General features: G+C 39.1%; 2 protein-coding genes, 1 long non-coding RNA gene and 1 other non-coding gene across 32 annotated transcripts in view; 2 read left to right on the top strand and 2 right to left on the bottom strand.

Annotated features, from left to right (window-relative positions):
• The window catches only part of LOC106997488 (uncharacterized), a 14608-nt gene extending 1294 nt beyond the window's left edge, over positions 1 to 13314 (bottom strand). The window contains exons 1-2 of the long non-coding RNA XR_001443679.3: positions 12979 to 13314; positions 3248 to 4386 (exon numbers count right to left, since the gene is read on the bottom strand). This is a non-coding gene — a long non-coding RNA (uncharacterized LOC106997488). The remainder of the gene's footprint in view (positions 1 to 3247; positions 4387 to 12978) is intronic.
• A 59780-nt stretch (positions 13315 to 73094) lies between these two features.
• Positions 73095 to 73201, top strand: LOC114677320 (U6 spliceosomal RNA). The gene has a single exon (XR_003728586.1). It is a non-coding gene; the product is annotated as a U6 spliceosomal RNA (small nuclear RNA).
• Positions 73202 to 108479: 35278 nt separating this feature from the next.
• PALS2 (protein associated with LIN7 2, MAGUK p55 family member) lies at positions 108480 to 211982 on the top strand. Of its 21 annotated transcripts, XM_015133854.3 has the most exons (15): positions 108531 to 108598; positions 108773 to 108876; positions 109415 to 109562; positions 157292 to 157410; positions 170543 to 170695; positions 175731 to 175883; positions 176598 to 176825; positions 187935 to 187976; positions 189650 to 189781; positions 191650 to 191749; positions 192080 to 192148; positions 194594 to 194755; positions 203198 to 203400; positions 204459 to 204587; positions 211538 to 211982. In XM_015133854.3, the coding sequence occupies exons 4-15, from the start codon at positions 157294 to 157296 to the stop codon at positions 211712 to 211714; spliced, it is 1665 nt and encodes a 554-aa protein (XP_014989340.2). In that variant the 5' UTR covers positions 108531 to 108598; positions 108773 to 108876; positions 109415 to 109562; positions 157292 to 157293; the 3' UTR covers positions 211715 to 211982.
• A 10361-nt stretch (positions 211983 to 222343) lies between these two features.
• On the bottom strand, positions 222344 to 282453 carry GSDME (gasdermin E). Of its 9 annotated transcripts, none has more exons than XM_077998015.1 (11): positions 282003 to 282399; positions 273719 to 273948; positions 268113 to 268305; positions 266020 to 266178; positions 242683 to 242854; positions 240887 to 241007; positions 233941 to 234105; positions 231780 to 231907; positions 229820 to 230012; positions 226678 to 226751; positions 222344 to 223235 (listed from the first exon to the last, which is right to left on the bottom strand). In XM_077998015.1, the coding sequence occupies exons 2-11, from the start codon at positions 273927 to 273929 to the stop codon at positions 223005 to 223007; spliced, it is 1647 nt and encodes a 548-aa protein (XP_077854141.1). In that variant the 5' UTR covers positions 273930 to 273948; positions 282003 to 282399; the 3' UTR covers positions 222344 to 223004. The 9 variants fall into 9 exon arrangements, with proteins under 9 accessions (XP_077854141.1, XP_077854140.1, XP_077854142.1 ...); XM_077998014.1 differs by lacking the exon at positions 282003 to 282399 and adding an exon at positions 281634 to 281798; XM_077998016.1 differs by lacking the exon at positions 282003 to 282399 and adding an exon at positions 281447 to 281676.
• Positions 282454 to 288358: the final 5905 nt, after the last annotated feature.

Below are 288358 nucleotides of genomic sequence, written 5' to 3'. Positions count from 1 at the left end.
TCAATTTTGAGTTAATGTTTATATAATGGGTGAGGTTTATGGTGAGGCTTCATTTTTTTGTTTGTGAATGTCCAATTGCTTCAGCATCATTTCTTGGAAAACTTATCTTTCCTCTGATGAACTGTTTTTGCACCTTTGTCAAAAATCAGTTGGGCATATTTGTAAGAGTCTATTGCTGGGTTTTCTGTTCTGTTCTATTGATCTATATGTCGATCCCTTCACCAGTATCTCATAGTCTTGATTACATAATAGGTCAAAATTGGGTAGATTGTTTGCTCTTCTTTAATTTTTTTGAAATATTTTAGCTATACTACTTCCTTATTTTATATAAATTTTATAACAATCTTGACTATATCCACAAAAAAATCTTATTGGAATTTTAGTAGAAATTGTGTTAAACCTGTATATCAATTTGGGGAGCACTGACATCTTTAATATGTTGAGTCTTCCAATCCATGAACACAGTATATCTCTCCATTTTTTTAAATTTCTTTCATCAGTGTTTTGTAGTTTTCATCATACCAGTGCTATTCATGTTTTTATAGATTCACATCTAAGTATTTCATTTTTGTTTTTAAATAATGATAAATAATGTTAGTATTTTTATTTCAGTCTTCAGGGGTTCATTGATAATATATGAAATACAATCAATTTTTGGATGTTTATCTTATATTTTGCTGAACTTACTCATTAGCTCTAGGATTTTACATATATATTTTTTTTTTGGCGGATTCTTGGGTATTTTCTAAGTGGGTTATTATGTCATCTTCAAATAGGGACAGTTTTATTTGTTTCTTTCCAAATTGTATGTCTTTTATTTCTTTTTCTTGCCTTATTATACCAGCTAGGACATCCAGCACTATGTTGAATATGAGTAGTAAGAGTAAACAGTCTTGCTTAACTCCTGATAATAGGGAGAAAACATTCAGTCTTTCACTACTGAATTTAACATTGGCTATAAATTTTTTTGTAGGTGCTCTTTACAGTGTTGACAAAGTTCTCCCTATTCCAATTTTTCTAAGAGGTTTTTTTTAAATCAGGAATGTATTGAATTTTGTCAAATGTTTTTTCTATCATGATTGATATGATCATGAAATTTTACTTCTTTAGCCTGATAATATGTTGACTTATTATCAAATATTAAATCAGCTTTGTTTCCTGCAATAAGCCTCACATGGTCATGGTATATAATTTATTTTATATGTTGCTGAATTCTATTTGCTAATAGTTTGTTAAGGATTTTTGTGTCTATACTCATAAAGAATATTGGTCTGTAATTTTCCTTTTTTGTGCTGTTTTTGTCTAGTTTTGATATTGGGCAATACTAGCTTTTTAAATAGTGAATAGAGAAGTTTTTCTTTCTTTCTATTTTCTGAAAGAGATTGTGTAGAATTGGTTGTTAACTCTTCTTTAAACATATGGTAGAATTCTCTGATGCAACCATCTGGGCCTGAAGATGTTCTGGGGAATTTTTAAATTACAAATTTGATTTCCTTAGTAGTTATAAAGCTATTCAAACAATCCACTTCATGTTGGGTAAGTTGTGGTCATTTTTGGTTTTCCAGGAATTGGTTTATTTTGTCTACATTTTCAGGTATATGTGTGTAGAGTTATTCATAGTATTCCTTTATTATCCTTTTGATGTGTTCAGGGTCAATAAAGATAGCCTGTTTCCTTCCTAATGTTGGGAATTTGTGTGTTTTCTCTTTATGTCTTTGTCAGTTTTGCAAGATGTTTGTCCATTTTATTGATCTTTTCAAAGAGCCAGTTCTCTGTTTCACTGATTTTTTACTACTTTCTGTTTTCAATTTTATCGATTTGTATTCTAATCTCATTTTATTCCTTCTCTTTGTTTCGGTTTCTTTTGTAATTTTTTTAGGTTCTTGAAATAGGAGCTTAGATTATGGATTTAAGAGTTTTCCTTTTTTTTAATGTACACATTCAGTGTTACAAATTTCCCTCTCAGTACTGCATTAGCTGTGTCCCACAAATTTTGATACATTGTAATTTGACTTGCATTTAGTTAGTTTTCTTTATTTCCTTTGAGACTTCCTGTGTGACCCATAGATTATTTAGTTTCCATGTGTTTAGAGATTTTCCTCTTATCTTTTTTATTGATTTCTATTTTTATTTCAATGTAGTTGAAAAACACACTATATCCTTTTCATTCTTTTAAATTCATTAAGGTTTGTTTTATGGCCCAAGATAGAGTCTATCTCACATATATTCCATGGACACGGCTATTATTGGATGAAGGGTTCTATGGATGTTGATCCAATCCTGGTGCTCAGCAGTGTTGAGTTTTCTATGTCCTTGCTGATTTCTGTCTAGGTATTCTGCTAATTGTTGAGAAAGGAGTATCAAACTTTTCAACCATGATTGTGGATTTGTCTATTCCTCCTTTCAGTCCTATCAATTTTTGTTTCACATATTTTGCAGTTTTTGCTTCACATATTTTACAGCTCTGTTGTTGGGTGCGTACGTATTTAGGATTGCTACGTCTTCTTGGTGGATTGACCCTTTTATCATTATAAAATATCCCTCTCTGTCTCTGGTCATTTTCTTCACTCTGGAGTCTACTTTATCTCATGTTAATAGAGCCACTCCTGCTTTCCTTTGATTAATGTTTGCATGATATGTCTTTTTCCATCTTTTTACTTTTACTTGCTTAAATTGGTATATTTAGATTATTTGTATTTGGTGTAACATATTAATATGTTAGGGCTGATGTTGACCACTCACTCTCAAGGGAGGGTGCTCCTTGTTACTGCTGGGTAGCAATGGGGATCTGGTTCCCCAAGTAGTCTCCACCGACATTGCAGTGGGTATGGCTTCATTACCATCGGATAATCATGAAAGTCCTGGCTCTCTACCCTAGTAGAGAGAGAAAGGAATGACTTTTTACTGCTGAGGTGTTCCAGGTGGTTTCCACTGACATTGCGAGAAGGGCAAACCTCAAAACTGGCCAGCAGAAATGAAAGTCCTAACTCCCTACCTGGCCTTCTCTGACACTACCCCAGTATGTATGGAGAGATGCTGTGTTTTTACAGCTATGTGAGGGTAGATTATTTATTGTCTAATCGCTTTCGTCTTGCTAGACTTCCCTTTCCTGATCCTTTGACTAGAGAGAGCAGGATTTTGTTGGGACTTTTTTTGTCTGCTCTTGTTGTTGGCATTTCCATATTGCTATCTTCTTCAGCTACAAGTCTGGTATATGTGAAGCAACAGGAAAACCCAGAAAACTCACCACAAGTTCATTTCTAGGGTTCTGAAGTCCCTTGACAATCTGCTTTCTTCTCTCCACCTTTCAGATTCTTTTTGTGTTTGTTTTATATATAATGTCCAGGCATCTTAGTTGTTCTTAACAGGAGGAAAAGGGCAAAATATGTTTACTCCATCTTCCTGGAAGCAGAACACCAAAATGATTTTTAAGAAGGCAATTAGACTGATTTGTATAAACACTCCTTTGCATACACCTTGCCCTATTTTGTGTCATATAGTACTCACTTGGCAAAAGTACATCCCTGGTTTAATCCAACTCCCAACCTACTCTGCTTCTGCACGAATGCAGTTGAAATTGCCGAAGCAAAGCACACAACACACTGTCTCATTTTATATGATGACTGCAGACATACTTCCTTTGTGTCCTTAATATGGCCTACCATCCTACTACATTTGCCTTGTCCATTCTATCTGTCCCCCATCTGTACCCAATACAACTATTTTACTTTTCCTTTCTCCTCACTCCTCCAACACTTCTTTTTCCATCTTTACCCTCAACTCTCAGCTATTGATCTTGCTTCCTGTGTCACTGAGAAAGCTGAAGCAATTTGAGGGGAATCTCCACAAATTCTTCATTCCACTTTTACTCATCCACCACAGTGTCCTCATGTACTCTATCTTCCTATCTGTTGCTGTAAATAAACTATCTTGGGTTCCCAATTACCCCAACATTTAGTGGCTTAAAACAATAAGCATATATCATCCCACAATTTTTATGCGGCAGGAGTGAAGGAGCAACTTAACTGATGGTTCTGGCTCACAGTCTTTCATGAGGTTTCTGTGAAGATGTCAGCTTGGGCTTTAACCATTGGAGGCTTGACTGGTTCTGGAAGATCTGCTTCCAAGATGGTGCACTCACAGGGCTATTGGTAGGAGGCCCCAGTTCCTCACCAGAGGAACCTCTCCACAGGGCTGCTTGAGGGTCCTTACAGCATGGCAGCTGGTTTCCCTCAAACAAAGTGATCCGAGAGAGCAAGAGGGAAGCCACAATGCCTTTTATGACCAAGTCGCAGAAGTCACACACACCACTCTGTCACATTCCATTTGTTAAAAGCGGTTCACTAAAACCAGCCCGTATTCAGAGGAAACACAATTAAACTCCACCTATTGAAGGAAATAGTGTCAAAGTATTATGGGCAAGGTTTTTTTGTTTGCTTGTTATTTTTTTACTTTTATTTTAGGCTTGTGGGTGGACATGCGTTAAAACCACATGATATAAAGCAAATCTCTTCATTTAGAGGACATCACTCTAACAAGTGTCTCCCTTTCTCCTACATCATCCATGTTTACATCTTTACTTGATCATTCTCATCATTTAACAAACTTGTCAATTTTCCCAGCTTTTAAAAGAAACTCCCCCAGATACACTCAAATATTTTTCTTGCCTTTGCAGTAAAACTCTTCAAAGGAGCTGTCTTCCCACTCTCTCTTAAACCCATTCCAATCAAGCTTTCGTTACAATTCATGAAAACTCTTCTTGTCAGGTCACCAATGACCTCAATGCTGCTAAACTCAATGATCAGTTCTGAGTCCTCATATTATTTGATAATCAGTAGCAGTGATCACTCTCTCTTCCTTAAAACACTTTCTTCATTTGGCTTCTAGTTCACCTCGGTTTCTTGGTTTTCCTCGTATTTCAGTGGTTGCTTCTTTTCAGTCTCCTCCACTGGTTTCTCTCCTCTGCAACTTATTGATGTTATAATGCATCTGTTCTAGGACACTGCTTCTTTGTTTATCTCAAATTACCCTCACTATCTTAGGAATTTCATACAGTCTCATGGCTTTAAATATCATATAGGCCATGACCCACAACTTCATACCTGCAGTGCAGTCCTGTTAGCTGAACTCTTGACTCACACTTTCAACTGCTTATTCAACATCATCTCTTCTCAAATGTTTGGTAGATGTCTAAAAATCAACATGCCTCTGAGATGTCTATGTCATACCACAGATCTGCTATGCACTTAGCCTTCCTTGTCTCAGCAATGGCAACTCCATCTTTCCAATTGTGCAAACAAAAATCTAGAAGTTATGTTTGACTTGTCTCTATGTCTTATAGCACACAGCCAATCCATCAGTAAATCCCTTTGATTTTTCTTTTCAGAACGTATCTGGGATACAATCTCTTTTTACTATCTCCATGATCACCTAGGTCTTTCATGTCTTTTCTCATATGTCACCTTCTCATTGAAGCCTATCCTGGCCACATTGTTTAAAATTGCATCCCTCACTTCTGCCCAACTTTATACTGATTTATTTTTCTTTTTCCCCCACATATAGCACATATCATCTTCTAACATACTATGTAATTTGTTTATTTATCATATTGATTGTCTTCACAAAGGCAAGGGTCTTTGTTTTGCTCACTAGAGGGTCCAAATTTTGTTTGCTTCACTGGTGTTACTTTTAGGTACACCTATAGAGGCATTCATAGCACGTAGTATTTGCTCAGTAAATATTTGGTTCTGAACAAACCTAGCTTATGTTTTTTTAGAAAAAATACCCCTATGGCTGCTGTGTGAATATAGATTGATGGGAGTGGAGGGAAAATACATATCCCTTAGAAATGTTTTCAACTGCTAGTAACAGACAAAAATCATACCACTTTGGATGAAACAAGAGTTATTTTCCCTTAGAATATGATGTGAGAGATGTAACTTTTGGACTTAGTGTATCAGGGCTAATGTCTCTGTGACTGTAGTCCCTTTTTTCTCATTCTCACAACTGGTTACAGCAGCTCCGGCCATCAGATTTACATTCTAGGTGAGGAGATGGAGGAAGGTAAATAGGGAGTTTCTGAGAGTCAGGGACATTTTGCATCAGCTTACACAAAGGTGGAGATGAAGAAATGCAAAGAGATTTTGCAATATATGTTTGTTATAAATTGGGAGAATAGTAATGAAAAAAATGAGTCGTCGGTTATTTATATAAGCGATTGGGTAAATGGTGGAGTCATTTATCTAAGTGGTTCAAATGCAAGGAGAAAGAGATACGAAGAGAAAAACTCAAGATCTCCAAACTAGGCATACTAAATCAGAGATGCTCACTCGTTATCCAGGTGTAAATTTCAAGGAGGCAGTTGGATACACAAGTCTGATGGTAATGGGAGAGGTTTGGGCTGGAGAGACACACTGGAGAGTCATGAGCACATGGGTGGTATTTAAAGCCATTGTACCAGATGAGATCACCAGCGAATGTAGATAGTGTTCAAAATTGAGTCACAGATAAAGGGGAGGAGGAGAAAAAGCTAAAAGACTGAGAAGGAGAAGAAAGGGGGAAAATCAGGAAAATGTTGTGTCATTGAAATCAGAGAGCAGAACGTTTTAAGAACAGAATTACTTAGCCTTTTGGGATCCCAGTTTTCTCCTCTGTGAAATGAGGTGAGAATAGCTATCTCTTAGGGTGTTTATGAGGATGAAATGCTATCACGTGTGTAAATGTCGGAATAGTGGTTCACCATGATAGGCACACCATCAAGGTCTGCTCCCCACCCTTTGGGGTAGCCTCCTAGCCTATGTTCCCAGACCCATGGAGGAAAAAACACTTTCCAAATAACCTTTTTATATTCCAGCGGTCTATGTTGATTCAATATGGTAAATAGCCATTTGTCTGGAAAAATATTTATGCAGGATGACTGGAACAAATATTGATTTTGTTTTATCCTGGTATCCATATAACTCAAGGACAAGGGAAATTCAGCACATGAATTTTAGAAACAGTAAATGTGTTGCTCATATTTTCGAGTCTGTATTAGTAATGAATAAATTAACACTTGTTTGATGAATAAACGAATGAATGAATCAAGTGAAAGGGAATGACGTAATGTCTATTCCAGGACAGCGTTAAGCTGTTTGTAAGTGTATGTGTTAATTTTCTTAAGGTGGTTGGCATAGTTGGTTCCAAAATGGTGTTATCAAGTTAATATTGCAGGACTAGTCCTTGCTGCAATACAACATATTGAACTATTGACTACCCAGCAATGGACCAGTGACAAACCCATCACTACTGTAGGAAACAGTAAAAACTCAACTCAAAGAAGATAAACTCTACCTTAGATCGCGAATTTAGAAGATGTACTCTACTTTCTAGGGAGTGAATATAGAATTTACATCCTCTTATATATTAAGGCCAGATTTAGCTTCTGGGGACCACTTCATGCAGTTTCTGCAAGTATATTTGTGGATATATCTACATGTCTGTGCAGGCAAGGTAAATTCATGTCTTCGGACAAAGGAGTGCAAGCCTACACTGATCCTAGGAAAGATTTACTCACTTACAGTCAAGTGAATGAAAATCAGAGTGGAAAAATCAAGGGATGTAATTTGAAGTGAGAAAGCATTGGAAGCATTGGAGTTTGTTTTATTTATACTGGTACTGAGTTCTTGGAGCCAAGCATTTTTTCTCCTCGGTTGGTGGCTCTTTGTTGCTTTTGGCTCTTTTTTTAAATTTTTTTTTCTGCTTGCTTTGAAGCCACACTGAATAAACCCATAGCAATAATCAAATGGAGGATTTAAATATGACCCACGTGAAACTGTTCTGACAGTCGGGGTACCTGAGAACTGTCCAGCAACACTTAATTTACCAACTTCCTTTTCCCCTCACTAGTGAGGGACGTATGTACAGACTTCAGGGAACATGGTTGCATAATGGTTATAGGATCTAATTTAAACTTGTTTTTAAATAGCAATAAAATGTATACTGGGTTGAAGAATCTATCTCACAGCTGCCTACAGCCATTTTTTTAAATCACTTTTTTATGCAGCATCCCTGGAAAGTCATCCATTAACCCAAGAGAGGGAGCATGGACTCCCACAAAGGAAGCATTTTGTTGCCCACTGAACACATATTGAAAGCACTGTTCTGTAGTTTGAAAATCTTCAATCTGTTGCACCCTTTAAATCTTGGCTGGCGAAGACAGGACCTAACAGATCACATTCCCAGAGTTTTACTGGCAGTACTGATAAAATAAAATGAAGAAGTCAGTAAAATAAAGGCCACATTGCTAGTGTGTGAAGTTCAAGGAACCCTGGTCAAAAATTTAATGTTTGTTAAATGGAAAGGGAAACAGCCTATCCTCCAGCGCCTGCTAAAAATGTAATGATTTTCCTGGCATGCTTTAAGGGAAGGGCAAATCATAGTTTTGAGTTCAATTTCATGTGGCCCCTTGAGAAAGGAAACTGAAAGCAGCAAAGAAAAACTCTAATCAGGAGCAAGATATTTGCTGCTAGTTTTCCCTCACAACCCATGCCAACCAGTGGAACAACAGCTAATATTAATGGTTTTTTTTCTCAGTGCCTTTGGGAGGCACTGTGAGCCCAGGTGAGTCTAAGCTAAGCACTGGCCAGGTGCAGAGAAAAGAGACTGGCAGGAGGTAGGGTCTGTAATGTCCGGCAGCCCGTGTCGGAGCTTAGATTAGGAGAGAGTTAGGTGACGGGCTTGTGGACCAGGGATAGCTTTGGAAGGGGGTGGGGAGGGGACTGTGGTTATAATAAGAGCTAATTCTGATTAGGCACTAGCTGCATACCAGGCACTGTATCAAGTATATTCCACAGATTATCTTTTCATTTCATAGAGGTTAGTTACTATTATTACTCCTGGGTTCACAGATGAAGAAACTGAGGCTCTGGTAGGTTAAGGGTCTTGCCCAAAGTTCCCCCTGCAGTGCATGGGGGAGCCAGGGTTCACAACCAAAAGCTATGACTCCAGGATTTAGCCTCTTAACACACGGTGCTAGATCAGGCCTCAGGGACTCAGTGGCTGAGTCTCTGTGTTGGGCATAACCATGACATCCTCTTCTGTTTTCTTCCTTCTGCCACTCTCCGGCAGACCTGGCCATCACCCAGTCTCAAACACAGATAATGGGAGAACAGAGACAAGTGAGACAGCCAAGGAGAGGAGGTAGGCAGTGCAGGGTGCAGAGACAGGAAGAACTAGGCAGCTGGGAACTCGACAGCTGATGGGAAGGACCAACACAGCTCATGTTGGCGCTTCAGAAATCCGCTGGCGTTAACTTCCAGAGAACTTCTCTACAGTTGTCCCCAATTATTTCATCAAGGAGTCAAAGTAATAAAACTGGGATAGGATAATGGCCAAATAGTGGATTAAAATCCACACTATGAAGTAGTGTGTCCGAGAGTTTCATTTTTATTGGTATTTTTGGCCATAGTAAGGAAATAGGTTAGTATGTTGCAAATTGTTTACTACTGCCTTCAAATCTCCAAAGAGCTTCAGTGAGGGAGGGAGCTGATTGGTTCTATGTGGCTTCTAGAGAGGCATTAATTCCTATTAGTTCTATTGGGAAGGACTGTCTGTCAGTGTACAACCAACCCCACAAAACAGGACTTCACCACAGAGCACAGCCGAGCAGAAGCAAGGGCACTGGTCAGGACTCAGCTGCACATTATAATCTCCTGGGCAGTTTTAAGAAAGTCTGATGCCTTGGTCTTACCCCCAGAAATTCTTACTTAGATGATGTGAGGTGGAGCCCTGGCGTTAAGATCTTTAAAATCTCCCCCACGTGATTCCGATATTCAGCAAAGTTTGAGAACCGCTGACTTAGATATCTCATCAGGGATGCTGCAGCACAAATTGAGTAGGAGGTTGGTCCAGATTATTTCTAAATTCCCTTTCAGTTCTAAGATCCTAAGTTGCTAACCAAGGCCATTCACTGTGAGTTTGCTGTTTATGATGGCTATGGATAATTTTATGATTAATTATTAGTGACAGTGGACTACAATTTTTTACATGTAGAAAAGTGACATGCTGTAAGCAACAAAAGACCACATCCACTATTTTGGATTTCTGTCTCTTTGAAATTATGTTTAAGGAAAAGAAGCTAAGAAAATGTACGATAGATTTAGAATGCTATTAATCCGAAACCACCCTTCCTCCCTGGCTCTGTATCCTGGCACACTGGAACATGGAGAGTTTCTGGAGATTAATAATACCAGCGCACATGGATCTACTTGCATCTCGGATATCCAATCTCATTGTTTCAAGGGAAAAATGATATTGGACTTAGACGAATTTTCCAGAGGGAAAGGAGAGTGTGCGGTATGACTGCCAGTTGGAAAGCACAGGCACAGAGCAGACTTCGTCTCCACTTTATATCCCTGACATCTTGCATCGTTTTTCTCACTCCTAGATCTAAGTATTGTATTTGGCAGAAACTGTCAGAATCCCTTCAAACCAGTCTGAACTTCATACAAGGGCCTGAACTAATTCCACATAGGGACTTAGAATCACAGTTGCCAGTGGACTATTTAAAGACAGAAGTGCAGGGCTTGTATCAACATAACTGCTTCCAGTAGATGTGGCACGGTTCAAGGAGTCCTGCCTAGTGGAAACAAGTTCTTGGTCTGATTTTAACCTGCCATGATCCCTGCAGCGTGACTTTGGACCAACTATGTCCCCCTCAGTGCTTCAGTAACCTTAGAAGTTAAGCAAACACAGAAATGCTGACTCACTTCAGAGGGGGGCATTGTGAAACCCAGAAAGAGGCCCTGCATTAGTAACACAAAAGGAAGCTAAACTGTGTTTTCATGATCCCAGACTAGAGTCTCCAGAACTTTTAACTTGATATAGCTCTGTGGTTCCCACTGTGGGGCGGGCTGTGACTGATGGTGGAGCTAAAGTAGTTATTCAGCACTTGTCCACAGGAAAATCCTAAAGCTTGATGTTCTGAATATTACCACCTCTAAAACATATACTGTGGAAAACTGCACTGTTCCTCTGTGAGTTAAGAGTTTAATACATTATATTGATTACAAATCAATTTCAAGCTGTTCATGTTGAACTTGTCAAACAGCTTTGGCAAAAGAGAATGGGTTGGCAAACAAATAACTTCCTGGCGTGTGGGGGCAGAATGACTTAGAAACCTCGGGACTCAGGGAAGTTAAGGATGCTGAGAAAAGAGCAACAGGATCTGGGGTCTGAAATGTCCACTCATATGGAGAAGGAAATTTCTATGACTATTGAAATCAGCTACTTGGGCAGGTAAATGATTGGCAAGAACAGAAGGCAGTTAATGAACCATCCACCAGCTTTGGAAGGCAGCAAATGATGGAGAAACCAGAGGGAGGCTGAGACAGAGAGGAAAGCAAGCCATAGCCTGCCTTATCAAAGAGGAGTCTTCCCAAATCCTACTGCAAAAAAGAGAAAGAAAATAAATACCACAGTAGGAGATGATGGCACATGAAACCAATTGGCTGAACATTATGCCCAAAGAGAAACTGAACTTCACAAGTATATTTTTCTAAGGGACATTTTGGCACCTGATTCATAATCTCTGCCTACTCGAACTCTCCTGCTGTCCCAAGCAAGGAAGCATTTTTGTGGAATACCCATCTCTCACTCTTACTTGAAAGTTTCTTAATCTACTCTGCTCCATTCACCTTCATCTAGGCCCCACTGGAGCAGCCCACTCTTCCGGCCACACTGGGATCCTGTTTATGACCCCAAAACAACTCCATCACGGAGACCTTGAACTCTGATCAGCCACACCCCAAACGTATCCCCTTTTGTGGTTAACACCCTGTCTCTGCTCTCACTGCACTTGCCTGTGGAGCCCATGAGGAGCCCATGAGACCTCATAAGATCTCTGCCTTCTTTTTTTTTTTTTTTTTTTGAGACAGGATCTCACTCTGTTACCCAAGCTGGAGTACAGTGGTATGATCTCAGCTCACTGCAACTTCCACCTCCTGGGTTCAGGTGATCCTCCCGCCTCAGCCTCCCAAGTAGCTGGGACTACAGGCACACACCACACCTGGCTAATTTTTGTACTTTTTGTACAGACAGAGTTTCACCACATTGCTCAGGCTGGCTTCGAACTCCTGGACTCAAGGGATCCACCCATCTTGGCCTCCCAAAGTTCTGGGATTATAGGTGTGAACCATGGCGCCCAGCCAAGATCTCTGTCTCATGTATCCTGAACCCATCCATCATTCCCAGGCCAATCAGTTCTCTGGGGGGTTCCACTGCCTCTCCTACATACCCAGAATCATACTATGATGGCTTGTCTATTTAACCGTTCCCTCTCAGTAACCCTAACTCTCACTACACCTACCACATCAAGAGACCCTTCCCCAAATTCGCCCTTCTAATCTCCTGCATCCATGCTGCTGAACACTGCTTGGAGAAAAATAATACAAACATCTAAATTACAGTCCCCACAGTTGGTGGTTTCCAGCTTCTGCTGAGCTTGCAGTGCTGCTTGGCAAGTCTTGCCTTGCTCTGGTCACCTCTCGGCAGCCATTCCACATCCCCAGTGCTCCTGGGAAGCTGCCCTATTCCACCCTGACCCAATCCATCTACTCTCCACCTTGCCTCCCATCCCACAGAAAAGAGGAAGTCAAGACATGTTCAATCTTTCTCTTCTCAGCCTCACCATCAAACTTATCTACAGCTGCATCCAGGCCTGCCTATTTCCCCCTGCTCTGGAAAAAGGAACCTCGCTGGGCATTTGAAATCATTGCCTCCTTCCCTCTCCATGCCCTCTAGCCTGCTCCCTCCCTTTCCCCTGGCTTCTCTCCCTCCACTTCACACTTGCTCAAGACTCTCTACTCCTCCAAAACAAACAAAAAAGACAACCGTGGCTCCCTTCTATTCCACAACTCCCTCTAACCATCCCATCTCTCCTCTTTCCTTTCCAGCTAACCTTTAAAATTACTTCCATATTCATTGCTGGCAGCTCCTTACCTCCCATTTGTTCTTTGATCCACAGAAATCTAACTTCTGTCCATGCCACAGGAACTGCTCTTGCTCTCACCAATGAGCAAGTTCCAGATCCCAGGGATAGTGTTGAGTTTTTATCTTGCTGAACTTATTTCAGTTTCTTGAAGCCACTTTCTCCCTGGACTGTCTTCAGTTCTCCTTCTGCCTCCTAAACTGCTCTTGTCCCTTAAACGTCGCTGCTTGCCAGGATTCTCTCCCCTTCACTGCTCCCCAGCTCCTGCCCTTGCCTCTGCTGGCACCAGATTTGGTCCTTCCTCCATAAAACCACCACCACTATGGACTTTCTTTTCCAAAATGCAAATCTGATCATGTTGCCACTCTACCTAAAACTCTGTAGTGCCTCCCCAGCACCCACTGAATGGAGGCTCTTCTCCTTGTTGCTGAACACAGGGCTTTTCTCAACCTGGCTGCCAGCAATGTGTCCAGCCTCGTCTCTTTTTCCTGCTGAAAAGTATTCTGTGCTGCAGCTATTCAGAAAAACTTGCACAAGCTCTGTTAAGCAAGGACAACCTATGATAAATACTAACGAAGTAATATTAAATAAAAGGACATTCTAACAGGAGTTACAGAGGGTTCAATTAATGTCTCCTCATCTTAATATTATTTAATATTTACATGATTTTTTTCCTCCAGAGAGGTTTTTTCATACTTCTTCGTCTTTGCACAGGTGTTTCCTCTATTTAGAATGGTCCTTCCCACTTAGTAAATTACTCAACCTTCAAAATCCAGCATAAATGAATGTCCCAACCCCTCCAAAGCCACCCTTTGCTTGCCTCTTTCTAGCCTTGCTCTCCTGGCCCAGGAGAATAGCTGGCTTCCTTTTTTATCCACAGCGTCTTGTGGCACCTCCACTGTGGCCCTTGTCCAAATGCACTTCAGTGTTTTCCTCAAGTGCCTGTTTCCCTCACTGGTCTGAGAGCTCCCTGAAGGCAGGTACCATGTCTTTATCATCTTCAAATCCCCAAACCAGCCCATCCCTGTCACATAGCAGGCTCGAGGAATGATGAATTTTATTAGGTTAGATCATGTGAAATTGCCATTTTTATAGGTCACAAATAATCAAATACCAGCAATTTCATATGATTTGACCTATTCTTGTAAGTATTTTTGGTGTCTTTCTCTATGAAGCTCATTGTGTAATTAATCCTAGGGAAATTCCTGCAGGATACTATGAGAAATCATGATAATCATTTTATAGGTGATTCAGTAGGTCAGTGACAGAAGTGGAGCTGGAACTAGACGTTCTTATGGTCATATCCCTCATCTTAGGGTCCACAGTACTAGAGTCATGGAATTCTAGAGTGAGAAATAAATTCAAAGGGTCACCTGCCTGGCAGCTCCAGGCAGTGGGACACATAAATCATCCTTAAATGGTTCTCTGTCTTTCCTATCATTTGTGCAAAGTTGAAGATGATATGCTCTCTTGCAATAATAATTTAATATTTCCCTCTCACACCCTCGCCAGGCAGTCCATTTCTAACCCATCTTTCTCTTGCTGCAATATGTCCATTTCCGACTTTACAGAGATAAAAGCAGCTTCAATGTACCCAGCTTATAATAACCCTCCTACTACTTATTACAGCCACTTGTCCTCCCCTCAGTTTTATTTTACTTCTGAAAAAAGTCCCTTCTCTTCTAAACTCTATTCATCGGCTCTTCACATCATTTTAATCAAAAGATTTCAGGATCTTCTAAAACAATATTTCCTAGTTTCATTAGACCATGTTAAAAATGGAATATCCATTAACATCCTCCTGACCTAATGTTCAGTGGAGTGAAATTTGGGAAACAGGGCTCTGTGATGTTCACACATTCCTTTTTAAATGTTAAGATGAAAAATTAGATGTGACTTCCTAGTAAAGACGTCACTTGTATCACCTACAGTACAAAGATGATTTCCCAGCCTTTGCAAGGTCATAATTCTGTTTACATACTTATTATTGCAATAGTCTCTTAAACTGCAGGCTCATAATGTCACCTCATACTTAGAACATACTTGTGCTTTTATAGTCTTGAATAATAATTGAGCTTTCATTCCCTGTCTTGCATAATGACTAAGTTTGGATTTTATTTATTGCATATGCTATCTTGATTGGGTTCTATCATCTATTTTTTTCTCTAAATTGTTCTCATCATTTAAACATTCCATCCATCTGAAGTCTTAGCAACCACCTCTGTCTTGTCACCTGCACTCCCCCAACCCTCAGAATTGAAATGTTTGTACCTTTTTGTCTTTGCACAGCTGTTTCCTCTGTCTAAAGTAGTCCTTTTCACTGTGCAAATTGTATTACGCTGCTTTCAAATATACCACCTTTGAAGTTTTTTATTTTATTTAGAAATATTAGATAGCTTGGGAGGGAAGTTTCCTGATAAATTTCAGCAGGCATTTAATCATACTTGCTACCTGTTTAACCCTGTGCTAGGTAATGTGACAGCTTTCAAAACTCATGGTTATCTCATCTTGGTGAAGGGGTAGTTCATACTTATAAGTAGTTCACCATCATTGGAAGGTATTATACAATCAAACACCTAGAGGAATAATAAAAAAGTAAGTGTCATGCAGGTCATAAGAAGAAAGCTATCAAGTTTAGACTTGATCTATGATATGAAAGATTAGGAGGATTTAGGCGTTCAAAAAGAATGAAGAGGTGATGAGATGAAGTGCAGAAGTAACAGCAGGTGCAGATGTCGTCTATCTCTATTGTCCATATGGATGGGTAAACAATTGGCACATAGGTCAGTTACAGCCCCTATTACTCTATACTCATACTAGCTGTATGTAAGTCTGGCATCCTCACTGCTTTATGACTACAATGATGGCAGAGACCATGTCCTTATCTACCTAGTGATTTTAAGGGTGCCTGGCCTGTAGTACATGCTCAGTAAACATATGTTTAAATTTTTAAAGGAAAAATGGTTTGAATGAAAAAGCAAGTTAATATAGGGAATAGTGAGTGAATTCAGATTATTGAGGCCTCTGAAAGGCACCTGGGCAATTTCAGCTTCCTTGGGTGGGAGCCTCTGGAGTCCCGCATGGGAGGGACAAGATAATGGGATATTTGGGGAATTTATCTGGCAATAGTGTTCGGAATGAATTAAAAGAGGAGAAAGGGAAAAATGAAGGAATAAAGGCGTTGTCTAATCCTCCACCCATCACTCTATCTCTCACCCTCCCATCTCATGCTTCTAGAAAGATCTTTGGCATTTTGTTATCTTCATATCCCATTCACTCCTCAGCTCCTTCAAAATTCTCTTCTGTTCCCACTTCACAGCATTTAACTACTCAATCTCTGCAGTATTTAACATCATTAACATTTATCCTTTAAAAATAGCTCTTTTTTATTACATAATTATTGTAACAAATTTAAACAATACTTAAAATGCAAAGAAGCAAGTAAAACATACCCAAATCTCCTCTTCCAAAGATAATCACCATTAACACTTTGGTGAACATTCTTCCAAACATCTCTCTAGTCTATGCATACATGCACAAGCAGATGGCTCTGTGCATAGAGATTTACATAAATTGCATCATATAATACTCATTTCTTGCAGTAACTTCCATTGCTTTTCCTAAACAATAAATATAAATGTCAATAAGCATAAGCATAAGCCTGTGTAACTTTTGATAGGGGCATTGTGCTCTAATGAGTCCATAGCATTATTTATATTACAAGTTCTCCAGAGGATGAATGTTAAAAGTTTGTTTCCAGTTTTTACTATTCTAAACAATATTTCAGGAAACACTTCTATGCATTTATCCTTTTGCCATCTGTATTGTATTATTATTATTATTGAGACAGTCTTGCTCTGTGGTCCAGGCTAGAATGCAATGGCATGATCTTGGCTCACTGAGACCTCTGACTCCTGAGTTCAAGTGATTCTCCTGCCTCAGCCTCCTGAGTAGCTGGGATTACAAGCGTGTGCCACCATGCCTGGCTAATTTTTGTATTTTTAGTAAAGGCAGGGTTTCACCATGTTGGCCAGGCTGGTCTCGAACTCCCGACCTTGTGATCCGCCAGCCTTGACCTCCCAAAGTGCTGGGATTACAGGTGTGAGTCACTGCACTCGGCCGTATTGTATTATTTTTAATAAGCCCACTTCTTCTTTAAATTCTGTTATACATTACACATTCTTATAACCTGTCTCTGTTTTGTCCATTGGCTCTAATTTTTCCTGGTCCTCCCACCTCTCTGAGGTTTCTTCTCAGATTTCTTCATGGATTCTTTCCCTGGCCCTGGCTTACCCTTTAAACATTCATATGTAATTGATTATCCTTTGCACATTCTTGCCCTTGTTCTATGTCCTTTTCCCAACCAATCTCATTTACTCTCATAGTTTAACAACTGCATCTAGATGGATAACTACCATTTCCATTTCAGGTAAGATGTCAGGATCTTCACTGCTGACAGCTTTCCTGAAATTCAGATAGATATCTGCTAGCTGCTGCACCCAGATATCCCTGGCAAATCAGTGTATTTGGTGGATTTGCTCTTCTCTCAAACCTACTCCAATCCCTGTACACTCAGCCATTTAGATGTCTCATACAAAAGCTTGGGGTTCATTTCTTATTCCTTCTTCTCTCATTGCTCTATGTCCAATCAATCATCAAGTTTGTGAATTCTCTCTCCTAAAAATATTATGAAATGTCTTAAGATTTTCTCAGGAAGCTACTGGAAGATGTGCTGTACCAAAACAAGGGGATAAACCAAAGAAAGGAAGACATGGTAACCAGGATACAGGGACACCCAAGACAGGAAGCAGAAGAAAGAAACACCCAAGATGACAGGGAAGAAAGTTCCAAGGCAACAGGTGCTCAGCCAGCCCAGGCAGGAACCTGTCTAGGTGGAGCAGGATGATAGAGGACTCTTGGAGGGATGTTGTCAAAAAGAAGGTGTAAGATGTTTGAATGCACTGGGAGATGTTATTACAGTTTGGCAAAATTTTGGGGATTAAGTGACGCTTTATAGAAAAATATATATATATATACATGACTCAACTCTGACTAATAATTCCATAATCATAATTATGATACTGTCAACATGGAATATTGACTTAATTGAAAACATAGATATAACTATACTGGAATGATGGAATTTTTAAAAAGTGTTTTGTGTATGTGGGGGCGGGGGGAGGCAAGGTTTCTAAGGGGGGCTAATTCCCATCTTCTATTTTAGGATATGAGCTTTTTTATGTTTCATTTTCTAAAAATGAAAAATAAAGAAATGGGACTTAAAGAAAATAATCAAAAGAGTAGACTGGCGTTGCATCAAAGAAGAGGGGAACGGGTGAGAAGAAATGGAAGGGGCAACTCCTGTTTCTCATCATAAGCCCAGTAGTACTATTTTATTTGCCTTCTTAAAGTACGTACAGTTGGCCCTCCATATCAGCAGGTTCCACGTTCATGAATTCAACCAACTGCAGACCGCAAATATTTGGGAAAAAAATTATACCGAACATACACAGACTTTTTTCTTATCATTGTTTACTAAACAATATAATATAAAAATTATTTACATAGGATTTATATTATATTGCATATTATAAGTAATCTAGAGATGATTTAAAATATATGGGGGGATGTGCATAGGTGATATGCAAATACTATGCCATTTATATCAGGGACTTGAGCATCTGTAAATTTTTGTATTTAAGTGAGGTCCTGGAACCACTTCTCCACAGATACCTAGGGACAACTGTATATACATTACTTTGATTTTAAAAAACAAAAAGAAAGAAAAGTTGAGGCCGGGTATGGTGGTTCACACCTGTAATCCCAGCATTTTGGGAGGCCGAGGCGGGTGCATCACTTGGGGTCAGGAGTTCGAGACCAGCCTGGCCAACATGATAAAACCCTGTCTCTACTAAAAATACAAATATTAGCCAGGCGTGGTGGCAGGCGCCTGTAATCCCAGCTACTCAAGAGACTGAGGCAGGAGAATCCCTTGAATCCAGGAGGTGGAGGTTGCAGTGAGCCAAGATCATGCCATTGCAAGCCAGCCTGGGCCACAAGAGCGAAACTCCATCTCAAAAACAAAAAAAACAAAAAAAAAGAAAGAAAGAAAAAGAAAAGAAAAGTTGAGAAGAACCCAAATATCCAGCAATAGACAGACAAAAAATATGTCCTTCAAACAATGGAATATACGTCACTGCTTAAAAAACAAGGTAGATATGTGGAAAAAATAGAAAATTGTCCAAAATATATTGAAAAATTAAAAAAACAAAGTTCCAAAAGGTAATAACATTACTTTCAAAATAAATCAAATTAGAATAGTAACAAAACCATTATGATTTATGCAAAATTTCATGTTTCATGTTACATAGTTTAGTAATGTCAGAATTTTGTATAAAGAAAAGTTTTTTTTTCTGGTTACAAAATGATAATGAACAGATATTTCTCATATGTACCATGTCCCCTTCATTCCTAATACTTCTGCCTTTTTTAAAGCCCTTACTTAAGTGGCTTATTGACAGCCCCAGAATAAAGTCCAAGCTCATTAGGATGGTATTTAAGACTTTCCAGGAAGGGCTCCTTACTGTCATGTCTGGTCTGGGCCTTGGCCGCTTTCTACCTCACCCTCAGGAGCTTCTTGCACACTCACTGTGTGTCACTCTTGTGCTCTCCCTACCCTGCCCAGGTGACCCTTTTCTGCACCATCGTCCTTCCACAGACCCCTCCCTCCACCCTCTGCCTCCACCAGAGTCTAAATATCAGCTGGAGGCAGTCTAGGTATCCTCTGCTTCAGGAAGCCTCCCCTTCCCCCTGAGCTGGAGTCCCACCTCCAAACTCCCCAAAAGCAGTTTGTGAATGACCTATCATAAGACTTACTACATTGTTCAGATGTGATTACTGTTTGCACTAGCCTCCTGTCACTAAACTGTTAACTCCAAAAGCATGGAGGCTGTGATTTACTCATTGCTACATCATCAGAGCCTAGCATAGAGTCTAGCACTAATGAACGTTCAATATATGCTTAAGTTAATTGAATGATTCAGGCACAAGTTGATTAGAATTTGTTTTATACCCACTAGGGTTAAACATTACTATCAATCTCTACTTTAAGTAATGTGATATTTCGAAAAATGTCTGTGCAATGGCCATCTCTAATCCAGGATATGGAAGAATGGAAAAAGAGCAGGTACCACTGTCTTCCTGCCAACCTTCGTGTGAATGTAGCAGCAATCACGCACCAAATGGTGGAGAGTGTGTGAGCAGGCCACTCGTGACAGCAAGTGACAATGCTCCCTGCTCATTGCCTATCACTTTCCTGAGTCTGAGACCCTCTCCTCATGTCATCTTTGCCACACAGGCGTGCCTCAGAAGGCTGACTTTACCTGTCTGTCAAGCTGATCATTTAACCAGTTCTGAGTCAACTCCATGGCATTCAGATTCAGCACTGATAGACTTAACATGTGGTAGAGCCAACATCCTTGCTGAAGTCGAAGCAGATTTCATCTATAACCATAGTTCTTCAAACCTCACAAGTCTGGACTCATATGGGGTTTCATCAATAGTAATGATCCCAGTTTTACCAGGCAAAATCCGAGTTCCTCTTACGATCTGCCACCACCAACCTCATGTCATACAGGTCTCTCCCTTTCTCACTCTTCTGCATCCATATTAGCCTCTCTCCTTGTTTCACAGTGATTGCTAGAACCACATCCTAGAGCTTTGATATTTATAAATATCAAATATCCTACTTTTGAGAATATTTCTCATGTTGTATCTTCTTGATAGAAATAGAATGTACTCATTCAGTAAAATAAATAAGCACTAGGTTTAAAGTAAACCATTAATAAAAGTGAATACCTGTAAGTCACTCCAAAATAATGAGGATAGAAGTTAGACTTTAAAAAATCGACCCTGCTTTGTTGATTTGATTTTTGAACCATGTAAATATTTTAGGTAATTATAAACCAAATTTAAAAAACCCAATTCCCATAAATAAAAGTAAACCATACAGACAGGAAATTGTCCAAGTAGTTTTAAACACAGTAACTTTATCATATACATCCTTAGTGAAACATACCCTACTGACAAAAATAATTCCAGAAATAAAATATGAAACTGTTTCCAGTATTCTTATTATTGGCACTAGAGTTAGTATTCCTGTTCTGAAACTGTTATATGTGTATTGTGGGGTTTGGTTTTTTTTAAGAGTAATTATACTGGTATAATTGAGAACAAAATTTTTTTTTTTTCTGGTAAAGGAAATACAGATATAAGATTCATGAGGTTGGGCTGGGCGCGGTGGCTCACGCCTGTAATCCCAGCACTTTGGGAGGCCGAGGCGGGTGGATCACTTGAGGTCAGGAGTTCGAGACCAGCCTGGCTAACATAGTGAAACCCCTTCTCTACTAAAAATATAAAAATTAGCCATGTGGTGGTGGGCGCCTATAATCCCAGCTAATTGGGAGGCTGAGGCAGGAGAATCACTTGAACCTGGGAGGTGGAGGTTGCAGTGAGCCAGGATTGTACCACTGCACTCTAGCCTGGGTGACAGAGTGAGACTCCGTCTCAAAAAAAAAGATTCATGAGGTTAAGTGAAAACACTATGGTTCTAAATTGAATTGCAAGTACCAATACAAATTCATGATATATTTTATCTTTAAAATGAAAAACACATTTCCTAGCCCTGTCACACTAAAAAGACCTAGAAACTACAGTAATCCAGTGGCAATGAGCTCCCTGAGTAATCAGATTGTGGTCTTTAAATGCCATCTCCCAGTAAGGGAATCACGGTTCTTTGCAGAAATGACTGAAACCAAGCCTGGGATTGAAAAGTACAGGATGAGTCTAAAGTATTTTGTCAGAACAGATAGCTCAGAATCTGTCAATGGCTATCAGGGTCATGTCAAAGCAGCCAACCTCAATAAGAAAATAAGTGCGATGAATTCAAATACATCATGTACATTTTAAATCATTGAGTTCATGTTATACAGAAAGAAGAAAAATCTTATTATTCACTTTTGGAGGATGCTCAGGAGCCAACTCATTGCTTTGAAAACTGGTAGATAAATAAAAATAATTAAGCATTGATCCTACTTTTCTATAAGAACTATACCTCAGGAAAATTAAATAATTGAGAAAGTACTATTGTTATGGAACTATTTTAGCTTATAAAGAAGAAATGTTAATATTAGAATATTCCCATTTTGCAACATCACGTGAATTGATCTAGTTTATAATAATCATAAAAAAGAAGCAACCAGATATTATGTATCATCATATGGAAAAACACAACATTAGTTAGTCCTGCCAAAAGAAAAAATTGAATCTAAATATGATCAAGTATCTAAATCTAACTACCAATTGATAAGAATTTAGGGAGCAGAGGTCAATGTTATATAAACCACAGGGAAACAATAAGCAAAATCCAAAGTTTGGGAAACTCTACAAAAAATTGTTTTACATCTTCTTTAAGGAAATTTCCAGGAAAAGGAAAAGGAGTTAGAGGAGAAACCTATAGATTAAAGAAGACTCAAGAGACACATAAACTAATCTGTACACTTAAAATCACAATGTATGAATTTTATTTGGATTCCAATCCAAACAAAACTATTTAAAAATTGTTAAGAAAATTGGAATACTCTGAACACTATGTAGGTATTGATAACAAAGAACCATTGTTAAATTTTTAAATGTGGAAATATATTATCCTTTATCTTTTAAAATTATTATCCTTTATCTCTTTTAGAGATACATTGCAAAATATTAGCAGATGAAATTATATGATGTATGGAGCTTGCTTCAAAATAATCCAGAGTAGACATTACGATTAGGGATGTAGGTGCAATACGACTGTAAGCTCCAAGTTGATAACTGTTGAAGCTGAGTGACAGGTATTCTGAAGTTCATTATCCTATTCTCTCTACTTTTTCACACATTTGAAATTTTCCATGATGAAAGCTTTTTTAAAAATAGATAAGTATGTGTCATCAAAAAGGATGAGTCTGGTCTGGAAAAGACATTTTACACCCATGTTCAGAGCAGCATTTTCTTCACAACAGCCAAAGAATGGAAGCAACCCAAATGTCCATCAACAGATGAATAGGTCAACAAAATATGACATATCCTTACAGTTGAATATTGGTCTTAAAAGGAAGGAAATTCTGCCACATGCCTAAACATGGATGAACCCACAGGACATTATGCCAAGTGAAATAAGCCAGACACTGAAGGACAAATATTGTCTGATTCCACCCATATGAGGTATCTAAAAGAGTCAAACTTGTAGAAACAGAAAGTTGAATATTGGTTGTCAGAAACCAGGAGGAGTGGGCTGACAGTTGTTGTTTAATGGGTACAGGATTTTGGTTTTGCAAGATAAAAAGAGTTCTAGAGATTGGTTGCACAACAGTGTGAATGTACTTAATACTACTGAACTGTATACTTAAAAATTGTTAGAATGCTAAATATTACGTTATGTGTATTTTACAATTTAAAATCCCTAATTTTTTAAGTATGTCTGGATCAGCAAGATTCTGGGAGAACGGGTATGATCAAAGGAAGACATTATACAGATAAGGTAGTCTTGGTATCACAAAACAGAGAAATAAACTTAGATGGAGTTGGATATTAAGGGAGAGGATAAACATTGGAAACCCATGGAAATGCAGTTGAGTTAAGGGAGAAAAAAGGATGATAATGAACCACTGGTCTCCAGAAGAGCCTGGATCCTATAGACGCCTGTGCTGGTGTGTATGAATACCAGAGTACATGAGCCATCCATATCCCAGGCTCCATATTGCCTCCCTGTATCGATAGTGTAATGCCTGGACAGAGCTCATATTCCTAAGGACCTTTGTAGGTTGACATGAACTTGTGGTCACTGAGGCAGCATGATACCTTGATTCTTCTCCCAGTCTCTCACTTTCATTCCCAAGTGTCCAGACTCCCCAGAAATAGTAGACTAGGAAAGACAAGACGTTAAAAATTGCCTTTAAAGCTGATGGGTTAATTTTGACATCTTCACTCGGAGAGGTACATGAACTTTAAGACTTAAATTTACCCCAGAAACTGATAAATAAAGCTTTATACATAAATATTAAGTATCTTTTCAAAACATCAAGCATTCTGCTAAAATATAATAAAGTATTAAGGCCAAGAAAGGGGTACTTTATATAATTGGAAAAAGCAGACTATTATGAAACACCCATTAACATTTTTAAGATTGATGCATAGTAAATTTTCATACAACGTAATTAAACAGAAAAAATAATGCAGATTAAGCGTTAGTACTAAAAAGGATGTCAGCACTCTTTGCAAAAACATTATGGTGTACTCTCTGTTCAGAACAAGTGTTTAAAACTAATGAACAAATATGCATTCAAAAAGATTTAGTAGCAAAGAAAATTAAAAATGGATTCTGAATTATTTCTATTCTAGATCATCTGTTCCAGCACCCTAATGAAGTTAAATAGTGCAACTAAAATTGTAATTCTAGTTAGATCACTGAATTTTTTTTTAAGTGTACCTATGCTGCCATAGTAGTTAATTGGGCTGAAAAAGAAGGGGTTGACTAAGGAATGCTGAGAAATGAACAGAATTACAAAAAAAAAAAAAAAAATACTGTCTTACGTAGCCTTTTCCAGGCTATGTCTGCATATTCTTAATATGTTTTTAATGAAATATCTTTATTATCATTAGTTCATCTTTAGCCCAAATCTCTACATGTAAGGTATTTTATTGTCAGTTCCAGGACTATGAGAGGCTACAGAATGGTAAAGACCATTCAAGGGGCTGGCTAGAGGTGGGGCAGAGGGCGCAGGATGGGCCCAGGATAGGGACAAATTCTAATATCAAAGCAGAGTCAAGGGTCTGGATATATTCTATCAATGCAAGTGACAGCAGAGGATCAGGAACCACTTTCAGGGTCCCTTCTTTGTATTCCCCTGGCACCCTTAACAAACCTCAAACATTGCCCTAGTAGATGCTTTATCACAATGATTAATTTATTTCTCTATTGTCTTCTAAATGCTTCTTTAAAATTGCCCCTCTTGACTTATTTGACTTTGCTATGCAAGCCCCGGATGGTGTCTGATATGAAGTAGGTATTTAATAATTGCTCTTAGGTATCTAGTTAAAAGATGGAATGAATAGTATGTAGTTATCTTCCAAGTCTATTGTCTTAGTCTTGATTTTTATCGTGAACTCAAGATCCATATTTCCAGTTGGGTGTTGGACAGCCCTGCTTGCATACCCCAAAGAGATTTTAAACAGATCCAAAGTCATTCACCATCCTCTCTCCCCACCCCCAGGACCTGGCAAACCTGTTCTTTCTCCCATTCTTCCTATTCCTTTGCTGAAGCAAGTGTTAAGGATTAAACAAATCAGAGAAGTTTACAGCAGATAGCAGATGCTCATGAAAGAAATGTATTTTTCTGGCCTTCAATCTGAACACTTTTAATACTGAAGTGATGGAGACCTCAACAATAATCTCAAACATCACTAAGAAAATGAGATGGGTATGTGTGGATTTGCTCCCTTGGCATTCCTTTCCACAGGGACCTGCCCTATCCAAGCCCTCTGAGGTTCTATAGGGGCTGCCAGTTGCAGATCTTCACTCCTCTTGATCGCATTGCCCAATCAGAATCTCGCTTCCTGGAACCAGCATGTTGAGCAGAGACAGTAGGCGGTTGGAGTCAAGTCACTCAATAATGAAGTATTTCTCTCAAATTCCAAGAGCTGGCCTGAGTACTGCTCTTCCCAAGGTCGCGGGCATCCTTCCTCCTTAAATCTGTGAACCCTCAGGGATTCTTTCAATCAACACTTTTTTCTTGTGTCAGAGTCTGTTTCTATAACCTAAAATCAAAGAATTCTGATACAAAGGAAAACATACTCAAATATGTGCACTGATATTTTAAATTGTTTTCAAAATAGCTAAAGAAAAGAGAGATGTGGAAGTTTTATAATGAAACCCAGGATTTGAGACTCTAAAAGGAAATAGCAGGTCTTAGAAAGAGAGGAGGATTCAAGGGAGTAAAATCCTGCCTTCGTTCTCATTATCTCTCTCTCTCTCTCTCTCTCTCTCTCTCTCTCTCTCTCTCTCTCTCGCATGCACACATGCACGCACTCTAGATGAGAAGGAAAGGGAGAAATATCTATGGAACCATTGTGGATATCAAAGAGTTTGGGAGGAGTCCTTATTTTTAAAAGACGTGCAAAAACTAGAAGAAGGGACTCAGAATCAAGGCTAAACACAAAAGATCCTGTGTGAATAGAATTTCAAAGCTCAGATCAAGGTGAAGCTTGTGAAAAATGCTGATATTTGTAGTTGTACATGGAAGATGGGAACAGGAGAAAGTTAAAGAAGAAAAAATACTAACATTTTTGAGCACTTACTGTATGTAAGGCTCCATCCTAGGTCTTTTACATAGAATGACTCAATTGTGAAAAAAAAGAAAAAAAGAAGGGTAGGGCTACAGATGGTCAAGTCCTTTGTTTGAGGTTATTAGTATAACCTTAATAAAGGGAATCTTCTTCCTCTAAACTAGAGAAATTGCAATGTTTTGTCTGACACTTATAGGCTGAGTATAAATGGAGGCCACGTAACCATATGTCTAAATATTTAGAAGTTATAAGTCAAGCTTGGTGCATGCCTAGCTCGTGTTTCCAACCAAGGCCCCACAGCCATCCCAGGGGATTACCCTTGAAATGCAAAGGCTAAAAGAGCCATGCTCTTTCCTGGATGGGCGCATAGATATGCTGGGATAAGGGCAAGATGGAACCTTCCCCTGGGCCCAGGAGCCCAGGGCAGGCACTATGATAGGAACAAGCCTGGTCATCTGGTCATCACCATAGGGAGCCCAGCAGGCTAATTCCCTTGGCTGCCTCACTTTTCCAACTGAAGCAGTTCAAAATGTTTCCCAAAATTACTCCTCAAAAAAGTGCAGTCAACTGAGAAACCCAGTCTGCCCCAACACCTACTCTGGGGTATTTGGGATGGCCAACATTAAACACAGCAGCCCAGCTCTTTGCCAGGTTTCTAGACAGAGGCCATGATTTTCTTCTAACTGCTACCCCATCTTACTGAAATGGGGGAGTTTCCTTATCTCCCTTGCAGGGCATGCAATAGGGGTGTGCCTCGCTTCCTGCCTGGCTGCTCAAACCCTAGGGGTATCATGCAGATGGGCAGGTGCAGAGACCACAGAGAGTGCTTTGGTGCTCTGGCCCCACAGCAGCATCTAGGACTCCTGAAGCCCATGCATGTGTTACAGTATGCTCTTTTGGCTATGCCATCTGCAGACGGCTTGTGTTAGTCAGCTTAATAGACTCTCTGCCTTATCACAAGGACAGGCGGCCAGTGTGACAGCCTGAGTTCTTGCCCAGTATACCAGAAGAATCAGATCACATGTGGGCTGAAAGTTTGAGTGCAAGATATTATTGCGTAGTGGAGGTGGCAGGTAGATGGGAAGATAGATGGGGAGCTGGAAGGGGTATGGAGTGGGAAGTTGGTCTTCCCCTGGAGTTGGGCCACCCAGTGGCCAGACTTCTCCAACCACCCCTGGCCTAACTCCCTTGGGCATCTGTGTTGTTCCACTGTTGCTGGTCTGTCAGTGTCTGCTGGTGTCTGTCTGCTGGTGTGTTCCTCTGCTCTTCTCAATGTCCAGCTGCTGTGTCTGTGCCCACTTAAGGTCTCAGGTTTATATGAGCACAGGATGGAGGGCATGGCAGGCCAAAAAGCAACTTTTTTAGCACAAAAACAGGAATGCTTGTCCTCATTTAGGTCCGTGGGCACAGGCCCACGGGTGGAGCCCTTACCAGGGCTTTCTACCCAGCACTTCCCTGCCACCCCCCGTACCATTACCCACTAACTACCCCATCATGTGCTCAGCCCAGCATCCTCCATCCTCCTGTGAGGCTGGAGTAGGGTCCAGTTCCCACATGTGTCCCTTTACCAAGATTTCCATTTGATCAATCAGTTATCAAATTTTCAAAAAAATCTATAAAACATAAAGAAAAAAAGTATTTCTGTATCAATGTTTGTCATATGTAGAGCCCTCTAAAACCTGTGACCAGGGCAGATGCCCCTATTGCTAGATGTAATAGTGGTAGCATTTTTATCTATACACCTCTTAAAATGTAGCATGCAAAGTTGAAACCAGCATATAAATATAACTTGACCAAGCCAGAATATATTGGGGCTATTACTTTCCATGATCTCGGCACTGTTCTAGCTGTGCAGCCCAAGATTATTAGCTTTTTAAACAGTCACATCACATTGTTGGTTCATATTAAATTAAGAATTAATTTAAACTCTTAGTTTGCTTTCACAGGAGCTTCTACCAAGCCAATTCTCTCCTATTCTGTAATTGATGGTTTTGAATCTAAATGCAGGATTTTACATATATTACTATTACACCTTTGCTTACTAGTTTTGAAATTTTTTTATGTCATTTGTAGTGTTTGCCATCACTCCTATACTTCTATCATGGGAAAATCAGTAAGCCATTCTGTATCTTCATTCAGGTATTTGATTAAAGTGGTAAGCAGGGAAAACAGCAGGTATAGAATCAATGAGGGAAGCTTAGAGACAGCAGGTTTCAACCGAGCTGTTTTGAAATGTTATTTCTAACAATCAGTTTTCTATCAATGGAATGGACTTTTTGGGAAGATGTGAGAAGAATTCAAGCAAAAGTCAAATGAGGCTCAGCAGAGGTTATAGAAAGAATTTTTGGATATGTAGACTTCTAAGGACACTTCCAATTCTAAGATTCCACAATTTGATGATTCTAAGTTCCAGAGTTATGAGAGAATAGCTTGGCATTCCTCAAGCTCATGTTGGATTCCTATAGGAAACCTTTCAGTGCCCACAAACTAATGCAATGATTCCTTTTTAAGATCCCTGCTCCACTCTGTCCCTGTCAGTGTTCTTACCATAGCCTACCTTTTTCTATACAGTAGTTGTTGGCCTAAGGGCCTCATTTCATGGTAAGCTCATTGCATTCAAGAACTACATTTTATTTATCTTTATTTCTCTTGTACCTATAGAACCCAATTTGTACTTAGTGGGTATAATATTAAATTGCAGGTAGGAAACAAGGGAGTGGGTTGGAGTTTGAATCCAGGAGACAGATAGAGCTCCAGGTGCAAAGAGATCTTAGCACTCCCTGAGTAGGTGCTCCAGGAAGGCAGAGGCCATGCCCATCTTGTCCTACTCCTCAGCAACCAGCAGAGTGCTTCACATGGTACACACTCAGTGAAATGTTTGTAGAACGAAGGTTGGGTCGACAAGTTTTCTGAGAAGTAATTCACTTTAATTCATTTTCTGAGTAAGTGCTATAGGAGTTGAGAAGAAATTATTTAAGCAGATAGTGAGGATAAGGAAGTCCTCAGTAAGGTTTTCCTTTTATTGAAAAGCAGCCCCGAAATCATTTTGTTTTCTAACAAAGAGCAGCCTGTAAAATCGAGCTGCACTTGCAGGGGTGAATACAAGCAGTTGTGCTAATAGGAAAGGGCTACCTGGGGGCCAGGCATGTCCAGCATGGTGGCTCCATCTTCCCCTTTCCTTGTCAACCACATGCAAGGTAAGGAGCTGGCAACATAGCAAAGTAGAGACTCCATTTGCATAATAAAAGATTAGGGTGGGGTGGCCAGCTTCCTTGTGCACTATGTAAATGTCATACCTGGTCCAGCCAATCTTTGGGCCCTATGTAAATCAGACACTGCCCCTCAAGCCTGTCTATGCACTCGCCATGGGCCAGAAGCCTGTGCACTAGCCATGGGCCAGAAGTCCCACTCAGGCACCCCTCTCTCTCAAGGAGAGAGAGCTGTTCTCCTTCCTCTTTCTTTTGCCTATTAAACCTCTGCTCTTAACCTCACTCCACGTGTGTCCATGTCCTTGATTTCCTTGGCATGAGGCAACAAACCTTGGGTATTTGCCCCAGACAACGAGGCCACTTCAGTAGGGCAGGAAGAAGCAAGAGAACACAAGAAGAACTGAATCTGACATCCATTTAAAAGCACAGACTGGACAGTAAGGCCTCAGTTGTCCTAATTGTTCTAGGAACTCACCCCCAAACCTGCCTTAAGACTTTCCACCTGAGAATAATTCTCTGATCTGAGAGCCTCCTGGTGTCTAACATCTTCCACCTATCACGTTTTGAGTCAAACTTCTGTTTTAGAGTACACTTGCCAGATTTAGCCAACAAACAAACTTCGAGGATACCCAGTTAAATTTGGATTCTAGGTGAACAAAAATAATTTTTTCAAGGTAACTGTGTTTTACGCCATCTCTGAGGCATGCTTATCTTATACGAAAAATAAAAATCTGTTGTTATGTGAAATTCAAATTTAACTGGGTGACCTGTATTTTATCTGGCAATCCTATTTGGGAGGCACACTCTGCAGTTGCTTTTCATAGAAATTGCCTTTTCTTAAACTGTCACTGGGCCCACATCCTCAGTCTCATCCCCTTGCACAGCATTAAATGCAGGCTGCGGATTATCATGGAAGTAACATCAAATGTCGAAGTGCCATTCTTTAGCCATCACACTGTATGTCACAAAACTTGTGATCCAATTTAGCACTTGCCCCCATGTTAGAGGGCTGACAGAAAGAAATTGAGTTCCTTTCCTCAGTTTTCACAGCAAGTCATTGTCAGAGCCAGAATTATAATCTAAGATTCTGAATTTGGAGGTTCTGTAAATTATATTGTCTCTCTGTGGGAAACTATATTCTCTTTTGCAGTTCTTCCTCTCTTAAAAGTCTTAAAATTGGGCCAGGCGCGGTGGCTCATGCCTGTAATCCCAGCACTTTGGGAGGCCTCAGGTGGGTGGATCACCTGAGGACAGGAGTTCCAGACCAGCCTGACCAACATGGTGAAACCCCGTCTCTACTAAAAATACAAAAATTAGCCAGGCATGGTGGCACGCACCTGTAATCCCAGCTACTCAAGAAGCTGAGGCAGGAGAATTATTTGAACCTGGGAGGCAGAGGTTGCAGTGAGCCCAGATAGCGCCACTGTACTCCAGCCTGGGCAACAGAGAGAGACTCCATCTCAAAAAACAAAACAAAACAAAAAAGTCTTGAAATTTCTTGACAATCCCCTAGGTATATAGCTAAGGGGTCGGGGGAGGGAAGAGCAATGGCATTTGAAAAAGAAAAGCATCTGTTACACATGAGCTTTCCAGAAGGCCACTTCTGTGACCTAAGGCACCTAAATACAGTTGGAGTCCACTTTGGCGTCAGAAGGCTAACTCCAAAATGCTCCTTTAAACAGCACCTGAGGCAAAAGAACAAATACAAGTCACTTCCTCGTGGCCTGTTTGTGCATATTTCTGTGTTGTTCAAGGCCTGAAAAGATTACAAAGGGGGGAAAAAGAAAAGAAGGAACAACAAGCTGGCTGGATTATTTTTTTTAACCTTTAAGTCCCTTAGACATTTTAAGTGACATTCACAAATGGCTTAATTTTTGAAAGTTGTTTTTGTGCTGAAAGATTGAATGTTTGATGCCTCAACCCTGTGGCTCTCCCTCCAGCCCAGCCAGGATTCAAAACATCTTTCAGTAAAACCATCTGTTATTTAAAACATTCTTGTGTCTTAAAATATACAAAACTCAAGACCTAACTGCTCATCGAAACCCCAAACACATTCTTTTGGGGCTGGGTTCCTCACAGAGAGGGATTCATAAAACCTTGCTTATTATTTGGAAACAGGTCTGAAGTTGGTCCAATTTTATCCTTTTCGTGGTTCATCATCCTAAAATACTTTGGTGTGGTAACAGGTTATTAACTTCTTAAGCTTCTAGCTATAATATTGTGCAGAATCCATTTTATTTCATAGCAAAGCAGGAGAGACCTAACTTCCAGATGAAGGAAATAGCCGTGCACATTATAGAATTGAACCAGTTTTTCTTTGTCAAAAACTGTGCCACAATTATCTGAACTGTAATCCTGCTTGAAACCTGTTGGAGACCCAGGACATGAAAAATGTCTAGGAATTTTACCAAAAGATGAAGCCATGAGCACACATCTTCTATGTTATTAAGTATTTGACAACAGGTACCAACCATAGTGACAAGCCTCAAAAGTGCATTTTTTTTAGGGTGAAATATTTTAATGACTTTGGAATAGACTGGTCTGGAAATGCCTTCTTCCTATAACTGCCAAGGTACACTGACAAACTTAATATCATGGTATAATGATGACAGCAGCATTTTAAAGCCTTGGCTAACATCTTTGCTTTCCACCAGGCAGGCAGCCCGGGTGAGAGAAGCTTTACTTCCCAGTTGAGAGCCCCTCTGTGATCAGAGACGCTTTGGGTCAAGGTCCTGCCAGTGTTTGTGTCTTTAAGCTCAAGAACTAAATAACCATTTCTAAACAGCCTTAGATCTTATTCTATTTTGGAAATAAATTAGCAATGTTTAATATTAATGAGGAAAAATTAAGACACTCTTAATATAGTAGATGCATGTAGCCTTGGATGCAAACAATGTAGTTTCTAAAAGTTCTGATGAAAACAAGGTGGTAGGCAGAGAATAACATGATGTTTGCAAATGAGCCCAATTAGATGAAGAATTCCTGTTCAACAGGGTGCCGGGGCTGTGGTGCAGGAGAAACAGCATGATAAGCTCCATATTGCTTTTCTGCATTCTCAGGAGGTAGAAGAGTGCAAGATGGGGCTGCTGAGAGGCTGCCATGGTTTTCAAAGAATGAGCTCAAACTGGACTGGACTCTCTGGTGACAGCTCTGTCAAAGAAGAAGGATCAGATACACTGAAAAATGAGCATCGTCATTTATATTTTTGTGGCTGTGGCCAAATCTGTCCTGTTTCTTTTTTTCTTTTCTTTTCTTTTTTTTTTTTTTTTTTTTTTTTTTTTGAGATGGAGTCTGGCTCTGTCTCCCAAGTTGGAGTGTGCAGTGGCACGATCTCGGCTGACTGCAAGCTCCACCTTCCGGTTTTACGCCATTCTCCCGCCTCAGTCTCCCGAGTAGCTGGGACTACAGGCGTGCACCACCTACGCCCGGCTAATTTTTTTGTATTTTTAGTAGAGACAGGGTTTCACTGTGTTAGCCAGGATGGTCTCGATCTCCTGACCTTGTGATCCGCCTGCCTCGGCTTCCCAAAGTGCTGGGATTACAGGCGTGAGCCACCGCGACCGACTATCTGTCCTGTTTCTGCCTATGGATCAGCATACTGAGGCAGGGACCTTAGGATCACAAGCAATTTTGTTTTTGAAAAGCACCAGCCCAGTGGAGGTGGATTTGCATGTGCGTGCAGGTGCCATCTAATAAAAGCTACTCACCATTCGGGATCGTGAGAACTGAAAACAGAATAATACAGATGTGGAGCTGAGGAGCGGCTGGGTAGAGCCCGACTCTGGCATCACCTCTAGGAAGGACAATGTGGGCAGCATTCCTCAGGGCTTTATGCTCATACAACTCAGCTAGGGGATATTGATTTTTTGGTAGTTACACCAAGCACTTCAGGGAACTAAAAATCCACATAGCACAAAAATCCCTTTCTAGGTAGGATGTTTTAGTTTGCAAATCGCCACGAGACAAGCTCAAGTAGAACAGAATCTTACGTTATAGGGGTTTCCAAACCACTCTGCCTCTTTCTCCTTCTAAATACCAGCTCCAAAGAAAGCTGGAGAAGTGTCTGCCTGCCGAGGCACTGCAGGATCAACATCTGTGGACAGCACTTTCTGTATTTGTTTGTGTGAGATGCTCGCGTTCAGCTTGGGGTCTGTTCTGAACGGAAGGCGACTTCCCTCACACTGCCATCCTGTCTTAGCCAAGACAAATGCTGAATTGTTTGTTCTCTCAGAATGATCTCCTGAGTGCCAAAAACTCAAAGATGAAAATGAATCCCACCCCCCCCCCGTTACAGATTCAGTTCCAACATAGCAAGTTGCACAATCTCTTGGGACCACTACCCTTGCCAGCCAAAAATTAAAACCAATTTGGCTACATAATAAGAAGCTACAAACATAATTCTTTTTTCTTCATTTGCCAAGAATTTGATGTTCCTGCAAGGATGAAAGTGAGGCATTCAGAGCTGTTTTAAGAGAAAAGAAATTGAGGCTGAAAACATGTTATTCCATTTTCTTTTTTTGCTGAAGAATTGAAACACTTGATTCAGACCCACAGCAGAAAAGATTCATGGAGTGAGAAGGTATACAAGTTGTACTTTATGCTACCAAAAGCACACACCCATGGTGTTGAATTAGGAAAAGAAAACATTTCTGTGGAACTGAGTAGACACAGAGGCCCTACATCACAGAGTCTGTCCGAAATATTGAGTTTATAAACTAATTTTTATTGCTGCATGCTTTTAAAAAGGCCTCAGAGGGACAAAAGAGAAAAGAAAAAAGGAAGAAAAACAAGCATCTATAATAAAGATGACTAAAAATGAATGTCAAATGCTAGAGACTTAGGTAGTTATTTTTTATGTGTACTGAATGCCTGCTACATGCCACATCTGCTCTAGGTACTTTGCATGTATTGGTATATTCTTAATCCCATTTTACAGATACAGAAACTAAGAAACAGAGAGGCCGTGTAACTTGCCCAAGGTCACACAGCCAGCAAGAGGCAAAGCCAAAATTTAATTTAGTCTAGCACAAAACTTGTGTTTTCCTTTCTTTTCTTTTTTTCTTTTTTTCTTTTTTACTTTAAGTTCTGGGATACATGTGCAGAACGTGCAGGCTTGTTACGTAGGTGTACACGTGCCATGGTGGTTTGCTGCATCCATCAACCCGTCATCTACATTAGGTAATTCTCCTGATGCTATCCCTCTCCTAGCCCCCGACCCCTCAACAGGCCCTGGTATGTGATGTCCCCCTCCTGTGTCCATGTGTTGCTGTTCAACTCCCACTTATGTGTGAGAACATGCGGTGTTTGGTTTTCTGTTCCTGTCCTTGTGTTCTTAATTAGCTGACTTTGCTGCAGCTTGGGATCCTTTAATCTTTTTTTTCCCACTCTGATAGATATGATGTGATGAGCTAAGCATAATAAACACAGCTTTTGGGATATCCTCAATTTTTGACACAATTTAATGGTAAAGCAATTAGGGCCACACATTTTTTTTAATATGGCATCTATTAACATGCTTTTATATGAATAATAAAATCAGTCATCTAAAGGCATCCAATAATACAGACGGCTAATCTGTTTAACTGAACATTTTTAAAGACAATTTTTTTCTAGACCTCCACTCCAAAGTTAACATTGATAAAGTCAGTGAATATCAGTAAAGAACAAATATAAAGAAATTTTGTATTTCAGTTGTTAAACATAGAAAGTAAAATATAAATTTTAATCTTATTAATATGAATAATATTGCAATTTTTACTTGTACCATGCAAGTAAAATCTGCTTTTGATTCTATGACCATAACTGTTGTGTTATTAACAGATAAGTGCACAGCATTATTCTTACTCTCATGCAATGCAAATATAGATGTATTTTACATACGCCCTTTATCTACCCTTGCCTTAAAAATTTATTCATGGGTAAAATTAAAAAATAAACAGAAGTAGCTATGATCAGAAGTTGCACGTTTTTAATCACAACTATAAGAGACATCGGTAACTATCAAAAGAAATCATATCAGAATGGAAAAACATGAAGCAACATCACTATAGATATAACCTTGAATCGGTTCTGATTTCTTAAAAAAAAAAAGGAACTTCAGAACCCTGTTTTAGAATTATTAACCAACTAGTTGCTGTATATTTTATAACTCATCATAACACATCACTGTCTCTCGATATTATGATTAAGAGCAGGTGAACTGGATGGATTTTGCCACAGTCCGGTTCAGCTACTCATTCATTTATTCATTCATTCAGCAAATAGTGAATACTTCCCATGTGTCAGGGTCTGTTTGCCCCAGGGTGGCATATCCATCAGAAATTGAGTTCTCTATACCTCATGCCCAATAAGAATATTCAGTGTATCGAATAATATAGTATTTATTAAATACTCTGGGCTTTTCTGCCTTTTTTCAGTTCTCTTTCCTGGCAGCCTCTCATCCAAATGAGGGGCCCTGCTTTCTCTAGAAGAGCACAGTGGAAGTTAAAGACCTTTCGTCCTAGTCCAAAGCATCCTCCACAAATTTCATTTCACTTCCGAGTAAATTGGAGCTTAATAATTCCAAACTCAGTGACAAACTACCCCAAGGCTGCTGCTCATTGTCACCTGTCTCTGGCTGTTTGTCATCAGCGTGTCTGAAAGCCCCCTCTATCTCATCTGTCATTGTTGGGAGGCAGATGGAGCAAAAATGAGCTGGGATGGTCGCAGTTGGTGGAAGAAATCAACATTCCTCCTGAAAGGCAGACTACTTAAGGAATGATTCATGGGCTTTCACTAAAAAAAAAAATAAATAAATAGTAAATGGCTGTTGACTCCTGACTCTAAAGTTGATTTGGGCTATAGGGAAGTCAAAGTCAGTAGCAGAGAGAAAAGTTAAGGTGGTAAACCTTGAGGGAAAAAAAAATCATGACTGTATTCTAAGTGCCACAATTAGAAACCTCTGAAAACCTCTCTCTCTCAGCTCTGAATTTCAAAAATATGATGGATTTTTCTGCTTGAAAATAATAGTCTTAAGGATAAAGGACCCTTGGAAAATCCAAGAGGAGGCAATTACCCAACCTCTACAAGGCAATTAGCAGTCAATCAAAGTACTGTTTATTTGCTTTTTATTTAAAAAAAAAAAAAAACTTCATTGTTTACACGACTGCGTTGAATTTTTATGAAGCCCATAATAGAAACTTACTGACTCATCGACAGAACTTGAGTTGATTCAGAAAATGCTGTGCTAAAAATCTCAATTTGGTATTTTGGGCTTTCTTATAAAGGAGAGGGTTTTAGCAGCTCTTTAAACCAAATCCTGGCCTGGCACGGTGGCTCATGCTTGTAATCCCAGCACTTCGGGAGGCCGAGGCAGCCAGATCATGAAGCCAGGAGATCAAGACTATCCTGACCAACATGGTGAAACCCCACCTCTACTAAAAATACAAAAATTAGCTGGATGTGGTGGTGCGCACCTGTAGTCCCAGCTACTTGGGAGGCTGAGGCAGGATCATCACTTGAACCCAGGAGGCAGAGGTTGCAGTGAGCCAAGATCATGCCACTGCACTCCAGCCTGGTGATAGAGTGAGACTCTGTCTCAAAAAAAAAAAAAAAATCCTGAAAACACAGTTCATCACTCGAGACATTTTTCAGGTTGTCATGTGTGTGCGTGTGTGTGTGTGTGAGTGTGTGTGTGTGTGTGTGTGAATGTGTGTGTGTGTGTGTTTAGCAATCCTGTGTCTAGGTTTCTTTTCCTATATTTAGTCCTTCAGTGGCATTCTTTGTTCCACCTTGAAATTACAAACAAACAATACACATAACAACTGCAAAATTCATTTAACAACACAGTAGAGCAAATGAATCACAGGACTTTTGGGAGATGGATTTTTAACTTGTTATGGAAGCACAAAACAAGATGTGTCTAAGTCAGCAGGCTTTTTGCTTTCTGAGCAGATGTGAAATGTGTTCTCTTCCATTGGTGATGAGCCACAAGAGGTTGGAGGAACTGGTCTGATTTAATTCAAAGTCACCTGAAGCCTTGTTTGAAGTTGATTAAGGCAATTCAGTTCAATTCAATACACATTTGCAGAGCTACCTCATGCAAGGAGGTAAGTGTGCTAAGGGCTACAGAAGCCACAGAGATATTTGAGAAAAGCCAGCCCCTCCGAGCTCAGAAGACTGACATCCCAGCAGCATCATTACACAACCTTCTTCTTAATTGCTTTTAGTGATCCTATAAAATACACTAGGCATAGAGCTACCTTGAAAACGAAAGTAAGCATAAACAGCCTATTTCCTGCAACTTTTGGAGCCTACATGTTCTAGATCAAAAGCAAGAAAGGAGAAGTCAAATATTTAATGCACCATTCACTTTGGAAACCCTTTTTTTCACATAATTGGTTTTTATAGCTATGTGATTTTTATGCTAATGTATTTTCTCTGTGATAATAATTTACTAAGTTTTATTAAACTTATTTAGACTTAAAGTATAATTTCATTTTTTATTCTAAGAGTTCTAAATTTTAATTTAATTTTTAATTATTAAGCTTTGAGAGAAATGATAAGGGAGATAGATAATTAAATATTAAAACTTTCAAGTTTAATTCTCTATCTCCCCTATCATTTATTTTAAAGCCTGATAATAGTAGCTAACATTTATTATGCTTGCTCAAAACCAATAACCATATGAAGCACCTGAATATATTACCGCATCTAATCCTTACTCTATTTCTATGAAGTGGATATAATTACTATTCCACTATTACAGATGATGAAATTGAGATTTCATGAAATTAAGTAACTTGTCCAAGTCACATTGAGGTTTGAATGCTGGCTTATTTTCTTCCTTTCTGATCCACTCCTTCCATATTACTCAGCTATCACAATCTCCAGGCTTTCAGGCTTTGTATTTATTTGCTTCCTTTACACTATTGGCTTCACATGAACCAGACAGCAGAGCCATTCCCTAGACTTTGTGAGTCTCAAGCTTCTGCCCCAACTCTGAGGTCTCCATCCTCGCTCCAGGCCACAGATCATCAATGTCTACCTCAGCGGTTCTCAACTAGGGGTGACTGTGCTGCCCAGGGAACATTTGGCAGTGTCTGGAGATATTTTGGCATCTCAGCTGGAGGTGGCTGGGGGTAGGGATGCTCCTGGCACCTGGTGGGTAAAGGCCAGGGATGCTGCTGAACAGTTTAACAACGCACAAGAAATATCATTCCAAAATGTCAGTAGTGCTAAGGCTGGAAAATCCTGACCTACATTATCTACTTGATCTTTAACATACGCTCTGTGACATTGTGAATTGTATGTTTCTCTGACTCGGTTATCCATGGGACCTAATGTAACACTTCCGTATCCCCAGTGACCTAGCGCAACACCTTATCCAGAACAGGTGCGTAATAAATAGATCAGTAATGATGAGTCATTCTTCTCTTCTTCAACACTTCCTTCAGTATTCCACAGATAACTACCGAATATCTTTTTGGGGTGGTACCAAGTTGGACCCTAGGGATAACATGTAAGCGATAGAGACATGCCCCTGCCTTCAAGAAGCTTATAGTCTAGAGGAGACCAAGTGATGAGTGCCAGGGAGGAGATCTGTGGGATCTATGGGTCTAGGGGCAAGGAAAAGCATAGTAGGGATAAATAATGGGGGGCAGTGGGGGTGGGAGTGCATGATGGTGAAAGAGGCTTCCTGGAGGAAGAGACAATTAAGAGACAGACACCTGAAGGATGACAAAGAGTTAAACAAAGGAAGAAAAAGAAGTATTTGGCCTGGCATGGTGGTTCACGCCTATAATCTCAGCATTTTGGGAGGCCAAGGCAGGCAGATCACCTAAGGTCAAGAGTTCGAGATCAGCCTGGCCAACATGGCGAAACCCCATCTCTACTAAAAATACAAAATTAGCCAGGTGTGGTGGCGGGAGCCTGCCATCCCAGCTACTCAGGAGGCTGAGGCAGGGAAATTCCTTGAACCAGGGAGGCAGAGGTTGCAGTGAGCCGAGATCGTGCCACTACACTCCAGCCTACGTGACAGGGTGAGACTCTGCCTTAAAAGAAGGAGAAGGAGAAGGAGAAGGAGAAGGAGAAGGAGAAGGAGAAGGAGAAGGAGAAGAAGAAGAAGAAGAAGAAGAAGAAGAAGAAGAAGAAGAAGAAGAAGAAGAAGAAGAAGAAGAAGAAGAAGAAGCAGCAGCAGCAGAAGCAGCAGCAGCAGCAGCAGAAGGAGGAGGAGGAGGAGGAGGAGGAGGAGGAGGATTCTAGGCATGAAAATATTATGTACAAAGGCCAAGAGATAAGAAAATAACACAAATATGAGGCCTATGGTCAGGCTGTGAGGGGCAAGTTAAAGGAAATGAAGGGCCTGTAGGCCACATGCAAGTGTTTGAATTTTATACCAAGGATAACAAGAGGCCATTGAAAGGCTTTAAAGAAAAGAGTGACAGAATCTGATTTTGTTTTTAAAACATCGCTCTGGACAGGTAAATGTAAATCAAAACTGCAATATCATGTCATAGATGTTGGGATGACTATTACCAAAAAAACAAAAGATAAGTGTTGGCAAGGCTGTAGAGGAATTGGAACCTTTGTACACTGTTGGTGGAAATGTAAAATGCTGCAGCCACTGTGAAAAACAATATAGCGGTTTTACAAAAAATTAAAAATAGAGTTACCATATGACCCAGCAATCTCACCTTTGAGTATATACCCAGAAGAACTGAAATCACTAAGAACTAAGATCTTGAAGAGATTTATGCACTCCCATGTTTAATGGAGCATTATTCACAATAGCTGAAAGATGGAAGCATCCTAAATGTCCGTTGAAGGGTGGATGGATAAGAAAATGTGGTGTATACATACAATGGAAAATTATTTAGCCTTAAAAAAGAAGGAAATCCTGCCATATGAAACACCAAGGATGAACTTGGATGATAGTATGCCAAGTAAATATCAGCCACAGAAGGACAGATACTGCATGATTCTACTTATGTGAGGTATCTAAAATAATCAAACACATAGAAGCAGAACGTAGAATGATGGCTCCCAATCTCCCCACAACCCCCACCAGAAAGGGGTTGTGGGGAGATTGGGAGCTTTTCAATGGGGATAAAGTTTCAGTTATGTAAGATCAATGAGTTATAGAGATCTCCTGCATAACATAAGTGTCTACAGTTAACAGTACTGTATTATGCACTTAAAATTTTTGATAAAAGGGGTCCATCCCTTAAATTTTTGTTAAAGCGTTAAGTGTTTGGTTACCAAACTAAACTTGGGTCTGCCCACCTTGTACAGCAAAAGCAAACTTTGTAGAGAATAGTAGAATTTGCAGTGAGAGAGTGAGACATTTATTGCAGGACACCAAGCAAGGAGAATTGGGCAGAACTTTCCAGTGGCTTAGGGGTAAGGGTTTTTAAAAGTGGAGAGACAGAGGTTACAGGCAAAGTCATAAATCAATACACAGAGGCCATACATTCATTTGACCTGAAAAGGCAGGACATCTCAAAGCAGGGACCCACAGGTCAAAGGTGGATTCAAAGATTTTCTGATTTGCGATTGGTTAAGGAGACAAAGTTTTGTGTAAAAACATGGGTCAGCAGAAAGAAATGTTGAGCTCTGGCATGTGGACACGACTTCCTCCAGGCCCCTGGGGAAGAAATTTTGATCAAAGAGGCAGTCAGAGTTCAGTCCTCAGCTCCCTCTTATCTGAGGTCTATGTGCCAGCAGATGGCATCTTCCATTTGGTAACAGTTGGGGTTTCTGAAGAACAACTCAGGGACACATGTTAAGATGTTATCTTTCTCTAGGTGACCAAACATTTTATGGCTCTAACTTCTTTGACTATTGTTTTAAGGTATTATTACCTTCTTACCTATTGGGTTACTCATTTACTTCTCAAGGCTAGTTAAGTGCCTGCAATTTTCCTTAATGAAACTCAAGGTTTTCTCTATTTCCATGCTTGGGGAGCCCAGCAGGCCTCTACAAAAAGTTCCTATTCCATCACGGTTCTTACCACGAAGTGGGGTGAGGCACAAAGAAACTTTTGGAGGTGATGGATATGTTTATTACCTTGATTATGGGGATAATTTCATGGGTATATGCATATATTCAAACTCATCAAATTGTATGCAATAAATACTATATGTGCAGTCTTTGGTATATCAATTATACTTCAATAAAGCTGGTTTAAAAAAAAAACTTTTTAAAAGAGTTTTGGCTTAAAAGACAAGAAAGTCACCCTGGGCGCTGTGTGTAGTCTGGGCTGGGAAGTTGATGGTTGTAACAACCACAGGGAGGAATTTCTTCAGGGCAACAAAGTACCCCTACAATTTGATATTATGGTTTTGAAATGTGTAAGGGATGGCTGAGTCCTTTAAATCCTAATCAAGGAAGGTAATTGCAAAACACAAAAGTTTAAATATTTTCCATTTTATTACACTCAGTCAGAAGAAAGAGTGCATTGCTATAAGGGCATGTCAACCTAGGGCCAAAATGCTAGGAACAGAAAGTGAAGATTTTTAGCAGTGTGTCTTCAGCACTAGTGTCCAGACTTGTAGGTGCAGCCTAATGCTATAAATAAGCATATTAGTCTACTGTAACTTGATGGCACCAGCTGTTAATTTCATCCTGCGTAGTAGACATTCAATTAATATTTGTTTGCTGTGAATTGTATTAAATTGGATTCCATGCTCACCAAACAACTTTCTGATCACAATTTGGCTTCCTCTGAATCTTGTCTATGAGCATAAAATGCACTGATTAGCTGACACAAACTTTTGAGTCTGGTTGACATTTCTATTTTTGCCATGATTAAGTTGGCACTATCATTGACAGATCCATGTCCATTGTGTTTGGTCAGGATAGCCAACACTTGTGGTTGTTTATCTAACATCCATCTCCCCCGTCCCTCTCCCGTCAGTGAAACGTTTTCCAATCAGTTACCTGTCGCTCTCCATGCAGTCCTTGTGCTTTTAGGCTAACTGACCCCACCTCCAGCTCTAGGCAGCCCCTGATTGTTTTTAGCCAATAATCACATTACACCACAACCACAGGGATTGACTCAGATTTTGGCACATGGCCTATCCCAATCTAATCTGAGTGAAACTCAAGAGTCTTGCCTAGGAAACTGGAACAGAAACGATCTCTATTCCTGAGGATGAAGGAAGTAGCATGTCACTCCTGGATATCACGGGAAGCCAGTTAGCTCTTTTGATGCTTAACTTTATGTGTTAACTTCACTAGGCTATAATGCTCCGTTGTTTGGTCAAATACCGGTCTAGATGCTGCTAAAGGGTTTTTAAATATTTGATTTACTTTGAGTAAAGTAGATTACTCTCCATAATATGGGTGGGCCTCATCCAATCAGTTGAAGGCCAGAAAAGAAAAAGAGTGGGGTTCCCTGAGGAAGAGGGACGCCGGCTTGCAGGTGGCCTCCAGACAAGACTGCAGCATAAACTCTTCTCTGGATCTCAACCTACTGGCCTGCCATGCAGATTTTGCACTTGCTAGCCCCTATGATTTCATAAGCCAATTCCTTAAAATAAATATATATCTTTCTCTTACTCTCTTACTCTCTCTCATCCCCCCACCCTCTCTCTCCTCTTGGTTCTGTTTCTCTGGAGAAACTTGACTAACACAGCTACCACTAATACAGCTACTTCAGTCTGAGAATGAAGCAGACACACAGAGGAGAGCAGAGTGAGACAATGATAGGGGTCACAAGCCAGAACCTGGACCAAACCCAGGCCGAAGCCCACGTGTATCAACCAGGATGATCTCAGCAGCAGGGGACAGAAAACCTAACTACCTTCAATGTGTAGAAATGTATGCCTTGCAAAGTAGAAATTCCAATGGTAGAACAGGGTTCAGGTCAATTGATTCAGCAACTCAGTCATGTCATCAGAAGGCAGGTTCTTTGCTTTGCTCTACTATCCAGAGTGCCTTATCCCAACTCTGACACCCTTGTACTTATTAGCTAACATTGACAACAATCAGGGCTACTCACTTCCTCCATCATATTCAATGGAAGGAACTGGATTTCCATGGTTCTGTTTCTCAAAAATGAGTGAGATTCTTCATATTGCATTAGCCCAGATTGACACAGGTTCACTCATCCCTGAAACAGTCACTGTCAAAGGGGCAGGAAAAGCAGGGATATTATCATGATTGATTTAAATTAGTCAAGACCGACCCTCAGAGCCTTAACCCACACTGCAGCTACACAATGAGAATGGATGCACTGGACAGTAGGCAGGCAACAATAAAGTCCCCTGCAGACACCAACTGCTGCATTTTCAGATATATCAGCTAATAACATTGCCTGTTCAAATAGTTTTAAATTGGGTTTTTAGTGATTTACTATCAACTGCTATAGCAGCCAGTGAACCCATCCTCAAGGTCTGATGGCCACTGGGTACCTTGACAAAATCAAGTTCCTGGCCCTTCGGAATTGAAGACCATATCCAGACCCTATTTATTTTTCATTTTATTTCTTTGAGACAGGGTCATGCTCTTTTACCCAGGCTGGAGTGCAGCGGTGCGAACATGACTCACTGCAGCCTCGATCTCTCAGACCAGCCCCTAAATCATGATGAGCTCCTAGGCCGCATCACCCTGTGAGGTCTTGTTTCCCTAGTCCATGTGTATGCATTACCTCCACCCTCCTGTTACCCATACCACCTGTAAAACTCTCTGGATCGGTCACTCACCCAGCTCATTAGCACCCTCTGAGCCCTAGACTCCATAATTAACCACCACAGGGCATCCCCTTCTCCCTGACCCATGGCCCCTGACTTTTTGTCATGTCCTGTGCATGGGTCACCAACCCAGGATTACACCCATTGCATGCTTGCTTTGCTGCTACTACTGGGCTCCCAGAGGGAGGAAAAAGTATTTATCTGTTAGCTTACTCAGCACCAGGTGAGATGATTTCTAATTTAAGTCTCATAATAACTTTAAGGAAAGGGTATCAGAATCATTATTTCACAAATGAGAAAACTGTGGCCCAGGAAAGTTAAACAACTTGACTAGGGTCATGCTGCTAGGAAGGGACTCAAATGTTGGTTGATCTCCTCCCAAGCCTGCACTCTTTCTGTTGTACCGAGAAAAATCATGCTGGCCTGGCCCACTATAAAATCTTGTGGCCCAGTTTCCATTTGAAAGTTATGTGTACACTAGACTATAGTCTATTAAGTGTGCAAGAGCATTATGTCTTTTAAAAACAATGTACAAAAAGCAGTATCATAGTATGCATGTTATACAGCAAATTGTTCTCACTTGATAATAATGTCCTTCGATGACATACCTGATTCTTTTTTAACACTTGCATAACTGTCCTTTCTAATTCAATAGTGCCTTATAGATAATTGCTTATCCCTCCTGTTTTTCTCTATGCTTCAATGAGCATTCTTTCAGATATATCCAATGGTGTGATGGCAAATGTTTAACAGTTGACCGTTTACATTTTTAAAAAAAGGCAGCCCAGGCGCAGTTGCTCATGCCTCATGCCTGTAATCCTAGCACTTTGGGAGGCTGAGAAGCGAGGATTGCTTGAGCCCAGGAGGTAGAGGCCACAGTGAGCTGTAATCACACCACTGCACTCCAGCCTGGGCAACAGAGCAAGACCCTGTCTCAAAAGAAAAAAAAAAAAAAAAAGCAGCCCTGAAGTGATTACTGATTTCCATGGTGTAAATACTCCCATTGTTGGAGATTTCAAGCTACCCATTTGACACCACAGGAGGTAGAGATAGAGAAAGATGTACACAATCATTTCACCCTAGCCCGTCAAGTCAGCTCCAGCACGCTGAAGTTGTTATCACGTATATTCTTTTGAGTTTACAACACGGGAAGAAAAATATTAAAAGGCAATTATCACTTGTCAGACAGGGGACACATAACTAGCTTATTAGCTATAATAAAGCCGAGCTATTAATTAAATGCATTTCTTTTGGATTCTAAAGGACGTTCTCTATCTGCTCCCTTAAATAGATTCTGTTTAAAAGCCAAGGAAATTTCAAAGCCTTTCTTTTCATTTTTCCACCAGAGAAAATTATTTAAACTTGATGTAGGACTAAAATATGTTTTAAAGATTCTAGAGATTTGCTATGAAATTCACAAATTAGTATATTCAGACACAGACACACACATGATGAAAGAATGCCAACCTTTATTCTTTGGGATACCCAGGCTGAATGTAGGTGCACAAAAGAACCACCTCAAACTTGTGGATGTATCAGAATCACCTGGAGGGCTCATTAAACAACTTATCCACACAGTGTCTGATTCCAAAGGCCTAGGGTGAGGCCAAGAATGCGCATTTCTCTCAAGTTCCTAGGTAATGCTGATGCTGCTAGTCTGGGGAACCACCACTCTTCATAAACTCTGAACCCAAACCTCAGAGAATCTTCTTCCAGACTCTTCTATTATGTAAAATTCTATCACAGATCAGTTTCTCTCAGCTAGAGACTTTCCTTCCGTTGAACCTCAGAGAAATTTAGAGATACAGTAAATTCGTACTAATCAAAGTATTTGAGGACAGGTGTGATAGGGAAAGTGGCTCCAATATGTTGTTATAGAGGAAATCATACTGAGGTTTTGTTCTCTGAAAAGGAAGGGGATGGCTTATGATCACTATTAATGCTCACGGAACAGGTAAAGTTTTAAAGTAATATCAGTTAAGGAGCTCAAATTTCTCATTTACAGTGTTGGTGGACACACCAACAACATCTGGGTCTGCCAATTAACTGTGCAGCTTTAAGCAACTTACTTAACCCGTCAGTGCCTCAGTGTCCTCATCTGTAAAATGAAGATGATAATAGTAATAGTTACCTTACAGAGTTATTAAGAGGATGTGGTAGGTATAGAATCCGATTTGTGGAAAGGACTTCATGAACGCTTGTATTATCGATTAGAACTCCAGTTCTGTATTAAGAAGAAAGCATTTGGCTGGGAGCAGTAGCTCACACCTGTAAACTCAGCGTTTTGGGAAGCTAGGGTGGGTGGATCACTTAAGGTCAGGAGTTCAAGGCCAGCCTGGCCAACATTGGTGAAACCCAGTCTCTACTAAAAATACAAAAATTAGCAGGGTGTGGCTGGGCTTGGTGGTTCATGCCTGTAATCCCAGCACTTTGGGAGGCTGAAGTGGGTGGATCACCTGAGATCAGGAGTTCGAGGCCAGCCTGGCCAACATGGTGAACCCCCATCTCTACTAAAACTACAAAAATTAGCTGGGCATGGTGGTGGAAGCCTGTAATCCCAGCTACTCGGGAGGCTGAGACAGGAGAATCGCTTGAACCCTGGAGGCGGAGGTTGCAGTGAGCTGAGATTGCACCATTGCACTCCAGCCTAGGCAACAAGAGCAAAACTCTATCAAAAAAAAAAAAAAAGTTTTTTTTTTAAATTGTGGAACTAGTGTTTTATTTCTAAGCTTGCAGATATTTCTAGAATTCCACTTACTGTTACATCTAAATGTATGCTGATTTTTCGTTAAATAATAAGCAGATCTGTAACCATTTTCTTTTCTAACCTCTTTCCATATTTATATGAGTATAGGAAAACTATGGTTATGAATATTTTTTACTTTTTGATAGCTTTTAAAAACTATCAGATGTGGCTGGGCGCGGTGGCTCAAGCCTGTAATCCCAGCACTTTGGGAGGCCGAGAAAGGCGGATCACGAGGTCAGGAGATCGAGATCATCCTGGCTAACACGGTGAAACCCTGTCTCTACCAAAAAAAAAAAAATACAAAAAACTAGCCGGGCGAGGTGGCGGGCGCCTGTAGTCCCAGCTACTCGGGAGGCTGAGACAGGAGAATGGCGTAAACCCGGGAGGCGGAGCTTGCAGTGAGCTGAGATCCGGCCACTGCACTCCAGCCTGGGCGACAGAGTGAGACTCCGTCTCAAAACAAACAAACAAAAAAAAAAAAAACTATCAGATGTGTGATAATCAGAGATAGATTTCAAGTTTACTTACAATGTAAATTAGGAAAATTTTTATAAAGATTCTATCCAGTATTGATCCAAAGTATAAATTGTATGTCTTTTTAAGCAGCAGTTTGACAATGACAATCAAATTGATACTATGTAAAAGTTTTGAAATCTTATAGCTGGCTACTGGGGTTTTATCTATTCCAATTCTTGAAAATTTACCGAATACAGGTTGGTCACAAAATCACAACTATCCGAGGTATCTGTCAATAAATCAAAGATTGCAATGATTATAGCTTATTTCACATGAATGTAATTCTAACACTAAAAAATTTCTATATGGAATATGTTTTGTAGTCCTAAATTGATATTTTATATCATTTTTCAGTGAATAACTAGTTGTTTACAGAGGTCTGTGCATATATCTCTAGCTTTTCTAACTGAAATATTAACAGTTAATTATAAAAATATGAATTATACGTGGGGCTTGTCATTCTGACATTTAATACTTCAGTGTTGTGATAATGGTGATTACTTAAATATACTGTTTGAAATTGTAACACATGAGTTAAAATCAAAAGATTGTATATGTGCATATTTGTATACTGCTACATGACAAAAGTCCAGAAAGAACATGATTCACATGAAAATTGTTTGGAAGGACGTGACAAAGTTTTAACAGTCCTGTGTAGTGAAAGGAGAATAGAAGGACTACTTCTACTTCCTGTATCTGAAATTTTCAAAAGTTATTTCAAAATGAACATTTAAACAACAGGAAATTTTAGAGACAACCACTTTGTGACTGTCTTCATCTTTGACATTCAACATCCTAGGAAAAATGGGCTGTTGTATTCAACTTCTTATTCCCAACAGCCATTATGAATGGTTTTTGATTGATCTCACAAAAAGCATGTGATTTAGACATTAATGCAGTGACTACCATGAAACAGAGTATTGGATTACCTAAGGAAAGAAGCAGAAGATGGAATCTGAGGCAATCAGGATGAGTGAAAAACTTACTTGCAGCTAAACTGCAAATGGAATCATCAGGAACATCCCTTTCTTACGGAGTCCTTTGATTTACAAGTTAACTGCAAACATAGGAGATGATAGTTCCAAGAAGGAACATTTTATCATCTTTATTTTTAATCTCAAGAATGGTACGTACCATCAGTGAATGACCTGTTGCAGTGCTTTCATTGAAGCGTTCTTCATTCCCTCAGCAATGTGATTGTGATGACTGAAAAAGGGAAACTGTGCCACTATTTGTACCACCATCTTCACCAAAATCAAAAAATGCTTTTTATGATGTGTGGAGACACTCTTCACGTGTGTTTCAGTAGACACTCTTTGCAGATAGAAAAAACTGAGAAAGCTCACTTTTGGAAGGTCACCTAAAGAGTGTCATTGAAGTGAATTTTAAGTAGGCACCATGATCGTTTTCATGGTTGCTGTTGGATCATATCTCAGGAGCTGGAATGACAGACATTATTGAACAAAGAAATCAGGATAGTGGAACTTGAAGGGCTTCATCTCAGTGCTTTTGTAAGTATGAAGTGCATATATTTATAATTTTCACTAAACACAGGAATATTTCCTGTCTACACTTGCATTTTTTTCTATCAATTGACGCTTACAATTATTTTTGCAAGTTGGAAAAAATGCAGTATTAATTTCATTTGCAATAAATTTAATAGATTAATTAGGAGAGAATAGATATCTTTAAAATGGAGTGTTCTATCCAACTGTAAGTTATAGCTGAGGTGGTACCAGTTTAAGAAGTGAGAACTTCTTCACTGACTGAAATTTGCATATCAATCCAAATCATTGTGCTTGTTTACTATTTTTGTAGACGTCATTCTTCAAAAGTGCTGCATCTTTCATAGTCAAGGAGGACAAAGACATCTTTCCTGCAGGTGGTGACCACGTGGAGGATTATAGACAAATGGTGGTTCCATCTGCAGCATCACCAAAATGCTGTTGTTATTGCTTCCCTCTGGGATCTTCTTGCATCTTTGCTTCTCAAGGGGCACAACTTTTATAGAAGCTTGGCACCTAGTTCATTGAAACAGAGCCAACAAGAATGAATTCAGAATCGCAAGAATCACACAGAGCAACCTGATTTACGCTTCACCCAGATTGACTTTTTATTCTGCATCGCTGTGTTCTCTGCCTGCTTCCTCTTCTCGCTCTCTCTTCCCTTCATGTGTTTATACATAGCATTATCATTTTATGTACTATTTGTGAATGATTTGCCGACATTATCTTCCTGTAACCCAAAACACTTCAACATTTACTTTCTAAGAGCCTGAGCATCTTACATTGACTTTGGTAAAAATTTCAAAATCATGAAATGTGTCGATAGTATAAAAGTATAATGATATACAGTCCATATTCACATTTAAAAAATTAGCAGGGTGTGGTGGCATGCATCTGTAGTCTCAGTTACTCAAGATTGTGCCACTGGAAGGAAAAAAAAAGCATTCTTTAAGTAAGTGAACTTGAGAAACATTGAGTTAAACAATGTAAAGTGTCTTTTTTTTGCAGGACTTCTCAGTACTCTCAGTACTTTTTCTGTGCCATGTACACTGTGAATCCTCTAAAGGAGGATATAAAACTTACTGTTCCCAGGGATTATTTATGTAGACACAGAACTTTTGTTGCAAGTAGCATTTTGAGGATAACAATTTTTAGAATATTGTTACAATTATGGTAAAAGACTGGTATTTCTTGACTTAAATATACACTTGATAGAAATCAGCATATGGCTCCAAACTAAGACATGGGGACAGGATTGGGGTAAATTAAAAATGTTCTCCTTACCCATAAGAATTTCCTACAGTCCTTCCGAAGTGGTAACATTTCCCTCGTTCACTTCTTCATTCTTGCCGACATTCAGTATTACCAACAAATATATTTTGAGGTGTTTAAATAACAGGCACTGTAGATACTGGGGATTAAAATACTGAATAAAATACACAAAGTTCCTGTTCTCATGGAATTTGTCTTGTAGCAAACAGATGATATACAAATAAGCAAGTAAATGTATAGTATGTCAGATGGTGACAAGTACTAGGGAAGAAATGAGGTGAGACAAAGGGCTGAAGAAGAGAGGTGTAGGGCAGTGAGCCATTTAAGCAGAGACCTGGAAGAAATGACGGGGCAAGCTGCAGGGACACCCAAGAAGGAATTCACAGCAGGAAAAGGGAAGTAAGTACAAACAAATATCTTAAAGTGGGAGCAAGCCTGATGGCAGAAGCCAAGAAAGTAAATGAGGGAAAGAGAGAAAAAAGAGAAAGTTGGAGGCCAGAGAGGACCCTACTATGGGGAAGATGATGCTAGCTGTCCGACCGCAGAGCAAATCACCCCAAACTTTGTGGCTTAGAAGAACAATAACTATTTATTTCCTCCCCCAACAGTTTCCGTATGTGAGGAATTTGGGAGTGGTCTAGCTGGGTAATTCTGACTTGGAGTTCTTCATGAGATTCAGTTGGCTGTCAGGTGGGACTGCAAACACCTGAAGCCTGGATGAGGCTGGAAGAGGTTCATCATACAGCCAAAGAGTTGGTGTCAGCTGGTGCCCAGGATACTCCATTCCTCTCTATGTGGTCTCTCCACAGAGCTGCTTGAGGGTTCTGCTGTATAGGCCCAATGGGTTCTTCTTGCCTGCTACACAGACAAAACTGTTATTACTCAAATCAGTCTCCCCAAGAACTCAGAGGCTAGAGTTTTTTGGGGTAAGCAGGGGGCTAGGGAGTGGGTGCTGCTGTTCATTGGGATGAACTCATAAGGGTGTGCAAAAGCATCCTCATGAGCTGAGTCTGCCTCTGGGTTGGGGGGGCCACAGGACCAGCTGAGTCATGAATCCCAGGTCTGGGTGGAATAGGTTGGTTGCAAGAATGCAAAAGTCTGAAAAGCATCTCAAAAGAGCAATTTTAGGTTTTATAATAGTGATGCTATCTACAGGAGAAACTGGGAAAGTCACAAATGTTATGACCTCTGGCCACATGACTTCTGATCAGCAAGAGATTATAGAAAAGCAAGCTAGGAGACAATAGCTGGTTATTGTTTTGCTACACTTACATCTTAGCAGAATTCGAGCCCTTCCCACAATTCTAATCTCAATGCCCTACATTCATCTTACAAAGGCAGTTTGGGACCCCAGACAAGGAGGAGACTGGTTTTAGGGAGAAACTATTATTAACCTCACTTTAAAATTGAGCTGTAAACTAAATTCCTCCCATAGTTAGCTTGGCCTATACCCAGGAATGAGCAAGGACAGCCAGCCTGTGAGGCTAGAAGCAAGGTGGAATCAATCATGCTGGACTTCTCTTGTGGTCATAATCTTTGAAAGGTGGTTTCACTGCATAGTCTCTGGCTTCCCCCACAGAAAATAATCCAAGAAATTGACGCAGAAGCTGCAATGCCTTTTGTGACCTAACTGGAAGTCACACACTGATTCCTGATTCTGCATAGAAGGGATTCTCAGGGTAGGAACATCACGATGTGAGGATCACTGAAAGCATTTTAGAGATGGGTTACCACACCATTGCAAGGTCGTTAGCTTTTACTCTGAGTAAGAGGGAAGGTTTGGGATAGAAGAGTAATTCGATCTGCCTTATGTTTCAGAAGCACTCCTCTGAGTGCTGTGTTGAGAATAGACCATGAAGGGTGGGTTGCAAGGGTGGGAACAAGGAGAACAGCGATGAGGCAATCTCAAGAATCCAGGTGAGAGGTTCTGGTGGCTTGGACATTATGGTAGTGGTAAGGGTGGTAAGAAGTAAATGGATCCTTCTGGCTATTCTTTGAAGTTAGAGGCAACAGAATTCCTGATGGATTAAAATTATGGGCTGTGGAAAAAGAAGAGTAAAAAATGACTCCAAGGCTCTTGATCTTGGAGCAGCCTGATTGAATTGCCCTCTTCTATATCCTAGCACCAGGCCCATCCATTGCCATGGAAACTCTTGGAATTAGGAGGGGAGCTGCCAGGGTATTGATAGAATATTACCCACAGTCTGTCTAAGTGGCACTAATTTAACACCCTGGCATTTTGCACAAAAGAATCCCAGTGTCATTTCAAATAAAATATAGAAACCAAAATTGTTGTAAGTCATTAAGATATTTTAAGGCACCGATATTCCCAAAACTATGGCTAGTTAATTATAATCCCTCTGCCCCAATTCCCCTTACCTGGCAGTTTTTAGATGACAAAATATTGCTTTTCATTTTTTTGTTTTAATTCCACATTAACAGAAAGAATCCTGGAATCTGTCAGCTGTAGAACATGTTCAACCATTACACAATTTTAAATAATCTTTCTTTCCTTTACAGTAAAAGCAATATTTATTTAAAACTTTTAACTTTTCCAAGCATTAAAAAATTGCTCCTTTGATCGGATGTCAGAAACTTTATGCTGAATATTCCAAATCATTGTGGAGATCAGTATCCTACAGAAAAATGTCAGAGTATACTTACAGCTTAATTGCCTGGGAACTAATCTACTCTAAAATGAAAATGTCTTTTCTTAGGTCCTGAGTTTTGAGACCCTTGCAAATTGGCAAAACAATTTTATTCAAATCTTCTGAGACTCCACATTTAATTCTAAGACTGGGTCTTTGAAAGGATTGTCATTCATTCACTCATTTACTCAATATTGTTGACTCCATAATTACCTTTGAGTCTTGTTCTCCGTGCTGGTGATTCACAAGTGGACAAATCCTTGACCTCAAGGAGCTTACACTATATTGGGAAAGACAGATGAGAAAACTGACGAGGTGCTACTATAGAGTAAAAGGAGGGGACTACAGGAACACATAGGAAGGGCCACCAGCCCAGTCATGAAGAATCAAAGAAGTGAGGTTATCAAGCCCAGACCTGAAGCTCAGGGATGAGTGCAAGGGTGCTCTAAGAAAGAGGGAACCTGGCACAAGAGAGTGTGAGGGATACTCAATGAGCAGCAAGCCAATTCAATAAGGTTGAAGTTTAAAGTGGATGGTGGAAAGTGAAAAGACGTCTAGAGAGGTAAGCTGGTGCCAATCCAGGAAAAGCTCAACTTAAATTTCAAGGTGTTTAGCCAGATGGTAATGGGTAATCACTGAACAGTTTCCAGCAGGGCACCATTAGAATTAGTTGGTGTTTTGGAAAGATCACTTTGGCTATAGTTCAGAGCAAGGATTCGAGGGAATCCAACTTTTGCTCCACCTCTTCGTCCTACCATTATATGCAAGTAACTGTCATTTCTTTCTGGTACCATTGTATCAGTCTCTCAAAGAGTCCCTCAATCCATTCTCATAAGTCAACTAAAAATGCAAATCAGATCAGGTTACTCCATTGCTCAAACAATGATTTGGTATCCCATTGCCCTTACAAAGAGGCAAAACATCTTAATAGGATTCACAAATTATGGCTCAATCTAGTCCAAGGAACCCATCCAATCAACCCCATCTCTACTTCTTTGGCTCTTTCTTATGGGGAGGGGGATAGGGTCTCACTCTGTTGCCCAGGTTGGAATACAGTGGCACAATCACAGCTCACTGCAGCCTCAACCTCCTATACTCAAGCGAGCATCCCACCTCAGCCTCCTCAGTAGCTGGGACTATAGGTATACACAACCATGTCCAGCTAATTTTTTGTATTCTTTGTAGAGACAGGGTTTTGCTATGTTGCCCAGGCTGGTCTCGAACTCCTGGGCTCAAGTGATCCTCTCTCCTAAGCTTCTCGAGTATTTGGGACTATAGGTGCACACCACCACACCCAGCTAATTTTTTGTTGTTGTTTTTTAGTAGAGACAAGATCTCTCTATGTTGCCTAGGCTAGTCTTGGACTCCTGACTTCAAACAATCCTCCTGCCTTAACCTCCCAAAGTGCTGGGATTACAGGAAAGAGCCACTGCTCCCAGCCTTCCTTGGTTCTTTCTATTCCACTGATGATGAGTTTTCTTCCAGTACCTCCAAGGGACTAAGCTCTCATTTCCACTTCTCAGGAACCCCAAATGGGTTGTTTTCTCTGCCTAGAATATTGGACTCATCTGTCTGTGACTTTTAATGCCTTTCATCCAGATCTCAGCCTAACCTTCACTTTCTCAGAGGTGGGATCTCTTGATTAAATGATGCCCCTCACCCCTACCCACTACACTCTGGACCCTCTTATTACACCAGTGTCCCCATCACCTAGCACAATACTGGTCTGTGTATTACTCAATCATTACATATTGAATAAATGAATGAAGGTAAGGAGAGAGTTAGGAGGCGTTGCCTAAACTGAAGGATTAGAGAGAAAGGATTTGAGTTTTGAGTGGTAAGAGTGACTAGACTTGAAAATTAACTGGAAATGGGAAAAATAATTGGGAAAAAAGGTAGGCTCTTGTATTAGTCCATTCTCATGCTGCTATAAAGAACTGCCTAAGACTGGATAATTTATAAAGGAAAGAGGTTTAATTGACTCACAGTTCCACATGGCTGGGGAGGCCTCAGGACACTTACAATCATGGCAGAAGGAGAAGCAAACATGTCTTTCATCACTAGGCAACAGGAGAGGGAAATGCCAAGCAAGGAGGAAAGCCCCCTATAAAACCATCAGATCTCGTGAGAATTTACTATCATGAGAACAGCAGCAATGGGGTAACTACCCCCGTGGTTCAATTAATTCCCACCAGGCCCCTCCCACGACACATGGGGATTATGAGAACTGCAGTTCGATATGAGATTTGGGTGGGGACACAGCCAAACCATATCAGCTCTTATGTGTCAGCTTCCCTCACTGTATTGTATGAGCCTTGAGCAGTACCCGGGACATGGTAGAATACTCAACAAACATTTGTGTCAAATGCATGAGTCTGGATAAGTGGAGACCATCACCCGGGCTTCTCGTGTGGGTTAGTGAGCAGCTGCATTCCCCAAAAGAGGGAAAATGTGAGCAGAAGTGCTTGTAGAGAAAGTGCCTCAAACAGTACTACTCAGCTATTTGCTCTTGAAAAGATGATACAGTACTCAAAATGACATTCTATCAATAGAAAGGAAAACAAATCATGACTATGTATGAAGTATTATTGGGTTATATTCAATATTATGTGTTTACATTAGTATTATAATACTTGGAATTTTAACCAGATTTTTTTTTAGAATAATTTTATCTAGTTGACTTCAATTTCTGGCAAAGACAAACAAGTTGTAATTTCAGATGGGCTGCTCCTGAAACTTGTGACTGACAATTGCAAAAAATTACTTCCTTCCTCTTAGAGGGGAAAAATTACAGAGCCTCTCTAAAAACATCTCTACTGTGACCAGCTATACATCTTTGAATTTCAAAAAATGAAACACGCAGCGTTTCCATTTGGAATAATGAAAAATTTCTGGAACTTGACAGTGGTGATGGTTGCACAACATTTTGAATGTACTAAATACCACTGAAACATATACCTTAAAATGTTTACAATGGCAAATTTTATGTTATGCGTACTTTACTGTAAAAAAAATTTACAAAAACATATGTTCAGCAAAATTAAAAGTTTGACCACCTTAGGCAACTTAGTTAGATATTTTAGAAATGTGAGAAGCTTCACTCTGTTCATGAGATGCTTTTGAAAATCACAGCAGCACAATACTGTGTAGGTTTTTTTCTGGCAACAAGATTTGGAGCCCACCATCTGAGAAAGGAATGGAATTCAGGTTGTGTGTAACATGACTTTGAAAGTAAGAAAAAGACGGTCTAAGTAATAACGGAAAACAATCACTTCCCAAGCCTAAAGAAAAGGACTGTCCTTGGTTCTCTCTCCATCTAATTCTATTTGCTTCTAGAGTTGTATTCTTAGAGAATTTGGATTCCCAATGCAATTCTGTACTTAAGAAAATGATATGGTATATACAGTAGTTTTCAGCTTTGACCAACTAGAACACATTTATTTATTATTTTCCTTCAGGGATTGCATGTTTTTATAAGGTAATGTCTATTAAACAATATCAAAGTATACTCATTAAATAAAAATTAACTCATTTTCCATTTTTGACTTCTTAGTTATATTATACACATATGGCCACTTATCTGGGTCACTGATTAACATTCTGTAGCCAGTAATATAGCAACCACACTCAGTTGCTATAACTTCAGGTAAAAGCAAATAATTGACTTTCTGGTTATCTGTCAGTTTTTTCATCTAAAGGTATTCATCTAAATGCCTTTAGACATTTTAATGAAAATTTATTAGGTTTCTAAAATACTGAAAGTAGCCTTGGGCACCTCCATTGCTACCTTTCAGGATCCCTAAATAAAGATTCACCAGTCTAATAATTAGTGTTTATATCAATTTATCTCAATGGAGAAGAGGCTTCTGCCTTTAAAGGGCTTATCAAAATCAGGGACTTTTGCAAGCTACCGTGTGTATTTCCTTGAGCTCCTGCAGAGAAACTGATATGCCCTCCATAGAAACAGGGAAGATGGAATCTTTTTCTTTTCCTTTCTTGAGAATTACTGCCAAAACAAGCCTCTCTTACTGAAGAGAGTGTATTGTACCTTTCAAGGGTATTAGGACCAAGTAAAGGGTGAGAATCACACTGATTTATATAACTCTTTATGTGAGGCTTTCAGGGCAAAACAAATTTCTAATAGCAAGTCATTTTCTCGCGGCCTATACTGAATAACATGGGCCAAGAAACAACACATAAAGTGCTCCAATAAATTGATGAGAAAAGCATTTAATGTGTATGAAAAAAATGAGCAACAAAAATAGAGGGGAAACTAAAGTTACTGACACATATGGGGACAAATATTTCCACCTCACCAAAAACTGAAAAAGGTCAAATGTAAACTGCACCATGAGTTTGGTTTGCTCTGGCTAAGATGAATAACAATGTTAAGATTTACCCTCCCTGCCTGAAGCAACTGAAAAATGGACAAACTGTAGGAAACAATGATTTGCGAGACACTGGATATCAGTCAGTGAAGGACAATGATCCCTGAGAAATGGAGGCAAACAAGGCAATGTCACTGCATTGAGAGAATTTCCAGGTCACAACTCCTGGAGAGAGATTCGGGCAGAGTCTAGCAGACTCCTGAGTTGAAAGATGGAGCAGAAAGTCCAGGGAGACCAAGGCATCTAGAACCTACAGGATGGAATAATGAGAAGGAGAAAGTTGAACAGAGAGAGAACCCCAGAAATGTGCAGGAGGCTCTCTGTCAGTCTTTAGCTGAGTATTAATCAGCAAATGCACAGGAGGAGACCACCAGAGGCCAGGGGAAGACTCTCCTGAAAGGATTGAGGTAAACAGTGCCTGGTGTTCAAGTAGCACCTGACTCACTGGCCAGACTGGAGAAGCTTATGATTCATGGGACATTACATAATGTATTCAGAAGGGACTTAGCTCGGTGGTAGAAAATTAGTCCTTAACTGAAACAATGCGCCAGTCCCATCTAACAAACCTTAAAAGCAAGACCCCAAAGCATCAAACTGTTTCCAAGTAATCTAACTGAATCCTGGAATAAAGCTCAAGACCATCATGTGAATACAAAAATATTCAGTACCCAACAAGGTAAAATTCACAATGTCTAAAATGCAACCAAAAATTAAACAAGTGCACAAGGAAGAAAGAAAAATACTCACAATGAGGTGATAACTTCTTTCAGCTTTTTTATCTCTTGCCTGTCCAAAATAATCTTTAATTGGCTTTCAATTTTGAAAGATACTTCTCTGGGTATAGAATTCCAGTCTAATAGTGTTTTTCTTTCAGTATTTTAAAAATCTTGCTCTTTTCTCACTTGAATTTGTTCCTAGTGACATAGCTGCTGTCATCCTTACTTTTTTTCTTCTACGTGTAGCATATCTTTTTTTCCTCTGACTGATTTTAAGATTTTTTTTCTTTATCACTGGTTTTGAACAATTCCATTATAATATGCCTTGCTGTCATTTTTCTCGTGTTTCCTATACTCAGGGTTAATTGGGATTAATACAGGTGATTAATCTAACACAAATGTTAGAATTAGGAACTAAAAGCAATAAGACAAGTATTATAGCAATATTCCTTATATTTAAAAAGTTAAAGACATAGAGGACATAAAAAAGACACAATATCAAATTTGTAGAGATGATACTACAGTGTGTGAGATGAAAAACACACTGGATGGGATTAACAGCAGGGCACACATTATAGTAGAACCATATTAGTGAACTTGAAGACACAGCAAGAGAAACTTCAAATGTAATGAGAGAAAGAGAGTGAGAAAAACAAACAGACTATCAGGGGTCTGTGGGACAACATCAAGGAGCTGAATGCACCTGAAATTGGAGTCACCATGGGTGCAGGGTCAGAGGAAAAACAGTAGAAACATTATTTTTATGTGGAACAATGGTTCAAACTTTTTCAAATTTGATGACAACTATAAACCTACATATCTAAGAACCCTAACTATCCCTGAGCACAGGAAACATGAGAAAAATGACAGCAAGGCATATTATAATAGAATTGTTCAAAACCAGTGATAAGGAAAAAAAAATCTTAAAATCTGCTGGAGGAAAAAAAGATATGCTATGTGTAGAAAAAAAAAATAAGATGACAGCAGCTACGTCACTGGACAAAAATTCAAGTGAGAAGAGAAAAGAGCAAGATATTGAAAGAAAAGCACTATTAACCTGGAATTCTATATCCAGAGAAAATATCTTTCAAAATTGAAAGCCTATTAAAGACCTTTAGACAGGCAACAGATGAAAAAGCTGAAGGAATTGATTACCAGCAGGTCCACACTACAAGAAATGCTAAGAAAGTCTTCCTACACAAAAGAAATGACATAAGATTGAAATACAAAGAAATGATGAGATTAAAAATGGAACTCTGTGGGTAAATTAATTTTTTTCATCACTTAAATCTCTTTAAAAGATGTCGGCTGTTTAAGTAAAAATAATGACAATGGACTGTGGGCTTTCTGCCATTTGCACGGGTGAAATATATGACAATAATAACACAAAAGTCAAATGAAAAGAAATCGAATTTGTTTCTTATCCTATATCTGAAGTAGTAAAATATCACTTGAATGTTGACTGATACATTTTTAAAAATCAGTAAGAATATGGAAGATTTGAACGATACTATTAGCCAACTTGACCTTGTTGACATTTACAGAATACTCTATGCGACAAGAGCAGAATACACATTCTTCTCAAGTACACACAATGTTTAACACGGTAGGCTATTTTCTGGGTATAAAGCAAATCTCAGTAAATTCAAAAGGATTCAAGTCATAGTGAGTATGTTCTCTGACCACAGTGGAAATGAGTAAGAAGACATAAACATCTTTGGAAAAGTTTTAAAATATATGGAAACTAAATAGCCCACTTCTAAACAACCCACGGATGAAAAAAGAAATTTTAAAAAATTAGAATATATATTCAACTGAATGACAATGAAAATGCAAAATGCCAGAATTTGTGTGCTACTGTTAAAGTTGTATTTAAAGAGGAATTAATAACAATTATTGCAGTTTTTAGAGGATAGTTTAGGTCTATATTAGAAAAGAATAAATCTCTCAAATCAGTTATCTCAGCTTCAACCTTAAGTGACAGGAAAAAGAAGGGCAAGTGAAACCCAAAATAAAAGAAAATAAATAATAAAGATCAGAGCAAGAATTAATGAAATAGAAAATGAAAAAACAATAAAGTCAATACAATAAAAAAAGCCTAGTTGTTTGATATCAATCAAATTGATTAACCACTAGCCAGATTGATTAGTCAAAAAAGAAAGAAGTTACAAATTACCCATATCTGGAATGTGGGAGGTGGCATAACTGCAAATTCTACAAATACTAAAGGATAACAGTTGAAGATTAGGAACAATTTTAAGCCAATAAATTCAACAACTTACATTAAATAGACAAATTCCTCAATAGACACAAACTATCAAAGCTCACTCAGGAAGAAATAGATACCTGAATTGCCCTATAACTATTAAAGATATTGAAATTGTAGTTGAAAAATATTTTGACAAAGAAAACTCTAGGCCCACATGGCTTCTTCGGTGAAATTCACCAAAAAAGTAAGGAAGAAATAATATTAATTCTATACAAACTTTTCCAGAAGACATTGCATTAATACCAAAACCAAAGACATAAGAAACTTATGGATCTGTCAGGTACAGTGGCTTGCACCTGTAATCCTAGCACTTTGGGAGGCTGAGGTGGGCACGTGGCTTGAGCCCAGGAGTTCGAGACGAGCCTGAGCAACTTAGTGAAACCGTGTCTCTACAGAAAATACAAAAATTGGCCAGGCAGGGTGGCGCACACCTGTGGTCCTAATCGCTTGAACCCGGGAAGGGGAGGGTGCAGTGAGCTGAGATCATGCCACTGCATTTCAGTCTGGGTGACAGAGCAAGACCCTGCTTCAAAAACAAAAAAACTATAGACCAATATCCCTCATAAACATAAGGTTAGCAAATTGAACACAACAATATTTTTTAAAAGGATAATACATCATAGCCAACTGAGGTTTATCCCAGTATGCACGTTTGGCTTAATATTAAAAAATTTTTAATGTAATTGACTATATTAGCAAACTTTGAAAAAAAAAAAAACCTTTATCTCAAAAGATGCAGAGCAAACATACAGATAAAATTCAATACCCATTTCCAATAAAAATGCTCAGCAAATTGGCAGTAGAACAGGACTTCTTCAGCCTGATAAAAAGCATATAGAAAATCCTATAGATAAATACCATACTTAATGGTAAAGAATGAATCTTTCCCACTAAGATCAGGAAAAAGACAAGGATGTCCATTCTCACTTCTTCTACACAATATTTTACTAGAGGTCCCAGCCAGTACACTATGGCAAGAAAAAGAAATAAAGTACCCAGATTTGAAAGGAAGAAACAAAACTGTCTATATTTGCAGACAACATGATTATCTATGGAGAAAATCTGGTGGAATCCACAAAAAAAATTTAAAAACTAGTAGAACTAAAATGTGAGTTCAGTAAGGTTACAGGATTCCAGGTCAATATACAAAGTCTAGTATATTCCTATATACCAGCAACAAACAATCAGAAATTGAAATTTTAAAAAGTATTTACGGTAGCATCAAAAAATATTAAATACTTAAGAGTAAATATGGCAAAAGACGTGCAAGTCTTGTACATTGAAAACTACACAACATTTCTGTGGGAAATTAAAGAAGACCTAAGTAAATGTAAAAATATATCTAGTGCTTGCGTCAGAAGACTCAGTACTGGTAATATGTCAACTCTTCCCAAATTAAACCACAAATTCAACATGATCCAGGCAAAAATCTCAGTAGGCTTTTTTTTTTCTTAAATTGAAAAAAACTCACTCTAAAATCACTTGGAAATGGAAAGGGCTCACAATAGTCAAAACAACTTGGAAAAAAACAAAATTGGAGGGCCAACAGTACATTATTTCAAGATCTGTGTTAAAGCTGCACTAATCAAGACAATTTGGTATTACTGTAAAAACAAAGATAGATGACAGAGAGAGAAACATACAGAGTCCACAAATAGAACTACATATAGTGGCAACTAACTTTTAACAAAGTGCAAAAGCAATTCAGCAGAAAAATGATAGGTTTTTGACAAAAATTGACAATTTTAAACTAATAAAAATATAAAACTTCATGAAGAAATCATAGATGCTAACTTATCTGACTTTGGATTATGCAAAAATTTTTAAAACATGACTTGAAAAGCATAATCTATAAATGAACAAATTTAACAATTGGACTTCTTCAACCTATAAATGAACAAATAAAAAAATTACACTTGTTCCTCAAAAGATACTGTTAAGGAATAAATAGACAAGTCATGCACTGAGAAATGTCTTTGCAAAACAGACAGTCCTATACCTGATATAGGACTTCTATATTGAATATAAATAGAATTCTCAAAATATAATACTTAAAAAGAAATAATCTGATAAAAACTAGGTAAAAGACTTTGACAGACACTTCACCAAAGAAAATATACAAATGGCAAGTAAACACATGACAGGATGTTCAATATCATTTGTCTTCAGGAAAATAAAATTAGAACTACAATGAAATACCACTACACACCTATTAGACTGTCTAAAACTAAGTACTGGTAAGGATAACAAATTAAATATTGGTATGAATGTCGAGAAACTAAAGTCTCACATGCTAGAAAGAATATAAAATGACCCAACTACCTTAGAAAAACAATTTAATAGTTTCTTAAAAGCTTAAACTAACACCTATCCTATGATCCAGCCATTTTACTCCTAGGTATTTGACAAAGAAAATTGAAAACATATATATACATGATTTCATATATATGTGCATGTATATACACATATACATATGTACATGTATATATACAAATATGTATTAGTCCATTTTTATGCTGCTGATAAAGATAAACTTGAAACTGGGAAGAAAAAGAGGTTTAATTGAACTTAGAGTTCCACATCTCTGGAGAGGCTTCAGAATCATGGCAGGAGGTAAAAGGCACTTCTCACATGGTGGCAGCAAGAAAAAAAATGAGGAGGAAGCAAACGCTGAAACCCCTGATAAACCCACCAGATCTCGTGAGACTTATTCACTATCATAAGAATAGCACAGGAAAGACCGGCCCCTATGATTCAATTACCTCCCCCTGGGTCCCTCCCACAACACATGGGAATTCTGGGAGATACAATTCAAGCTGCGATTTGGGTAGCAACACAGTCAAACTATATCAACATATATATGCATATGAATATATATATATATACACACACACACAAAATCTTGTATACAAATAAAAGTTATAGCAGGCCGGGCGCGGTGGCTCAAGCCTGTAATCCCAGCACTTTGGGAGGCCGAGACGGGCGGATCACGAGGTCAGGAGATCGAGACCATCCTGGCTAACACGGTGAAACCCCGTCTCTACTAAAAAATACAAAAAACTAGCCGGGCGAGGTGGCGGGTGCCTGTAGTCCCAGCTACTCGGGAGGCTGAGGCAGGAGAATGGCGTAAACCCGGGAGGCGGAGCTTGCAGTGAGCTGAGATCCGGCCACTGCACTCCAGCCTGGACCACAAAGCGAGACTCCGTCTCAAAAAAAAAAAAAAAAAAAAAAGTTATAGTAGCTTTATTTGTAATAGTCAAAATCTAGAAAAAAAAACAAATGTCCACCAACAGGTGAATGAATATACAAATGATGGTATATCCACACAATGCATTACCCACTCATCAACAGAAAGGAAAGAATTATTGACACATGCTACGACACAGAAGTATCTCTGTGTATGTCAATATAATTATGCTTAATGAAATAAGCAAGATTAAAAAGTGCATACTTTATTATTTCATCCACATAGATTTCCAGGAAATGTGAAGTAAGGAATAATGACAGAAGCAGATCAGTGGTTGCCTGGGAATGGTATAGGGAGAGCAAAGCAAGGACCAGCAGGAGGGAGACATTACAAAGGAGTGTGAGGAAACTTGGGTGCGATGGATATACTTATTATCCTGATTATGGTAATGGTTTCACAGGTGATACAGATCTTTAATGCATAAAATTGTATGTGTTTAATTTTAAATTTAGACAGTTTATTGTATGTCAATTATATCTCAATAAAGGTATCAAAAGCTGCACGGTGATATTTTCGTTTAAGGAAAGAGCAATTATTATTAAAATAATTGTACTCAATGCAGGTAAGCATGCAATGCGAAGGACACGCCTATATATAACTGTTTTGAGCAACATTGGTATAACCTTTCTGTAGGGAATTTGGCAAATATAAAAGCAAGTGTAAATGAGTTCATATTCGATATCTCAGTAACATCATTTTCTAGGAGTTCATATCTGAAAACATGAACAAAAATAACTAAAAACATGTTATGATGTTATTTATAATTTTAAATTTTTAAAATAAGAAAGTCACAAATCATCACAAAGTCATTCAAGAGAATGTTACTCAAACATTAAAACTATACTAAGAGTTTAATAATATGGGAAACTAAAATAAATTTTGAAACTAGGATATAGAACTACATATAAAGTTTAATGTTACACATACATACACACACACACATATACACACATATGTATATTTTTTTAATGTAGGTAAGAAATGTTTCCTAGTATGAAAATAAATATACCAAAAGGTAAATAGTGATTGTTTCTGAAAGGTGATTTCAAATTCTTTTTTCATACATTTCCATATTTTCTATAGTAAGCAAGTATTACTTTTATAAATTAAAACAAACATTCTTCTTTAAAAGAGGTAAGAAGGTAGTTTTTTAAATAATGGCAGAATAGGCATCTGATATTCATCTTACCATTATCTTTGCTGCTAATGCTGCCATTTGTAAAACAACTATTCCCCAAAATGAAGGAAGTTTTAACTATTATAAATAAAATATATTAACTTATGATTGGATCATTAGTGACTCATTCCTGATTGATATAATGTCCTGTTTCAGAACGTTCAAACAACTATTTTCATTTTCAAGCTTTTTTTTCTTTTTTCTTTTTCTTTTTTTTTTTTTTTTTTGAGACAGAGTCTTGCTCTGTCACCCAGGCTGGAGTGCAGTGGCGCGATCTCGGCTCACTGCAACTTTCATCTCCCCGGTTCAAGCGATTCTCCTGCCTCAGCCTCCGGATTAGCTGGGACTACAGGCGTGTGCCAGCACACTCGGCTAATATTTGTATTTTTAGTAAAGACAGGGTCTCGCCAAGCTTTTTTTAAAATCCCATCTTTCAGTCCCAGTAAATCTTCTCCAAGATGGAGGATAGAGCATAGAAACATAAAGAATAAAGCTAGCAGAAATGTTTGTATTACAAATTAATATATACACAACTAGTTATCACTAAATAATAAGAAACATTGCCTCTATCAAAGAAAGTGAGCAAAGGAATAAAATAGGTTTGCAGAACTATAAACAGTCAACAAGTATATTAAAGGAGTCTATCTTAATTAATAATCAAACAAAAGCAAATTTAAACATCAGTGAGTGCCATTTTTCAATCCGTCAAGTTGGCAAAGTTTAAAAAATCCAATCCTCAAAATTGGCAAAGGTGCAGTGAGGTAAGCACATCAGTGCTGTCTTTGTCCATCCAGGCTGCTATAACAGAATACTGCAAACAACAAAAACTCATCTCTCACCGTTCTGGGGGGAGAGAAGTTCAAGATCAAGGAGCCTGCAGATTTGGTGTTTGGTGAGGGACAACTTTCTGGTTCATAGACGGTGCCTACTTTCTGCGTCCTCACATGATAAAAGGAGTGAAGGGGTCTCTCTGCAGGCCACTTTTATAAGGGCACTAATGTGTTTCATGAGGACTCCACCCCATGCCTAGTCACCTCCCAAAGGCCCACCTCCTAATATCATTACCTTGGGGGTTAGGATTTCAGCATGTGAATTTCAGGGGGACACAAACATTCAGACCATAGCAAATACCATTGGGAGTGTGTTAAAACAGTACACATTTTCTTGAAAACAATGATTCAAAGATTTGTGCAAGAAAATATGTTTATCAAAGTGTCATTTGTAACAAAAAGATCAGAAACAACCTAAATACCCAATAATAGGGATAATTAAGATAATTATGGTGCATTCATGCCGTAGAACATTTATAAGGCTGTTAAAAATCAAGTATTGAAAGAATAATTAGAAACAAGGAAAATTGCTTATGCAACAGTGCTGAATTTGAAAAGAACTAAATAAACACATGCCCCAACTGTGTTCAATACGGAGGGAGAGAGAGAAAGAGAGAGAAACTGGGGAGCGGAAGGGAATAAAACCAGAAGGAAATATTCACATGTATTATCAATGATTAACCTCTGCTGAGGGGAGGGAGAATATAATTAGCAATTTATTTCTATATATATATACTTATCTAGGTCTCCAAATTTTCTTTCTTTTATTATTAGAAAGGTTAATGTTACTGAATTTTAAGAAAAAAATAAAAAATAGGGGAGTGAAAAAAGTAGAGAAGCTTAATGACTGTCAATGTGTATCTTCAGACTTATCCCTCGAACCCAGCCATTATTCACAACTAAGCATACCCTCTCAAATGTCCACAGATATTTAAATTTAAGAAGCACATAATCAAGTGCCTCATCTTTTCCCACAAATTTGTACTTCTTGTTATTCTTCATCTTATTTAATAAGATCCTCCATTCATTCATTTATTTATTTGACAAACATATATTGAATGTGCACTATGTGGCAGGCACAGTAACAGGCAGTGCGGGGGGTGGGGTGCAACAATGAATAATGAATAAGATGTGGACCCTTCTTTCAAGAATCTTCTGGTATTGTGATTAAGATAGACAATCATGCTATGTCATACAATGTAACGTAAGTGTTATGTAATGGGAATTTGAACAAGGTGCCACAAAAGTACAGAGGAAAGACAACTAAACTAGCCTCAGATGCTTATAAAAGTCTTTCTACAGCAAATGAGATGTAAACTGAGTCCCAAAGAATGAGAAGAGTCATTTAAGAAGGGGCCTGATCATAAAAATCCTTGAAAACCTTAAGGAATTGGGATGTTATTCTGTATCAATGAGATACTGTTAAAGGGTTTTCACTAGCGCTAAGTACTCGTATATCCAGGCAGTTACAGATTCTGAGAAACAGAACTTTCTCTCCCCCACATACCCAAGTCCACTCAGTGGACTCAGAGTCATGGCTGAGCCACATGGCTGCTAAATGAGAGCAGATATCATTTGCTCTTGTGACCATGACTGGCCTCTGCCATATTGCAGCTTCACCATGGTGGCTGGTAACTGTGCCAAAGATCTGTGAATGTTGCCATCTGAGTTGGGGCACACATTCGTCTTTGCAATCACACTAGCCTTTGATGCATTCAATCCTTATAATGCCTCTCCTGCTGGTCAGTCTATTGTGAAATAAAAGAGAAAAGTTCTCCTTTCTGTGGTTATGCTTTGTGGGGATGGGGTCAGAAGGAGGGATGGTGTCCCACAACAGGGTGGCCTGGGCAGAGATATCACAGAGTTTAGTATCACTGTTCTATTGTTTGCACACCTAGCCATTTTGTCCTTGGGGAACATGCCCACTAGAGTGATTGGATCAGAAGTGTCAAGTAATAACTACCATGATGTCCCCCAGACTAGTCGCTGCCCTCCAACACTTAAAACCTATTGCATAATCTGGATATTTACACCAAATTCTTTCTTCCATCAGGTGGCTTGCTCTCAGGAGAACTTCAGTCACATATTTTGATTTGGCTTGTTTAAGACATCCCAGAGTCTGCCACATGCCATGTGTCTGAATGCCACTTGTAGAAACCCTTTGAGTTCTTTTCCTAGCAGTTTCTAAAGCCCCCTTGCATCAACAGAGCTAAATGGGTAGCAGAAATTTGTGGTGAAGCAGAATCTCCCGGTTCCATTTACCAGCTGTATCTCAGTTATGGACCAAACAAGACATAAATTCATCCTTACACAGTGAAAAGTTTGAAGGCTACAGACCAGATGGGAAGTGGAATTTAAGATGCTTTTTCCCTCTAGTTTCTTATTTTCATTTCCTAAGTTTTTTCTCAGAAACCATAGTAACTTGTACAAAATGTTCATAAAAATAAATAAGCACTACTATGATGAAAAAACAAAAAGAATAGGGTGGGTGTTGTAAGGGATTTGGGAAACAAGCATTCTCAAATAATTTGGAAGGGAGTGAATTGCCTTTGAAGGTCATTTGGCAATACCCATCAAAACTTTGCTACATTCTATGCCCATCAATCTATCCCACAGGTATATTCTCTTAAAGCTACACAAATAGATGCATAAGGATGTGCAAGGCAGCGTAAGTTGTAGTAGCAAAAAACCACAAATATCCTAAAAGTTCATCACCAGGGGAATGATTAAGTATATTCTGGTGTATTCATACCAAGGATGTGGCGCTAAATATGAGCAATAGATTTCTGTCTTAGTCCATTTTCTGTTGCTTATAGCATAATATCTGAAACTGGGTAACTTACAAGGAAGAGGAATTTAATTCTTATGGAGGCTGAGAAGACCATGATTAGAGGGACACATCTGGTGAGGAACTTCTTGCTGATGGGGACTCTGCAGAATCCAGAGGTAGCGCTACCTCAGGTCTCTCCTCATCTTCTCTTCACCAGACCCCTACCCGCTGTCTTATGGTGCTGATCTTCCTCTTCTTATAAAGCCACCAGTCCCACTCTCTTGATAACCCATTAACCCATTAATCCACGCATGGATTAATTCATTCATGAGGGCTCCACCCACTGCTAGACTTACTTTCTGCCTTTTACTTCAAAACAACCTTTTCTTCCCCTTTCCTAAAATTCATTAGAATTATCATTGACAATTCTCTCTCTGCTACTGCACTATAAGTTCAATGATAAAAGGGATCTTTTGCAAATATAGCCCTGCCCGACATAAAGACATTTTGGTCAATGACAGACTGCATATATGACAGTCTATAAGATTAAAATGGAACTTTTATATCATATTTTTACTGTACTATTTCTATGTTTAGATAGGTTTATTTTTTTCCAAATTTTATTTTAGGCTCAGGAGGTACACATACAAGTTTTCTTACACAGGTAAATTGTGTGTCATGGGATTTTGGTATACAAATGATTTCATCAACCAGGTAATAAGCATAGTCCCCAATAGGCAGATTTTTTATCCTCCCCCTCCTCCCACCCTTCACCCACAAGTAGGCCCTCATGTCTATTGTTTCCTTCTTTGTGTCCATGTGTACTCAATGTTTAGCTCCCACTTATAAGAGAGAACATGCAGTATTTGTTTATTTCATCCTGCATTAATTCACTTACGATCTAGGTGTAGAATCATATCATCTGCAAAGAAAGACAGTTTGACTTCCTCTCCTCATATTTGGATGCCTTTTCTTCCTTCCTTCCTTCCTGTCCTTCCTTCCGTCCTTCCTTCCTTCCTTCCTCCCTCCCTCCCTCCCTCCCTCCCTCCCTCCCTCCCTCCCTCTCTCTCTCTCTCTCTCTCTCTCTCTCTCTCTTTCTTTCTTTCTTTCTTTCTTTCTTTCTTTCTTTCTTTCTTTCTTTCTTTCTTTCTTTCTTTCTTTCTTTTGCTTGATTGCTCTGGCCAGGACTTCCAGTACTGTGTTGAACAGGAGCAGTCAGAGTGAGCACACTTGTCTTGTTCCAGTTCTTAAGGGGAATGCTTCCAGATTTTGCTTTGAGTATGATGTTGGCTGTGTGTTTGCCATAGGTGGCCCTATTTTCAGATATGTTCCTTCAATGCATAGTTTGTTGAGGGTTTTTAACAGGAAGGCATGTTGAATTTTGTCAAAAGCCTTTTCTGTGACTATGGAGATGATCATGAGGTTTTTTATTTTAGTTCTGTTTATGTGATGAATCACATTTATGGATTTGTGTATGTTGAACCAACCTTGCATCCTATTTAAGGGATAAAGCCTATTTAATTATGATGAATTAGCTTTTTGGTGTGCTGCTGGATCTGGTTTGCCAGTATTTTGTTGAGAATTTTTGGATCTATTTTCATCAAGGATATTGGCCTGAAGTTTTTTTGTTGTTGTTGTGTCTCTGCTAGGTTTGGTATCAGAATGATACTGGTCTCATTGAATGATTTGAGGAGGAGTCCTTCCTTGTCAATTTTTTGGAATCGTTTCAGTAGGATTGGTACTAGTTCTTCTTTACACATCCGGTACAATTCAGCTGTGAATCTGTCTGGTCCAGGGCTTTTTCTAGTTGGTAGGTATTTTATTGCTGATTTAATTTTGTAACTTGATATTGTTCTGCTCAGGGTTTCAATTTCTTCCTGGTTCAATCTTGGGAGGTTGTATGTTTTCAGGAATTTATCCATTTCTCCTAGATTTTCTAGTTTGTGTGCATGGAGGTGTTTGTAGTAGTCTCTGAGGGTTTTTTGTATTTCTGTGGGGTTTGTTGTAATGTCCCCTTTGTCATTTCTGATTGTGTTTATTTGCATCATCTATCTTTTTTTCTTTATTAGTATAGCCAGCAATCTATCAATCTTATTTATTCTTTTAAAAACCCAGCTTTTGGTTTTGTTGACCTTTTGGATGGTTTTTCTGTGTCTCAATTTCATTCAGTGTAGCTCTGATTTTATTCCTTTTCTTTCGCTAGCTTTGAGATTCATTTGCTCTTGTTTTTTCTAGTTCCTGTAGGTGTGATGTTAGGTTATTAATTTGAGATCTTTAAAACTTTTTGATGTGGGTGTTTAGCACCATAAACTTTCCTCTTAATGCTGCTTTAGCTGTGACTCAGATATTCTAGTATACTGTATCTTCTCTCCTATTAGTTTCAAAGAATTTCTTTACTTCTGACTTAATTTCATTGTTTACTCAAAATTCATTCAGGAGCAGATTGTTTAATTTTCATGTAACTGTATGGTTTTGAGAGATTTTCCTGGTATTGATTTCTATTTTTATTGTGCTGTGGTCCAAGAGTGTGATTGGTATGATTTTGGTTTTTTTTAATTGTTGAAAATTGCTTTAAAGTCACTGAGTATATGGTCAATTTTAGAGTATATGGCAGGTACAGATGAGAAGAATGTACAGTCTGTTGTTGTTGGGTGGAGTGTCCTGAAGATATCTGCTAAGTCTATTTGGTCAAGTGTTGGGTCTAAGTTCCAAATATCTTTGTTAGTTTTCTGCCTTGATGATTTGTCTAATACTGTGAGTGGGGTGTTGAAGTCTACCTCTATTATTTTGTGGTTATCTAAATCTCTCCACAAGTCTCTAAGAACTTGTTTTATGAACCTGGGTGCTCCAGTGTTGGATGCATATATATTTAGGATGGTTAAGACTTCTAATTGAATTGAACCTTTTATCATTATGTAATGCCCTTCTTTGTCCTTTTTGATTGCTGTTGGTTTAAAGTCTATTTTGTCTGATATAAGAATAGCAACCCCTGCTCTTTGTTGTTTTCCATTTGCTTGTCTATCTATGATTTGTATTGTATTCAAGATATATTAAGAAAAAGAAGTTTGCAAAATAGGTATATATAGTGTGATACCATTTGAGGAGAAAGATAGATGCATGGATATATAGATTGATAGATGATGATAGGAGAGAAAGAGATAGATATGAATATGCATAGAAAATACAGAAAATATCTGGAAAAATTTGATGGTCTACTGTGACATTTCACTTATCATTATGTAATATTATATTTTTCACTGTAAATTCATTTGCACTCATCCCATGTTTCCTGTGCTCAGGCCGATAGTCCCCAGAACACCAGGCCTCTTTAGGAACTCTGACATTTGCTATCTTTTTCTCCCTTCCTTTCCCTCCTTCATCTCACAAACTCCTTTTTTTCTAGTAAGGTTTCCAACTCAGGGATACTTCCTCAGTGATGTTGTCCTCAGGGCTCATGTTCTGTTTTCATTATCTGTTGGCACTTTCCACGTGTTATTGTCAGATCTATCGATAGGTAGGTAGATTTTTTTTAACATGCATACTTTCCTCACTAAAAGGTAAGCTTCCCAAACAGGAAAACCATGACTTGAAGTCTTAGTATTTCAGAATCTAAAGCCATGCCAGATACCTAATGAATACCTGCTAAATGTTTGCTATTGAAAAAATAAATGACCTTTATAATTATGAAAGTGTACCTCCTAGAATTAAGGAATTAGCATAACATCCTAATCTATTTATAAATCTGGAGTTTCTTTTTAAATAAATGCCCATTGAAAACAAAAACCTGCGGGGCAGGAAGATATTGAGACCCCGTATTATTAAAATAAGGTTGCAAGCTAAATGGATGCTTTGAAATGTGAATATCTTGAGTGGATGATCAGTCTTAGTCATGACTTTAAAGAATTATTCTGCATTAAACCTTAAAAATCATTTTCCATTTCAACTAATTTTCCAACTTTTCTTTATACGAGGAAAAGATACAAATGACTGGATTTTATTGGCATTTTTTAGTCCTAATTATATATCTTATTTTAAAAAGAAGCAAATGATCACAGCATTGGTTAAAGGTCATATATTCTGCGATCTTTTTTTTTTTAATATTAGGACTTCTATTCTTGTCTTGTTCTTTTACTGTAGTTCAGATATGAAAAAAGGGTAATAAGGAAAAAAGCACAATTTGACTGACAGCAAATGCTAATGGTAACCAACTCTCCCCCAAGGGGCTACAGTGGAGTGTGAATAATTATATAAATCATAATAGAAAGCAAAAATCAGTTCATTTCCACATATAGCATGTGTTGCATGATTTTATGAATGCAGGAGGCATATGGATGATTGATGGATATCGTGTTGTATGGATAAAAGTGGTATGTCTCAGAGTCACCTCTGCCTTTAGCGAATGACAACGGAGCTTTTGTAATACTAATAATGTTGAAACCTGGTGAATGCAATGATACAGATAAATGACAATATATCCTAAAATTTCCATGGACAGTTGTGAGTTCAAATATTTTATTCTATTGTCCCATGAATCTACTTTTTATGCCATATGCCCCAACATTTATTTCTATAAACATTGACTACTGGAATTGCAGTCTAACTGTTAGGAAGAATATTGTTTCATTTGGGAAGATAAGATTAGATCTGTCTATTAAGTCTTCAAAATAAACTGTAAATGAATTTTTCTGTAGTAAAGACTGACTTCCATCAAAAAAATGGGCCATCTACAAATGATTGTTGCTCCTCATCAAGATGGATAGATAAAAAGATATAGATAGATATGTGCTAGCTTCGGCAGCACATATACTAAAATTGGAACAATACGGAGAAGATTAGCATAGCCCCTGCACAAGGATGACACGTGAATTCGTGAAGCATTCCATGTTTTTCAAAACAACACGGTACTGGTACCAAAACAGAGATATAGACCAATGGAACAGAACAGAGCCCTCAGAAATAACACCACACATCTACAACCATCTGATCTTTGACAAACCTGACAAAAACAAGAAATGGGGAAAGGATTCCCTATTTAATAAATAGTGCTGGGAAAACTGGCTAGCCATATGTAGAAAACTGAAACTGGATCCCTTCCTTACACCTTATACAAAAATTAATTCAAGATGGATTAAAGACTTAAATGTTAGACCTAAAACCACAAAAACCCTAGAAGAAAACCTAGGCAATACCATTCAGGACACAGGCATGGGCAAGGACTTCATGACTAAAACACCAAAAGCAATGGCAACAAAAGCCAAAATTGACAAATGGGATCTAATTAAACTAAAGAGCTTCTGCACAGCAAAAGAAACTACTGTCAGAGTGAACAGGCAACCTACAGAATGGGAGAAAACTTTTACGATCTACCCATCTGACAAAGAGCTAATATCCAGAATCTACCAAGAACTTAAATTTACGAGAAAAAATCAAACAACTTCATCAAAAAGTGGGCAAAGGATATGAACAGACACTTCTCAAAAGAAGACATTTATGCAGCCAGCAGATACATGAAAAAATGCTCATCATCAATGACCATCAGAGAAATGCAAATCAAAACCACAATGAGATACCATCTCACACCAGTTAGAATGGCGATCATTAAAAAGTCAGGAAACAACAGGTGCTAGAGAGGATGTGGAGAAATAGGGACACTTCTGCACTGTTGGTGGGAGTGTAAACTAGTTCAACCATTGTGGAAAACAGTGTGGCGATTCCTCAAGGATCTAGTACTAGAAATACCATTTGACCCAGCCATCCCATTACTGGGTAGATATCCAAAGGATTATAAATCATGCTGCTATAAAGACACATGTACACGTATGTTTATTGTGGCACTATTCACAATAGCAAAGACTTGGAACCAACCCAAATGCCCATCAATGATAGACTGGATTAAGAAAATGTGGCACATATAAACCATGGAATACTATGCAGCCATAAAAAAGGATGAGTTCATGTCCTTTGTAGAGACATGGATGAAACTGGAAACCATCATTCTGAGCAAACTATCACAAGGACAAACACTGCATGTTCTCAGTTATAGGTGGGAACTGAACAATGAGAAAACTAGGACACAGGGTGGGGAACATCACACACTGGGGCCTGTCGTGGGGTGGGGTGAGCGGGGAGGGATAGCATTAGGAGATATACCTAATGTAAATAACGAGTTAATGGGTGCAGCAAACCAACATGGCACATGTATACATATGTAACACACCTGCACGTTGTGCACATGTATCCTAGAACTTAAAGTATAATTTAAAAAACTTTTAAAAACGATATAGATAGATAGATAGATAGATAGATAGATAGATAGATAGATAGATAGATAGAAACATATAAAGATCTCAGTGCTTAGTGCCAGTCCTTACACAAAATAGAATGCCAATAAACTCTTGTTGAGTTAAAGACTGGAATTAAGAAAAAATGTCTTTAGGCCACTCAGAGAAATCAATCATCTCTTTTTCTAATACTAACCTAATTTTACATTTGCCTAGGGTTGGTCGTTCTTGGGAATGTTGTCACACATTCTCTAGGACTTAGGATTGGGGTCCTGCTCTTTAGAAGTCAGCAGAGAAGCGCCTGAATTTTCAGCATACCAACACCCACAAACTCTGCCATCCACTGCCCACCCTACTCACTGAGCCTCAAAAAATTTCTTTGGTACTCCATTTGTTTGCTTTTGTGACATTTGTCCTAGAAATTTAAAAAGTATCTTTGTTCGTGTTTTTATTGAATTTCAAATTTCAAATGTTTGGAATGAGGAAAAATATCACTGAAAAACAAACTTTCTATGCTTTGTCCCTGAATGATCCAGTGATTAAATAGGATCAGTTGAATATGGCATTTTACTTGTCATTTCTAATAAAGAAGTTGTAAGCTTCATCTGAGTTTTCAAAATTAAGAAAATTTTGAAGTGAAAACATATAATTTAAATTCCTTTTAAAAAATATTTCTGTTATGACATGCATGTTTGAAAAGTTTTTCAAAAAACCGCCACAGAGATCTCTTTAAATATCTGATTACTATGCTCCACGCTTAAAACTTTCAATGGCTTCGCACTGACGCTACAACAAGGTCTGAACTTCTCACCCCAGGCTAAAGGCCTTGCCTGTCTCATCCACATCTAATTCACCAGTCTTATCTCACACCCTTTCTCCTCAGTCCTCACACTCAGCTGCATGAGCTTCTTTCTGCTAGACTTCCCTCTGCTGGGACCTTCTCCCGTGCTCTTCCCCAGCCTGCCATACTCTTCTCTATAGGCACCGCCATCTTGACCACACCTGTAACCACCTTCACACCTTTACCTGGGTTTCAGCATAAAATTTACCTCCTCACATTCATGCTTTGGTTTCCACAGATTAGCAGTTCCATAGCATCTAACATTTTTCCTTCACAATTATTTCCATAATGTCTGTCATCCACGCTGAGTTGGACATTCTCTGAGAATGGGGATTGTGGCTAACCTTGGCGCTAGTGTATCTTTAGCTCAAGCACCGTATGGTACCTAACAATGAGCGACATGATATTGTTGAATATGAAATATTAGAAATTACCAGGGCTCAAATGTAATACATTCATTTTTAATCTAGATCTAAATGGTGAACAAACACTACATAATGTTTTCTACTGCCCAAAATTCCATGCCTAGAGTGATACTGGACTGGAAAGGGCTGAAGGCCTTCAGCTGTGAAGAAAACAAGCCAGAATAAAATTTGTCTTTTTCAAATATTTTATCCATTGTCCTCCTGCTGAGAACCCATAGAGTTCACCATGGCTTTTTAGGTTGTTGTTGTTTTTTTTTTTTTTTTAGGCTTATTATGAGTTTAGGCACCTTAAATATTTCAACATTTTAGGGATGAAAGAGAGAAGCAGGGAAGTAAGAGACCTCAAAGAGAATGTTGAATCTGACTCACTTTTAACTGGAGACCTTTAGCTGAGGTCTTCTGGGGAACACTAGCCACTGGTCTCTCTGTTGGAGACAGCTTGACTCATAGCTCCTACAGAGAGGCAAGAAGCTACCCACCAACATACGAACTCCTAGGGGTAGGAAGAGTCAGGGACTTTGGTCTTTGTATCCAAGTGCCTGCACAGCAAGCACGCTGGAAATGTTTGGGGAACACTTTTACTATATTTCCTGTATATCAGTTTTTTCAATATAAAAGTATATATATACATACGTATATACTTTATGTAAGTAGTAAAGTATATATAGCATACATACATATTTATGTAAGTGTGCATACCTTATATAACTAGTAGCTTTGAAATATAATTCACATACTATACAATTCATTCATTTAATGTATTCAATTCAAAGATTCTGAGTATATTAACAGAGTTGTGCAACCTTCACCACAATCAATTTTTTTTTTTTTTTTTTTTTTTTTTTTTTTTGAGACAGAGTCTCACTCTTGCCCAGGCTGGAGTGCAGTGGCACGATCTCGGCTCACTGTAGCCTCAACCTCCTGGGCTCAAGTGATCCTCATAACTCAGCCCCCTAAGTGGCTGGGGCTACAGGGGCGCACCACCATACCTGGCTAATTTTTGTATTTTTTTGTAGAGACGGGGTTTTGCCATGTTGCCCAGGCTGGTCTCAAACTTCTGGGCTGAAGCCATCCACCTGTCTCAGCCTCCTGAAGTGCTGGGATTACAAACATGAGCCTTTGCACCCAGCCACAATCAATTTAATAACATTTTCATCACCCTATAAAGAAATTCTGTACAGATTACTGGTCACTTCCCATTAACCTCCAACCCCCCAGCACTAGCCAATTATTAATTGACTTTCTGTCTCTATAGATTTGTCTATTCTGGACTTTTGTATCAATAGAATAATATAATATGTGGGCTAGGGTTTTTTTGGTGACTGGCTTCTTTTTTTATCTAATATTTCAAGATTTATCCATGTGGTAGCATCTCTCAGTACTTTATTTTTTGTAGCAAAATAATGCTACATTATGTTTATCTATTCATCAGTTTACAGATGTTTGATTGTCCCATTCCTTAACTATTATGAATAATGTTGCTGTGAACATTCATGTGCAACTTCTTGTGTGGATATATTCTTTAATGTCTTGGATATACACCTAGGAGTGGAATTGCTGAGTGATACAGTGATTCAATGCTTAATCATTCCCTCCAGCAGTGAATCAGGGTTCAAATTTTCTGGATCCTCACCACCACTGGTTATTTCCTATGTAACCATCCTAGACAATGTGAAGTGGTATATCATTGTGATTTTGGTTACTTTTTTTTCCTGATGGCTAATGATATTGAGCATCCTTTGATGTGCCTACTGAACATTTGTATATCTTCTTTGGAGAAATGTCTATTAAGATTCATTGCTTTTTTTTAAAATAGGGTAATCTTTCTACTACTGACATGTATATATTCTGGATACAAGTTCCTTGTCAGCTTTATCATTTGCAAGTATTTTCACCAATTCTTTTCCCTTTCTTGATGGTATTTTTTGAAATGCAAACGTTTTTGGTTTTGGTTTTTGTTGAGACAGGGTCTCACTCTGTCATCCAGGCTGTAATACAGTGGTGCAAGCATGGCTCACTACAGCCCCAACCTCCCAGGCTTAAGTGATCCTCCCACCACAGCCTCCCAGGTAGTTGGAACTATGGACACACATCACCATGCCTGGCTAATTTTTTATTTTTATTTTTGTAGAGATGAATTTTTTCTTCTCACTATTTGCCCAAGTTGGTCTCGAACTCCTGGGGTCAAGTGATCCTCACACTGGGATTACAGGTGTGAGCCACCATGCCTGACCAAGTTTTTAAATTTGATGAAGTCCAGTTTATCTACTTTTTCTTTTGTCACTTGTGCTTTTAGTAATATCATATCTAAGACTACTTTGCCTGACCCAAGGTCACAAAGTTTTACCCCTAGATTTTATTCTAAGAGTTTTATAGTTCTACCCTTACATTTACTTATTTGACCCATTTGAGTTAATTTTTGTGTATGGTGTAAGGAAGGGGTACAATTTTATCATTTTATATGTAGATATTCAGTTTTTTCAGTGTCATTTCTTGAAAAGTTTGTTTTTATCATTGAGTTGTCTTGGCATTTTGTTGAAAATGAACTGTCCATAAATGTGAGATTTATTTTTGGTCTCTCAATTCTTGTCTGTTGGTCTATGTCTTTCCTTATGCCAGTACCAAAGTGTCTTGATTACTGTAGCTTTATAGCATGTTTTGAAATCAGGAATTATGAGTCCTTCTATTTTGTTCTCCTCTTTCAAGATTGTTTTGGCTATTTTGAGTCCCTTGCGTTTGTGTGTGAATTTTAGGATCAGCTTGTCAATTGCTGCAAGAAGTTTCTCCAGGATTTTAAGAGGAGTTATATTTAATCTGTAGATCAGTTAGGGAATATTTCTATCTTAACAACATTAAGTCTTCTGGTCTATGAACATGAAATGCCTTTCTATTTATTTAGACCTTCTTTAATTGTTTTCTACAATGTTTTGTAGTTTTCAGGATGTAAGTTGTATACTTCTTTTATTAAGTTTATTTCTAAGTATTTTATTATTTTTGATGCTGTTGTAAAGGGGATAAATGAATCTCCTAAGCAAATTAGCAAATATTTATATTATATAATATAATTTAGATGACAGTAGGAATATGGAGCTGTTTCCTTGGGTATTAGAAATTATATTGTATTATTTAGGCAGTAGTCTACCTTGCCTTCTCCAAAGCATGTTCTTTGTTTTTTTGTAAGCATGTTTCTATTATTATTGTTATACACATAAAATGTCTAACTCAGTGGTTGAATGATTATTGCTTTCCAATAAGTAATTGCTATTTTAATATTATTATCATCATTAATATTAATTCAAAATCCTCAGATCCAAACAGCTCCAAAATCTTTTTTTTTTTTTTTTTTTTTTTGATAATACACATGCAGTGATCTGACCTGAAGTCTTTTAACTTTTATTTTAAGTTCAAGGACACATGTGCAGGTTTGTTACATAGTTAACATCTGTCATGGGGGTTTGTTGTACGGATTGTTTCATCACCCAGGTATTAAACATAGTACACATTAGTTATTTTTCCTGATATTTTCCCTCCTCCTACCCTGCACTCTCCCCTAGACCCCAGTGTGTGTTGTTCCCCTCTATGTGTCCATGTGTTCTCATCATTTAGCTCCCACTTATAAGTGAGAACATGTGGTATTTGGTTTTCTGCTCCTGTGTTAGTTTGCTAAAAATGATGACCTCCAGTTCCATCCATGTCCGTGCAAAGGACATGAACTCATTCTTTTTATGGCTTTATGGTATCCCATTGTGTATATGTACCATGTTTTGTTTGTCCTTTCCATCATCGATGGGCATTTATGTTGATTCCATGTCTTTGCTATTGTGAATAGTGCTGCGATGAATATATGCGTGCATGTGACTTTACAACGGAACAATTTATATTCCTTTGGGTACATACCCTGTAATGAGATTGCTGCATCGAATGGTATTTGTGTACTTAGGTCTTTTGGTAGCAAAATCTTATCTGAACTGACTGAGAAGTTGTTCATGTCTTTATTTACTGTGTAAATAACCATATGTTTTGCTCTCTAAATATTAATGTATTTATAGTGAGAAAAGATACTTGGTTCAACTTCCTGAACTAGGTTTGCCTATTTCTTGGTCTGAACTCCAAAGGATATTCTGAATAGAAATACAGTCAGGTGTCAAGTTAGACACCACAAATTTTAAATGCTAAAATAGGCAATAAGGGAAGGAGATTATACATACAGACACACACAATTGTATATAAGGAATATATTACACACACATATACATATGTATATCACACAAAACACATAAGTATCTTCCATTATTCATGAAAATAATATTTATAGAGTGTCTACTATATGCCAGGCACTATTGCCAACCCCGAGGGTATAGCAGTAAGCAAAACAGAGATGTCTGGCCAAGCAAGATGGCTCATGCCTATAATCCCAAAACTTTGGGAGGCCAAGATAGCAGGATCTCTTGAAGCCAGGAGTTCAAGACAAAACAGAGATGTTCCATTTTCATGGGACTACTATGTTAGATTACTTTGTATTGGCCACAGTAACTGACACAATGAGAAGCACACAGGATATGCTTAAACCTGATTATCATGGGAACAATATCTGCATCAGTCAGGGCTTGGTCAGAGGGGCACAGTTCCCTGAGAGTTATGGAAGAAGGGGCTTCTGTGTGAAATTGACCTGTGAGAGTTGCAGGAGAACCTGGGGAAAGATCTAGGGAAGGAGTCGCTAACCTATCCATCTGAAAAACCAAGATATCCAGCCACAGCAGAGGGGCTTAGGGGAGGGTGATAGGAGCCACTGCTTTCATGTTGCTGTTGCCTCTGAAGGTCTTCAGTCAGTCTCTAGGGTAGGCTGGGGCAGCTGTTGGCCAACAGTTGAGAAGAGAAGCTGGATAGGAAACAGAGGAGAGCAGGACCCACTGACACCGGCTGGGCATTTCTGCGTCTGTCCATCACTGCTCTGACTGTGCCAACCATCAGAGATTAATGGCCATTCCACCTGCCATCCAATCTCATGCATGTTCTTCAGTGACAAGATTTTCCCAGCATAACCGGGTCAACACAGTACAAAACACCACACCTGCCATCAAGACAACAATATGTTGTGTGGACAGACCCTAGGGTGGTCCTCGTAATTCCTGTCTCCTGATGTCAGTGTCTTTGATTAATTCCTTCCACTTGAGAGCAGGTGGGACCTGTGGCTTTCTTCTAATCAATAGAATGCAGCAAAGGTAATGGAAGTCATTCCTGTGATTATGTTGCATTATATAAGATATTCTTAGCAGATTGGGCAAGCAAGACTCTCCTGCTGGCTTAAAGAAGCAAACAACCATGTTGTGAACTGCTAGAAAGAAGGTCATAGACAGCTCTGTGATCTGTGAAGGAGCAGCATACTGAGAAACACAAATCAATCACAGAAATCACACATTCTCACTTCCAGCTTCTAAATATACTATTTCTTTTTCCATCCTAGTACAGAGTTTCATTAACATTTTGGGCCAGATAATTTTTTGAAGGGGACTTTCTTGTGCATTGTAGGAGATGTAGCATCATCCCTGGTGTCTTTCCTCTAAATGCTCACCACCCTCCCTCCATTGTGACAACCAAAGATGTCTCCAGACATTGCCAAATGTACACTAAGAGGTAAAAATGCTCTGGTTGAAAACCACTATTCTCATACATAAGAGCTACTGCAGCACTATGTTCTTTGTAGCCAAAGGGAAATCTTAAAAAAGAGAAAGATAAGCCTTGGGCACAGTTAATTTGCACACTAGAAAATCTATTTTCGGGCCAGGCACGGTGGCTCACACCTGTAATCCCAGCACTTTGGAAGGCCAACGCGGGTTGATTACGAGCTCAGGAGTTCAAGACCAGCCTGGCCACGTTGGTGAAACCCTGTCTCTACTAAAAATACAAAAAAAAAAAAAAAAAATTAGCCGGGCACGGTGGCGGGTGCCTGTGGTCCCAGCTACTCGGGAGGCTGAGGCAGGAGAATTGCTCGAACCCAGGAGGCGGAGGTTGCAGTGAGCCGAGACCGCGCCACTGCACTCCAGCCTGGCAACAGAGCTAGACTCTGTCTCAAAAAAAAAAAAAAAAAAAAAAAAAAAATCTGTTTTCTAACTCTACATCCCCAATTTCAAAGCTGGTATTTGCAGCCCTAGGTCCAGTGGGTTTTTTCACTTTGCTCGCCAGTTGATAATCAACAAAGTGCTCAGGTGAACACAGTATAGGTGGTACAAATTGTTTGGAAAAAAACTATATTTTTAACAATACATGTGGAAGAATTTGACTTAACCATTGAATAACACTGTGTAGATGTGAGCCCTGTTCAAACAGCTCCCGTTCTGTAGGAGAATGCATGAAAAGACAGACCTTGGGAGCTTCTGTACAAACAACTAAGTATACAGAGGGTCTTTCTGAAATATTTGCCTGGGATTTCAGAATATTTTCTCATCATATTTCAGCATACGCTGCTGTGTTGTATAAAGTGTTGTGACCCAGGTGATATTTTGGGATACTAATGCTGATATGAAATCCTATAAGTAGCACCAATTAGGCACAGAATTATTTTGAAACAGATGCCCTACATATAGTTCTGCTAGCAAAACCAGTCCTTTGGTAACAGAGATATTTTAAAATGAAATCAGTCAGGGTAAGAATTAATGTGTGGATACATTCATTTTTGCAACCAGTCTTTATTAAGAAATGACTGCACATCAGGCTCTCTTGTTGTTGTCAGAGACACACTAGGTAAAGGCAAAGATTTAATGGCTAGGGCTATGAACATGACAGGCTCGTTGTCTAATGGGAGCGACAAAAGAGTAAATGGATAAATAGGTGAAGTAAGTACTATGATAGGCCACGCACAAGGCACTGTAGGAGCTGATAGAGAAAGCACCTAACTCGGCATGGAAACCAGTGGCGCTTCCCATAAAAAGTGAAGGATTTGTTTGTTATCAGTCAAGTGAAGAAGCTGGAGAAGTTGTGTGCCAAACAGAAAGACTGATAGAAACCTGATTCAGGTAAGACTGAAGAAGAGATCAGGTGTATCCAAGTAGGAAGGAAATGAGGCTGGGTGGGCTGGAGGGGCCAAGAGATAATGATGATGCCTTTTATGACATTCTCAAAATGTTTAAGTGCATCCTGAAGGTGACGGGAACCACTCTGGATTTCATGCAGGGCTGTGACATGACTGAATTTGCATTTCTGGAAGAGCTGACCTCTATATGGAGGATGGACTGGGCCCAGGCAAATCCTGAGGCAGGAAGGCTCTTAGGAGAGTGAGGCTCAAGTAGCGCAGAAGGTACTCATCAAAGCAGGAATGGAGAGGAGAGAACCAAAAGTTTCAGCAAGCTCTACCTCCTCAGTGCTGGTCTGTAGAAGCAACAGAGAGGAATGAGTTCCTTTTCAGAGACCTTTATTTTTTGGGAAAAGAACGGGATGGGTAAGTGCTTCACTGGCAGGACTCTGTGCCCCATAAAAAGAACCATTTAGATATGGACAAGCCACTGATACAGACCTTCAGAGCCTTCCTCTCTTGAAAAGAGAAGAAAGGCAGAAAGAATTAACCTACTTGAATTCTGGAGGAAGGAAATACAACTTCCTAAATGTCTTATATAATTACTTTTATTATAGAGAAAAATACATTTACTCCCCCTGTAAGAAAAGATGTTGTTTGGAACACATATTAATTAAAAAGGAATTATCATATTGTACTTTACAAAGTCAATCTGTCTACTATTGTCAAATAATGCCCTTAGTATCTCTGAGGAAAATCACCAATATAGCTATGCATGTAAACCACGTGTCTTTTTTCTCCCTTAGGCCTAGTCTGTAGACATCACTCAGTGTAGCAAATCATAAGTAATCTATTTTATACATTTGTGCTGAAGAAAAACTGCTGGATTCAATTATATTTCAAGTGGCAGAGCAATAACCCATAAACACGGAAAGTAGCAAGATGTTCAAACTAGGTACTTAAACAGTTTTGGGGCATGTATTTATTGTGGATGTCAAGGTGCTTTTCTGCTATAATAAGAAGTTTTAGGTGTATCATATTGCTGACTTGGCACCTGTTTGTAATTTTAAGCAAAGACTTATTCTTCACCCATTCCAGACCCAACAAATGGGCTAATTTTAAAATGATGGGAAGAACAGATAGAATGTGATAAACTTACTTATATAAATATAGCCCTGAAAGATTCAAGAATTTACAGTTGATTTGTCCAGAAACCACTAGACCTATACTTACCATTGCCTACATCATTTAAAATGGAATGCACTCTAGATCAAACCTGAACTGGCAGAACTGCTCCAATTGTTTCTATTTTCAAGTTATCTAGGCTGATCTAAAGTTTAAATACATTTTGAAGCTTAATTAAATGAAACGCTTAAATTATACAAGCATTTAATACTTAGTTGGAAATTGAAAAACAGATACCATGAAATCCCTAGGTAAAAAGAAAAATCCAGCAACATCTGCTAGTTCCATTTCTCTATCACATGGGATGGATGTGTTTATAAAGACTCAAATCTTTAAATAACCAAATGCCTCTGAAATGATTTTAAAAACAAAACAAAACAAAAAAAACCAAGAAAACCTTTTTGCTCAGTAGTGCTGGTCGTAGGAAAGGCCTGGAGATCCTTACAGAGCTGTTCCCTGGGGATGTTTTAGAAGGCATCAGGATGAGACAGCACCCACCACAGGTGTCTGATCATCACTTCTTGAAACTTAGAAACTCTGGAAACGGTAGGAGAGAACCTAACTCCTGGTCAAGGCTGTGCCAGAAATCAAAGAGTGCTTACAATTTTGGTATGGATTTTACAGTGATCCACTTATGGAGGTTTTTCTACCTGACATTTAGCAGTACTTTTTTATAGTGGTGAAAAGGGAAAGTGATTTAATAAGTTACGGGGCAATTCAGGACAGTGCCATACACATACTCAATACATATTGCTTTAATGAGTTAATAAACAATCAGCAAGAGCACCACTTCTTACAAAATAAAGCATGAGAAACAATTTGAAAACTGTAAGAAGCTTTGGCATCTATCTTGGCATCCTGTGGCACCACACACATCCAATTTTAGAGATGCATACACCAAGACCCAGGGAGGTTAAATAATTTGCCCAAGATCCTGCAGTTAGTAGTGAGAACTAGACATGCAACATAAAGGAGACGAAATTGTTCATTTATTTGCTCACTCCCTAGCAAATCAGCTGACTTCTTTATGTGTAATAGGACCTCCCTTTAAAAGCCTGTAATGTGAGTGAAATTAATTATCTGGCATGTCATTTATTTACTCATTTTTTCACTCATTCATTCAGATCATCCGTATCTAAATACCTTGCCTTTGCCAGGTATCAATTATATCATCATTTGGATCTTCTTCTCCTTCCAAATAAAATATACTAAACCAAATACATATGTTCATTTCTTGAGCAAGAATTAAAATTCCTATTTGAAATCATGTCATTAGCCTGTCTAGTACTATGCTCTGCCTCCAACACAATTCTCTAGCTGGGATCTTGTGGGAAAGTTGAATTTCCCCATCCCAAAGCCCACGTAGCCTATTACGCAATGCTTTGCATCACCACGGGGTCCTCAACTGAATGACTACCTCAGGCTGTCAGTTAATGCTCTGCTTCATGAGATTTGACTACCCTTCTCATGGTAGTTTACATAATGGCAAGTGTTCCCTGGTAACTGCAAAAGAATTCAGCTCTTTCAAAATAGCTCTGTCAACCCCATGAACAACTCGCTGAATTCCATGGTAAGCATATATAGAATGCTTCTATTTACCTTTATGTTATTTATGGCATATGTCCTTTAATTTTATTAATTTTTAAAAGTAATAATCTACCTTAACTTTTTAACCTGTAAGTTTTCAGCCCAGTCTAGTTTCGACCTTTCAAAAATCAGATGGGCCGAGCTTAGCACATTATCATAGATATTCTTGCTTAATTGAACAGTTTTTATTTCAAATATTACTAAATATTTTTTGTCATTGTAGCATTCCATACTACATCCTTGTGTGCTTACTATAAGCAAAAAGGTATTCTATTTCATCCTGGGTCATATGCATTATACAGATTAGCTTGCTGTGTCAAATATAATTTAACACATTCTGAAAAGAAATCTAGATCAGTCAAAATTACAATCACTACACTTTCATCTTCTATTAACCAGGAGTTCTCAAACTTAAATGTATATGAGGATCACCTGAAGGATTTGTTAAACCACAGATTGGCAGGTGGAAGCAATCCAGTATCCACTGATGGGTGAATGGATAAACAAAATGTGGTGAATATAGACAACAGAACATTCATCAGCCTTAAAAATGAAGGAAATTTGGCCAGGTGTGATGGCTCATGCCTGTAATCCCAGCACTTTGGGAGGCCAAGACGGGCGGATCACCTGAGGTCGGGAGTTCGAGACTAGCCTGACCAACATGGAGAAACCCCGTCTCTACTAAAAATACAAAATTATCTGGGCGTGGTGATGCATGCCTGTAATCCCAGCTACTCTGGAGGCTGAGGCAAGAGAAAGTGGCAGTGAGCTGAGATTGCGCCATTGCACTCCAGCCTGGGCAACAGGAGCGAAACTCCATCTGAAAAAAAAAAAAAAAAAGAAGGAAATTCAACACATGCTAAATGGATAAACCTTGAGTACATTATATTAAGTGAAATAAGCCAACCACAAAACGATAAATGTTGCATGATTCCACTTATATGAGCTACCTTGAGCAGTCAAATTCATAGAAACAAAAAATAGAATGGTGGCTGCCAGGCACTGGGGGAAGTACAGAATGGGAAATTGCTGTTTAATAAGTACAGTTTCAGTTTTGCAAGATGAGAAGAATTCTAGAGACTGGTTGTGCAGCAATGTGAATGTACCTAACACTACAGAACTGTACACCTAGAAACAGTTAAGATTTTCACCATAAAAAAAAAAATTAAAAGTGGCTGGGTGCCATGGCTCATGCCTGTAATCCCAACACTTTGGGAGGTTAAAGCAGGTGGGTCGCTTGGGTCCAGGAGTTTGAGAGCAACCTGGGCAACATGGTGAAACCCCATCTCTACAAAAATATACAAAAACTAGCCAGGTGTGGTGGTGCGTGCCTGTAGTCCCAGCTACTGGGGAGGCTGAGGTGTGAGAATCGCTTGAGCCTGGGAGACAGAGATTGCAGTGAGCCGAGATTGTGCCACTACACTCCAGCTTGGGTGACAGAGTGAGACCCCATCTCAAACTGAAAAAAAAAAAAAAGTATGTGAGGTGAATGTGAGGTGATAACTACGTTCATTAGCTTGATTTAGCCATTCCACAATGCATGTAGTATTTCAAAACAACATGTTGTACATGATAAATATTTATAATTTTTACTTGCCCATTAAAAATAAATTTTAAAGTGATTAAGATGGAAAATGTTATGTTCTGTGTATTTTACCACAATTATACGCACACACAGATTGCCAGGTCCCACACCCAAAGTTATTGATATAGTAGGTCTGCGGTAGGGCCTGAGAATTTGCATTCTGGGCCCATAGTCTGAGAACCACTGTGATACGGGTTGACTGATACAATCTTGAATTGCAGCTCCCATAATTCTCATGTGTTGTGAGAGGGAGCCAGTGGGAGATAATTGAATCATGGTGGCGGTTTCCCCCATGCTGTTCTCGTGGTAGTGAACACATCTCATGAGATCTGATGTTTTTATAAGGGGTTTCCCCTTTTGCTTGGCTCTCATTTTGTCTTGCCTGCTGCCATGTAAGACATGCTTTTTGCCCTCCACCATGATTGTGAGGCCTCCCCAGCCACGTGGAACTGTGAGTCCATTAAACCCCTTTTTATTTATAAATTTTTCAATCTCGGGTATATCTTTATTAGCAGTGTGAGAACAGACTAAAACACGCTGCAGTGAACAAAGTTAGTGATGACTACAGAATTTCTGTTCTAAAGGAGTTTATGAGTAACAACCTGGTTGGAAGAAAGACGAGGGGATTTGCCTTGCCAGTTAGCATAGCAAGCACAGTGTCTTCAGATTGTATGTTTATTTGCAGAAGCTTTCATGGGAGAACTGAAGAAATGATGACCAGCTGCACACACCCGCAAGTTGCTTCTTGGTGACACAGCTGTACCTTGCTAATTGCTCAAGGCACCTCATAAATCTTAAGTATAATGGAGAAAATATAAGAACTTGACATTTTTGCACTTAGCAGATATATTCTCCTTTCTTTTATTTCACAATTCTTCTTTTAAACTGGAAGAAGAGTAAGTAGGCATTGGAAAAAGAAGATAGGAAAATATGAAACATTAATCGAATGAAGAGCTAAGTATCGAATACCAACTATAAACAGAAGAGATATTTATTCTTTTGTGAAAATCAAGCATGAAGCAATGTGATAACCCCTATCAAATTAAAATTCCTAATGCTCCCTGGGGAGTGGTAGAACAGCAGTCTCATCTCATCAATGCTGCTGAGAGTGCATATTACTACAAGCGCCCTGGAAGGATTTGACCATATATGTGAAATATCCATATCCTCTCACTTAGTAATTCCTCTTATAGAGATCTATCTTAAAGAAATAAAATGTAGAATATAAGAATATTTAGATGATATAATGTATACTAGCAAAACATGGAAACACCCTAAATGTTAAGGTGGACACCAGAGAGAGGCTAGATGAATTTCAGTGTATCCGGACAACAGAATTTGCAGCTATAAAAGACATCTGTTGTTTTAGAGTAGCCCACAACCTTTTGGCAGGGAAGGTGGACCTCAGCTTCCTTTATTCTGCTTGTTTCAATCGAGAGAACTCCCTATCATCTTCTCTGACACAGAGGAGGTGTTCACAGTTCAGTGAAAGTCAGAGTCCTTTTGTAGGGACAGATGTGGATGCTTGACAAGAGAAGACCTCTTGCCTTGTGAGACTGCAAGCTGGAAAGGCAATGAAAACCTGGCTAACACTGAGGAAAGCAGAGGCCATAGATGGGGAGAAAGAAAGATTCCCATCAATATTGTTTGAGTCCCTGGATCTCATCATACCTGACTAGCGAGGCTGCCTTTGACTTCCCAGTTATATGAATCAATGAATGCCTCACTTTTTCCCTCTTAAACTCACAACTAAAACATTCTTAGCTAATACATTGTTATTAAAAACCACATTTTATATGAATGCATATGAATACACATTACGTTACTAACTCAATTTTTATATATACACATCTTAAAATGTGTATATGTAAAATTTAAGGACCATTAAAATGCTTTACGAGGTTGTAGTTTTATCGATAATCAAATATTTTTACTTTTAAAGATTATTCACTTAGGCCAGGTGCGGTGGCTCATGCCTGTAATCTCAGCACTCTGGGAGGCCGAGGTAGGTGGATCACGAGGTCAGGAGTTCGAGAACAGCCTGACCAACATGGTGAAACCCCGTCTCTACTAAAAATACAAAAATTAGCCAAGTATGGTGGTGCACACCTGTAATCCCAGCTACTCAGGAGGCTGAGGCAGAAGAATTGCTTGAACCTAGGAGGCGGAGGTTGCAGTGAGCCAAGATCACACTGCTGCACTCCAGTCTGGGCAAAAGAGCAAGACTTTGTCTCAAAAAAAAAAAAAAAAAAAGATTGTTTGCTTAAAAAATTTGCCAATGTCTTAATTCCCTGGCTATTGAGTATTCTAAGAGAAAATGTGTATTGCATAAAATATAACCACATATCTTACTGGTCACTTGTAGAAATAAAAAATGGTACAATACCTATGGAGGGAAATCTGGCAACACCTAACAAAATTACATATGCATTTGTCTTTGACCCAGCAATGCCAGTTCTAAGAATCTCCCCCAAAGATACAGCAGCAAAAATATGAAAAGACATGTGCACAAGCCTATTAATTGCAGCAAATTTGTAATAGAAAATGTTTGAAAACAACCTAAATTTTCATTGATAGGGAACTGATTGAATAAACTCAGGCACATCTATGCAATTGAATACTATGTAGCTGTAGGAAAAAATAAGATCTTACTACACTGTATTATACAGAGATCTCTTGGATATACTAAGTGAAAAAAAATCAATGTGCATAACCAAAACAGTATATGGAGAGAGTTACCTTTTGTCTAATAAAAGGGCAAAACTAAATAGTAGAAGAATAAATCAAAAACTAGTATACATGATTACTAGTATAAGGGAAAAACAAAACGGAAGCATGGTGAGATACCTACCAGAGTGGCTAAAATTAATAAGACATAAATTATCAAGTGGTGTCAAATATGAGGAACAAATGGAACTCTTATACACTGCTGGAAGAAGTGTGCATTGGAACATTCACTTTTGGAAACTCTTTGGCAGTATCTACTAAAGCCTGAACATACATATACCCCATGACCCAGCAATTCTACTTCTGGAGTATACCTACCAGAAATGTATATGTGTATCAGAAGACATGTACAAGAAGGTATTAAGAAGCACTATTGGTTAAGCCAAAAATGAGAAACTTATTTCTCCATCAACAGCAAAAGCCATAAACAAATTATGATACACTGTGTGTTCAATATGATAGATTATGGTAACAGGAATAAAAAAGACAGAACATTTCTACTACATACAACATGGATGGATGTCATAAATATACTGTCAAATGAAAGAAACCAAGCACAAAAGAACACATACTGTATTATTCCACTTACAGTTCAACATCTGGCAAAGCTAATTCATAGTGTTTTAGGAGAGCAGTTGTCTCTGGGAAGAATGGGGAGCAGCAAGCAGGAAGGGCACAAGAGCAGTTTCTAGGTTGCTGGTAATATTCTGTTTCTGCACCTTGCTGGTGGATACACAGGTATGCTCAGTCTATGAGAATTCATCAAACTCCTTATTTATGATGTGTTCCATCATTGTATGTATATTAAACTTTTAAGATGTTTAAAAACATGTAAGTAATTACATCTGAAGGGAAGGAGGGGAAAAGTGGAGGGGATGGGCTGGGAAACAAGACTTCTTTGATTCTATATTGTTATATAGTTTTGGTTTTAGAATCATGTGCATGTTTTACATATGCAAAGAAATAAATTATGTAAAAAGAAGAAAAATTTATAGATGCATATATTAAGTGGAGGTAATTAGAACTATGTTTGACCAGGTGTTAAATTCCAAAAGGGGTGTGTGTGTGTGTGTGTGTGTGTGTGTGTGTGTGTGTGTGTCTATTTTCGGGTTTAAGTAAGTTTGAAAATGGTTGAGGCCAAGTCATATGAAATTTAGAATGATAATTCTGGATTTGGCCTAACAGCTTGAAAATAAATCATGGATACTAAAAGCACAAGCCCTAGGGAAACAAAGAAGGAAGGTAGAAAAACAAACAGCTGGAAAAGCGCTCGTTATTATCCAAAACAAACAGATGTACTGTAGTTAGGCACGTACTAACCTAATGGCCTTTCTGGAACTGACAAAAATGTGTTTGAGAAGCCATAACATCAAGCCAGGCAGCTCTATGAGCTGAGCATTAAACTCAATGCCCAGACAGAGCCCGCCCCCACTTGTTTGGCTTTGGGCTGAGTCAGTTATTCAGTATGTTTAATAATACTGACTGCTGCAGAACTGTGCAAAATGGCGAGTGAAAAAGATAGTCAAATGGTTCACAATTTTTTTTAAATCAGGAACTCTAGCTTCTTCTGCCAACTACTTGATGCCCAAAGATTTCCCAAATCTTCCTAACTAATAGAGAGTGGAGGATAATGGGAAGAAGGCTAGAATTTTCATCTTTGGGAGAGTCAAGGCATGTAATTATACAGGTGTATCAGATGAGCAATTGGAATCTAATCTGTAGAGAATTCTGACCCCCAATGGATCCTATACCACTAATGGGGTCAGAGGTTTGAACAGCCTTCTAGTTTGGGGGTTCGGTTCAAATCTAGCTCTGTAAATTCAAGTTTTGTGACTTTGGTCATGCATCTTAATCTCCTTGGACCTCAGCTTTCATCATCTGTAAAATGATAAGGAACACTGTTGAGCTGTTCTAGGATTAGATCAGTCAAGGCACATGAAGAACTTAGTACTGTCTTAGTGTTTAAGACAGGCTAACACTATCCCTCTACCAAACTGTGTCTTATTTTTATGCATTACTAACTAGAAAAAGGTGAATGGAATGGATGAACATTTATTTACCACCATTATTCACCCATTATTATGTGCTGGGTGTTTTATTAAGAATTTAAATACTATAAATATTTATTTCCTTTAATCGTTACAGAATCCTTACGAGGTAACAAGTGAAGAAGTGATGCTTAATGTCACACAGCAAGTAAGTGGCAGAGCAAGGATCTGGGCCCAGAAAAGAATATTTTTCTTTGTCTGTAAGACAGCAATCATCAGGAGGAAAGAAGAACCATATCAGGATGGTAGCCCGTGATGCTAAAAAAGCATTCATTGGCCATTCATAAATTAGCCCCTACATGTATATCAAGAACTAAGCAAAAGGACTGTCTCTTTCTAAGAGTGGACAGAGACAGTTCTATTTGGAAGATGGAGGCGGCTGGAATGAACAAAGTGTGGGTAAGTTGGAATTCGGCCTGGAGAACAGAGTGCCTGACACAATAAGCATCTGTTGAATGAACGAAGATATTTAATGTAGAAAAAGAAGGGTCCCCAGTCACTATCAGTCCCTGGGTTAAGCTGAGGTCAGAATTTAGTGGACCAAGACAAAAAGAGGACTTAGGCCAAAAGAACATAAACTCTACACCAAAGCTAGGAATCATAGAATGTAAAATTAAAAGTGCCCTGAAAAATCCAGGAAAGATGAATGGCTGCTGTAGTTATAACCAACAGGTGGGCTCATGTTGATGTTCGGAGCTCAAGTTTAGCCAGGGGTCATAAGTAGAGAAGAATATATGTATAAGGCATGAACCAATGCAGTTCAGGCTGGTCAGTAAAATAAATAGAAAGGGAAGAAAATATAGACTAAGCAGGAAGGCATAACCATCTGTGGATCACAGGACAGTGATGTTTGTCCACTGTTCTCGTCTTAGATAATAGTAGTAAGAGTAAGTACTGTTTCATGAAACTTCCAAAGTGAGTTCTAGATCACACTATAGAATGTATTTTATTTATTTATTTATTTTACTATGGACTGTGGCCAAAATATTTGGAAACCTTCTGTTGTAGGGACTATGCTACCTACTAGAAAATTACATCCTTGTCGTTGGTAGTTAGGCAAATTAGCTACAGTAGTTGATTAGGAAAGAATTATGGTCCAGATATGCCTCAAGGGGCAGTGTTACTTTGATAAACTCACCATGTTCCAAGGTCTATTTTCACAGCTCCATGGGTAGGGAAATTTGACTACGCAGCCCATGAAGAGATGATCAGTATTCCAGGACTGACTCATTTATTAATTTCCAAAGAGAAATATGGATGCACAAAGCCATTTTGATAATTTGCTCCCTGTGGGAAAAATCTGCCTGAGATATCATATAAGAATGTGGCTTGCTGCACATTGAATCAGAGTAACAGGAATTAGTTTAATATTGTAAGTAGTGGTGACATTTGGGTAGGAAGCCTCTCTATGGTAATAGTAGTAACAGCTAACATTTGCTGAGCACTTACTGCAGGTCAGGCATTGTACTCATTTTATACCTCATTTCATACTCACCCTATGAGATTTTTCACTGCAGAGATATACCTGCCAAGCAGGTGACATATTGGTGTCAGTTAGTCAGCCTACCCCTCTTCTGAACTCATGCTAACAAATTCTCTTTGACTCTATTTTCCCTAACTCTGTTAATCCTACTTGCTAATGCTGTATTCCCACCCTCGCCTAAGCACACTCCTAAAGGTACCCAAGGAGTGCCAGCAGGCACACCAGCCACAGAATAGCATGGAAAATATTCAGAGAATCGATCTTACTTGATGGTAAACAATATAAAATATTTTTATATGAAATAAATTGGATTCATTAGAAAGTATAATGCAAAATTTTCCAGGTGCAGTGGCTCACGTCTGTAATCTCAGCACTTTGGGTGACTGAGACAGGTGGATCATCTGAGGTCAGGAGTTCAAGACCAGCCTAGCCAACATGGTGAAACCTCGTCTCTACTAAAAATAAAAAATTGGCCGAGCGTGGTGCCATACACCTGTAATCTCAACTACTCGGGAGGTTGAGGCAGGAGAATCGCTTGAACTCGGGAGGCAGAGGTTGCAGTGAGCCACGCCATTACACTCCAGCCTGGGTAACTGAGTGAGACTCTGTCTCAAAAAAACCAAAAAAGCACAATGCAAAATTTTAATGAATGTTTAAGGATAAGTCTAGAAGAAATTTTACACTTGAAATTAAAATCTTGAGCTCTCTCTCTTTTGGTATTTAGTGCAAATTTTTGAAAATCATGATACTACACACACGGGCAACACAAAACAGCTGAATAGGCTTAAGTTTCCTAAATTATAATCACATATTTGTCAGTCTCACTACAACACTGCCCAGTTCTCTTTGATTGAATGTGGTGTTTTAAATTTCATGAGTCCTATACTGACAATTAGCTCTTAGGTTCTATCTATAACTAGTTTTATCCATTAACATTTTTTCAAAATTAGAATTTATTATCTTTCTCTGACAAAAAAAAAAAAAGGAGTACAAACTTATTGTGGAAAGTTTAGAAAATCTAGAGAAACATAAATTTAAAAATTGGAAAAAATTGGAAATGCCTTAAATTCATCAATTAGAAATAAGATTATTAACCTGCTATGTGCCTGTGCTACACTATTAACTACATAGTCAAAATCCTTGCCTTAAAGATATTCTTCTTCTTTATTCTTGTACATATGAGTATTAACATAGACATAGATATACAAATACACACACATACATTTTTATAAGATTGGGATACTACTAAACGTATTCTTTTATTGGGTGAATTTATTTAATATTATGTTATAACCATTATTGTGTTTTATTTTATTATATTTTTACCTATGCTATAGTTGTTAAAAACTGCATGGTAATTTATTTTAGAGACATGATATATTGTCTAATAAACCTCCAACTTATTGTTCGTTGTTTTCAATTTTTTATTCTTATCAACATACAGTGAATTTTTATAGACAAATTTTTCTGCATATCTACAATGATTCCCTTTGGATGAACTCATTTCAGAGCAACATGATCCTCTTTTGGAGTCAAAGATTAAGGATATTTTCAAGGCTTTTGACCCATTGCTAAGTTGTATCCCAGAAAGATTTATACCAGCTTATATTTCCAAATGCAGCTTATGCTGTGTATTTTCCCTTACCCTCAACAACATTAGGTATTTATTAAAAATTTTAAACCAATTTGTAGGTGAAAATTGGTTTCTTGTTTTAATATGCTTTTTTTATCTCTTATGAAGTCAAACATTTATTGGCCTCTGTAGTTCATCTTTTGTGAATTACCTTTTCTTGTCTGTCCCCTGGCCATATTTCTGTTGGGGTGGTTAGCTTTTTCTTTTCTATTTGTACGGGTTTTTTTTCTTAAGTATATAATGACTTTTTGCCTGACACTTATGATAAAGCTATTTTTCCTAGCTTCTAACTTGCCTTCTCATTTATTTACTGAGGGTTTTTTCTTGGAATTTTTGAATTTTATGTAGACACATTTATCAATCATTTTATAACTTCGGTTTCATAGCTTAGAAATTCCTCTACCACCTCTGCATCTATTATCTTTTTATTTCTTTCTAACTGAAGAATAACATCACCAAATGTGTTGGACACATTTTGAGTATCTTCCAAGTTTGGGAGAAGCCACATGATCCTTTAGTTTTTAGAAGAAGGAATTAAATGGTCTTGGGTAGGTGATGTGCAGGACTAGAGACAGAGATAGAGAGATAAATGGTAGATAGTGCTTTGAGGCATGCATATTTACTGGCTTTTCTTCCTAGAAAGGCACAAGGCTCTAATCCAGTGGTTTTAGATAGGGCCCAAGAACTTGTATTTCTAACAAGTTCTAAATTGGGGCTTGAAGTTTCTCTAGGTGAAAACACTGGAATTAATGTAACAACCAATTTGAATTCATTTATTTCATCATTTTCTAATCTAATGACTTTCTCTAATTTGATATATTAAAATAAGCTTACATAGCCTGAGCAAATATTTTCTGATCTCTGACCCCACTCAATAGTGACCACTCAAGGCTCATCCAAGTAAGAAAAACCTTGTGCAGACACTCAGTTTCCAGCAGGGCTCCATGGTTCCCTCACCTGTGATGCTCCTGAGTTGTCAGTGGCCTTGTCTGTTTCTGACTGAGTACTGAAAGAGGGTAATCTTACTTTCCTGCCTTAGCAATCATTGTGTAGATAACCTCTGTGGTGAATGTTGATTCACAGTTTCCTCTGAGCTAGAAAGCGGTTCTTTTCTTTTGAAGTAGCAAACCAAATTTCCACTTCTGAGACCTGTATTTCCTTTTTAAAAAATAGAAGATGATGGCAAGTCCAACCTCAAAGCCAGTTAATACCACCCTGCCTCTCATCCCCATCCTCCTTGTCTAAAAGGCAAGCCCCTCGGCCTTAATCTTCAATTCATGCTATTCTGGGTGTCCTCCTCAAAGACTGCTTTGCTTGGTTTGCACTGTACCTTCTGAAATCCCTTGTTCTACTTCACATGAGTCCCTCTATATTTTCTCCTACTTTCCCCTCATCTGAGAGTCATTCCAGACCCCTTCCTCATTCCTCACACCCAGACACCAAATCTGGGAGACTATGTCATCTCAGTGTCTCTCAAACTGGTCCAGGCTTTGGTTCATCATCACTATTGCCTTAATTCCAGCCCTCGTAGTCTGTCCCCTGGAAAGCCAGTATGGTGCAGAAATAAACACACACATGATTTGGTATCACAGAGACCTGTGTTTGGATCTCACATCCATTGCTTATTAACGGTCTGATACTGGGAACAATAACTTGACTTTTTTGAGGTGGCTTCCTGTTTAAAATGGGAGTCATATCTATTTCATGAGCATGCTGTGAGGGTTAATAAGATACCACGAGTGAAAGCACTTCACATACTGCCTCCACAGGGTGCATTTTCAGCAAATATTGGTTTCCTTCCCCCACCCATTTGTTTGTTCTTTGGTTTCCATCAATGTTTCCTAACAGGTCCTCTCATCTCCAAACAAAAATCCACGCAACCACCAGAGCAGCCTTTCCAAATCAGATATCTAATTTTTTGTAAAAGTAATTTGATCTTACCATTGCTCATAGGACAAAGCCACGCCACAAGGTGCTCCCTCTACTCACTATCTTTCATCTGCATTTCATCTTCTATGCCTCCCTACTAGGTGCTTCCCGAACTGCACACATTGAGTTGTTTCATACCTTCCTGATTTCCCAGTTCTCACCACTATCTCAAATATCTTTCCCTTTTCCCAACCTTATCCAACAACTCCTTGCTACTCATTCCTTAAGTACCACCTTGGCTGGGCACAGTGGCTCACACCTGTAATCCCAGCACTTTGAGAGGCCAAGGCAGAAGGATTGCTTGAGGCCAGGAGTTCTAGACCAGCCTGAGCAACATGGCGACTCCCTGTCTCTACGAAAAATTTAAAAACTAGCTGGGTTTGGTGTGTGGTGGTGCGTGAACCTGGTTGGGAGCAGGTGAGTGTTGCGAGGAGATCACTTGAGTCCAGGAGTTTGAGGTTACAGTGAGCTATGATCATGCCACTGTACCTAGCCTGGGTGACACAGCGAGGCCCTGTCTGTTTGGAAAAAAAAAAAAAAAAAGTCCCACCTTAAGCATCTCCAACTCTAAGAAATTTTCTCTGATTTATTTACATAACTCATCTTACCTCCTTTTTGTTTCTATTATACTTTGTATAAAACATAAGTACATCCTTTAAAACACTGTAGTGTAACAATTATTCGTGTGTCCATTTATCTATCCTACTGCATTACTTGAGGATTAAGAGGACACGTTAAATAGCCTTAAATAGCCAACACCTAAAAAAGAAGAACATTTTAACTCTAACCCATCTAGACTGCATCACAGTTTATACAAAATTAAAATGAACTCACATTTCACAAGTAATATAACTCTTGCTATATTTTGAAAAAATTTTATAATTGTGCTTTGAAAATTATTTAGCTACAAGCAACTGGTTTAATTCTAAGGGCTATGATTTCAAGGCAGTTATTAAGCAGACCCAAAATTATTGTTAAATATAATGAAATAGTAACTTAACAATAACATTTTTATAGATATTTGACAAAATACTTCTTCTTTTAAAGTTGCCATTTTTCTAAAGTTTGTTTTAGAACCAATAAAAAGCTTTTCAAGTCTCAAATATTTTCATACCCTTGAAAAGCTCATGGACTATAGGACTGTTCTTATGGTATATAATTGGCCACAACAGTCATTCTACTGATACATACTAGGTACTAAATAAAGAAGTGTTTTCATGAATTAACAAATAGCTATGGCTCTTTTATATTTTTAATATTTTGTTACCATTTATTTTGCCTCTGCCAGCTGCCTTGTACTGTACTAATCAGTTTTTATATGTTTTAACTTAATTATCTCCATCTTTACAGATGGAAAAACTGGATGCTCAGGAATATCAGGAAACTTGTTCACTCAGTTAATTGATGGCAGGGCCAAAATTCACCAGGCTGCCTGACTCTCAGGCCAGGTCTTCACCACATATAATCTTTTGTAGGCCCATCAAACAATCTGACTTACAGCTTCCTCACTTATAAACTGGGAATAATTACATATTTCTCGAAATATGTATATTTTGAACAAGAAGTGAAAGGAGTCTAGCATAGTACATGGATCATAGTTGGTATTCAATAAATAATTTTAGTTTGTTAGGGATTGAAAATAATTCCCCTGTGCAGGGATAGTAAGTGAATTTGGCACTCCTATTTTCTGCTCCCACAGCAGCCTGAACTTTCCCTATTACAGCACCAGTATGGAATCTAATATACTTGTTTGTTTCATTGTATTCCCATCTAGACCATGAGCTCTGTGAGGACAAGAATTACGTCTGTCTCTGTCATCTTTGTAACTAGTTCCCAGCCCGTTATCTCCCATAGGTATTAGATGCTTGAAATCAGTATTAGTTGAATTGTTAATTTAGAAAGCACTTACCTAGTGGTATGATTCCTTTCCTTTCAAATAAAGGAATCGAAGTCAAGTCTTATGCTCATAAGTAGCCCACACTTTAGTTGGGATGAAAAAGTCATAGGATGGTATTTCTAAAGCAACACATAGTCAAATCAGTTATACAATAACATCTCACAAAACCTTACCAGTTTTTCTCTCTGTAGAATCTCATTAAGAATACAATATGAAAAAAATTGCCGTGATTTTACTAACGTTCTTTAAGCATACTCAGATATGCTTAAGATGTAAGAAGAAAATGAAAAACATCAAACCCATAATGATATGCAAATGATATTGATCTAATCAGTCATGTTTGCTGTCATAAAGAAGTCCACATGATTACAAAATATTTCACATATTGTGTGAGCATTATTATAGTGTACATCATCATCATTAAACATCCATCTGTGTAAGGCACCCTGGTAAGTACCATGAAAAAGACTTTAATTAAAACAAGTTAAATCCCTACACTTTAGGAATCAAATTTACTGAAATAATCCTCTCTGCTCAAAAAAAGAAGTTCCCTAATACTTTAAGTTTTAAGTTTAAAGAAGAATAATTTGAGCAGCTGGATCCTATCCTATTGATACTTTCATTAACCTTCATAAATCATCGAGTGTAAAAAGATGAATCCTAAAGAACACTGATTCAACCAAGCTTACATTTGTCATTTATTAATTTAAACTGGATTTAGTTACTTATGTTTATACTAACTTTTAGATATTCTTTGTATACGAAGACTCTGAACACTTTGCCATGACTCAACTTTATTTCTAAACTTATTATTTCATATTCAATTTTAATTATGGTATCTTTTTTCCAAAAAAAATCATCTAGTCACAGTTTTTAGTCTTTTAATTATAGTTTCTATCTTGGTATAATGGTGTATTTTCTCTTTTAGATTTAAATCTTTAGTTCATCTGGAATTTATTTTCTGAATGGTAACTTTAACATGTTTTGCTAATTATCTTCACACTATTTATTGAGTGATCCAAACTTTTTCTACCAATTAAAAATATTCACTTTTGCATTCCTAAATTTCCACATACACATGGATCTATTTCATGACTACTTTATTTCATTAATCTCTCTATTATTTTATGTTTAAATTGCTTTGGCCTTATATTCCAATTTCTGGCATGGCGCATTTTTGTTTCAATTGTGAATGGGATATTTTCTTTTTCAGTCTAGTTTTCTATCTAGCTATCATATATACAAAAAACCAATTGCATTTCATAGATTTTGATTAGATCTACCAAATCTTCCTTTTTATTATTTAGCTCTTTTACTTGATTATCTTGGATCATCTAGAGAGACAATTTCATCATCAGTAAATAATGATAACTTTATCTCTCCCTTCCAATATTAATGCCATATCTCTTATTTATCTCTTTTCTTTCTTATCTTATTGCACTGGCTAGAACTTCCAGATCTAGGCTTAGCAATAGCAGATAAAATGGAAACTTTGTCCTTTTTGGGATGAAAGATAATTTAATTAAGAGCATTCTTAGCTTATAATTATGCACCAAAGTAAATTAGCAAATGACTATTTGCTGTCCTACAACTACACTTTTGTGAAAATAATAATAGTAATTACACTTTTCTCTGAAAAAGCAACTATATCAGGCATTTGATAGGTTTAATGAATAATTCTTAAAACACTCTGCAAGGTAGGTCTATTATACTTATTTTGCATTTGAGAAAAGAAAGATTCTTATACACTGAAAAACATTCCTAAGGTTACTCAGCTCATAAGTGGTAAATCTAGAAGTAGAACCTAGAGTTCTCTGATTCTAAACTCTTCTTTTGTACCATATTACCTGCACTATATAAATGCTATTAGGATTTAATTCTGATATGTACAAATGGATCTGTCTCATTGGTCAATCGATATAGGGTTGTAATGCTATACTTAATATATCTTAGGTATTCAACTTGTGAGAATTATAATACTGACTTTGAATGACAGAAATTATAATCATTACTCTTAATTTAAAAAATAGAATTAATCAAATAAATGTTAAGTACCTACAATATGTCAGTGTCTTCATAATTATTTACCTAACTACATCATTTAATAACATACAGGTTAAGCATCTCTAATCTGAAAATCTGAAACTTCCTCAATGCCAACATGATGCTACAAGTGAAAAATTCCACATATAAGTACTCAACACAAACGTTATTTTATGCATAAAATTATTTTAAATATTATATAAAATTACCTCAGACTATGTGTATAAAGTATATGTTAAACATAAATAAATTTCATGTTTAGACTTCGGTCCCATCCCCAAGATATCTCATTACGTATTTGCAAATATTCTCAAATCCCAAAAAATCTGAAATCTGAAACACTTTTGGTCCCAAGCATTTCAGATAACTGATTGTCAACTTGTGTTGATCAGACTGTGACTTAGCATTTCATAAAGGTATAGCTTCTGCCCCAAATAAATCGTCTGTAAGTCAGAACTCTATTGGTGACAAGTGATGGAAACTCAACTCAAATTATCTTGAATTTAAAAAGGTCTTATGAATTTATGTAACCAGAAAAGTCCATAAGTAAGGCTGGCCTCAGGCATGACTAAATCTTCCCTTTTTTGAGATTTTCAAAGTGTTGATTTGAAAAGAGGAAAAAAAAAAAACAAATTATCTTTCTTCCTACGGCAGTACAGAAAAATCCAAAATTTTCTTTATTTAGGTAACATGTCTACTTCTTGCACTAATTCCTGTGGCTGAAGGGATGGGGCGCTCTGATTGGCCAGGCCTGGGTCACATGGCCACTCTTGTAATTTAAGAGTATGGGGAGGATATGGTGATTAGTAGTCCTACCAGAATCTAACGCAAAATAGATAGCCTTTCCACAAATTCTACATTGTTAAAATACATACAGTAAGTCTGCAGATTGTGGTGGTGAATCTGAGTTAAATAACATGCTACAGAGAACCTCTAATTGTGGTGACTTGTACTATAATTCATTCCAGTTGAATTGACCTGAGAGTTGCAAAGCACTCTGTGTATGAAGTGTGGGAATGAGCAGGAGCTTTGCAGGAGAGCTTCTTTAAACAATTCCTGATTCTGGAGCCTGAGCCGTTAACTCCTCTTCACTTGTTTTCTCATTTGTAAAATGGGAGTAATAGTAATGATCCCCATGGGATGCTCCACATGAAGGGTATACACCAGCGTCTGCCACACAGGCATGAGCTCAAAAGATAGTTGTTATTCACTATTATTACCAAAGCAGGATTTTTTTTTTAAAAGACCTGGTCTTTCATATTTATAAATAGCTGATATTTTAAGGAAAAACGAAATGCCTTGTATTTCCTAGCATGAAGATGGCATCACTTTAAAATGGGTCATTAACTTCCCAGAGTGTTAACAGCCAAAACAGCTTGCCATAGCTGCCCCAACTCATACACATACACTCCAACTTCCATCGTTTCCAGGTCCCTTATCCTATCCATCTTTCATTCATTTATTTATCAAAAATGTCTTAAGAGCCTAATATGCATCTTCATGACTTGATTTTACCCTCATGACTTCTCCTCAGTCCTTTGGAGGAGCATCAGCCCCACAGTTTGACTTTTTGCTTCTATGTTTAATCACCATTGACACCCTTTTGGTCTGTCATGCCAGAAGACTCTTCCAGAAGACCTCCACTGCCCTCCTGGACTTCGTGTCTCTCTGTGTTTTCAATGGGGAAAGGTATATACTATATATGTTTACAATTTTTTAAAAAAGTTTTTCCTGTTTTCCTATTTCTTTTAAATCTTTTTGATACTTGAGTAGGATTTTTTTTTCAGTTCATATATAATGGGAGAGGTAGAATTTAGAAGCCAATTTTAAATGAGGATCTAAAAGGGTTAATTACATATAGATGCTGGCTCCTGGTGAGATAAAGTCAAGCTGCTCAATTAAGGTCCCCGCTTGAAATCTGATTGTCTTTCTAAGAGCTTTTCATCTGTAACTTGCATATTCTGGAACAAGTGTTCAATTGTAATCAGCAACATTTTTCACTTAATTTTCTTTAATTTTAGAAGTCTACCAACTAACAGGTTTATCTGTTTCAATAAATGAGCAGGTACTATGCCAAGTGCTGCAGGCATTCCTGTACACAGCACCCTGGATTTTACCTGCAAGCAAGAAGGGGATGGGACTGAGTGGTGGTAAAAAGAATGCAAAGATAAATAATTGAAAACATAAATGATGCTTTTATGAAGCAGAATAGGAAAGGAGCTATAAGATGCAATTAAAGTGCTACAGGAGTTCAAAGGAGAGCAATTACAGTAGTCCCTTCTTATCCAAGGGTGCATCCATTCCAAGCCCCCCAGTGAATACCTGAAACCATGGCTAGTACTGCACTATACATATCATTTATATATATAGCATATATATATATATATATATATATAGTACTATGGTTTTTTTGTAGACATAAATACCTATGATAAAGTTTTTAACTTATACATTAGGCACATTAAGAGATTAACAATAATAACTAAAAATAAAATAGATAATTATAACAATATACCATCATTAAGTTATGTGAACATAGTGTCTCTCTTTCTCAAAATATCTTATTGTAGTGAACTGAGGAAAACTGAAACCTTGAAAAGTGCAACCATGAATAAGGGGGGACTGGGGGACTACTGTATCTCTGTTTGAGGTGAGGCAGAAAGGGTTTCATGGAAAAGGAGGGTGTGAGATGAGCACACATGCTTGGATTTTGGCTAGCAGAGATGGCAGAAGGCAAAAACAGGGGTGGAAACATAAAGATACAAGATATGACTAACTAGAATATCCAAACAGGGAAGCTTTGACTGTCATTGTGAATGACCTAGTGAATGGAGTCCCACAGGCAGTGAGGAGACAGGGATAAAATGACTGGCACCTGGCAGTCAGGTGCAGATGAGATTAGGGCAAGGAGGCCCTGAGGCAGGGAGATGAGTTAGGAGACTCTGTAGGACTAAAGGAAATAAATAAGAGAATCCATTCCTATAATTTTGAGAAGGTGGGCTGCAAGGGATTTGAATATGTGTTTGTTCAGGAGACAGTAAAAGGAGGTAAAGGAAAGGAAGTTGCCAGAAAAACCAGCAGGAGCAACCCACAAGTAGCTTATCTAGATGGAGATTTTCAACAGTGAGTTGAAAATATGCCTCAAGGGAGAATAGATACAGATGTGGAAGCATTGGTGCTAGAGTCCTAAGGATCCCTGGGATTCTCAAGATAAACAGTGCTATCTGCTCTTTTTACAGTTTCTCCTCAAACATTTATTTCATTCTTAGCAGAACATTTTTCTTTAGGAAGTAGGAGGAGATAATGCAACAAGGTAAGGGTCAGAGATGGAACAGTCCGAGAGGTCGAAAGAGCTCCCAGGTGGTATGGTATCAGGCAAGGGAAAGGAAAGGAGAGGTTTAGAGAGTGAGAGTATGACAGATTAACCTCCTCAAATACTGCAGAGAAGTTCAATGGCATGAACACTAAGCAAAGACTCTCCCCACTAATTCTGTCATATACTATTAAGACACCTGGCATAGCACTTATTATGTAATATTTTGCTTATTATTCTTCACCATTAGGTAGGGACTACTTGATATTGCTAATTTTTTTTATTTTCAGTATGCTTCACTAGTAAATGAGTGAATGAATGAATGAACACATGAATGAAAATGTTAATTGTGATGGAAACAGTAGTTTCAGTGGACAAGTGGGTGTGGTGTGGAAACCCAATTCCAATGCCTAAAATAAACAAACAATCGTAAGAAAAGTCAAGGTGATATGCTGAGATGTATAGTTTTCTTTTTTAAGGAAAAACCAAACAACCCCAAAACTCAAGTTTTTACAATGCTTGGCTATAATTGTGATGATTAAAAAAAAAAAAAAAAAAGAACTGCCATTGTATCAGGAAATGTTTTTTCAGACAGCTAGTTTAGAGAAAGTTCTGCTAAGACATTTCTGTTGACCCAGTGGGACTTTAGGAAAGATTTAGATGATTACAAGAAAAGCCTCTGACAGATATCTGTGAAAGTAAGATTAAAACAATAATGCACACAATCAACTGAGGTCCACGGGTTTGTAAACCAGTGCCAGTCAGGATGCTCAGAGCTGGGAATGGTGATCTTCAGGCAGCCAGGTGAGACTAATCTGGAGAAGCTTTAGGAAGGAGATAAATTTAAGCTGTTTTGAAAGGGGACTATTCTAGTCAATTGGCAAAGAGTCTTAAAGCACGGGATTAGGAATTTTAATTTGATTACTCGAGGTAATTTGGAGCTACCCCAGTGTTTTGAGAAGACTTGGTATAAATGTTGTTTGGAAGATGATTCATTTCCATAGTTCTTAACCCTGTCTGCATATTAGAGTTACCTGGAGAGCTCTGAAAACTCCTGGCGCCCAGGCTGTGCTCCAGAGTAATTAAGTCTGGGGTGGTACCAAAGCATCAGTGCTTTGTTTTGTTTCTTAAAGTTCTCTGGGTGATTTCAATAAAGAGCCAAAAATTAAGAAGCACTGCTCTGAGTATGGGATAAATTGCAAGAGAAAGGCTAGAATTAGAAAGGTTAGCCAGGAGGCTGGAAATTGGAATCTGACCTAGCTTTGTGAGCAGAGATAAAAGGGGTGAAGCTAAATAAAGTATTCCAAAGGAAAACTTGGTTGAACTTTGTGATGCATGCCAGTTGCATTTTTAAATAAAGCTATCCTCCAGGAGTGTCACTGCTTTTACTATAATGGATTAGTTGAAAAACAAGCACACAGGATTTGCTTTTGCTAAAATTTGGGGCTATTAGCAAAATTCTCAATTTCTGTGGGAGCAAAGCAGGTCAGAAGAGAAAAGAAAATGTAATCACATTAAAAGTACATGTTGTTTATATTTGAAGGGGGAAACAAAATTGAGTGATGGATGTTCCTGAATTAAGAATCCAAATTCAGATTTTAAATTGAATTACCATTGGGAGATACTGGGCTGTGGTAAAATTACGATCCCTTTAGAGTAACCTTGAAGGAAATGAAAAGTCAGACTATTAAGGAACTGAAGAGAAAGATCCACCATCATTCTCAATCATATTATTCCCCTTTCTTGGAATGAAGAATTTGTAATGGGTATGGGAAATGGATGGTGATGTCTCAGTTTGATGACCTCTCAGAAAGCTGAGTTAGGAAGCAATGATGGGAGTTCCAATGTTTAATTGAGAACACTTTAAATTTATCCTGGCATGACCCACCTTTAAAGTTTAGAGGAAGGGCAGAATGTTATAAAGTGGGACTATTATTTGTAAAAGGAAATAGTGTTTCCTTATTTAACTGTGTATGAGTATTTGATGAAATAGAGACATTGAGAGAGGAACTTCACTGGCAAGAGCTTCCTGAGGGAAGCAATCGAAGATAGTTATTGGAGCAAAATCATTTTTCTGACTCTAAGAATGAAGCTGAGTCTTACAGCGGTGATAAGCCTCCATCTGATAGCTGCTGTCATTACTTAGAGCACAGACTTGGAACTGTAAATGAAAGATAATTGTTCCTATATTCCTGCTCCCAAATGGTGGGTCTCTGGTAGATGCAGAGATAAAGCAGTTGGCCAGGAGTGGTACCAGCTTTAAGTCAGGTAGGTGTGCATGTAATTTGAGGGGCAGAGCCTCCCCTAACCCTCCCTCCCTAGAACTTCCTCAGTTAACATCATTCTACTTGCAGGGAGCAGGGGTACAGTAGGTTAGGACATTGTTTGCAGAAGACCCTTGAGGAAATAAAAGTGCAGTATTAAGGATCAGTAACACATCTGGAAATGACATTCATACCCCAACTCCCACCCCCAACTCAGAGGAGCTTAGGGCAAGTAACTAAGTAGCTGGGTCCAAGGGGATGTGTTAAGGTAAGGGTCAGAAGGGAAGAGTTCACAAGCCTGGGTAGGGTACAGCAGGGAGGACCCATGGGTGTCCTGTGGGAAGCAAGTGGGCCTGGGGCAGCAAGAAGGACCTGAAAGGTCTTGCTGACACCCGAGAGGACAAACCCCATCCTTCCACTTTGTCTCTGCCTTGGGCTCCGAGCCTACTCCACTTCATTTCATCCAGCCAGCCTGACTACAGGAGGCCCAAAGCTACTCTGTGCCCTGGGCACGTTTGAGTCTCCTTAAATGCTTCCAATTACCTTTGCCTGGGTTTGTGGTTCCAGGAAAGAAGGTTCTAAATTAACACTGTACAAGGCCCCCCTGCATGTTGGTTTGCAAAATTAATGATCCTAATGGAAAAGCAAATTAATCTTTGATGCTTGGTTGAGGATAAACACAAAAATCTCTGTTTTGGACACTGGACCTTCTTAATACATCTCATCAATAGTATTTTCTCTCTCCCTTCCATGCCTGCCACATTCACAAAGAGAGGAGACAATACAACTTATAACTCCATCTCTGAATCCAAAGGGCCGTGATGCACGCATTTATTCTGCAAACATTTATCAATGGTCTGGTTTGTGCAAGTTGCCCAAAAGAAGCCAGGAAAGGCTGCACAGAGGAGGCCACCTGATGACACCCCCTCACACGTAAGGTTTGACTTGCACTTTCTACATTTATGGTTTGAAAAGACTGCAGTAAGCATTTTGTAAAATGTAAATTACATTCTTCAATTTTAGGAAGAGCACAATAGTTTTTCCAAAAGCCGACTGTCACAGTTCTGAGGGTTCACAGAGCTCTTTTAAGGGGATCGGAAGTTCTCTGGCTGCCTTGCTGTGTTTTTCTAGCCAGAAGTCTCTGCTGCAGTGCATTGCTCAGTTCCTTTCAACTGAAAAATTAAATCTGCACTCCTGTCAAAATGTGTCATCTACACACCCGGACACTCATCACAGTTCACCAGGCTCTACGCAGAGTCCAGGCTGAAAGGATGGCATGCCCTCCCCAACCCCACCCTTTTGAGGCCTGGGAAGCCCAGGTGCTGGGGAGGAGTTGAACAACTGTGTCCAGGGAGTGTCTGGCAAAGCCGGCCCAGGGAGTTCCACGGGAGCCTCGGTGCTATGAAAAGAGCCAGTGTCCATCCATTTCCTCGGGTGTGAATCACACTGCCCGGTCGGGCCTTTGGGAGAAAATTAATGAAGGACACAGTCAGCGCCGTAGAACCTGCCAAACACACATCAGATCCAGGGGAGTCTGTGAAGGGGGAGGGGGAGATTTTTCCAGAGGCTTTTCTTCCCGTTCCATTTCTCTTTTGTGCCCCACGACCGGGTTCTTGAATGTAAAACTCTCAGAAAGGTCAGGGCGGAGCCTCTTTTATGCCCCGCGGAGTATCTTGCCCACCGGTAAACGCTGAGTGACAGCGGCGATTTCGGCCCAGAAGACCCGGCGGGGACTGGGTCCAACCAGCCCTCTCTCGCGGGCGCGGCAGCGGCCCCAGGGCGGGCGCAGGGCCGAGGCCCCTGAAGAGAGGCGGCCGGACGCAGAGAGCAGTCAGCCCTGGCGCTCAGAGGCTAGGAGGGGGCTCCACCTGGGCGCCGCACCGCGGCGGGAGGGGCGGGGCTGGGCTTCCCGGAGGCGGTGGCGCCTCCTCGCGCACGAGCGCGCGCTCCTCGGCGTCCGGCGCACGCGCGAGGCCGGCTGGGAGCGCGCCCCAGCGGCGGCGGCGGCGGCGGCGGCGGCGACTGGAGGAGGAGGAGTAGGTGGAGAAGGAGGGCGGCTGAGGGGAGGCTGGCCGCGCGCGCAGAGGCAGCGGCGGGGGCGACCGGAGCTGGGGCAGAGTGGGGAGCGAGGGAGGGGGAGGAGAGAGAGGGAGGCGGAGGGCAGTGAGAGACGCATTTCCAATTCCCAACTACAAGCCACGAGTTTGCAGATGGGGTTGCTCGGCGGCGCCTGTGGCTGAGGGAGAGCAGCCGCGGCGGGGAGCGACTGGGAGCGGCGGCAGCGGCGGCGCGGAGGCGGCTGAGGTGCGAGCCGGTGAGTTGTCGGGGCCCCCACGCCGCTCGGGTAACGGTCGCGCTGCGCGCCGGGCCGGCCGGGGGCGCCCTGTTGCTCGCCGTGGCGCGCCACGCGGGGACCCTGGCCAGCCCCGCCCCTCGGCACCTGGGCTTCGGCGGGCGCGGGGAAGAGGGGCCGGGGAGGCGGAGGCGGCGGCCCGGGCGGGGAAGCTGCTGGCCGCCCCCAGCTCGGCCCGCGCGGAAGGGGTGCTCTGCCGGGCTCCTGGCTCTCTGGTTGCTGGCGGGCGGGCCGGCCGGGCCCGAGCTCGGCAACGTGTCTGGCCCATGCTGCTGGCCGTCGTTCCCCACGCGCTCCCCGGCGCGGCCCTGGCTGGGGCTAGGGCCGCAGACGCGCGGGGCCCCATCAGGCGCGGGACTCGGGTGCCGACACCTCTGCGGCGGGAGTCGCGGTAGAGCCTGGATGGAGAGCTGGCCCGGGGGCGGCGTTGCTGTGACTGACACCTCCGGGGTCTGTCCCGAGAGGGGGTGATTTACCCGGCTCCCGGTTCTCTCCCGAGCTCGGAGTTCCTGGGGGAGGAGGCTTTCTGCAACTACCGCCGCTACTTCCGAGGTACGAGACTCCAGTTGTTTGGCCAAAGTGGCTTTGGGCCGAGCACACGCTGCCCCGGGGGCGTTCGCTGCTGAGATCGTGCTTGCGGATCCTGGGTACGTTTGTCTGAAACCGGATAGGTGTCGGGTTTTTTTTTTTACTTTGGCTTGGTGGAGGGTCAGCAGGGGAGTCGATTGAGGTATCCGATCGTGTGATGACAGGATGTGGATTGGTTGGTAGATGTTTTTTGCAGAAGGACTTTTTAACACTTTTTTGGGAGTTTATTCTCAATCCTACCAGTTTCTGGGATTGCAGCTCGAGATTACATTTGTTAAACTTCCATCAGTTGGGTGTGCATCTGTGTAGGGGGAGGGGGTGAAGCGAGGAAGAGAATTGAAGACTGACGGGGAAGCTCAGAAAATTCTCCGCATTACTTACAAGCAGCCGGTAAGGTCAGGCTAGCCACGTTTTTTTCTTTCCTACGCCTTTGGAGAGTGTTGGACTTTTACTTTGTGCTTCAAGTATATTACAAGTGGTCTTGTAATGTAGCTGAGAACGTTTGGGGTGCGTTAAAATGCTCTTCAAGTGGGGTATGATTTAGCAGCCATTTCTTCCCGTGAAATCTTGCAAATCATTTGTAAACTTATGTTGGTCGGATATGCCGGGCGAAGTAACATTGTTAGTAATGCGGTATATAGTTTCCGTATATAGGTATAGCAACGAACCTCAAGTAATATTGCTTATTGTAGTCTTCTACTGTGCAATGATGATAGGGTAGTAGGCCTGGTTATAGTTATGTCTTCTGAGGCCTTATTAACGGTAAACAAAGAACTTTTGTGGGTTGTGTCATTTTGAGGTCATCTGTACCTTAAATCTGTCATATATTTAAATAGGTGTTTAAATGTGTGTTCGCACGATGTGTTACTCTTTAAGGTCCTTGTTTCTTTTATTCTAGACTACGGTTACATAATGCACAAATGGTAACACTTTTAATTGCTCAATTTCGTCCTATGGAGACTGCACACCATCTTTATGAAAGAGGTGTGTATGTGTCCTTACTGATGCCACCGAATTCTTTTCCATCTGAAATGTCAAAATGAATTATTTTACATTCTAGGTTAAATCAACACTGGAAAAATTAAGGTGCTTAAGTAAGTCTAGTAGCTCTATATAAGACAGAATCTTTTTTTTCCTTTAGGCCAACTGCTGGATTTTTTTAAATGAATCATATTTTTAAACATTTGAGGGAGCAGTTTGCTTCTTTCTGAGTCTCATTTTAGCCTGAAATTGTTCCAGAACACTACATAGCCTGCTTCTCTCTTTCTCTCCCGACTCCCCCTCTTTTTAGCTTGAGATAACGGAGAAGACATAATTGTGACTCTGTGTTATCTTTTTTAAAAGTTGTTTTAAAATTGAAGTTGCTTGTTTGAATATTTACTATCCCTTTACATGCTTTACTACTTAATAATGGATTAGCAGAAGACAACAGATGTTTTAATTAAATGCCTTTCATATTTTTGACATCTGAACTTTGTTAAAATTGAGAGGCATCATATTATTGCTGAGAGAGTTAAAAATAATACAGGGTTAGTGCTAGTCAAAGGCTAATTGTAAAAAAACAGCAAGATATTAAAATTAGAAGAGGTAAGAGAACCCATTTATACTTTTGACATCACTTGCTCTAATATAAATTACCTATTGCTAGGTGGTTTTTGAAAAAGAGTATCTTGTAAAATTCACATTAGGTATATAATAGTTAATAATTTTTCTTTCCAGAGTGATTCATTTGATGAGTGACTAGATTTTTTTTTAAATCAGAAGTCTACTGCAGGTAAGTATAGTTAACCATGTAAGTGATGTGCTGTTTATTTCAAGAAGAATGAACACCCATTTGATAAATACTGAACTATTTGGGAATATGTGAATTATTCCTTAAAACTTGCGCAGAGAAAAATTATGCTACTTTTGTTTTAACTGTAGGTTCTTTCTTTAGAAAAATGGTCTTCACATTTATAAATATAAGAGCAGATAAGCACAAGAGATCTCTTCCCTGATATGGTGCTAGTATTGAATTAAAGATTTTGTTTTTTTGTTGTAGGAACCAGTTTTGCTTAGTCTTCCTATTCAGTCTCACAGAAGCTGCAATGATTTTCCTCCTTTTCTGTTACTTGTATCTGACCACTGGGGGGAGACTTTACAATTGGGCTTGACTATATTCCTCCTTTACATACATTGGCTGCTAATCATCCTGGGCACTTTGCCAAACTGCTCGTAAGTGTGCTGAGGAGGGTGCACTCAGAAGCAAGTTTCAATCAAGGTGTTTAATAACTTTTCTTTCTTTAACTCACACCATGCTTACAAAGTATCATTCTTTATATACTGTGTTATTAACAGTCTACCGTTAAGTGGTCTAAGTATGCCTCTAACATAATGAAAGATAAGATTCCTGAATACATTATAGCTTTCAAAGATCCGACTTTACTTGCATTAATCTTAGAGGCAGTGTAGGTTTAATTACTTGCTTAGTGTACACAGATATTAGTTGTCTGGAAGGATCTGGAAAGATCATCACTCTTCTGTGAAGTATATCTATATCCAAACCTCTTTAAACAAATTGGTCTCCTCTTATAAAAAGCTTTTGGAGGAGAAGTTATTGAAGCTAAATTTTAGTGTTCATTTCACCACAGAAGGGAAGTTCGTCCTTTATCATAGTCATAGAGATAAGATTAAAGCCCACAACTTTGTTGACCATTAAGCTGTGACCATTATTACCAGGTGTAGTAAGTCAAAAGCCTGGTTTCTGCTTTTTCTTTTCTGACAGTATTTAACCTTGTTAATGTCCAATTCAATAATAATGAATTCAGTAAACAGAGGCTGCTACATTTATGGTAGTTTAGAAAGAACTTAAGTTTTATGATCTTCCTTAATTATGATAGACTAATTCACAAACCTTTCTATAATCTTTATCATAGTAAATATATTCACAGAGTAACGAACAGAACAAAATTAGTTTCTATTGTTCCTTCATCCTAGGTTATTTTCCTTCTTTCTTTAAGATGACTTTGCTTTCGTCCAAAAATTCTTTTTTCCCTCTTTACTTTTTTTTTCTTTCTTTCTTTCTTTCTTCTTTTTTTTTTTTAATGTAGTGCACTAGAAGAGATACTTTCTGCTTAGGAATATATTCATTTCTGGCTAACTTTAGGATTGTGTTAAGTACTTGGGAATGTAAGTTTCTAAAAGCCTGTCAGAGTTATCACTGATTCAAGGCAAAATGAGAATTAAAGACAATATAATGAGTATTTCATAAAGCTCAAGTTATTTTCAAATCCTTTCTACTGCTTGCTAGTTTTGTACATGATTTAATCCCTCCTTCACCAGTTTACATCTTTTCCTCTTAAATCTATCATTTCTTTACCCTCTTCCTCCACTTTTTGCTATATTTAATCTACATTGCCCTTCATTTTGTTACTCATCAATGCTGTGACTTGCTCCTAACTTAGAGCTTTTACACTGTTCACTCTGTTGGGAACTCTTTTCCTAAATCATTACATGAGTGACTACTTTTCATCATTTCATGTTGTACTTCAAATATCACCTTTTCAGACAAGCGTTGCTACCTAACCATCCTTTCAGAATGACACTAGCTTCATCCCCCTCTATCCTTTTACCTTTTTTACTTAAAAATTTCTGCAAACCATTTATCACTATCTGAAATTATATTTTTGTATTATTCTATAATCTCCGTACTCATTAATATAAGCCCCATGATATCAATGATCTTGTCTCTTTTTGTTTTTCTTTTTGAGATAGAATCTCACTCTGTCACCCAGGCTGGAGTGCAGTGGTGTGATCATGGCTCACTGCAGCCTGGAACTCCTAGTCTCAAGTGATCCTCCCACCTCAGCCTCCTGGTAGCTAGGACTACAGGCAACAACCACCATGCCCAGCTAATTTAAGAGAAAAAAAAAATTGTAGAGATAGAGTCTTGCTGTGTGTGTTGCCCAGGCTGATCTCAAACTCCTGACCTCAAGGGATTCTCTCTCCTCAGTGCCTCAAATACTGGGATCATAAGCATGAACCACCATACCCTGCTGATCTTGTCTCTTTTGATTAACACTATGTTTCAAGGACTTAGACCTGTTCCTGGCACGTAGCTGTCATTAAATAAATCATCCTTTAAAAAAATCTGAGGTCATGTTCTGCCTGAGGTTTCGGTGTTAAAATGCTCCTTTATAAAATGATAGTACTATAGTAAACAGGCTTCTTTTGGCCATAAGTAATAGAAATCCATTCTAGTTGTTATAAAGGGGGTTTATCGTTAAGATGCAGCCAATGTCCAGTGGAATGCAAGGACTGGGACTCCAGTGCCTGCAGGGCACATTATATCTTTTCTCTGTTCTTCTCTGTGCATTTGCTTCATTCCTTCTCTTGCTGCAGAGGACCACTTCTAGTCCTCTTAGTGGAAAATATGGCCACCAGCAGCTTCTGAGTTTTCATAGTACCAGCCCAGGAAGCTGGAGAAAGGTTCATCTAGTTCTTCCCTGTTCAATAAACTGTATCTCATTATTAGAACTTGGTTGTACTTGCTGTAACCACATGTAATGGGATTAAACAGACAATCTAAGTAGGTGCCCCTGTGATAATTAATGTTCATACTTGTTCGTCTGCTGCAAAACATTCATCTCTCCTCTTCTTAAATTTGATCTTGAAATCTGAGGTATCTGAAAAGCACTCTCCTGGAGAGATGGAAAAGAAATGTGATATCTTTCATGGGGGTGATTTGCAGTTTGAGGAAGATAAAATATATATAAAAAGGAAATAAAAATAGCATGATGATAATGGAGGAACTGGTAGAAATATTTGCAATTTGTATGATAAACAAGAGTCTAACTTCCTTAACATATAAAGTACCTGCTAACCAATTAGGGAAAGACCAACCATCAAGTGGGCAAAGATCATGAGTTGAGTAATTCTCAGAAAAGGAAATGCAAGTGTTTTGTAAGCATCTGGAAAGGTATTCAACCTCACACATAATACAAATATTATAAATAAAAACTATGAGATACTGTTTCACCTACTGACAGATGGAAAATGTTTGATAATACTTTTGAAGAGGATAGAGGTTAACAGGGGCTTTCACATTGTTGGTGGAAGCACAAATCAATAAAATCTGATGTGGTTGAAATTTCTGAAGAGCATTAAGGTAAATAGAAAAGGCTGGAAATATGCATTAATTGATATAGATGTTTGTGAGAGGGTAAAAAGTTAATACACAACTTATTTGAACACTAACTTGCATTGCTTTGTTTTTGGCTAAAGTCATAAACAAACTGAAACAGCAGGCCTCCTCCCCCAAAAAGAGAGATCTTTGGGTGGTATTTAGTTACCCCTTTCCATCTTCTCCATTCCCCTTTCTTCTACCCCAGTACTGGTAAAGTTGTTTATAAATCTCTGAGATTTTCAAATACTTTGTATCCTTCACACAGCCCAGCACTTTGTTCGCTACTTAGTAGCACTAAGTAAAGATTTAATTGAAGGAGCTTAGCTTACTACATTTTTATAGACTCAGTTCATAATATTTATGCTTTTGGAAGAAATCTTTTATAAAAAGTGATTTTGAATTTTATTTGATAAATGTACTTAGAATATTTATTAGAATAGGCAATAGAGCAATTTTTTATAAATCTTGGTTTATTGTACAGCATATTAATAGAACTTTTTCATAGTTCCTTTGTTCTGTAGGATATTATTAGATATTAGTTGGGTAGGATTAATGTTTTTAAAAAGTAGAATAGGGCAGCTGGAGATATGTGGGACTTTTAAAGAAAAGTTTATGAGAAAGTGTGGGGAAAATGATTCTCTGAGCAGACTGGGGGTCACATGCTTAGGAAAAGTGAAGGGTGAGGGATTCGTTTACAGAAATTCTGTGGTGGAACTCAGAGGGGTACATCTTGGGAGAAGTTTTAACTTATGAAAATACTAAGCTGATTTACTTAAATGCATACTTCAAGGATAAATATATACTTTGTATTTTGTTCTGCAGGTCATTTGTACCATGAAGTGACTCTGGCAGGGATTCTTTACCTAAATGGGCATCAAAATCCTTTGGAGCTATCCTACACTAAAGGATTCTAATTTAGTAGGTCTGGTATGGGGCAGGAGCATGTTTATATTGTTAAAATCCCCAAGAGCCACTGTTTGAGTTTAAAATAGTACATCCTGTGGAATATTCCGTTTTAATAATGAAATCATTCAACAAAGCTTTTGAGGTTGTATATCATTTAGGTAACTCTAATGCTGGAACTTGGTCTCACCAGGTCAATATGTTTGCAAATATCTCGTTGATCCCCATTGCTTTACTGTCTTGTGTACTCTTCCCTCCTGTGCCTTCTTGTTTCTTTTCTAATGAATATTCAGGCATGGTTCTCCAAGGAGACCATCATTAGGTGGCCTCATCCATAATTTATCTTTTCAGTACAGAACAAATTATAACACAGCGCTTATACAACTGGCAAATACACTCATCACACGAGTAGATGATTTATGTGTTTTCATTCATATGAGCCTTGAACAAATATACCCAGTTTTACTATTTGAGCTTCCTTGTTTTTATCTTCTTGCTATCAAGAGGTTGGCGTTTAGTCATAGTTAATGCTGATGTAAGCATTTAATAATATTATTGATACCACCATGTTTCAAGGTCTGTGTTAAGTGCTCTCCACACATTATCTCATTTGCTTGTTGCAGATTTAAAAATTATATTTTTAAGTCACTAAAATATTTTTATGATTGTATTAGTTTTTTGTGACTGTTTTGACAAATTGCCACACACTTAGTGACTTATAAATAAATTTATTCTCTTACAATTCTGAAGGCCAGACATCTGAAATCAGTATAATTGGGCCAAAATGAAGGTGTCAACAGGGACAATTTTCCTCCAAAGAATCTAAGGGAGAACTTACTTGTCACCTTTTCCAGTTTCTGGTGGCTTCTGGCATTCCTTGGCTTGTGGCTACACACTGCAGTCTTCAAGGCCAGCATTTCAAATCTCTCTCAGCTCTGTGTTTTTCATTTTCCCACGTGTGTGTGTGTGTGTGTGTGTGTGTGTGTGTGTGTCAGAGAGAGAGAGAGAGAGAGAGAGAGAGAGAGAGAGAGAGAGAGAGAGAGAGAGAAATCTCCCTCTGTGAAGGACACTTGTGAGGGCATTTAGTGCTCTCTGGAATAACCTCCCATCACAAGATCTTTAATCACACCTGTGAAACTTTCCAAATATGGTGACATTCACAGGTGTCAGGAATTAAGACATAGCTAGCTTGTGGAGGAGGAGACTATTATTCAGCCTACCATAATGGTAATTTAAATGGTTCAGAAAAGGGAAGAGGAGCTGATAAGTCTTTTGTCCCATCTTCATCACTTTCTAAGTCAGTATTTCTCAATCAGGGATGATTTTGCTGAACCCTCTCCAGGAATATTTGGCTGTCACAACTGAGAAGGTGTTGCTACTACTATGTATAAGGTACAGGTCAGGGATGCTGCAAACAGTGCACAGGGCAGCCCGCCTCAACAAGGAATCATCCAGCCCAAAATGTCAGAAGTGATGAAGCTGAGAAACGTTATTCTAAAGGCAGGTATTGCCAATAGCTTTTTTGGGGTATCCAGAAAAAATTTTGATGCCTCTGTTATGAGTAAAAGCCTTTACTGGTTTGATCAGAACTGGTGGTAGTTTTGGCTGATTGAAAGTGATTTAAGTGAAGAGTCATAAAAAACTATTCACACATATCTTAAATAATATGTTACTTAAAAATCTACATTCATGTGTCAGTCTTGTCTTTGAGTATGTGTCTTTTGCCAGGAGCTCTGGGTCATCATTCTTATATAAGCCAATGCATTATCACTGGTTACCAGCTTTCAAGTGAGAACTTAAAAGTTTGGGAAGCAGTCTGCATATAAGATCTAGATTTCTAATGTTTTATGACTCCTCAATTGTTTATGCTTGTTTTACCCTTAATTTTACAGCAGTTTATCATTTTGTTTTGTTGTTTTGTCACTTGCTTTTTTGGCGGGGGGGGTCTTTCCAAAGCATCAGCTGATTTTCATATGAACATTACAACTCCCATCATCCTGTATCACATACGACATGTGATGCATATAAAGAAAATGAAATCCTATTTTGTAACAATTGCTTACTAAGGAATTGGAAGTACTAATTCTAGTCACAGTTCATTTGAACAGCATCCAATCTGGTGATATGGTGATGGCTAATGTCAGTTGTTTACAAATTCTTGAATGTTTCAGAATGTTCTCTTTTAGTTCTGTAATGGCAGAGTTTATAAATAATCTATAGAATATTACTATAAATACTTTATTGGTATTACCAGCTTAGTGCTTGAGTTACTTTTCTAAAAGAAACATTGATTTTTTTTCATTAACTATAATAAATATTATTTGAAGTTTGAATGTGGCTATCTTCAAGTGGATTTGTCTTTTTATTTACTAGAATATGTATGTCTATATGCACATAATAAATGGTTATATGGAAAATCTAACTTTAGTTACATAAATAAAAAATTATTTGCCTTTTTTTAATTCCTCTTTTAATATCCTTCTAGCTCCTTATATAAGGAGCTAGATAATTGGGTTTCTTATAAAGAGCTTTGATATAAGAAACTCAGATAATTGAGTAAAGAAGTTTATTAAAGTTGCTTATTTTTGAAATGATAATCATGCTTTTTTTTTTTTTTTTGAGACGGAGTCTTGCTCTGTTGCTCAGGCTGCTGGAGTGCAGTGGCGCCATCTCAGCTCCCTGCAACCTCCGCCTCCCGGGTTCAAATGATTTTCCTGCCTCAGCCTCCTGACTAGCTGGGATTACAGATGTGTGCCACCACGCCCAGCTAATTTTTGTATTTTTAGTAGAAACGGAGTTTCACCATGTTGGCCAGGATGGTCCTGAACTCCTGACCTCGTGATCTGCCTGCCTAGGCCTCCCAAAGTGCTGGGATTACAAGCGTGAGCCCCCATGCCTGGAAATCATGCGTATTTTTATACAAATCAATTTAAATGTTTTTTATTTTTTAACTAGTAATCTTTTGGAATGGAACTTCATAAAAAAAAGTAAGCCCCATTTTTAAAAGGTTGAAATATCTTGTGAGACAAAGTAGTCTCAGTTTGCCATCACCAGCCCTTAGCATTAAGCTCTTGAAAACCAGTAGGTGGAGAAATTTTCCATGAAGGAATTTAATAATCTTTATAAAGTTTTACTATTCACCCAATTAAAATGTTAGATTATCATTTTATGCTACTCAATTTGGAAATACCAGATACTATACAATTAGTTTCCATTCACCATTACTTTCTTGAAAGAAACTTTTCAGTACTTCCAATAAGGCCCCCCGCCCCCAAATAAAGTGCTTATAAATCCTAGGAGGCATTTTTGAGGGCATTTTATTCAGATCCTTTCTTATGTTCACTTAAAAGTTATTGATTCCAACTTCTGTTCTAGAGATAGCATAACTTGGATGTTTGAGATAAAAAAAAAATAAGCTTTTAGTAACCTTTATTTAACTCACTCAGCTTGCTATAGCCAAGTTGGTATTTATAGTTTGTTTCCACCCTTGATAATTTCATGCCAGTACTCATCAGAATGTAACCATGGAACACTGACTTGGCTCTGTTTGTCCTTATGAATATCTCCATCCCCTCCTTCCCAACACACTGCAATTCTAGGCTGCAAATTTATTTTATCTCTGCCTCTGTTGTCTCTTCTAAGAGTGTGCACTGCTAATATCTTCTACTCCTACTCTGCCATCAATCTAGTTCCCTTCTCTTTTATCATCCAAACCTGGAGTTCCCTCTTTCACAAATTATCTCCAAAAAGAGCAGCTTAGAATTTGTTACTCTCCAGTAGAAATTTTCACTAAAAGCAAATCTGTTTATATATGTATATACTAGTATTACACAAATAAAAAGGTTATATAGTTTATTTGAGGGAAGAAGCAGTTTCTTTGTATTCCCCCAGTCAGGCATCATCCATGAACATAGGCTTTGCTATTTTTGTTCTTTTTAATTGAAGATGTTAGGTGAAAACACAGTTTAGCCATATAAGTAGTGTTTTGTCATGTGTGGCAGACTGTAAGTTCTGAAAGAATTCAGAAGAAGAAATGTTCACCTTTGGGGAGAGACTTGCTACTTGATTGAGTTAATTTTGAGATGAGTTCAGGGACTCATTTTAGCTCTAAAATTTTATTCTACAAAAGCAAGAGATAGGTCATAAGCTGGGTAAGTGTGGAATAACCAAGGAAAAAAAGTAGTCCTTAGATGGGACGAGTAACAAGAGTGAAGGCATTTAGGTGAGAATTAGATATGTGGTTGTGCATATAGGAAGTAAAATGATCAATGTGGTTAGAACAGAGAGTTTATATTAAGGAATAAGAGTGCATTAGGTTGAATAGATGGAAAGCTAGATATTAAGAAGAGAAAGTTAAACATCCCCAGATGATAGAAAATCATGTTTTTCTATTGCAATCTGGTCATTAAAATGATTTTTTAACGTGATTGGTGTCATAGTCTTACATCGAGTGGATTACAGTGAAGAAGAGAATGGTAGGAAGAGGCTTGTGGTAGTAATTTAAAGGTGAATTAAGGAGAGCCTGAAAGATATTGGTGGCAGAGGGAAGGGAGAGTAAAAGATAAATATAAGGACGTTGCAAATTCACCATGACAAGCCAAATGACATAGGGTATCTTAAGGTTTTCAAGGAATTCCTAGGTGAAGGCAGTCTCTGGATTTTCAGGGTTTGGAAATTCCCCGCACACGCACCCCCCAAGATTCTAGTGTTTTCCCCAGAATAAACCCTGGTCTTGTTTTAAAGGTTTTTGTTTTTGTTTTTTGGGTTTTTTTTTTTTTTGGTTATTTCATTTTTAAATAAGTTGTTATGGCCCCTAGATTTGAGCAGGTTGTTCTCATATTTGACTAATTTGTTACTAAAGGATGGTAAAGTTCTTTAGAGACTACCTACCTGGGTATTAACTAGTTGGTCAAATATTTTTTATCCCCACATTATATACTGTTAAAAACAATGGAAGGACGTTAACTGGAATGACGATGGATGAGTGTGGGTACTGTCATATGGGGAGGGGAAAGAGCAGAGGAACTTTTAAATTATTAAATTATTATTAAATTAGAGGAACTGAGAAGGATACTGATAGGAATATATAATTATTTATTTATTTGATTTTATTTTTGAGATGGAGTCTCGCTCTGTCACCCAGGCTGGGGTGCAGTGGCGCATTCTCATCTCACTGCAAGCTCCGCCTCCCGGGTTCACCCCATTCTTCTGCCTCAGCCTCCCAAGTAGCTGGGACTACAGGCGCCTACCACCACGCCCAGCTAATTTTCTGTATTTTTAGTAGAGACAGGGTTTCACTGTGTTAGCCAGGATGGTCTCGATCTCCTCACCTCATGATCCACCCCCCAAAGTGCTGGGATTACAGGCGTGAGCCACCGCGCCCAGCTATTTTTCACTTTTTTAAGACAGTGTCTCCCTCTGTCACCCAGTTGAGTGCAGTGGCCTGATTGTAGCTCACTGCAACCTTGAATTTCTGGGCCCTAATGATCCCTCCCAAGTAACTGGGGCTACAGGTCTACACCACTATGTGCAGCTAATTTTTTTTTTTTTTTTAATTTTTGTAGAGTCCAGGTCTCACTGTGTTGTTGCCTATCCTGGTCTCAGAACTACTGGTCTCAATCCTCCCTTCTTGGCCTCGCATAGTACTGGGATTACAGGCATGAGCCCACCATGCTAAGTTTTGTGGGGAAGTGTGGGAAGTATGTGGCTTGATTCTTATCAGAAAGTTTCACTTTACTTTTGGTCTGAGACTTCCTCTTTGCCATCTTCTTTTCAGTTTCATAAAAGAACACTATAGCAAATACATCTTAGAACCATGACCATACTGTCTCTAGAAAGCCAGAATATTATGAAACATTTAGTAGGTGAGCAAGAAAAGTGGAGTGATCCTGATGCCAGAAACAGCACAGAGCTAATACAGTTAGATCTATTTGTTATTTAGAATATACCAGTGATTCTCTAAGGGGGTAGTTTTGCCCCCAAGGGACATTTGGTAATATTTGAAGCCATCTTCGGTTGTCACACCTAGGGGTGGGATGTTACTGACATCTAGCAGGTAGAGGCCAGAGTTGTTACTGAGCAATTCATTGGGACAGACCCCACAACAGAGAATTAATCTGCCCCCAAATGACAGCAGTGCGAAGATTGAAAAAACCTGGAATATGGAGTAGGCAGGTTCTTCCCTGGACACGTTTGGAGACATAGGTGAATTTTTTTACTTCCTTTTCTTCTAGGCTTGACCAGATATCATCCTACCAACAGCTTACAATACCATATAGATTCTTACTCTTTGTTTCATTGTGTTCTTATCTTAAGGGTGTCTCTTAGACACTTCAATTAAACAAATATTTCTCAATATTTCTACCCATCTTCATTTAGGGTTGCTTTTTTCTGCTAAGTTTATTTTTCTGTTTTATCAGTTTATCTCTTGAGGGGTCACTCTATTTTTAAATAATTGAAGGCCTCGTGATGATGTCTTTAAGTATTCTCTTTTACGTTTTCATGTACTTCAAGTCCCAGGTCTGGGTTGAGCTAGTTCTTGAGTCCAGATTTTTCTCATTACGGTATTTGAACCTGTTCTGATTTTTCAGTATATAAAAAGTTTAAACAACAAGGCCCTTAAGGGAAAAACTATCTTGGAGTTCTTTTAGAATAATTTTATTCTTGCTCACAGGTAAAGATTGCCATACATTTAACAGCTACATACAGAAAGGCTGTATAATGGTTTATAGCACTGAATGGAAAACACTGAAATTCTAGAATGAAACAAGGTTTGCAAGAACTTCTTTTTGGCTTTATTGTTTTTGCTAAGCAGAGCAAAATAATTCATAGTGTGAAGATAAAAGTTGAATGAATGTATCATAATTGAGAAAGGGGTATGTTTTTAGAAAAAAAGTTTATTTTGTCCTTATCCCACCTCCATTTAATGTTGATGTAAACATATTGGCCATTTAATATAAAATATAATTCCGGTCTGCCTATGTATAACAACTACACTGTACAATAAAAAGAGATGGAAAGCAAAAGTATTTCTATACTGTAGTGGTCAGGATGTGATTCGTAGATCCAAATTTTGTGTGTGTGTGTATTTGGAAAATTTGGGAGGCAAAGTTCTTGAGTAAGTGCAGATCTTCTTTTAGTAGACACTTCCTGTCTGCTTCATATACGCATCAATTATATCGTCATCTTCCATTTTCACCTGTACAGGTGTTTCATTAATTGGCCTCCCATCACATCTAAAACCAAGTTGCCTCATTGATAGATCAGTTAACAATAAGCTCTCATTAGTTTGCTAAGTGATACACTCTTGAGCTGTACCACTGAGCCATTCCACCCCACCACTACAACTCTGTATGGTTATTTTTTTGAGTCTTGACTCCTTTCTTGGGCTTTTTGTCAGCCATGGAAAGCATTACTGTTGGAGCTGCTGCCTCTCAAAAGAAGTTTCAGGTACCTCATGCATGTACACACAACCAGCATTAGTAAGTAAGCCTGTTTTAATTCTAGAGATATTTTAACTAAGAAATATTTAAGTGTATGAAGAGACTACTTTTCTGAGCATAGAAATTTCAGGGCAGTCACATGCTTTTCTGTATTCTTCATGCTCTGAACAAGCTAGTACACCTGGAGGGAGGAATTTATGTTGGTTAATGAGTGACATAGTTCTCCCATCCCATTACTTATTTATGATCAATTTATTTTTAATTAAGCTTTTAAAATTATTAATGCTACATGACATGCAAAGTTAAATCAGCATGGAAGAATGAATGTACCATGAAAGTTAAAGGTTTCTATCCCTACTCTTACTTCATAGAGTTAATCATGGTTAGTAGTTTCAGATTTAGTTATATTAGTAAAGTGGTCCTCAATTCATGACTGGCATTTTTGGCAGTGCTATACTTTGCAATGCAGGATTGTCCTGACCTGAACACTACTCAGTGTTTAGTGTCCCTTAATATTTAATTTTCTACCATAGTTACTGAGACAATCAAAAATGGCATAGTACATTTCCAAATGCTCACTAGGGAGAGGTGGTATGGTAATTTTAAAAAACATACATCTTAGCATATGTTTATGTTTTCAATTTTACACAGTAACTATTGACTCTAGTATGAGTCATTTTAAGTGTGCACAGACTTCTTGAGGGAGGTGCAGAGAAAGTCCACTTGGGAGGAACTGTGCTTACTTCTAAAGTCTTAGATAATGAGATTTTTCAATCTTACCTGCTTTCTTTCCTGATAGTATTACTTTCTTGTGTTTTCAGCTACCTGTCTTTTTGTGTTTTATGATTTTTGAATTGTGTGCTCTTGCTTTGCTTGGTTTTATTGAAGGAAATTCTGTGCAGCCCGGTTAGAGGACACATTCTTTCCAAGGCTTGCCAAGGCTTTTCTTTGGCATCTTTGGAAGCCACTGACCCAAGACCACTTTGTAGTTTCTCTCCTTGGGGTGTTCTGAACCAGGTGGGTATATTTGGAACCCTGAATCCTTGAGAGTAGTCTGTCATTACTAATTCTCAGGTGATATTTTTTTCTGCTAATATGGAGTCCAATCGGAGACAGGCCAACTTCCTTATTGTCTTCCTTGGCCAACAGGCATGTTTTTATTAGACTACTCTTACAAAGTAGGGGTTAGTCCTGTAAGGTCTTAGCTTCATGTGGGGAGGTCTAAGTTGCATTCTTCGTCTTGAACAGGCCAGGGTCTAAATGGCAGCTTCTGAACTCCTGGGTACTGAAATCCTAAACACCCTGGGGCAGTCATAACTTCAGTACCTACTTACTAGTTTGTTTTCTCCCCTTCGTGTTGGTCCACAGGGATATTCTTGGGGACTTTTTTTTTTTAGAGGATGTTTTCAGTGTTTTATTTAGCATTTTTAAATGTTTTGTGAGAGAATTATCTTCAATTTTTCAAGTGTACCTTCTTTGCCAAAACAGCAAACTTTTCTTATCTAGCTTCTAAACAGTTCCTAAAACTTCTGGTTTGCTAATCTCTTTCTCTTTTATTTCTGTCTCACCTCCCCTCCAGTATTATTGCTGTTTTATTCTTTTTTAAAATTATATACCTGTTTTGTCATTTTAGTGGGTCCTCAGGAGGGAGGGAACGTAGGCATATGTGTTCAGTCTTCCACTTTAACTGGAAGTGTGTCTAATAGTTTTGAGGTCTACTATGCCTATTAGGGCCAACTGACCTGAGGAAAAGTCAATGTAAATGCCTTTCGATTTAACTGTCATTTTAAGTTTGAACTTAAAAAGCATAGTCTTTGGCTGTAAAAGATGGACAAGGGTCGAGAATGGAGGATGATATTCAGACCATTATGCAATTGAGCAAGGCCTCACTGAGATGGGGGTCAGTGTGCAGCTTGACCTACGTGGGCTCTTACCATAAAGTATAACTATATAGAGCAAATCACATTACAATGATGAGAAACCAGAATTTTAAAATTTCATTCAATTAGTATTTATTACATGTGGTGTGTCTGGAGTAATACTAAGAATTAGAGTACAAAAATAAATAAAATGCCATATCCTCAGTGAGCCCACTAATTTTCTGTGGGAGATAGACATGTAAATTAAAATACAGTTAGTTATCATTATTCAAGATAGTTATGGTGTATAAAGTCTCTGCAACTGCAGAATTATCAAATACTGAGCTGTTACTTCTAGGGAAAATGCAGGATTAGGTTCCTGCAAGTCTTTAGTCACAATATTTCATCAACTGGTCAATATATAGCCTTCTTTATGTGTATTTCTCTATAAAGATACTTTATTATATATTATTCATTCATTAACATTGTACTCATAGCCAAGCTCACTATAACTCATGCCTCAACAAAGCTTGTCTAATACGTACATTTTTCTGTAAGGCACACCAGAGCCTTCTCGTGATAAACACTAGATAGCATTTCAGTGCTATGATTGGGGAACATTTTGTGAAATCACAAACAGAAAAATGCAAAAAAAAAAAAAAAAAGTGGCACAAAATAAACTAGGAAAAGGATACTTGCTTTTAGTATGAGAGCCAAAACAAGAAAGCAGAGTGTTACTTTGTTCCACTTCAGCTGGGACTGTGCAATGTTGGGTGATTCAGATTTTTTCACCACTCCGTGCATTTCCACTAATGACCACAAAAGCTCTATAAGTATCGATTATTGGATTATAAGTAAATTTTAGCAAGTAGGCAAATTCGCAAATACAGAATAATGAAGATCAGCTGTACTGTATAATGTGGTAAGTGCTCTATATTTTAAATCTGCTAGGATGGGTCAGGGAAGCCTTCATTTGAGACAATTAAGATGAAGTTACAGCAGTATGAAGCAATGAATCTGTGGAACGGCAAATGGTCCAGTGTGGTTGGAATAAAAGGGCCCCTGTAAGGAGAGGCAAGTGGGGATGTTTGGACTGGTCAGCTAACAGAGGAGGATGTGAAGGCCCTTATGCTATATTAAGGAATTTTGATTCTGTAGAGGATGGGAAACTATTGAATGATTTTAGCCAGGGGAGAAACATGGTCATATTTGTATTTCAGAAAGCACACACTGCTGGTGGTATTGGGTATAGATGAAGTAAGGAAAATAAATACAGGCATACCTCAGAGATATCATGGGTTCAGTTCTGGACCACTACAGTAAAACACATATCACAATGAAGCAAATCACACAAATTTTTTTGTTTCCCAGTGCATGTAAAAGTGTGATTACACTATACTGTAGATTATTAAGTGTACAATAGCATTATGACTAAAAAATGTACATACCTTGATTTAAAAATACTTTAAAGCTTAAAAATACTAACAATCATCAGAGCCTTCAGAGTTGAAATCTTTTGCTAGTGGAGGGTCTTGCCTTGATGCTGGTGGCTACTGACTGATCAGGGTGGTGGTTGTTGAAGGTTGGAGTGGCTGTGGTAATTTCTTAAAATAAGACAGAAATAAAGTTTGCCACATTGACAGACTTTTTTTTCATGAAAGATTTGTTGGTAATATGTGCTGCTGTTTGAGAACATTTTATCTATAGTAGAACTTCATTAAAAATTGGAGTCAATCCTCTCAAACCCTGCTGCTTTACCAGCTAAACTTATGTAATATTCTAAATTCTTTGTTGTCATTTCAACAATTTTACAGCATCTTCACCAGGAGTAGCTTCCATCTCAAGAAACCACTTTTTTTGCCCACCTGTGAAGACCAACTCCTCTTCTGTTAACGTTTTATCATGAGATTGTAGCAATTCAGCCTAAATCTTCAGGCTCCACTTCTAATTCTCATTCCCTTACTTTTTCCACCACATCTGCAGTGACTTATCCACTAAAGTCTTGAATCCCTCAAAGTCATTGATGAGAGTTGGACTCAACTTCTTCCAGACTCCTGTGAATCAACATTTTGAAGGATGTTTTGACCTTCTCCTATGAATCACAAGTGTTCTTAATGACATGAATGGTGAATCCTTTCCAAAAGGTTTTCAGTTTGCCCGCATCCATCAGAGGAATCGTTATCTATGGCAGCTATTGTCTTATGAGATGTATTTCTTAAATAAGATTTGAAAGTCAGAATTACTCCTTAATCCATGGGCTGCAAAACAGATGTTGTGTTAGCAAGCATGAAAATAACATTCATCTCCTGTACATGTCTGTCAGAGCTCTTGGGTGACAAGGTGAGTTGTCAGTGAGCAGTAATATTTTGAAAGGAATCTTTTTTTCTGAACAGTAGGTCTCAACAGTGGACTTAATAAATTCAGGAAACCTTGTTGTAAACCGATGTGCTGTCATCAAGGTTTTGTTCCATTTATAGTGCACAGTTAGAGTAGTTTAGCATAGTTTTTATGGGACTTAGGGTTTTTCAGAATGGTAAATGAGGATTGGCTTCAGCTTAAAGTCACTACCTGTATTTGCCTCTAACTAAAGAATCGAACTGTCCTTGGGAGGTTTGAGGCCAAGTGTTGACTTTTCACTAGCTGTGAAATCCTATATAGCTAATAAAAGGCTATTTTGTCTGCGCTGAAAATCTATCTGTTGTGTAGCATAGTCACCACATTCATCAATGATCTTAGCTAGATCTTTTGGGTAACTTGTTGCAGCTTCTACATCGGCACTTGCTGCTTCACCTTACATTTTTATGTTATGAGATGACGTCTTTCCATAAACCTCATGAACAACCTGTGCTAGCTTCAGACTTTTTTCCAGTAGCTCTTCGCCTCTCTCAGCCTTCATAGAATTGAAGGGAGTTAGGGCCTTACTCTGGATTAGACTTTGGTTTAAGAGAATGCTGTGACTGGTTTGATCTCTGCACCACTCAAACTTTCCCCATAGCATCAATAATGCTGTTTTGCTTTCTTATTCCTGTGTTCACTGGAGTAGCACTTTTAATTTCCTTCAAGAACTTTTCCTTTGCATTCACAACTTGGCTGTTTAGCTCAAGAGGCCTTTCAGCCTCTTTGCTTTCAACTTCCCTTCCTTATTAAATGTAATCATTTCTAGCTTTTGATTTAAAGTGAGAGACTTGCTACTCTTCCTTTCACTTGAACTCTTAGAGATAATTGTAGAATTATTAATTAGCCTCATTTCAATATCATTATGTCTCAGGGATTAAGGAGGTCTGAGGGAGAGGGAGACGAGGAATGGCCGGTTGGTAGACCAGTCAGAACACACACATTTATCAGCTGTCTTATATGGGGATGATTCATGGTGCCCAAAACAGTTAACAGTAGTAACATCAGAGAGCACTGATGTGATAGATATGGTAATTACCTTGACCCGATCACCATATGTTATATGTATCGAAATATTACCGCATGAATATATGCATTTATTGTCAATTTTAACAAGATTACTGATCATAGATCATCATAACTGGCATAATAATAATGAAAAAGTTTGAAATATTGTGAAAATTACAAAAATGTGATACAAAGACATGAAGTGAGCACATGCTGTTGGAAAAATGGCTTCAGTAGACTTGATCAGTGCGGGGTTGCCACATTCAGTTTTTTAAAAACCACAGTATCTGTGAAGCACAATAAAACGAAGTGCAGTAAAATGAAGTATGCCTGTAGAATGTTTTAGATATTCAGGTGAGAGATGATGAGAGAGTGAACTAAGGCAGTGACAGTGGAGATAGAGAAAACGGGATATTATTTGAGAAATATGCAAGATTTAAATTAAAAGTTCTTCGTGACAGGTTAGGTAGAATAAAGGAGATCTAACAGGTATTCATGGTTGCTATGAAGATAGGCAATATGGGAGGAAGACCAAATTTAGGAAGTAACATGATAATTTCTGGATATGCTCATTTTTGTGGTGCCCATGGGAGATTTTCTGTGGAGATGTAGGCAAGGAAATATGAATCTGAAGCTTGGGTGATACAGCTTTGAAAGACATCAGCTGTATGTCTACTGTGTGTCAAGCACTGTCCTAGTGCCAGAGGAGATGGAACAATGAGTGAATTTTTAGTGAGGGGAAACATAAGCAAAAAATAATTTCAGACGAGTACTGTGATGAAAATGAAACTAATAGGATGGAGAGTGACTGTATGTAAGGGTGGTAGCATAGTTTAGAATGTATGTTTGGGTTTACTTTCTGGGGAGGTAATAGTTACACTGTGACAAAATGAAGAGAATATTGATATGTGTGCCGATCTCTGGGAGGAGCATTTCAAGGAGAGAGAACAGAAGATGGTAAAGATGGGAAATGAGAGATGGGAGATGAACTGGTCTAGTTTGAAAACAGAAAGGAGCCCAGTGTGACTGGAGACAGCAGACAAAGGGAAAGAGTTGGAGAAGTTGAACACAGAGAGGTACAATGGGTACCAAATCATGAAGGCTCTAAGCGGCCATGGTCAAGAGTGTGGCTAGTTTTCTAAGTACAGTGGGGAAGCCTTTGAATAGTTTTAGCAGGAGAGTAACAAAATCTGTTTTATGTTTCGAAATGATGGCTCTAGCCACTCTGGGGAGAATATTGTTGAGAACTAGAGTGAAAGTAAGGGAGCTGGTCAAGTGACTACTACGGCAGACAGGCAAGAGGTGATGGTAGCTTAGAGTAGGGAGATAGCAGTGAATGGGCAAGGGAGTCAGATGACTTTTCTTCAGTCACCTCCATTGTGACTGAATTGAAGAACCAGTTTTTCATTGGATCTGTTATGAATTCTAGGTATTTTTGTAAGTACATGTATAAAGTATTATTTTGAAAACAGACCCTATCAATGAAATTTATTCTAAAATTACATAGTTTTGAGATTCAAACTAGAATACTCGATAAAATATCTCAGTGATTCTATAATCATATTTCACATTTATGAATGTTTATTAGGTGTGTACAACATTTTCAAACAATTTTGATTCATTATACTACATATTTTGTAAAATAATGAAGTTTTGACTTGCTTTATTAATTGGTTGGGTGAATAAAAATTCATTCAAAGCAGGACTACTGCATTATGAGAGTAAATTGGCAACAGTGCTATTTATTTGAGTTCTGTTTAAAAAGAAAAAAAAGGACTCTCCGTATATCTAGCTTTCTCCTGTGTGAGCACTACACTTTAACAAGGATATTTCTGGACATAGTAGGAAGCTTGGACTATGGTAGGGAGAGATTGGGGATTAGTAAACCAGTTAAGAGACTTTTAGAGTAGTCTAGGCAAGAGAAGATTAGAAACTCTAAACCAGACAGTGAAATTTTTAGAGTGAAATTGTGATGATTAGAAACTCTAAACCAGACAGTGAAATTTTTAGAGTGAAATCGTGATGAAGATTACTTTGAGACTTTTATGAAGTAGAATGAAAATATTTGAAGAAGAATTAGATGTCTGGGGGTTAGGGAGAAGAAAAAAATTGGATGATTTTGAGATTAGAAGCATCAGAGAATGGGTAGTTGGTGATGTCATAATATAAATGAGAGGTAGAATCTATAGTCGTGGTAGACTTGGTTAGAGTCAATGAGTAGTTTTGAAAATGGTAAATTAAAGGCACCATCTTTGGGACTCCCGGGGAAAAACGTGAAGAAGGCAGTTGAAGAAAGGTGAGTGCTATAACTAATACTTGGAAATTATCATCATATGGAAACTAGATGAAGCCTCAGAAATAAATGAGATCACTCAAGAAAAGAACGAAAACCTGAGAGATAGCATCAGCAGTGATAGTCTGTCATTAAGTAGAATGAAGACAGAGTGTGTCATTGGTTTGTCAGTTGTCCTGATCTTTTCCAAGAAGTTTAAGGAGAGCTGTGGCTGAGATGGCACGGGTGGAGAATGAGAGAGAGAATGCACAGCACAGACTACTCTTTGAAAAGTGTGGTGGGGAAAAGGAGAGAGATAAGGCTGTGACTTAAAAGAGAAGTGAGGTTCCATATAGGGATTTTTAAAAGTTATTATTTAAGGATGGAGAAGATGGCAGCATATTTGTAGATGCAGAAATATCAAATGAAAAAATATTGAAGTTTTAGAGGAATAACCCGTGGATCATGGTCCCACAATGGGTAGGAGGAGTTGATTGATTGATAGGTAGTAGCCTTGTAGAGGAGGAAGGGCATACCTTCTCCTGAGATATAAGGAATAAAGAATGGTGGTAATGTGTTTGATTCTGCAAGTGAAAGGGAATTTCAATAAATCATAGGTGATAGACTTTTTTTCCTTTTTCTTCTGACAAAATAATCTTTTGACAATTTAGTGTGGTAAATGTTTGAAATAGAGAATATGAGAGAACTTGAGAAGGGGCAAGTAATAGAATTGTGCAGCAGTATTTGGGAGATTCTTTTTGTAGGGGCAATTTGAGAATATTGCAATACTTGGGGATAAGAATAGGAAGGCAGGCCCTGGAATGGAGGAAAGAGCTGTGGAAAATAAGAGGTGAGGGGAGATGATTACTTCATGATTTGCCTAGGGCTACCTATATTAAAATGTGTGCTGGCAAGCTATTGCTAGGCCACTGGGCAGATCTTTTCACTGAGTCCAAATGTGAACTACATCATTAATGCTGTTTTATCAAACCAAAGTATATAAAGGAAGTTCAGTTAAAGCAGAAAATTATCATTATGGAAAAGGACTTGTGAAAAGTTCTACAACATTTGAGACAAGTATTTTCATGTAAATTAAATTTATGAAGGACAAGTTATTGTCTTTAGTTCATATTTTTAGTTCATTTTTTTAGTTCCAAAATGTACCCAGCTCAGTCTTTAGTTGTTAGAAGTGAAGGGCTAGCAAGGATATCCAGTTGTCTATAGTGTTGATGCTTGCCATAGAGAAATTTGCAGTGAGAAAAATATATTAAAATAGTACTATTGTTCAGTTGTAATTTCATCTATTTAAAGTGTTCTTTCACTGTATTGAACAAATTATCAGATTGCCTAAGTTTCTTATAACCAGAAGTCTTTCATATAAGAAATGTCAGGTTAAAACTTAAAATAACCTGTTCATTATAGATTGTATAATCTGCTGTTTCACTGAGTTAGGACCTCTTTGGACTTTGCAAATTTCTGAAACTGTGCTAAATAAATAAGGCTATTATGAGCAAGGTTTTATCTGGACACACAGAATCAAAGTTTTCTAGTATTTGAACTGTGTTTTTATATTCCATCCTAGGATTCTGTGTATGGTTTGTCTGTGTTTCACTGTCTTGTTAATGTGAGCATTCATGTCCAGAAGGGATGACTGGGAGGCATTATACCTTTGAAGAAGATAATTTGTTTCCAACTTATTTTTACTGTCAAAAATATTTTTTGTGCTTATTTTTAATACAGTGCTTTGTATATACTTTTGTGAAATATTTCACCCAGTACTTTAAAGGGTGATATAAGCAAAAGTAAAAAACACACTGAGTGTTGAACGAGGCAGGAATAAAATACAGTCGTGCATCACTTATCAAAGGGGATACATTCTGAGAAATGCATCATTGGGTGATTTCATGATCGTGCAAACATAGAGTGTACTAACACAAGCATAGATTGTACTAACACACACATAGATGGTATAGTCTGTTTTACATGTAGGCTGTTTGGCCTGTCGTTCATAGGCTACAAACCTGTATAACATTTTACACCTGTGGCTTACCGTGAATGGAGCTTGCAGAACTGGAAGTTGCTCTGGGTGAGTCTACTATATGTAGGCTATTATGGGCTAGTGTTCCTAGGCTATAAACTGTACTCTGTAACATTTTACATTTGTGGCTTACCATGAATGGAGCTTGCAGAACTGGCAGTTGCTCTGGGTGAGTGAGTGGTGAGTGAATGTGAAGGCCTAGGATATTATTGTATGCTACTGTAGACTATAAGTAATTTATTTTTTAAAATTTTTTCTTCAGTATTAAATTAACCTTATCTTACTATAACTTTTTTACTTTATAAACTCCATCTCTTGTGTAATAACACTTAAAATACAAATGCATTGTACAACGGTACAAAAATATATTTTTTAATGTCTTTATTCTATAAGCTTTTTTTTTTTTTTTTTAAAGGTGGTGTCTTGCTCTGTCACCCAGGCTGGAGTAGAGTGGTTCAAGTGATTCTCCTGTCTCAGTCTCCCAAGTAGCTGGGATTACAGGTGTGCACCACCACACCTGGCTATTTTTTGTATTTTTAGTAGTCGAGGTTTCACCATGTTGGCCAGGCTGGTCTTGAACTCCTGACCTCAAGTGGTCCACCTGCCTCAGCCTCCCAAAGTGCTGGGATTATAGTCATGAGCCACTGCACCCAGTCCTATAAGCTTTTTTCTATTAATTTTGTTTTAACCTTTTACTCTTTTTTGTTAACGAAGACACAAACACATTAGCCTTGGCCTACACAGGGTCAGGATCATCAATATCAGTGTCTTCTACTTTCACATCCTGTCCCACTGGAAGGTCTTCAGGGGCAGTAACACCCATGGAGCTATCATTTCCTATAATAACAGTGCCTTCTTTTGGAATCTCCTGAAGAACCTGCCTGAGGATCTTCTTGAGGGGGTATCACTCTTTTCAGAAATCTGTTCATGGTGGTTTCCTTGGGTTTGTTTCTTTTTTTCATCATAGATTTGCTTATAAGCAGATCTATGAACATTCCTGTCTAGTAATGAAAACCTTTCATTGTTGGGGTTCATGTTTTCAAACTTTTTAAGGAGCTTGTTGAAGTCTGCAAGAACTTCTGCTAAACCCTTCACTGTACATTTTCTTGAGATAATTTTTCAACTGCATTATAATTTTTTGGAACCGCTATTGTGTATGTGGTCTATGGTCGACTGAAATAATGTTACGTGGCACATGACTGTATCCGAATTGATGAGGTAATTCTAGTAGCTTATAAAATATCTTACATATCAAGATCCATGTCATTTCCCCCTGAATCAAGGACGAAGAAGAAAAAAGATCTGTTATTTTAAGTATAACATATTTAAATATAGATTATGTTTGATTATAGGTCAATAATTTTTGAGCCCCAGTTTCTTATGAGAATGGAATTGGTAGTGTGCCAGTTAAGGAAAATTTAGGGTGACACTAGATAAACATGGCGGTAAGTAGAAGCAGTTCATTTTGTATAAGTTAAATCATTAAATTTATAAATGTAAAGAATAGCCATTTAACTATTTTTATAGGTTTTTAATTATAGTTTTTATATCTTAGGTTGTAGTTGAATGTTTTATTGAAATATATTTCATGTCATAGTATATAGAAAAAAGAATTTAACAAACCATGTCATCTAAGGATAACTTTGTCTTCTCCAGGTTTCTGTCCTCAAGCAAAAAAATCTTGCCTGTTTTTAACTCTAGAAAAGTGGTTATAATTATTTGATTTTTCAGCATGCAAACTAGTAACTATTTACACATTTTATATATACATATATATTATTTAGGTTTTTATATTTTATTAAAACTATTAATGCACATATGGATGAAAGACCAGAGGTGCTCCCCAATTCTATTTCTGTTTCTTCCTCCCAGGAGGCTACTACATTGAACATTTTTAGCTGATTCTTTTGGTATGTCAGTAAATGGTGTGCTTATGTTGCTGATTCTTGATTTTTTTGGTTTTAACCATTGTGGAGGATGAGGATTTAGCTCTTTTCATTTTCCCTCACCACATATACATATCATATACTCTTCCAATCCCTCAGTTCTTTCACCTGATTATATTTGTAATTTTGATTAGATTAGTATTTGTTAGCAGATCCATTAGTAAATTGTAGTTGATATTCTCTATTCCTGTATTTTCATTTTCTCAGACTTAATTTATTTGCTTCGTTTTTTGTATATACTATACTATATGGCTATAATTCAACCCCCAAATCTGTGCTTGTTTTCAAAATCAACTTTCAGTGTGTTGATTCAGATTTGTCAACTTCATTTTCTTGAAGATGTCACTCCTGGAGCCTTCTAAGCTGAATACAGATTCATTTTCTGTAGCTGGTGTACACATGTCACCAATCTTCTCGGAAATCATCTTTGCCTTTTTCATGAGTTGGGCCTTCTAGATCCTGTATTCTCTATCTCCCTCTTTATGTTTTGCTTGTTTCATGCTTAGAGAGCAGCATGTCTTTTTGTTTTTGTTTTTAATCTTTCTGAGGAACAGTGTTTGTGGTAGGTTAATTTTGTGAAACCTTGTGAGCAAGACTGAAAATTATTTTTAACTATCCTCACACTTGATTGATAGTTTGGCAGGGTAAAGAATTCCTGGGGGGAAATGTTTTTAAAGGCATCATTGCATCATCTTCTGTCTTTAGATGTCATCATTGAGCAGTTCAAAATCATTCCTGATTCTTGACATGTTATTTTTTTCTTTTTTCTCAGTATTCTGATATTTCACAACAAAATATCTTAATATGAGTCTGTTTTCATCTGTTTTGCTGGGTGCTCAGTGTACCATTTATTCCAGCAACTTACATCTTTCATTTCTGGAAAATGTTAAATATTTCATTATTGTTTTTCTCCCCTCCATTTTCTCTCTCATTTCTTTCCAAAACCCATCTGGTTTAGATGCCCTCTATTCGGGTTCTCTAATTTTCTTTTATTTTTCTACTCCTGTGCTTTTCTACATTTTGTGGTATTTCCCCGTATTTACCTTCCATGATTTCCATTGAATTTTTTCTTTCTGCTTTTGTATTTTTATTTTCTAAGAGCGCTTTTGTTTCCTCTATAACTATCTTATTCTAGTTTCATGAGTACAATATTCTTCTTTTTCTTTGATAATTTTTATGACTGTTGCTTTTTCAACCTGAGTAATTTTTACCTATTTATTTTAATCTCTTTCATTTACTAGGCTTTTCTCAGCTGTCCAGTATCCCAAGATTCTTAGCTCATTAAGAGTCAGGGGCTAAAATCTTGATGCTCTGATTTCATGTTGAATGTCACTGTAGCTAGTTTGTAGCTGGGTTATTTGGGGGTAATACCTGATCTTCATGTCTGTGTCTTTCTTGTTGACTGGTCATATTCTGTAGAGTATGAAGAAGACTTCACATCTGCCTGGAAGGTAAAGACCAAGCTGAAGGCTTCAGATAGTCAAGAGGGAGAATCAGGCGGAGGGGTTTGCATCAGCATTTAATAATCCTGTCTTCCATATTATTTCATTGTCTTTGGTTGACAGGTACCTCTTATCTTACTCTCTCCAGAAAATAAGCCCCCTAGTTTTCAATCCTGTGTAGTGGAGGAAGGTGGGTGATATGGTTTGGCTTTATGTCCCACCCAAATCTCATCTTGAATTTTAATCCCATAATCCCTACATGACATAGAAGGGACCTGGTGGGAGGTAGTTGAATCATGAGGGTGGTTTCCTGTTCTCGTGATAGTAGGTGAGTTCTCACAAGATCTGATGGTTATATAAGCATCTGGTATTTTCCCTGCTGGCACTCATTCTCTCTCCTGCCGCCCTGTGAAGAGATGTCTTCCACCACGATTGTAAATTTCCTGAGGCTGGGGAGCCATGTGGAACTGTGAGTCAATTAAACCGCCTTTCTTCATGAATTACCCCGTCTTGGGTCATAGCAGCATGAGAACAGACTAATACTGTAAGAAGGCATCCCTCTGCAAACTAGGAAGTGAGCCAGCACCTTGATCTTGGACCCCGGCCTTCAGACCTGTGAGAAATAAATTTCTGTCATTTAAGCTACCCAGGCTATGATATTTTTGTCATAGCAGCCTGAATTAACTGAGACAGTGAGATTAGGACTAGCTGAGAAAACCAGCAGTTTTGCTGCCCAAGAGTTGTGGGGTGACTTGATTCAGGCTAGAAAGGAAAGAGAAGACACACAAACTAAACCTGTGACTTTGCTGGTGAAAAGTGGTGGATTTGGTTGGAAACAAATAGAGAAAACCTGCTGCTGTGCTAATTTGACATTGTGGCCCAGCAGGAATTTAGTAGGGAAATCCTAGAAATGAGAGAGCCATGGAAGGGTTAAGATGAGCTCTCCACATAGGGAGACCCAAGGGAACCTGGAAAAAAGTGAAAGCTGATGGGGACTTGAGAACTGGCTGCAATTTTGAATGCATTTCCCAGTCCATCACAGCTCAACTCACTGAGAGTGAAGTCTTATAAACTTGAGGTTTTTGAACATAGCCTTTGCTGATTTGGCCACAGCATTGACTCAAATTGCTGTTGGAGCACAATATTGGTCCATCATTAAGCTTTACAGACATAGGTACAACCCCAGGAGAGAGAGACTAAAATATAAAAATAAGAATTAAAATGTTAAACCGATGTCCTGACAGCATACCTTGGAGGGAAACCAATTCTGCAGTTTAAGTCCAGAACAATTATTTAAAAACTCAATAACTCTGAAAATAAATAAATAAATCTAGAATTACTGTTAAGGGTTCCATATTCAACCCCAAACTGCTAGACATGGCAAAGAAAAGAAGTACCAGGAAAATGTGCCTCATCATCAGGAAAAATAGTCAATAAAACTGACTCTGACTGGGCTCAGTGTTGGATTTAATAAAGACTTCAAATTGGCTATTTAAAATATGCTGAAAGAATTAAAGGAAAATATAGTCTGGGCATGGTGACATGTGCTTGTAGTCCTAGCTACACAGGAGGCTGAGGCGGGAGGATTACTTGAGCCCAGTAGTTCAAGGCTGTGATCACACCTGTGAATAGCCACATCAGTCTAGCCTGGGCAGTAAAGATCCTGTTTCTTTCAAGAAAAAAAAAAAGAAAAGAAAAAAGAAAAATACATGAACAAGATGCTAACAGGACACAATAAATAGAGAATCTCAGTAAAGAAGCAAACTCAAAAAGAACCAAGTAGAGATTTTAGATTTGAAAAGCACAGTATTTGAAATGAAAAATTTCATTGGATAGGCTCAACAGATTTAAGATGGCAGAGAAAATATGAAGATCAATAAAAAGTATTTGTTCCAACAAGAGAAAGAAAAGAGATTTATAAGAATAGGGAACAAAGCCTTGGACACCTGTGGGACAATGTCAAACATTCCAATGTACATGTAATGGGAGTTTCAGACAGAAAGGAAAGAGAGAGAGAGAAAAAATATTTGAAATAATAGTGGTCCCAAACCATCTCAAAGTTTTACTAAATTTTGGTAGAAAGTAAAACCTAAAAAGAATTTCAGTAAGATTAAGTAAGCACACTATACCCTAACATGGTGGAGAGAGTGAGCTTTGGTCCTTTCAGCTTCTGATAAGGGCATTCCTGCCAAGATGGGGGCTCCACCCTCATGACCTTTTCTAACCCTAATCACCTCCCCAAAGACTCCACCTCCAAATACCATCCCACTGGGAATCAGGGTTTTAGCATATAAATTTGGGAGGGACACAAATGCCTAGGCCATAGCATTGATAAAGCTTCAGTTACCACCAACTGAGCTGGGACCCTGGGGAGGTATATGGGGACAGCCCTAGGCAAGAAGGCCACAGAGTCACACTGCTCTTACCTCAAGCTGTAGCAGTTTTGCAAGAATAAATGTGCCTCATTTTTCTAACGGTCTTTGGGCAATTTTCAGCACCCTTAAAAGGCTGTCTTTGATGATGATGTCCAGTTTTATATTTGCTTTTTGCAGAGGGGAACTGTCGATCTCTTCATGCCAGTATTATCAGAATTTGAGTAATGTTTTTAATAAAAGATTTTCAATGTTTTAATATTACTAAACTTTCATAGTCACAACTTAATTATCAAGTGAAAGAAATCATTGTGATATGGGCAATATTGTTTCTAATGATGCAATTCATTAGGATGTTCACTGCAGCATTTCTTGAAGACATGGGAAAAATAGAAACAACTGCCATGTTTCTCAGAAGCTAAATGAACTACACTCATCCTATGAATCTGCAACAGCTAAAAGAATAACATGGTTTCATATGTACTAACCTGAAAAGTTCTCCAAAATACATTTTTCTGTGGGAAAATAAGCAAGTTTCATATATCACTAATATAGTAAGATATTACTTATATAAATATAGTAGCATATTATGTTTTAGATATATGTAAGTATTTATAGAAATGAAGCATACATAACAATATTGCATATTTTCTAAAAGTACAAATATGTAAATATATAGGAATAGGTCTGTAGAGACATAAAAACAAAGTGTAACAGGCATTATCCCTAGGGGAATAGCAGAGATGGAAAGCTGGCCGAGTTAAGAAGACTCTTGTCTCTATCCAGTAATACTGGAAATTTTTTACAAAATTAATTTATGTATACCTGTGTAATAAAAGAATAATTTAACAAATGGATTGCCCAAGATATCAGCTATGTATATGGAAAGTCGACATCATGAGGATTTCTAGAAGTTTCTATACAAATTCAAAGGGAATAAAGAAAACCATTTTACCAAATAAAATTAAGCACCCTTATATAAAAGATTTTATTAGGCAAAACATGCTTGACATCATTTCTGAAGTCATGGATTTGTCAACCCAAAGATAATCTCCTTATATAGAACATTTCATCTTTTAAAATCCCATACCTTATATATTAGTTTGTACTTTTTATCATGGATTTCTTTCCTAGTAAGCCATTTCAGTCTGTGTCACATTAAACAATATATTTTTATAACTTTAACACGTGCATTTCAAGTTACAAGATTTCTTTAATGCATACAGTTAAGAATTACTATGAATGAAACTTATTAGCAATTACTCTTAATTCTTTAAATCATCTTATGAATCAAATATTTTCTGCTGGAAATATTTTACCCTAATTACAACCTTCATAGATTTTAAAAGGAAACAGACTCCAAGACACTGTGGCAATAAATGGAAATAATTTATCTTCCACAGTTCTTTTAAGAATAGAATGATTTTATAGGTGATAGAAGAGGCCTTGAGATACTATGTCAAAGTGAATTTAAGTACTATCTTCATATTTTGAGCTCTGGCTTTTCATATTCTAGCATTTGTTGTTGAGGTTAGTTTTTCGTTGACACTTTGAAAAATTAGTATAGTCACAAAGACATGGTTGATGAGTTGCAGAATATAGATAAAACAGAATAGCATTTATGTTTTTTGTAAAGTAGCCATTTAATTAGGTTTTTTTGTTTTGTTTTGTTTTTTGAGATGGGGTCTTGCTCTGTTGCCCAGACTGGTCTTGAATTTGGGCTTAAGCAATCCTCCTGCCTCAGCCTCCCAAAGTTCTGGGATTATAGGAATGAGCCACTGCTCTTGGCCTGTTTACTTTTATTATACAGGTTGAGTATCCCTAATCTGAAATGCTTGGGACCAGAAGTGTTTCAGATTTGGGATTTTTCTGGATTTTGGAATATTTGCAAATACATAATAAGTTGTCTGGGGAGAAGACCCAAGTCTAAACAAAATTCATTTATGCTTCATATACACCTTATGTACATAGCATGAAAGTACTTTTATATAGTATTTTTAATTTTGTGCATGAAACAAAGTTTTGACTATGACCTGTCACATGAGGTCAGGTGTGGAATTTTCCACTTGTGGTGTCATGTTGGTGTTCAAGAAATTTTGGAGTTTGGAGCATTTCAGATTTTTGGATTAGAGATGTTCAACCTGTATAACCTTATGAGTTGTATCAATGTCATTTATATTTTTCAAGTAAGGAGATAAATGTGTGGTTGGATTTTTTAAAAATACTACATTGGGGAAAATGAGATTAGAATTCAGAATTTAGTTTTTACTCTATTTTAATCACTCCTTTTGCCACACATGTCCTCAGCATTTATACTGGAGTGTTTTATGAGGCAATTCATTATTATTATTTTAACATATAATGAAATGAAGCCCTCTTAATGAAAATGTCATTGCTACAACCTGTTTAAAGGACAGTATGACAATATCTGACGGTTGAAAAATCATGTATCCTTTGATCTAGCAATTCTACTTTTAGCTCTTAGTATTTACTTGCTTGTGTGTGTGTGTGTATATATATATATATTTCTCTCTGAACATATATATACACACATATATATATATATCGTGTGTGTATATGTATTTGTTTTTGGATGCTGATTGCCACACTAATTACAACTGCAAAAATGGAAGCAGCCTGTATGTCTTTCAGTAGAGGACAGACTAGATAAATTTTTATGCATGCATACAATGAAGTACTAGGTGTCTCTAAAAGAATGAGCTTCAATATGGAAAAATCACTAAGATTTTATTAAATAAAACAATTGCATTCATGTAAATAAAGATTGATGTATTCAATTTTGTCTGAAAATTTTGTGTAAATTTGTCTAAAACGCTAGAAAGAGACTTCTTTAGGGGAGAAGATCGTTTTTGTTTTTTGATTTTTAAATATTTCGGTATAATTAGACTACGTCTTTTATCACATACATGTGTGTTTATATACACATACATACACATGTTTATATACATATGTGTGAACCTATAATGGATTTTTTAAAATGTTATATGTAAAGGTTTTTTTACTTGCTTTTCATCAGAACTTTTGCATCTACTCCATTATCTCCTGGTATTCAGTACTATCAGTAATAAATGTCATGCAGGTTTGATTATTGTTCCTTTAACATTAACACCTTTTTTTCTGGAAATCTCTACTTTTTGTGTTTTAAATATTCTGCAGTTTCACTTAGTGTTTCTAGATTTGGGCCATTTTCATTCCATCTGCTCTGCACATGGTAGACCCCTTCATTCTAAAGTTTTCTATGTCATTTAAACTCAAATACATTTTCTTCTGTTACTTCTTCAACGATTTCCTCACACTTATTCTATTCTTGTCTTATGAAACTCTTAATAGGTAGTGTTGGATTTGCTTCTGGGTTCTAACTTCACTCTCATATTTTTCATCTTTGTTCATCAAGATTAACTTGACTTGATTTTCTGAATTAGCAGTTTCAACTTTATTCCATCATTTAGTCTGCTTTTACATTTTAATTTTAGTTTTTTTTTTTAAGAAACCCGGTAGCACAATCACAGCTCACTATAACCTTGAACTCTTCAGTTCAAGTGATTCTGCTGTCTCAGCCTCCCAAGTGTCTGGGACTACAGGCACGTGCCACCATGCCCAGCTAATTAACTTATTTATATTTTCTTTTTGTAGAGACGAGATTTTGCTCTCTTGCCCAGGCTGGTCTCAAATTGCTGGCCTTAAGCTGTCCTCCCACCTCAGCCTCCTGAAGTGCTGGCATTACAGGTGTGAGGCAGCATGGCCAACCTTAGATTTAAATTTGACAATAATGTTTTTAAGTGCCAGGAACTTTCTTATTTTTTGGTTGCTCCTTTGCTCCCTTTTAGTGACTTTTTCTTTTATGAATGCAGGAGCGTCTCACATGTCTCTCAGAATGCTAACAAAAATAAAATGTTAAAATTCTCTTCTATTCTCAGCACCATCTGTTTTTCCCCCAGTTTAGTTTGTTTAGTTTTACCCACTATCACTGATGTTTTCTTCAAATGCCTGGTGATACAATTGCTAGGTTTTGTTTATAAATGAAGGACTAGGATGATGATTCAGAATATGTATCTGATGAGGATTTCCTCTGTATTTGTGGAGGCTGCTCCTCCCCTCCTCCCACCAGCCTTCTACCTGGAATGGGAGGTCATGGTCAGGCACTGAGTAAGTGGTGGGTTTGTCCTCAGGCAGACTGCTGCTTCAGATTTATAGGCAGAGAGCAGGTGGGAGCCCTGAAAATAACTAAGAAGGAAGAATACTCTGGATATTGGACTTTTTAGGGTAAGGCTATAATGGGAGGACAGAAGAGAAGAAAGTGGCACCACCCCTAGAGTTATTGGGAAATGTAGTAAGGGGAACTTTTGGTTGTTATAACACCTATGGAAGACAACAGGCATTTGATGAATAAAGGAATTTTTTTCTCTCTAAATGCCTGTGGTTTCCTGTTTGAAACACCCTACTTTAGTGCGTTCACTCCTAGGCAATCTCCCTTCCTCCATCCTGTCTCCTCTAGTATCCTTTACAAAGAACCAGATCTACCTCAGCCTCTACTCTTTCTTTTTTTTCAGGCTCCCTCGTCTCCATTCAGAGCCCTCCCCAAAGAGAATAAACCCCCACTGTCTTTGGAAAGAAGTTTGTGGTATTTAGTCAGGCCAAAATGTGTGCTCTTCTATATGGGATTCCTTAATGGCCCGGAATGACTGCCCCTCCACTGTGCCTGCACTTTGTTGTTGTTGACTCCAAGCTTGGATTTTCTCTAGGAATGCTTTAGGAAATTCAGCTCTACATTTGTTTTAAGGCTTTAAATACTGTCATAAATTCAGTGTTTTTAAGATGAATTCGGTTTGCTTTTTTCCACTAGGATACTTCCAGTGGTTTCTCCCCATGTGTCTCATCTTAACACCCTGCCAAACCCATCAAATAAAGAGTTAACTGCTTTCCCGTATTTTCACAATACTAATAATGCAGTAGGAAGTAGTGTTCTAGGAGTTTTCCATGTATTATTTAGCAATAACAACCCTGTGAGTCAGATACCATTGTCATTCCCCCATTTAACAGGTGAAAGAAACCCGCTTTAGGAGGGTAAGTAATTTACCCAGGTTTTCAGGACTAGGTAAGTGGTAGAATGCAGGTCCTTTACCACTGTGCTGTATCACCTTTTTCTGTGATTACTTCATGATGATCTTATCACCAGTTTCATAACATGTGTTTATACATTTTGGTCTACTCTAATAAATTGAGTTTTTGGAGAACAAATAGTTTGTCCATATATTTTCTTCAACATCTAACAACACGTCTGCCTAGCGTCTACCTCTGAGTAAATACCTATGGAATTAGCTGTGCACAGAGTCCTACTTTTCTTCTTTGTTCAATATGATAATACTAAATTACAGTTTCAAGATAGTAGTTTGAGAGGGAAGGTTTGGACAGCACATTGTCATTTTATAGAAAAGTATTTTTATTGATTTAACTAATGTTTTAAATGAACTCTGGTTATGGTCAAATCAGTATGTGAAAATAGTTGCATCAAAATTTAATCTTAAGAAAATGAAATTTCAATCAGTTCTTTTTCTATGTCATCTCTTGGAAATGTACTTTACAAAAGAATGTTGCTGCTGTATTGCAAAAACATTAGAAATAGTGCAGATGACTTTTAAGTGCTTCCTTTAAGAATATGCTTAAATCTTTCCAAATAATGCATAGAATGAGATTTTGTTTTTCATTTCATGGATACTGTAAGTTATGCAACATGGATCTGGTAAAATAATTATTTTATCTGTAAAATATAAGAACAGAAGTAATTTTTAACATCTTATGAATGCTTAATTTAGCTGTCATATTTTCAATGGAAATTCAGTTTGTTGAATTACTTGGGTGTGAACCTATCACCTAATGTGGTTACAAAAGGATTTTTAATATTAAAATAGGCACGGCCTAGTATATTAAGAATAGCTCATTTACTTACAGTTCTAAACCTGGGTAGAAATGCTTTTGTAAACCAGTTGTTACAGAAAACTTCTGGGACAGAATATAGGCGAATAAATACCACTTTTATTACAATTGCTTTACATAATGGACTGTATTGTAAAGAGCTAGAAATACATTTATAGGCAGGAAGACCGTAAAAGCTTGCCATTTTAGTAGACTAAAGATACCACTTCTATCTTTATGCCTTGTTATGCAATTCATGGGAAGTTGATAGCTTTAAGAGTACTACTCTGTAAACAATATCACCTTTTACTGCTTCCAAGTATTACACAATTTTATTTATAAATAGTAATATATACATTTAAAACTATTTTTGATTTTGGTAACAGAAAAATGTAACATTTTTGTGACTGTGGAACTATGCCACCAAGAAGTAATAATGTCCCAAATGTGGCCTAGTTGTTGAGGATGCAAAGATGATTTCTGCACTCACAAGACTTAGAGTTTAGAAAGGAAGTTGTACATTAAATACCAACAAATTTATATAGGTTTATCAGAATTATGGAGTATAGAGTACTATGAAAGTATGTATTAGGAGAAGTTATCCTAATTAGGGCAGTTAGGGACATTGATATTTTGCCCTTAAAGGATGAGTGTGAATTAGGTATGCAAAGGTGGTTGTGTATAGATGGTGGTAAGTGCAGGGAGGATTTTGCATCAGGGCTGGGATAATAGTGGTATGTCTGACGCTGTGGGGGTGGTGCAAATTGAATCTAGCAGTATATTAAAATGTTTATAAGCCATAAAATCACATTTTAATTAATTTCTCATGGGTTATATGTAGATACCAGGCTGTTGGTGTAGTCTGGGTACGATATGATAATGGCAAGGACTCATTAGGGGGTGATGGAAATAAACTGATAGATTCTAGATTCTAGAAATATTTGCGAGGTAGAATTTACTGCTTCCTTTGCTGTGTTTGTTTCTACTCCTACCATTTTTAAGCTTTGAAATACTTTTGAATATTTTTGTCCAGTGTTTCTCTTTAGCTATTCCCTTTGTTCATGTGGTTTTTTGCCTTCATTAATACTTTACTGCTGTTTTAATATAAATTGGGAAGAGAAAATATAAACTCAGGTAGTCAATCTAACATATTTTACTGAACCCTAGCCCACTGATTTGAAATGTCACCTTTATTGTATATTGTTTCATTCGACTACTCTGAAGATTTGTCTGTTCCTAGGACAATACTGCACTATTTGAATATACAGTGTTTTTACAGTTAATAGCAGGTACCTCCGTTACATTTATGCTTTCCTTAAAATCATGTTGGCTAGTTTTACATACTTTCCCTTTCAGGTAAATTTTAGGATAAATTTACCCAAAATACTTTTGGGATTTCTATTAGAATTTATTCATTTTTTTAAAAGAATAATTTGGAGAGAATTGGCATTTTTACAGTATTGAATCTTATTACCTCAGAATGTGGTTCTCTCCATTTAATTAATTTATTTTAAATGTCTCAGCATAATTTTAATGACTTTCATACCTGTCTGAACATTTTAGCCTTATTTGGTTATTACTGTTATTTAGGAAAACTGTTGATTTCTTCTGTGTTGCTCTTATGTATAGTCAGCCAAACTCTCATAAATAACTTCATTAATTTTTTCACTGATTTCTTCAGACCTTTCTGCAATTCCTTGAGAATGCACTTATATCATCTGCATTTCTTAAAATGCTATGTCTTACTACATTACTTAAAACTTAAAGTTTGAAAAGTAGTCATCGTAGTGGGCATTCTTGTCTAGTCCCTGACTTCAGTAGTAAAGCTCTGACGTTTCTTGATTAAATGTGATGCTTCCTATAGAACCTGGTATAAAATGACTCTTATTTCCTTCTATTTTTACTAAGGTAAGATTTTTCCATTGGAATTGGGATTTGAATTCTATCTGATATATCTTTTTTTTTTTTTTTTTTTTTTTTTTGAGACGGAGTCTTGCTCTGTCACCCAGGCTGGAGTGCAGTGGCCGGATCTCAGCTCACTGCAAGCTCCGCCTCCTGGGTTCACGCCATTCTCCTGGCTCAGCCTCCCGAGTAGCTGGGACTACAGGCGCCCGCCACCTCGCCCGGCTAGTTTTTTTTTTGTATTTTTAGTAGAGACAGGGTTTCACCGTGTTAGCCAGGATGGTCTCGATCTCCTGACCTCGTGATCCACCCGTCTCGGCCTCCCAAAGTGCTGGGATTACAGGCTTGAGCCACCGCGCCCGGCCCTATCTGATATATCTTAAGCATTGAGATGAGTTTGGGTTTTTTCGTTATTCTATGATATTATATTAAATCACATTATAATTTTTTAACTGAGTTTTGAAGTCTATGTAGAAATTGGAAAGCTTTCAGTCTTTTCTGTTTTGTTTTAAAAATGTGAATTATGTCTATCTTAAAGCTTTGATAGAATTTATTCTTAAGTCTATCCAGATCTCATGCCTTTTTTTAAAGAGAGGACCCTTGGAAACCTTTCAGTTTCTTCTGTTTGATCTATTTTTGTTTTTTACTTCTTTCTTTGATAATTGACTTTTTTTTTAGAAAATCATCTACTTGACTAGATTTTTAAAATAAAGTTGTTCATTATATTCTTAAAAGAGATTTAAAAATCTCGGTACCTAATTTCCTCATCTCATTTCTAATGTTACTTGTGTCTTGCCTTTTTTTTATTGACACATAATAATTGTACATATTTATCAGGTACTTAGTGATGTTTCAGTACATACACTGTTTAGTGATCAGATCAGGATAATTAGCATATCCACTATCTCAAACATTTTTCATTTATTTGTGTTGGGAACATTCGAACATCCTCTCTTCAGCCATTTGAAAATGTATAATATTGTCAACTACAGTCACCTTATGGTGCTATAAAACACTAGAACTTACTCCTCATATCTAGCTGTAATTTTGCGTCCTTTATCACATCTTTCTACCCTTTCCCCCATTCTTCCCTGCCTCTAGTAACCTCTTTTCTACTTTCTACTTCTGTAAGATCATCTTTTTTAGCTTCCACATAAGAGTGAGAACATGTGATGTTTAACTTTCTGTTCCTGATTTATTTCACTTAATGTCCTCCAGTTCCATCCAGGTGGCTGCACATGACAGGATTTTATTCCTTTTTATGGCTGAATAGTATTCCATTATGTATATATACCACATTTGCTTTATCCATTTATCTGTTATTGGACACTGATTGATTCTGTATGTTGACTATTATGAATAGTGCTGCAGTAAACATGGGGGTGGTACAGATATCATTAATATACTGATTTCCTGTACTTTGAATAAATGCCCAGTAGTGGCATTGCTGGATCATGTGGTAGTTCTATTTGTAGATTTTAAGGGATCTCCTACTGTCTTCCATTGTGACTGTACTAGTTTACATTTCCACCAATAGTATAAAAGAGTTCTCTTTTCTCCACATCCTTGGTTGAATTTATTCTTAGGGTTTTTTTTTTTCAGTTATTATAAATATAATGGCTTTCTTGATTTTTAATATGTGGTGTTTGTGTAAAGAAATACTACTGATTTTTGTGTGTTGATTTTGTATTCTGAAAACTTACTGAATTTATCAGTTCTAATAGTTTTTTTTGGTAGAGTCTTTTAGGCTTTTCTATATTGTAAGATCATGTCATATGTAAACAGTAACAATTTGACTTCCCCCTTTCCAATTTGGATGCCCTTTATTTCTTTCTCTTTTCTGTCACTCTTGCTGGAATTTCCAGTACTGTGTTGAAGAAGACTGGTGAGAGTGCGTACTCTTGTCTTGTTCCAGTCCTTAGAGGGAAAGCTGAAAGCCTTTCAGCTTTCAGTGGGATATTATTAGCTGTGGATTTGCCATATATGGCCATTATTTTGTTAAAGTACGTTTCTTCTCTACCTAATTTATTGAGTTTTTATCAGGAAGGAATGTTGAATTTTATGAAATGCTTTTTCTGCATATATTGAGATGATTATGTGGTTTTTATTTTTCATTGTGTTCATGTGTCACATTTACTGATTTGTGTATATTGAACCATCGTTGCATCCCTGTAATCCCACTTGATCATGTTGTTTGATCTTTTTGACGTGTTGTTGGATTTGGTTTGATGATAATGTTGAGGATTTTTGCATTTATGTTCAGTAGGGATACTGGTCTGTAGTTTTCTTTTTGTGTGATGTCCTTGCCTGGTTTTGGTATCAGGGTTATTTTGGCCTTGTAGAGTGAGTTTAGAAGAATTCCCTCCCCTTCAATTTTTGGAATAGTTTGAGAAGATAATTTAGTGGTGAAGCCATCCAGTCCTGGACTTTCCTTTGTTGGGAGAGTTTTTTTGTTAGTGATTCAGTTGTATTATACCTTGTTGGTCTGTTCGGGTTTTCTATTTCTTCTTGACTCAATCTTGATAGGTTTTATATGTTCAGGAATTTATTATCTATTTTTTCTAGATTTTCAAATGTATTGGCATATAGTTGTTCATAATAGTCTTCAATGATCCTTTGTATTTCTGTAATATCAGTTGTGACATGTTTTGTTTCTGATTTTATTTGGATTTGCTCTCTTTTTTCTTGTTGATTTTATTTTTTCAAAAAACAAACTTGTTTTGTGTACTTTGTATTATTTTAGTCTTTAATTTCTGCTCTGATCCTTATTTTCTTCCTTTTACTACCTTTGAGTTTGGTTTGTTCTTTGTTTTTCTAGTTTCTTCAGATGCATCATTAGGTTATTTGAAATCTTTCTCCTATTTTTTTTTTTTTTGAGATGGAGTCTCGCTCTGTCGCCCAGGCTGGAGCGCAGTGGCGCGATCTCTGCTCACTACAAGCTCTGCTGCCTCCTGGGTTCACGCCATTCTCCTGCCTCGGCCTCCCGAGAAGCTGGGACTACAGGCGCCCGCCACCACACCCGGATAACTTTTTTGTATTTTTTAGTAGAGACGGGGTTTCACCGCATTTGCCAGAATGGTCTCGATCTTCTGACCTCGTGATCTGCCTGCCTCGGCCTCCCGTAGTGCTGGGATTACAGAGATGAGCTACCGTGCCTGGCCAATCTTTCTCCTTTTTTGATGCAGGAATTTACTGCTATAAACTAGTCTCTTACTACTGCTTTTGCTGTATCTCACAGGTTTTGGTATATTGTGTTTCTATTTTTATTTGTTTCAAGGAATTTTTTTAATTTCCTTTTAAATTTCTTTATTCACTCATTGGTCATTCAGGATCATGTGGTTGAAATTCCATGTTTTCTTATAGTTTTATATGTTTCTCTTGTTATTGGTTTCTAGTTTTATTTCATTGTGGTCAGATAAGATACTTGATATTATTTTTGATTAAAAAAAAATTTGTGACTTTTGTGCCCTAACATATGGTCATAAATGTGGTTCGCAGTACTTCTCATTACTTATTTTTCTTTCCTTTGACATTGTACATTTGTCTTTATTTTTCCTAGAAAATGTTTCGTGTGCTGATGGAAAAAATGTGTATTCTGCAGCTGTTGGGTGAAATGTTCTGGAAATGTTAGGTCTATTTGGCCTATGGTGCAGTTTAAATCAGATATCTCGTTGATTTTCTGACTAGGTGATCTGTCCAATGCAGAGAGTGGGATGCTGAGGTTTCCAGCTATTATTGTATCAGGGTCTATCTCTCCTTTTAGATGTAATAATATCTGCTTTATATATCTGGTGCTCCAGGGTTGTGTGTATTTATAATTGTTTTAGCCTGTTGCTTAATTTACCCTTTTACTACAATGTCCTTGTCTCTTTTCACAGCTTTTAAAGACTGTTTTATCTGAAATGAAATAAGTGTAGCTATTTGCATGGAATATCTTTTTTCATCTCTTTGCTTTTCCTCTGTGTGTCTTCACAGTTGAAGTGAGTTTCTTGTAGGCAACATGTAGTTGACTCTTGTTTTTTTTAATCCATTCAGCCAGTTTATATTTTTTAATTGAGGAATCCAATCCATTTACAGCCAAGGGTGGTGTTGATGCGTGAGGACTTCTGTCATTTTGTTGTTTTCTTTTCTCTTTAAAAAATATCCCTTGTTTCTTACATTCTCTTATTGTTTATTTTTGTGGATGAGTGGTTCTCTGTAGTGATGTTTTGATTTCCTCGTCTATGACTTGATACTTTTCTTTTGCTGTTTTTAGAACTCTTTGTCTTTGACTTTTGACAGTTTGAGTATAATGTGCCCCAGAGAGGACTGTTTGGATTTTATCAATTCGAGGACTTTTGTGCGTCCTAGATCTGGATGTCCATTATCTCCCAAGACTTGGAAAGTTTTTTACAACTAGCTCATTAAATATCTCCTATGACGTTTCCCTTCTTTTCTTCTGGAACTCTCATAATGTGAATATTTGTTCACTTAATGGTGTTCCTTAAATTATTCTTTTTTTCTTTTTGTCTGCCTTAGTTATTTCAACAGACCTGTCCTAAGTTCAGAAATTCTTTCTTCTGCCTGGTCTAGTATTTTGTTGATGCTCTTCGTTGTATTTTCTTTTAATTTCATTCATTGAATTCTTCAGTTCTAAGATTTCTGTTTGTTTTTTAATATCTCTCTCTCTGTTGAATTTCTCATTCAAATAATGAATCATTTTTCCTAATTTTGTTGAATCGTGTTATCTGTATTCTTTTGTTTCTCACTGAGTTTCCTTAAGATTATTATTTTGAATTTTTTCTGATATTTTGTATATTTCCTAATAATTGGGATCTGTTATTGGAGAATTACTGTATTCCTTTGGAAGTGTCACGTTTCTTTGTATTTTCATGTTCGATGTAGCTCTACATTGATTTATTTCTACACATATGGTAGAAAAGTTGCCTTTTCCAGTTTTATGGAGGTGGTGAAAAAACTTGGAGTATTGGTTGCTGGGGTGCATTCACTTTGTTTTTAGGTAGACGCACTAGTGCAGTCTCTGCAGATTCTTCAGCAGTAATCAATTTTAGTGATGTTTGTAAGTGTGTCAGTGGCCTAGGCTGCAAGAGTTTGTGGTGGCGATGGTGCAGCTCTGCCAGGGGTGGGCTCACTGGGCTGTTTCTCAGGTCAGGGGTGCATGAGTGAATGCTGTGATGAGGCAACCAACTTGGTGTCTGGCTTGCTGGGATTATGGCCATGGGGCTGTTACTCTGGTGGCATGGGCACATGCCTGCTTGGCTGGCTTGGAGACACAGCACCTGGGTTGGAGCCACTGGGCTATTTCTCAAGTTCTGAGGGATGGTGTGCAGCCACTTGACCAGTCTGGGGGCATGTCTGCCAGAGAAGAACCCACTAGTCTGTTGTTTAGGTTCTGGATTGGGTGCACAACTGCTCAGCCAGTCTGTGGGCATGTTTGTTGAGTTCAGGCCTCCTGGAGTATCTTAGGGCCTAGGTGCCAATATGCAGCCAGTCCAAGGACATCTTCACCAGAGGCTAGCCTGCCAGGCTGTTTTTCAGGCTCAGGACATGGATGTGCAACCATCCAGCCACCATGGGGACATGTCAGCTACTCAGTTGCTCAGGGACCTCTGCTGCTCAGGGGAGGGCATACAATGGTGTGGCTGGCTCCAGGGTGGGTTCTCCCTGGGTGTGTCCACCAGATTGTTTGGCCGGAAGTGCTGGCAGCAGGGATTGGTTTCCTTGCTCTGCAGGACCAGAGTCATAGCAGATCCTGGGCTCAGGCTCCTTGCTCTGCAGGACCAGAGTCACAGCAGATCCTGGCCTCAGGCTCTATGCAGCTGGGGTTGTGGCATTCAGACACCTGTGTGGACATAGTGGAATGAAAACAACTCCTAGGCTGGAAAAGTGGATGGTGTACTTCAGAAATGGTTCTGGTCTCAAGATGATGGGTGACATGCTGCAGAAGCTTGGCTCACAGGGAGTAAGTGGTGGGTGAGGAGTGCAGATATTGTACTCCCAGTCTGGGGGATTACAGCTGTGTAAATTCACAGCAGCTCCCCAAACTGGGCTCAGGGCTTGCAAGGACTGTGGATTCTCCTTTAGTAAGGATTGCGTGTGTTTGCAGTGGGAATGGAGGCTGCTGAGGTTCCTCTGATTACCTTCCTCCCCTACCCAAGCCCCCAACCCCGCAAGAAGTCCTTCCTGATTGAGGGCCATTCTATGTTTGGGGGATGGGATGGCAGAGGCAGGATGCCTCCGCACTGGCCTTGTGGGCTTCCAATCATCACAGGTATCTCTCCACTTCCCTACTGTACTTCAGCACTCTCCCTTAAACACTACAGTCAAATCTTAGGTGTTTATTTATTGCCTTGGTCCTTTCTTGAAGCGGAGGAATGTGCACCAGACACTTATAGTCAGCCATCTTACTGACATCACTCTTCGTGTCTTGTCTTTTCTTGGTTAAACTAGCTGAGTATTTGTCTATTTTAATTGGTCATTCGAAAAAGCCAGCTATTTATTGACTTACTGATTGAATGTATCTCTATTGACTTACTGATTGAATGTATCTCTTTTGATTGAATGACTTTTGCTTTTCCTTTTATTAATTCATTTCCGGATTTGATTACCTTGTAAATTTTGGTCTTTCATGATCCATAACAGTTTACTCATGCTTTGCTGCTCCTCGCCCTTTTTTCATGGGAGTATTCTTCAGCTTGATCTTTCTGCGTATCACAATTTAATCTTGTTTTTGTTTTTCCCTCTCTTTTTATTTCCTGGTAATTCTGTTTCTCTGGAGGTTCATGCTTTTGTTTGTTGAATTTGGTTAGTCTAATACATGCTGCTAGTTTTCATAAGTGATTGATGATTCATGGTTTTATTCATATTTGTAACTGAAGAGTCTAGATTAAATCTGTTAATTTTTCTCTAGCCCATGTGAGAATCCCATTTATGGCCGGGCGCGGTGGCTCACGCCCATAATCCCAGCACTTTGGGAGGCCAAGGCGAGCAGATCTGGAGGTCAGGAGATGGAGACCATGCTGGCTAACACGGTGAAACCCCGTCTCTACTAAAAATAGAAAAAATAAGCCGGGTGTGGTGGCGGGCGCCTGTAGTCCCAGCTACTCGGGAGGCTGAGGCAGGAGAATGGCATGAACCCAGGAGGCGGAACTTGCAATGAGCCAAGATCGCACCACTGCACTCCAGCCTGGGCGACAGAGCGAGGCTCCCTCTCAACAAAAAAAAAAGAATCCCATTTATGTGTTATTGAATCTGGGGTCTGATTAAAATATTTATCTCCTCTAGAGATTATTGAGAAGGAGTGGAACTTTGTAAGTGACTTACCTGTTGAGTTTAGACTCTCCTTTCTTCCTGCGATCTCTAAGTAAATGGGAAAAACTTCCCTGTTTTTCTGGCTCCTGTCTTAACTTTGTAAGCCTCCCATTCCAGAGAGCCTCTTATTTTATATATTAAGTATTTACATATGCTAGAGTTGTCTAGTGTTTATCGATAGCTGAATAATCATTATAGATTAATGTTTTAATATTTTATAGGACTAAATCATTTTGCTACTTTAAAAAAAATCATGAAGGTACATGATTTGAAGTTTGGGGAAGAAAGGACTTTGGTACCAAAGGACAGCTATTCATATTTTAAGCAGAGAAACAGCAGGAGAGATTTCTGTAAGAAAGTACCAGCTCAAATTCCACTGTTCATAATTTTGGTGAGGGACTCTGCAGAATCACGTTTACTAAATTGGGATTAGGCCATCTCTCATTATTTGTTATAATTTTCTCACATGGTTTTTCTTTATTGTTTCATATGCTTTTAGGATAATGTAGTTAAAAAGAACTATGTATTGTATTTTGACTATCAATCTACCAAATATACAAACTAATTTGAGAATGATTGACAGCATTATAATATTGGAGATTTCCAGGACAAGGGATGTGTCAAGTTTATCCATTTCTAGATTAAATTCCATATGATTAAGAATCAGTAACAACTTAGGAAGATCTTTAAAATAACCAAAGATCTATTTCACAATTTCTATCACTTTTCTACTGACTTAAACACCAATTAAAAAAAAAAAAAAAAAAAGGCAAGCACCTCAAGAATCAATATAGAAGGTACATTTAAAAAACATCTTCAGTACAACTGGAGTTACGAACACTGACTAAACATTTGATAACATTAAGGAATTACTGTTAATTTGTTAGGTATTGCTAATTTGATACTATTGAGTAGGTTATGTTGTTTAAAAAGAATGCTGATCTTTGAGACATATACATTGAAATAGGATTTCTGGAATTTGCTTGAAAGTTATATAAGGTAGAAAGTATATAGGAGTATGAAACAAGGTTGACCATGAGTTGCTAATTGTTGGCACTGATCATTGTGTGGTTTATTATATTCTGTTTTCTTCATATATGTTTGAAGTTTTCCATAATAAAAGTTAAAAATAAAGACAAATGTACAATGTCAAAAGAAAGAAAAATAAGTAATGAGAAGTACTGCTAACCACATTTATAGCCACAAGACAAAAGTACTTTTAAAATTTGATTCTATTGTTCCCTGCCCACTTAAAGGTAACCTGTTGACTTTAAGCAAAATTACAAAGTAGGTGTATATTCTTTATTTCTTATGTCATCTTTCTTCATCTTAGTCCAGTACTTGTTTTCCTTCTCCTTTGTCAAGTGCTCATTGTCCTCTTGTTCGCCTCTTTACCTTCAAAAATTGTCAGTAATCCATGAAACACCCATAGATGAACCTGTCCAAGTTAATATACAAGAGAAGAATGCTTTGTGAGGGAGATCAGGGATAGAAGACAGGAAATAGGTCTGATAGAGTATTAGAAAAAGATTTGAACATTTAGAAAAATACTGGTAAAAATGTGAGAAGCTTGTTGGAACATTTGGAAAAAACTTAAGAGTTCCATATGAAAAACAATATTGATTTTATTTTTAAAAATTGAGAATCTGAAGATACAGAAGGTAAAAGCTGAAACCTCTAGTATTCTAACAGAAAATAGATAATGTCCAAAATAAGTCGATCACAAAGTAGCAATATTAGCATATTATCCAGAAAGAAGAGAAACTACGAACAGATCTGATTAGAAGAAACAATTAAGTTCCTAGTAAAATTACTTCTGGGAGTAGGGTAAGTTGGGAGAAGGGTGAGTAGCATGGAACAGAAAACTGTATTTATAAGCCATTTAGTAGTACAATTTGACTTTTAACAGTGTTTGTATTTTATTTTAATAAAAATAAAAGTTAATATTAAAAACGACTTCTGTATTTATTGTTGATTTATTCTAAGAAACATCAAAAAGAGGTAAAACTAATAAAATTAAGATTATAATAGGAGGGGTCTAGCATCACTCTCTTACGTGTATATATGTTGTCCCAGCACCAGTTGTTGAAAAGACTGTTTTTTCTTTATTGCATTGTCTTGGCATATTGTCAGAATCAATTGACCATAAATTTATGGATTTGTTTCTAGCCTCTTGTTTAGTTGTGTGTCTGTCTATATGCTAGTTCCACACAGTCTTGATTACTGTAGCTTTTTAGTAAGTTTTGAAATTGAGAAGTGTGGGGTCTCCAACTTTGTTGTTCTTTTAGAAGACTCTTTTGAGTATTCTGGGTTTTTTCGAGTTTCCATATGAATGGAATGAACTTGTCAATTTCTACAAAAAAAAGAAAAGGCAGTTGAGATTTTGATAGGGAGTGTATTAAACCTGTAGGTTAATTTGGGAACTGTTGCCATTTTAATAATAAGTCCTCTGATCCGTGAACATGGGATGTCATTCCCTTTATTTAGGTCTTCTTTCAATGATGTTTTATAGTTTCATTGTACAAATTTTGTACTACTTCTGTTACATCTATTTCTCAGTATTTTATTGGTTTTGATGCTACTATAAAAGGAATGGTTTTCTTAATTTCATTTTTGGATGGTTTGTCACTAGTGTATAGAAATACACTATGTGTAACAACATATTGATTGTTTTGTATTAATCTAGTATATTGAAACCTTGGTGAACGCACTTACTAGTGATAATAAATTTTTGTATATTAGGATTTTCCATATACAAAATAATATGATCTGCAAATATAAATTGTTTTACTTATTGCTTTCCAGTCTGGATGTCTTTTATTTTCTTTTTCTTTTCTTTTTTTGCTTAACAGCCCTGTCTAGAACCTCCAATACAAAGTTGAATAAAAATGCCAAAAGTGTACAGCCTTATTTTATTCCTTATTAGGAGTAAAAGCACCATTAAGTATGATGCTAGCTGTGGGTTTTTCATAGAGAAGACTTTTATCAGAGTGAAGAATTTCCCTTCTATTTTTAGTTTGGTGAATGTTTTTATTATGAAAGGGTTTTGGGTTTTATCTAATGATTTTCTTTGTCTGAAATGTCATTTGGTTTTGTTCTTTGTTCTATTAATAGAGTATATTGATTGAGTTTTTATATGTTGAACCACTCTTGCATTTCTGAGATAAAGTGAACTTGGCCATTATGTACAATTGTTTGTATATGTCGCTGGATTCAGTTTGCCAGTATTTTGTTTAAGATTTTTGCATTTGTATTTCTAGGAGAGATTGGCGGTAATTTTTGTGTGTGTGATGTTGTTGGGTTTAGTATCAGGGTGATTGGTCTCATAGAATGAATTGGAAAGTGTTTCTTTTTCTTCTCTTTTTTTTTTTTGAAGGAGTTTGTGAAGTATTGGTTTTAATTCTTTTTTAATTAATTGATAGAATTCAACGAAAGCTGGTTCTGAGCTTGCAGGAAGTTTCTGATTCCTAAATTAGACTTTCTCCTTCTTATAAGTCTATTTGAATTTTCTATTTTTTTTCTCGAGTAATGTTTTTAAATTTGAAAAATATAAAGCAAGTGCAAAGTTGTAAGTGTGTATAAGGTAGTCTGAAAGTCTAAATTGCATATAAAAATCTATCCTCCTTTTAATTCCTGGGAAGTCAATTTGAAACTCATACTGTTTAACAATTTCATTTTTTAAAATATTATTTTTCAAAAGAGTATTCTTAATGTCTATTTGCATTATTAAAATAATTTTACTTCACAACGGCTTGAAATTTACATTTTTTGTGTTTTTTTATGTTGCTTTTATCTCAGCAGCAATGCAGCAAGTCTTGGAAAACCTTACAGAGCTGCCCTCATCTACTGGAGCAGAAGAAATAGACCTAATTTTCCTCAAGGGAATTATGGAGAATCCTATTGTAAAATCACTTGCCAAGGTAAATAGATTTATTCATAAGATTACTGAATTATTTTGGAAATAGTTTTTACAGAGATATTTTCAGATATTACTGTTTTAGAATTTGGTTGATATACATTAGGTTTAGTTAGCAAATAAAAACACTTAGCACATAATGAATTCTTAATATATGCAAAAATTAGGCCATTTTTCTCTTTTCTGTTCTGACTTTAAATACAGGATGAAGTGACTCTTAGTTTTGGCATAATGCCTTTAAAGTTTAGAGAAATCACACCTGCACAGTTGTGTTTTAACAGGACCTGTGAAAAAGATCCTGATTCTATTTCCATCTTCAACAATGGCAGGGTACTGATTTTCTTTTTTTACATTACACCGTGTACCTACTTTTCATTAAAGTTATTGACTTCCTTTATCTAGTGCTTTTTTGAAATTTTGTTGTTTGTTGCATAAGCCTGATATTTTAAGCCTGTTTCCCTAGTCAACTATGGAGTAATCTCTTTAACTCATTGATAAATATACTTTACAACCATTTTTATTAAATAATTATTATATACTAAAGCTTAATGTATTACCTATTTTACAAACCTGCTATACACTTCTTTAGAGTTCCCCCAAATGACTCTTGCTTTCAAGAATCTATGCCACATGCCTTCTTTGACCTTTTCTTTGTAGAGCCATCTTGTTCCTTTTAGTTTTTGCGCTATGAGAATGTTGATTTCACTCTCTTCTGTGATTTTTTTCTTAGCCACAGTCTATTACTTGTTATCTTCCAAGACCTCTGAAAAATACCTTTTACCAGGTTTTCTACTAGTGAGAGTCAGTTAATGATGCAGATTCTTTTTTTTTTTTTTTTTTTTGAGAGGAAGTCTCGCTTTGTCACCCAGGCTGGAGTGCACTGGCACAATCTCGGCTCACTGCAACCTCTGCCTTCTGAGTTCAAGTGATTCTTCTGCCTCAGCCTCCCAAGTAGCTGGGACTACAGGCGTGTGCCACCGCTCCTGGCTAATTTTTGTATTTTTAGTAGAGGAGGGGTTTCACCCTGTTGGCCAGGCTGGTCTCGAACTCCTGACCTCAAATGAGCCACCAGGCCCGGGCAATGATACAGATTCTTCATTTTATTTACATATTTACTCATGCTAAAATCACATGGTATAAAGGTCCTTAAGCAGAAACTAATCCACTTGCAGATCATACAACTGGAATTTTTATTTTAGTCATTTTTTACTATAGCCTTTCCAATGTTCATTATATATTTTTATATCTTAAAAATAATATACAGGGTATTATTTCAGATTCAGACTTGTCATAAACATTAATTCCTGCTGTGTTAAAGTAATAGCTCCAGGGTCTGTTGAAATTAGTAGGAACTGTTTAAGTTTATGTTAAGTAGTTTACCTGGGTTCTTATTGTACTTTTAAAATAGTTTTTTACTCTTTTCTTGATGTTATTCTGTTGATTGTCAGTTTATTGTCCATGTATCTGTTACACTGTTATGTCCATGTTTGTTTAATTTATGGCTTTTGATCTATAGATTTAAAAACTATATAATAAGGCACTTATAACATGCTTACAGTTTACAAAGGTCTTTAAAATACACTGTTTTGTCTTAACAACTTTATGAATTTAAAATATACTGTTTTATCTTTCAACAGCTTTTGAATCGAAAAGTAAGACTCAGAGTAAATAAGTGTTGTATCTAAGGTCTCTCTGCTAGCAAATGACAGATGAGGTTTAGGCCACGTGTTCTATCGTCAAATTCTGTGTTCTAACTACTACAACACAGGGTGATGGGATATGTGTATGTGTGTGTATACTTATTCTTTAAAACTGGTGTGAGTAAAAATTTGCTGGTTTTGTGCCATTGATGTTGGCATTTCAGAGGATCATCGTGTTCATTATTCTTAACAGTTGCAATGGTTGGATGACTTTTGAGCAGGTAAGGTGCTACTGTACTCTTTTGAGGATAAAAATGAAATAAAGCAAAGAATTACCCAATAATATGCAACATCCAAGCAGACTCTTAATAAGGAAAAACAATGGTAGTTCAATATTCCTATAATGTAGGTTAAAAAGAATCCCAGAAATAGGGGAGGAATTCCGCTTCCAAGAAAGAAATAGTAAGTCACAGCAGGTTAGCACTCTCGGTATAAAAGTAGAGGGATAAAAGAGGTACACATTGCTAGATATACAGAGAGGCAGGAATATCTGGCCACTAAGCAGGAGAAAAACAACAGAGGCAGTCCCATAAATGGTTCTTTTATTAGCGTTTATACACAAGGATTTGAAAATAACTTATTAATGTATTTTTAATAGAAAGGAGGAAAGACATGTAAAATAGTATTAGAAAATCAATAAAAAATAATCAAATGAACAATTTAGGATCAAGAATACAGTATCTGAAATTAGTTCACTGATAGAAGACTAGACACAACAGAAGAGGGAATAAGTGAATTTAAAGATAGGTTATTAGAAAATATTCAAACAAAAGCTAATAGAAAAGAAAGAATGAAAAAAAGGTAACAGAATATGTGAAACATACTGAAAATGTTTAATATATATGTAGTTTGTAATTCCAGAAAGAAAGGAGAGAGGGAAGAAGAAATACAGGCAAACCCTATACTTTTGCATTTTACTTTATTCCCCTGTGCAGATACTGCCTTTTTAATAAATAATCAGCTAATGGGCAAAATAACCAGCTAGCATTATAATGATGGGATCAAATTCACACATAACAATATTAACCTTAGATGTAAATGGCTAAATGTCCCAATTAAAAGACATAGACCAGCAAATTGGATAAAGAATCAAGACCCACCAGTCTGCTGTATTCAGGAGACACATCTCATGTGCAATGTCACACATAGGCTCAAATAAAGGGATGGAGGAAGATTTACCATATAAATGTAAAGCCAAAAAAAGCAGGTATTGCAATCCTAATCTCTGATAAAACAGACGTTAAATCAACAAAGATCAAAAAAGACAAAGAAGGGCATTACATAATGGTAAAGGGATCAATGCAACAAGAAGAGCTAACTATCGTAAATATATATGCAGCCAATACAGGAGTACCCAGATTCATAAAGCAAGTTCTTAGAGACCTACAGAAACTTAGACTCCCACACAATAATAATGGGAGACTTTAACATGCCACCGTCAATATTAGACAGATCAACAAGACAGAAAATAAACAAGGATATATAGGACTTGAACTCAGCTTTGGACCAAGTGGACCTAATAGACATCTACAGAACTCTCCACCCCAAATCAACAGAATATACGTTCTTCTTGGCATTGCATAGCACTTCTTCTAAAATCAACCACATAATTGGAAGTAAAACACTCCTCAGCAAATGCAAAAGAACAGAAATCATAACAAAGAGTCTCTCAGACCACGGTGCAATCAAATTAGAACTCAGGATTAAGAAACTCAAAACCATACAACTACATGGAAATTGAACAACCTACTCCTAAATGACTACTGAGTAAATAAGAAAATTAAGGCAGAAATAAGTAAGTTCTTTGAAACCAGTGGGAACAAAGGCACAATGTACCAGAATCTCTGGGACACAGCTAAAGCGGTGTTTGGAGGGAAATTTATAGCACCAATACCCACAGGAGAAAACAGGAAAGATCTAAAATCAACACCCTCCAATTTTGCAAGAAGTTTCACTTGGATAAAATACTGTCAAACAACATTGCATGCTATGGAGAAATCTTTCATGAAAGGAGAGTCCATCAATGTGGCAAACCTTATTATTGTCTTATTTTAAGAAATTGCCACAGCCACCCAAGCCTTCAGCAACCACCACCTTGATCGGTCAGCAGCCATCAGCATCAAGGCACGACCTTATGCTAGCAAAAAGATTTCAACTCTCTGAAGGCTCTGATCATTAGCATTTTAACCTTTCAAGTATTTTTAAATTAAGATATGTACATCGTCTTTTAGACACCTTGCAGTTGCTTACTTAATAGACCGCCTTGTCATGTAAACATAACTTTTATATGCACAGGGAAACAAAAAAAGTTGTGTGATTTACTTTGTTGCAGTTTTTGCTTTACTGTGGTTATCTAGAGCAGAACCTGCAGTATCTCTGAGCTATGCCTATACTACTAGTAGAATGTTGAAACCTTTGACCATAATAGTAGATTAACCTATCTCTTTTTGCAGTTCTGTCAGATTTTACCTCCCATATTTTAGTGCTCTTTTGTTAAACACACATTCACTAAGATTGTTATATCATCTCAGAAAATTAACTCTTATCATTATGTAATGCTTCTCTTTGTTCCCAATAATTTTTCTTGCTCTGAAGTCTGCCCTGTCTGAAATTAATATAGCTACTCCAGTTTTCTTTTAGTTAATGTTAGCATGATATGTCTTTCTCCATACCTTTAATTTTAATCTCTCTGTATCTTTGTATTTAAAGTAAGTTTCTGGTAGAAAACATATAATTCCATCTTTTTTTATTCACTCTGACAGTCTGGTTTTTTTGTGGGTTTTTTTGTTGTTTTTTTTTTAGATGGAGTCTCACTCTGTTGCCAGGCTTGAGTGCAGTGGCGCCATCTTGGCTCACTGCAACCTCAGACTCCCTGGTTCAAACAATTCTCCTGCCTCAGGCTCCCAAGTAGCTGGGATTACAGGCACGCCCAGCTAATTTTTGTATTTTTAGTAGTGATGGGTTTCACCATGTTGGCCAGAATGGTCTCGATATCTTGCCCTTGTGATCCGCCCACCTCAGCCTCCCGAAATGCTGGGATTAAGGCGCGAGCCACCGCACCCAGCTGACAGTCTCTTTTAAGTGCTTTAGATCATTGATGTTTACATGTTTATTGATATAATTTGATTAATATCTTTCATACTATTACTGTTTTGTATTTGTTGCCTGCTTGCCTGCCTGCCTTCCTTTTTTCCTTGTGTCTCTCACTCATTTTGTGTTTTTTTTCTCTGTTTTAACTAAACATTGCATGTGATTTCAACTTTTTCTCCTCTCTTAGCATATTAATTAGACTTTTAAAAAAAACCTTTTAGCAGTTCTTGATTTCGCAGTCGTTTGCAGTCTAATATACTTTCAAATAACACCATACCACTTCATGGGTAGTGCAACTACCTTATAAATAACAGTGCTTCCAGTTTCTCCCTCCTGTCCCATATAATATTGCTATCATTCATTTCATTTATTCATAAGCTGTAATAATCCAATACCTTGTTGTGAATAAAACTATTATCAAATCAATTAGGAATAAGAAAAGTAAAAGATTTTATTTTACCTTTTTTTCCCTGTCTCTAGCACTCTTCTTTATATAGACCCAAGTTTTGCACTTACATTGTTTTCCTTCTTTCTGATGAATGTCTTTTAACATTTCTTGCAAGACAGGTGTACTAGTAACAAATATTCTCAATTTTTGTTTGAAAAAGTCCTTTTTGTTTTGTCTTGTTTTGTTTTTTACTTTTGAATGATAACTTTACTGGATAGATAATTCCAGGTTGGTGGAGGTGTTTGTTTTGTTTTGTTTTTCAACATTTTAAAGATTTCACTCTATTCTCTGCATGTTTCCTGAAGAGTTCAATATAATTCTTATGCTTGCTCCTCTACAGGTAAGGTTCCCCCCAACACCTGTTCTTTCAATATTTTGTTTTTAATTTTCTGCAGTTTGAATATAATACACCTACACTTAGAATTCTGGGTTTTTATCCTGCACAGTGTTCTGTGAGCCCCCTGGATCTGTGGTTTGGTGTCCATCATTAATTTAGGAAAATTCTCAGTTTCAGATTTTGTAGCATTTTGGATTTTAGATTTTTGGATTAGGGATACTCAACCTATATTATGAATAGTGCTGCCATAAATATTCTTGGATACACTTTTATGTAGACATAGTTTTTATTTCTCCTGAGTATATAACTAGGTAACTCTGTCTCGTTGAGGAACTGCCAGACTGTTATCCACAGTAGCTGTACCATTTTTTATTCCCACCAGTAGTGTACAAGAGTTCTGATATCTCTGTATCATCTTCAACACTTGATATTTGATTTTTTGGTTCTTAACTGTCCTGGTGGGTATGAAGTGGTATTTTATTGTGGTTTTGATATGTGTTTCCCCGGAGAATAATGATGTTGAGCATCTTTTCGTGTGCTTGTTGACCATTTGTACATATTTTTTGGAGAAATATCTATTTAGATTCTTTGCCCATGTTTAAATTGAGTCATATTTATTTTTATTATGAAGTTGTAAGAGTCTTTTATGTATTCTAGGTACAAGTCTTTTATCAGATATATGATTTGCAAATATTTCTCCCATTATATAGATTGTCTTTTTACTTTTCTTCATAGTGCCTTTTGAAGCATAGAAGTAGTTCTTTTTTTTTTTTTTTTTTTTGAGATGGAGTCTCACTCTGTCGCCCAGGCTGTAGTGCAGTAGCACGATCTCGGCCCACTGCAAACTCTGCCTCCCAGGTTCATGCCATTCTCCTGCCTCAGCCTCCTGAGTAGCTGGGACTACAGGCACCCACCACCATGCCCTGCTAATTTTTTGTGTTTTTAGTAGAGATGGGGTTTCACCGTATTAGCCAGGATGGTCTCGATCTCCTGACCTCGTGATCCGTCCACCTCGGCCTTCCAAAATGCTGGGATTACAGTCGTGAGCCACCATGCCCGGCCGAAGCACAGAAGCTTTTAATTTGATGAAGTCCAAGTTGTCTTTTTGTCTTTTGTTGCCTTGTGATTTTGGTCTCATATGTAAGAATCCTTTGCTAAATCCATGGTCATGAAGATTTACCCATGTTTCGGAAGAGTTTTATAGTTTTAGCTCTTACATTTAGGTGTTGGATCTATTTTAAGTTAGTTTTTTATATATTATATGTTAGGCACCAACTTCTGTCTTTTACTTGTGCTTCTCTAGTCCATTTGTTGAAGAGACTATCCTTTCATATGGTGTTTCAGCACCATTTGTTGAAGGGAATATTTTTCCCCGTTGAGTGGTTTTGGGCACCTTTGTCTAACATGCAACAGTTGGCCACTGACATGTTTTTTTTTTTTTTACTTCCAGTTCTATTCCATTGATCTATTGATCTTTCCTTGTGTCAACATCATGTTTTGATAACTCTTGTGTAGTACGTTTTGAAATCAGGAAATGTAAATACTCCTACTTTGTTCTTCTTCAGGATTGTTTTCACTGTTCTGGATCCCTTTGCAACTCTGTAAGAATTTTAGAATCAGTTTGTCAATTTCTGTAAACATGTCACTGAGGATTCCAATAGGCCTTGCATTGAATCCGTAGTTCATTCTGGGGAGTATTGCCATCTTAACAGTGCTAAGTCTTCTAATCCATGAACATTTATTTAAATCTTTAATTTCTTTCAACAATGTTTTGTAATTTTCAGAGTGTAAGTCTTGCACTTATTTTGTTAATTATACTCCTAGGTATTTATTCTTTTGAATGCTGTTATGAATGGACTTGTTTTTTAAATTTCATTTTCAGATTTTTCATTGCTAGTGTATAGAAATATAATTGAGTTTTGTAAATTGATCTTATATATCTTGCAACCTTGCTGAACTTAATTTTTTATTCAAATGGTCTTTTAGTGAATTCCTTCAGATTTTCTAAATACAAGGTCATGTCATCTGAATATAGACAGTGTTATTTCTTTTCAACCTGAATGACTCTTTTATTTTTCTTGCCTAATTGTCCTGGCTGTAACCTCCAGTACAGATGTTAAATGGAAGTGATGAGAGTGGACATCTTTGTCTTGTTTCTGCTCTTAAAGCGAAGTATCTAATCTTTCACTAGTAAATATAATGGAAGTTGTGGGTTTATACTGCTATCCTAAACCTTGATTTTTTGCATAAGATTTTATATCAGTACCTGTGTAACAACTTTATTCTTTGTAAATGTGACATAGTATTTTATTGTATGGATATGTCAGGTTTTTTGAGTCAGCCTTCTGGTATTTAGATGGCCTTTTTCTTACAAGTTATGCTGTAATGTGTAATCTTACTGTGTGTTATTTTGTATACACACACACACACACACACAGCCCTTTTTAGGATAGATCTGAAAAGAATCAGTGTAAGGCTGGGCATGGTGGCTCACACCTGTAATCCTAGCACTTTGGGAGGCTGAGGTGGGTGGATCACCTGAGGTCAGGAGTTCGAGTCCAGCCTGACCAACATGGAGAAACCCCGTCTCTACTAAAGATACAAAAATTAGCCAAGCGTGGTGGCACATGCCTGTAATCCCAGCTACTCGGGAGGCTGAGGCAGGAGAATCGCTTGAACCCAGGGGGCAAAGATTGCAATGAGCCGAGATTGTGCCATTGCACTCCAGCCTGGGCAACAAGAGCAAAACTCCATCTCAAAAAAAAAAAAAAGAATCACTGTAATTTTGGTGGATATGGTCAATTTGCTTACCAGTGTATGTTCCCACTAGAAAAAATATGTCAAAATGTCTGTCTTCTCCCACATTCTCACTCATCAGAATTTTTATCTCTGCCAATCTGATAAAGAGAAAAGGTATTTCATTATAGTTTTAGTTTTAGTTTTTTAGTTTTAGTTTTCACTCTTATGAGTGAAGTTGTGTGTCTTTTCATATGTTTGAGATATTCGATACACAGTAGGTGACTATTGCAAGTAACAATGTAATACATATTTCAAAATAGCTAGAAGAGAAGATTTTGAATGTTGTCATCCCCCAAAAAATAAATATTTAAAATAATGGATATGGTAATTACCCCATTTGATCATTATACTATGTATACACATGTATTGAAACATCACATTGTACACCATAAATATGTACAATATGTGTCAATTAGAAATATAAAATTAAATTTTTAAAGACAGGTTCCTGAATTTTTCTTTCTGTGAATTTTTTGCTCAAACTCTTCACCCAGTTCTCTTAATGAGTCATTGATCTTTTTCTTATTGATTTGTAGAAGTCCTTCATAAGTAGGGACATTAGCTTTCTGTCTTGAATATGATTTGTGTTTTGATGCTAGTTTGTCATTAGTATTTTGACTTTGTCGATTTTTGATGAGAAATTTAAGACGTTCATGAAGTTAATTTTATTGGGCCTTTTTTGAAATAATGTATGTATCTTTCAGATTTTGTGTTATAGTTGGAAAGATCTTTCCCACTCAAAGGTTATAAAAAGGTTATTTTGTATTTCCTCTGACTACTATTAAAGCCAAGCTTTTAAAATGTTCTTTTTTCTTTTAAAAATTTAACAGATTCCCTTTTCTAGTTGTTTGACCTCTGTGTGGTTCTCCTAATTCTACAGATGTATCTAAGAGAAGCTCAGCAGTGCTATTTAGAAGTTTCCTGAGTACCTTGATATGTAACTTATCTAATCTCTGAGTTTGTATTTTGGTTAACTAGGTGATTTCTGGTATGTTCTTTACTCACTAGAGAATTCCATTCTGATTTACTTATACTTGCTCATCTTTTTTTATTTTTTTCAGAGCAACAGAGCTCATCCTTTTTGATATAATGTATGCAGAAACAAAATAGAAATTGAGTTCTCCATTCTCTCTGTCTCATTTCTACTGTCTGCTCAAAAATTCTTCTTTGTTTTTGAGTATTTGTGGACCTATGTTGATCTTGAGTTTTAGGTCTCTAGAATAAAAGAAGAGGGTGGCGCTTGATCACAGCCAAACTTATTTCCCATTTACTTAGCTTTTTCAAGAAATAATAAGTAACTACTACATACATAGCTCTTTTCTCAAAATATAGAAACAAAATTTATGATATTGCCCTTGTGTTTTAGAAAGACCAGTTTTCTACACATAATAATAATATGATTATTATTTCAAAGTGGTATTTGTCACTTTAGATATAGCCCACAACTTTTGTTTGCAAGCATGGTTGGATTGTCCTTGAGTGAAATACCCAGAAGTTCTGAAAGAACATTTTCTTCTCTGAAGTTCATTTCTCAAAGGTGCAGTGGTGAATAAAATCCTCAGAACAGGATATTTAAGAAGGCTAGGCCATATTTGTATCAGCTGCAAATATTCAATGCCAGTCATAGAATGTTCTTCCAACCACTTGTGACAAGTGAAATATATTTTTATTGAGTTAAGCTAGTGTTGCAATAGTGGTCTTTAATATAAAAAAAAAAAAAGGAAACAAGATTTATTTATTTAAATAGCATATGGCTCACTTGCTCCTCTGATTTTTTTGCGTGTTTTTTTTTTTGTCTTTTTTAGTTTAATTAGTTAAATTAAAGTTGGTACTTGCCTCTTGACGGCTAATAAAAAAAAAATCTGACCTTAAAGTGAATTAGAGGTTCCAAGTTTCTGACAACATCTCAGAGCTTAAAAAGCTATATATTAATAAATGTGGGCCTGCATTTGCTTTCTTAGAAAAAGTAAAATTGATCCCAGTTGACCCCAAGTATGTTGGTTTTCCATGTTAATATATTTAGACCTGCAGTTTCAAAAAAAGCTTTTTTCTGTCTTCAAGTTTTGTATTTTCTAGTGAGATTCTCTTCTTCCATAGAACCAAACTGTGAGGCTATGAAGAAATCTTCAGATATTTTGGGATTCTTTTCTAACATGATTCTGCCCTCTCACATGACTCTCCCGCACGACCCCCAACCTCTTGCCATCAGTCTTTCCACATTCCTACTTCTCCTCACCCAATTTGGGAGCATCAGGTTAATACACATACTAAGGAATGGAGTTTTCAAGTCATTGATCATTTCTGTTCCTTAACTTGTCCCAAAGTCCTGAATTAAACCAAGGACTGCTGATGTCTAAAGTACTGTTGCTAATCATATAACATTTTCCTGAAGAAATAAATGGTCTTTATAGCTCTTACTTAGAGCAAAGGAGTGAAAGTCTAAGGGACGAGTAGTATTCTGAACCATAGAGGTATAAAATAACTATGAGGATAGATACGGTGTAATGGAATTAACACATCTAGACTGGAAGAGCCATGCTAATAAGCAACAACTAAATTAAACTGACTGAGATATGTGTCATACATTTAAGTGAATGAGAATAATGCATCATTTATTGGATTGAATAATTAACTGCAATTTAATGTTAGAGTGGCTCTCTATATAAAGATGAAGTCAAGTAAGCTTTAGTAGATAGGAGTTCAAGTCTTGGTATTAGACTACCCGACTCTGCCATTCATCAGTAATGTGAACTCATGCAAATCACTTCACCTTTTTTGGCATCAGTTTCTTCGTCCATAGTGTGAGTATAATATACCTACCTTTGCTGAATACACACACGCACACACACACTACTTAGAATATAGTATCCAACACAGAAAGAAAGTCCTTCAGTAGATGTTAAGTTTCTTTCCTTCCTTTTTTTTTCCTTCGAAGCTTTCTTTTTATACTATGTTAAAATAATTCGAGTATTACAAGGTTAAAGATGCTAAATCAGATAGTGGCTGTTTATTCCAGCAAGTATTTCTATCTAAATAGTTGGCAATTCTAGCTTATTTCATAAGAGTTAACTAATTCTGTAGATTATTTTCTGTTTTTTTCCAATGGTGATAATCTTTTTATGATAAATATTGAGTGTCCTCATCTTCTCATCCTTATCTGGCTTGTATTATATGTTCAGAACATTGCAAATTTACCCATATTCATTTTTTGTGGCATTTTCTAGTCTAATTTTTTTTTTTTTTTTTTTTTTTTTTTTGAGACAGAGTCTCTGTTGCCCAGGCTGTTGTGCAGTGGCATGATCTCGGCTCACTGCAACCTCTGCCTCCTGGATTCAAGCAGTTCTCCTGCCTCAGCCTCCTGACTAGCTGGGTAGCTGGGATTATAGGTGCCCGCCACCATGCCTGGCTAATTTGTGTATTCTTAGTAGAGATGGGGTTTCACCATGTTGGCCAGGCTGGTCTTGAACTTCTGAACTCAAGTGATCCTCCCGTCTTGGTCTCCCAAAGTACCGGGATTACAGGCGTGAGCCACCGTAGTTTAATTTGTTTTAATCTAAATCTCATAAAACTTCTTCCTCTATTTAAATTACATTTGGTCTTTTGATACTTTTCTTTCTGTTTAGTAAGAGTTTTTTCTTCTTTCTCGGTATTTCATATGACTTTTAGAATTTCTTCTTTTAAGGTCTTTCTTTAAAATCTTGCTTAATATGTAGCTCTCTTTTCCACTTAAGAACTTATTTTACTTCTGTGAATTACCTAGAAAAAGTAGATTTAAACAAGAAAAATTGTCTTTTAAAAAATTTAGAATGTTTTATTTGGACTCTGAAGGGTCCACTCTGTATGGGGGAAAAAAAAACCCCATCTGAAGTATTATAGTTTAGGTATCTGAAAAAGTTTAGTTGATACTGTTACCATTTGAAATGTGGATTTTTCTTTGGCAATCCTTGAAATGAATCCTAAGATATAAGATTTGCCATCCACTTGGTTTTATTTATGAATTAAATTTTAATAATTATGCTTTTCCTGTCTTCAAAATTATATAGCAACCATTTATCAGAAAAGCAAGGAATGCTTAAAAGATGGAGCCTGCTTAGTGTTCATTCTCAGTTTGAACTTAAATCTCAGCTTTACCCCTACCATGAAAGGATGATTAGAATTACTTACTTTCTGTAACAGTGTGGTTCATGGTCTATTTTCTGTGAAAAAAGATTGTGAGATTAAGAAAAAAACAACTTTACTTATAAAGACAGGAGAGGATCATTTCCCTAATTATGTAGTCTTTCAAAATCCAATTTAAAGACCACCTGCTCTAAACTGACTTTTTTTCTCACTGATTTTCAACATTGGAAGATATGAGCTTCTGGATTCTGGGGTTTTCAAAATTATTTTTATCATTTAAAAAATATTAGCATATATAATTTTCACATTCCTATTCCTTGTTTTTGTTATGCATTCTCTTGGTGGTAAGGGACTGTAATAGGTTTTGTAAATAGTCAGCTGACCTGTCCAGTTTTTTTATGGTTTAGTTATAAAAATGAGTTTTTCATGACTTTCAGGATAGAACTAGAGGCCAAGATTTATTATATTTGTTGGTATACTTACTGTAAAATCTATATATTGCCTCTGGTTGAAATATTAAATTTGGTTTACATGAATTAAACCTCCAAGTAATATATTTTAAAACTTTATGGAAAAGAAATAAACCATGGTCTGGTGCAAAACAAGTAAGTATTATTACTTTAATACACTGTTATTTTTTCAGGCTCATGAGAGGCTAGAAGATTCCAAACTAGAAGCTGTCAGTGACAATAACTTGGAATTAGTCAATGAAATTCTTGAAGACATCACTCCTCTAATAAATGTGGATGAAAATGTGGCAGAACTGGTTGGTATACTCAAAGAGCCTCACTTCCAGGTGACTTTCCCTATCACTTAACTCTCAAGTTCCCTGTATTCCCAAAGTATTCTCCTTTACTTTCCACTTTAAGGTGATGTTTTCTTCAAAGATTATTTAGGGCTATAATAGGTAAGTATGTAAATTCCAACCTTGGTATTTTAATGTCCTGATATGCTGAGGATATATAAACAGACGTATGTAACTACAGTGCTACATAAATGTACACTGTTGCAGAAATACATCACAATGGATTTTCCTTTGTGCCATTAAAGAAAACAGCCTTAATTCACCATCAGACCACATGCTGGAGCCATTTTCCTCACTATGATAATGGATTTTTTTCTTCCTTGCTACCATTCTGTTTCTTAGTCAATACTTTTTGGTATTGCTTCTCAAGATTGTTGTGCAGTCAGTGACCATGGAACATAAGAGAGCTGTGACAGTATAGAAACCATTATATAACATAATCTCCTCAGGTACAGAAATAAGTATGATTTTAGCAATGGCATGTACCAATGACGAGTTCATCAGTTTTACAAAGAAGAATGCATTTCAGAAGAGAAAAGGCAGGCAAGATTTCTTGTAACATATAATAATTAAGACAGTGTGGTATTGGGGAAGGTGTTAGAAAAATTAACTCATTGAAAAGAATGGAAATCCCCGATAAATACATCCCAGCCATATATGGTAACTTGATTTATGACTGGGACATTGCATTTTAGTGGAAAAAGAATGGTGCTGGGATAGAATAAAGTAAATGTCACCTGCTCTCTGCAAATCTTAGCACTGAAAATCAAATGGTAACAGCCTTTTGCTCTTTCTCAGCCAAAGATTTTTATGTGACTCTTCAACAATGTTACTGCAAAATATGAAGGTTTATAGTGAGATGTGAGATGGTTCCGACATAAATTAGTATCTTAGGTACAAAAGAAATATGGACACATATCTCAGAGACATCTCCTGTGCAGGTCCCAGTTGACTGAGTCCTTATGAAGACAAACTGAATTATTTGGACTTTATCCTAAGGACAATGGGAAACTTTAGGTATGGGTTGGGTATTAACCAGGGAAAGGTCAGGTTTGTGAAATGAGATGGTTAAGTTCCAAGGCAAGAAATTATGATGGCAGTACATATAGATACTAAGAAATTTAAACACTTTCAAGCTTTAATCAGTAAAATCAACAGGATTTAGTGATTGGTTGCATATGACAGTTGTGGAAGAGAGATGGGAAATTGATAACACTATGACTTAAACAATTGATGGCTGTTCAATGAGATAAGGAACACTAGAAGAGAATGTTTTGGACATATTTATGTTAAGGAAACTGGCCATCTTATGTTTGTGGTACACTGGAAGGATCTAGGTTTTCAGGAATGCCGCATATTAGTAATAAATATTTATAACTTAACAAATATGTAAGCACATACATTATATGAAGTGTAACATATAAAAATTTTAGAATACCAGCAAATAAAAATACAAAAATGAAGACATCGCCTTTCTTCTACCCAGATCAATACTCTACTGTCTTGGTGCATATTTGTCCATATTTTTCTATGCACAAATGTACGTATGTAATTTTTTTACTAATTTGAGATCATTTTGCACAAACGTGTTTTACTCTTTAGTTATTTCTAATTTTCTATTTCAGTGAACTTCCATCTCATATAATACACATACCGTATTTAGACTTCTCCATTTGATACCACAATATTATTTACAGGTGCCCATTCAGTATAATGTTGGCTGTGGGTTTATCATAGATGGCTCTTATTATTTTGAGGTATGTTCCTTTAATACTTAGTTAATTGATAATTTTTAACATGAAGGGTTGTTGAATTTTATTGAAAGCCTTTTCTGCTCTATTGAGGTAATTATGTAGTTTTTGTCTTTAGTTCTGTTTACGTGATGAGTCACATTTATTGATTTGCAAATGTTGAACAGACCTTGCATTCTGGGGATGAAGACTACTTGACTCATGGTGGATTAGCTTTTTGATGTGCTGATTGATTTGGTTTGCAGGTATTTTGTTGAGGATTTTGGCATTAATGTTTGTCAAGGATATGGCCTAAAGTTTTCTTTTTCTGTTGTGTCTCTGCCAGGTTTTGATACAAAGATGAGGCTGGCCTCATAGAATTAGTTGGGGAGGAGTTCTTCCTCAGTTTTTTGGAATAACTTTTCTGTAGGAATGGTACCAGCTCTTATTTGTACATCTGGTAGAATTCAGCTGTGAATCCATTAGGTCCCAGGCTTTTTTTGGTTGATAGACTATTTATTACTGATTCAATTTCAGAGGTTGTTATTGGTCTATTCAGGGAATCAGTTTATTCCAGGCTCAGTCTTTGGAGGTTGTATATGTCTAGGAATTTGTCTGTCTCTTCTAAGTTTTCTGGTTTGTGTGCATGGAAGTGTTCATAGTAGTTTCTCATGGTTGTTTTTATTTATATGGATTCACTAGTAACATTCCCTTCATCATTTCTAATTATGTTTATTTGGCTCTCCTCTCTTTATTAGTCTAGCTAGTGACTTGTCTATTAATTTTTTCAAAAAACCAACTCCTGGATTCGTTGATTTTTTTAAAAAAATTTATTTATGTATTTATTTACTTTTTGAGATGGACTCACTGTGTTACCTAGGCTGGAGCACAGTGGCACGATCTCGGTTCTCTGCAACCTCCACCTCCCAGGTTCAAACGATTCTCCTGCCTCAGCCTCCTGAGTAGCTGGGACTACAGGCACGTGCCACGATGCCCAGCTAATTTTTGTATTTTTAGTAGAAATGGTGTTTCACTGTGTTGGCCAGGCTGGTCTCAAACTCCTGACCTCAGGTGATCTACCTGCCTTGGCTTCCCAAAGTGCTGGGTTTACAGGCGTGAGCCATCATGCCCAGCCTCGTTGATCTTTTGAAAGGTTTTTTGTGTCTCAGTTTTCTTCAGCTCAGCTCTAATTTTTGTTATTTTTCATCTTCTTCTAGCTTTTGGGTTGTAAATCAGCACTTTCATCAGAGGTTGCAAAATGATGTTTTTCTATTCTACATTATTAGCTAGTATTCTTCCATAATGTTGAGCTTCTCATCAACTGGGCTGCTTAGTGCATTTCCTACTGAAGAGGCAGGAATGTACTTGAACCTTCCTTTTACTAAGTTTCAAAGTGAAGAGCTGTTTAAAATTGCAGTTTCAAGTGGTAACAAATGAATTTTTTCAGTCTTTTTTTTAAAATAGAATTGTGGATCTGTGGTTTTTTTATTCAATGTTTTAATGTTTTACAGTCCCTTTTTTTAATTTTCAAATTGCCGTGACTTTGACGAGTTGTGGGCAAATTTTTACTATAAAAATCTGAAGCACATGAGAATTCTGAACTAGAGATAGAAATTTAAGAGTTGTCAGTGCGTAAGTAGTGGCTCAAGTCATGGGAGAAAATAATACTGCCTAAGGAGGATATAGGGTAGAAAACTAAGCAGCCCAGGTTAGCAATTTCCAGCATTTATAGGAAGAATCCTTACATATATATTTGTGAGTTGTTTTTATTGAATTTTTTTCTCCAGTGTTTTGCGAATTGTTTTATGAAATGACCAGAAATTACCAATTATCCTGATTGCTTTTATCCCGAACCTGTTAATATTTTTTGCTTTTATTTTGATTTATTGTTTTTGAACTTGGATTCTATCCAGCCCCTCAAGAATGTTTAAACTTAGTTTTATGTTGAATATGCACAGTTGCAGTAAAAATTCTTCTTTTTTTTTTTTTTTTTTTTTTTTGAGACAGAGTTTCACTCTTGTTGCCCAGGCTGGAGTACAATGGTACAATCTCAGCTCGCTGCAACCTCCGCCTCCCAGGTTCAAGCAATTCTGCCTCAGCCTTCCGAGTAGCTGGGATTACAGGCACATGCTACCATGCCCAGCTAATTTTTTGTGTTTTTAGTAGAGACAGAGTTTCGCCATGTTGGCCAGGCTGGTCTTGAACTCCTGACCTCACATGATCCACCTGCCTCAGCCTCCCAAACTGCTGGGATTACAGGCATAAGCCACCATGCCTGGCCTAAAAAGTATTCTTTTAGGATAAGAAATGAAAAAAAAAATTAACATTTTAGTATTAATTAAGAAATTCCTTGGGAGGCCAAGGTGGGTGGATCGCGAGGTCAGGAGATCGAAACCATCCTGGCTAATGCGGTGAAACCCCATCTCTGCTAAAAATACAAAAAATTAGTTGGGCATGGTAGCACACACCTGTAGTCGCAGCTACTTGGGAGACTGAGGCAGGAGAATCACTTGAACCTGGGAAGTGGGGATTGCAGTGAGCCGAGATCGTATCACTGCACTCCAGCCTAGGTGACAGAGTGAGACTCCGTCTCAAAAAAAAAGAAAAAAAGCAATTCCTAGAAAGCTGGATCAAAACTACCCATACTGATAGCACATGCATAGTAAATTTGGGAGTTAAAAAAATACATTATATTCAGGACTATTACTGACTTGTTTTTTCCTCAAAAAATATTCTTTTCATAAACTAAAACCTTTATTGGTAATATAAAATTTTCTGTCACTGATATAAGATGCTAATATTTATCCATTTTCTATTGAACATCTTTTAACAGACGTTTTGTACATATAAAAAGTATATCATATTACTAACATAGCAATGTTAGGTAAAAATGTCATTTGAATTTGAATTTTTATGGTATTTTAGTAAATAGGATTGATGGTAAATATGGAATGATATGATGACAGTGGTGGCAATGAAATCCAGTACCTTCTTTGTACCAGACTGGAAACCTAGGTTCAGTTTACAGTGAACTTGCCAGTTTTTAAAAAGCATCACTAAATTCTGTCAATCTCTTCACATCTCAAAGAAGGAATATGATATTATTTGATGATAATAAAACTATATATTTTTATATCTCTTAAAAATTATATATTTATTTGATCAACCTGATATTTGGGAATTTAATACTATGTACCTTGAGTAAGCCCTTGGAATAATGAACTAACAAAGTACTTTTAGTAACATATTTCATCAACGTATTGTAAATAACCACAGGCTATTTTGACTCCTCATAGTCACTGTTGGAGGCCCATGATATTGTGGCATCAAAGTGTTATGATTCACCTCCATCAAGTCCAGAAATGAATAATTCTTCTATCAATAATCAGTTATTACCAGTAGATGCCATTCGTATTCTTGGTATTCACAAAAGAGCTGGGGAACCTTTGGTGAGTATAGATAAATCAGTGCCCTATTAAATCTGAAATATGACATAATTTGTGGTTCAGTCACTACTCTATTGCATTTTTTTTCCTTTTCATAATGTTATGAAAGCTGTATTCTTATTTGGCCTGTGTATAAAGACACAGCTGATGCTCTCTCAATTTGGTTTAGTCTGCAAAATTAAACCAAAATGAAAAGTTAAACTGAGCTAGAAGTAGAAATATGGCAAAGGGTAGCAAAAAATTTCAGAAGATCACTACTATGTTTCTTCCTACCCTTTGAAGGCATGAACTGCCCTTTGAAGAAATACTGACAGTATCAAAATATAAAAGGAAGTTGTTATTAAAAATTGAAGCCATACTAGGACTCTCTAAGTAGTGAAGTTTACTATTCCTTGGTAAAATTATTACTTCTGGATCTGACTATAAGAACAGTGAGTGCAAAAAAGGAAAAGCCAGGAATAAATCCATCAGAATGCACAAAATACCTTTTTTTGCTCTGAGTTTCCATTTAGCCTGTAAGATACATCCTATCCACTAGTGTAATAAACTATACTAGTACACACTTTAATGGGAGTGAAATATTGAAACAGGAGAGAACATATGAAAAGTAAGAATGATTCATTTTACATAGTTTTACAATTATTTTCTTACATATGTTCATGAATATTTAAGCATTTCTCCCTAATAAATGAGAAATCTCTTTCTTATTTCTCATAGGGCGTGACATTTAGGGTGGAAAATAATGATCTGGTAATCGCCCGAATCCTCCATGGGGGAATGATAGATCGACAAGGTCTACTTCATGTGGGAGATATAATTAAAGAAGTCAATGGACATGAGGTTGGAAACAATCCAAAGGAATTACAAGAATTACTGAAAAATATTAGTGGAAGTGTCACCCTAAAAATTTTACCAAGTTATAGAGATACCATTACTCCTCAACAGGTGAGTAATAAAATTTTTGGTAGTATTAAAAATACTTTCATGTTTTTAATCACAATGTTGGAAATGCTATCAGTTGCTACTATTTTGCTAAAGAAAAGAGAAAAACAATCGATTTGAGTATTCTGAAATGCCTTATTTTGTCATGGGTGAATTTTTGAATGTTTAAACAATGCTATTTTACTATTATAAAGGAAGTAGTAAGATTTCTTTGTAAACACCAGGAATCCTGGCATAACAGTAACCTACAGCCAGGTATCAGAAGAACCATAAAGTCTTTGAATTATTAATCTAGCAAACATTTCTGACAGCTGTTACATTCAGGCATTGTGTTAGGCCCTGGGAGAGGTTAAAAATGCAATCCAGATCACCTCCAGCTTAGTGTTTGTGTGATGGATGAAATGGCTGATGAGGCCAGAAAAGAGAATGGGTATAAAGAAAATCTTGGACCCCTGGTTTGCACACATTTGATCTGTATTTTAAAACTAATTTTAGGTAAACTAGATAATTGAATGGGAAAATGTTTTAGTTATAGAGATTGTCTAGGCTCAGTATGTTAAGTGAATTCAAAAAGAAGAGACATGAGATTATGTAACCAGGTGGCAGATATTTGAAGGTGTGAGGTAATTTGTGAACAACAGCTCTAATGAATGGTTAAAATGACCATTTAGGTTGAAATACCAGTGCCGCCAATTATCAGCTTACCTTCTCTGTGCTTCATTTTTCTCATCTATATAGTTAGGGAAAAATTTGTTTTCTCAGAAGTTTGTTACAAAGATTAAATGAGTTAATTCATGTAGTGCTGTCACAGCAACACCTGGCACATAGTGCTCAAGAAGTGGCTGCACTTCTGTGGTGATGAGGCAGTAGTGGTAAAATGGAACCGTAAAGAAAGAGTAAGAAAGTAATTGCAGAGGAAGAATTGAAAAGGATGATAGTGTTGGAACCAAAGAGAGGGTTTTCAAGCCTAAGTAATGTAGAAGTAGGTACCTCTAATGTTCAGGTTTATTCCAGAAGTGTATTGTTTGATATATGAATGAAATTATAAGTTTTCTTACATAAGATACTGCCAGTGTATCTTATTTCATATTGTTAAAATGAGAGCTTAAAAGTCTAGTTCTTACATTTCTGTACAGTTATTTGAAATAACATTTCATTGAATGTCTATTTTAAACTGTTCTTTCAAAGGTAAGGATAGATTATTTAGTCATGAATATTAGCATGTAAATTGAACTTCTGAAAATAGATAGGCTTATAATTAACTTCTGTTGAAATGAAGGTAGTTTCGTGGTCCTCAAGGAAAAGAATTGTGAAAAATAAATGATATTAGTACTTAGACATTTCATATCAGTAGTACCTCTCAGGCTACCTTTATTCCTCAGTTGGCAAATTTTGATTTGTGACACCTGAGGCCTTATCTTGGACTTGGGTAGATTGGAAGAGTAAAATCTAGAATTTACGTATTTTATTTATTATTATGTGTTAGTTGTAGTAGGAAGATTTTATTTTCCTTCTGTAGTCCAAACTCCAGACTTCTTCTAGCTCACCATGGCTATAATAGACTTTTACAGGCAAAATAAAATTTTAGAGTATTAATAACTAGGGCTTTGGCCCACATTCCTACATAGATTTTGCATCCAGTAAACTAACTGAATACGATGAAATGCAAGGATATTTAGCTTTGGTTTAAAGATAAGTTTTCTCCGTTCCATACCCTCTCAAACTCTGCTTTTCACTTAGCATTTAGAGCTGGGGGAATAAATTCACGTAGGAGAGGAGTCGTCTTACAAGCCTGAGGCAACCTGAGGCCTGTCTTGCCGTAAAGAAGAAGAGAAACTATAACATGAAGGCTTCCAAAAGAACATCCAAGTTGAGACTTTTTTTTTTTTTTTTTTTTTTAATGCTGGAATCATAGACATAAACCAGGGCATCTGCAAACCGTGGGCATCCTATTAAGATGCTAGGGAAGCAAGGGCATTTTGCCTCTTCAACTCTTTCACTAAAATCTCCACCATGTAGTGCTGTGGAGCTTGTCTCAGGTCTGGATTGCTGCAAGGGCAAATGAAAGCCAAGAACTCTTCTGTACCACGGTAATGTTTTTCAAAAGCATAGTCAGTAGATTATCTTTATCAGAATCATTTCAGGTGCTTGGTAAAAGTCCAGAATCTGCTATGGGACATAAGTATCTATATTTAAATTTTGAGGACCAGAGTGAGTTAGAAGTAGCCAATTCTGAAGTTCTTCAACTTATATATAGCTTAGATTCCCAGAGGCTATTCATAATTCCATTTGTTTATTAAGGCCAACTGATAGGAATTCTCTCTTATTCTTTGGAACCAACATGACCTGGACAACTAGAAACAATATAACAAAATATATTACAGGACTATTTCACTCAAGGATATTCATTAAAAATTCTCAACAAAGTATTAGCAAATCAGATTTGATTGTGTGCATAACAAAGATAATACAACATATCCAAGTTAGATTTATTATCCCAGGTATGCTAGGAGAGTTTCATATTAGAAAATCCATATGTAACTAAGCACGTTAACAGACGAAAAGAGAATAACCTCAATGGAGAATTTGATAAAATTCAATGATTTTAAAAAATGATTAGTAAATTAGAAATAGAAGAGAAAAGCCTTAATTTTATTACAAAAGAAAAAAAAAACTAGAACAAACATTATTGTGAATTAACTAATGTTAGAAGCTTTCCCTTTAAAGTCAGAAACTGGCCTTTCAGCTGGTCTGCCTGAGACCTCTAGTGCCAACCCCAATACCGCACGAAGTTTTATTTCCACTCACGAAATTCCACTTCCGTTTTCATTATAAAATGAAAAAGCCTTCACAAACCGAGAAAAACTTGCCAAATTTCAAGCACAATTGTGCATTGGTAAAAAGGAACTGCCCTCAGATGATACAGCAAACATTATCTATTGCAACAGATGATTAAAAAAATCTTTAGTTCTCCTGAAAGAAAGTAGGAATAAGCAATATCTCTGATATTAAAGAGGTATGTTTACAAACCAAGGAATGGTGATCTACACTAACAATCCCAATGTTCAGACATCTCTAGCAGCAAACACTTTGACCATTATACCAGCCATGCTGAGACAAAGAAGCTAACAGAAATGCCACCCAGTGTCTTAAACCAGCTTGGTGTCAACAAGCTTAACAAAACTGGCAGAAGCTGGATGGGAAAGTACCACTTATTTTGGGGAAGTGGTGATCTTGTTCAGAATTTTGATGAAGCTTCCAACAGTGAGGCAAACTGAATTGATTCAGCTTCTAAAAAATAATAAAATTTCAAGAATTTTAACTGCTTTTAAAATGTTTGTTTTATATATGATAAAATGTAAACCTATGATATTTTAAATTCCAAGGCCCTTGGACACTGGGACAATGCCACTTTTTAATTATTGATTATACACAGTTATTTATTTGCAATTAGTGAACCAGAAAATAGTTTAAAACAAAGATAAAGGCTTTGCCTAGTTAAAAAAAAAAGAAGGAAACTAGAGAAGGATGCTCACTAGCAGCACTTCTATTTAATATTTTCTTGAAGGATACATAAGTACAGTGTGACAAAAATAAATTATAGAAGCAAAATGTTTGGAAAGGAGGCAATAAAACTTTTTATTTACAAATATGAGTTTTTGCATAGAAACCCCTCAAAACTACAACTTATTAGAAATAATAAGAGTTTACCAAGGTACCTGAAAATAAGATTAAGACACAAAACTCAATTGCATTTCTGTATGTCATCAGCAAACGTCTAGAAATGTAACTATGACATCATTTATAGTAGAGTCAGAGAATGTCACATTTATGTCTAGGAATAAATCTAACCTAAAAAATTCAAGACCTCTACACAAAGGAATTATGAAGAGGATCTAAATAAACAGGTATATCATGTCATGGACAGGAAGACAATATTGTGAAGATGTTGATTTTTCACGCATTGACTTGCAGATTTAATGGAATTCCAGTCAAAACAGGATTTTCCATGGAATTTGGTAAGATGAATAGCCAAGACACTTTTGAACCAGAAAAGCGGGAATGGGGTCTGATTATTAATGTTTAGGAATTAAGATACTGTGATGTTGGCATAGGAAGAGAGAGCATGATCAGTGGACTTTTAGGGAGTGCAGAAAGAGACCTACACATACATATTACTTTGATATGTGACAGAGATAATGTCTTTCAATGTGGAAAGGAGAGATGATTCAATGAATGGAGGGAAACTGGTTATTCTAGGGATACTGTTTGAAATTGTGTTTCATTCTGCATAGAAAAATCAAGTAAAAGGGGACATGTGTTCAGTAAACATGTAAAGATATATTAAAAATCATAATGTGATATACCATTAAGTTGGTAAAATTATAGCTGTGAATCAACAGCATCTTTTCTACATTGTTGGTGGCAGTGTGTATTGTTATAAACACATTAGGAAGAAAAGTTTAATAATGTCTCTTAGAGTTCAATATTCACATATATCCAGCTGCGGTAATTCCCTAGAGCAATTCTTATGTATGTACAGCTGGAAACATGTTAATAAGCATGTAAACCCCTGAAGATTACATGCATATAGCATGATACTTTAAGTTTAAAATAACTATATAATTTTAAAGAGTACATATAGATGCAATAGAACTATATACAAAATGAAAAGCAAGGAGTTTGTGAATCCAAGATTCAGGGTGAAGTGTGCCTTGGTTGGGGAAACCAGAATGATGGGATGGGATGGAATGAGAGCAGGAGAATCAAGTAGGATTTTAATGTTAGTTTTAGGTGGCAAGTACGTAGCTATTATATTATTAAAACTAATTAAATCAACAAAAGCAGTCCTTGCATAAACCAGTGATATAAACATAAGAATTATGATTAGTATAATTTTGGCCTAGGTTAGTAGTTAGTAGATTTTTTTTTTTTTCGACAGAATCTAGCTCTGTCACCCAGGCTGGAGTGCAGTGGCATGATCTTGGCTCACTGCAGTCTCCACTGCCCAGGTTCAAGCAATTTTCCTGCCTCAGCCTCCCAAGTAGCTGGGACTACAGGTGTGTGCCATCATGCCCGGCTAATTTTTGTATGATTTTTAAAATAAAATTTTCTATTTGGCTGAGGCTTGAATTTGTGGCCCTCAGATATTTATCAGAGAGGAACATGGATTGCCCTTCAAAACTTTTTTAACCAAACATATATTCTTGTTACCTTGCTGTTCTCAAAAATATGTGTGTACATCTGTATGTAACCAAGTAGACCAAGTTCATACACTGAACATTTTTAGAAAAAGCATCCTTCCTTTTTTTTTAGAAAAAGCATCTCAGCTAGTGTTGTGGAAAATCTCTTAGCAATGATAATCACTTTGTTCACCATCTTGTCACACTCTGAAGTGCAGATTCAGATGGACCTGGAACTATGATTTAAGAACTAGGTTCTATAAGCAACATGTGCACCATGTTAAGCCAACACATTCCCAAATGAATTACTAGCCACCTTCTGATTTAACATCAGGGTCAAGGTGGAACTGATTGTCTAGCCATTTCATCCATTTAATTTTTTTCCCACTAATTATTGTCATTTGCATAAGCATAGTGTATTCCTGTGCCATGTTTTCTCAGTACTTCTACTGTTTTTATATTTACTTTAAAAAATATCCTTGAGATAAAGTTTATATAAATAAAGTGTGCAATTTGATACATGTGGACATACATAATGTACCCGTGAAATCAACACAATTGAGATGATGAACACTCCCAGAAATTTATTTGTGTCCATTTCTTTTTCTTTCTTTCTTTTTTGAGACAGGGCCTCACTCCTTCACCCAGGCTGGAGTGCAGTGACATGATCACAGCTCACTGCAGCTTCAGCCTCCCAGGGCTCAAATAATCCTTCTACCTCAGCCTTCTGAGGAGCTGGGACCACAGATATGCACCACCACACCTGGCTAATTTTTTTTTTTTTTTTTTTTGTAGACACAGGGTTTCGCCACGTTGTCCAGGCTGTCTTGAACTCCTGTGCTCAAGCGATCTGCCCGCCTCAGTCTCCTAAAGTGCTAGGATTACCAGCATGAGCCATTGCTCCTGGCCTCCCAGCTTCTTTGTGTCCACTTCTCATCCTTCCCTCCTGCTCCCTTTTTCTCTCCCACCCCTGACTCCAGGCAGCTACTGCTCTGCTTTTTGTCACTTTAAATTATTTTGCATTTTCCATATTTTTATATAAATGGAATACATGTAATCCTTTTTGGATATTGTTTGATTCATTTGTTTAGCTTCCCTCAGCATAGTTGTTTGGGGATTCATTCATGTTATGTGTATTGATAGTTCATTTATTTTTATTGACAAGTAATATTCCATTGCATGGCTGTACCACAGTTTGTTTATCCATTACCTGGCTGATGAACATTTTTTTTGTTGCCAGTTTGGGGCTTTTACAAATAAAGCTGCTATGGACATTTGCATATAAGTCTCTTGAGTATATACCAGGGGTTGAAGGATTGAGTCATATGGTAGGTATATGTTGAACTTCTGAAGAAATGACTAAACTATTTTCAAAAGTTAGTATACCAACTTAAATTTCCACCAACATTGTATGAAAGTTCCAATTACTCTGCATTTTGAACAACATGTGGTATGACCAGTCTTTAAAATTTTAGCCATTCTAATAGTGTGTAGTGGTATCTCATTGTGATTTTAATTTGCATTTTCCTAATAACTAATAATATTGAACATATTTTTATGTGTTTATTTGCCATACTTATGTGCACTTTGGTGAAGTGTCTTCAAATCTTTTGTCCATTTTTTTTGAATTGTTTTTCTTAGTTTTGAGTATTCTTTATGTATTCATGATACAAGTGCTTCATCAGAATTGAGATTTGCCAAGACTTTCTTCCAGTCTCTATCTTGTCTTTTCATTCTCTTAACAATGTCATTCAAAGAGCAGAAGTTCTGAATTTTTATGAAATCCAATTTATCATTTTTTTTCTTTGAGTCATCCTTTTGTGGCTTTATTTAAGAAGTCTTTGTATAACCTAAGGTCATGAAGATTTTCTCCAATTTTTTTTTCTACAAGTTTTACAGTTCTATCTATGCTGTACATCTGAGTCTATGATACATGTACTGTATGTTAATTTTTATATAGGATGTGAGGAAAGGATCGAAGTTTATCTTTTGCATATGAATATTCAATTTTTCCAGCTCAGTTTATTGAAAAGACTATTTCTTTCATCAAATTTGGAAAAACTTTGACAGTAGTTTCTTCAGACATTTTTCCTATTTTTCTGTTTCTTCTGTCCTCTGGTGACTTTAGTTACATGAATATTAGGCCTCTTGAAGTTGTCCCGTGGCTCACTGATTAGTTCATTTATTTCAGCCTTTTTTCTCTGTATTTTTCATGTTGGATATTTTCTATTTTGTCTTCAAGTTAACTGATCTTTTCTTTTGCAACTTCTAATCTGCTATTAATCACACCTAGTGGGTATTTTTCATCTCAGATATTTTGGCTTTCATTTCTAGAAGTTCAGATTGCATCTTTTTTATATCTGCATGTGTTTAATAGACTTAATCCTTCCTATAGTTTCTTGAACCATGAATATAATATGTAAAGTTAAAACAATTACTGTAATGTCCTTGTCTACTAATTCTAGCATATTTGTCATTTCTGGATCACTTGATTTTTCTCCTTGTTGTAGGTTATATTTTCCTCCCTCTTTGCATGCTTGGTCATTTTTGATGGGCTGCCAGGCATCATGAATTTCACCTTGTTGGGTACTGGATATTTTTGCATTAGAAATACTCGCTTTTTTTTTTCTTCCAACCTTTTTTTTTTTTTTTTTTTTTTTTTGAGTCTCACTCTGTCACCAGGCTGGAGTACAGTGGCACAATCTCAGCTCACTGCAACCTCTACCTCCTGGGTACAAGCGATTCTCCTGCCTCGGCCTCCCAAGTAGCTGGGACTACAGGCACATGCCACCAGGCCCAGCTAATTTTTTAATTTTTAGTAGAGATAGGGTTTCATCATGTTGGCCAGGATGGTCTCGATCTCTTAACCTCATGATCCATCTGTCTCAGCCTCCCAAAGTGCTGGGATTACAGGCATGAGCCACTGTTCCCGGCCCTTCCAACTTTTAGGCTCAAGAGGTGTGTGTACAAGTCTGTTACATGGATAAATTACATGTTTCTGGAGTGTAGTGTACAAATGATTTTGTCACCCAGGTAGTGAGCATGATACCTGATAGGTAGTTTTTCAGTCCTCACCCTCCTCTTATCATCTGCCTTCAAGTAAGCCTCAGAGTCTGTTGTTCCCCTTTTTGTGTCGATATATACTCAATGTTTAGCACCCACTTACAAGTGAGAACATGTCGTAATCTGGTTTTCTGTTCCTGCATTAATTGGCTTAAGATAATGGCCTCCAGCTATGTACATGTTGCTCAAAGAACATGATTTTATTCTGTTTATGGCTGCATAGTATTCCATTATGTATATATGCCAAAATTTCTTTATCCAGTCCACCATTATTGGGCATCTAGGTTGATTCAATATCTTTGCTGTTGTGAAAAGTGCTATGATGAACATATGTGTACATGTGTCTTTATGGTAGAATGATATATATTCCTTTGGGTATATACCCGGTAATGGGATTGCTGGGTCAAATGGTAGTTCTGTTTTAAGTTCTTTGAGAAATCTCCAAAATGCTTTTCACAGTGGCTGAACTAATTCACATTTCCACTAGCAGTTCCCTTTTCTCTGCAACTTTGCCAACATGTTATTTTTTGACATTTTAGTAATAACCATTCTTAACCTTTGTTCTAGGATACAGATGATTCTTTTAAATCTTGCTTTTTAAGATTTATTAGATATGATTGCAGGATGTAGTTTAGCTCATAACCCTTCTAAGTATTCACGGCCTGTGAATTATGAAGATTTTTCCACCTGGCCTGGTGAGAACAGAAACTATTCTTGACCGTATACAGCTTCCCTATATTGTTCCCTGTAATGCTTTCAAATGATTCTTTACCATCATGAGGAAAGAGTTACACAGAGAGAGGGTGCAGGTAGCTTCCTCATACACGTGCATTGATTAAGTACTCAGCTGAAAACAGAAGGAGTCCCTCACAATTGTCTCTGAAGTCTTTCCTCACTGATACTGTGTTCCATGCACTGTAACCACCTTGATCTCCCAGATCTCCCAGTTCATCTCCTGAACGTGGAGACCATCAGGCTTCACCTTTCTCCCTTTCTGAGTTGCAGCCTGGAAACTCTCTGTCCTGTTAGCTGGGGCAATTGTGTAGCTCATCTTGTTTCTTCCCATCTTTTGGGATCACTGTCTTCATTGCCTGATCTCTGACATCTTGAAAGACATTGTTTCACATATTTTATCAACATAGTTTTTAGTTGTTTCAAGTTGGAGGGTCCTTGTTATTTCATCTGAATCCAAATGGGAGTCAGTTATCCTTATTACTTTAAAAATTTAATTTTTGTATAGGTGAATCATTCCTCATGGTTTGAAAATCAAAAAATGTAAATATGTATTCAGTTGAGATCTCCCTCCGAATCATTCCCACTACCAACCTAGTCCTCATCCCCCCACCAGTAAAAACTATGCTATTAGTTTATCTTTCCAGAATTTCTTCATTCATATGCTAGTAAATAAAAATTACATATCCTTTTTCACCTTCCACCTCCTTTTTCATAGAAAGGTTGCATAGTATACATGCTATCCTGAACCTTATTTTTTTTGCTTAACCATCTATCTTGAGGATATTTCCTTATTGGTGCATACACTTCCTGTTGACACACATCACCTACACACACACACTTTTTTAACGACTAAATATAGTACCACATCATGTAGACATACCGTCATTTGTTTAACCAGTTCCTTTTTGTTAAACAATTAGGTTGCTTCCAATCTTTTGCTGTTAGGAATAATGTAGTCTTGTGCATAAGTCATTTTGGATGTATCTGCATAACATAGCTGTTGAATACATTCCCAGACATGGATTACTAGGTCAGAGGGTTTATGCGTTTGTAATCTTGATAGCTATTGCCAAATTGGCCTCCCAAGAGGTTGAACCATTCTTCCACAAGCCTTTTAGAAAGAAAATGCCTATTAACCCACAGTTCTTTTATAGAAGGTTATAAAATACAAGGATTTCTGCTAATCTGATAGGAAAAAAGTGTTAATAAAGTAGTTTTAATTTGTATTTCTACTCTGAATGAGGTTGTTGAACATCTCTTATGCTTAAAAGCCATTTGTACTTCCTTTTCCTTATACTTTAAATTGTTTTGGTCATTCAGTTGTTTTTAGTAATAAGAATATGAAATAGATATTTTAGTAGGTGGTGTTTAGTCATTTCTTAATGATGAATGAGCAGTTAACATCCATAGCCTGTAAGTGCAACACTTTAAATTGCATTTAATAAAATATAATTATACTAAGTCTAGTCATATCTTTAATGGTTTTAGAGTCATTACAAAATGGTTAGATCAAAGGTTGGGTTAATTGATTTTTCAGAAAAATTTTCGAAGTTCAAAGTAAAATCAGGTTAATCTGAGTTTTTGACCTTAAGACTAATGTTCTAAAACTACTTTAATAAATGAAAAAAAAAATAGAAATTATTCTAGAAATCTTTTACCTTTGAGAGATGTGGTTTGTATTCCACAAATAATGGCATGTCCATAACAATTCCATGGATGTTGGAGGAATGAATATTTGAAATTTGGACTATCTTGTAAAGTCTGAGCTTTATGGTTACAAAATATATTCTGTTCCACACATAAGAATGGTAATCACATTCGTGGTTAGATGACAGGATTCTCTTGCTATTCTTCAATCATTGCATCTTTCTTGAGAAGTAAGGAGTATGCAGGTATTTTTATAACTTTGCATACCAATCCTTTCTTTCTGCCTGATCTCAAATACCTTTAACTTTTTGTTCTATCATTTGTAACTTGCAGGTATTATACTTTGTGGACAATTAATTAGGGAGGTAGTTGCCTTACCAAATGAGTGAAGTAATAAAATGGTCTAGTAGTTTGTTTATATTTTCTTAATTTATTATAAATTAAAAGTCTGGCTTTATTTATGCAATTACAAATATATTTTTAGAGTTGCATCAGTATGGAGAGGCATCCAGCACAGATCCATCAGGTATGCTGTCATTCCAGAACATTCTCTGGTACTTCATTTTTCTGTCTTAGCCAACTAAATTTTCTTTGATTAAATTTAATTATTTTGGTTTTTTCCTGTTTTCAAAACATGGAGCTGCATGACATTATCAAGTTAGCCAATTGTCACACTTTAGCAATCTTAATGTTTGTATGCTTGCTTTTTAGATCTAAAATTATATATCAGGAAAAAAAATTATTGACTTACTGATTTAAGGATTAATATTTAGCTTTTCTAGAGTAGTTGAAAATGTTCTGAATGCTTTCTGTGAAAATCATCTAATTATAAATAACTAAGATTTTATTACATGTTCCCAGATTTAGTTATTTTAAAATTATTTTGTATGCATTGATCACAGTACTTTTACCACACTAATAATATAATATGTCTACTTGTGTTATTTGAATTTTGTTTGGTTACAGAAGTATGATAAACAAATAGAAAAAGAACATTGTTATTTTGACTAATTGTGTGCTTTCTTGCTTATTACAGTTTACATGCTGATTAATGCTAAGGCAGTTCTTTAGAAGATAACATTTGAATTTCTATAAATATGTATAAAACAAGTCTGTTTTAAGAAAGCAATTGGGCTGGGCACAGTGGCTTATGCCTGTAATCCCCATACTTTGGGAGGCCAAGGAGGGCAGATCGCTTGAGATCAGGAATTTGAGACCATCCTGGCCAACATGGTGAAACCTGATCTCTACTAAAAATACAAAAATTAGCCAGGCGTGGTGGCACATGCCTGTAATTTCAGCTATTTGGGAGGCTGAGGCAGGAGAATCACTTGAACCTGGGAGACAGAGGTTGCAGTGAGCAGAGATCACGCCACTGCACTCCAGCCTGGGTAAAAGAGTGAGACTCTATCTGAAAAAAGAAAAAAGAAAGCAATTGGTCTGAACTTTCCATCAAATACCAAAAATGCATAATTTAATTAGAATTTAAATTAAAGCAAATAAGCCAAATAGTCCCAATTTTGGAGATCATAACTAACAGTGTAAACTGACATACTTTTATTAATAAAGCAAATGTGAAAGAAATGTATGTACACAAATGAATTTAAAATGGAAAATAGTTTCAAGACTTTTTCAGTATTTGTCTTACAATGGAATTTAATGTTGATCATTTAAATTTAAAATGAGCATATAAATCAGAGCAAGATGATTCAAGAAAAGTATTTAAGACTACCAAATATATTTCATATCTGACTTCGACATGAACTTTTATTGTTTAATTTTGGTTTCAGGGCCTTTTCACAAAGTTCTAATACATCTGAAATATAAACCTTAAATCAACTACCTGTATTATTTCAGGATGTTAATTGGATCATAGCATTTGCTTGCTTTAAGAATTATGCAGTGTTGGTTGGAAAATCAAGTGAAAAGATTGAAGGAAAGTGGAAGAATGGTGGGATAGAATGATTATCAAACTCTTGTTGATTTAAAGTTAGATATTAGAGATGAAGTTTTATTATCTTTGATACCAAAATCTGTTAATATTCTAATAACTTGATTTCCATTTATGAGAGACAAGTTCATTATCTGAAGTACTAAATACATTTTCAGTTACAATTAAATCAGTGGTTTGACAAGGATTTTTTAAATTCAGTGGAAGTGATATAACTATAGTATTTTTAATTGTGCTGTGTGTTTTAGGTATTTGTGAAGTGTCATTTTGATTATAATCCATACAATGATAACCTAATACCTTGCAAAGAAGCAGGATTGAAGTTTTCCAAAGGAGAAATTCTTCAGATTGTAAATAGAGAAGATCCAAATTGGTGGCAGGTTAGTATGCTTCTCAGAAGTTCCTCAACGACTTTTCTAATTTTAATCTTAGATCTGGTTAATATCTGAATATTCAGGAAGAATATTAGCATTTGTTACAATGATTTTTCCCACATGAACAGCTCCTGCTTCATGGCTACTAATTTTGTGGACATAAGATCAAATTGGGAGGGAATTTGTAAGTAGCTCTTAATAAGTGCAGAATTAACCAGCCTGTGGCACTAACCAGTTGGTTTAGGGAATAGACCAGTTGGTTTTTTTCACATGGGTAATTGCATTAAAATATGCTATTGACCAAGAAGAACTCACTTGGGTCATCCCTTTTAAAAAGATATTTGGGTTTTGTTTATTTTAAGTAGGAGTCTTTTACTATGAAGTAGGTCTTTCTCTTGTCTCCTCTCCCTCATGTTCGTTCATAGCAAGTAAAGCATAATTTCTTAAGGTCTTAATGTCTATTTGCTCACCTCTTCTCAGATACTGGGAAATGGAGATTCACTCTATCAGTTTTGTTAGGTTTTAGATTAAAATCCGTGTATATGGAAAGAGATGTGTATTATCACTGCATTTTTCCCTCCTTTTTTCAGAAGATCTGTTTAATGGTATTCTTTTTTCTTCTCCTCATGTAGCTTTCAGAAACCCCTAGCAGCAGTAATAAGTCTGTTTTTGTAATTGTTTATATTAGCTAACAACCACAGTATTCAGAACTGGAGAAACTGACAAGTCAGGAAGTCTGAAATGCCTTAAACTATCAAAGCAAATGAGAGTTTTACTAAAGAACAAGAAGTAAGAGGAAAGGATCCAGGACTTAGCACCAAATTCTAAAATTAACTGAGATATTGGTACTCACATTAGCTCTAAAATATAGATCTACTTCTAAGGAGAAACAAATCACAGAATGAGAGCAGTCTTACTAATGTGTCCTTTAAATTAAGACATTATTGCGTATAGGTGCACTGTGTGTTGAGACAGCTAAGAAATGGGTAAATTAAACAATCTATGATTTCAAGAGGTTTCCCCTGAACTTTTTAGATCCCTCATTTAAAAAATCTCTCTGTGGCTGTGTCCTTTATTGAATTATTCTAGTTTTCCTTCTTTTTTCTTTTTCCTATGAATGTGATCTCTTAGTTTTCTCTTCTAACCTCAATTCTTCTCTCAATTTCTCCCTGCATTTTGATGGTTGGTTACTTTAATTCTGTTTTTCAGGATTTTAATTGCTAAAAGTTATACTAGATTTTCTATGCTAGTTGTAAGGTTAGAAATACTAACTTTGTGAGATAAATCACTAACAGCCAGTTCTCCAGCCACTGTTTTAAAATATTTCTTTGGAGCTTATTTTAAAAGTTAGCTATTTCACGTTAGGTAAAGTTTTGCCTAGTTTAAATTTACAAACTCTTGGGATATTCATACTCCTGGTAGCATAGATTAAAATCTACACTTTATATTCCAAATAGTATCTCCTTTTCATTTGATTTGGCCTGAAATACCAACATAGTAGGATTAAGGTTGACAGTAAATGTCTTTTAAAGGGTGCTAGATAAAATGTCGTGTTAATACATCTTATTATAGAATAGCGTTTATTTTCCTTTTCCAACTTAGTATTATAAATAAGAAGTTTAAGCAATTTAACTTGTATTTTGGTCCCCAAATTTCACTACCAGATATCAGATATGAAGAATTTTAGGTGCCAATTGATTCCTCAGTGCTGAATTGTTTAAGTATCTTAACTGACAATGCTATGGATGTAAATCTCAAGGTTGTTTTTAAAAGCAAATATGACTTTTTTTAACTGACCACTGCTTGTCCTACTTAATAGAATATGGTCTCAAATTTTGGTCACTGAGATATACAATTCGTTAATTTGATTCTAGGCTAGCCATGTAAAAGAGGGAGGAAGCGCTGGTCTCATTCCAAGCCAGTTCCTGGAAGAGAAGAGAAAGGCATTTGTTAGAAGAGACTGGGACAATTCAGGTGATGAGCTCGACAAAATAAGTAACAAGCAGTCCTTTGTGACCACCTTTCTTTGTCTCTCTTGTCTAAATAAGCAAATGCATTTATTTAAAATATGTCTAGAATGAATCCCTCCCTCTACTTTAGCTCTCATAAGTAATCTTTTTGATCCCGTTCTGCCACCTGCTGGTAGAGTATCAAAATTCAGTGGCTTAACTCACCCCCACCCTCTTTTGCTTCCTAGGATGCAACATTGGGAAGATAATTCTCCCACCCCTATAAAATACTACAGGGCAATTTTTTCATGTTCTGACATACTACTTAAGTTATATTTGTTTTATCATCCTTCAGGACCTTTTTGTGGAACTATAAGTAGCAAAAAAAAGAAGAAGATGATGTATCTCACAACCAGAAATGCAGGTAGGTTTTAAATACTTTTTGAGAAGTCCAAGTGAAGTAGCTATATGTCATTTAGTGTGGCATAAACTCTGAATATACAGCTTTAAGTGAATGTAATTCAGATTAGTACCTAGTTGCAAGGGACTGGCATATGAACACATGGTGCAATATAATATAAATTATTTAAATCCTGGCATTATATATACTACGATGTGCTTTATTTTGTGAGTATAGTTATAACAAAACAAATTGGTTAGGATTTTTACTTGTCTTAATGAAGAAGCAGTATTATAATTGAAACTATTTGTCCAGAGAATTTTGAAATAGTAATTTATGTGCCATTTCTAAAGGGTAGAATGCCTTTGTCAAGATGTTAAAAGAGTTATGTTTAAGGGCAACTGTATCCTGCTATAACACTGACCATGGTACTTTTAGAAAAATAGCACTGGACCACATGAATCTTGGTCTGATATAATAGAATTCCTTCTTAAATCTTTTAGTCATGCAGAAAGAAATATTTTTAAAAAGAAAGATATGGTAACTGTGTGAGAAAGAAATATTTTTAAAAAGAAAGATATGGTAACTGTGTGAGATGATGAATATGTTTAATAGCTTGATTGAGGTAATCATTCACAGTGTACACATTCATGAAAACATCAAGTTGTACACTTCATATACAATTCCTATTTGTCAGTTATACCTCAGTAGAGCTGAAAGGATTTTTAAAAACAATTTAGAATAAAACCCCAGACCTGTATTGGCTACTCATTTGAAGTTAAAAATAAATAAATAAAAAGGAAGGAAGGGAAAGAATGGAAACTACTATATTTATTCTTCCCAGTTGCAGAGGATGACAGGAGTAAAAAGCAGCTCTATGAATCAGAAATTTCTGGAGGCTTAATCAAAGCAGTTGGCAATTTTAAAAGTACTTTCTTGACTTCAGAGCTACCTCTATGCTGGTAATAAACTAAACAGCACACCCTAAAAGAAAATAATATAGAAGGCAGAAGTAGGCTTGTTTTCTCTTAATATTGGTTTAATCTACTGTGGGGAAATTGTGCAAAGAAAGAGTTGCTATTAGGATAATAAGCTAAGGAAGGAGTGTTATTACTACAGATTGAGAGTTACAGTAACAACAGGTAATATAATATTTCAAATCATCACTTTGGCCCTATTCTTCATAAAATATATGCCCATAAGGCTTTTTTTGCAAAATAGAAAATTCATAATTTGCCCACTAAGATTATACTTTTGGATTATGTTTCTAGTGAAAACAGTGTATCTAAAATTTGTTTTATATGTAAATTTCAAAATCTTAATATTTAAATGTATGTTGTCAGTAAATGTCAGTATGTTGAATTTTCTAATCAAACTGATAATTGTAGATTTGCCATACAATATTCATTTATATAATTGGAAGGTCACTCGTTCCATGGAACTTAAGCAACCACACTAGGTTTGCTCCTGTCCTCTGTATTTGATACATACTTTCTATATAAACTGGTCTGTAATTTGATTATTTATATTAAAGGATTTCTACTGACAAATTGATAATAGATTTCAGTGGATAGAATCTCTGATAAATAAGGATAAAACATAGAATTTTTCTAGCTTGATTAATCAGACTAATTTTTTCTTTTTTTTTTTTTTTGAGACAGAGTCTCGCTCTGTCACCAGGCTGGAGTGCAGTGGCATAATCTCGGCTTACTGCAGTCTCCACTTCCTGGGTTCAAGTGATTCTCCTACCCCAGCCTCCCGAGTAGCTGGGACTACAGGTGCGCACCACCATGCCCAGCTAATTTTTTGTATTTTTTTAGTAGATACAGGGTTTCACCATGTTGGCCAGGATGGTCTCGATTTCTTGACCTCGTGATCCCACCACCTCAACCTCCAAAAGTGCTGGGATTACAGACATGAGCCACCATGCCTGGCCCGATTAGACAAATTTTTAAGGGCAAATGGATGGACCAGGTGTTTAAAGCAAGATATAAAATAATTTACTGGGCCAGGCACAGTGGCTCATGCCTACAATCCCAGCACTTTGAGAGGCTGAGGCAGGAGGATCACTTGAGGCCAGTAGTTTGAGACCAGCCTGGGCAACATACCAAGATCCCGTCTCTACAAAAGAAATTAAAAATTAGCTGGGTATGGTGGCCCATGCCTGTGGTTTCATCTACTTGGGAGACTTCCTTGAGCCCAGGAGTTCAAGGGTACGGTGAACTAAGATTGCAACACTATACTCTACCCTGGGTGACAGTGAGCCCTGGTCTTAAAAACAATAATAAAATAATTATTATTTATTGTACTTTACCAAATTTGTAAAAACAAATCTATGCTAAGTGGGTACAAGTCAAGTGATATTTAACTATCAAGACAGCTAAGCCATTACTAGACAGAATTGCAGAGATTTCTTTCATGTATATAAAAGATGACTAAATATATATTCCTATTTGCTTTTTCATTTAGAATTTGATCGTCACGAAATCCAGATATATGAGGAGGTAGCCAAAATGCCTCCCTTCCAGAGAAAAACATTAGTATTGATAGGAGCTCAAGGTGTAGGCCGAAGAAGCTTGAAAAACAGGTTTATAGTATTGAATCCCACTAGATTTGGAACTACGGTGCCATGTAAGTTTTCTGTGTTTTCCTTGGTATGCAATTGGCAGGAAAGAGTATGGACATATGGAGGAGAGGGGGATTATTATCGTTAATTATTGCTATTCCCAAATAAGTTTTCTTTATTGCAGTGAAAATGAACAAGTAAAAGACATTGAAAAATTTAGTAATTCTATAGCTGTTGTGAGATAGTGCTGCAGTGCTGTTGGCTTGCTGTCTGGTGGCAAGTGCTTCTCTAAACTGTTCAGTTCAGAAATCTTAGAATTAAATGCCTATATTTGGCTGGGCGCGGTGGCTCACGCCTGTAATCCCAGCACTTTGGGAGGCCGAGACGGGCGGATCACGAGGTCAGGAGATCGAGACCATCCTGGCTAACACGGTGAAACCCCGTCTCTACTAAAAAATACAAAAAACTAGCCGGGCGAGGTGGCGGGCGCCTGTAGTCCCAGCTACTGAGGCAGGAGAATGGCGTGAACCCGGGAGGCGGAGCTTGCAGTGAGCTGAGATCCGGCCACTGCACTCCAGCCTGGGTGACAAAGCGAGACTCCGTCTCAAAAAAAAAAAAAAAGAATTAAATGCCTATATTTAAGAATTGTGGCAAGATAGGCATTTAGGATTTTCTTGTACTGATGTCTGTCTAAAAAATTGGATTTTTCAGCCATTTTAGTGTAAAGAAAAGGGGAAAGCTTCTGACCCTCAGACGTAGCCAGTGTGGCAACAGCTGTATGAATTTACGTGGCCTGGGTTGTAGCTCTCAGTTGTGCAAGGTTATAAACCTGATTTTTGATAGCACATCAAGAGTGATTCATCTTTTACTGCAGGCAGCATTAATTAAGGTTACAAAGTCTGATATATAGAATAAAATAATATTGATGAGAAGTATAACCATTAAGTGAATCAAACATTTTATGGTCTTTGCATTCATTTCTCTATTTGCGTATTTACATAGAAAGTTTAATAATCAATGTCAGAAGTATGCTTGATGAGAATGGAGTTAGATCAAGGAATTCGATGATGTTAGTGACTTACTGTAGTGACTAATACACATTTGTCTATAAATGTGGGGACTATTATACATTTGTCTTTGTTTTTGAAATACATGAATCTTTACTTGTGAACTTAGATGTTCTCTCCCTTGAAGAAAGCAGGAGATAAGCTAACGTTGCTTTCTTAATTCCCTTTGCTATGCTTCTATTTCTGACCAAAGCCCCCTTTTAATACGGCATTCCTTTAGGTATATTGATGCCTTCAAGCTATTTTGAGTCAAATCCTAGCCTAACTTTAACCCCATCTCTTTTAATTGAATTTTAGAGTTTCTCTGGTTTTGTCCAGTATATTTTGGGTTTAATTCTCAGTGAGTACTCTTATTGCTAAAATTCTTAAAAGTTAGGGAAATAGCCTTGTCATTGCCCCCATGTGCTGCTTGTAATTCCTTCAGAGTAAGTCTTCTGTTTCTACTGTAGGCATTGTAAAACACTAAATTTAGACAAATCCTAGTAAAGTGATTAACAAAACAAAAACTTCACTGTAATCAAAGTATGTTAAAGCTGCAATTGTGAAATAAAGAAAAAGTTTTTCGCTTTTATCAAATTAATATGTGCCCAATATTTTCAGCAAGTAGTTCTTAAAGACATATAATGAGGGAAAAAATAACCCCTTCTCTTCCCCTGCCTCACCACGGGTTCACTTATGAAAAACAGTCACTTTTCATTGTTTTTGCTATTTCTTTTGGTAGTGTTCCATATTTCTTAATAATGTCTTTAGTCTGCTGTTTCCTGCTGTATCCAGTTTAGGCCTTATCTGTTGACTTCTTGACTGTCCTTCCAATATAAAGATAGCTGTATTTTCAGTTAGTTCAATTTTACTTTCTTGAATAGGCCTTTCCCCTTCTGTGACCCAGGAATCTCCAGAGTTCTGTTTTTCCTTATACTACTTGATTTTATGTATATGTATATACAATTTTTTGTTTTTTAAGCTAAAGACTTGTTTATCCAGTAAGTTGTATTTGTTTTTTTTTCCTGGAGACCTCTGTCTCAGAACCCTGTGTTTCTGCTTCAATGAGGACTACATGCTGTCTCTCTGGCTGCCCACCTGTTAACACTGGAATAGTTCCCTTTGTTGTTATCCTGGTTGAAGCTGTTGTTCCTCCATCCCATTTTTTCTCTTTCTTGGTTTATCACCTTGTTTTGCTGGGGTACATCCTCTTGTATGTGGAATGTAATGTCTGCATCTCTGTGTTTTAAAATGTGTATTTTTTGCCCTTTATTTGACTAATTAGCTGAGAATAGAATTCTGGACTGTAAAATTCAAAAGCTATTACAATGTCTTCATCATCGCCAAAAGAATCTCTGTACCCATTTCCCACCAACCTCCTCACGCCCTGCTGCCACGAGCAATCATGAATCTTTCTGTAAAAATAGATTTGCTTATTTTGGACATTTTATATACTGGAGTTATACAATATGTGGTATTTTGTGACTGGCTTCTTAACATGTCAGATCTCGTCTGTGTTGTAGCATGTATCAGTACTTATTTTCTTTCCCTTGCTAAGTGATAGTTACATGGCTATACCACATTTTATCGATATATTCATCAGTTGATGGACATTTGGATTGTTTTATTTTTAGCTATTGTGAATAATGCCACAGTCAGCATTTGTATACAGGTATTTGTGTGGATATATGCCTATTTCTCTTGGGTATATATACCTAGGAATGGAATTTGTAGGTTATATGGTGACTATATGTTGAGCCTTTAGAACTTCTACACTGTTTCCCACAGCAGGTGTATATGTACCCTTTCACAATCCCAGCAGCATATGAAGTTTCCAGTTTCTCTACATCCTCACCAACATTTGTCATCTGACTTTTTGATTATAGTCATCCTAGTGGGTATGAAGTTGTATCTTATTTTGGTTCTCATTTGCATTTCCCTAATGGCTGATAATGTCAAACAACTTTTCATGTACATATTTGCCATTTATGCATTTTCTTTGGAGGAATGTCTGTTTAAACTGGTTGCCTATTTTTCAGTTAGGTTATTTGTCTTTTTCTTAAGCTGTAAGAGGAGGTCATATTATATTCTGGATACAAGTTCCTTACTAGATATATGATTTGCACATATTAATATTTTCTCTCATTCTTTGGTGACTTCTCATGTTTTCGATGGTGTCCTTTGATATACAAAAGTTTTGCATTTTGATGAAATCCAATTTTGTATGTCTTTTGTTGCTCATCATGCTTTTCATATCTTATCAAATATGATACCATATCAAGGCTTGCCCTAACCTGAGGCCACAAAATTTTACTCCTGTATTTTATTTTAAGAGTTTATACTACTAACTCTTATATGCAGATTATATGAGCCATTTTGTGTTCATTTTTGTGTTGAGTGTGAGGAGGGGGTTCCAACTTTATTCTTTTGCTTGCACTTTTCCAGTTGTCACAGCACAATTTGTCAAAAAGAACAGTTGTTTCCTCCAGTGAATTGTCTTGCCACCCTTTTTGAAAATTGATTGTAAATGTGAAGATGGATTTATAAACCCTCAATTCTATTCCATTAACCTAGATGTCCGTCCTTACGCCAGTCCCACATTGTCTCGATTACTGTATATTTGTATTAAGTTTCAAAACCAGGAATTGTGAACCTTCTCAACTTGTTCTTTCTTTTGAAGTTTGTTTTGGCTCTTCTGGGTTCCTGACATTTCTATATAAATTATAAGCTTCCAGTTTCTGCAGAAAAGTTAGCTAGAATTTTAAGAGGGATTATATTGAATTCTAGCTACCTTGTCTGCAACAACTGGAAGTTTATCTTATAATTTGTATAGAAATGCCAGTAAGTTGACTTGAGGACTACTGCCATCTGTTTTGTTTTGTTTTTTGTTTTGCTTTGTTTTGTTTGAGATAGAGTCTTGCTCTGTCGCCCAGGCTGGAGTGTAGTGGCGTAGTCTTGGCTCACTGCAGCCTCCGCCTCCTGGATTCAAGCCATTCTCCTCCCTCAGCCTCCTGAGTAGCTGGGATTACAGGCACCCACCATCCTGCCTGGCTAATTTTTTTTTGTATTTTTAGTAGAGACTTACTTTCACCATGTTGGCCAGGCTGGTTTAGAACTCCTGACCTCAGGTGATCCACCCGCCTCAGACTCCCAAAGTGCTGGGATTACAGGTGCTATCTTAACAGTATTAATTCTTCCAGTCTATGAGCATAGATGTCTTTCCATGTATTTAGGTCTTCATTTTAATGCTGTTTATGGTTTTCATTATACAAATGTTATGCTGCTTTTGTCACATTTATTCCTGAGTATTTTGTTCTTTTTTATTCTGTAGCAAAAAGTATTTTCTTAATTTCCTTTTTGGATTGTTCCTTGCTAGTGTATAGAAATAAACTGATTTTTGTGTGTTGGCTTTGTCTTTTAGCCTTATTGACCTCATTGATTCTAATGATGATTTTTTTTGTGTGGGTTCCTCAGGATTTTCTATATACAAAATCATGTCATTTGCAAATAGAGATCGTTTTACTTGTTTCTTTCCAGTCTGGGTGCTGTTTATGTCTTTGTCTTGTCTAATTGCCTCAACTAGAACCTGCAGTGTAATGTGTAATAGTGTAATAGAAGTGGCAAAAGTGAACATCCTTGTCTTGTTCATGATCTTAAGGAGAAAGGAGAAAGCATTCAGTCTTTCCATTTTAGCTGTGGGTTTTTCACAGATGCCTTTCATCAGATTGGAGAAGTTCCCTTGTGTTCCTACTTTGTTGGCTTTTTACCAAGAAAGGGTACTAGATCTTGCCAAATGCTTTTTCTTTGTTGATGGTTCATATGATTTTTGTTTTTTATTGTCTTCTATTGATATGATGTATTACATTCCTTGATTTTTATATATTGAACCAACCTTGTCTTTTTGTGGTAAATTCCATTTGGTTATGATGTGCCGTCTTTTTTATATACTTCTAGATTCGGTTACTTGTAATTTGTAAGGATTTTTGTATCTATATTTATAAGGGATATTGGTCTATAGTTTTCATTCTTACGATGTCATTGTCTAGCTTTGATATGGTAGTACAGGACTCATAGAATGAGTTGTGAAGTATTCTTTCCTCTTTCATTGTTTGGGAAGAGTATGTAAAGGATTAATTATAATTTGTTCAATGTTTGATGAAATTCACCTGTGAAGCCATTTAACCCTGGGCTTTACTTTGTGGGAAGTTTTGATTATTAATTCAGTCTCTTGTTATAGGTCAACTTGGATTTTTTTTTAATCAGTTTCAGGATTTCTGCAGGGTTCATAGTAATATTTTTTCTTTCATTTCTGATTTTAGATATTTGAGTCTTTCCTCTTTTATTCTTAGTCTATGTAAAGATTTGTCAATTTTGTTGATCTTTTCAGACAACCAAATTTTGCCTTTGCTGATTTTCTGTATTTTTTCTACTTTCTAATTTTTGCTATAATCTTTATTATTTTCTTTCTACTTGTACTTTGGGTTTATTTTACTCTTTCTGTTTTTTTAGATAGAAAATTAGATTATTGATTTGAGATCTTTTTTAACATAGGCTTTCACAGCTATAGATTTCCCTCTAAGCATTTAGTTGCGTCTTAAAGTTTTTGGTATACTGCGTTTTTGTTTTCATTCATCTCAAAATACTTTTGCTTTGAGTGGGTGATATATATGTGTGTGTGTATATATATATATGTTCAATGATACTTGTCTCTGTAGATGGCTACAGAGACTTTAAAACCATAATCCTGAATGTACAACTATGCAACACAGACCAGTTAGCCAGATCTAAAATAATAAACTGGCTTCTTATGACAACTATTCTGTTCCAACCCTTCTTCCCTCCACAATGACCCTAAATCTTACATGAATACAGTTACTCTGGCAGAACGGAAACCCATCTTTGTGACCAAAAGTAAAAACCAAAGAAGAAATAGCGATTCATCCGTTAGTTGGTGAAAGCAAGAAATGTAGTGCCCTTCACTGTGCTGCTTAGTCTTAACTCATTTTGTCCCTATTCTTCAGCCCATCCGTTTAGCTCTTAATATGTTTGAATTAGCCATATGATTCAGCTCTTTAGTGCTCATCACAGTGCTGATCTTTTTCCCATCAGTAGCTTTTAAGACAATTATCAAGGGCTTAAAGCCCTCCACAGAACCTTTTCTTAGCATGAATGGGTTTAGTTCAACCATCATACATCTTCAAGGTAATGAACGTGCTGCTGGACAACTGGCACTCTGGAACCGCCTGGTCAGCTCTATCTGTAACTGTGCTCTTCAACAGCACCATCTCCTCTCAAAGTATTTTCTTTCATTTGTGATCGCTTATTTGATCCATTGGTTATTTGGGAGTATATTGCTTATTTTCCATATATTTTTGAATTTCTAAAATTTTCTGTTATAAAATTAAGGTGATTTAACTTTCTTTATATATTACAAAATGATACTAAAATAAAATAGAAAAACATTGTTATTTTAGGGAGATAGGCTATGTTATGAATCCTGTTTTCTCTTTAACATTGACATCTTGACATCTTGAGCTTAGTTAACAAATTAAGTATTACTTTGTTGATTGTTTCTTCATTATTTGAATAGCAGCTAAAATTAATAATTTTGCCTGTCATAAAAAATTACTTCTAAAAAATCACATTATGTAGTTGCTCAGTATAGAAGTCTGAGGAATCAGTTGTAGTCAAACCATGTTCTAATTTCTCTGTTCTAGAAATGGAAAGCAGTTTAAATATGTGGCAACGTAGACTGTTTTTTGGAGTGTTAGTAGAGAATAGGATTGTAGTTAAAGTTCACTTGTAAACTGAAGAACATTTCTCTTAAGAATTAAGATTCCCTCAGCATGGAGGTAGGTGTAGTACGTGTACATATACGTATTTATTTCAAGCAGTGCATTCCCTTGTATGGTTTCACTGTAGTACTTCACAAAAAAAAACAAACAAAACTGCTTTCTAAAATTAATGTTCACAATGTTGAAGCAAGTCCTATTATGCATTTATTTGGAGCACTGAAAGTTGCCTTTGAAGTTTTATTATACACCTTTGGTGACTAATTCCAAAAACCTTAAAGATCACACAGTTTTAAATATGAGAAGCCATCATAGCATCTTGAAGATTCTTGAAGATACTTTATAAACACTCTTCACAGTAGTCTAAGATGACCACTCTCAAGGTTGAGCCAGAAAACAAGGGAAAAACGGGAGTCCTATTATACATAATGATCTCATTTGACCCTTATGTTTGAGCATGAGTTTGAAGTTAATTTTGTTCTTATAAAAGTTTTCTATGTCTTATGCTTACTAGAATTAGTCAAAACACTGTCATCTTTTTATTTGGATTACTTTCTTAATTTGGTGTTCTTAATAATTCCATCAGTTATTCTGCAACTACTTAGCTAATAGAAACAGAATACTTCTGTCTCTGATCCAGCAAAGCCCAGAGTAAGGCTAAGCTTGAAATAACACACTCAAAAATTACTTTTCTTCTTCAAAGTTATTGTTAACAAAGTTGTCAGAGAGTACACATTTGCAACAGTTTAGAAAGTGGTAATAACCGTTCCTAGCACAGACCAATTTGCAAAGGATTGTATGTCTCTGAAAGTATTCAAAGCTATAAAATATCAGACAAAAGGATCTCCTACTTCTAAATTTTCACTTGAGCCATTCAGTCTCATTTTCCCAGAAATAATATGTCGGGTCAGAGGAGAGGAGTTTAATAGACCATAATAATAATGAGGCGGCTAGCTCTACCACTGAAGTGTAAAATAGAACAATTAACATTTGGGAGTATCAATAAACAGGAAGCTAAAAGAAAGGGTTGGTTTTGAGGTAAGGTAAAAGATAGATAATTTGTGGGTAAAACTGCACTTTACAAAATTGGTATTACGACTAAGAATAGGTGAACTTTGCTTGCTCACCTTTTGGGACACTTAGGAAGTGTTAATGTGGAAAGAAAGGATGTGATAGATTCCTAAGGAGAAGGAGAGTGCTCGTCAGTTGAAAAGACTCACCCACAACATGCCTCACACTTATTAACACTTACCATAATTAAGAACGTCATTGAAGGCTCTGCTGCTAGGTAAAATTTTGAGTTTCAAAGTGATTTTAAGAAGCATATTTTTGGATGCGAATTTTGTTTGGGGGACTACCTCTTAAAATATTCCTCTAAGGTATCAAGAAACTTTTTCTATTAAAGGGCCATATGGTAAAGTTTTAGGCTTTGCAGTCCATACAGTCTGTCACAATTACCACCGTTTTAATGGAAAAGAAACCATGTATGATACATAAACAAATGAGTATGGCTGTGATCCAATAAAACTTAAAGAAGCAGATCAGATTTGGTCATAGGCTGTAGTTTGCTGCACCAAGTGGAAAAATGTTAAGCCACCCTATGTATTTTAGTCTATTTTTTATGTCCTACAATTTCTTTGTACGAAAGTCTCAACACCATTTTATTTAGTTACTTCACGGAAACCAAGGGAAGATGAAAAAGATGGCCAGGCATATAAGTTTGTGTCACGATCTGAGATGGAAGCAGATATTAAAGCTGGAAAGTATTTGGAACATGGGGAATATGAAGGAAATCTCTATGGAACCAAAATTGATTCTATTCTTGAGGTTGTCCAGACTGGACGGACTTGCATTCTGGATGTCAACCCACAAGTAAGCTGCTTGGATTCCAAAGCTGTTTTTTATATTTTATTTTCTGTGGAGTTTTTTTATTTTCTGTGTGTTGGGGTTGTTTGTTTTGTCAGGGTGGAAAGGTGACTCTTTCCCTCCATTACCTTTGGGTGATAGAGAATATTATTATGTATACATAGCTAGTTAAATAAATCTCTGAACAATTAGCCAACAGCGGCTTGGGTGGCAAAAGAAACTGTGTGATTAGATCTACGGTAGAAGTTTAGTATGTATTTACCTGTTCAAGTAATGCATAAATGCATACATTAAAAAATGTTAAGTTTAAAACTCTAGTCTGCAATATAAAGAATAAAAAATTAAAGTCACTCCCCCTCCTACCTGACACACATGCACACCTCTTATTCTCACTCTATGTTTCTCTCTCACCTACCCCTTCCCACTCTGCTACACTCAGCCCAACCTCACCTCCCTACTCAGAGATAAGAGTTGTTAATAGTTTCTTATATCTCTTTCTAGTCATTTCACTATGCCTTAAATACAAATATATATAAGGTAATGGGTTTTCTGTTTTTGTTGTTTCTTTTTACAAAAATGGAAAAATTCTACATAGATTCTTCAGGGATTTTATTAAATAGTACTGTTTCTTGAAGATCTTTTTATGGTTAGTTACTGTAGAGCTTTTTTTTCTTTGTAATTGTTATATAGTACTTTATAGTATGAATATATATTCATTTAACCACTCTCCAATAAATCAACATTGAGGTTATTTCTACTTTTTCGGTATTAACAGAATTCTACAATTAACATAAAAAGAGTTTACATCACTCTTGATGAGTTTTTGATCATTGTTTTATACTTTCGTTTCTTCAAGAGGAACAGACTGAATTTAGAACAAAATAAATGGATCACTATTTTAAGAAAGTACTATATGGAATGAGAATGACAGAATGGAGATAGGTATTAAATTATGTCCTTTAATCCATAGAACAAGTGCAAACAGCCTTTGATTTATACTAAAGGGTAGCAGAATTCTAGTTCTAATATTGTATAAATTGGCTTATTATAATTCTTTTACACAGGCACTGAAAGTATTGAGGACGTCAGAGTTTATGCCCTATGTGGTATTTATTGCGGCTCCAGAGCTAGAGACGTTGCGTGCCATGCACAAGGCTGTGGTGGATGCAGGAATCACTACCAAGCTTCTGACCGTGAGCTAACCATATGATTTTCCTTCTAAAATCTTTCCTTTTCTTTTGAGCATGTTTAACTCTTATCTAATTTATTTTTATGTATTTATTTTTGAGGCAGAGTCTTGCCTTCTTGCCCAGGCTGGAATGCGTTGACACGATCTAAGCTCACTGCAACCTCACCCTCCCAGATTAAAGCGATTCTCCTGCCTCAGCCTCCCAAGTAGCTGGGATTACAGGCGTGCGCCACCAGGCCCAGCTAATTTTTGTATTTTTAGTAGAGACGGGGTTTCCCCGTGTTGGCCAGACTGGTCTCGAACTCCTGACCTCGAACTCCTGATCTGCCCACCTTGGCCTCCCAAAGTGCTGGGATTACAGGCGGGAGCCACCATGCCTGGCCAACTCTTAGCTAATTATGCTATGAAACAAACATGCTATATAAGGTGCTACAGAATAAAAATTAATTAGATGTAGTTAGGATCTGGAACGGTATTCTTTTACTTGAAAATCATTGTATACTTTATTTTAAATCAAAAGTTTAGTTCCCCTTTGTAAAATGAAATGGACCAATATTAAAATACGCATATTAATTGAACGCCTTCATTTTACTAGTGGGGTGACTGGGCTCCAAGATCACTAACAGGCATGTTTATTATATGGTTTATCATTGGTAAAGTCAGGTGTTCTGATGTTTAGTTTCTATTACATGTTTTTTCCTTTTTTTCCTCTCTCCTTTTTCACTTATGGAAATTCAAAAATCTATGCAAAAAAGGGGAAACAGGAGCCCTTATGCCCATCGCCTAGCTTGAATAATCATGGCAATTTCTTGTTTTAATTAGACCCCTCCCCACTTCCTCCTCTCCTTGAATTATTTTGAAGCAAATCTTTGATATCATGTCATCCATAAATATTTCAATATTTATATCTAAAAGATAAAGACATTTAAAACATACCATTAATACAACAAAAATTAATAAGCAGTATCTTACTGTCATCTACATGCAGTCTATATTTGAGTTTCTCCAAGGTTTTGTTTTGTTTTGTTTTGTTTTAACAGTTGATTTGTTCAAATCAGTATTCAAACAAGATCAACACATTGAATTTACTTCTTGTCACCTAAATCTTTTTCCCAGCTTAATTGAGGTATAATTGATGCACAGTAAGCTGTACGTACCTAACGTGCCCAGCTTGATCAAATTGGCCATATATTTGTACTCATGAAAGCCATTACAACCAAAATAATGAACATGTCCATCATCTCCACACATTTCCCTGTGTAACCTGCTCCCTGCACCCTTCCTCCCACCACTCTCACCGTTTCCCCCCACTGTACTTGGTTATATGCCATGAAATCAGGTAGTAGTAGTTTTCTTTGTTCTTTTTCAAGTTGATCCATGTCTCTGCTTTCTGAATGTATGAAACATGGTAAGTGTTTAATGTCTTTGCAGATTCTAACATGTGAGTCAGTTCTGGATTGGTTTTGATTGAATGATTTTTCTCTTTATTATGGGTATATCTTCCTGCTTCTTTGCAATCCTGGTAACTCTTTTGGATGCCAGACATTGTGAGCTTTGTTCTAGGATGCAGTTATTTGGAAATAGCTTGTTTTTTTCAGGTCTCACTTTTTACATGTGTTGGGTAAGACCCAAGCAGTTCTTATTTTAGGGCCAGTTATTCCCCACAAATAAGGCAAGACCTATTTGGTACTCCTACCACAGGGCCTGTGAGTCATGAGGTTTTCTGTTCTGGCTAAGGGGGAATAGGTGCCATCCCTGGGTACCTCTAACCCTTTCTGGTGGTTCTTTCTCAGCTTCAGGTCGTACCCATGTGCAGGTTGGTACTCAGCTGAATGCTGGACAAGGACCTTCTACAAATCTCCAAAGTCTGTCTGTGCTGCTCTTCCCCTCCAGCGTTCCGTCCTGCAAACTCTTGCCACCTGGGTCTCCCTGGGCTCAGCTCTGTCTTCAACTCAGAGTCCTGTAGGCGCCTCTGGGCTCACTCTCTCTATCCTACTACCCATAAATTCTTTCAAGCCAGTAAACTGGAGTAATCATAGGACTCACTTCATTTGTTTTCTATCTTTCTGTGATCTGTTTTTAATATCTTGATGTATAGTATCTTAAAAACTGTTTCATACATTTTGTCCATAAATTAATTGTTAGGTGGGAGAGGTAGTCTGGTGCCTGTTATTCCACCTTGGCTAGAAGCAGATGTCCCTTTAGTACCTTTTAATCTGTAAATTCTCACTGCCACCCTCCCTCCCCTCTCTTTTCACATTGTTTTAGTTGTTTAAAAAAAAAAAAAAAGTAGGTCATTTATCCTACAGCATGTTCCATAATCTGGATTTTACCCATTCTGCCCCCATTGTATCATTTTCCTCTATCCCTTCTATGTCCTGTAAACTGATAGGTCGATCTAGAGGGTTGGTCAGACACAGATTGAGGTTTTGGTTGGTGGTTAGTTGGTTTTTGCAAGAATAATTCATAGGTGGTACTTGTTTTATTACATCATGAGGCATACGTCAGGCTTTTTGTCATGAGATTAATCAGTGGGGTCAGAAGTTGTTAGCCTGATCTATAAAGTTCCTCAGTAACTCTTTACCTAATGGTTTTAGCAAACTTTATTGATCTTTGCCTTGGATAAGTTATTTTTTTAGGGATGGCAAAGTGGTAGTATTCTAAGTTTGTCATTCCTTCTATGTTTATAAAATAGAATTCTTAAAAAGAACTTTTCCTCATCAAGTAGTTGATTATTCTGAGGTACGGTTGATACAGGAAAGGCAGGATACATCTTTGATACTATCCTTTGTAGGTCAGCTTTCAGAATAATGAGTTTATTCCCCAAGAGCCTCTAGAGGTTACAGGTGACCAGCTGAGATTGGCTTTGTTTTTTCAATTTCTTGAGCACATGTGTTCAAACTTATTTGATGTGCTTTATTCTGTTGCAGTGATTATTCTTATTGGTGCTAAGATTGTCCCATCATTGACCAATAGGAGCTTATTCTAGTAGGCCCTTGAGACCTTTTTTTTTTTAATGACCCTGATAGTCTTGGGTAGCTTCCTTGCTATCTGGTAGAACAAATGTTCCAGGCTCATCTTGTATATTTTCTGTTCTAGGCCAGGAACCAGCCATTTTTCCAAGATACTCTGGTTTCTTTTAGGGTAAATAGTGTTTTAAGACCATAATACTCACAGCGCCCATTGTCACAGAGTTGCTCACTGCTTCTTGCTAGACCTTTTTATGTGGACAGTGCTAGCATATATGCTTTTCTGTTTGTATGTTTGAAGGAAAATATATCATGAATTTATTCTGATATTTTCCAATCAAATTCAAGATCACAGGATTTTTATTTAACTTATTTTATCTTATATGCCTAATTCCTTTCTCTTATGCTGAATATCCCAGTTCTCATACACACTGGAAATGTTAGAATTAGAATATTATATAATTGCTCATTTGCTTTATTCCACAGTACAAATACAACATTCTGGGAATAAGTGTATCAACACAACCACCACTAGTATCATTACTGTGAACAGTCCCCCCAGCTCCCCACCTAGTTCTTTCTGTCTTTAGAATATATCCCACTAAGTATATACAGTCAGATCACTATGTTTTGTTTTTTTGTTTTTTTCTGTCACCAGGCTGGAGTGCAGTGGTGCAATCTCAGCTTACTGCAACCTCTGCCTCCCGAGTTCAAGCCATTCTCCTGCCTCAGCCTCCCGGGTAGCTGGGACTACAGGCACGTGCCACCACGCCCAGCTAACTTTTGTATTTTTAGTAGAGATGGTGTTTCACCCTGTTGGCCAGGAAGATCACTATGTTTTAAAGTCACTTGAAGTACCTTATCTCTGTGTGTTTAGTTCGGTTATTCTTTTTAATGTTTAAATTATTGTGTCTTCAGCTAGTAGGAGCCTATTCAACTTGAATTCTGAGTCTTTTTAACACGATTCTAGTAGTGTTTGATAATTCCTTGCTTTCTGATATGACAAGATGCTCCAGATTATTCTACATTTCCTGGCCCAGACCTGGAACCAGCCATCCAGAAACCCTTGTTTCTTTTAGTGGGAGATAGCATTTAAAGATAATTCAGACAGTAAGGGTATACATTAAACTCAGTTGGACGTTGTTTTTAGACCTTTTCAGTAACCAGAGGTAGGAAATAAATTTTTTGTTTTTAGAAAACATATACATCATTTGTTCAATTTGAAAGCTTCAAATGAAATTTTACATTCTTTAGCTTTATATTTGCCTTTTTTTCCTCTTATCCTGAAAACCTTGGTTTGTGATTATATTAACATCATATCTTTTCTTACATGTATATAAATACAAGTACATGCACATATGTAATTTCTGAGTAATATCTGTATTAACAATATGATTAGTGAAAAGATTTAAGTTTCAGTCTTTTATTAATTGTTCTTAGGATATATACCACTAGATTTTTTTTTTTCCTTCAACTTTTGTTTTGAGTTCCAGGGTACATGTACAGGATGTGCAGGCTTGTTACATAGGTGACCGTGTGCCATGGTGGTTTGCTGCACAGATCAACCCATCACCTACGTATTAAGCCCAGCATCCATTGGCTATTCTTCCTGATGCTCTCCCTTCCCTGTGCTCCTACCCTGACAGGCCCCAGTGTGTATTATTCCCACCATGTGTCCATGTGTTCTCATTGTACACCTCCCACTTATAACCCACTGGATACTATCTTCTTTTAAAGCCACTGAAATAATTCCTTGCTGCATGGTTAAACCACCAACTTGGAACACAGGCTTATTTGTTTTATTTGGCTTCTGATTTTTAAGAATGGCTTTTATTTGAATTTAAATTTTGTTGTATAATTCTGTACAACATTTTCATTGCTCCAACATAAATCTTAAATCCAGCTTTTCTGTTCCCTCTCCCTTTGTTTCCTCCCACTCACATTGGCTACCATTATTGCTAGCCATTTTACCATATTAGTTTCCAATATAAGCAAGTGTGCCTGTGTATCCTCCCCCCCCCCCGCCATTTTATACATAAATCATACCTTATGTACAAAATGTGCCTGCATTTTTCCCATATCATTATATCCTGGAGAACACTCGATAGCCAGAGAGAGAATCTTTATTTCCTGTTCCATCTGTATGGCATACTCCATTATTGTTAACAGGTTTTTTTTTTGTTTTTTTTTTAACAAATCAAATTGCTAATGGCTATAATAGGCAAGAATTGCTTTCAAGTTGAACTGTGGCCTGTTTGCATATCTGTAATCAGAGATATTTTAGTTGTTTCAAACTCATTTAGAAATCTCAGTATTAGCTGAAATGTAAGTATTAGGGTCCTTCAGGCCTGGCAATGAATCCGCTTCTCTCTCTACACTTTCTACACAAATGATGTTGTTGGGTGCTTCCATCAACATCATTTACATTCGTGCCATTGTTATGCTAATGATTTATATACAGCTAGCTCAGACCTCAGAGCTCTGATTTGCATAACCAGTAGCCTGCTCTACATCTCCACTTGGATGTCTCACAAACATCTTAAGCTTACCATATTACAAAGTAGCACACTTTGTTTCCCCCAGAAATTATGCTCTCCCCACCCCTCCACTCTGTATCTCACACAGCCACCTATTTACCTTAGAAACCTAAGAGCAATTCATGACTCATTCATTTTCCTCCCTTTTCAAATCCTGGATGATGTAAAAAACTAATCCTGATTATTTTATCACCAAAATAAATTTCCAATCTGGTGTCATTTTCATCTCCTCTGTCACCATCATAATCTAGGCAGCCCTTTTCTCTGACCTGGATTCCTGCCATCAGTCTCCCTGCTTCCACTCGTGTCATGCCACATTTTCACTTGAGGCCCACAGAGGTCTTTCGATCACGTAGGGGTCCTCCATGACCTACCTTGTTCCCTAGCCCTTCACCCATTCCAGTCTTCTTTCAGTATCTTGAACGTGCCAGGGTTGTTTCCTTCCTCTGGGTTTTGCCCTGCTGTTTCCTCTGCCTGGATGCTGACCTCCTTATTTTCATTTAGTTCTCAGCTTAACTGTCATTTACTACTCAGTCTCTTTCCAATCACTTTATCTAAAGTAGATCTTTTAAAATTCTTTGTGCCTGTTTTGTTTCTTTCATGATAGTTATCACAACTTGGAATTTTTTATATTTATTTCCTCTTTATCTCCTCCACTAAAGGATAGGAACCCTCTCTGTTATTCATTGTTATACCCACTGATTCTGAAACATAGTAGACACCTTAATAGGAACTCAATAAATATTTGTAGAATATATAGAAGTATAGTGAAAATCAAAACACCATCTTACAAAAAGCTTTACTCATGTAGAACCCATTGCTTATGTACTCCCCACATCATTCCACAATGACTAAAACTACTTTATGAAATATGAACAGTGCCTGGACAAAAACATAAATAAACGTATGTGAGTATGTGTTTTGGTGGAGGATGGGCAGCATGTAAGGTTAATCTTCAAAAAACACTTCTAAGATTCTGTGATCTTATCTTAGAGAAAGGTAGCAAATTTGGCTTTGAGCTTAACAGCCACTACAAATTGGGTTCCATGATGTACATAGGCCATAAGATAAAAATCTTTCAAAAAGGATAATATAGTGGAGCTAGAAACCAGTCACCTATAGTAATTCTTTTGTTACTGTAGATTCACTACAGTATTATTCACTCCAAGATTATTGTCAGCAGTCTTTTAATTAGGAATTTTATCTTAGTATCAGTCAAACAGAAGATGCAGAATACTCATAAATATAAACATGAGGATTGCTGGAAAGAATAAGACATGAACAGATGGCAGCGTTGTCTTTAACACTATATGGATTAGATTTTGAGGATTAATACCAGAATTACCGGAAATATATCTAACCTATTTATTATATTCACTTCTAGTTGGAGTTTGAGCAAGTAAATATGCATTGTAATACAAACATTTCCTTTTAAAACTCTTCAACAGGACTCTGACTTAAAGAAAACAGTGGATGAAAGTGCACGGATTCAGAGAGCATACAACCACTATTTTGATTTGATCATCATAAATGACAATCTAGACAAAGCCTTTGAAAAACTACAAACTGCCATAGAGAAACTGAGAATGGAACCGCAGTGGGTCCCAATCAGCTGGGTTTACTGATGATTCAGTAAGGTTAACAATGAAAATTAAACTTTAAAAAAGTGACTGCAACAATTAAACCTTCTACTGAGAAAATACATCACAGTTAGAAGATCATCTGCCAAGTCCGGGCGTTTTTATGGTGTAGATTGAAATAACAGTACACTGTTCTGAATTTTTATATAAATTGTGGTTGGGAAGGTGTACTAATATATAATTTATCTTAATTTTTCTAACTTTGTATGGATAATCTTTCTATTCATATCACATAAAGAAATGCGTTGAAGCATTTTGTATATGTTTTGATTTAGTACCCTTGCCTTTTTCATCAAAGGAGTTTTCAAATCATTCACTCTTAACATTGGTCTCACATTTTCACTGTGATAATGAATATTACTTGAAATAGTTTTGTAAAGCTGTCATTTAGTTCAGTATTGAAATAGTGAAGGGTTAGTCTTAATAGAAGAAAATATAGTTATTGACCTTCCTTCTTATAAATTTCTTACAAAAGCAGAATTTTAATGTCAGTGTTACAGCTAGTCTACTACCATCTAAATCTGACATCAAAAGTCTGATCAGTTTACATATTTTCATTATTTCAGAGATGTATGGCTATCCATTCTAATTTATACAGTTGCATTAGTTTCGTCTCTTCATTTCTATCTTTACTGAAAAATTGAAGAGCAATACCTTGCACTCTCTTATGAGGTTATTCTTTTTATTTGTTGCAGTGTTATGATACTAATTTAATGTGTACACAGTAAGCTCTGAGGCTGGAAGCAAGGTCATGCAGACTGAGAGAGTGCCTTATCCTGTAAATCCTTACAGCAAAATGACACTTGAAGAAAGCTTATTTTCACATGTAAAATTTTAACTGACAAAAGGAACCTACTACTTTAAATAATGTTTTTATTAGAACATGGTCAGCAAATGTATCATGCCTCTGCAAATTTTAGTGATGTTTAAAGATGCCTCTAAGTTTGCAGTTGTAGGTTTTTGTGAATAATCAATGTGCTTTTGGAAATGTGATGTGATCCTTAGGGTACCTGTTCTGTCTGTTGTGTTGAGAACCAAATCCATTGAACAACTTAAAAAATTGGGAAATAATTGTCAGCTGTTTTGTATACATACACACAAAATATATACATTATATAATATGTATATTATGTATTATATAATATATATTAAATGTTTTGTATATTTTTTACATATCTGTTAAGAAATGTACTTTGTTTTTTGTTTGTTTGTTTTGAGATGGAGTCTGTCTCTGTCACCCATGCTGGAGTACAGTGGCACGATCTCAGCTCGCTGCAACCTCTGCCTACTGGGTTCATGTGATTCTCGTGCCTCAACCTCCCAAGTAGCTGGGATTACAGGTGCGTGCCACCATACCCGGCTAATTTTTGTATTTTTAGTAGAGACGAGGTTTCACCATGTTGGCCAGGCTGGTCTCGAACTCCTGACCTCAAGTGATCTACCCACCTTGGCCTCCCAAAATGCTGGGATTACAGGCATGAGCCACTGCACCTAACCAAGAAATGTACTTTTTGTTTAATGATTACCAAAAGAAGTTGCCCTTTAGATGCATTGACTTATACAAATTCCCACATTCACCTCAGTTAATATCTTCCTTTAGGATTCTTGAATAATAGAAATTCTTCCTAAAATATATTCAGAGATGCAACTCATTATTAAATTAAGGTAAGCACATTCTGTATTGTTGCCAGCTTTTCATATAAACATTATTCACACTTTAAAGGATTAGGTGCTTAAATATTGATGGTCATCTTTGTCTAGTGTTAGGTGCCAGACACCTGGCTGCTGAATTTGTTTTTTCCCTCACCAAGGTTGTCATATGGAATGCCAGCTGGGAGAATTTTGAGGGATCTTTTTCACAATAAAACAAAACACCCAAGTTGTCATATTGTTAAAGTTGGAAATCTATAGGTTTTTCTTTTCTTTCTTTTTTTTTTTTTTGATTCTAGATTTCATTGCCAGAATACAAATTCACGTTTCTTGTCCCAGGGCAGGGAATTGGTGACAAAATGGATTATACTATTTTAATAACTGTGGAAACTTTCAAACTACATGTATTTACACCAAATTCTTGGCTTCTCAAAGCAACATGAATTAAAGCACAGTGTCAAGGTGATGCCCTATGACTTAATGTTTTAACACACACTTGAAATTTTAAGAGAAATTTCAGTTCTGCACTCAGGAAATGTGCTGTATTCTCTAATGTACTTTCATGCTGCAGCATGGAGCCTCTTTAAACAGCTTTGGGATAATTATAGCAGCACAAGAAGTTTATCTGCCAAATATTTCAATCATCTTGGTACAATAGATGACTTTTACATCATGTATATTGTTAGCCTTATGTGATATAAAATGTATTACTTAGAAAATATACTTAAAGGAATTATTTCTTATAAATGGTATTCATGATTGACTATTTAATTAATGCATATTAGATTTCTCCTAACACGAAATGATGCAGTTTAGTTCGTTTCAGTCTAGATGCCAGTGCTAACAAGAATACATTTAGATAAGTTCATTGTATCTCAATGAAGAATCATTGAACTTGAAACCCAAGTCCCATATGAATCTGCAGGAATGAGCAGTGCTCTGCTGGGGCAAGAAGCCCAGGGGTCCCAGTGTTCTTCCTAGGTATTGAGAGTATAGCTGTGATCAAGGAAATGTGAACTTCTCTTTTGGGAAGATCTGTAATAATTAGCTTTATAGAAGAGAAAATGGTTTAGAGTGATGTTGAGCAATTGTTAAGGGTTGAAATAGACACACACATGCATGTGCTTTTGGGAAACATGGTGTGCCAGCACATTAATGTGCCTGAGGGCTCCTTGTGGATAGGTGAATGTCCACATTTCAGCACTCAGGGCATGATTGTACACAACTGAAGACTATATATGTATATTTTTTCATTTTCAGATGTACAAATACCCATAGAGGTGATATCCCTGGATAAGTCATTTAACCATAGCTTACTGAAATAAATGTGATAGCCCTACAAAGTAGAATTTTCACCTTCATTACAGCCATGCCTTTATTATGCAGTCTCCATTTCTGTGTAGTATTTGGTAATATCACATGTCAGATACATCAGGAGTTTGTTTATTTTGGCTAACTCTAATATACAATTGCTGAACATAGCTTTCTGAAATGGAAATTATATCAGAAACCCAGTATGCCTACAGCAGTAGTAGCCTAAACCCTAGATTCTAGAATCCGATAAATTTATAGTAGTTTTTAAGAAGTTTCCTTTAAAGCAACAAATAGATTATTAAGGCAAATTTAGATAATAACCCAAGTTAGCGATAAAACCGTGTGACATTATAGATTATATCCAGATACTAACTGCTTTGACCATATCCCAATGACAATAAAAAATGATCCTTGCTTTAAAAATTATTAAATGGTACTTATTTTTCTGTATAACAAGTGTCATGATCCCAGTGATTGGAGTTGATTTTCAAGGTGGATAGCCATAGAGTTAGGTAAAATTATTTTGAATTGGCAAACTAAAGATAACAATTTTGAAAATTGCTCAAAATAATAATCTACTTACATTTTACTTTTGTAACTTCTGAAACAGTACTCCATTATCCAGAAATCACAGGCTAGAGAGCCAATAATTTTATAGTAATTAACCTTAACTAAACATGAAAAAGGCAATCCTGAAGTTTTATGTACATAGATAGCAGTTCATTTTTTAAATGTTTGAGTTGCCATATATTATGTATGTGTGTGTGTATATATATATACAACTATGTGTATAATACGTAAAATTCTCCCAAAATATATGAATATAAAACTGAATGTATTCATTCATGTAATTATAACTAGCATTCTAAAATTTTTAATTACTCCCATTTCTTTGACATTCTGAAACTTTTTTTAGATTGTTTTTAAAGGCTCTGGTTCCACCTTGAATCTGATAATCTTTCTGAAAAATATATGAGAAACTCAGAAAGTAGTCATTATTATAATAAATTTAATTTTCTTAGGGAAAAAGGACAGGTTTCTGGATGGAAACCCCTTGGGAAATTCTTATTTAAACTTTTGAATGAATCTGTAATATGATTCAGGTTGAGATTATGGTACCTGCCCTTGTCTTATTTCAAGAGATTTGCTGTGAGAATTCATGTAATAACATCTGTAATGTATTTGGAATTCTTGGGAGAAATTCATTCTTTTAAATAATGGGATTATTGTATATAGTACAAATGAATACTCATAAAATTTAAGAATACATTTGACTAATAATTGAGCATCTTGTCAGTTTTTATGCCAGTATATATTGTATACCTGAGGAAGATGACAGTTCTATAATTTTTTTAAGGTAAGGTTATTTTTAAATTGCATTTTTCTTCTAGCGTTTTGCAGTTTATATTCTTTTTAAAATATTTCCCATAATTCATCATGCTACCTTCTGTGTTCTTGGAATGGTTTTTGAAAAATGCACGGATTCGAACAGGAGTCCGTAACATACTAAACAGCGAAAGAATGATGATATATCATTTCTAAAGTAAGCATAGTTCACACCACTTTGGCAAGACACTGCAGTACTTTTTAAAAAATATTCTCTAGTGATAAAAGTAAAGACAGGGTAGATCCTAATTCTGACTTCTGACTGTGTGATCTTCGATGAAATTTATACTTCCCTTTAACATTACTATTCTACTTGTTAAGTAAGGCTAAGTTAATATTTGTCTTCGCCTTAAATTCTAATTTGTAATTTGTAACTGTGATGTGGTAACTGATATGCTGAACTGAAAAATCCTTATTTAGTTATTTTAAAGTGTACCTCTTTCTGAAGTAATGTAGTAAATGGAGGAATACTTTTCAGGAATTCTTCTTCCAGTTTTAAAATAGCCCCAGATAAAGTTTCAGCCGGAAGAAGGTCTGTTCTGCTCTCTTAGTCCTAATCAGAAAGTCCCTTTTAGCTTATAAACCCGTACTAAATCCAAACCCTTAACAAATCCTTGCTGCCAGCCAGACCACTCACAAGTCAAAAAAATGTAAGCAAACATTCCAGTACTTGGTTACACCAGAAGACTCTGATCTTTGCCCCTGAAAACTGTCCTACTTTTTATCCTTATACCTGAAATCACTGTAGCCCTATTGTTTTACCCATACCATTAATTTAAAAAGGCGTCTATTTCTTTGTAGAAAAAAACATTCACAGTGAGGTTTTAGTTTGTGAACCTCAAAATCCAGATATTAATCCACTTTAGTTATTACTTTCTAATTGCTTCTCAGTCATTGGCTGATAATGCAGTGGTGTGATAAATTTGACTTATGTCCACATACAAAAGTCGATCAGAAGGGATAGTTCTCTTCCTTTTTTCCCCTCCTACTGGCTCTTACTGTTTTCTAATCTCCAATGTAAACGGAATGAACACATCTATAGTTAAGGTAAAAGCCACCAATAAAATCCGAAGATAGAATGATTTACTGCTTGTAAAGCAACTGTCTTTGAATCTTATGAAATAGGTGGTGGTGCTACCACAGAAGCCAAAAAGGTCTTAAAATTGGAAATAGATGTCTTTATTGTACTTCAGCCAACAGCAAGCCAGGAGAAGAAACATATAAATATGGCAGGCCATATATGAAATTTGGCTCTCCTCCTATCAAAGTAGCCTGGGAGCTTGGAGGAAGCCTAATTAATTAACTTAAACAGGAAAAAAGTATACTCATCTGATGTATGTAAAAACTCATCAGCTGTAAATTACTAACATTAAACCAGAAGTCATTACCATTTAAAATGTGTGGTTTTCATCTTATTCTTAAATAGGAGAGGTGGACAGTAGTGTAAGTAACATTGCTTTAAAGACATGAAATTTGTCCTGGTAAACATGGTCCCAATGAGAAATGCCTCCATCTTTTCAGGTAGAACCAGATTTCAGGCATAGCTTAGCTAATCTGTATTTGAAATACAATATAAATATTTCTTATGTCTCTGTATCCTCTTAAAAAGAATTGCTGACTGACTCCTGTCTCTTCAGTAACAAATTTTTTTTTTTTTAAAGAAGTGATATATTGGACTCTGTTGTAGAAGAATGAGCACTAGTATTCAGCAACAAGTGCAATTTCTCCATGTAATGTTGAGCTCTGTTAGAGCTTATGGTGAGTATTTGATGTGAAAACCTTGCTGTGGGAATTTTTTATTCTTCCTTTTCCCCCCATCCCAGTTCGTTTTGGTAAATCTTTTCTTTGAACACAGACGCATGCTTTTTTAAACCTCTAGTCTTCGAAGTAACTGTAGAAGAGAATCTTTAAAAAAAAAAAAAAAAAAAAATGGAGGGCAGAATGCTTGTTAGCAATCTGAAAATCAAAGCTGAACAAGCTGCTTAAGTTTCTGATTAAGAAGTTTAAAAAGAAAAATTGCTGCTGCTTTCCAGGTAATTGTATTATTAGTTTCTGTATAAAAGAAACATTATTGCTGTTGTTGTATAAATAAAATTTTCCTGCAGTACAATTAAGTATTGATTTTTCAGAAACTGTCCCTATAAATCTTTTCACATATTTCCAAGTGCTGTCCAAAACAAAAATTATTGAAATGTCTAATCTGTGAGATTACATACTCCTGGTAAGATATTTTTGTATATATAAAGAAATATTTACTATTGGAAAAAAGTGTTTCATTTATAGGTAGAACTAAGGATTAGAGATAATAATGGAGGATATCTGATTAGCTTTGATAATTTTCTTTTAACTGTTTGCATTTTTTTTAACTTTTAGGTTTGGGGGTACATGTGAAGGTTTGTTACATAGGTAAACACGTGTCACAGGGGTGAATTGTACACATTATTTCATTGTCCAGATACTGAGCCTGGTACCCAATAGTTATCTCTTCTGCTTCTCTCCCTCCTCCCACCCTCCCCACTCAAGTAGACCCCAGTGTCTGTTGTTTCCTTCTTTGTATTCATAAGATATTATCATTTAGCTCTCACTTAGAAGTGAGAACATACAATATTTGGTTTTCTGTTCCTGTTTTGATTTGCTAAGGATACTGGCCTCCATCTCCATCCATGTTCCTGCAAAAGACATGATCTCATTCTTTTTTATGGCTGCATAGTATTCCATGGCATATGTATGTGTATGTGTATATATATATATATATCTATCTCATATTTTCTTTATCCAATCTGTCATTGATGGGCATTTAGGTTGATTTGTGTTTTTGCTATTGTGAATAGTGCTGCAATGAACATTTGCATGCATGTCTTTATGGCAGGAATATTTATATTCCTCTGCGTATATACCCAGTAATGGGATTGCTGGGTCAAATGGTAGTTTGCTACCTTTTAACTCTTTGAGGAATCTTCATTACTGCTTTCCAACTAATAAACACTCCCACCAACAAGGTATGAGTGTTCCCTTTTCTCTACAACCATGCCAGCATCTGATAGTTTTTGACTTTTTAATAATAGCCATCCTGACTGGCGTGAGATGGTATCTCATTGTGGTTTTGATTTGTATTTCTCTAATGATCAGTGATATTGAGCTATTCTACATGTGGTTGTTGGCCACACATGTCTTCTTTTGAGAAGTATTTGTTCGTGTCCTTTGCCCACTCTTTAAGGGGGGTGGGGGGCGCTGTTTTTCTCTTGTAAATTTAAGTTCCTTGTAGATGCTGGGTATTAGACCTTTGTCAGATGCATAGTTTGCAAGTATTTTCTCCCATTCTGTAGGCTCTCTGTTTACTCTGTTCGGTTTCTTTTGCTGTGGAGAAACTCTTAAGTTTAATTAGATCTCACTTGTCAATTTTTGCTTTTGTTGCCATTGCTTTTGATATCTTTGTCATGAAATCTTTACTTGTTCCTATGTCCAGGATGGTATTGCCAAGGTTGTCTTCCAGGGTTTTTATAGTTTTGGGTTTTGCATTTAAGTCTTTAATCCATCTTGAGTTGATTTTTGTATATGGTTTAAGGAAGCAGTCCAGCTTCAGTCTTCTGCAGGTAATTTCTTTTAAGTGCTAAAGGTCTTTGTAAAAAGCCCCTAAAGTCATTTAGTTTTTCCCACCTAAATAAATAAATTGATCACCTGCCTCTACAACAGAAGCCCTAATCATTGTTTTCTCTATCCCAGCCCGATTTGGTGATTTTCAAAGACACACTCAAGGAAAGAATTTCAGTGTTGGGGAAGGTTAAAATACAGGACCAAGAAAACGAGGCTTCTATGCTGAGATGGCATGGAATACTCTTGACCATTTCCCAGCTAGCCAGGAATGTAAGAAACCCTGGTGAGAAAGAGAATGAACTGACCCACTCTGGCACACAGCTCAGCACTGCAGCCTGCAGTGAGAGGGAATGTGGGCCCACCAGGCTGACAAGAGAGACAGAGGTGTGGCACTGGGTACATGCAGGAAGCTTCCTTCCAGACAGGGCCCTTTGCAACTTTTGCCCAAGCTAATTTCCAGGATTACCTACCTCATACTTAAGAAATTGCTAGTACAGTGTATCTCTGATGTCTCCAGAAGAATTAGATGTTATCTTCTTCGTCCTTCCGTCTTATACTACCTTAGTTTTCTATCACAACCACAAATTTACCAACTTAAGAGAACACAAATTTATTATCTCTTCTGTAGGTCTGAAGTCCAACACAGATATCACCAAGCTAAAATCAAGGTGTCGGCCGGGGCCTGTTAGGGTTCTTACCTGGAGATCTGAGGAAGAACCCGTGTCAGGCTTGTGCAGGTTGTTGGCTGACTTCATTTCCATGCAGCTATAGGACTGAGGTCCATGTTTCCTTGCTGGCTGTCAGAGGGACTGCATTCTTCTCTTGCTCTGGTCCCTTCCATCTTCAGAGCTAGCAGCAGCACATAGATCTTTCTTTTTTCCCTTTTTTTTTTTCCGAGATGGAGTTTTGCTCTTGTTGCCCAGGCTGGAGTGCAATGGCACGATCTCAGCTCACTGCAACCTGTGCCTCCTGGGTTCAAGTGATTCTCCTATCTTAGCCTCCTGAGTAGCTGGGATTACAGGTATGCACCACCATACTCAGGAATTTTTTTTTTTTTTTTTTTTTAAAGTAGAGATGGGGTTTCACCATGTTGGCCAGGATGGTCTCAATCTCTTGACCTCGTGATCCGCCCACCTCAGCCTCCCAAAGTGCTGGGATTACAGGCGTGATTACAGGCCACCGTGCCTGGCCGGCACATAGATTCTTTCTATCGGCCTCACCTTTCCTGTGTTTTCTTGGGCCAAGTCTCCCTCACAGTCTCTTCTGCCTTATTTCCTTTAAGGGCCCACCCACATAATCCAGGATAATGTGTCCGTGTCAGGTCCATAACTTTAAAAGCATTTGCCAAGTCCCTTTCTGCCATGTAAAATAACATCCGGTTTCCAGGGACTAGGTCTTGGACATATTTAAGGAGTCATTAATGGACCAACAATACTAGCTATGTCAGTGGTACTCCTTTCATCCATTTATGAAGAAGTGGTCCTCTTATGAATGGAAATATCAGAATTAAGGGGGCTGTCCTGTGCTATTCTAGGAAGTATTCATTTTATTTACTGTTTTCCAGATGTCCTGAGCTAATAGACTTGTTTGCAAATCTAATTATGAAAAAAAAAGTATGGTTCTTAATGTCAATAGGGGCACTTTTTAAAAAACATTTAATGAGGAAGAAGTTGGAGATATTATCAGTTAGAAACCTCCAAATATGATATCTCCAACTTCCTCATTAAATATTTTTAAACCTTTGGAAGCCCAATTCCACCTCACTGCAAGCACACCTAGCCTTGTTGGACCCACATCTCTACAGGTGTCTGCTAAGATGCCTGGCAGTAATGGGAGGCTGGGAACAACTGTAGTTGCATAAAGCTACCTCCTTTTTAATAGCTAGTTCTTAAAACACAATCCAGCATGTCAACTGGCTGGTCTTAGAACAGTTGTGAAACAGCTAGATTCCTGACTGACGTAACCCAGACTTTCGGGACTTGTTGGGATGGCTTCTTTCGATCTGAAGTCTTTCATTTTCGTCTGTTTCTTAATTTGGAGGATAGGACATACAGAATTCTCGCAGGAATAGAAAGGTAAAAAATCTTTCTCTGCCTCTTGTCTCAACCTCTAAGTTGCTCTCTCCCCAAAGAGCCACCGTTAGATTTCATGTGAACTCTTTAAATGAAATTTTCCATACATATTGATAACATATATACATCTTTTTACACAAGTAGATTCATATTACACCTTCGTTTGCAGTTTGTTCTTTTTACTTATTTCAGAAAATCAGACAAAAGGCAGTATAGTGCCACCATTTTAGCACAATTGCTTTCACTTTTGCATATTCCTTTCCAGTTTGTATATAAAGTTCATTTCTGTATAGTTGCTGCCACCATGTGCCACTTTATAGCCTCTCCCCCAACATATAAGCATTTCCATAAAGAGTCTCATTTTTAGTAGTGGTGACAAAAGGATTATTTGTTTTATTCTTCCTTGTTAACATTAAAATCTGAAGGGAAGAAAGGGAATAAGTGGATGATATTGCAGGGAAAAAATAGGTGCTGTATAATATGTTTCCAACAACTGCTACCCCTCATCCCCAGTGGCTCAGATCCTGTCTATGGAATCAGGGATCCAGTCCAAGCTATTTATAGAAGAACATCAAAACAGAATAAAAAGCAAAATAGACACAGTTCAAAGTTTTCTTTAATAGGAAATCAACATGTGCTAGACATAGAAATAGAATGTTCACCAGAGCATGGCAAGGTCACATAAAATGCATATAGCTAGGGTCCCAAGCAGGGGTGTGTTACTATTAGATTTTTTAAAGTTTAATTTTGTTTAGCAGAAGAATATACTCTAGGAGCATTTACAGTTCATTTTCATTTTCAGTCATCAAATAGCATACATCACATCCAAAACGCAGCCTCTTGTGTGTAGAGAAATTGCCTTCCCACAGCAGTCACAATGTAAAAAGAACTTTTGGATTAAAGGGTCAGACTCTTTCTGTATAACAAAGAAAGTGGAATGCAAGTGACAGATGGACTTATTGTGCAGAAAAAAAGTCTGAATGTATGCTAAGAATTCTCAGCCCTCCCAGCTCTTTAGGTGCTGGAACCTAACTCAGATGCTGGCTCACCAGCACAGGAGGGCCTCTGATAAGGAAAACTGTTTAAAGAGTACCTGGTGGCTAGAAGTCGGGTCATTCATAATGCAAAATGTCACCACTTCTTAAACTGTTTTGTAAATTCATTTCATTGGTCAACTTTTAACGTGCATATGACCTTTAACAATTCTGAAAAATACTCAGCCTTGGCCAATAACACGTACTTCTAGTTCACATATGACATCATGAATGTTCTCTGCCTAAAGCACAGAGTCCATTCAGGGCTATACAAAGTAGTGGGAAGACTTTAGAGTCCTTCAGAATGACAGCTTTCACAGATGACTTCAGTCTCTCCAGGCTAATGTCAGCTGAGGCAAACAAGCGCTGCACAATCCCAAACCTTTCTGTATCTTTCAGGGGAGCCAGGGTTGGGTCTTCAAGATCAGATACTCCATCATCAGACAGAACACGAAGCTGAAATGACACATTTAAACAAATTCACTTTAAAAATGTTCTTTAAAAATCCACATTGGATAGTAATGCACTTGTAGGTAATTCTGGGGGAAAAAAGCTATGTCTTTTTTTTTTTTTTTTTTTTTTGAGACAGAGTCTTTCTCTGTCATCCAGGCTGGAGTGCAGTGGCACAATCTCAGCTCACTGCAACCTCTACCTCCCGGGTTTAAGCGATTCTTTTGCCTCAGCCTCCCGAGTAGCTGGAACTACAGGCGCGCTACCACGCCCAGCTAATTTTTGTATTTTTAGTAGAGACGGGTTTCACCATGTTGGCCAGGCTGGTCTCAATCTCCTGACCTCAGGTGATCCGCCCGCCTTGGCCTCCCAAAGTGCTGGGATTACAGACATGAGCCACCACGCCTGGCCAACTATGTCGTTTTTTAAATTACCCAAATACAGCAGGAAAACCCTTGAGGTGTAACATGATATATTTGATTCAGGCCTGATTCTATCCCGTTTGCCTGGTGTCCTCTGTCTGAATCCCTACTCTCCGAACTTTCTACTAGTTCCATTAACTCCAGTACATTAGAAACGTCAGAATGTACTTTGCTCATATATGCAGTATGCCAAGTTTCTGATTCACTGAAGATATCAGAACTTCTTATATATTTGCATGAACTCCTCAAAGGTAGGTACCATAGTTTATAATTATCCTTCCTGCCTCAAGAACCTTTTCCCTTGCTATTCCTTCTTCCAAACTTCCCTATTGATCTCCCTTTCTCATCATTCAGTTGTCAGCTGAAATGCCACATCGAGGGCCTTTCCCAATCCCTTTCCATCGATCTACCCCCAACCCCAGAACTCAGCCTTATGTTACTCCATTATGGTGTATCCATAAACTTAGTCCCCTTCCCTTATTTAACCCTAAGCTGCTCGTGAGAGCAGGGACCTCATCTGCCGTGCCTATGACGCAGACACTCAATGTGTTCTTCACCGAGGTCACTTTGGATGCTGCTCTAGTTCCACCTGCTCAGCACATACTTGAAATATTTGATTTGCTTTTAGGGTCTTGATCCGTGCCTGTAATACTTTTAAGAAAATCTTCAGCAATTAAAAATTTGCCAGCAGATTTCATTTTGAAACAGGCATTCAAGATCTGATTATAATATAAGTAGTAAAATTTCAAATTAAAAATGAAATAAGCCTAGAAAATATGCCTGAATTTTAAGAAATCTGAAGGGAATCCAAAAGAAAACATTCCAGAAATGTCCTGAGCAGTGGTGACTATCCTGAAAGTCGTGCAGCTTGTCCAGGTGACTGAAGGGTAGCACTCACTGGAATGTAAAAGTACTTGTGTGTTTATTATCAAAATCAGCCTCACGAACCTCGTAGATTTGCCAAATACAACTCACACAATGTAACCACAGGCTTAACGTTACCATTAGGCTCAGACTGCAAACTACTGATTGTGCTTTAGAGAGTAGATTAGACCTGCTCTGTAAGCACAGCATCACACCCAGTGATTTGAGGAGGAGCCCCACTGGTGCAGGCTGGAGACTGTCAACAGCATTGCAGGCTCCCTGTCCTTACACCTGGCGGATGACAGCTGCGCAGCATCCAGCTTTCTTCTCTAAATATCTACCACCCCCTTTGCCCACAGGCATTTGTAGGTATAAGGGGGTAACAGTGACCCAGAGGGTGGTGGAGTGAAGTTAACATTCGCTATTGATTCTAACTCACCCTTTCACCAGTTCTTGGAAATGTGTTAATGTATCTGGCACTGTACTCCCAAAAGCCCTTCAGAAAGCCTCTCAAAGTTACCCTGGCTACTAGACAAGAAAAGACAGGGCTGCAGATAGATTTTGTGCCCTGTTTTAAGTAAATCCCTTAAAGAAATATGACACTCAAATTCCTTGAGGAGGCAGACACCTTGATGTCTTAAATAGAGCTATTGCAAATCTGAGGGGAGGTATGTGAAGACACCCAGGAAGGTCTTTGACTATGTTGAGCAGCTGCCAAAAGGCAGAATGTGCAGAAGCAGGATACCTTCCATTCTGAACTCCAAATGTGTTCTGGCTGCTGCTCTTGAAACACCAACAGAGCAGAACCTGGGGGATAACACAAATGTCCTAGAGCTGATCTGCAGGGAGGAGGACGGCTAGGTGTGAGTTTGTCAGAGAAGGGGTTAGATAACATGGGCTTGGCAGGATTTTCTTTTTTACCTGCTTCAGTTGCAGTTGATGAGTCTGTAAATACTTAGGAAGGACTAACTTAGTAAATGCTGAGCACTCAGTTGCTGCAAGAGGAGCTGAGATCTGAAAGCAGAGCTGTTGTTTTGCTCGTCACTGCGTACAATTAGAATAATGACATGTATTGTTTCCATAACCAGACTGTGCCACCAGCCTTTACCCTCAGCTGGCCCAGGACACACATGCTGGCACATTTTCAAGTAGTTCCATTTTTGCAGTCAGTGTACAAGAATGCAGGTTCCTCTGGGCCTGTGGAAGCTTTCAGTTGTGAGTGATACCTGATCTGCTCCTTGGAATGATGCCATGCTGCATAGTCTTCTGATGTCTTTGTTATGCACAAAGGCACCAACCACATTACTCGGTGTTCCCAGAGTAGATGTGTACCAAATGTCAGGGTCCTATCTAGGCAGTCTGCCCCAATACCTGCTTCCCAGATCTGATAGCAGAGCTCTGAGAGATGATCCTTTGGGCCAACATAGCAGGTTGGCCTTGGACTTTAGTAATTAGGCCTTAAAATAGTCAGACCATGTGTGCTCAGGTCCTCTGCCCCAGGCTGAGCAACATCTGCAAAAGCTACACAAGACTAGCTACCCCATCAGGGTGGCTTCAGGGCAACCTATTGGTGGTTCTTTCTACTAATGGCTCAATCTATAATTGAAAAAGGAAAAGCTTAACCTTAACTCTCTAGGGCTAAGCTCATCATTACCTAACTCATGCTCTTATAATGACATTTCCAGAGGGCACCAAGCTAACGATACTCCTAAAAGTGGATGAAAGAAGCTATGTCTCGCTGGGACAGATCAGTCCTGGATACCTCCCTGGCGAATCTGCTGCACAGCTCAATCAAACCAGTCTCAGCACAAAACTGCCATTGCAAATAATATGGTGTCAGGCCCCTTTATTGTAATGTAACACCAAACCTTGGCCAAAATTCTCTCCAAACAATGGGAAAAGTATAAGATTTGGAGTCTAAAGACAAGGATGGAGTCCTGGACCTGCTAACAAGTTATTTGGACAAATCATTTTGTCTCAATCTTCCCAGGGGGTGGGATGTGTATAAAAGTGGGGTTAATAGCAATAGTTATTTTATCTATCTTGGAAGAGCTGTTGTGGATGAGAAGTGCTAGAGGTGTTTTATCGGCTGTTGGATGTCTACCCCATCATCATTTCCCCATTCCCATCTATTCTAAGGTCCCATCTGGGAGGTTACTTACCAAGTGGCACAGTGTGGGAATGATCTGGAGTTTGCAGCAAGTGCCCAGCAGAGCTGCTGCATTATCTGGCATTTCTGCAGGAGACAAAAATCACAGTCACAGTCCAAAAAAACAAGTCCATGGGAACAGAGCCAGCCCCTGGATGGCACCTAACTTATATTTTAGTACTTTCCCACCAGCCAGGCAGGGGAGGTACCCAGCAGTTGTTGAGTAAGTGAATGAACGGTGCTAAATGGGCAGCAAAGACCTTGTAGAAAACAGATGTAGGAACCCAGCTGCCAGCTCTGCATTCCACAGAGGATACTCCTTGACATTCGATTTACCAAATGGAAAGAACTGCCCAGACTGGGGGAAAGAAAGGAATCAGCATGGAAAAGTAGACCCTGCCATCTGGTGACAGAAGAGTGACATTTGAGCCCCTCCATGCATTCAGGCTGCAGCCTCAGGTACACCTCTATGAGCTTCAGTTTCCTCATTTACATAGTTGTTTTGTTTTTGCATATGTCAAAGTACTGTGTAAACTATAAAGGGCTCTATCCCTGTCACCAATCATTTTGGGGAGGAAAATGCAGTCTGGCAACAGTAGAAAGGTTGGAGCAGAGCTGTGCCAGGCTAGGGGCTGCACCACAAGGGCCCTTGCCAAGCCCCAGGGAACGGAATACCAGGTCAGTGTTACTCAAAGTGGATATTAAACACCTCCCAGAGTTCCTAAAAGGACCACAATCCCTTGGGGGTTTTCAGCTTTGAGCTGAAAAGGCAAAAAAGAATGAGTCACCTGCTGAATCAGGTAGCTGAGGGACTGGTTAGGAACTTAGTTGTTCCCACCATGTATTAGCAGCCTAAAAAAGGCAATGTGTTGTTGAGGTGTGCCCCAGAGGGTACAACGGACCATGGCTCATTCTCAAGAGAGAGTGTAGGCTACTAAGGGTGTGGGGCAGCACCTAGGGGGATGCTCCTGCCAGAGAACCTAATGTGGTATTCAAAATGTGTGTGCATTTGTCTGAAGAGAAAATCCACAGTTTCTCAAGTAGTCTCTTACCCCAAAGCAGGAAGATGAAGACGGAAAGCTATGTGGCCTAGCGTATCCAGCTGAACCTCTGTCCCCAGCCATCTCATCTGCCATTGCTGCCCTGCCTTCACTTTCTAGGATGGCTCCGGGGACCCAGGTAGCCATCATCCTCATCCCTTATTCTTGGAAATACCTGAGTCCCATATTACTCATTTAGCCGTTATCTTGAGCATGGTACACTAGGTGCTAGGTGCACAGGAATGAAAGAACAGCATCTAAGTTACCAAGCTTACCCACCAATTTTACTACTTGACTCTGATTTCCTGGAGGGCCAAGATTTGATATTTACCTAGCAGTGCCTAAAACATAGTCTAAGCTTGTTAAATGTTTCTTGAACTGAAATTATTTTGATTGCTCTTCCATATACCAATTCTGTTTTACAAATAGGGTCCAAGGAGGTCAGACCTTTTGACTTGCTTAAGGTTACGAAGTGGTGGAGGAAGCTTCCCAGGAAACAGGTCACATGTGGGACTGAAGTGCTGAAAACAGCTATTAGCCAGAAACTGGTGTGAGGACCTAAGACCACCCTATTTTCTATTCTAGCACTTTCCTCGGTTTCTAAGGAGAGAAGATTATACTAAGAGGGAAAAAAAATCAACTCAGAAGGGCTGAGGATTAGCAAGAGCACAAATGGAAGGGCTCTATGCCAGCCTGGCCTCCGCTGGGACTGACATACAAATGAGATCACAGTTCAGAGAAATAAAAAAGGGCAGGATTGGTTGAAAAATTTAGAGACTGCCAGCTGCACCTAAAGATTTCACTACCTTTGAGTTTTCAATTCAGAAACAGCAAGTCAGTCTCATATCATGTGTCAACTGAGTAGCCTGCTGCCTGTGTGCAAACTTGCAGAGATTTTTTTTCAAGTTGGACTGCAGTGGCATGATCATAGTTCACTGCAGCCTTGAATTCCTGGGCTCAAGCGATCCTCCACAGCCTCTCAAGTAGCTGGGACTACAGAGATACACACCACCCTGCCTGGCTAATTTATCTTTTGTACAGATGAGGTCTTGCCATGTTGCCTAGGCTGGTCTGGAATTCCTGGGCTCAAGTGATCCTCCTACCTCAGCCTCCCAAAACGCTAGGATTGCAGATGTGGGCCACGACACCCAGCCAGTTGCAGAGAATTTGATGCTGTGTCTAGGCTCAAGTAGAAGGGGACTGTGGTGCATTCATGATGCTGACCTACTTGGCATCACTGATCCAGCCTATTGATGAAATGCTGCAGTAAGTAATGGGGTATATGAATTCTTTAAAAACTGAAGATTACTGGGTCTGTTTCTGTGTGGTGCTGGGTAGGAACCCTGAATGTATCAGAAACCAAGTGTCCTGACTAGTGTCACCATGAAGGGAAGCTGTGGGACTGGTTTGCCACAACTGGCTTTTCTGAGAGGGAATAGGAAGCCCAGCTTCCTTGTGAAGGATGCCCTTCTCCTGACAGGCGCTCTGGCATAGCAGGTTCCGGATGGGAGTGGTACAGAGGTGGCAGAGATTGTTCCACAGTAACTGGATGGCTGCTCCCTTGGGAGGCCATTTCAGGACCAGTGCAGAAGCTATGGATCTGGGCCCAGCCACAGCTCTGCCTCCCAGCCTAGTACATTGGATGGTTGGATGCTCTATGTGGCCCCCTTGCCCCAGACAGGGGCACGCTGGGTGGGGAATAACAAGTTTGCAAAGATGATGAGAAGGACTGAAATGCTCGAGGAGAGCAGTTGCCAAATGAAAGCTGCTGCCACTCAGCTCTGCTGGGACTCCAGTGTGAACCACAGCCTGTCAGGGAGATGCTTGCTTTTGTTGGCAAGGGGTCACCCACTGTGGCCTTCCCTGGGGGAGGAGGGAGAAGGGCCCTCCGGGAGAGTGGGGAGGCTTGTGCTGGATGGAAAGGCTCTCGAGTCTGTGGTTTCCCATCAGCCTCCTGCCTCTTATCCTCCCTGTCCCGGAAGGGAGAGACCTGTATGTACCAAATCTTCCACAGTTACCACCCTGTGTCCCCAGGAGCATAGATAGTAGGCAAAGCATTTTAAAGCCAGCAGCAGCCATTTCTTTCATTTTCTTATTTTCTCCTTTTCTCCTTACCTGAGAGGGCACTGACCAGGAAGTAGGCTGTCATAAAGAGCTGCTTGCTGCCTGTGTCCTCGGGGCCTGGACACCCACCGTGTAAGCTGCACCCCACTAGCTGCAGGAAGGCCTCAAGGTCCTGCTGCTGCTGAAGCTTCAGCTCCCCCAGCACCGCCATTGGGGGCGAGAGGCCGCTGACCAGGTCATCACACTGTAGGGCAGGGGAGAAGAAGGGGGATGGTCATGACAGCTGGAGATCAAGCGCCACAGCGGGGGCCTCTCCTCACAGCACACACAAGCCCCGGCCCTTACACCCGTCCCCCAAGGAAAGTACCACCCGCAGCTCTTCTCTACATTCTGAAATTGCTCATCCGTGGGGCTACATTTCACTGAAGGGACAGTAAGCTGAACCTGGCTCGCAAGGGTGGGGGGCATACTTGCTGGAACTGTGGCCTAGAACCTTCTAGGGCAGGGTCTGTCAGGTAGTGCCAGGGACCAGAAACAAGTGGTTACACACACAACTGGGGAGGGCGATGTATAAGCGTTGTCCTGTCTTGGTTCTCAAGTGTTAAGCTAGGCGCTCCAGCCCCCGGCCACGTTCCCACCGGGCACTGGGCAGCTGCGTCTGCCCCCACAGGGCCTGCTGTGTAGTGAGGCGATCCTGCTGGAGAGCCAGTTAGCTAGGACCACCCTGCCAATTCCGCACCACCCACAGCCTTGGTATCCAGAGCCGGTCATCTGAAAGCTGGACCCCACCCTCGCCACCATCCAGACAGCTTGCTTCTCCAGCATCTGACAGGGCAGCTGAGGCTCTCTCCACAGGGTGCTGGCCTGACATTTTGCTCTTGGAAGAAGTTATTTTCGGAAGTAGAAGTCAGTGGGCTTTTTGAAACTGTTCTCCCTGGAACTGAGCTCCCCACCCTCTAGAATGCAAATATCCTGGTCCGTGGGGCTGTTTCAGTAACAGGTTCCATCACTGATACCCAGGCTCTTTCGGCACAATCTCATTTCAAGAAGGAAAAATAATATGAACACTCCCCTGGAAACCATAAAGCATTAAATCAGTTCTTCAAACTCCCTGCATAATATAATAGAAAAACAAAAGAACAAAAAACAAAACTAGAGTCAAAATCAGGTTTATAAAGCCTCAGCCTTAAGAAAGGGAGGACGCAGAATCTGGGTGGCTGGAGGGTTGGCAGCTTGTGTGGCTCTCAGCATTTGCACAACTAAGAGTTGACTTAAGGAATCTGACCTCCCCGGATATCCTTCTGCTGCAAAACAGAACAGTGCAAAAGCCTATCTCTCTGTTCTAAATGAAACAGGTTGACTTGCTAGATTCTACCACACGACCCCCTGCAGTGGTCTGAGTAGCGGCCCCCAGCATATGTTACCTGGAACCTTAGTCTTTGCAGATGTAATTAAAGTAAGGAAATCCAAATGAGATCATCCTAGATTAGGGTGGACCCTAAATCCAATGATGGTGTCTTTATAACAGACAGTAAAGGAGAAGACACAGAAACACACAGAGGGGAAGCCCATGTGGAGACAGAGCAGAGGCTGGAGTGCTGCTGCCTGAAGCCAAGAACACTAGGAGCCATCTGCAGCTGGAGGAGACAAGGCAGAATTCTCTCCTAGATCCTCTGGGGGAAGTGTGGCCCTGCAGACACCTAGATTTTGGAATTTCAGGCTCCAAAACGATGAGAATAAATTGCTGGTTTTTTAAGCCCTCAGTTTTGTTGAGGCAGCCCTAGGAAACTAACACCTACCTCCCTCTACCCCTGAGGCCAACTACCTGTCTGCACTTAGAAAACGCAGGACCCAAGAGTCAGAAAAGAGACAGCTATAGGGAGAAAAGGAGGTGGGGGAACCTTTAACACAATTCCATCCTGCCTCAACGCCTTGCCCCAGGAGGTCTAGCCCATCCCCTCTTCCAGAAAACCCTGGTGAAAACACTGCCTTGAGATGTCCCGGGGCTCACCACTGGTTCCAGGACCATGAGTAGTTCATCATCAAACAGGACTGCCTGGAAGATGTCACTCAAAGCTGTCTGTTGTGGCTCAGGCAGCTCCACAAAGGGATGGAAATTCCTCTCCAGGAGCGGGGTCACTGAAAAGAAAGCACACCCAAGTCTCATGACCACGATGCACATCTCACAACATCGGACAGCAGTTCCTGCTTTTTATAGCTAATCATCAGTTCTTTCATGGATATTCCCAGCTGCATTACCAGTCATGGAACTCAGAAATAAACATCAAGTTACACACCACCCTGCATATTTTTCAATAACCAAAGGGAGGGAGGAGAGAGAGAGAGGGAAGCCAAGTTTTGTATTTCAAGCTTCACTCTTCTCTGATGACTCACTGAACATTAAGTCTAATCAATTATTTTCTGGAAAAGTCATTTAAATTCCTCTTTAGCATGATTTCTCTGGAAGTAAATTATCAAAGCTGAATTACTAAACATAAGTCAGTGCTTTTACAATGCTTTAGAGCCATACGAATTCCAAAATACATTATTTTTCATGTCCTTTCTTGTAGTACATTGCAGATTTTCTATCCTTTAATATTTAATGCCCACTTTTAAAAGGGCTGGCACCCTATTTTCATCGCAAGCACAGCTATTCTTTTTCTATCCTGTGCTTCTTCACAAGTCCTCAAGCTGAGCACTGAGTCCCCAAAGCTGTTGCCTCTGCAGGATGCTTAGGGGCCTCTCTCCTTAGAATCTCTTTTCCTTTCTTCTTTTTTTGGTGGTTTTTTTTTTTTTTTTTTGGTTTTTTTTTGGGAGGGGGTTAAGATACTCAAGCTTCCTGTAAATTAAGTCTAGTGGAGATTTTATTTTTAAAGATTTGATAAAGGTTTCATATGCAGGGATGCACACTAATACATCAGTGTACCACCCATGAGGATGGAGAATTCCAACTAGCAGTTGTATAAAGCCCCACACAGAGGAACACAGAACGTCAGTAACCAACATATTTCAAAACTCTGCTATACAAACAACTATGTCTTTGCCAGTCCCAGCCTGAAGACAGAAGCTGTCCTGGTCGGTCCAGTCTCTGAGGGTACAAAGACCAGGCAAGCCCCACCCTCCTCCTGCCTGGCACATCCAGCTCCCACTGCACCCTGGCTGACCAGAAAGGCCAACTCAAAGGGTGGGCCTGTGGGCAGGACAGAAGGAAGCTGCAGCACGGGACTGCCTTCTGTTCCCCAGTGGCTGTAGGGCCACTGTGCTGTGGTTCTAACCCACAATGACAAAATCCTTTAAGTGGCAGCTGAAAATTGCACCCACTTATCCATCTCAAGGAAGCCAGGATAGGAAAGCCTTATGTTAAAATTGGGCCTTTGTTGTCTTTTCTTCAAATATTGACATTTTTGCTACAAAAGCATCCCCTGGTTTGGGACTCATCAAAGCTCCACGGATGTAGTCACCAGGACTTCTGTGCTTACCCTCCAAGCCAGAGCGACCCTAACCCTAACCCTAACCTGAGCGGTTCCTAGCTCTTTGTGCTAAGCTCTCACCTATTTGTGTCCCCTTTTCCTTGCCTATCTCCTCCTATACGCTGCGCCCCCACACCCCCCACAAAAGAAACCAGCTTTCTAAAGCACCATACGCTGTGAGGAGCAAAAGGAATTGCTGCAGGCACATCCTGGGCATGGCCCCTCTTCCTCTTTGGCGCCATGCAGCCCATGCCATGTGGATAAAGAGCCTCCAAGAGAGCATTTTGCAAGGCTGACAAAGCGTTGCTTGTCTTGACAATGAAGCCCAGAATATAACAAAACAGATGCAAAACTTGGGTTCTCCATCCTCACAGCTGATGAGCTATTCTTAGTAGTCAACAGGGCTTCTGTGCTTACAATGAAAGAAAAATGCCAAGCCCCTGACTACCTCAGTCTCCAACCCCTGCCCTGTGGAGGGTCATTCTCCCCTCCCTTCCTAAAATACAGCACCCACAACCTGGGGCTCCCTAAGATCCAACCGAGGTGAGTCCTGCCAAGTGGACTGGGCCTCGGTGGTATCACCTCTCTTCTCATGTTTTCTGAGAGTCACTGAGGGGTCACTGATGCTGAAGGCCAAACCACCTCTTGGGATACAGAGCTCAGTGGGCCCTCAACTGTCCACTCCTGCCCTACTAGCAATACCTTGCTTTAAAACACTTAATGGTCCATCCTGGGAAGATATCCCATGCGCAGCATCTGGCATGTCTATGAATGCAAACTCTCGAAAGACCAGGGGGTCCAGGTAGACAGAGTCAATTCTCCTCTTGTTCTCGAAGCCACCTTGTTTCCCTCGGAGAAGGCAGAATTCTGTAGTGCAGAAGAAGAGGACAAGTTACGTAAAGTTGAGTCTAAGATGTGCCAACAAGTCTGGACAGGGTCAGCCCAGCCTTGATGGCACATCTTAGACCTAACAGAGTGGAGCAGAGGACCCATCCATCTTCCCCATAAAACTCAATCCCTACACACACTATGTTGCTTGACCAAAAGCCCAGCCACTTCCAACAAATAGAGAAATGGCTGTTCTTACATAAAGCTCCCTAATACATAGTCTGTGAACAGGCCAGATGCAATCCTTAAAACATTGGAAATATTATTTTATCCTGATTTGAACAAACTGATTCTAAACAGACAGATGAAACCTGACATGCATAAAACAACTAGGTAAATCTGAACACTGATCATATTTAAAAATTATTGCCAATACATTTAGGTGGCCAAGTAGTTATATGAGTATGTTTTTAAGAAATCAGTGTTTCTGTATTAATACATGGAATAATACACAGCAATAAAAAATGAAATACTGATGTCTGCAGTTATATGAATGAATTTCACAAACATGTTGAGTGAACAATGGCAAACACAAAAGAATACATTCTCTATGAATCTATTTCTATGAAGGCAAAACTAGTCTTTTTTTCAAAAGCCATATTTCAAGGTACTAAAATATTTATAGATGAAACAATATAATGCCTAGGATTTGCTTCAAAATAATCCAGCAGGAGAGGAAGGAGATGGTGAAGTTATGGCTAAAACATGAATTGCCCTAGTCACTGAAGCTGGATGGTGGGCACATGGGAGCTCACTACCTTATTATCTCTACTTTTGAACATGTGGGAAATGTCCATAATAAAAAGGTTTTTTTGTTTTGGTGGTTTTTTGTTTTTTTGAGGAGTCTTGCTCTGTCATCCAGGCTGGAGTGCAGTGGTGCAATCTCGGCTTACTACAATCTCCATTTCCTGGGTCCAAGCGATTCTCCTCTCTCACTCTCCCGAGTAGCTGGTATTATAGGCGCCTGCCACCACACCTGGCTAATTTTTGTATTTTTAGTAGAGACGGGGTTTCACTATGTTGGCCAGGCTGACCTCAAGTGATCCACCTGCCTTAGCCTCCCAAAGTGCTGGGATTACAGGTGTGAGCCACCGCTCTAGGCAATAAAGTTTTTTAAATAATAAAAAGGGCCAGGCATGGTGGCTCATGCCTGTAATGCCAACACTTTGGGAGGCTGAGGCAGGAAGACTGCTTGAGCTCAGGAGTTTGAGAGCAGCAACATAGCGAGACCCCGTCTCTACAAAAAAATTTAAAATAAGCTGGGCGTGGTCACACACGCCTGTAATCCTAGCTACTCTGGAGGCTAAGGTAGGAGGATCCCTTGAGACCTGGAGGCGGAGGTTGCAGTGAGCCAAGATCGCACCACCACACTCCAGCCTGGGCAACAGAGCGAGACCCTGTCTCAAAAAAAAAAAAAAAAGGAAAGAAATGTTTTCTCAAACACTTCCAAATTTGAGAACCCAGCTAAGGTATCTAAGGTGTAGATAAAAATGTAATTTAGTATGTCCTTACTAAGCAGAAACAGTAAGTGAGCTCAAGAATTAGGGTTTTCTATATGATTCTATTTACTAACTTGTGTACGTAAGCAAAGGCTATGGAATAAAAATGTGGCAGGGCACTGTATTTGCTGAAATGTAGAAGGCATGAGTATTAGCACATATTTTCATTTGCTTGTGGGCATTAATGATGCTCATAAAGATAGAATGGAAAAGAAAAGAAGAATGGCCATCTAAAGACAAAGGAAACAATCCCTGGCTTTACCCAACTGGCCCACACTCACCAGCATTCAGGGTGCCCCTGCTCCTCCACACTTTGCACTTAGCCACTGGGGTGCAGAGTGTGAACCAGCACCTAAGTCATAACTTTGTTTCCTGAGGGCAGGAGCCTTGACCATTCACACAGCCTCAAATTCTGCCAGAAGCCCTGCCAGGTCCCCAAAATAATATGGAACCAACTGGCATTTTAAGAATCCACAGCGCCAACCACACTCTCACCTTCATCCATGCACAGCTCCTGAGGACGCTACCAATTCATTCATTCTTTTCATCTATCCATGCCCAGCCAGCCAGCAAATATGCAACAATGTAACTCTTTAAAATCCCCTATACCAGGCCCTGTGCTCACAGCCACAGATACAAAGGACTACAAACCAGGCCTTGACGATGAGTGTGGTTAAGAGTGGGGACGGGTTGACCAGGGCTGAGGCCAGAGTGGCCAGCGGGTGGAGGGGAGGAAAAACGTCTTCCCTTCTGCTCACCCTAGGTTCAAGACTGAGGTCGCTATCACAACAGACAGATTAACAAGAGAGGCCAGGCACGGTGGCTCATGCCTATAATCCCAACACTGGGAGCCCGAGGCAGGCGGATCACCTGAGGTTGGGAGTTCGAGACCAGCCTGACTAACATGGAGAAAACCCGTCTTTACTAAAAATACAAAATTAGCTGGCGTGGTGGGCGCCTGTAATCCCAGCTACTCGGGAGGCTGAGGCAGGAGAAGCGCTTGAACCCAGAAGGCAGAGGTTGCAGTGAGCCAAGATCGTGCCATTGTACTCCAGCCTGGGCAACAAGAGTGCAACTCTGTCTCAAAACAAAAAAAAAAAAATCGAGAAAAGCATGCAAGTTTACTGAATAGCAGTTTTACATGACATGGAAGCCTTCATAAGAAATGAACATGTGAAGAAATAGTTAAAGCTGAGTACTTTTATGCTAGGTTTGAGGGACAGTGGTGGAGAAATGTGGCAGGGCAGAGCATATGATGGAAAGGCCATTCATCTGGGAACTCAACAAGGCCTGTCTCTTCACCTCTCTGTGTCCTGTGTCTGGAGACACGGCTGCTTCTTTCCTCCAGGCAGAGGGAGGGCACCTCTCCGCTGAGGGTCTGTAACCTGTGTCAGGGGAAGGTTGGAAAACCCTTCCGAAGTTTCATGACCTGCTACAGGGAGAAGGGTGAGGGGAAGGTCACAGTGACCTTCCTGCTTCTGTCATCTTTTCAAATTCCTTCACTTTAAAATATCTTAGGGTTGCATGTCCTGAACCCCATCACAGGGAAGGAGAACCAGAAAAGCCATCTGATGGTTGGGCAGGAGCAAAAGAGGCAGAGAGCATGCCCAGAGAGAGGCGCAGCAGGCCTGGGGGTGGGAGAGGGCGTGGCATGCCCCAGACCTCAGTGAGATCACGGGGCAAGTGGCGCTGTGACCAGAGGGAAGGCATGAGACCCATGCTGGGCTGGCCCATAAGGTGTGACATGGTGCAGACTGCATTCTTAGGACAGAGAGCCGCAGAAGGGTCTCTGAGCAGGTGAGTGAAGTGATCAATTTTAAAACAATCCCATTAGCTACACTGCTAGGATGAAACAGGAAATAATCAGAGTAGCCAGTTGCGAGTCTGTGGCAAAGCCCCTGTAGTCCTGGCTGCTTGGGAGGCCAAAGTGGGAGAACTGCTTGAGCCCAGAGTTCAAGGTTGCAGTGAGCTATTATCCCGCCACTGCACTCTAGCCTCGGTCACAGAGCAAGGCCCTGTCTTTAAGGAAAGCGAGGTGGGGAAGCAAGGAGATGGTGTTAGGGCCAGTGGGGAGATGTGCACAGATTCAGGTGCAGCGTGGGAAACACAGGTTCATGCCCACAAGGCATTCAATTGGAAGTTGGTGCTGAAGGACACCAGCAAATGCCAAGATGTATAAAAATGCAAGGCGGAAGGTCAAGAGGATGAAAGGGTGTTTCTGATTGGGCGTAAGTGTCTCCCGAGAGGGGAGATGTGGGTGAAGGAAGGGGTCTCGTTGCAGCTGGTATGGCTGAAGCACCTGGCCAGGATGCAGATGGAGTCTGCCTCCCTTCGAGTTTTCAAAAGACAACCAGGATCCCTGTCAAATGCAATCCCACCAGGAAGGTAGGGAGAGAGGGCAGGCATGTCTTCTCAAGGGCCCTTCCAAGCACTGCAGGTTTATGTCTATGAAGCTGTATCAGAACATTCTGTAGCAAAAGCAACAGGAAATAGATGGGCAAAAAAAGAAAAGAAATAGCAGAACTGGTTTAAAATCAGGCAGTGAGTCACCCAGAACGATGGCCTGACCACCAAGCTGTCTTGGGAAGGAGCCACGGAGCTGCCTCCTAGGCCAGAGCAGGGAAGGAGCCAAGGGAAGGCCGAGATATCCCCCGGGTACCTCTTCTCAGCAGCACAAAGAGGAGTTTATTTTCAAAGACAACGGAAGCTGGAAAAGATAAAAGCCTGAAATTGAAATGCGAACAGGAGAGCCCTGCCAGACAAGGCTGTGTGTCTTTCAAACCCCATCTGAGAAAGAAAGGCCACCCCGACAGAGCTGCGTCAGGGCAGGGTCTGGTCACCTCCTGGGACAAACAGGAGGAAGCTGGCATGGGGACCACCGCCTAGAGTGGCAGCCCAGGTCTGGGTCCCCGCCACCGAAGGGTCCGCAGAGCATTCATGGGCATCCTCAGGTGTGTGCCAAGATTTCAGAAGGCCTTACAGAAGTGACACATCCTTCACTATAGCCAAGATACAGAAATAACATAACTGCCTGTTGATGGATGAATAGATAAAGAAAAGGATGTATTGGCACAATGGAATACTCTTTGGCCACGAAAAAGAAGGAAAGCCTGTCATTTGTGCCAACCTGGATGAACCCGGAGGACAGTATGCTAAGTGAAATCACCCAGGCACAGAAAGACGCATACTACATGGTCTTGTACATGGAACTGAAAAAAGCTGAACTCACAGAAGCAGGGGATAGAATGGTGGTTGCCAGGCACTAGGCTCTGGGAGAAATGGGGAGATGTCAAAGCATGCAAACCTCCAGTTGTAAGCTGGTAAGTTCTGGGGATCTAGCATGGTGATTGTAGCCAATAGTACTGCAGTGTTTACTTGAGACTTGCTGAGAGGGTGGACAATAAGTGTCCTCACCACACACATGCAAAGGGTAACTATGCTGGGTGATGGATGTGTTCATTAGCTTGACTCAGTAGTAATCCCGTCACAATGTCCATGTCTATTGAATCATCGCTTGGACATCTTAAACATACATAGTTTTTGTGTGTCAATCATACCTCAGTAAGCTACGGGGAAGTGACACATTCACCGCTGGCCATCAGTAAGACTGAACAGGACCACAAAGGCAGACGTAGGGGGACTAGAACCCCAAAAGTGCAGGTGGTGACCCTACTTACCACACACAGATAACAGAGACTAGAATAACAATTTGATCATCTTCATGATGCAATTTTTTTGGAAGACAAGTCTTTTCAAAGAGAAAGAGTAAGATGACAATAATAAGGAAAATGCCCCAGAGGACACAAATTTGGAACTATGGGCCTCAAGGAAGGTATTCTCAGCATTTCTTGGTCCCTGACCGACCTCTTTGACCAATTGCTTCAAACTGACACTTTCTCTTTCTGTCACCTCAGATAAATCATTTCACTACCCTAAAATGCAGGCTGCTTCATTTGCAGAATGAGAGAGGGAGGCTCCGTGCACTCCTTCTGTGCCTCGCCTGTTTCTCCTAGGGATCCTCAAACACCCTTCAGCTTGTGGACAGCAGCACAGGAGGACACTAAGCGTTCTGTTCGGGTCCCTCTAGTGGTCGCTGAACGGCATCGTGACTCATGTGGGCTTAGCGAGGGCAGGAGCTGTCTCACGGGAGACTGCCCCCCCTTCCACAAATGGGGGAGGAGTGGGAGGCAGCAGCAGGCATGTGCATGGTCTATCACGGCACTTTTAAAAACTGCTGTTACAGAAAATGTCAAACTGCATAGGAATAGAGAGGAGGAGCGTGAACCAGCATGTGCCCATCGGCCAGCTTCAGCCACTGTCCCCTCTCAGCCACGCCTCCTTCCCTCAGCAGCTGCCCACGCTCACACCCTTTATGCTCCACTCATATTATTTTTGAAGCAAACCACAGACATCTTACTATTTCATTCGTGAATGTTTCAGTGTACATCTCTCAAAGACAGGATGACTCATTTTTATAAATATAACTATAATACCATTGTCATACCTAAAAAACTTCACGATTTATTATGTTACATTTACCCACTTATGTCCCTAAGGAGCGGTCACACTGCTTTCATGAGTGAACACAACCTCTTCTCATTGGGAACATGAGGAGGGAAGGGGCTGTGAGCACCTAAAATGAGCAGACACTCACTGAACCAAAGCTTGGAATTTCTTCCCTGACAACGGCAGGGTCTCCGCGCTTTGAACACACTCGTGATCAGCAGAGGAAAGTCAAGTTCAGCATGTCTGGCTTCGTACTTGGGGAAAGGAGGTGGGATGACAATAATGGTGATAATGCTATTAATAGCAAAGGTGGAGGAGTTAATAAATGGCCACTGTGCCAGGAGCTTCATAGGCCTCATCTCATTAAATCTTCACACAGCCCTGTGAAGAAATGCCCTTCGCCTTCCAGGGACGGGGAAGCCAAGACTCAGCAAGATTCAGCAACTTGCCTGAGACCTCATAGGACATCATGGCACGAGGGTTGATGCCCAGAGGGCACAGCCCAGCCCTCTACCATGCTGGGGGAACTCACCCCACACCAATGCTGGGGGAGAGGGTGGCATTGCTCCAGGCATCCCTCCCCACGCCTCTCCCCCAGCACAGCCCACATGTCCAGGGACCATGTCATGGGACAGTCTGTCCTCTTCAGACCTCTTTCCCTCTCTTCCCACAGTCTCCAAAGCAGTCGAGTCCTCTGCAAAGCAGTCGAGTCCCTCCGCTGGGGATCCCTCAGCACCACAGGAGGTGGTACTCACCGAACTGGCCGTCCAGTTTCACGTATAACTCAATGACACCGTAGGCAATGGTGGTGGCAGCTGGGATCTCCAGCACCACGCTGGAGTCCTTGGTGACATTCCCATCCTCCGTCGCTGACACCTGTGGGCAAAAGCGCACACACTCCCACCTGTGCACTTGGGCTCTCCCTGCTGCTCTGTTCCCCACTGCAGCCAGCCTCATGTCTTGCACATAACAGATGCTGAGCAATGTCCACAGAACTGAGTGGAACAGAGGAGCCAGCCAGCATGGGGGATGGGGGATTCAATCTTTGTTGGCATCACTACACATATTCCCAAGTAAATGGCCAACCTGGTGGCATCAAAGCGAGATTCCAGAGTGTGGGATACAGTGAAGTTAGGTCTACAGTGCTGTGCAAAGATCATACAATACATAAGATCACCTCCCAGTTCCCTCCATCACAGATTATGGAAACAACTGAAATCCTAATGAAAACCTTAAACAGTAGCAAAGTTGGACTGGGAGAACCTAGCTGAGAGGGCCCCCTGCCCCATGCATATCACTCCGGACCCCTGTAGATGGTGCACAGTGCTGATAAAACCAGGAACAGAGACGGAAGTGGGGAGAGGCCGGAGGGAGGAGAGGCAGGAAATGCTAAGAAGTCAGGCACCAAAGCTCCCGCCTTTAAACGCTCTCACAAACAGGACCCCTTCCCACGATGTCCTGGTGAGAGGAAGATGATAATCTATTTGTTGCCCAAACACTGGCAATCAGAGAACTTTTCTTAGCAACTTGATCCTGGTCAGAGTGTGTTGCTTTGGGTGGGGAAATGGCAGCCGGCCTCCTGACTCTCAAAGGCTCCAAAACTCTGGCAGGAAGTGACTGTGGCAGGAGCACCGGCAGGGCCAGCCTGAGCCATCTCCCATCGGCACCTCCCTCGCTGCTGCTATCCAGCCCCACCCCAGCAAGAGTGCTGGCCCCAGACCTCTACCTCCAGCTCCTTCCAAATACAACTTTCAGGGTTCCTTAGAAAAAGCCAAAAGTCATCCCAAGAAGTCAATCTCTAAGAAAATATCAGCCACCATGGCAAGCTGGAGGAGAAAGAGTTTGGGGTTGACAGCCACCTAGTCCATTGAAGTTTAGTACTGGCTCATGGATCAGCTTGGTAAGACTGTCAATAACCTTAATCCAGAAGAATCTATGTAGAGATAGCTAGATCTTACCTGCCCTAACTCAACCCACAAAGGATTTGCAGCAGCTAATTCCAAGTAATCAGTGTGAGAGCCCCAGCTCTGAGAGGCTCTAGGGATTCTCTCGCATTTGGCCTGGTCAGTGCCTGTGTGTCCATTTTTCTTGGTGGAAACATCTGCCGCCTACAGGGAAAGCATCTGACATGGGCCCGCCCGGCCCATTCGAATGCCTGCGGCCCTGCCCTGATTCAGGAATGAACACATCCCGGGGTGGTCTGGTGAGACTGGGTCCTAGGCCCCCTCACACCTGGAGTTGCAGCAAATCAGGAGCAAGCCTGGAGCTGCCAGCACCGTAGGGACAGCCCATCCGAGAGGGGATCGACCCAGGGAAGGTGGCTCCCTATATCCTCAAGGCCTGGATCCAGCAGTGACTGGAGCCAATTTCCCCAAGTGTTTCAGCTACATGAGCCAATACACTCTTGCTCGTTTAAGCCAGTGTGAGTTGGGTTTCTGTTAACTTGCTACAGAAAGAGTCCTGACTAATGAAGACACCACCCAAAGAGGCCCCCGACCAAGGTCTCCATGACTGCCCAGCCGTGACCACAGGGCAGCCCAGCCGCACGCACCTGCACCGTCTTGGTCTGGATGCCCACGATGCCACCACACTTCTCCTCGACCTGCGTGTGCTCGGAGATCACACACTTCTGCACCGTCATGATCTTCTGTGTCAAAACACACAGGACCTCATTCCTTCCCTCCAGCACCTGCTGGAGCACAGGGTTTCTCAGATTTATTGTTCTGAAAAAGAAAAATGGCTGTGAGTGGCCTAGTGCCTCAGGGGACACTGGGGTCGTGTAAATTTCCTCTTGCACAGCAGGCAGCTGAGGAGTGAGCAGGTGACAGCGAGGCTTTGCTGATTTCCTGGTGATGAAAGAGGGGACAGGTCACCTGGAAAGGCATAAACCAAACTCTCTTGAGGCCACCTCAGAGCTGCCAGGCCTCTGGGGGCCCAGGCTAGATGCTAGAGGGAAGGGGGCTTTCAGTCAAACAGCAGCACCCGTTGTCAAAGAGAAGAAAAGAAAATCAACCAGGGCCAGGTGCGGTGGCTCACATCTGTAATCCCAGCACTTTGGGAGGCTGAGGCAGGCAGATTACTTGAGATCAGGAGTTCGAGACCAGCCTGGCCAACATGGTGAAACCCTGTCTCTGCCAAAAATACAAAAATTAGCCAGGCGTGGTGGTGCACGCCTGTAATCCTAGCTACTCAGGAGGCTGAGGCACAAGAATCACTTGAACCTGGGAGGCGGAGGTTACAATGAACTGAGATCGTGCCATTGCACTCCAGCCAGGGCAACAGAGCAAGACTCCATCTCAAAAACAAAAAAAAAAAAAAAAAAAGGAAAAGAAAAGAAAACTAACCAGGAAGGAAACTGAATCCATGTGCCTTAGGCCCTGGGAACTCCACTTTGTTCTTTAATCAGAGCTGAGGGATGTCAGACATCACAGCCGTGGCTCAGGGAACACAGGATTATGATGGGAGGAATGGTGACCAATTGCTTCTCATGGAGAAAGGAATAGGCCTAAAGTACGAGTAGCCAGAAGGAAATTAGATCTGAACTAAGAGGAAACTTCTTAACCTGTCTAGGAAAGATGTTTCATCTCTTAGAAGGGGCTCGATGTCTTTTTACACATGGGGAAACTGAGGCTGGTTATGCATGGCCTGTCCAGAGTCACTCAGCAGAGATTTGGGGCTCCCACCCAGCCACTTAAAATTCTACAAACTTTCAAGAACAGACTAAATGTTTATTTACAGGAGGTAATTTCATGCTTAGAAGCAAATGATGAAATAACTTCTCTGGAGATCTCATTCAATGCTATGATTCTATGAAATGGACAGGAAAAGAACAAAATTAGAGTTGGTGACAGCACAAGAAAAATTATGGTATCCATGCTGGTATTTTTTTTAAGAGGTTAATTACCTTGAAAAGCTCAGCACCCATCCCTGACCACACACGTGCTGGGTCACCCATCCTAGACAGATTCCGATTCTCTGGGCTTCAGAAAGTAGCCCTGGAACTGGCGTGAGTAGCTAGGACAGTCCCATCTCAGTGTAATCACCTGCCCAGAGTAGAAACAACTTGCATGTCCGTCAACAGATGAATGGAGAAACGAAATGTGCTATAGTCATATAATGAGGTATCATATAGCCATAAAAAGTATGAAGTTGGGCCGGGCACAGTGGCTTATGCTTGTAATCCCAGCACTTTGGGAGGCAAAGGCAGGCAGATCACCTGAGGTCAGGAGTTCGAGACCAGCCTGACCCACATGGAGAAACCCTGTCTCTACTAAAAATACAAAATTAGCCAGGCGTAGTGGCGCATGCCTGTAGTCCCAGCTACCCAGGAGGCTGAGGCAGGAGAATCGCTAGAACCTGGGAGGTGGAGGTTGCGGTGAGCCAAGATCATGCCACTGCACTCCAGCTTGGGCAACAAGAGCGAAACTCCGTCTCAAAAAACACAGAAGTGAAGTTCTGACATCTGCTGCAACATGGGTGAACCTTGAAGACATTATGCCAAGTGGCATACTCCAGGGACAAATGAACAATATTGATTGTATGGTTCCTCATATGAAATATCTGGAATAGGCAAATTCATAATGACAGAAAGCAGATTGGAGTTTACCGGGGCTGCAGGGCGGGAGAAGGAGAGTCACTGCCTGATGGCTGCAGAGTTCCTATTTGAGGTGATGAAGAAGTTCTAGAAGTGGAGAGTAGAGATGACGGCACAACAGGGTGAATATATTTAATGCCACTGAATTTTACACTTAAAAATGGTTACAACAGTAAATGTTTGTCTCATCTATGTTACCACAATAAAAAATAGATAAGACGTAGGAAAAACGGGTTCAATCTTAGTACTGGTTAAGGAAATTCAAATTATAACAGTGTCTCACACATGATAAAAATAGACTGATAACAACCACAAAGCTGCCCAGAGACTCCATTTCCAGGAAGGAATGGGAAACGGGGACCTTGGAGCCTGCAGGGCTGGGGTTCAGATCTCGGCTCTGCCCTCCCACTGGGCAAGCCCAGTGAAGAACCACCTCTGTACCTAGGTTTCCTCGTGGATGAACTGTTAGTAACAGGGCCCCCCTCCTCATGGGGTTGCGTCAGGGTTTAGATGAGACGCATGCAGTGAGCCATTGGGGTGTGCCAAGCACAGAGTTAAATGCCACACAAACACTGGCTGGCTCCACCCACCTTCCCGTGTCCCTCTGTGAGGCTCACAAAACAAAGCCACAGTGTGTGCCCTGCGTGGGAATTATGGGGCACTGAATTGAGTCAGAGGTACTTTTCCACATCACTCCCTTCTTCAAAGCCTTGGATGGCTATATCCCATGTCCACTGCTCTCCCAGGCCCCGTGTGATCTGCCCTGCCCCCTGTTGACTTTACCTTCCAGCCTTCTCACTATGCCTTAAAAATGCCAGTTGTGTGCCCACCCCGAGGCCTCGGCACGCGTTCCCTGACAGCCACATTTCACTGACTCACTGGTCACCTCCTCGGGGAAGCGTTCCCTGCACCCCCATCATGCTATCACACCCTGAGATCACTTCTCTGGAGACCACATTTCCATCGGATATTTTTCTAGCTCATTCCTTCATCTGCTCATGGCCTGCCTCCCCCATGGAGAATATAAACCCTATGGAGGTGGCGAGTGTGCCATCCTATTGACTGCAGATCTCAGGGCCAGGATCAGTGCCTAGTGTATAGGAAGAGCTCAGGAAATATTTTTGGAATAAATGAGTAAATAAAACTTGTGGGGTTTTCCCCTCTATTTGCTTGAATGAATGTGTACATATGTATTTGTGCATCCACGTGTGAAAGACAGAAGACACGGAAGACGGGGGAAATGGAGGATCCGCAGCTTGGATCAAAAAAGGGTGCATAGCAGATGCGATCTTCCTAAAGGATTGCATGCCTTGGTCCCACAGGCAAAGACTTTAAAGATAAAAGCCATTGTAACCACCAGTCAGAACATACTGTTCCCTTTCCAGTGGTCTCTTCCTTCTATTGCTCAAAATTCTATCTTCTAGCAGATCCTTGAACGTCTGTCTGTGCCCTCACTTACAGCTATGGGCTCCTCCCAGCTAGACACACGTCAGACGCATCACCGCCTGGTGACGACCCCACAACTGCCGCCTTTCGGAGTCGGATGTGACTCTGCTGGATTGGAAATCACAGCCCTCCTACCTGCCCTACACAGAGTCCACTGAACACCTGACACTGCTCCTAGCCAATGTGAAATTGTTCGAAAAGAAAAAGCTCAGCCTAGACCACTGCTTAAAATGCCCACCTCCCTCCAGAACCCCCACCTCAAACACCAAAAGAGAGGGGCAGCCGTCTACGCAGGTGGGCGGGCAACTGCCTGCTATATCCGATGACAGGGCAGTCCTGAGACGCTTGCTGAGTCGCTGCCTTCAAAAGGCCTCTGTGGGGTGGACCCACTGCAGCGCTGTGTTTGGCTGGTTTCTGAACTAGGTGGGCGCAGGAGAGCCCTGGGTGGGAACAGAAGCTCCCCCAGGGACGGAAACTGTCTCCAAGGCCAGGATTCGGGTGACCAGAAACGTAAGTGTCACACAGCCACAGCTCATGCAGGCCGCTGGGAATCCTTCCCTGGGCTACCAAGGCAGGGCTGCGAGAACCGCAGGCATCATCCACCTAGCAGCAAACACTTCCACCCAAGTCACTGGGATTCTGTTTCCCAGGACAGTGCTGCCACCTTTTGGAAACCAAATGCTGGACAAATTTAATCATCTTTAGTTAGGAGAGGCCCCATGGGGACAGAGGAGAAGCTACACGTCAGGGAAAATGCATTGTTTGACTTTCTGAAAAAGCAGTCTCCGGAGGGAATTCTTCCCCATCTCCTCCCTGAGTCAACTCCACCAGGCCCCAAGCAGCCCCAGGGGGAGAGCCGGTGTCCCCTGGGGACAGAGTTCTCAGGTGCAGACCCAGAACAGTTCAAGGTCACCTGGCCCTCCTCAGAACAGAAATCACCATGCCACAGGGCTCTCCTGCACCCACCTAGTGCAGAAACCAGCCAAACTCCAATGCGATTTGTTTACTGTATAACCTGATATATTTTATTATATGCATTTAAAGAGGTCCCATGGGTTTCTTCAACTGCTAATGGAGTTCATGAAACAAAAACATTTAAAACTCTCAATTGAGGGTTTCAGAAGAGTTAAAAAAAAAAAAAAAGCCTCAGAGAGGTTGATGGCAGTAACCAAAGTCACAGCTGGGAAGCCCAGGTCTTTTTACAGTGGCCCACATGACCACAGCATCCATAGCTGCTGTCTCCCTCCTCTGGGTGAGGGTACCTTTGGGCTGTACTACGAATTGAATCTTCATCTCCATTAACTCTTGTATTGCTATACTGGTTAGCTATGTAAATATCTTGCCTATCTAACCAGACCAGTAGATGAAGGCTGGAAAAGCAAGTTATACCCAAGTCCTCTGGGAATCTTTATCAGAATATCCATGCCTGCCTGTCCTCCCCAAGCCCATCTCACTCTCCTCGTGGCTGCCGCCCTGTGCCCTTTGACAGTTCTTCCCCGACTTGTCCTGATTTCTTTCCTCTCGGGCCCTGTGAGAGCCACTGAGCAACACAGACAGAATGGCTTTAGAGACACAGAAAGCTATTAGCAGTGGTCGCCTCTTGGGTGGGGAACGAGATGGCTAGGAGGGACTTTTCACCTTTTCTCTTTTGGCCTTTTGACATTTAAACTACATGAATGGATTGCCCAGTTCAAAAAAAAATTGTATTTAAAAAAAAGGCCTTCTGGACAGACTGTAAGCTCCTGAAGGACAAAGTACCTTGCTGTTTTTATTGGTGCCTAGCCCTGTGCTATCCACCCAGTTGGGGGATAAACGAATGATTTATCACATAAATCTGGGCAGGATTGGAATGAGACCCTCTCCCCGAGTCCGGCCAGGAGCCAATGCCCAAAGACAGGGAAAATGGAGCAGAAGCTCTTCCAAGAGAAAATGAACAAGCAGATGTTCTTCGTCTGCTTCACACATCTGTCTAAGGGTAGCCTCCTCGCTCTTCCAGGCGGGGGCCGGGGGGGGAATATGAAAGCAAGAACAGGACGCCACCGAGGCAGAGGCGTATATCCTCAACAGAAAGGGCCAGCCCCGAAGGAACAAGTCTGGAGGCAGGGGAAGAGGCTGCACACTCAGTCGAGAAGAACGCCCGCTCCTCACTCAGGGGCTTGCTGAACCCCCCAGCCATTTCTACTGTGAGGCCGCCCTTCTGCCCATACCTGGCAGGTCGGTATAACACAAACACCTGGAGTTGGCCCGGAGTCGGTTCCCCGCGCTATCTCCAATTTAATGTTTGTCCCCTCTACGTTTCATGTTGAAATGTGATCCCTGGCGCTAGAGGGGGGCCCTGGTGGGAGGTGTCTGGGTCACGGGGTTGGATCCCTCATGAAAGGCTTGGTGCCCGCCGTACAATAATGAGTGAGTTTTCACTGTGAGTTCACACTGGTTAAGAGTGTGGTACCTTCCCCCTCACTCTTTCTTGCTCCTGCTCCTGCCATGTGACATGTTTGCTCCTCTTTCACCTTTTTCCATGACTGGAAGCTTCTAGAGGCCTCACCAAGAGCAGATGCTGGCACTATGCTTCCTGTACAGCCTGCAGAGCCATGAGCCAATTAAACCTCTCTTCTGTATAAATCACCCAGTCTCAGGTATTTCCTTATAATACTGCAAACAGACTAACACAGTCTCTTCCTAGCTGAGCTGCTGCTCCAGTCCTGAAGCTTAGTTTCCACATCTGTAAACTTGAGAATTTGCTCTGAGGGTGACGTTCAGGGAGTTCCTGCATTAAATGACCCACGCTCTACTCAGCAGATGGCAGGTGCTCCGTAAATGTTTTTTTTCCTCCCACTACTGGCAGGGAAGGCAAGTCAAGATCCCTTTCCAGGGTGGTCAAAGAAATGGCCAGAATTTTCAGGATGCTTTATAAGGGAGCCCTCAGCCAGGAAGTGGACCCTCAAAGCAATTACAAGCATGGCTCCATGGACACAGGACAGGAGTTGGATACAAGATGTGGGAACATTCAAGACAGCAACGACATGATACAGGAAGGGAGATGGCTGGAAAAGGAGACCAGGCAGGAGCTGCTGGGAGGCAGCAGGCAGTGATGGAGGGAGGGAAGCGTGGCCCAGAGCCCAGCGTGGTTGCTGGGGACCAGAGCAGCCCAGCAGGAAGGGAGGCTCCAGCTCTTCCAGCATCCATCAGCTCCCCAGGCCCAGCCCTAATGAAGCCACCTCCTCTCCCAGCCTGAAGCTTTAATTTCTATTTTCTCTGCTTCTAAGGCTTTCAAGAGCCAAAATGCAAACTCACAGAGGAGAAACCCAGAGATGACTTTTAAAAGTCTGACGCTATCCAAAAGGAGGGAAGCAGGTTTCTTTACCAAAGCATAAAGGAGGTCCCCGGGATGCCTCCTGCAGAGACACAGGAGGGCAAGCTTTGTCATGCAGACCCCACACTTCAACTCTCCTTCATGCACCTCCACAAATACCTGAGTCCTGCTATGCTCCAGGCACCAGGCCAGATGCAAGCTTCTCAGGGAACAGGCCAAGGCAGCCACCACTAGCAGGGTCCTCTTACACAAAGGCTCTTGATAATAACAATGGTCTCCAGGAAGAGTTTCCAGTGGAAACCCTGGGGAGCCTGGCAAGGTTCTCCAAACCCTAGGGGACATCATGACGGACCAGGAGCTTTTGTTGAGTCTGCTGTGGAGAAATTATAAGACTAGAAGGGACCCAAGGGGACTATCTAGTTCTGGGCAGAAAATCAGTTTTATCTTTATTTTCACCTCGATTAATCCATCAGCTATTACTGCCCGGCTGTAGGAAAAGGATTCGAAGGCTGAGTGTGGGCTGGAAGACAGTAAGGAAGAAGAAAGCTGTGATTAAGTGGCAGCGTCTTCTTGGACGTGGGAATGTGGGTGGCCCTGATCACCTGGATCTAACCCAGTTCTCTGCTCCTTAGTGAAGAATGCGCCCCAGAGAGGCAACAGGCCCACCTGAACCACATGGCCTGTTAGTGGCAGTGCCAAAATCAGGAACTGCATCTTCTCACTCTGAGACCAGTGTGCTTTTTCCACTGCACTCTTCTAAAGAACACCAAAAAGCGAAAGGTACAAATGCAGACTGAGGAAATGGTGCCGTACTGCCAGAGCTGGTTTCAACATCTCCCCAGAAACAGAGATGGGGACATGACAGAGAGTCAAAAGATGGCGGCCAGCCTGCTGCCGCAGGAATATTAAGCAACCCACAGAAACGGACATATGTATTGATGATAAAGGCTTTAGAAAGTCCGGATTTTCTCCCAAGGGTTTTGATTTATTGGCTAAAACTACAGTTTACAAAGGATCACACGTGTGTTCACAGACCAGCTGTAGAGTGGGAAAATAAGGTCCACAGACTTTGCCTGTAAACTCCTTGGCTTTGCCTGCGTGACATTTCATTAAGTGGGAAAGCCTGCTTCTCTCTTGATAACCTCCACTCTACAGAGGTGGCAAAGAGTTTTATTTCAGTAACTGCCTCCTAAAATCCGGGACCACACACGCCATTGCCTCCTTCATCGGCCGATTTCCCCTCCAAGGGAAGCTCCATTCGCCCTTTTAAAGTCTGTAAGCTTTTTGACAACAAGGCAGGAGAGCAGCGCTCAAACCACACCTACGCTGCTTCTGCAGGCACTGTCCCCGGCATCCTGTCCCGGGAAGGCTGCAAAACTCTCCCTCACTACGAGTGCGGGTGCCACTAGCTGCCGTCCCCAGCACTGTTCCAGAGCTAAGGGGCCTGTAACAGGGGAGGAAGAGACGGGATGCACCCAGCCCTGCCAATGAGTCTTGATTTGTCTCTCGGCCATTCTTGGTCACTCCATTTTTCTCATCAGGAATAGGGGGTAATTCTGGCCAATAAGACCTGGGGAAAGTCTGTTAGGGGTTCTCAAGCTTTTCTCCCTCTTAAAAAGGGACACAAAGAAGAGGCCACTTTTCTGCCTCTGGATCTTTTGTCTGCAATGTGGCTGCCATTTAGGGACCAAGAGAACTTGGGCTGCCAGGACAAGCAACAGATGGTGGCTGCCACAGGGGTCCACGGAGCCACTGAACTGACCTTCTGCCGTTAACCATTCAGTCAACCAGGATGCACCCTCTTTGAGGTGTTTTCTTATGTGCAATAATAACAAATGTTCTTTGCAACCAGACACCCTAACTGGTATATGAAGTGACCGTCATCCTTATTTCACAAAGCAACAAGAAGCACGAAGAACTCAGAAGCCAAGGGCTGGGTGAGAATGCAGCTCAGTACTGTCCACCCCCCGAAGCTCTGCGCCCATCTGCCTCTCCCTCCTGAACCTTCCTGGGCCCTGCATACAGAAGGCGCTTAATGCATGCTTGATTGTTAAAGAACTGGCAGTCTTTCTGCTCGATCCCACGTGATCTTCCCAGAGTCAGGAAGTGGATCCTCTTGGAAACCAACGCAGCCGCCCACTGGCTCCCCAGCACCTACCAGCAGTCCCCATTTCAACCACGTTTCATAACAGAAACTTCCCACACATCAGAGATGCTCAGCCCACAGCCGGGGGCAGGAAATCTCTTGAAACCTCAACTCCTGTGCCCTGGGCCTCCACTTCCAACACAGTGAGATAAGCCCTGCTCTTTCCCTCTCTCTCTCTCTCTCTCACTTGGCTGTAATGAAGATGACTTCAGGGTTGTAAAATGCTGGGAAAAGCAAAATTGGGGCAGAATACTCACTGCCCATTGTTGCCAAAGTGGCCAGGTCACCCGCAGACTGTGGCTGCTCCGCCTCTATCCACATTATAGTCTCTAATACTTTAGCTTACTCACATACGACGACCCGTGGAAAGAAAAAGGGAAAAATGAGCACCTGTAGATGTTCAGCCCTTCAGACGAGTGATTAACTGCAACCAGTGGATGAGATGCAACAAGCCTGGAAGATGATAAAGAAACGCAGCTGATGCCGAGAAGTGACTTCACGCCAAAGCCCTTGGAACATGTGTCTGTTTCCAAGCTCTGTGCATAGAAGTTGGATCGGAAAAATCATGTGTTTTGTGAACCTGGTTTGAAATCCTGAATCCAGGCAAACTAATTAATTTCCACATTCAGGCTCCTCAGTTGTAGAATAAAGATAAACCAATTATCCTTTCAAGCAAACTGGGCTCAGTGTGCCGAAGGCACTGCGCCAGACCCCACGACAAAGGAGGCAGGCGCATTCCAGGAGGGAAACAGACACAGACGCAGGCACTTCCGACACACTTGACCCTACAGCGTGGTTCGTATCCCACCAGGGGTGATGTGGCTCCTGAAGGAAGTGGGGTCTAACATGAGGAATTAACTGGGTGACACAGAAGGAGTGAGTCTGTGCATGCCCTTCGTGCGTCTGTGCAGACAGGAGGAGTGAACGTCAGACAAGGATTGGAGGTAGAAGGAGCCTGGAGTATTAATCCCAGGAACTGAAATAAGCTCAGTGACTGACCTGGGGGATGTGAGGGCAGCTAGTGAGAGATGAGGCTACAGATTGAAAGCATGGCTTTGTTGCACAGAGGAGCCTGTGGGCATTCTCCTAGGACAGGGGAGAACACAGAAGGCATGGCTGGGCAGTGAGGGGATCCAACTGGCTGCCCTGTGGAGAAGCAACTGCAAGGGGAGAGATGAAAGCAGGTAAGAGATGGTGGGTGGAGGCCTGCACCATTTCCCAGAGAAACTGTCATAATAAGACTGGGGGAATGGGAACAGGTAAGGCTGATATTGAAGAGGTGGAATCAACTGGTAAGAGACAAGGTGTGGGAGAGAAGGTGAAGGAGCCATGTCTGATATTCAGATTCCTGGCTAAACCAGCCGGACTCATGCCTCACCCACCAGCTCGTTGGAGGGTTTAGGGAGATGAGAAGTGCCGTGATGAGTTGAGTCTCTGTGTCAGACACTGCATGAACAGCCCAAGGGGAGCAAATATCTGCTCACCTGAATTCTAACTCCTGACTCATCCCAGCCATCCTGACTGTACACACTGCAGCTCATCAGTTCTGAGACACATGTTTTTTTCTTTATATTTTCACATCTCTGAAATCAGGATGTTTTAAAATTGATAGGTGGCACAGTTTAATTGGCAGTGTTCGTTCTCAATGGTACATAGAATAATGATGCCTCTTTCAATGGATGACATCTTGGATTTGAAGAAATACAATAATGCCTATCAGTCTTAGAAGAAAATAGTACTTGAATGACTCTTCTTAGGACTTAAATCCTATCTAGTTCCAAAAAGATCTGAAGTTGCCTTTAAAAGTAAAGCTCGGCGCCTGTAATCCCAGCACTTGGGGAGGCTGAGGCAGGCGAATCACAAGGTCAGGAGATCGAGACCATCCTGGCTAACATGTTGAAACCCCATCTCTACTAAAAAAATACAAAAAATTAGCCGGGCGTGGTGGCGGGCGCCTGTAGTCTCAGCTACTTGGGAGGCTGAGGCAGGAGAATGGCATGAACCCGAGAGGCAGAGCTTGCAGTGAGCCGAGATCGCGCCACTGCACTCCAGCCTGGGTGGCAGAGCGAGACTCTGTCTCAAAAAATAGTAATAATAATAAAATAAAATAAAAAAGAAAGCTCGGCCAGGCACAGTGGCCCACACCTGTAATCCCAGCACTTTGGGAGGCCGAGATGGGCAGATCACAAGGTCAGGAGTTCAAGACCAGCCTGGCCAATATGGTGAAACCCCATCTCTACTAAAAATGCAAAAATTAGCCGGGCATGGTGCCGCATACCTGTAGTCCCAGCTACTTGGGAGGCTGAGGCAGGAGAATTGCTTGAACCCGGGAAGCAGAGGTGGTAGCGAGCTGAGATCACACCACTGCACTCCAGCCTGGGCAACAGCAGAGCGAGACTCTGTCTCAAAAAAATTAAAAAATAAAACAATAAAAAATAAAGCTCATCAGACAAGGTGATTTCTGTAAAAAGACTAAAACCACTCCCAAGGACAAGTATTGAAGGATCCCCAGCACACCCTTCTCTACAGGAAGCCACCTTTACACTGTGAAAGGAAGCAACAGAAGTCAGACAAGCTTCCAGGGACTCACTAAAACCAAGACCAGGAGACCAAATAATTTAGAAAAAAAATAATAAACTGGCAGAATTTCAGATAGCACAGAGATGAGTGTGGCCTGAGGGTTTCAGGAAAGACATCTTTTAAAAAGAGTGGATTTGGTGGGGCCTTGAGTTTGACAGCTTTGCTTCCCATAGAGAACATGGGGACCAGGACAAGGCCCACGAAGGTCTTACTGACATTGCTTAAGGGCTCCATACGTCTTTACTTAAGAATCAAATCAACATCTCCTGCCACAAACAAAACATGTACAAAGAACAGCCTTTGTGCTTTGCAGACTTCTCCATAGCCCAGCTACACGTCTGGATCAGCACTTATTTTGGGGAACACAGGTTGCTGCTATAGGCAAGAACCAGAGCCCCACCGACTTTCACTGAAGGCGTCAGTCGCTCCACGGTGGAGTTCAGAATGGTGACTGTACAGGTGCCTACCTCCTCCATGGGAGAGGAAAACAAGAGCTCAGGCAGAACATCATGCTGCACGTCAGAAACTCCAAGGACTTCGTCTCCCTCCTGCAGCTCCGCAGCTCCCTGTCTGGCTCTCAGCAAGCTGCATCACACCTTCCCTCCCTGGGAGCTCTGGCGCTTGCCAGGTTTGCTAGCCAGGCTCTATACTTATTGGCGTAGAGTGGTAACACTAATAGCCACAATGAGTGAGAACTTGCCACATGCCAGGCACCACTATACATGCCCTGTTTATATTCTCTCACTGAGTTCTCACGGTAATAACGATCCCATTTTGCTAATCAAAGAAATACTGGGTTGTGAAGGTAGGAAAAGGTGCCCCTGTATCTTGGTTTAAAGAAAAAGATCTTTGGGTAAGCTGGTTAGGAGGTGGCATAGTAGCATTTATTATGTTATTCCTTACACCCTCCCTCTGTTTCTACCACAAATTGTTTTGATTTTTAAAATGAGCCTGAAGTTTACCACCCTGAACTTGGCCTAAAAATGCCTCCACTTGCCAATACCAGGAGACCAGCATAAAGAGGCACTGCCAGCCCCTCCCACCCCAGACCTTGGGATGCCCTGGTTTATTGGGACCACTTACACCTGCCCTGGAAGGAGAAACACAGCAAAAAGAGAATCAGCGACAGGACCAGAATCAGGAAACTCATGTTCTCCAAGTACATGTGGACAGAAGTCTTCATTGTTAGGCACAAACGGTTTACTAAAAATAATGATTCCAGTGCTGAGTAAAGCACAAAGACAAATGGGATGATCTTCAAACCCTCTGCTAGCCGTCGGGAAATTGATCAGGCAGGAAGGAAGCCCAGTTCAAACTTCCTTTTTTTCCAAGAAAGACATGGCTCCTCAAATCTTTCTCCTTGAGAAACTCCTAAATAAAAGTTAAAGGACCAGGAGCAGAGCAAGATGGCTGAATGGAAGCCTCCCGTGATTGTCCTCCCCGCAGGAACACCAAAGTAAACAACTATCTCTACAAAAAAGCACCTTCATTAGAACCAAAAATCAGGTGAGCAATCACAGTACCTGGTTTTCACCTCATTTTGCTGAAAGAGGCACTGAAGAGGGTAGGAAAGGCGGTGTTGAATTGCCAACACCACCCCTCCCCTATCTCTGGGCAGCAGCCATGTGGCACAGAGGGAAAAGCTGTGTGCTGTGGGAGGGAGGGCACAGCAACTGTGGGATTTTGCATTGGAACTCAGTGCTGCCAACACTGGGCAGAACTCAGCCAGCGCCCAGTGGCTGAGACCAGCTAGTGGCTAGACCAGCCCTAGCCAGAGGAGAATCACCCATCCCAGTGGTCAGAACTGAGTTTTGGCAAGCCTCGTCACCATGGGCTAAAGTGCTTTGGTGTTCTAAATAAACTAGAAAGGCAGTCTAGGCCACGAGGACTGCAGCTCCTAGGCAATTCCTAGAGCTTTGCTGGGCTCAAAGCCAGTGGATTTGGGGGGTGGGTACATGACCTACTGAGACACCAGCCAGGGTGGCAAAGGGAGTGCTGGCTCCAACCCTCCCCCACCTCCAACCAGCACAGCATGCAGCTCCAAAAGAGATCCCTTCCTTCTGCTTGAGAGGAGAAGGAAGAGGAAAAAGGACTTTGTACTGTAACCAGAATGCCAGCTCGGCCACAGCAGGATAGGGCAACAGGCAGAGTTGGGAGGCCCCCACTGCAGGCCCTAGCTGCCAGACATTTCTAGACACACCCTGGGCCAGAAAGTAACCTGCTGCCTTAAGGGAAGGATACAGTTGTGACAGGATTCTTGTTCTTCTGACTAAAGAGCCCTGGGCCCTGCATCATCAGCAGCGGTAACCAAGCAATCCATGCCATGAGCCTTGGGTGAGACTGAGACATGCTCACCCAGCTGTGGTCAGGTGTGACTCGGCACTTTCACAGCTGTGCTGGCTACGAGGAGAGATTCTTTCTGCTTGAGAAAAGCAGAGAGAAGAGTAAAGAGGACTTTGTCTTGCAGCTTAGGCACTAGCTAAGCACAGTGGGGCAGAGCACCAAGCAGGCCCTTCAAGTCTCCAATTCCAGGAGAACTGGATGGCATTTCTGGACCTACCCAGGCCCACAAGGGACCCCACTGCCCTGAAGGGTGAGTCTCAAACCTGCCAGCGTTCACCACAAGCTGACTGAAGAACCCCGGCCTTAAGTGAATATGGGCGGTAGCCTGCCAGTGCTTCTTGTGGGCCTGTGGTGCTGGTGGACACAGGAGGGAATCCTCTGCCTGGGAAAAGGAGAGGGAAGAGTGAAGGGACTTTGTCCCATGGTTTGAATGCCAGTTCAGCCACAGTAGAATAGATTTCTAAGGTTTCCAACTCCAGGCCCTGATTTCTGGACAGCATCTCTGGACCCACCTGGGGCCCCAGGGAACTCACCTTGTGTCTGAGGGGAAGGACATAAGCCTGGCTGGCTTCCCCACCTGCTGATTATACAGCCCTAGGGCCTTGAGCAAACATAGGCAGTAGCCAGGTAGCGGTTACAACAGGCCTTGGGCAAGACCCAGAGCTGTGGTGGCTTCAGTTCTGACCAGAGAAGTCCCAGTGGTGGTGGCCACACAGTTGCTTGTGTCACCTCTCCCCCAGCTCCAGACAGCTCAGCATAGACAGCAACTCAGTTTGTTTTGGAGAAAGTTAGGAAAGAGAACAAGAGTCTCTGCCTGTGATGCACAGAATTCTTCCATATCTTATACAAGACCACCAAGGTGGTACCTCTACAAGTCTATAAGAACCACAAAGTTACTGGGCTTTGGGTGTCCTCTAATGCAGATACAGCTGCAGTGACAAAAAACTTGGATGACAACACCCAAATACCTTTGAATACCTGGAAAGTCTTCCTAAGAAGGATGGGTACAAACAAGCCCAGATTTCAAAAACTGCAATAAATACTTAAATCTTCAAAGCCCAGATACTGACAAACATACACAAGCATCAAGACAATCCAGGAAAACATGACTTCACCAAACAAACTAAATTGGGCAACAGAGACCAATCCTGGAGAGACAGAAATATGTGACCTTTCAAATAGAACATTCAAAATCACTGTTTTGAGGAAACTCAAAGAAATTCAAGATAGCACCGACAGGAATTTGGCATTCTATCAGATAAATGTAACAGAGATTGCAATAATTTAAAAGATTCAAAAAGAAATTCCAGAGTTGAAAAACACAATTGACATACTGAAGAACACATCAGAGTCTCTTAATAGCAGAATTAAGCAGCAGAAATAATTAGTGAGCTTGAAGACAGGATTTTTGAAAATATATCAGAGGAGACAAAAGAAAAAAAGAATGAAAAAGAATGAAATACACCTACAAGATCTAGAAAATAGTCTCAAAAGAACAAATCTAAGAGTTATTGGCCTTAAAGAGGAAGGAGAGGAAAAATAGGGGTAGTTTATTCAAAGGGTAACAGCAGATAACTTCCAAAAGCTAGAGCAAGATAGCAATACCTAAGTACCAGAAGGTTATAGAACATCCAGCAGATTTAACTCAGAGAATACTATCTCAAGGCATTTAATAAGCAAATTCCCAAAAATCAAGGATAAAGAAAGGATCCTAAAAGCAGCAAGAAACTAACTGCATACAATGGAGCTCCAATATGTTTGGCAGCAGACTTTTCAGCAGAAGTCTTAAAGGCCAGGAGAGTGGCATGACATATTTAAAGTGCTGAAGGAAAAAATCATTTACACTAGAATAGGATATTCAGCAAAAATATCCTTCAAACATGAAGGAGAAATACAGACTTTCTCAGACAAAAAAAAAAAAGCTGAAGGACTTTATCAACACCAGATCTGTCCTACAAGAAATGCTAAAGAGAGTACTTCAATCAGAAAGGACATTAAGGAGCAATAAGAAATCATCTGAAACTCCAAAATGTACTTGTAATAGTAAGAATACAGAAAAAACACAGACTATTATAACACTGTCACTGTGGTGTGTAAACTACTCATATCTTAAGCAGAAAGACAAAAAGATGAACCAATTACAAATAATAACTACAGGGCTGGGCGCAGTGGCTCATGCCCATAATCCCAACACTTTGGGAGGCCGAGGCAGGTGAATCACCTGAGGTCAGAAATTCGAGACCAGCCTGCTCAACATGGCGAAACCTCCCCTCCCCGCCCGGTCTCTACTAAAAATACAAAAAATTAGCCAGGCATGGTGGTGGACACCTGTAATCCCAATTACTCAGGAGGCTAAGGCAAGGAGAATCACTTGAACCCAGGAGGTGGAGGTTGCAGTGAGCTGAGATCGCACCACTGCACTCCAGCCTGGGTGACAAGAGCAAAACTCTATCTTAAAAATAAATAAATAAATCAAAACTACAAAAACTTCTCAAGATATAGACTGTACTATAAGATATAAATAGGGAAAAAAAGGAAAAAGTTAAGCAGGGGGACAAAGTTAAGGTGTGGAGTTTGTATTTATTTTCTTTTTGCTTATTTGTTTATGCTAGCAGTGTTAAGTTGTTATCAGCTTAAAATAATGGGTTACAATAATGGGATACTATTTGCAAGCCTCATGGCAACCTCAAACACAAAACTTACAACAGATACACAAAAAATAGAAAGCAAGAAATTAAATCATACCACCAGAGAAAATCACCTTCACTAAAAGGAAGACAGGAAGCAAAGAAAGAAGACCACAAAACAAATAATAAAATAGCAAGAGTAAATCCTTATTTATCCATAGTAATTGAATATAACTAAACTCTCCAATCAAAAGACATACACTGGCTAAATGGATTAAAAACAAAATAAAAACAAGACCCAATGATCTGTTGCTTACAAGAAACACCCTTCACCTATAAAGACACATATAGACTGAAAATAAAGGGATGGAAAAAGATAGCCCATGCAAATCGCAGCCAAAAAAATGCAGGAGTAACTATATTTATATCAGACAAAATAGATTTCAAGACAAAAACTATAAGAAGAGACAAAGAAGGTTACTATATAATGATAAAGGGGTCAATTCAGCAAGAGGATATAACAATTGTAAATATTTATGTACCCAACACTGGAGCACCAAGATATATAAAGTAAATATCATTAACGCTAAAGAGAGAGATAGGCCCCCAATGCAGTAATACCTGGAGACATCAACACCTAACTTTCAGCATTTGACAGGTCATCCAGACAGAAAATCAACACCAGACTTAATCTGCACTACAGACCAAATGGGTCTAATAGATACATACAGAACATTTCATCCAACAACTGAAGAATACACATTCTTTTCCTCAGTACATGGACCATTTGCAAGGATAGACCATATGTTAGGCCACAGAACAAGTTTCCAAACATCCAAAACATTGAAATAATATCAAGTATCTTCTCTGACCACAGTGGAATAAAAAAACTACATAGCAATAACAAGGGAAATTTTTGGAACTATGCAAATACATGGAAATTAAACAACATGCTCCTGAATGACCAGTGAGTCAATGAAGACGCTAAGAAAGAAATTGAAAAATTTATTGAAACAAATGATAACAGAAACACAACAGCAAAACCTATGGAGTACATCAAAAGCAGTAGTAAGAGTAAGTTTATAGTTGTACATATATCAAAAAAGTAGAAAAATTTCAAATAAACAGTCTAACAATGCATCTTAAAGAACTAGAAAATCAAGATCAAACCAAACCCAAAGTTAGTGGAAGAAAAGAAATAATAATGATTAGAATAAAAATAAATTAAAATGAGGAAAACAATACAAGAGATTAACGAAACAAAAGTTTGTTTTTGAAAAAAGATAAATGAAGTTGACAAACCTTTAGCCAGACTAAGAAAAAAAGAGAAGACCCAAATAAATAAAATCAAACATGAGAAAAGAGACATTACATTAATACTACAGAAATTCAAAGGATCATTAGAGGCTACTATGAGTAACTATACACCAACAAATTGGAAAACCCTAGAAAAAATGAATAAATTCCTAGACACAAAACCTACCAAGATTGTACCATGAAGAAATCCAAAACCTGATCAAACCAATAACAAGTAATGGGATCAAAGCCAAAATAAAGTCTCCCAGAAAAGAAAAGCCAAAAAAAACCTCATGGCTTCAGTGCTGAATGTTAGCAAACATTTAAAAAAGAATGAATACCAATCCTACTCAAACTATTCCAAAAAACAGAGGAGGAGGGAATACTTTCAAACTCATTCTACAAGGCCAGTATTACCCTGATACCAAAACCAGACAAAGACACATCAAAAAAAAAGAAAACTATAGGCCAGTATCCCTGATGAACAGTGATGCAAAAATCCCCAACGAAATACTAACAAAATGAATTCAACAATACATTAAAAAGATCGTGACCAAGTGAGATTTATCCCAGGGATGCAAGGATGGTTCAACATACGCAAATCAGTGTGACACATTATATCAACAAAATGAAGGATAAAAACCATTTGATTATTTCAACTGATGCTGAAAAAGCACCTGATAAAATTCAACATCCATTCAAGATAAAAAACTGTACATAGAAGGAACATAGCTCCACAATAAAAGCCATATATGATAGACCCACCAGCTAGTATCATACTGAATGGGGAAAAACTGAAAGCCTTTCCTCTAGGATCTGGAACACAATAAAGATGCCCACTTTCACCACTGTTTTTCACCACAGTACTGGAAGTCCTAGCTAGGGCAATCAGACAAGAGAAAGAATTAAGGCATTAAAATTGGAAAGGAAGAAGTCAAATGATCCTTGTTTGCAGAAAACATGATCTTATATTCGGAAAAACTTAAAGACTCCACCAAAAAACTATTAGAACCAATAAACAAATTAACTAAAGTTGCAGAATGTAAAATCAACATACAAAAATCAGTAGCATGTCTATACAACGACAGAGAACAATCTGAAAAAGAAATCAAGGAAGTAATTCCATTTACAATAGCTACAAATAAAAGTAAATATCTACAAATTAACTTAACCAAAGAAGTGAAAAATCTCTACAATGAAAACTATAAAACACTGATGAAAGAAACTGAAGAGGACACAAAAAAAACATGGAAAGATATTCCATGTTCATGGATCAGAAGAATAAATATTGTTAAAATGTCCATACTACTCAAAGTAACCTATACTTTGTAGAGATTCAATGCAATCCCTACAAAATACCAATGATGTTCTTCACAGCAATAGAAACAACCTACCCTAAAATGTATGTGGAACCACAAAAGATGCAGAATAGCCAAAGCTATCTTGAGCAAAAAGAACAAAGCTGGATGAATCACATTACCTGACTTTCAAATTATACTGCAGAGCTAAAGTCATTAAAACAGTATGGTAATGGCATATAAACAAAAACATAGACCAATGGAATGGGATAGATAATCCAGAAATAAATCCATACATCTACGGTGAACTCATTTTCAATAAAGGTGCCAAGAGCATACATTGCAGAAAGAACAGCCTCTTCAATAAATGGTACTGGGAAAACTGGATATCCCTATGCAGAAGAATGAAACTAGACTCTCTCTCACCATATACAAAAATCAAATCAAAATGGATTAAAGACTTAAATCTAAGACTTCAAACTATGAAACTACTACAAGAAAACATGAAGGAAACTCTCTAGGACATTGAACTGGGCAAAGATTTCTTAAGTAACATGCCACAAACACAAACTACTAAAGCAAAAATGGACAAATGGAATCATATCAAGTTAAAAACTGCACAGCAATGAAACAATCAACAAAATGAAAAGACAACTCACAGAATGGGAGAAAATATTTGTACACTATCCATGTGACAAGAGATTAATAACCAGAATATAAAAGGGGCTCAAACAACACTGTAGGAAAAGAAGTCTAATAATCTTATTAAAAATGGGCAAAAGATCTAAATACACATTTCTCAAAAGATGACATACAAATGCCACACAGGCATATGAAAAGGTGCTCAACATCATTGATCATCAGGGAAATGCAAATCAATACTACAATGAGTTATCACCTCACCCTGGTTAAAATGGCTTTTATCCAAAAGGCAATAAAAACTGCTGATAAGAATGTGGAAAAAAGGGAATGCCTGTACACTGTTGGTTGAAATGTAATGTAAATTAGTACACTATGAAGAACAATTTGGAGATTCCTCAAAAAACTAAAAAAAGAGCTACCATACTATCCAGCAATCCAACTGCTGGATATATACCCAAAAGAAAGGAAATCAGTACACTGAGGAGCTATCTGCACTCCTACATTTATTGCAGCACTAGTCACAATAGTCAGATTTTGGAAACAACCTAATCCTCAACAGATGAATAAAGAAAATGTGGTAAATATATACGATAGGCTACTATTTAGCTAAAAAAGGAATAAGATCCTGGGCTGGGCACAGTGGTTCATGCCTGTAATCCCAGCACTTTGAGAGGCTGAGGCAGGTGGATCATGAGGTCAGGAGTTCAAGACCAGCCTGGCCAATATGGTGAAACCTCATCTCTACTAAAAATGCAAAAATTAGCCAGGTTTGGTGGCGAGCGCCTGCAATCCCAGCTACTCGGGAAGCAGAGGCAGGAGAACTGCTTGAACCCGGGAGGCGGAGGTTGCAGTGAGCCAAGATTATACCACTGCACTCCAGCCTGGGTGACACAGCAAGACTCCGTCTCAAAAAAAAAAAAAAAAAAAAGGTAAGATTCTGTCTTTTGCAACAACAGGGATGGAACTGGAGGTCATTATGTTAAGTGAAATAAACCAGGCACAGAAAGATAAACTTCACATATTCTTATTTGTTGAATTAAAAATTAAAATGATTAACCTCAAGAGGATAGAAAGTAGAGGAATGGTTACCAGAGGCTGGGAAGGGTAGTGGGAGAGTGGTAGGGGGATGCGAGGATAGTTAATGGGTACAATAAAAATAGAATGAATAAGATCTACTATTTGATAGCATAACTTTAGGATACGTAAAGAATGAATAAAATCTAGTACTTGATAGCATAATTTTAGGATACCTAAAGTCAATAATAACTTAATAGAACTTTTTTTTTTTTTTTTTGAGACAGAGTCTTGCTCTAAGGCCCAGGCTGGAGTGCAGTGGAGCAATCTCAGATCACTGCAAGCTCCGCCTCCCGGGTTCACACCATTCTCCTGCCTCAGCCTTCCAAGTAGCTGGGATTACAAGCACCCGCCACCATGCCCGGCTAATTTTTTTGTATTTTTTAGTAGAGATGGGGTTTCACCGTGTTAGCCAGGATGGTCTTGATCTCCTGACCTCATGATCCACCTGCCTCGGCCTCCCAAAGTGCTGGGATTACAGGCGTGAGCCACCACATCCGGCCTAATTGTACATTTTAAAATAACTAAAACTGTATAATTGGATTGCTTGTAACACAAGGGATAAATGCCTGAGGTGATGGATACCCCATTTTCCATGATGTGATTATTATACATTGTATGCCTGTATCAAAACCTCTCATGAGATATATTTTCCCATTAAAAAAATTCCTCATTAAGAAATATGTCATACATCCCATAAATATATGTGTGTGTGTGTATATATATATATATATATATTCAGTGTAATTTTAAAACATTTAAAATAATAATGAAGATTTATCATTGTCATAACATTGCATTAATATACTGGTTTCATATATAATTTATTTAATTTGGAATTCCTAATAAAGAACCAAACTTCTCATTCCTGTATGTGCATAGAAAAATGTAATCTGCTTTACCAAAATTCCCTTTACAATATGACGAAGAATAAAAGTGGGATGTGCCTTTATGGTAACACCTTCCTGAATCCCCAAATAGCCAGGAAAGCACAACATAGCACGGTCTCTGGAAAACAGCCAGGACCGAGGCCCAGGACTCAGGGGAAGGAGCTGACAGGTGTGCGCACTCCAGAGTCCACTCACTTCCAGACATTCAGCCAGCAGAAAGCCTTAAGAGATCATCTAGTCCAACTATCTCACCCACAGCTGGGGAAACTGAGCCCAAGGGCAGAAATAGCTTACCAAGTTGACCTAAGTTATTGACCAGGAATAAACTTAGCAGACCCTAGGAAATTAGAAGCAACAAGCTGGTGGCAGAAGTGGGGTGGGCTGTGGCTTTTATACTTATAGTAGTGACAAATGGCAACTGACCACGGAAGACAAGGTAAACAAATGAAAAGAGCGTATTACAGAATAATGAAAGAGCTTATTAAACACAAAAATGAAAGAGCTTATCACAGGAATCCGAGTCACTATGAAAAAGACTCAATAAATTTGTTATTCTCCATTAAAAAAAAGTACGTGATATATCTTAGAATGGTTTCCATCAAGAATGCTAAGATCTGCACAGAGATTGCATTCAAAGGGGTCAGCTCCAGGTATCCGGAAGGTTAATTTCTGTGGAATGCCTTCCTGCCCAGCACAGGCTTGTTTTTTCAAGGACAAAGTTTGTTTTTGACATGTGCACACATTTCATAGACAATAAAGCTAATATTCTGATTTTTGAGGCCTAAAATAACTTGTATGCAGATGACAAGTTATCTAAATGACCTGAAATAAAAGTGACTGTAAATAAGCCCTCAGGAATGTACAGTTCTTAAGCATCACGAACTGCCACTCCCCAAGTCAGGCATATATCAACAACACCTTATCAATCCCAACGATGTTATGGGAGTCCAAAGACAGGCAGACGACATGGACAAGAATTTATTACTCCGGCATGAAGTAACAAGAATGTTAGCTTTACTGAGCTCCACGCCAGGAGCAGAAGTCTTACCTTCCCGCGCCTGTCCTCCCCTCCCCTATAGTTCACCGTTTCCTCCTAGCAGGCTAACAAGAGCGAAGTGATTCTGTGATAAGATTCCTCTTTGGTTTCTAGTCCTTGTATTTATTCTTTATCATGCTTCTGGTGGCACCACTCCCCGGGGCATCCCTTCCCCCATTAGCGCTAAAAGTAACAGGACTCCCGAATCCAAGTGATCTCATCCCCGTGTCCAGGCACCTCTAGGTGAGCAGGCCTCGCCATGCACATGTACCTGCTCAGGACGGTTTCTATTCCATGATTCACCCACCAGGTATCCTCCCCAGGATCTCAGATTCATGCTTCGGCCTTTACGTTCTGTGCTATCATTTTAATGACTTTTACATGATTTAGAGGAAAGAACAGGAGCTTTGGAGCCAGAAAATCCTGGGTTGAATCCCAGCACCAGCATCCAAATTGAGCTCTGTGTCTGGGAACAAGTTATTTCTCCTTCCTGAGCCTTGGTGCCATTAAGTGTAAAAGGAGACGGCTGTGCAGAGTCAAGGAGAGGCTGCATATAAAGTGCCTGGCACACAGTAGGTGCTCTGCGGATGCTCCTTTCCTTACCCTCCCACGCCCCGACTCCCTCTTCCTCCAGTCAGAACTGTTGGCTCTGGCTTCTTTCTCTCGGGAATGGTTTTCTCCCATCTCTTGTTGCCGACCCTCCTCATGTGCTTCCTTTTGGCAAGAGCTTCTACACCTGAATCATGAAGAGTGTTTAAAAACCTGTATCGAGAAATGTGATTATAGAGCATTGCCAAACTGTGCTTCCTGAAATAGAAATAACGAGACTACAAAATGCAGCTAAGCTAGAGAGGGCTGCGTGAGACTGAGGGAGCAGAGAAGACGCTCTGGACACCCCCCACTTCCCTTTGCCCCTTCCCCAGTGACACCAGATTTAGCAAATGAAAATGTAAGACACTCAAATTTTCATTTCAGATAAATATCAAATATGTTTCTAGTGTGTCCCGACAATTGCAGTTGAGAAGAAAAATGGCACTGTAGCAAAGATAAGCTGTAGAGAAAGGAAAATAAATCATGACTGCCAGAGACAGAGGCAGCTGTCCCTTCTACCTGGTGCTACCAGACAGAACTTCAAATTCTCTGACCAAAAGGGAACCCCTGGCGGAGTCAGAGCTTTGTGTGATTGCGGAGTCCTAGAAAGTGCCAGTAGGCAGTAAACACACAGCCATGCTCCTTCAGCTCCAGTAAGCATGGTGGTTACTGGAGAGGGGCTTGGGACTTGAAGATGGCAGCTGCCCAGGCACCCTCAATAAAATCCAACCACCTAATGCTATGTGGGTTTTATCATAATTTTTATTAATTTTTAAACATAATTTTGTGGAATGAGCACATATTTAATATTCCATATAATCTTTAAAGTGTTGCAAAAGATGAAATAAGCCAGTCATACTTAAATACAAGTGAATTTTCTCTTAATTTATTTGGCTTTGAATTTTTGCTTTAAAAGAATAAAGGGGAATAAAATTTCACAGGAAAATGCACACGTTACTGTACAAACTGAAATATCATCCCCGCTGAATTACTGCAATAACTTCCCAACTGGACTCCCTGCTGCTGCCCATCCAGTCTCTTCTCAACTCAGCAGCCAGAATGATCCTTCTAAAAAATAAATCAGATGACGCCGCTTCCCTGCCCAGAACCCTCCACTGGCTCTCAGTAAGTGTGAGCCTCGCCAGTGGCCTTCAAGGTCCTGTGGGTCTTGGCGCCCCATCCCTTTCAGCCCCTCCAATTCTCCTCTCCTGCCCTCCTCTCGCTCACTGGGCACCGGCCACCCTGGCCACTGCCCAGAGCCTCCTGCCCAGATGTTCCTGTGCCTTCCCTCCCCTCCTGCAGGGCTTTGTCCTAATGCCAGCTTCTCCATGACACCTTCTCTGGCCACTTTCTAGGTTCATAGCCCCCATTCCTAGCACATCCTAGCCCCTCTCACTGTTGCCGATTCCCATCAACCTACTGCACATTTTACTTTAGTTGTATATTTGGTGTCTCTCCTCACTGGAATGCAAGGCAGACATTTGGGCATTTTGCTCTCTGCGGCCTCCCCAGGGTGTAGAATAGTACATGGCACATAGGATGCACTTGATACAATTATTTTTTGAATGTTGAATAAACATAAGGTAAGAATAATGATGACTCATACTGTAGTAAGATGTATTTACCAAAAGCCAAACAATGAATAAATGTGCGGTTTTCTTTAAGACTTCAAAAACTAAAAACAGCTCTTCTTTTCGAGCTTTTTTATGCACCTCTCACTTGCTTTCTTCTTTTTTTCATCAGAAAATTGTAGAGTCAGAAGGGGGTCATGACTTCCTGGTTCTAAAATTAATATTCAAAAGTGCAGGACAGAGCATTTTCACCGTTGGCATTTTACAAATCATGTGATTGAAGGAAGTACATATTTGCCTGAAGTAGCATCCTTTGAAAGTGCTTCCCAAGTCTCCCCGCCTCAGGCTAAGAACAGTCAAGCAATTCCAGACTAAAGAATGTGCTCCTCATGAAATTTCAGCATAAGTGCATTCAATACACGTTTATTGATCAGCAGAGATCAAATCTGTTGCCCTTTTAACAAAGGTCCAACTGAATGACCTTTAAATGTGAGATGTGTCAAAATCCAAAATGCCAAACAGAAGTCTCCTTACCTCTCGGCAGAGTCTCTGATGAGCTGCTGCAAATCCACCTCCCGCTTCCTCAGGGTTCCAAACGAAGACTGGCTCTCCACACGGCTGCTGCCCCCCAGGTTCAGCTTGACCTTCCCCAGTGCGGTCTCCAGGGTTCCACTCACGTGGTTTGCAAACTTGCCCTCGTATCTCACAAAGTCTGACTCCACGACCACTGGAATGGAGGAGACGAGCAGAGGAAGCTGATGATGATAAGGCCACCAAGGTGTCTTGGGTCACTTAGCTTTCCAAGCCTATGCAGAGCCCTGGAAAGCAGGAGGCTAAGCTGGCAGCCACGCTGTGTGTGTGGGCAAGAAAACGAGGCAGCACGTGCATGTGTGTGTGTATATGTGTGTGCATGTGTATGTGTCTGTGTGCGTATGTGTATGTTTGTGCATGTGTATGTCTGTGTGCGGATGTGTATGTTTATGCATGTGTATGTGTCTGTGTGCGTATGTGTATGTTTGTGCATGTGTATGTGTCTGTGTGCGTATGTGTATGTTTGTGCATGAGTATGTGTCTATGTGCATATGTGTATGTGTGAATGTGTGCGTGTGTGCATGTGTGCGTATGTGTGCATGTGTGCGTGTGTGTGCACATGTATGTGTCTGTATGTGTGTGCGTATGTGTGTCTGCATATGTGTCTGCGTATGTGTATGTGTCTGCGTATGTGTCTGCATATGTGTATGTGTATGTATGTGTGTATATGTATGTACATGTGTGTATGTGTCTGTGTGTGCATGTGTGCGTGTGTATGTGTATATGTATGTCTGTATGTGTATGTATATGTGTGTGTGCGTGTGTCTGTGTATGTGTGTACCTGTGTATATGTATGTGTCCATGTATGTGTGTATGTGTGCGTGTGTGTTTGTGTATGTGTGCGCATGCGTGCGTGTGTGTGTGCATATGTCTGTGTGTGTGCGTGTCTGTATGTGTGTACCTGTGTATGTGTGTTCGTGTATGTATGTGTGTGTATGCGTGCGTGTGTTTGTGTATGTGTGCACATGCGTGCGTGTGTGTGTGCATATGTCTGTGTGTGTGCGTGTGTGCGTGTGTGCGTGTGTGTGTGTGTGGACTGCGGGCGCACAGTGCACCAGTGACCAGGGCTCCACTAGAGGTTTTTCTCTTTCATTGGTTTTCAACCCCAATATGTATAGAAAGGTGCACAGAAAGGACTAATGAATAAAGTGAGCGCCTGTTTAACCACTATCTAGGTGGATCAATAGGCCATTTTAAATGTGTACTTTTCCAAGGTGAAGACGGAAAGGGACCAGACAAAGAAGACACCTGAACAGAGCGAGAACAGCAGCCCCTATTCTGGATGCAGCACGAGAGGACGGCCTTCCTTGGACACCTAGGCCTGTCCAGGGGCATCTTGTCTACCCACCCAACAGTCTTGGAAAACAATCCCCTGGCCCTATTACCATCTCCAATCAAATTATTCCCTTCCCATATTTATGACTCTATCTCTGACCTCTACCCAGTCATTCAATTCCTTATCATGCAATTCCTTATCTCTGACTTCCTGATAAGGTCAGTGGACATGCCTTTTTTAAAATGATAGATGTCTGATCTCATATCTGACCTGTCAGCCTTCTCAAATCGCCAGGTTTCTACTATTCTCATTTTTAATCCAAACAAAAACCACCCTAAAAATAGTCTCTGTATGGTGGCTCACATTTGTAATCCCAGCAACTTAGGAGGCTGAGGCAGGAGGATCCCTTGAGGTCAGAAGTTCAAGACCAACCTGGGCAACACCAGCTACCCTGGAGGCTGAGGTGAGAGGATCACCTGAACCCAGGAGTACAAAGTGACAAGTTAGCAATGATCATGCCACTGCATGCCAATCTGGGTGACAGAGCAACACCTTATCTCTAAGAAAATACAAAAGTTATAAAAAATAAAAATAATAATTTTAAAAATAGTCTCTATCATCACCATTTGTTAAGGAGACATTAAGAGTCCACTAGGAACTTCACACTTGGCCTTTTCCATTGTCCTGACCCAAGGCTCTCCTGGGCTCCCGGCTGTACTTCACAAGGTATTCAAACCTACCTGCACTCTGAAAGGCTTCTTTCCATCCACTCACTGCCCCAACACCCAAACTTCACCTACACTTCTTCCACTGCAATCAAGAAAACCCACTCCTCAACCAGGGTTAATCGGAAGCAATTACCACTCAATCACCTTTGAAATTTATAAAACAGAGAATCATCTCTCCTACCACCAGCCCAAAAATAAGAATGGTGTAAAAATGTATCCTATTCAGGGCCTTCTTTTGTTAATATCTCATGGAAAACAAACACTTTGGGCAATGCCTTGTGAAGAAGGGCAGAGCAGAAATAAAGAGATTAGGATTACATCCCTACTCTAATATTACTAACTAGGAGAATTTGGGTAATGTTCATTTCCCTGAACCTCAGACTTTCATGTGCAATCTGGAGATAATTAATGATACCTACCTGATGGGTTCTGCTGCAAGTTGATGTATGTAAAGCATGTAAGGTAGAGCCTCACACATAGCAAAGGCTCAATCTCTCCACTGTGTTTAGGCCAGAGAAATATCATTTTCTGATAAACAGGACAGTCCTAGGTTCTACAAAGTACAGCAAAGACAGAAATTCCATCTTCAGGACACAGGTCTGGTCTTGGGCTTATTACCGCTCCTGGAAACCCTGTCCCCAAGACAGGATCCACAGCAGGAAGGAACAGTCACCATTTGTCTGTGAGTTCTGAAAAGCCACTGTAGACACACATCCAAAGAAGATGTCATTTGTGCATACTTCTGCATCAAGGTGTCAACTGCTGTTGGTGGAAGGGAAGAAATGAGGGGACCAACAGGCCATCACTGGGACTGCCAACACCAATCACCACCCTACACCCTTCACAGCCCTGGGCAACACACGCGCCAGTGAGGCTGCGAGTGGGAAAAAATAACAAAGGTAAAGCATCCTGACTCTACCCAGTAGACAAGATAGAAGACACTTCTCGTCGCCGCCCTAACACCAACGGGACACAGAATCCAGGGTGAGCTCTGACCTCAGATGAGCGTGCTCGTGGATTCTTCGCCGGCAGTGATCGCCGCTGGCCTCACCAATCCAGCACAAGTCTCTGTGATCTTTCAGGACACCACAAAAGAGGCATTTCACATCACAGAACAGTAAAACTCCAATTACTCAGGAGCTCCTGGTCTATTTTGTCATTTTTTTCCCTCTTGTTCCTTTTCATACTTAGTTATTTCACCATTCAATAGAAGTTCTGCCAGAAAGCACACAAATTCCTAAAGGGGAGGGTGATATGAACTTAGTATCAATTCATTTGCCTATTGTGTGGCAGCTCTGACTGGAGACAGCACTGACTGGAATCCTTTCCTGGAAGAAAGTTTGAAGATTATCTGTAAACACAAATTATCTCCTCTACCTCTTTTCCCCTTTAACAGAGATGCAATCACAAAATTAGAGAGTTCTAGAGCTGAAAGAGGATTCAGACATCATTTTGTCCAATAATTAAGAGCTGATGAGATTTTCATATATCACCACATTCCAAAAAGTAATGTAGCAATGAGTAAGTACCAAGTCTTCAAAAAGTTCCCATCTTCTGGTCCAGTAATTCTCTAAGAATTTATGCTGAAGCAGTTGCCTAAAAAACCACAACAAAAATGCACATAAAAATGCTCATTGCAGCCTTACTTATTAATCATTATTATTATTTTATTTTGGAGACAGGGTCTCACTCTGTTGCTCAGGCTGGAATGCAGTGGCATAATCATGGCTCACTCCAGCCTCAACCTCCTGGGTTCAAGCGATCCTCCCACCTTAACCTCTCGAGTAGCTGGGACTACAGGTGCATGCTACCATGCCCGGCTAATTTTTCTATTTTTTGTAGAGATGGGGCTTGCCACTTTGCCCAGGCTGGTCTCAAACTCCTAGGCTCAAGTGATACACCCACCTCGGCCTCCCAAAGTGCTGGAATTACAGGCATGAGCCACTGCACCCAGCCTCAACGTTATTTATTAAGCACTAAATTGTAGTGGTTAAGCAAATTAGGTACATACACTCAAAGGAATATTACGTGTTTGTTGAAAACTGTATTTAAAAATACAGTTTCTTCCATAGGTAAAAATAACCTATGGAAGAAAACAATGTTAAGTAAAAAATAAGGAGTATATAAAAATTATATTATATACAGTATATTTTCTTTTTTTTTTTTTTTTTTTGAGATGGAATCTCACTCTGTCACCCAGGCTGGAGTGCAGTGGCGCAATATTGGCTCACTGCAACCTCGGCTGCCCAGGTTCGAGTGATTCTCCTGCCTTAGCCTCCTGAGTATCTGGGATTACAGGTGCCTGCCACCATGCCCTGCTAATTTTTGTATTTTAGTAGAGATGGGGTTTCACCATGTTGGCCAGGCTGGTCTTGAACTCCTGACCTCATAATCCACCTGCCTCAGCCTCCCAGAGTGCTGGGATTACAGGCGTGAGCCACCACGCCTGGCCTACAGTATACTTTCAATTTTGTTATTAAAAATCAGATCCAGAGAAATAAAAGGCTACAAACCAAGTGTTAATGGGAATTAACACATGATGGTAGGATCTTTTATGCTTAAATTTTCTTCTTCAGCCCTTTCTATATTTTATACTGTACTGTAACAATACATCTGACCCCAGTTTTGATGTCTGACTGCTCTCAGCTTCTGAGCCCCCACTCCTCCTTCTCTTCCTTTTGCACATCTGGACAAGCTGATAAGAGATCCCAGGTGCTCTGTCCATGGTGTCACTGAAAAACCACATAAACCCATCCCCCATGCAGGGACCAACGCCCATCTCCACTCACTAATCACAATAAAAGCTGAGCCCATCTCCTTATCCCCTTCTCTGTGGCCATTTTTGGACCAGTTTTGGAGACTGTCCTGCTTTCCCCAGAAAGCATCATTATATGAATAAACATTTTCACAACTTCTTGATGCTTATGTGGCATCATCAGTTCAACACCAAACCACATTTGGGGTAGGTGATCCACCCCACTTATGCTGAGTGGCCACAACATGTACAGTAAGCATGCCTTACTTTTATACTAAACTGCAAAATTATTTTTAAAAGGTTAAGCTATAATGTGTCATGTCAGGCCTGCAGATTTTTGTTCATTTTAAGAAAGGATATGCTTTTAAGATGACGGGCAAAGAAACAGGAGAATTCATTATAAAGTATCTAGACTCAAGGCAATACGTTCATTAAAGAAGAATCATCAACCAGGCACGGTGGCTGATGTCTGTAATCTCAGCACTTTGGGAGACCGAGATGGGTGGAACACTTGAGGTTAGGAGTTTGAGACCAGCTTGGCCAATATGGTGAAACACTGTCTCTACTAAAAATACAAAAATTAGCTAGGCGTGGTAGCAGGTGCCTGTAATCCCAGCTACTCAGGAAGCTGAGGCAGGAGAATCACTTAAGCCCAAGAGGCAGAGATTGCAATGAGCCAAGATCACACCATTGCACTCCAGCGTGGGCAACAGAAAATCCACATCCAAAAAAAAAAAAAAAAAATCATCTTTTCTGAGACTAATTATAGACGATACACAAGGAAACATACCTGGACTCGGAAATTGGTCTTCTATGAGTACATCACCAAGGGTGAGGGATAAAAACTGGTACTTGGGTCTCTGCCAGCACCAGTGTCTCTTCTTTTTTGTCACCAGACTTAAAAGCTGTAACTTATCAGAGTCATTCAGATTTGATACTGCAATCAGGTCACCATCAGCATCAACTTCTCTAAGAAAATTCCTTGTTGCCTTGGCAAACATTTTGAAAGCTCCAGATTACCTGAAAAAGTAAAGTTATCCTAAAATCAAATAAGAAGTCACTATTTTGTGGCTTTTTTCCCTAAAATTATTGTATTTCTCCCTATTCACAACAGTTCACATGAAAGAATATCTTCTTCCTAAAAGGCCCTCTAGTTTGACTTTAGCGGATAATAAAGAACTCAAATAGAGATATTGAAAGAACATATATATACCAATCAGGATATAATAGGTTATGCTTCAGAAACAAACAATCCCTAAATCTTAGTGGTTTATAACAATAGGGTTTATTTGTTGCTCATACTACTTGCTCAATACAGGGGTACAAGAGAGTTTTGTTTATTATGGTTATTCAGGGATCCAGACTGAAGGGAAAGCCAGCATCTTGAACGTTGTCAACCATTATCCAAGAGGAAAGAATTCTGGAAGATCTCACACCAGCAATGAAATGATCTGGCCCCAAAGTGACACAAGGAAGGTTGCTTACAGCTTGTCAGAACTAGTCACATGGCCTCAACCAAAAATAAGGGCCAGAAAATACAGTTTTATCAAGAATCTGGAAGGCAGGCTGGGCATGGTGGGTGATACCTGTAATCCCAGCATTTTGGGAGGCCAAGGTAGGAAGACTGCTCGAGCCCAGGAACTGGAAACTAGCCTGGGCACCATAGCCAAACTACTAATTAAAAATTTAAAAATTAGCTGAGTGTGGTGGTGCACAGCTGTAGTCCCAGTTACTCGGGAGGCTGAGGTGGGAAGACTGCTTGAGCCCAGGAGTTCAAAACTGCAGTGAGCCACGATCATGCCACTGCACTCCAGCCTGGGTGACAGTACAAGATTTTGTCTCAAAAAGGCAGAGAGCTGGGAATATTTGTTGAACAATAACATACTGACTACCGCAATAGATAGCTTACCTATGACTACCTATCAGAAGGGTCAAAGGTGCTTTTTCTCTACACTGTGTGATTTCTCATATTCAGATATGAAAAGTAACAAGCTATGCCTTTTTAACCCAGAAAATAAAGGCATAGTCATACTTTAGCAGGAGCAGAAAAGAAGAGACACATTGGAAGATATAAAAAAGGAAAATACTATATTCAGGAGAAGCAGCATAGACTGTTTAATAAATGCTTTTGGAACAACGGGCTAACCATCTGGAAAGAAAAAAACTGAATTCCTCTCTCATACCATACATAAGGCAAATTCCCAATGAAATCAAGAGGTTTCTTTGAGGAAAAAATGAAACTGTGAAAATACTAGAAAAAATAGAGAATATTTGTACAATTGCAGGATGAGAAGGGCCTTTAGAAAGACAAAGGGCAAACTGAGAAAATAATTGTAATATTTATGACAGGGAACAAAAATGCTTAATATATTTTTTTAAAAATTTTATAAATCAAGTTTTAAAATACTGTACTCCAAGAGAAATGTAAGCAATGGTTCTAAACCATTCACAATACACAAATTGCACAGAGCATGTGTGTGTATATATATATATATATATATATATACACACACACACACACATATACACACATGTATAATAAATTACCACATAAAAAAGAAGAAAATAACATTTTTACAAACTATCCATGGTCAAAATGAAAAGCTCTAATGGACAAGAATAATGTTTTATTTTTGCTTGCACCCTGGCGCCTGGCACAGTTGCATAGTCACACAGTTCTTAGGATTTAAGAGATGAGACTAAGCTCAGACTTTAGCTCAATCCACTTTAGCATGAATCTCTTTTAGGGCATGGGAAATCATTTGTCTTACCGATCACTGGTTCTTTTCTATAGTATCTTTTCTTAGATTATTATGATGCAGTAGCTACCTGACCCTGTTCTTGTATATTAACACTAGGAATGAACATTTAAGGAAAAATTCTAAAACATGCAAGGAAGTTCCTTTCTGATAAGGTGAACTGCAAAGCAGCACGACTAAGGATGCTCAGGCTGTCATCTGTAATTAATCTGTTACTATGTCATGCATAAGAATTTTGCATTCAATGGAATACTCATTTATTTATTTACCAAATCATCAACTGAATCATTCACTAATTTTTCTTGAGTACCTACTATACTACTGTGTTTAAGCACTTAGGATACAAAGACAAAAAATAATTTCTCTCTCAATGAGCTACTAGTTTGGTGGCCAGATGGAGAAATAAACAGCTTAGTTTTATGTTAGCTACTGGCAGAGATTGTTCCAGGGAAAGAACCAAGAAAAAGGCATCTAAATGTCATTGGAGAGAGGCATACTGTCACAGAAGTCCTCCTGAGGTCGACGACATCCAAGCTGCATTGTGTAGGCTAAGTAGAAGTAAGCCAGGCAAAGGAGCACTGGATGGATGCTGTAGCTGAGGAGAAGCCATTATGAAAGCACAAAATTTGCAGGAGGTGGTGGAGGGATGGGAAAGACAGTGCCAAGCAAATGGGTTACCACTGAGCTTGAGATGGCCCAGGAGACATTGTATTGATCTGCCATCCACCACTTTGACAGACTGGAATGACTGGTCAAGCTCTGAGCTTGACTCTTGCACTGGAATGCAGCATTCCAGAGTGGAGAAGGGCCAGAGACAAAGCTGCGGAGGCCCCCAATCCATGTCCTGCCTCTCCTGCAGGGCAGCCAGGGAAGCAGGTGCCATTGGAGGGTGTGTGATCAGAATGATCCCTTAGAAAAATCTTCTAGAAGCAAAATAGCAAAGGGACTGCAGGGGAGCAAGATTAGAGATGGACAAAAAATGACAATGCTCTGGACCAGGTCAGTGGCATGAAGATAGAAAAGATACTGGTTTGGTGAAGGTCGGTGATGAAAGAAAGAAGGCCCCCTGGGGCATCATCCTGGTATCCCAGGTGCAGGCTGGGAGATGAGAAGGAAAAGCCAGTTACCAAGAGAGGGAATTCGAAAGTAACAGATTTACTTTGCCAAACAGGGGACTGGGTCTCCCCGAGGGCCTGTGAGAACTCGTCCTGCTAGTCCTGAAGAGCCACAGAACGATCTGCTTTAGTTTACCACTGCTGTCAGGATCTCCACTGTTACGGCTTCTATTCTTTTCTGGGACGAGCTGAAAGGGAACTCACTCACGCACTTGCCTTCAGATCACACAGGTTTCTGTAGAAACCAAATCAGGCTTGCCATTAAAAAGCAAAATAAAACCCATCTGCTGTGAGTGGGGAAACCTTAGTAAAGACACCAATCCTCCCCCACAGGACTTAGACGGTAAAACAGAGGAAATTCCTAAATTATTTTTTAATGGTTTTTTTTTTTTTTTTCATCTAACATCAAACAGCTCATTTGGCTTCTTGACAGGGTAGGGTACTTTAAGGAGAATGACTGGAGGTGGCTATTTATTGCTTTGTAGGTTGTTATTAGACTCAAACATTTTAATGATGGAACTCTGAGAATATTCTCCTGGTGAAGTTAAAGTTAGAGGTTTCTTTATGACTATTATGTGTGAATTATACTGACATGGTTCAAAAATCTAAATTATGTAAAGGATACACATTGAGAAATCCCATTCCTGCCCAGGCCCCAATAACGCTTTCACTCCTCTCCCCTTCAGCCAAATTTCCTTCATATTTCTTTACACAGGTGTAGTTAAAAGGAACACACGCACTGCTCAGCATCTTGCTTTCTGCCACATACTCCCTTATGCAGAGGTATCATTGTGCATTTTACTTGTCCCATGTTGCTGACCACTTGGGTTATTTCTAAACTTCTGTTATATTAAAGATGTGCCCAGTAAATACCGCATACAGATGTCCTCTTCGTAAACAAACAAATGTATCTGAAGGGTAGATCCCTAAAAAAGAGATTGCTAGAACAATGGGTAAATGCATCTGTAATTGTAGGAGTTGTGCTATTCTGCAGTCTGACCAATAATGTTCAAAAGTATCCATCTTAGCAACAGCGTATCATTAGACTTTTGGATTTTTGCCAGTCTGATAGGTGAGAAATGGAATCTCAGCCTAGTTTTAGGTTGTGTTATTTTAATACAAATAAGATCAAGCATCTTTTATTTTGTGGAAAGGCTTTCTGTATTTAACTGTGTCCTTTGCTCATTTTTTATTCTTGCTTTTTTTGGCTTTATTTCCAGGAATGTTTGATATAATAAATCTACTAAAATACAGGCTAGGAACAATAGAGTTTATAATGCAGCATTAGGGGACAATACACTGCCATCATCATTCTCAAACACGTAAGATAACTAGTCAGCCAGGAAAGATTAAAGAATATGGCCAGGTCCAAATAAATGAAGGCTCTAGAACTCAAGTTGCCTGACACAGACAAGCATGGTCATGTCTCAGCCAAAAGTCAGACTCTGGATTAAAAGTTTCACAATGCTCCAATTTGGGAGAAGATGAAAATGTCCTCAGGAGACATCATGCTCAAATAGCTCATGGCCTAAAAACTCACCACACTTCACAGTTGTTACAATAGATCATGGGCTCTCACACAGAGCCTTAAAAGTTATATTAGCAGCCGGGTGGGGTGGCTCAGGCCTGTAATCCCAATACTTTGGGAGGCTGAGGTGGGGCGGATCACCTAAGGTCAGGAATTTGAAACCAGCCTGGCCCAACATGGTGAAACCCCGTCTCTACTAAAAATACAAAAATTAGCATGGCATGGTGGCAGGCAGTAATCCCAGCTACTCGGGAGGCTGAGGCAGGAGAATCACTTGAACCTGGGAGGCAGAGGTTGCAGTGAGCCGAGATCATGCCATTGCACTCCAGCCTTGGCAACAAGAGTGAAACTTTGTCTCAAAAAAAAAAAAAAAGTTGTATTAGCAAACAGTCCTTATTCACTTGTCTGGCTTCCCAGCTCAAAGCAGGTGAGAACTAAAAAAGCCAAACCAAATGCAGTAAGGATATCCTAGCTCAAGTCAGACTCCTGGACAAGAGACCTTCAGGGGCAGACACCACGAAAGCAAGACAATGACACAAAGCTAGCAAAGCACACAGCCAACTGGAGCCACTGGGAACAAACAATCTTAAAAATAGTTGCCAGAGTAATGACTGCAGGAGAAGATAACTATATTCACTACTGTCTGTTAAGACTGCTTCAGAGTCATGGAATTGTCTAGTTTTTGAATTAGAAGAGAAACCTCGTTCTTTCTCACACTCCATTCAGGATTCTTCTTAAGAACCGCTCCTGTTGAACCCTGGGCCTCATGCTTGCACAGTTCAAGAGAAGAAACTTCAACATCAAAATACTCTAGACAAACAGAGGAGCCTTTTGAGTTGAGTGCCTGCTATGTTCCAGGCATGGGGCTTACTGCTTTATACACATTTCCTTATTTAATCTTCACAATAACTCTTTGAAGCAGGCATTGTCCACATTTTACAGATGAGGAAGCTGCGGTTCAAAGATGTTAAGTAACTTGCCCAAGATCACAGCAAAGAGAGAAGCAGCCCTGACATCTGGGAGCTGGCCTGGTACTCTCAGGCCCTGGTGTTGCTGACCATTAGTAATGTCACAGAACATCAACATCAGGCAAGGCCACTCTTGTCATGATAAATCAACATGGAAACAAGGCTGCTCTGTAATCATACCTGAACACAGACAAAGCATGAACACGTTCAAAGCACAAAACTGATCAAATACCACCCCGCTTCCAATCATTAGCAGTCCTGATGAGTGACTACTGCTTCCTGACCAATCACAGCTACAGCCTCTCTCTGGCCTTCTCACCTTTTTGACGAGATTTACTAGGACACTCAGTCACAGAATTTCCCCTGCTTCCTGACCACATCCAATTCAGAGCAAAGCCCTCTTTCCCCAAATCACCTGCTACATGCCCAAATCCTCTGTCCTTTCTAACACCTCTTACTGAGACACCTCAGGGTTCCCCGTGGTGTCCCTCACTGCAAGGAGAAATAAACCAACTTATTGAACTGTCACTGTGTTCCCGGAGGTCTTTGGAGGGCATTGAACATCACATAGAGAATCAGTGCTAAGCCAAGATTCCACCCGAGATCCATCTGACTCCAAAGCCTGTGCCCTTGGCCACTCTACTCTGCTGGCTCCCTGTTCAGCTTTTTTTCTGTTCTAATGTGGGCCTCATATGATTCATTCTATAACATAAGAAAGTGCCCTTGAAAGGGTAAACCGCAGTTACAGTGGAAACAAAAATCATTGCTATGGAACATGTGTCATTTCCTTTCTATCTGGGGAGATGAAATGTGGCTGTACTTGTCTACTTGTCTCATGGTTAACAATTTCAGCACACTTTGAATTAGTTTTAGTTTTCCAGACAGCAAAGTGAAATTGGGTCTATTAAATTAGAACAGAGGTGGCATCTTTTGTTATCTTCCTATGCCTATGGCCCAGTACCTGAACTCATTTTTAATGAGAAGACAACTTAATATTTCATCATTTTTTTCTAAAATAAAAATCAGTATGTGAACTCAATGATGGTCATAAGACAGGCATGAGCTTGGAAAGAGAGGGAGAGTGAGGGGGCAAAGGCTTTGGGGAAGTGGAGTGGGTAACAGAAGACAGCCTGGGTACGAATAGAGAAGATGCGGTGTGGTGGCAGGCACCTGCGGTCTCAGCCGCAGGTGGATGCGAGGATTCCTTGAGCCCAGGAATTCAAGGCTGCAGTGAGTTAGGATAGCGCCACTGCACTCCAGCCTCGGTGACAGAGCGAAACCTTCGCTCAACAATAACAAAGAACCTAGCCAAGGGACTGTGGCTGGAGGGCTGGGCCCTTTCTCTCTCAGATCTACCTCATGGTCTGGGCTCAACTTCTTTAGAAAAAGAGCTTGGTGGTGGTAGATTGTGAAGACGATTAATTTCACTCTTCAGCTGCTTCTCCAAGCCCACAGTACTCCTTTCATTCCACTTGGACTTGGCCATCTGTCTGGCCGCCTGCCTGCCTGCCTCTCAGGACAGCAACCCCAAGCCATCCATCCCTTTCACTATCCCCATTCACTGTTCTGGACAGAGAAGACTCTGGAGGAGTGGGTGGTCGGTGTGTTCAGTCCACAACCAACGCTCTTCTAAGAGGTGCCCTCTAGTCTTTCCCCTCGGGGTGCAGACGGCAAGCAGCTCTGGAAAGGGTCAGGGGTCCTCAAATGGAGACCAAAGGGAGCCACGCGGGCAGCTGTCGAGAGCCATCCAGCGCATGCCGGGCACACCGAGTGGGACTTGGCTTCCTCCCCAAGCTAGGGGCCCTCTAAATACCGGAGCAAGGTGGCTGGGGTCTCTTTTCCGTCAAAAGAGACTGAACTCCGTATCTGCTCCGCGGCCCGCCTCCCCATACACACACCCCAGAGTCGGGAGAGCCTCCGCACCACCCAGAGGACAGACCGGAAGACAAAGGATGAACGAGTGGGGAGCGGGTGGTCTGGGGGAAAGCAGAACGAAAATACCAGCTGCGCTTGCAACATCCAAGGAAGGAAGTGGCAGCGGGGAAGGGGAGAAGATGGGAAGGGGATGCTGAGTGTGAGTGGGGGCGGGACACGGTGATGGGAGGGAGACCGGGCCGGGAATGCGGGTGGCGAGGGGAGCGACGGGACCTGCAGTTCCAGCGGCCGGGCAGCCAATCGATTGGTCTCCCCTAGGAAGGAGCGAAGGGAGGGTGTCCCAGAGAGAAAGCGCCGCGCGGCCTCGGCTGCTCCCGGCCCGGGACACCCAAACGGACCAAAGAGGAGCCGGAGTGGAGCTCGCAGCGGATCCCGCAGCCTGCGTCCGCTGCGCACTTACCCGCGCGCCCGCTGCTGGGTCTGCGGCAGCCGCGCCCCCTGCGCTGGCGGAGTCGGAGGAGCCTGCGCTGGGCCGGCCAGGGGCGGGCGCTGGGGAAGGGCGGAGGGAGGAATCGCCGGCCGGGACCTTTGCTCCGTCCGGGCGCCCCAGAGCCGCGGGACTGGCCGCCGGAGGCTGCGGGAGGGGCGCGCCCGGCGGAGGCGGGAGGAGAGGAACGTGGGGCGGGGGCTGCAGCGGCGGCGGGCCCGGGCCAGACCTCCCAGAAGCCCAGGAGAGAGCCGCTTCCCCTCCTTCGTGTGACTCCCTAGGAGCCGGGTTGCTGACGGCCCAGGGCTCGGCCAGAGTCCCCGCGCACTTTTCGGGACTCACCCGGGAGATGTCAGGGCCTCTCCGGAAGAGTGGGCTGCGCCTGCCTTCCGCGGCCGCCTCGCCTCTTCGCTGCGCGGGACCGTGGGGTTTGAGAGCGGCGCCTGCTCGCGGGGCCAGACCCGCCACTCACAGTGGAGTGTGGACTGACACCGTGGCTTCACGGTTCAACCAGGAAAGTCCAAGGCCTGTCCAGCCTGTGAGAGCCCCTAATGCCCGTGCCTGGAGTAGTATCTGGGTGTGTGGTGCGACTGCACCCACACTTAGGCCTGCCGCTAAAAAGTGATTCATTCATGTAAACTCCACTCTAAACTCCTTGAGGGCAAAACCAAGCGCTCTCACACACGGGGTGCTCAATGAATACTGAACGAGGGAATCTAAGCATAGCTGGTGCTCAAACATTGCTTTCTGACGGATTGACTTAAATATTAGATCGTTTGCAACATTAGGACCAGGTGAAACCGATTAACCATTACTTAAGTTGTTACGATGAGGCAGAGCCAAAATCTCCCGGGCATGTGCAAGAGGGAAAGCTTTCTAATTGTGAACACCACGTGCCCCGCATAAGGCTGCATTGGCATCATCTGGGACTGGTTAGAAATGCCAAAAACGCCTGACCCGCCCCCAGGTCCAGAAGACAGATGTGAGCTTTGCCTCCTGTCTCCTTGCCAGTTGACTGGCAATGGAGGTTTTTCTTTTCTCAAAAGCCTGTGCAACAGTATTGGTTTCTGTGTGCCTCAAGTAACGAGCCCATTGCTCAGTAACATTTTTAGTCAGTATATCATCTTCACTGCAATGCTGTCTACTAAGCTGAGAGCAAGGAGTAAGAGAAAATGAAATCTCTGCCCTGCGAGAGCTCACACAGAGTATGGAGTTGTGTGGCTGTCTTCAAGGCTGGTCGGGGAGGGCAGGTAGAGAAGCCCAGCAGCACTTTCCCTTGGACCCCCCTATGCTTTAAACATATCTCTAGATTGTAGTTATCCAGCTCATTGTAAAGCCTTTCCTGACTATCCAAATTAAAAGTTCTGCCCACCCACTCATGGGAACACCTCCTAGTTCCTCTGCTTTATTTTTCTGCTTTGCACTCATCACCATCTGATAGACTGTGTGCCTCGTACTTATTTCATGTATTATCCTTTCCTGTAAAACGACAGCAGCATGAGGGCAGCTGGTCTGTTTTGTTCCCTCTGCCCAGCACCTAGTTTAGGATTTGACACATGGTAGCTATCCAGTAAATAATTGTTGAGTTAAGAAATGAATCCTTTTGTTTGTTTCTCCACCTAGATTGTGGGACTGTACACATCCTTGCAGTACCCAGCACAAAATAGGTACACAATCAGTGGTTGTTGGATGAAGGAGTGGTTCAAAATGGTCCATGGTGATGGGCCCCTGATTTGCTAATGTGATGAGATGTTGGACCAAAGAAAGAATCCCAGCCCTGTTAAGAGACTTTTCATCTATGCTATTGGTTCTCTTCATCATAAAATTATATGGTGATGACTCTGGCTTGTTGTCAGAGATTATTGCGTTCCCACCTAGGGTACTGACCTTAAGAATATCCTCATAAACAGTATACTCATCAGGTTCCCACCCCAAAAAGCCCCAGTCCTCTATCTAAATAGTTACCACTTGTAATTCAGAGTGGGTGAACTTTTTGATGCAACAGTTACAAAGTGGCTTCAAATTCCGTCACTTTTTTTTTTTTTTTGTCCTGCCCAGTCTTTTAATTAAATGCCCGAGGAAGACAGTAATAATATCAGCTGCTATTATTTATGTAGCACTTTCTGTCTACTGTCATCAAGCATGCTTCTGAGTACATGACATGCAATGATTGACTCATTTAATCCTTACAACTATTTGAGGGTTTCAAGTTACAAATGAGGGAATTGAGGCACAAACTGGAATGCTCACACAGCTGGGAAGAGACAGAGCCACGATTTTAACGCAGGTTGTTCAGCACCATCTGAGTTTTAACCCACCACGGGGTACAGACTCTCCAGAACAGAAAATAGGAAGTGCAATAGGGGTCCCCCCACCCAAGCAGTGTAGGAGCATGGTCTGTGTTAGGAGAGGAGGATGACTTGTGTTCAAGATCTCACCTGACCCCAGTCTGCTGCTCTCCCTGTCCAATGGTGGAGGGATGAAAAGGTTCTGGCACAACCATAACTTAAAAAAAAAAAAAAGTTGTGCTTATTGTTAGAGTATTTGAAGATTTCAGATGAACATATGCAACATGGAAACTTTTAGCCCAATTGGAAAAAAGTAAATAAAAAGAAAACATGGAACTCCAATCTTCTTATTCCATATAGATACATTCCCTTTGAGGAAATGGAGGGATATGGAAAGAAAATCTCACAGGAGATCAATTGGAGTGGTCATAATGATGATAGTAAGCATCTGCTTTCAAAAAGATTCATTATATAAACTATGTTTCAACTTACAGAGCTTCTGAAACACATCTGTTTGGTGTTGTGTATTTCCTACCCCATGCCTAGATTCTTGCTGAGGAAACAATATGGAAAGGGCAGCAAAAGTCAGTAAAACTCACTACCGGGATTTATTTCATAAATGAACACGCTAATAAACCAGCTCTGCATGGCTGCCATAATTGCTTCCTAGTTCTTTGAGAACCACGTTTGGAGACCTGGACTTTTTCAGATGAATAACCTCTGCAAAGGAGAAAAACACAGACTTTGGATCCATCAGATTTGGGTGGAATCCAGCCTACCACTTACCAGCTGAGTGACTGTAGGCAAATTGTATAACTTCCCATTTAAAAATTACTTATAACATTGTCATGAGATTATATAAAGTACTCAGCCCATAGTAGCACTCAATAAAAATTAGTTTCCTTTCCTTTATTAATTACTTTTCAGCTAAAGTTGCCTTTAAATTAAGCCTACATTTTTCACATATGCATAATTTTGCCTTTTACCATATTGCTTGCTTCCCAGAGGAACATAGCTACTAACATAAATTAAAATAAAATTTGGCATACATTGATATATATTTTAACACTGATTTCATTTACCTCCCTAAATCCCAAAAGTGCTTTTTAAACTGGAGACTGTATTGCCAATGCATATTACTAATTACTGCTTTAAAATAAAAAGCTTTATAGAGGGTTAAATATGGTCCAGAATTAAATCTGTTTCTCTTGGTGTCCCAACCTTTTCTTATTCAATTGCAAGGCACAGATACAGACAGGAGAAGAATTGAAATTATTTGGCAGCTAGCAAATGACCAACCAATATTGTCAAATTGAAAGTCTTAATGCAAATATTATTGGACAATCAAGGAAATGTGAAATAATTTGCTGTACTAATTATCAACTGCTGTATAACAAACTACCCCAAAACTTAGTGGCTTGAAACAACCACCACTTTATTATAGCTCACAATTTTGTAGTTTACGGCTTTGAGCAGGGCTCAGCTGAGTGACTCTTCTGTTCCATGTGCACTAACAGGGGTCACTCAGTGGAATTTAGCTGGTGAAGGTGAATGGTCTGGTTTGGAGAGTCTTGGATAACTTCACCCATGTCTTTGCCCATTCAGGATGCTGTAATGCTGTAAGAAAATACCATAGACTGAGTGACTTATAAACAACAAACCTTTATTTCTAACAGTTCTGGAGGCTGAGATGTCCAAGATGAAGGCATCAGCAGATTCGATGTCTGGTGAGATCCTACTTCCTAGTTCACAGATAGTGACTTCTCGATGTGTCCTCACCTGGTGGAAGGAAAGAACAAACAAAACAAGCTCCCTGGGTCTCTTATAAGGGCACTAATCCCATTGATGAGGGCTCCACCTCATGACTTGATCACATCCCAAAGGCCCCACCTCCTGATACTATCACATTGGTGATTAAGTTTCAACATGTGGCTTTGGGGAAACACAAACATTCAGACCATAGCATCTCACATCTAGTGCACTGGCAGGGATGCCTTGGGGGTGGGACTGAACTTGAGGGTTATCAACTAGAGCCCTACATTTGGCCTCTTCATTGCAGTGGTTTTTGGGAAGTCAGACTTCTTATAGCGGAGGCTCAGAGCTCCAAAAGCGAGTGTTCAAGAACAAGAAACAAGTCAGAAGCTACAAGTCTTGTGACTTAGTCTCTAAATACCTAGAACATAACTTACAAACAAGCCCAGATTCAAAGATAGGGGTGGTATATTCTACCCCTCACTCGGAGAAACAGCAAAGAATTTCCAGACATCTTCTATCTGCTGCACTTGTTTTCATGAAAGAAAGTGGCATTACAGGATAGGCGCAGTGGCTTCTGTCTGTATTCCCAACACTTTGAGAGGCTGAGGTGGGTGGATCACTTGAGCCCAGGAATTAGAGAGCAGCCTGGCCAACATGGTGAAACCCCATCTGTACTAAAAATACAAAAAAGCAGCCGGTGTGGTGGTGCATACCTGTAGTCCCAGCTACTCGGGAGGCTGATGCAGGAGAATCACCTGAGCCCGGGAAGTTGAGGCTGCAGTGAGCTGTGAGAGTGCCACTGTACCCCAGCCTGGGTGACAGAAACTGTGTGTCAAAAAAAAAAAAAAAAAGCCATAAAAGAAAGTGGCATTACATAAACAAAGTTAGTAAAAACTTCTATATTGTTTACCCATTGTTCATGGAGAAACATACATTATTATCAGCATTAAGGAAATTTGTGATGAAGACCAGTAGTCAGCCACCAGATGTCCAATTTACAGAAATATTCAAAGTAATATAATCCAGAGATATACAAACTTTTTTCATCTCATTATCATTATTTTTAAATATTGTCCAGCATCCAAGAGAGCTTTACCCAGTGTAGAGAAGTAAAGTCCATACACCCAACATCTTTTTAATGTAACAAATATTTATTAGTGACCTACTATGTGCTGGATGCTATATTAGGTATGAGGATATAAGGTGACCAAGGAGAATGTGCTTCATGCCCTCCAGGTCTGTGGGCTTTGTAGTATAGCAGGAAAGGCAGACAGATAAACAATAAGGATAGAGGATGAGAAGTACAATGATCAACTGTCCTTTTTAGGGTAAGCTAACTGCTAAAATGAACCCCAAAATTATAATTGCTCAAATACAATAGTAGCTTATTTCCTACTTGGTAAACAATGTAACTAAGGTACTTCTAGGTTTTGGGTGGGGTAGGTGGGGCGGAAGAACCACAGTCCTCATTCCTTCAGGAACCAGGCTGGGGGAGGCTTAGCTCCAGGTTGCTGAGGTTGCCGTGAACATGGGCACCTCCAGCAGGTAGATAAGGAAAGATCCTGGAGACTCCCTCATGGGAGATTTTTATGGGAGCGGCACTTTTGGGTACAGGATGCATTCCAACACTCCCAGTGGATGCCTGAAATGGAGGATGGCACCAAACCTGGCCAGGATCAACTGGAACACATTTCTGCTCATGTCTTCCAACCACAAACTCAATGCCTTTTTCATCTTAAGTAAGCACTTATCACACATGGTGGCCATAACATTTGCAGTTTGAGGTGAGATAGCAAAACTAGCACAAATTTCTTTTCCCTTCTTTAGCTTCACAGAGAGATTTGTTCTTGAAATAGATCTTAGCAACTTCGGCATACAATTTTTTTCTTTCCATATTGAGAACTTTCACTTTTTCACTTAAAGGAAGTACTTTACAGCTTCTCTTTGGAATATCCCAATTGGCCGCATCATTACTATTGCACAGAGGGGCCATTACTAGATAAAATAAGGGTGATTGAACTCAAGCACAGCAATGTCATGACAGCCAGTCTGATAACCTAGACGGCTACAAAGTGACCAGCAGGCAGGAGTGTCGACATGCTGGACAAGGGATGATTTGTGTCACTGGAGAGGACAGGGCAAGACAGCATGAGATTTCATCATACTACTCAGAATGGCACAAATTTAAAACTTATGAATTATTTATTTCTGGAAATTTCCATGTAATATTTTTGGATGGAGATTGATCATGGGTAACTGAAACCACAAAAAGAGAGACTGCAGATAAAGGGAGCCTACTGTACCTTCCTTTGGCCAGAAATCAGTCACAGAGTCTCTCCTAATTTCAAGACAGGCTGGAAAATGTAGTCTTTGTGCTCCGGAAAAAAGGAACTGGGTTTCGAGAGCAGTGGCAGATTCAGCTTTGAACAAAATGATTTTAGAGGGCAAATAGGTGATGGCCAAGCCCGGAGCTTTTTATATAGAATCCCAACTAGGGTAAACCAGACGGCTGAACTGATTTAGTTTAAACAACATATTTTTGTATTGTATAATATATTCTATTTTTTAAAATGAGCCTTTCTTAATCCTACACCTGATTCCAAGAGTCATCTAAGAATACACGGAGAGACTGGTGATAGAGTGGGTGAAGGTGAC

This window comes from Macaca mulatta, chromosome 3 (genome assembly GCF_049350105.2).
Source record: "Macaca mulatta isolate MMU2019108-1 chromosome 3, T2T-MMU8v2.0, whole genome shotgun sequence".
NCBI classification, from domain to species: domain Eukaryota; kingdom Metazoa; phylum Chordata; class Mammalia; order Primates; family Cercopithecidae; genus Macaca; species Macaca mulatta.
The sequence above is the reverse complement of the archived record's forward strand: the minus strand, read 5'-3'. Positions and strand labels throughout refer to the sequence as shown.

Coding starts and splice junctions, on each gene's coding strand:
- PALS2 (XM_077994930.1), top strand. CDS start 157,294: ATGCAGCAAGTCTTGGAAAACCTTACAGAGCTGCCCTCATCTACTGGA. Junction 194,756..203,197: donor ATTTGGAACTACGGTGCCAT/GTAAGTTTTCTG, acceptor CATTTTATTTAG/TTACTTCACGGAAACCAAGG. Junction 203,401..204,458: donor TTCTGGATGTCAACCCACAA/GTAAGCTGCTTG, acceptor TCTTTTACACAG/GCACTGAAAGTATTGAGGAC.
- GSDME (XM_077998015.1), bottom strand. CDS start 273,929: ATGTTTGCCAAGGCAACAAGGAATTTTCTTAGAGAAGTTGATGCTGAT. Junction 234,106..240,886: donor GAAACTGGACGGCCAGTTCG/GTGAGTACCACC, acceptor TCTGCACTACAG/AATTCTGCCTTCTCCGAGGG. Junction 231,908..233,940: donor ATTAAGTGTTTTAAAGCAAG/GTATTGCTAGTA, acceptor CTTTCTTTTCAG/TGACCCCGCTCCTGGAGAGG.